Consider the following 247,816-nt stretch of genomic DNA (forward strand, 5'->3'; position numbering starts at 1 on the left):
TCCTACGCCACTGCCTTATGTTACCGTGCGTCAAGCTACATAACTCATGTGCCAAAAGTATTCTTAAATGTTTATTTTTGTCCTATATATTCCATTTTTTTTTTACATTTTTTCTTCGAATTTCATTCATGTACATGTATTTAAAATTTTAATTGTTTGCCATCACACTGAAGGCGAAATCCACTGTATGAATACCGGATGTTGCGACCGCCGAAGCGAGAGATTATTTTGAAAACACGGTATACATGTAATCAAGGTTTCGATACTTTCGCACGATTAAGAAGATTGTCGGGAAGTATATGATATATATATATACATTATCCTTTGATACTAATTTGTACTTCTTCGAAAATGACACCTATAATTACCTGAAAATAGATCGAATCAGTGCCAATAATACTCTGTGTGGCCGAGAGTCTCGCAAATTGTTTGAATAATTAACTCGTAGATCATCTTTCACTTAAAATTTACGATGTTTTCCTCCACTTGATTATGCTTTAATTCAAAGTACTTCTCATAGAAAGCATTCGAATTTTAGAAAACAAATTAAACATCGATTATAAATAGCAACCTTGGACACGGTACTGTATGGCTTGTAGCGAGAAGACTGTATTTTGATAGCGATTTTGGTTTTATATGACTGTATGCATTGTTGGATTAATTATTCTGTCTGTTAGAAAATTAAGACCCCTTTTCACACAGATGGATAACTTGGATAATGGAGTTAAATGTATTGCCCAGAGAGGAGCGAAGATTTTGGTTACATCATTAACCACTCTATACAAGAGTACTGTTCTTAGAAAATACATCTTTAGGAAGAGCAGTGAAAAAACAAACGAATTTTCAAACAATTCCAAAAGAAATAAGCCTTCAGGGAAAGCATAAAGTCTCGTATGATGAAAACTGTGGTGTTCAGGTACACATACTTGGTTTGGCATCCCTCAAAACCCCTAATGTACCAATGCAATTTTCACTGAAAACAGACACTATCTGAATGCTGACCAATTAGAAGCCAGAGAACTTGAAAAAGGAATTCCCAACAAGACCATCTCCATTGACTTGGTTATTTGATATCATTAGAAGTAGTGTAGTTGATAAAGCAATTTATCTACGATCCCTTGATCGGATGTTCTTTGCGGGCAAAGAGATTTTTTTGTCATTTTTTATCAATGTGTTTCAATTAAAATAAAAACTATAAGGTTAATTTAGATGGTACCCTCTATATTAATACGGTATATTATTGTAACAAAATAGTTTCAGTTTTTAAGAAAGTTTCAACATCAAAGTACATGTACTCCTTGATTATGTTTCTTCTCCCAAAACGCCATGAAAGCTTTCTTCTGATTGGTTGGAATTTTCGAAGAGACTTTCTACATGAAAACGACGCAGATCGTATCAAGTAACCCACGGTTTCAGACATTGGAAAGAAGAAAGCTAGCTAGTTAGGAATAAGTAAAACGAAAATATCCTTAATTTAGTCGCCTTTTACGATTATGCTATACGGGCAGCAAGGGCAATTCTAACAACCTACATGCAGGGCCAAGCTAATTACTTGAGGGCCGACGATGCCTATAATAACTGTCGACTTTTTTTCCAGTTATTATTAATAAGTTCAGTCGTAGAAAGGCATTATTTTATGACTTTGTATACAGTTTAACTCTAAAATTTGATCCTTTAATAATATTGGATTATAAGTAACCAAATTCTACTGACGGTTCCATTTTACAATAATACTGATGCTCATGGTAATATTGGAAATAGCATATTGTCTTGTACCCTTTTAAATTAGTATTTCGTGTAAGTCTTTTTAGGCTGGAAATTTTAATTTATTTTATATTTACAAATGTGATGTAATGTAATATTTTGTTTTAAATGTGTGACATTATAATAAAATATATCCTACTTACTATACCCACCACACCGGCATTGCAATTCATCCACAGTTCTAAGCTATTAACATGTACAAGTAGAAACTTCGAATTACATACAGACTAGAATTGAAATGATGAAAATATGGCTAAATACACATTATGTAGTACCTTGAGACATATCTTACATCAATAATTATCAATAACGTCGTAAAGACTCTAGATATGTTCCCGTGTATACGTTTGTTAGTTTGTATTCGTTATACGTATGATTAAGATTTAAAATGAAGTTAAATTTAAATTGAATAGTGTCATTAATTAAATGTGTCTTAATATGATATACACAACACTGGTATATGTATCTAATACGATGAAAAATTCGAAGAGACACATACGGCAAATCGCTAGGAATCGACTGTATAATCACTACGAACCATACAGTCAATTCCGTCATGACCAGCTACAAGCCATACAGTCGCCCCCGAATAAAAGACTTGATTGTGGACTTTCTAAATAATATTTTTTCACATACATTGTCAGGTTTTCTCTCCATACATAATTTCTTCATCATATATTATGAATCATTCAGTAATCGTCCAATTTGTTATTAGAATTGCAGTAATTAGGCAGGTTCGAATGCTGGTGTTGTTGATTTATGGTTGATTATGAACGATTATGAAGTGGTTATCAACATATATAATTATACCGATTGCAAAAGGTTAATAAAAAAATCGCTGAATCTATTTTGATATATAACACTATATATAAAGTCCCTAGAATGATTAAAACACACATTGAATATCAGTACCCACTAATCTGTTTTTTAATCCCTCGCTTCGGCGGTCGCAACGTCCGGTATTTATACAATGGGGTTCGCCTACTGTGTATCCAGGGAAAATAAAAATTAAAACGAAGTAACTTACATTATACCAAAACCCACATACATGTACACTGTACAACACGTACAAATCATAATGTACAATGTACACTGTTTGTACACACATTATCGTACAATGTACACATGTACACACATTATCGTACAATGTACACATGTACACACATTATCGTACAATGTACACATATACATTGTCTACATTATAGTAGGCTACACCGTACACACTATGACAAGTCATATAATATTTAATACTTTTTTTTATTTAGTATACGTTTTAAGTAAAAATATTTTTTTAAATGTAATGTAAAAAATGTCTAGATATCTTTGGGGTTTTTTTTCTATGTGAACCTATGTATGTACATATATGTGACGGCGACTGACAAAATGGGCCCAGATGTGGAAAAAAATCACCTTTTCATTTTTTCACATTTTTATTTTCTTTATGGTGTGTAGATCACGTTTACAAATTATCGAAGTCGTACGTAGGATAAAGCACTTATAAAGACTGTATATGTGTGTAACAAAAATATTCGCGAGTAATTTAGTTTCGTGGTTTGGAATCTTTAACATGTTTTCGTGGGTAGAGATATTTATGTTTCGACAATGATACCATTAATACATCAAATATGATAATTTTATTCATGGTTCCGCAGCAACTGCCAAAACAACAACTTCACCAGGAAAATTTCTTGCAAAGATATTAATTTGTATGTTCGTATTCAAAATTTCACGAAAACCGAGGATCTGTGCATTTCATTAAAGTGTATGTGCTTTCAGATTCTTTTAACTAGAATGTTGGTATGCGAATAGCATTAATGGGGCGACTGACGAGATATGTAACGAAGAAGTCAAATAGTATTATATTTATGCATGAACAGATTTTAGCTGCACATGCACATGAATGCGTATGCGCTCATGTGCTAAGAATTGACGAAATCCGAATAGATGATTTAAACAAAACTGTCAAAACTAAATTGAATATAGATCAAATGATCAAATAAAAAAGACAAACGCATGGAATATCGTATTCAGGTCAGATAAGTTTTCAAAGTACTAGTCGAGCCCGAACCCTTCGATCTCTTTGCGATCACCCTCGGACACCACGTGCACTGTGTACAATGTACATGTCTAAACACCCGTCGTGTAGGCTGATTACATAGGTAACCAGTAATATATATTTCAATTCCCTATATTTCTTTCTGTATGACCGGAATAATGTCGTTCTATCTCATCCACAATACGGCATATAATATATACAATTATGCGTTTCTATATATATTTTGTAATATCTATACATTCAAAATCCATCTAGTTTTTGTATTAGTGTTTTTTAATCTGATTGTAGTGTGCTGGTTTGTTAAATGTTTTTTAGACGATATGATGTGGACAGTTCATACATGCACTCTGGATCGAGCAGAGTGGTCACAATATAGCACTCAGGAAATGGTGGTAGGAAAGGAGGTGGTTATCGTAAACAACGGCAATTCAGTTCAATAATTGTTGTATTTCTTTATCAGATCAACATTTAAAACACTAAAACGATGTGTCTTTTACTGTTTTTCTTCTTCTGTTAAATGTGTGTTTTGAGTCAAATATTTACATTTCTTAAATTGTGAATCAGGAAGTCCTCGTAGTTCTCCGATCCACATTTTTTAATTCATTAAATGTAGATATACTACTGGATTTATTATACTGACCCAATATGGCACATAAAACAAAAACCTGTGTATGGAGTGATCGAATTTAAAAAACGAGTGATCCCAACTAAACCTAATTGTTAGAGTTCTACTTTATATATATTTTGGATAAATAACGTAAAGAGGATATGCTGTAGACAGGGTCTAAAAATATTGCAATAAACACGATTGAAAAGAAAAAGACGCAAAACAGAGGGTTCTGAGAATTATATGAACCGACTCGACTTAATTTGCATATGGGAATGTATAAATTGGGATTAAAAATTTTTGTAGAGTCGCAAGATTTATATTATATTTATAATTAGCTTACCGTTATAAAACACTTATCATCATCTTCTGAACAATTCAATTACATAAATCTAATGATAATTTCCATCACTATCGAATAATATCAAAAGGGGTGAAAAATTACAAAGAGCAAACGAAATTCTAGAAGAGGAATGTAGGCGCGACAGAAATTTAGATATAAACAACTATGTGTCTCAAATGAAGCATTTGTAAAAGGCATTGGATAACAACAAAAAAATAATGAAGAGTAACGATGAGACAATCAAAAAACGATAAAAATCATACTGTACATCAAGGATTTATCTCATATACGTCCTTGTCTACATGGTACTACATGTATATACGAGAAGGGTTGAAAGCCTTAGACTTCAAATTTCTAACCCGCCTATCTTTAGCGGCTATAAAAACACATTTCTAGTACATCGTCATAATCAAAGTACTGAAGGAGGCGTAGCTCAGATTCTAGACAGGGTAATGATATATTGAAATATTAAAGATATATCATAAAAAGAGGTAATAGTACATGTTCAGGTTATTTTCAATCAATATGGATTGAAATATCAGATTGAAAATTCTGTACTTTCGCAGAATGACTGTTGTTTTATTATAGACTAATGTGGATCAAATATTTTGCAAATTGGTTAAATCATGGAAATGTTTAATCTTATAAAGTTGTTAAAAACAAATGCTCCAAAGATCTTGAAAATATTGTATGCGAAATAAATATGAACAATGACTAATGATATAGAATAAAAATGATGCAAGACTAATATATATTCCTTTTGAAAGTTTTGTGGTTGGTTTTTACATGTTTTGAAATTTCAATCATGGTTTGAACTTTCTACCATCTGGGCAAAGTGTATGAAAGTGGTTGTTATGCTCCTGCTGAGCTCAGCATATACTGGCAGTAGAAACAACTGGCTGACCCACTTGTCAGTTTAATGTGACAAGGTGTTGTTTGGATGCTTGGGTGTCTTCAGCGGCATGTTCCAGTGATACTTTCATAATACAATGTAGCACAATGAAAGGCAAGAGTTCCACTATACAAGAAGACCCAACAAATTACAGCGCAGTCTGTGCATGCTAACACAACATACCTTTGGATGGCTGTCCATGCCAATTAATGACACCCAACAATCAAATATTGCCAAAATCCAGTGTCAATCTGTCAATGTTAACAACAGCGTAAGTGTGAAGTTGTAAACATCAATGTCCAATTTTCCTCTCATGTCGATATTTCCCATTAAAACATCTAACCCAACACAGGATTATTTATAATAACATTGATAACCCCTGCATTTCAATTTCAGAAAGTTAATACCTACTGGATTGGAAATATTTACATTGTGTTGCAATGAAATGTACTAGTTAAAGGAAATTGTTGCAGTCAAAAAATTATAATTTCATGTTTTATGCTGGAAATGGCTTATATTATAGACACGTCGAAGTAAAACCTCCTTTTCGTGCCGCGCGCGAGCCGAATAAAAACCTGTAAACCAGTCAGATATCGAGGTCCAAACTTCTGACCGCTGGGTTCCGATTATGCATATTTTCCTAGCGAGCTCTAAACCGGTGTGACAGAGCGCGTAATATGAAGGAGCGCGTGGCTTATAGCTGTACTATAAATGTATGTGCTATCACTTACATCGTACGGTCACAGAAAAAGCCGATCAACCGATTTGTTTATGATTACTTTTGACGTGAAAAGTTAATCATACAATAACTTTGTGCTCGAATTGGTAAATAACGGGGAAAAGAGTGAAATTCGATGTTTGCCAAATACTCTAATTTTATGACTTCTAATAAACAGGTCATCTTCGTGTAATTATGAAAGAAACAATCCACACAGAAATAAAAGTTTCGATTTTTTTGTCGAGGATTTCAGCAAGCGAATAAGCTGTTAATTAGATATATATTTTCCTGTACAGGTCTGTAATCTATTGATACATTGTGAAGTTACAAAAGTTGTGACTGTAAAATGCACTAAATTTATGAAACAATTCAGAAATCCTTTATTAAAGTATTGACGTACATACCAGGAAACATATATACATATATGTAATATATACGGTGTATATGTTTCTGTACATACACACCGCGATGAATTGAATCATTACTAACATTGTGTTGTGTGTTGCTAACGAATAAATTGAGATACATTTATTACAATACCGTAAAACGTTTCACAACATGTGGTAGAAAGAATTTATTTTTGATATTATAAAAAGATCTAAAATATTGAGATATTAGCAAAACAAACTATTTTTTCAGACTGTGTGGTCGCTTGCAATTTTTAATCGATATATACGAGTAGATATCCCTATATATAGATATATTAGAAATTAGACAATGTCTTTGGTTTGATGGTTATGTAATACCTGGGCCAGGATGTTGTTTACCTGTTACCAAACGCCATTCATCGAACTCACCTGTACCCCCTCCGCTACCTGGCCGCGGGCAATTTGCTATTCGGTGGACTATGTCGGGGTATTTGCTATTGTCTTACTGTCAATCAGGTTAGGACATCCGTTAATTGGATTGTGACTTGAATTATGAAAACCCTGTACATCTATGCTCTAGGTTTTTTTATTGTCACCTCCATTTTTAAAATGAAGATGTAAAAGCAAATGGAAATAAAATATCCCTGATCATACATGTACCTAGGAATATATATTACATATATATATGCCGTACACAGGTAAAACAATAATGGAAGTTGACTTATTCAGAAACAAAAATGGTTCTAAGAACTATTTCAACTAAAGATTTAACCTTAAAAATTATTCCAGTCTAGTACTGTAATTACGGAATCGTGGAATATAGCAATCACCCGTAATTTCTAAGGTTTTAGGAAAAATTCTAAGCATGTATTTTCATAGCCGCAATATTGTAGCTCAAAAGACTTTTTGACAGAAAATGGTGTCGTCTTTAGAAAGGTATAGTAGGCCGGGTACGTATATTCGTTCTAGTATTTTCACCGTTTCGAATCTACATGTATAGTCATACAAGAAGGGTTACAGCATTACCACACTAAATATACTTATTTAAATATCACCAAGTATAATTTTGAAAAGGTACAACATTTCATATCTATTTATGATGCCTGTATACAAGTAAATTCATTTTTCATTTGAACACTATATGTGGTTACTTTTTGGATAATACGATAAATGTTCATATATCATACTATTAAATCTCGGTATGATATACAAAAGGATCGACAATGGATATACTATTTTAAGGATTTAGTATAATTTTGAAATTATGAATTTAAATCTACACTTATACTGTAATATTTAGAAACACATATCAGAAATATCATTGATGTATTTCTTCTTTTTAGTAAATGTTATGGATAAAGTTTCAAAGGCAACAATATAGATATACATATTATTTTCGGTATAGTTCGGTATTGTCACTCCAATATCACATAACTAATAACCGTCCACATTTTACTTTTACTCAAAAACTGTGACATATTTGCATCGTTATGGTAGAAGTTTGAAATAAAAAACAATAATAAGTAATAAGATAGTGTTACATTATACTGGTTTTTTTTATTACAGAGAAATTTCATATAATATGCTATCTAAATCTCAGTCCAGACTGATCCGAACATCATTTTGATATCGCTATCAAATTGGACAGATTATCTAATCTAAATGTTAGATATATGCTTGTTTGAATGTTTGAAATGGTGTAAAATGGAACCGTAGTCGACACTACCGTAAATCACAACCAAAACCAACCGATAGCGCTAAAAGCTAGGCGATTCGTTGGGTGGGACTTAAATTTTTCATTCATCAAAAGCAATATCCTGACGTATTATCAAAAAAAATATTTTGGCTGCACAAAATCCTTTAATATCTTAACGGAATATCCCTTTGTATAGAATATGCAACATCTGCAAATAAACAAGATATTGTTAAAACAAGAAAAAAATATATATTTCACCTTACATAAAAAAATATTTTTTGTCTTACATAAAAAAAAAAAACATTTTTCGTCCCACATATAAAAAATATTTTTTCATTCACTATACATAAAAAATATTTCTTGTCTTACAAAAACTGTTTTACGTGTGCACGTAAACGTTTTACGTGCTCACGTAATAAGTTTTACGTGAGCACGTAAAAGAAAAAATATTTTTCACACCCTACATAAAATCTTTTTTTTTTGGTCCTACTTTAAAAAAAATGAAATTTTCGTGTCACTTCTGTGCCGCCGTACTTTTATGTTTATTTTTGAGAAATGTTTTGTTAATAATGTTGCTTCAGAATGAATCAAATTACACAGTGATGCTATCATTTCCAAATATTATTCGACATGAGGTCTTCAAAAATTAATTAAAACGTTTACATGTCAGAAAATGGTCGATTTTCTATGTCGGAAATACTCAAAATATTGCCGATTTTTTATAACTTAAAGTGAATAGTGCGGGCATAAGGAAAACCAAGTCTAAATGAGTTCTTTGGCGCCTTCCATACAGTCATTGGATACCATCAAACTTGATGGTCATTAGTTCCTTGCTTTACGGTGTCCAGTCTTTGACCATTGAAACCTTTTGGGAAGCCACCGTGTAAAATTTGATACAGTTACTTAATTCTTTAATACTCCCCCCAAAACTCCATTTCTAACGAAACGAGGACTGCGTGGGACAATGTCTAACATTGGACCATGTGTTTGGCAGTCGTTTTGTCGGTTTCGTTTAGTGTTGAATAAACCACTCTAATGCGGTATGCAAATTGTTGTTTTGAGATAATACATTTGGATTCCGACAAATGAATGTATTCTCTTACATTAATGGGACAATGCTATTGTAAGCCATTTTTCACGATAAAAGCATCTTGTACATGGTAAATCGACACAAATATTCGGCTCGATGGCAATAAGATAGATGGTGGCCCGGGCAATGGGCAATTAATTGCCAGCAATAGCAATTCGTCGTAGTTTACATCAACCGAATCATGAAAGGTTAAATTCATATATTTATCGTAAACACATATTTTATCACATTTATAAAGCCGCAGAACGTAAAAGCTTACCACTGAACGTCCGTGCATGTAGCTGTTCATAACAGGATGTGATAATTAATTTAGCTAATACATTAGATTATTCTTATCAAGTACGAATTTATGTGTTCAATTATTTCGTGTTGTACATTTTGCAGAGAGTGATTTAATTAAATTATCTTCTGGCTATCCCTGGGTTAGGTTTTGTTTTGTACTCTCATTATTTGAGTTCTGGAGAGAGATGAACATGAATGTCACAGCGGGATGGATAAGAAAAAATTTTATGATGTATATGTATCGTACAAGTGTTATAATATGTAAATCGTACCATTTCCATGTAGCTGCTATAGAATTACAACTAGGAAATTCTCTCAAACATTGATAATATTTAATTCTTCAAATTCATGTAGGCCTATGCTGTGAGAATTAACACATCATATATATTTCCAGAAAAATATAGGCCTACATGTATGTTACTTTCCTTTTCTGTTGTTTCCTGTTCTTTTTTGTGCTCTGGAGAAAAAGATGATTTGAGTTGAAGAAAAGTAATTAATTAAGGAGAAATGTGTACCACAGTACTTTGTCTGTAGCCGAGGGGTTCTATACTGTTTTAATAGTCCAGTAATTAATAATTAAATTGAAAATTTCAAAATTAAGATGAAATTGTAAATTCCATTTTTGAATGAAGTGGTTTCCCTCCTTTGAGAGTACACAGTGTGTATACCCTTTTTGGTTTTTAGGAATAATACCTGAATAGGAACCTGAAATAACATGACAATCAATCAGGTATGTGTGTGTTGGGGGGTGGGGGTGGGGGGGGGGGGGGCTAAAAGACAGAAGAATCATGAGGTTGGGAAGTTGTAACTTGAGTGGGGGGTTGAAATATAGAAGAAATAGCTACAGATAACTGGAAGTGGAAGGGTGCTTTATCATTGATCTGGTCATTGCATATTTGGGGTTTACATGGCTTTTTTTTGGTTATTTAGTCTCATTTGATTTTGGAGCAACTTTGAATCCATATGGTACTGTATATCTTTCTTTTTTCCATGTGTAGCTATTTCTTCTGTATTTCACCCTCCGCCCAAGTCACAACTTCCCAATAGGTACCACTTTTTTGTTTATGAACTCAAATCAAAGACAGATGTACATAGTACTACATACTACATTTTAGTCTATGTGTTTGTAATCACTGTTACTACAGTATTAATACATAAATGGTCTATGTACAAGTTACACATAGACAATAAATGTGAAATTTGGTTCAGACAAAAAGATTTTTAACATTTCAGATAACTTGCTAGTTTTATGGTTTTATTTATATGTTGAGTCTACTCTCTTGTAAAGTAGAATTTAGAAATCCTAAGACAATGTTATCTATATTGCTATATGTAAAAAAAAATCCTTATATTTTAAAAGTAATTGAAAAGCTATCTCACAAGCCCTGACAAACAAATGGGCAGGCATATGGATGCAAGAATTATAATCACTGGATCTAGATGACTAATATAAACAAATATTTCTACAAAGTTAAACAATGAAAAAGTATTGCATCATAATTTTATTTAATGATTACAGTTGAAAGGAACATTTAATAAATTAATACTGTTTAAATGTTCTGTTCATGATCTTCTAGGTCCATATTGGAAAAGTTTACTTTCAAGAGCACTCAAATCAACATTCTTCAGTCTTCATATGATGCTAATTGTATGTATATGTATACATACACTTGTGTATACAGGTCCAAGGGATGAACTTTCTGTATTCATGTCACTATGCATGCATAGTGCCTGAAAAAAAGAACCAGCAATTTTTTATATCTGTTGAATATGACAAAAATTGAAATGATCAATTTCAATATATATATAAATGAATAAATGTAAGTTCATTCTACAGGGTTTTTTTATTTTAGAGAAAACATTTTATAAGTTGTGAATGTGTCACTGATGCATTTGATAGAATCAAATATTGTTTCAAAAAAGATACAAAATTCATTATCTATAGTTCCAACAAAAATTCAGAATAATTATAAATGATACATGGCTGCAGTACATACATGAACCAGGTACAGTTGTAATAAATATACAAACACTATTATTATGACCAGAAAATAATATTGTATGTGTCCTCCAAATATATCTAAAGAACAAGCTAAAACCTACATGTACATTTTTGTACATATGTATATGTGTATATCAGAACATATACAATATACAATTTTACCAATTAACCTACAATGTAAATCCTATATACAATGTATGTGTTATAACACTACCAGAACATGTACAGAACAAAAATTTACAAATTAAAAATCTATAAATATATACATCAGAACTGTATGAATTGATCGGTAGCATACAGGGCATTCATTACCCCTAAAGAGGCCCCACTAAAGAACCGCTATTTACCCCAAGGTTACGTTTTACGCGATTGGGGAACAGGTATGAAACATGTGACCATATGTGACCACTCATTTATGAAAAAAATACTGCTAGGGACTATTTACATAATGATCAAAATACGAAGACTCACTCACAATCAGCTGAGCAGGGAGTACCGGGTACGTAGTAGGCCTAGGTACGTACAGTAGCGGTCCGGAGCCGCGTGCTCGTTTGAACTGTTCTCTTCACTATAACAAGTTGTATTAACACTCTCCGTGCGTCGTAATGTTTACCGAGTCAGTTGTTGGGATTGTCGCTGCTCCATTGCCTTTCCTTTCGCATTTTAGGTGAGTCAGTTGGTTGTTTTGGCGGAAACATTTTGGTTCAAAACTACGGTAGCCATGTTTTGTTTACTACGGAGAGTGGTGGGTGTTGCGCATGCGTTAAGATTGAACTGCACTCATTAGCCGTCCGGGAGGACTTTAAGGATTCCCATAGATATTATTATTTTCTTCGCATGTACAGCGATTTTGACGGAAAGTTTTATTTTTCTAATTCATAAGAAATTATACCGGATATATTAATACCATTTTTACCGATTTTACAGTCACTTGCCCGACTATTCGCTTTAAAAACAATATATGCGCAAATTACCTGAAATATCATAAACAAACTAATCAATATTTGTATCTTGGCTCCATCAATATATTTGCTCTGTAAAACACTGTTATTTCTGCTTTGTCCGTGCCGATTCACCGTCCGTTCACCGCTTCTTTCACTTTCTATCGTTCCGAGTAGTGTGTTTATTGTAGGATGTTAGTACATTATTTGCCGTTGAAAAATGCACGAAAATAATCTGATCAACTGTAAATGAAACATATTAAAGGATTATTGAAGTTTTGACAACAAGTTTTTAACAAAATTATCAACACTCTCACGGCTGTAAACTCGCCAGCCATTCCAGGACCAACACGGCGTCATGATCAGGTAATGGCGATAGTACGGGACCTCGCCGTTTTTCATGTACGTCAGATTTTCGTTCGGTCAAATTGAATAAAAAAATCGTCAAAATCATTGTCAGATTATATCCTTTTAGGCCTGTGATATTTAAATATCATGACATCGTACTTATAATTACAAATATATACCGTAATATCAACAGCAGAAGCCATGATGACGTCCCCGGTAACATGAGTGAGTGAAGCAGTGAACACAAGTGCGTCGGCAGAGTTTGTAACAGTTGTCTCCCTTTGTACGGACTGTTCTTTTTGACATGTTCGTTAGTTTGGGGAATTCTAGTTCATTTTTATAAAATATTAGTGGATAGGCCTAGCAATATTCGATTAAATACCCGTTATTGAAAAGGCATTTATTGTCAGTTGAATTATTTTTACTTACAAACAAGTTTATATGCAATTACTGTTAGATTCGCGGTTTGCAAGTTAGTCTGCCGTAGGTTAGTAAGGCCAACAGATCTAGATGCAGCGCACTCACTAGTATAAGTACCGATATTGAGACACACTTTCGGTGAGAATAATTAATAAACTAATTGTAACATTGAAAATAAGTCTAAAGTAATTAAGTGGGAAATTATAATGTGACTGAAACATGTAATAAACGGAGAACCTCTGACTGCTGTATAATACACAACGTACGTTGCAATACACAGTGTAAAGTTATCTCCCGTAGTTCCGGAAACTGTCGATAGGATTACCAAGGTATAGTGTTCCGGTGATAATTGAAAACCAGAGTGATTACATGATGGCAGGCTGCGCCTCCATAAAAAACGATTACTACCGTTGGAAAGAACGATAATTTTCCTTTTAAAATTATCCTATACATCTATACAAAGTGCTGTCATCAAGACGATATAAGCCCTACTATTACAAACAAATATGCATGAGCGAGGCTTCGGCTGCAATCTCATTGGCCGGCTATAAAAAGAAACGGCGAAATCCATATTTAGATTTTCATAGCCGGCCAATGAGATTGCAGCCGAAGCCTCGCTCATGCATATTATATCGGGCACACAGACAGTATGAATTTTAATTAGATGATTTTCAAGATGTTTTCATAATGGGGCTAAATTCGTTTTTTGATCTAGTCCTCTAAAACGTATAAAAAATGGTCTTAGGGCATTCTAGTGGGTCCATGATTAGATTATCTGTAACTCAGGATCCATGTACTTTAGACACTAACACATGGTTAACAAATTTAATGTAGACTGTAACTAAACCCTCCTGTATATCAGAAACTGTATGTTTATAAAGGTCTCGTTTTTTGATCTAGTCCTCTAAAACGTCTAAAAATGGTCTTAGGGCATTCTAGTGGGTCCATGATTAGATAATCTGTAACTCAGATCCATGTACTTTAGACACTAACACATGGCAAATTTAATGTAGACTGTAACTAAACCCTCCTGTAATCAGAAACTGAATGTTTATAAAGGTCTACCAGTAGCTACCCATCTATTGGTCTCATATATCAACCAACAGTCTTTGTAGTAATTTTCCATGTAGGAATTTGTTGTTTATCAGTCTCTAGGGTCATTAAGCAGCATTTTAGGAAACAGACATTTGTAAAGGTAGTTCATTTGTTCCTGTCCGCTGATTCCTTTACATATAATCAAGCAATTTTGGCTGGCAATACTGAACTAGGAGGCATATGGTACAACAGGGTTCTTTTCCAATGGTATTGGCTATCAATGATAAAGTTTTTTTGAACAGAATTGCTCAGTTCAACATATTAAGGACACTGCTCAGTCCAGCTTTTCCGTCTGTATTTTCTTCAACTGTTCTAATTTTCCTTTTATGAGCTGCATGTAAATTTCTGTTTTTGAGTAGATTTGAATATCATTCCATTTTTTTCACACATTTGACCATAAGCACTCTAAGGATTTCCCTGCATGCACTTTTTATGAACCATTTTAATTTCCCTTCTTTTTCTTGTTTTATAACTACTTTGTCATAGCCGACGATTATGTGGCCAACGATTATGTGGCCTTAGGTTTGCGCAGAGGCGTGGGGAGGGGGTTAATTACAGTGGATTTTATTGGGATGCATTTGAAATTGACCAAAGTACCCAGAACTATAAATAACATCTGTAAGGTCGATATTTGACAACTGTACAAGTTGCAAGCCTATAAAAGATGGTCTTTTGTATCCATAGAGCTATGAAAAAACAATGCCACACACATGAAATAAAAATTTCATAAATTTTATTGATTTTTTTTAGGTATTTCTTTTTTATTATTTTAATGGTTATTTACCATGAAACAAGCTTTAAAATAAGAGATGATGAAGGCTTTGTATGAATCAATGTAACATAGAACAATATCAACCTTTCCATGTCTGTATAACCATTCATATCACACACAGCCATCCACAGTCATACAGATTATAGTCACAGACATACATCAGTCGCTCTGGCAGTTGTGAATTATCTCCCTTGTATCCTAGAGATTATATAAACATTCAGTGAACAGATCCATTAAAGCAGTACTAACTAGACCAGATCATGGCTGTTTTAGGTTATGCTTGTTGCTATGGCTACGTGACCTTTAAAATTGCCCTATATCAAACAAAGAACTAAAATTGGTGGTTGCTATGGGAACAATATGATTAATGATTAATTTCACATTAATTTTAAAATTTGAAATTCACAATATGAAATATGATAGATGATTATATATGCTATTTTTCTTTATCTTTTTTGATTTGAAACATATCACTTATTCTTGTATTGATTCAAAAAATAAATTACGAAACGTATAACGATGTGTTTTCATCATAGGTTAAATCAAAACTAAAATCAGAACACAGGTCCTCTCAGTACATTTTTAGTATTATTGCCATCATGTGGATAAAAACTTAATTTACTTAACCTCTCCAGATATATGTATAGATGTAACCATAAATGATTAGTTAAGTTTGAGGTTTTCATTCAAATCAAACTTCAGTAATAACACCAACTCATTATAGAGTGCTTGAACACACCAATTCAATTCATTTTTTTTTTAATATATGTCACCGAACTGTTTGTGTATCTCAACTGAATTAAATAGCGCAACACTGAATAAAATAATGTTGATAGCAGTAAAGTTTAGGCAGCTTTTAGAGTATAAACAACCATACCACGGGTATACTATTACTCCTAATTATATACTCTTACATGAACACAAATAGTCCAATTTTACTCTCCTTTATAATTACAATACAGCTACGCCACTGGAAAACTTGAGGATGAAACAACAGTCTAACTAGTGTATATATAGGGGGAATAACTCTTACTAACTACACCAATACTGGACATTGGAAAATGGTGAGGAAACTCCTAACAGCCAAATATGTATCACTTCTCTAAAACAATTGCCACAAAGGTATAAATATGGAATCTTATCAATATAGAAAAAAAATCTATAAATGATATTTTATTGTTCCAATGTAATTTAAAATTTTCCCCATTATTTGGTACTAAACTTAGCTTATTGGATTAGCTGGAAAGAAACTTTACCTATAATATCAAAACACTTACTATTGAAAGTATACCATTATCATTTCCCAAGAAAAACAATTATAAAGATTTTTTCATGAATTTGATTCAACTTTGCGACTTTAAGATCTAAAGAGGATTTTGTTACTGTCTCTTTAGATGCATACAGTGTCTATATATTCTTTAGACTTCTACACAGCACTTTGAACACGAGCCCAACAGCTGTATAGATAATGCATTACATACAACCTTTGGCAGCAAAATCACTTTTGATTAAAACAAATCAGTGCAAAAACAACCAAAAATGAAAACAAAATAGGTAACAATCATTTGTATATGAATTAAATGAGGTCAAATGAAGGTCATGACACTGATAAAAATGTCACAAAAGTTCAAACACATCTGTCAAGCATTCACATGACACTGATAAAATGTCATGACTTTGAAAACATAACTGTCAAGCATTTACACAAAGCAGCTAAAATCAGCTACTATATATTAAAATGATTCTTTTGTATAAAACTATACAATATGTTTTTAAACACAGATTGACATATATATTACAAAATCTACAATAATGGGAACATACATAGCGGACACTATTCAACACATTTACAAAAACATAGACTTTCAGATAATCACAACCAGTTAATATAGCAAAATAAATTATCTTGTTCAATTAATGTTTACACAATAATTAAATGTCTTTTAAAGACTTCCCATCATGCATCACAGATGTTCTAGCTACTTTCTCTCTCACACACACATACGCTATTCCAACAACTCAAGTTTAGCATTGTAGCCTAGTTGGATAAATTTCTCTAGCACGAACATCATTTGGTTCATCTGGACTTAAAACAGATGATTAAACAAACAATTTGGTAATATAACTTGGCATAAAAAATAATGAAGAATACCCTTGATTATAACTGAAACGTGACTATTAACTTAGTGAAAGCTAACTTAACTCAAATTCTAAAGAAATATCCCTACAATGAAATTTTAACTCTTTACCATGTAAGACTAGACTTATTGACAGTTCTGTTAATTTGATAAACTATATCTTAAACAAATCTGAGACATGGTACTTCTATTTTCATATCTAAAATAAGTTTGTTTTTATTTCAGGACTAATTAGAGGTCCAAGAGATAAATGTAGTGTTGCACAAACAAGGGAGTTAATAACAAAAGAAAAATATATATATATATATACTGATAAACAATTCATTGTAATTAAACTTTGCCCTTACAAATGTGATACATAGCCACTTACAGTAAAAAGATTGAAATACGTAGGAATACAATGAGATTCAACACATATGATAGCAAAAATAATCTGTGGGAGGGTGTTTACCTAGTCATGGCAATCTAATGTATCTGTAACTACGGTAACCAATCTGTAACTATAGTAACCATTCTGTACCTACGGTAACCAATTTGTAACTATAGTAACCATTCTGTACCTACGGTAACCAATTTGTAACTATAGTAACCATTCTGTACCTACGGTAACCAATTTGTAACTATGGTAACCATTCTGTACCTACGGTAACCAATTTGTAACTATAGTAACCATGTACCTACAGTAACAAATTTGTAACTATGGTAACCATTCTGTACCTACGGTAACCAATTTGTAACTATAGTAACCATGTACCTACAGTAACAAATTTGTAACTATGGTAACCATTCTGTACCTACAGTAACCAATTTGTAACTATAGTAACCATTCTGTACCTCGGTAACAAATTTGTAACTATGGTAACCATTCTGTACCTACGGTAATCAATTTGTAACTATAGTAACCATTCTGTAACTATAGTAACCATTCTGTAACTAAGGTAACCAATTTGTAACTATGGTAACCATTTTGTAACTAGGGTAACCAATCTGAATACACTTAGAACTGTAGTCATAATTACTGATAATTAATCTAATAGCACCACCTAAATCAAAGGTTGTTCTGAAAATCAAGGAAAACCTTTTATAAATTTACATTGAAATAAAGTAATAAACAATTAATCCTAATTAGATACAAAACAAAAACTGTGACAATGGCACAATGATGAGGATGTGATAAATCAGTGTCCAGTCTGTCCTAACGATGATAAATATCTGCCAATGTCATGGTAACACAAGTATACAATGATGTCCAGATTAACAATTGTTTGATGATGTAACAAGCTGTTGAAGGTGACAGTTCCATATTAAAGCACCTGTTCACAAAGAGGCTGTAGAATGAATGAGTGCCCCTTGTAATGGCTTGGAGAGTGGGCATAATTCCCTGATGTAAAAAGGCAGTTTCTTCTCGCACACACATATGTAATTTGTCTGGTTATCAATACAGGCCTCTTGTCTTTTACACCCCACAAATTCAACAATACTACACCACAGTATGTAGCTGTTCGTTATTTAACGGTGTCAACTCATCAGCACTATCTTCCTCACTTAAATTTACTTCACTGTCCTCAATCTCACAAAGCCCAGAAATGTCCGAACACGAGGCGTTAGTCGAGGTGTAACCACCCACAGAAACACTCATATTGTCAATCATAGATGCGGCCGACTGGCCATAGTCCGGGTTGTACTCACTTTCCTGGGCACGGGGTCGCCTCCCCATACTACTAGAAGGGAAGCCATATTGTACAACACTCTCATTGTCCTCCGTGTCACTAACATCACTAATTTCCACCTCAGGGTATGTGGGCGGATCGTTACCGGTCTCCCCTACCTGTTCCCGTGATTGGGTGAAGCTGTGGTTAGGGAGATACTGGTCGGGGTGCATGTGTAAGTTATGTTGAGGAAGCTGGTAAGGGTCTTCTTGTCCACCACCCTGCTCATCAATCTCAGGGAAGGGAGGTAACCCCAAAATCTGGTGGTAATCGGGCGGACTCGGGTATCCATGGTCATCAGTGTCATACTCGTTTTCAGCGTATTCAGAATCTCCAACGTATTCAGACTCGAGAAGTTCTGGGTCTGTGTACATGCCGCCACTCTCTGTCATACAGGGAGGTGGCTGGACAAAGTTAGACACATGGGTATTACTGTCGTTACTATGGGGACTAGATCGGGGTGAATCAGGCACTTCCTTCATCGGAACTTCGCTGATGTTGGGAAGAGATGGTCGTGGGGCCCAGTCAGAAGCGTCCCAATGGTAATCTGTAACACAAGAGAAACACATGCTGTAATTATACACAGAGAATTCTCTAACTACTGACACCCAGTATGTAAAACCTTTACAATGGTGGGGTGTTGAATGCTTCCATCACCATGGAAATGTGGTACAGGGTGACATACATATATAGCCCACATAGCAACACATCTCTTAAGCACTATTACCTTATATCCCAAGAAGCAACAATTCTTGTGTGAATTCAACTCTTCATCTCTGAATTTTTAAAGAAAATGTATCTGCATTTCTGTATGACTGGCCGATTAACTAGCTGTAGAAAACAATTTCTGAATCAACTAGATATTAGAAACAATTAATTACCTCTCAGAATGAAATACATATACTTATAGGTAATTAAATATCATAAATAAAACTGATCATAGTTTTAAATTACACATATTGTATGATTAAAACTCTTTTTTTTCTCAAATGTATAATTACCAGTTGTACACACAGCTTTAGACAGATGCCTTAATATTGATAACTGTTTGTCCCTACACCAAGTTTTATACAGGTCACTCCGTGCAGACAATCTATAGACACACAGATCATGAGTACACAGAGTATGGCCGACAGCCCCACCTCACCACAACAATCTATAGTACTACTGACTACTTACTGAAACAAAAAGGTCGCTCACATTGACAACCAGTAAATATAAAAGGAACTGAAACCAATCGACAAATAGAAATAAAAGTAATAAAAAAATAGAAATGGGAAACCTGTAAAAAGGAAAAGATTTTTCTATCATGGTTTTTATTTCTGTCTATAAACTGACCAATCAGGGTCAACTGGAAGGATTTGTATTTATGATCTACTTTAAAGTTTGATACTGTATTTCAGTGACAACCAGTTAAAACAGTTTGACAGTGTATAAGAACCATGATACACAATAGGATATGAGCCATGCGTTGCTAGGCACCATGTTACACTTATAGCCACAGTCCAAATAAAGCTGGGCAAGGCAAGACTCGTTCACACCAGGTCAGCGATAAATATACTGGTATAAATTATAAACCTATACAATAATATACATAAAATTAAGTTATGTATCCAGATAATGAGCCTGAATCAATATTTAAGGTTTTATATGACCAAAAAAACTCCAATAAAATTATATACATGTACATGTGGCAACGATTCAATGACTGGAATTATCACTCCAACTCTAGGTGAATTTGAACTTTATTTAGGTGAATTTGAACTTTGATAAGGTAAATTTGATCTTTAATTAGGTGAATTTGAAATTTAATTAGATGAATTTGAACTAATGGTGAATTTGTACATATATTTGATTTTATAAAAGAGACTGTTGCCTCCCATGATGCCAGTTGTACTAAATTACTAAATACAAAACGCTAACTTTCCAGGATCTGAAGACAATGTGACTATAAACCTGGTGTGTAACGACGATGTAACCATAGGAACACCAATAGCATCATGTACCATAAATCACCTCACAAAGTAGGCTACTGATTATCAATTTTAGATAATTTTAGATGATCTGGGGAACATTATCAAAGATTAACTTGAGATTAACTTAGCATAATAATTATATTATTTTAGTTATTACATGTAATTTGTAGGTTTGCTTTCAGTAAGACATTTTTTTTTACACTACATTGCCTTCAAGTACATTTGTAAACAAACCATAGCCAGAAAGTGAAGGTAACATAACAGTTTTAGGATATAATTGCTCACTCTTGTGGAGCTCCTGGTTCTAGCTTCATTGATAGAGTCGGTAAATTATTGGGTCTTTTACTGATTGGTGTTTTATATTAATGGTAGTATTTTATGTTGGTAAATATTGATCTTTATATTTTTCTTTTTCAAATCTTTGCTGGTGATTTATGGTACATGCTTTCAATAAATAAAGGAAACTGCAACCTTAAATTGTAAATAAACATTCCGAGATAACAAATTGTAATTCTTGCATATAATCAATATAGAATTTTAATAACATGCTATAATCAAGTTTCAAAACTTAAGAAATCACGATAGTAAACTAAACAGATTAAAACACATTAGGTGATCAGCCTGACGTCTAGAAAGCAGTTCTGGTATTTAACATTTACAGTGGACTAGGGAGTGACTTTTATAAAATGTTAGCAGATTATTTTGTCAATTAGATGTTAATGTATATAATAATAAAAGTGTTGGTTAAAGAAGCTGTCACACCATATTATAGTTCTTTGGTGATTTTCCAGTTACAGGTATATTTCACAGGTAAAAAAGAATAAATTCAGAAGTAAAATTACTTGTAATAAATACCATAACTGAAATTAATAAATATCCTGAACATTCTGTTTCACTTTTTGACACTTTGTTTATAATATCCAAAGAACTATTAATTAAAGAATTTAAATGGTGTGGTTTTATAATTTATAAGCTTTGATGTGCAAATTAAAAAATATTTAAAAAAGACAAAAGTAGAGCTCTACTTTCTTCATATTTTATAAGGCAATCAAAAAATTATTTAAGTGAGCATAAAATTGTGGATATAAAATGGAAAGCTTAGCAAGGATATAGTATGCCTGTTAAAATGATGATGCACAAAATTTATGAACTTCAAGATGCATTAATCTTGCGTATTACCTACATATGAGGTTAAACTGCTTTCTAGCGACGGGCAATTAAACTTAAAAGTCAGGTAAATTAATGATAGTCTGATTATAATGATAATGGAAGTTTAATATAAAGGAATACATCAATATAATAATGATAATTGTAGTAGCCATGCTGATGGTCTGACTGAGATATAATGAGTACCTTTGTTCTTCTTCCTCCTAGCTGCTGCGCAAAAAGAGAGTCATGATTAGACACCTACAGTAATGCAGCACAATACAGTCACACAACAGCGCCCAGTTTTATAACTGTCCCTTCACTTTAAGGAATCCTTTAAGTTATTATTCTCCATAGGAAAGCATTACAGAAGTTCTGGAAAGTTCCTTAACTCATGTTTAATAAGGTTGTTTCTATAATGTTTTTCTATGGAGAATCTTAAGTTAAGGGATTCTTTAACATGAAGGATGATGACACTGGGCCCACTTACGATAATGAACGCTATCTCTTCTTGTTACACTCTATGATAATGCTTTGTATAACCACTTGTATGTTGGAATATGTCTTTGTAATATGGGTGACAAATACTCATTCTCAATTTGGGTGAAATTGGTACCGAGTAGTTTGGGCGTGTTTGTAGGTATCATGGGTTTGGGAATTTGCCGTGGGTTTTATATATGTAGTGTGGAGGAGACTTCCTGTGAGCTTATATTGTGGTTTGTGAACAACGAAAAAGCCACACTGTTCCATGCATACAGTCCATACTTATTCACAGTATATGATATTTCACTTCAACCAAATGATAAAAGCAAAATGAAAGAGAAAGAGATGCCATTCAGAAACAACCTGAATCCAATACTATAAAGCCTTAATGTAGTCAAACTTCTGGAAGACAATAAGTAGTACTTGGAGGTAAATCAATGGAAAATGCTAAAAAGAATGAAAAAAGACAGTTTAAAAGACAGATGAAATTTTTTATAGAGTAGTTGCATATGAAAATCTTATTGCATGATGTGGTATGATGAAAGCCTGTCATACAGCAATATGATATCATATATAGAAGATTTAGACATGAAACTGTACCAACACTTATAGTATCTAGAAAGATGATTGAAATGATATGGAAACAGAAAAGCAGAAATGATAACTATGGCTATCATGTTGGCAAATCCAATTCTGTTTCAAGCACAAAGATATGTTTCTGAAGACTATATCTCTTGACCACTTCCATAGCGCAGCACTCAAAGCACATGTCTTTATATACACACAAAACACACACAAAACAAAACAAAAGTTCCAAATGATCAGACCTAGTAAATGGTAGTCTTATATGAAAACATGTTTAAATGAGGATGTCTCATAACACAAAATGGTCTTTTGAGACATATTATTTGGTGATATGAAGTACATTTTATTCATTTCCCTAGCTAGTATGATGATACAGTACTCTACACACTAGTATTTGTCTCTAAACTTAACACTATATATCTCGTTTGTCTTGTAGACCAACTGGCAATGACTGACACTGAGCACATCAGAAACTCAAATGTTCCTGACCTTGTTGACCTTCTATGCAACAATTTCTAAAAGTCATATACAAGAATTGTTTCTTTTTATTTCTTTAAGAAAGCCATAATTTAATTGAATATTTCATTTACACTGGAAATTATGTTATAATAAAACCCATGCATATTCACTGCCAAGGCTGTCCATAAGACAAATGGGACAAGATATCGATTAACACCACCATCACCAAAACCCTAACTACTTTTAATATCAGTAGATATATGCAGGGATATTATATCAAAAGTAAAACATATTAAGAATTATGTATAACATTCCAAAAAGTTTTGAAAAACAAATATCCCTCTATATCATAAACCAAACCCATAGGATTATAGTTACCAAGGAAACAATGCCAGTCAATATTATTGGTTACTGGGAAAATTATGTAATCAAAGCAGTTATTTAGGAAATGTTTTCCCGCCATTTTGAAATTTTGTGAATTTGATGGAGCTAATGATGCGTACCTGGTTCGTCTTCTGACTCTGAGACAGGTAAACTACTAAATGATGTTGCATCAGGTCCCATAGGATGAGCGTACCGTGGTATACCACTGAACTTCTCTGGATGTTTCTTTTCTGTAATTCAATTGAAAATATATAGAGTGCAAAACGGGAAACTGTTACAAGGGAATTAATATTCTCTCTTAAATGATATGCTGAGTTGGAATATCTATCTCCTTGTTTACATAATAGCAATTATGTTATTTATCACATCTAATTTGAAAATCAAATTTGTCATTTTTTTCAAAATGGTAGAAGCATTGCTAGAGGCATCAATAAGATTATTTGATATCTATCTTTTAGTCATGAACCAAACCTATAAACATACAATGGATTCAATGTTTTCTACAGATAGGCTTTCACCATATATATTATACAATATATATTACATGTCTGCCCCTCCCTACTTACCTTCGTGGTTCTCCAGCATATTAGGGAATTCATTCTCCCACGGCACCTTCTGTATGGAGTCAGTGTCCGAGGGAGGGTTTGACGGAGGTGGTGGGGGCAGGGATGGAGCCATGCTGGCAGTACTCCTCGGGGGTGGGGGAGCAAACGTCTGGAAGTAATGGTCCTGGTATGGAATATTATTGTGGCAATGCTCCAGGTCGTCGGCGGCACTACCGTAGTTCCTGACCGTGTCAAAGTTGTTCAGGGTGTTAAGGGAATCGGCATGGTTACTAGGAGTGTAGGATACCGGCCTGTTAGGGACCGGAGGTGGACGTGGACTCGGGGGAATGTTCTGCATGTGTAAGGACGGAAGGTCAAAAGAGCTGACTTTGCATTTCTTATCATCTTTCATTCCTCTCAGCATCATGTCCCTTTCCTCACTGTTGTGACGGTTACCGTGACCACGACGACGGTTCTTTCTGCGTCGATAACACTGGATCAGAACGAACAGGAAGGCCAACAGTATCAATGCCACTGCCACACCTAGAAAAGAAAACATTTAAAATTCTAGTACATCATAAGCTCTTTCTCCATTCTGTTGTTTTATCTCTTTTGATATCAATGAGAAAAAGGAATCATCAGCTCTTCAAAAGTTTTGTTGGTTTTTCAGTCAGAGTGGTTTTTTTAACAGGTTCAGTTTCACATTTGCTCGTGATCAAACAATTAAACACAATTGTCATATTGTCCAAAAGAAGAACTTGCAAGAGACAACTCACCCACAATACCAAACAGAGTTTCCTGTGTGATGCCTGCCGCGTTAGAATTTATGTCTGGTACAATAATATTCTGACAGTGATCACCATTCCTTGTACTGGTACAGTTACAGATGTAGGTAGCCTCGATGCTGTGGCACATGCCACCATGGAGACAAGGGTTGTTGCGGCATGGGTTCACTCTCGTTGTACACAATGGACCTATGAGGCAACAAAGGTACATATATTATTAAAATACCTTATCTTTATTTTCCAAATTTTAACATGGAAACGCCTTTCTTAGAGTGATACACAAGCTTTATACATCTATAGCTTACATATAGGCCAAGGATTCTATGTTGTGTAACATAAATGGCATACAAGGCGAGTGTTACAGAAAGACATATTCACAGATCACATACTTTATTTTTAATTTTAAGCAATGTCTAAGAATATCTAAGAAGATGATTAGATGTTAAGAACATTGATGATATCAAAGAAGAAAATATCAGAGTCAGAAAATGTACCTTCAAATCCGGTCTGACAAATACAGATGGCGCGGTTCGGCCCCTCCACACACGTGCCGCCATGTTGACAAGGGTTGGGGATACAGTGCTGGCCATACTCACAGAGCTTGCCCTTCAGATCACCAGGACACGAACATTCAAACTCATTGGGCATGTCTTTAATGTTCTGACACTTGGCTACAATTTAAATATTAAAGTCTGGTGAGAAAAGTCAGTGAAACACTTAAAATCAGGACAGTTTTTCATATTTTATAAAATACTTCAATTTTGTGATAAAAACAACAAATAAATTATTTCACAGCTTTCATCAGAACATTTATACCGTCTTTCAAAAATGAAAAAAAAATTCTTCAAATGAAAAAATCTTTATATCAAAACAATTTCCATCCTCTTGAAAAATACATTTTACACTTTAAGTGATCATATCTTTCAGTTGAAATAATTATTTATTATCTCTAATTTTCACATAAATATTTTGCCCAAACCAAGACAATTCAGATGAAATGTAACCAAGCCGATAAGCCTTACCATTGTTACGACATGGCGAGTTGGCACACGGATCTGAGTCTATCTCACATTTGGCTCCGTAGAATCGGTCTGGACAAACACAGATGTAGGAGTTGATGCCGGAGTTCTGACACGTACCACCATTCATACAGGGAAACGTGCTACAGATATCTGTGTAAGGTAAACAATGAATTTAGTATCAAAATACCAATCTGTGTAAGGTAAACAATGAATTTAGTATCGAAATACCATGACAGTTACTGTACAGTTGTAAAGAACATTAGAGTATTGATTAAGAAATTCAGCTGAGGGTTTAGTGTTCTGTGCAACAATAGTAATGGAGGTATAGAGGCACGGAATTCAGTGTCTTCCATTTCTTGAAGGAAAACATTATTTCTTAAAAGCCTATGAAGATATTTGACAGATCTTTACAACTTATGTCATTTTGTATACATGCATTAACTGAAATATCCATTATAATCAAACTTAGAACATTTAGCAAACAATCATTATATCAAGCATATTTTGAGTTGGAAAAATCATTAGTACAAGATGAACTTACTTGTGCCTTCGATGCCAGTGGAGCTGTCTTTACAGTGGAACTGTACTTGTTTGAACTCTTGGCTGGCGACGACAGCATTACTCCCCTCAAAAGGAAGTCTAACACTCCATAACTTCACATCCTCCATGCATCCCTCAAACCCACGCTGGACCGTGTGTCGGAATCCTTGAGAGATGACCTCGGCGCCAAAGTAAACGTCCTTGGTGTTAAGGTTGATGTAGTCGTTGACCCCGGGGGCGATATCCATGTTTGAGAATTCTCCGTCCAGGGACACCTCTGCCATGCGGCCGCGTCTCTCCAGACTGATGGTGTGCCACTTACCATCGTTAACATGGACGGGGATCTGGACGAGGCCACGACCACTACCGCAGTCAAACTGGTACTGGACCATACCATTGAAGATCTGAAAGAAGGAGACATTTTATTACCAACTGCTGTAGATGTTTTCAGGTTCAAAAGTTTTCATAAGAATATTACATCCTGAATTATTCTTTAACCATATCTATATTGCCAAATCTTAAACCTTAAGAAAGCATCACTAGTGTTAGATTTAAATTTCTATTTGATAAGTTTTCACTTCTAAATTTGTCTATTATAAATCTAGATGCTCTGCTTACCTCCAGTATACTGTAGTCGACATTGCCCTTGGCGAACATGATATTGGCGGTAGATCGCCGAGTTTTGATCCTCAGAGACAGACTGAGTCTCTGTTCTATACTGAAGGCATCCTGTAGGGTCCACTTAGCATAACTCTGCCCCGTAAATGTCATTGGTTTGTTCCCTAGGTAACCCAGAAACAGATCTCATACATAATTCATTAACTCAATTTATTTCATAAACATTAAAAAAAGAATTGTTTTCTCTGATAAATTCCATCTTAGATACAATTTATCAACTCAACCTAAATTGGTTTTATCAATATATAACAAAACATTTTGTCCTAGAAATACTCCTGGCTGAGTAACAATGTAAATGGGTACATACCTGAGTAACAGGAGAAGTCTGTACAGATTTCTGGCTCTGTCGACTCTGTGATACAGGGCTGGCCTGGAAGGCACTGACTTCCTACTCTGGGGCTCTCACATGTGGGACCTAGAAAGGACGAAGGTAAATAACTCAAACAGTAATTCAATGTAATTAAACTTTAACTTTTTTTGACGTATAGTCTTCAAATGACTAATAATGATTGTGTAGTTTCCATATTTTCAACATTATTTCTTACATTTAAAGTCAATTTATACAATATTTGTAGGTCATATCATTTATAAGTAATTGCATGACAACATATTTCAGTAATTATTTGTAGAAAAGAACCGTGTTATTTGTACATGTGTACCCACCTCGAGATTGGTCTGTACACACACATTTATGGGTGTATGAATGCCGTGTGGTCACAAACGTCCCAACATCCATGACGATGGGTGTCTGGCTTTTCTTGTCGAATACTAGCTCTCCCACACATTTACCATCCGGACAGAGGTCGCTGTGACAGATGTCGTCGTACACATCTATGACCGTCACACCTAACGTCTGTTCGATTTCCCCTGAGATCTGCATGATCTTCTTCCTCAACAACTTACTGGAATAGTAGCTATTGGGCCCCCTCCTGGCAGCGAACAGAACATCCAGGTCAGAACCAGCATTTCTCCTCTTACGCTTCAATCCTTCTGTGCCCTGACTCGACTGAACGTTGATGATCTGGACATCACGTTTCTTGATGCCGAGCCTCTTTCTGACTAACTTTCTGAAATCATTCTGATAGTGCTGGATGAAGTCGCGTGGCGTGAGATTCTGGAGCTGGATCGTTACTGCGTTGTTTAACATCTTTTCCGTGATGGCCACCACATCAATGTACACTCGTCCGTAACTAACATAGTGTCCATCAGTCACGCTGATGTTCACAAGATAATCTCCCGCATCAAGCCCCTCATATGCTACCAGTCGTCCGTCATCCCTGTCGATGTCAAAAAGATGGCGGTTCTGTGAGATTATTTCATATGTGAGGATATCGAACCTGTCCATATCGGTGGCCTCTAGTCGACCAATCAAACCGCCTGGGAAGGTATCTAAGTAGGAGTTGATGGTAATCTCCAGGTTGGCTACCTGTGGTGGATGACTGCCTTTCTCTGTAACTGTTATTGTGACAGGGACATCAGTATACAGAGATGGATAGCCATTATCAAAAACTCGCAGGACAAGTTGATACAGGCTTTTTATGTTGTGGTTGAATTTGCTGGCCGTCGTAAGGACTCCTTGTGAGTCGACACGGAACTCTCCACCCTCATTACCATTGATGATGTCATAGGTGAAAGGTTCCCCGTTTGGATGAAGGTCATCGTCTGTCACTAGGAAGCCGATGATGTCATAGCCGATATGGATATCCTCCTGTTGGAATACAGCAAGCATTAATATGGGACTAACATGTCAATATCAGTTAGTAGATTTTAGGAATCATTTCATATAAACTCTCACAACTCTATTCACATATTCTCAATATTGAACAGATTTATATAGAATTCATCATAAATCTCAAATAGATTAGATTGGCAGATCAGATATGAAAAGAAATTGTAAAAACGTCCAATGTCGGAAAATAATAGAGAACCTACATACAAGGGCCATAACTCTCTTGTTCACTCCAAGATGATCAAAAACAAATACAGAGACAAAAAATTTATGGAGGTCAACGTTTACAAATGTCTGTATTAAAATAAAATATAGAAACATTTTGTACAGCATGCTGATTTTTTTTCTTTGAAATATACATGCTTTTTAGATTATGATTCTTGAATAATCAAAATGCATCTATCCATCCCACCATAAGATTTACAATAAAAGAAAGCAAAAGTAGATTCCATAACAAATAGATGGTGAAATTTTGGTTTTATTATGAAATTTCTAGGTAAAATAATATTTTCTGTACATGCAATTAAATGTAAGAGAATCTGCTCAAAGACATTGTCTCGCATCATTTCAAATAAAATAATTTTAGATCCTAAATGAATATTCCCTCGTTATATGCTAACTTTTCTCATAAACATCCTTTTCATATAAAGAATATGAAACACATGAATATTTCTGTTAAGTGACTTCTTCAGCAAGCGTAATATAGTACACAAAAATATATCTGTTAGAAAGTACTGGTTCAATGAATAACAGAATATTATAACAGAGAAACATTGAAGTTTACATCATGGTGCATATGTATTATATCATAAAAACATTAACAAAGTGACAAAGAAGATGACAGCTGACAACACTTGACGGAATAAACAGAGAAACGAACATACAGACGTGTGGAAATAGAGACAAAAACAAGCAAGCAAATAAACTGAGGACAGAATAGTTGGCCATTGATGGCTCCCTGATATATTTGTGATACAGTGTTACGTTCTCATGATCTGCCTATATCGTCTATACACAACATATAATGTACAGGTGTTATAAGCTAGTAATCACGAAAATTAGTGAAAGCATGTTTCAGATGAATAAAACTTTAAAGTTTTAATATTTTAGGCATCAAAGGTATTTTGATGCAGGAATCTAGGAAACACAAGGATAAGGTTTTTTTGTTGTCAGTCCAAAGATTTTTCCGATATTTTTCTCACAAAAATATCATTTTGGTACATGAAATCTGATTTGACCAATGAAGAGCCTAGTTGAATTCCATGTAAAGGAAAGTTTTCCTTTCCATATATAGATACGCTCAATTTAAATACTAGGTATTGGTAATGATTTAATAGAATGAACTAATTACTATCATCAGTACAGAAACATAACTCTGATATAGTGTTCAATAAATGTAATATGAAAATGACCTTATTTGACATTTTAAAAGAACACATTTCCATTGCTACATTGGCATCCCAATGGACAATAGTTCGGTATTTCACCAATAGAATACATTTATGTGAAGATAATAAAGTTCAAATGTTAAAATACAACATATTCCCTATTTCTATATACGTAAGTGTAACAGTTTCTTAGCCAACAGTAAACAAATCTTTCAAAAATGCAAAAATTAATATTGACTGAAGCGCTCGAACATAGGACATGCCTTGCCCGAATAAAAAACAGGTAACAGAATACATGCTGTGAGACAGAGCTTAACAAATCGCAAATTATTCTTGAATAACAAAATTGAAACTGAATAATCTGGTAACTAAAATCACGATGCTTCTGTGACTTACGAGGCCTGGAGGTGGACGCTGTGTTGTTGACAAATACATTATATTTAAAATGTACGCTGTCGACAATCATCACTTAGGAAACATATAAATCATCCTAAACTACATTTTAATGTTAGTCTATGACAGTTTTTATTATTTCTTTAAATCATTCTCAAATTGTAATCAAATATTGATTAACAACTATTATTGAAAAAAAAAATATGGAATTTTTTATAGGGATCAGACTTTACCAGGAGTAAAATATTTATTATGCTTTTTTTTTCGTTACCAGGTGTACACATGCTCTTTCAAAGGTAGATTTTACTTATTTTAATAAGATATAATTTGTAAAGCTTTGTGAAAAACAACATGGATATGTTGTAAGCTGCGGAAAATCATGTGAAATCTGCCAGAAGCCCTTAATCCAAATGCTGAAGCTGTGACAGTTTGCCAAATAGTAATCCAAAATTGCAAGCTATTTCTTCTTTTAATCAAACATTCAAAAATTTCAAATAATTCTACAGGCGGTAAAAAAAAGACTATTTCTTTCAAACAACTACACAATTTTAATATCTTTTTCAGTTAAAAAGAGACAACAAATTCTTTGATGAACCTGAATTTTTATTTATCTTAAAGATCAATGGCCTCTTGTGTAATCTATAAATAGCTCAAAGTTGTTTACCTGTACAATAGCTGTATAGTTATCCTCAGAGAACCGCGGAGGACAGTCATTGGCGTCTACAATGTCCACTTGTACTGAGGCCTCAGCGGTCAAGCTGGGCTCTCCACCGTCCATAGCCTTCACCATCAGGACGATTCGGGACAGCTAAGATAAAAATTTCAAAGTTACAAATTTTAATCTAGTAAACTGGACCATCTAATTGAATCTATACTTTAAGCTTGTTTGATGTAGAAGAAGGATAACTACATTCTGAATGTCGGTAAAAGTTTTAAAATTAAAAGTATATATATAACAATAATTTTTTCAAAAGCTAATAATGAGTAGCATGGATAAAATTGCACTTGTATAAGTCTTTAGAAAACTATGTATTAAAATTATCTTGCTGTAATTTCAATTGTCTTACCGATTCCCTGTCCAGTGGTGTCTTGATTCGGATTGTGCCATCCTTCGGGTTGATTTCAAAGTTGTCCAGACGGTCACCATCAGAAATGGAGTAGGTCAGTACAGAGTTGGGTGGACTATCAGCATCACTAGCACTGACCTAAGGACACAAGATAATGTGGGCTCAATATCTGGTATTACAATGTGTGGAATCCAATTTTAGGAAATCAGAACACATAATTATTTGATTTGTATAGATATAACTTTTGGATCAAACAAAATGACGAAACTATTTGGAACAGCTTAGTATTTTAAACTGACATATTGAGAAATTTGAAATATACATTAGTTAAAAAAGAACTTTGAAGTCAATTTTCGAGAAAGGTATATGAATCTTTCCTGCAAAAAATTTGTAAGGTTAGTTACCCTAACGACAATGGAGGAAACCTTTTCCGACTCATTGACCCTGACACTGTAACTGGCCTGAGTGAAGGCGGGTGTGTTGTCGTTGACGTCAGTGACATTGATGGTGACGTAAGCTGTGCTACTGAGTGGTACCACTCCACGGTCCCGCGCCACAATTGTCAGGATATACTGATGTGTAATCTCGTAGTCGAGTTCACCTAGTACATAGAGCGATCCTGTGTCGGGATTGAGAGAAAACTTCTCCTGCCTATTACCAGCCACTATAGAATATGTCATTACTGCGTTCTGTCCAATATCTTTACTGGTAGCCTCTACCTGTGTCAACCAGGTTCCTGGTTTGACGTTTTCTTCTAGGGTTTCGCTGTAACTGTTGCGAACAAATTCTGGAGGGTTGTCATTCTCGTCCTGCAGAAGCACCCGTAGGACCGTCTCTGATGAGAGACTCGGGGTGCCCTGGTCACTCCCCTCTAACACCAGGCGATAAGATGGTATCATTTCTCGGTCAACTCTCTTTTTCAGCATCAGTATTCCTGTTTCTGAGTCTACAGCGAATGTACCATTAGCATCATCTGTGAGTCGGTACTTCACCTGACGATTTATACCTGTATACGGTATAGGAAAATGGTAATCTTAGGAAAATTTCACATAATGGAATTATGTTTTTCTACAATTTATTCTTATAAATGACATCTTTAATTCAGCAAATCACATTCTCTTGAACCATATTGCTTCCAATAAATTTAGTGTTATGATCAATTCATGCTTTTACAATACTTCCTTCATTGATAACTCAAGAGGACATTGTAAAAGGGCATGCTTATTTTCGGTGAAAATTTCTAATTTGAAAGGAAGAAGCTCTAAAATAAGAGTACCATCAAAATAGTAAGTTTACGGTTGAAGTATGATGAAGCAGTAACATACCCAAGTCAGCATCCTGTGCCCTGACCCTTATCAACAAAGTGTTGACTTCGGCCGACTCTGACAACAAGAAATCTGACGGAGCATCAACAAACTCTGGACGATTGTCATTAACGTCGCTAAGTTGTATGAAAACCTGAGTGTCACATGACCTTTGACCTCCATCCACAGCGCTGACCACAACATCATACTTGGAGACTTCTTCACGGTCAAGGCTATCCCTTATAGTCAGTATACCTAAAACATCAAATCTCTAAAGGTCAGAACATCAAAGAGATTTTAGTGTAGAGGCTGATGAGCACTATTTACTATTAAACAGTGAAATGCTTTGGCTTGATCAATTTGCCACCTGATGACTTTGTAAAGAAGTTATTACCTGTAGTTTCATCCACAGTGAATTTCTCTCTGTCCTCTTCGCGTTGGAGAAGATAGCGGACCTTGGCATTGGAAGTGGAGGCATCGTCAGCGTCGGTGGCATGGACGCGTGTGATGATATCAGATCGTAAAACGTCTTCAGATAACACAACCTCATGGTACGGCTGTAAAACACAAGAAAAAAATAATTTACTATAAAACTATATTACAGGTCACAACTCGTATACAATTTACTATAAAACAATATTACAGGTCACAACTCATATACAGTTTACTATAAAACAATATTACAGGTCACAACTCGTATACAGTTTACTATAAAACAATATTACAGATCACAACTTGTATACAATTTACTATAAAACAATATTACAGGTCACAACTCGTATACAGTTTACTATAAAACAATATTACAGGTCACAACTCGTATACAATTTACTATAAAACAATATTACAGGTCACAACTCGTATACAGTTTACTATAAAACAATATTACATCACAACTCGTATACAGTTTACTATAAAACAATATTACATCACAACTCGTATACAGTTTACTATAAAACAATATTACATCACAACTCGTATACAGTTTACTATAAAACAATATTACAGGTCACAACTCGTATACAGTTTACTATAAAACAATATTACAGATCACAACTCGTATACAGTTTACTATAAAACAATATTACAGGTCACAACTCGTATACAGTTTATCTATAAAACAATATTACATCACAACTCGTATACAGTTTACATAAAAATATTACAATCACACTCGTATACAGTTTACTATAACTCTAACACTTAATATATTATAGGTCACAACTTGTATACAGTTTTCTATAAAACAATATTATAGGTCACAACTCATATACAGTTTACTGAAGAGCAATGTCTAATTAGGTCACAACTCGTATACAGTTTACTGAAGAGCAATGTCTAATTAATTTATCAGTATTATTCAAATTGACAGCAATAATTCAAAAATACTGAAGTTATTCCAGAACATGGAGCACAAACATAAACTTACCTGTCCACAAACAGGACTGTTGTCATTGTCGTCGATGATTTCTATGGTAACAGTCGTCACAGAACTCAGGCCACCATCAGTGGCAGCAATCTGTAAGTTGTAGGTCGAGACCTTTTCACGGTCCAGTGGTCGACTGACACAGACCTCGCCTGTATGGTATACCTGGAATCGTCCATGTGGGTCCCCGTCGATGATGAAGTAACTGATTCGGGTGTTCAGTTCGCTGTCAGCATCAGATACATGTAGTGACCGTAGGACAGTTCCTGGCTCCGCTAGTTCGTTGACGGCCGTGTGGTAGTGTCTGCTTTGGAACACTGGAGGGTTGTCGTTATAGTCCTTCACGTCTATCAGGACCAAAGTCACGCTTGTCCTTGTGACAGAACCCTCTGTATCTTCTACAGTAACAGACAAGTTATAACTACTATTCACTTCACGGTCCACTGACGATAGAAGTGTTATCCAGGCAGTGTGCTGATCAATGTTAAACAATTGAGCAACATCTTCTTGGCCATCACTGAATCGATAGGTCAAGGTCTCAGGCTTGTCAAGGTCAAATGCCCTGACCTGTATGACCTTGACCCCAGGTTTGGAGTTTTCTACCAGACTGGCAGTGTATGGGTTGGACTCAAACTGTGGATCGTTATCATTGATGCCAGTGATCTGGAAGTAGACCTCAGTGTGGCTGACCAGAGGTGGGGAGGAATCTGTATATGCTAACATTGTCAATGTATACTGTGAAATGGCCTCAGCGTCAAGGTCACCGTTGAGATGGATGTTACCTGAATCGTCCACTGTGAAGAGTTGAGGATGGTTGGTCTCTGGATTACTGCCAGGTACGACCCTGTAGTGTACTGGCTGCTGGCTCTCAGCCGTTATGGTCCTGATGAAGTTGAACTTATCTGTGTTCTCTGGAGCCACGAATATGTACTTAGACTGAGGGAATCGTGGCGGCACCTCATCTGGTCCCATGATATAGATCTCTACCGGTACGTTGTTTTCTAGTGGGATCTCACCGAAGTCCACAGCACTGATAAAGAACTGCATCACAGAATGCACTGAAAAGACAGAGTGATAATTTATCACCAAAGGTCTTACACTATCACAATGGACTACACTGTCTATAATTTCATGTTTTGTAATTTTCATTGAGATATTCAGACAAAGTGATTGTATTTACTACTGAAGTATGATGCTATGGTAACTCACTTTTTGGTGTGAGATCGGCCTTGACCCTGACATCTCCAGTGTTAGGGTCGACAGACACATACTGAGCCACATTGTCATCATAGAGCTGGTAAACTATTCGGCCGTTATCACCAAGGTCACGGTCACGGGCAGTTACCTAGGAGATAATATACACATCTTATAACAAAGGACAAACTAGGAGCAAATGAAATCAATTAAAGAATACATTTCCTGCAATAAATATCTGAGGTCAAAGTGACTTAAGTTTGAGTATGACATACCTGTATGATTGTTGTGTTAATTGCAGCGTCATATGACTCGACAGCACGATAGTCCTGAGCAGTGAATGCTGGGATATTATCGTTTTTATCATCGATTGAGATCTCGACCATGGTAAAGCCCATTCTCCCTCCATTATCAATGGCTGCTACTGGCACCAGATATGTGTCTTCTACTTCTCGATCAAACATGTGCTCAGTATATATTTCTCCTAAAATACAAAAAAAAATTAAATAAGGCAAAGAATTTTTTTTCAAAGCAATTGTTAACATGAATTAACATTCTTTAAATTTCATTTATATATACTATATAAGTAATTCTTTAAAACCAAGGAAACAATTAAAACTTTTGATATATAATTATACCTATATGCCAGACTTACCCGTGTCTGCATCTATGCTGAAGAACTGCATCATATATTCACTGATGATTGTATAGGTAAGTAGGCCATTGTTGCCATGGTCACCATCGTTAGCCGACACAGTGGTGACGAGTGTGCCGGGTCCTAGATTTTCATACACCGAGGCGTGGTAGGGTTGTTCCTGAAACACTGGTGTGTGTTTGTTACCATCCTGTATGGTAATGCCGACCCTCGTAAAACTGGTAAACACGCCATCAGATACAGACACATTGATTGTGTAGGCATGATAGTAATCGTCACCATTACGACCCGTCAGAGTAACCAATCCCGTCTGAGCATTCATGTGGAATGTCTGGTCGTCGTTACCTCCAACTATGGCGTACATCAGGTTGCCTTGACTACTAATGTCAGGGTCAGAGGCTGTTACCCTGGTGACGATCTGACCAGTTGTCTGCACTGTGATGGAACAGTCGTATGATGGCTGGTCAAACTGGGGTGCATTGTCGTTAAAGTCCTCCACAATAACATGGACATAAACTGTACTACTGGATGCAGGCAGACCTCCGTCGGTTGCACGTACAACAAATGTGAAGTCTGTCTGTACTTCATGGTCCAGTGGCTGTATTAGAGTGACCAGTCCAGTTTGGCTGTCGATGGTGAAGAAGTCCGGATCAGTACTGCCCTCTGTCAGAGGCTCTATACTGTAGTAGACCAGTCCACTACTGCCAAGATCTTTATCATCAGCGTGAACCTTGACTACCGACATCCCTACACCCACCGCCTCAGACAGTAACGCGGTGTACTTATAGTTGGTAAACACCGGCACGTTGTCGTTTACATCCTGAAACATCACACAACGATAATAGCATCAGATTCTGGTCACAGTATTTTGAAGTCAATTAACTCTCTAGACGCATATACAACATTATAATTGATCACAGCCCTTTTAGTGAACCAAGATAAAAATAAGATTTCTTGTAATTTTTGGTAAAATGCTTTATTTTTAACTTTTTAATCATCACCTTTTCTTTTATCAAATAATTAATTTTTTTGTTGTTCTGGAAGAATTCAGAAATCAGTTCATAACTTCTGTTCTGTATTGCTCCAAAGGATGGTAACTATATAATTGACCATGATATTAATTAAGTTTGAATGCTAGTTTAAATTTTTCTCTACTTACTGTGACAATAACACGGATAGTAGCCGTAGCCGTGGCACTCGTCTTGACATCAGCAGCCTGGACAACCAACTCGTAACCCTTGGTAACTTCATAGTCGAGTGGACTGACCACAGCCACCACACCTGTAATTAAGGTACACAATGCTTACATATGGTTCTCTTACAGATACAAAGTGGCCTAAAGGTCTATTTCTACAACAGCCAAAATTATTTATTATTGTATTTGATCAATACTAACGAAGTGGAAATATAACTTTTCTATTTTAATAGACTAAATTTACTTCATATATCTGATAATGTGTTGAAGTGATTTAATGTCGCCATCATCACAGGCCTACAATCCTATCAATAGTAGAAAACTTTGTTTATCTGAATCCTTCTCATCATTATTTCACTTTTCCTATATCTTGTCAGAAGATTATATAATGCTGAAACATCTGATTAATTTCATTAAAAAACATTTACCTTCAATTTCTAAAAATTTTTTTTATCAGGCTCTGAAGTAAAATTTTCAGTAGGAGTTATTCCCCTTTCACTATTGCCTGACCACACACCAGCGCAGATATAGGATGATGGCTGAGCGGTAGTATATCATGGTTACTTGGTATGCACAGCGAGATAATTGGTATGCAATAGGACTAGGATTTGTATAAGGAGGAACCCCACAAGGATTACCTCAAGGTCATAACACTAATTACCTCGGGCAGGATAAATAATGCTACATGTCAAGTGCATATATTTTTGTAATACCTGTCAGCCAAGACTATGTGTCTTTACCCAATTACTGAGGTACTAGCATGATTTCCTTTCCGTCGCAGTTATGAGAAAATTACATGCATGCAACTAGCAAAAAAAACTCAGCAAGATACTAATTAGAGTGTGGCATACAGCAGCAACGACATGCAGTAACGAATCCCATGAGTTCTATATATAAAGGTCTGTTTCGTCCATTTTTTTTTTTTTTTAAATATGTGATAAATAGCAGTGCTCTCAAGGAAGAAGCTATGACAGTGTAATAAGGTGAATGTTCTCTGTATCAATCCCTAACAATGATAAAATCCCCATAAATCTCTGTCTCACACACGTTAATCATATCCCTAGAAAGCTATACTTAATGTTTGACAAATTACTCAACCAAGTTGTTTTTAACTTCTTCACAAAATCAATGAATATTCTATCACTTTGATACAACAGTGTTGTATATCATAAAGTCAGAAATATAAAAACCTTTATCCTTCATTGACAGAATCTATAAATGAAGCATTTCTCTTTGATTTTAACTTTGACATTCCTTCATGATGATCTAGTGTATAATTTCTCACAATCACATAATATAACCATCACTATACTATCTTTGATGCATTACAAACTTTACAGTAAATCTACAGTACCAAAATCTGTAAACCGGTGCAGACAATGGGTTAAATAACAAACAATTGTTAAATAACATTTACAGAAACTTGTTAATAAACAAACCAACATATAATTATCTATTTTGTTTACAGTTCACTAGGAATAACTAAAAGATCTCAGTACCTTACATATAGGTATGTTCATTCCATTAAGTATTTTAATTACTGACATTAACATTGGTTTGAATTGCTGTAACAAATTAAGTCATGCATTTTATATGAAGACATTAGACAGAAATTGACTTGCTATCCATTAATATTCAATGCACTTAATTAATTTTTGAATTTATCAAAGCACAATTACACTTTTGTATTTTATTTTGTTTTCCCCAAATTTTCTCTCATGGGATTGATTGAGGCTGGCAAGCTAGAGCTAGTCCAGTAGAACAAGCTAAGATAGTATGATGCTCGTCTAAATTCAGAGCGGTTTCAAAAATAGAAAATACAATTGTCTAAATTAAGAAATAATTAAATTTCAAATATGAGAGAGCTAACATTTGTTGCACTCTCCAGTGAGAGTTGTATATCATAGTTTTGTTGTCTTCCGCTTGATTATTTTTACACCACAAAAACTTAATTAAATCATTTTCTCTAATTGATTCTGCTTTAATCTTCAAGACTTAAGAAATTCATTCAAATGTCAACTTTGAAGTGAACTTTCTTCACAACCAATTAGAACTTGATGGACATGGCCTTGACCTTGCACTATAATACTATGGCCTTGACCTATATTGCACTTTTCATTCAAGGATTTTCAACACCCTATTACAGTCTTTCAATAAACTTATTACTAGTGTTTGTGCAAAATCGAAATATCAGATACCAAATACAATCCTCAAAAGTTTTGGAAACAGATTAGGTGTTGACAAGTTTTATTTGGATAGTGCAAATTTTATGTAACATAGTCATAGTTTTAATTTTCCTTAGCAAAAATCAGATCATGACATGAATATAAAGTAAAGTTTCATGTTAAAGCAGTTGCTATAAAAAAATACATGAATAATGAAATGCAAGAGAATAAAAGGGATGTGAGGGAAGGGCCATATACTACTAAGGGAGAAGGGTGGATTGGGTTATCAAAAGGATTTAGGGTTTGGTTTTAGCCATGGATAGACAAAAGAAATAAAAACAATAAGATAATTTCAAAACTCAATTTATAACTTTATAAAACTTCAAAAGAATTGGCGTATTTTATGCTTTGTTTGCATTTTAAGATCTTCAAAAAGATGAAAGAATACAACTTCTTTCAACTTAATCTTAAAAGATAATTTATGTAACAACTGCAAAATGCAAAAACAAAGAAAAAACATAAAAGGAACAAAAAAAACCTTGGTTAAAAGTGCAAGGAAAAAATGCACAAATCGAACATATCACAAACAGAATGCAATGCTTGTAGTCATGACACCAGGCAAGAGGCAAGCGTTCAAAATTGGCGTCATGTGTAGATATTGTTACGGAGGGCGAGATACTCACACGGGCCGAGTGCGTCCGTGCCTTTGTAGACACACACATAAGGCATAGAGTAGGGACAGAATGGTGATGTTGGTGGTGGTATCAGAGGTACACAACAAAGTCAAAGGAAAAAAAATACATTGAATTAGCAAAAAATATATCCACAACCAGCAAATACTGTGAATTATACTTCTGTATAACTAATCATCTTAAAATAAAGGACATATATGTATACATAGAGATATATTTATGTGAATAAAAGCACACTTTTTAGTTGGAAAAATCAGTGATTAATTTGAAATGAAGATTACAGTACATGACTGAAAATATTGTTGTATTGGTTGTTAAAGAAATATCATGGTTGGCTAAATTATAAATAGTGACATTAGGACACCCATTTTTTTAACATGGGGAAAATGCTTTTGAATAATACAGCCATGACTCATAAAACTAGCTAATCTTTAAACAAGCATCAAACCAATTAATCCTGAGCAAGAACTTAACACACAAAATGTTCAATACTTTTGAAAATGTGAATTCCATGCCCGCCAAAAAAATATTCAGCAAAAAATTCCAAAAACCAAATTTCACAAACACATAAGAAAATTATCACTTTTAATATCCATGACGCAACACCCTGAGCGATGACACATGTAAAACTTTTTGTTAAAACATAACACTCATGTTTAATTTAAATTGTCCACAAGTCGCTCGAGTTAATGAGTTTATGGTGAAAGCTTGCTGTCCAATTACACAGACAATTAGTATAGCCAAGATGGATCGCCAAGGTTGAGTCAATCAACCCCGCAATAGCGTCATACAGACAACGGCAGCCATGAAAAGTTGGACGCTTAATTGAGACTGACGGGCCATTTTTATTCTTTTACATGTTATTATAAAGTGGAATTTAGTTCTAATGCTGTGGAAATCTTAAATTTTATTATTATCTCTACTACTTACATTCACATGAAAGGGAATTATTTAGATAAGAACAAGTAAAAATAGAACAGTGCAAAAAATGAAAATAATCAGGTAATATGCATATAGAAGTATATATTCAGATACCAGGACCATACTATTACGAAGTGTAAGAAAAACAAAATGTACAAGAAATAAAAGAAAGAAAGTAAATATTTAACCAAAGCCAAAAAATCTTATTCATACAAAGAAACTCTAAAATGAAATATAATTTATGATCAAACAATTTCTTTTTTTGATATACAGTAAACAATCTTGGTTCACCATAAATGAAATACCCAACATGCTGGAAGTATATTCATAGAAAAGACAATATAGTTGACCCATGAAATATATAAATAGCTGTGTAGAAATAGGGGAAAGGGGTCAAGGTCAAAGGTCAAGGTTCCCTACACCATGGGAGTAATGAGGTCGAGGGGTCAAGGTCATAGACTATGTTTCACCACACAACACTGCAGCTAAGCACAAATCAATGATGACACAATGATATGATACTGGTAACTCTCATCTCTAAAGTATATACAATTATCATAATTACTGCTTAAATGTTATCAGTTCTGTATATATATATTAATATATGTTATATCCTGAACTCTAAGAAATTATGCATGAATAATAATTAGAATAATTGACCTACAGAAGGCCATTTGTCCAATCCAATGATATGTTGATGACAGGTTCCAGTATAATGAATTTCTAAGTAGCTGTGACGGGATTTAGCGCTGATTCATGAAGAGCATGATGGACAATCCCAAAATAAGTAATGAATTATTCACTGCAAAAATACTGCACATTCATCCTATATATATATTATATATTTCTATATTGGTTTCAATTGCTTCCTAAGAACAAAAAGTTTAACTTCTGATACACTTAAGTCACATTACAAAAGTAACCAAATCAGCTTATAATATCAATGATTGGTAATAATCCTTCATACTAATATATATAGCCGAGATATATTTCCTTCACTTAGAAAAATGAAGAAATAAAATTACCAGGTAGATAAAATTCTAATCTATCCACCTTGCTACTTAAAAATTGAAAATCTGAAAAAAGACAAAAAGAACACCACAACAGCTAACAGCGCCACCTACCTATGTTGAAATCCACATCAAAATCTTTATAGGTGTCGCCACTGATGATGGTATAGATGAGTTTGTGGCCGTTGGGGCTGACCGCTCGGACACTGATTACAGGTGTTTGGAGCTGGACATCCTCTCGGACAGTCGTTGTATAAAACTGTTGCTCAAATCTCGGATGTGCATCGCTTATCACGGAGATGGTCACATTGACATCGACAGATCGGGGAGGAACACCTAAACAGAGAAATAATGATAACAATGTAACATCACATTTAAGCAATACTTAAAAGTATCAAGAGCCTTAGGTACCACCTCTATAAAACGACAACCTGCTTTATAAGACTACTTTAGGGACCACTTCTATATAACGACAACCTGCTTTATAAGACTACTTTAGGGACCATCTCTATATAACGACAACCTGCTTTATAAGACCACTTAGGGACCACCTCTATATAATGACAACCTGCTCTATAAGACCACTTAGGGACCACCTCTATATAACGACAACATGCTTTATAAGACCACTTAAGTACCACCTCTATAAAACGACAACATGCTTTATAAGACCACTTAGGGACAACCTCTATAAAACGACAACCTGCTTTATAAGACCACTTAGGGATGATCTCTATATAACGACAACCTGATTTATAAGACCACTTAGGGACCACCTCTATATAACGACATCCTGCTTTATAAGAACACTTAGGGACCACCTCTATAAAACGACAACCTGCTTTATAAGACCACTTAGGGATGATCTCTATATAATGACAACCTGATTTATAAGACCACTTAGGGACCACCTCTATATAATGACAACTTGCTTTATAAGACCAACAGGGTCCTGTATGACCAATTTCAAAATGATTTTTGTCTAAAAATACATTTTGTCCTTAGTCTCTTGGGTGAACTCTATGAACAGGTTTGACTCTACATGTAACATACTTAATGTCTAGAATGGTCTGTCTCCTTATCATACTGCACTAAATTGTATCCTCCACAATAAAATTGTGACAAAAAAGTGTCATTTGAAATTATAATACGATATAAATTTAGAGAGATAAATGTTGATATCAGCACTTGCTACATGTGAGATCAATTTGAAGTATTTGAAGGCCTTTAATTGTTATGAAAATACCAGCTTTCAAGTAGCATAATAAGATGAAACACATTCAGAAGAGATTGATGTTAGTTTCACCAAAACAAACACAGCAAGGTTTACATAATATCAAGAGTTAAGAAAAATCTCTTTAATTTTATATTTTTCTTTTTGGTACATTATCACTCTACCTTCATCACTGGCCCTGATGGTCAGTACAAAGTCCTTATTCTGGTCAGCCTGGTCAAGAAGGTTGGTCAGAGTGATTCGTCCATCATTGGTTCCAATGTCAAACTTGTCCTCGTATCCGTTGACAACAGAGAACCTGACCAATCCATTGCTATTACTGTCTCGATCTATGGCTGTAACCTAGGTAACGATACAGAGGTACAATTAGTTTGAAATAAGTGCATTGTGAGGCGATTAAATATCACAGTTTTACTCTAATGAAGTGTTTTGTTATTCATGAAACTCTATTTTGAAAGACGAAAATTATTCACTTTACATGATATTCTGAAGATTAGACTTTGTATTCTATGACTTATTGATGACGCGTCAGCCATATTGGTTTCTGACCTTGACCTACCTGTCTGACTAGTTCCCCGGTCTGACCTTGACCTACCTGTCTGACTAGTTCCCCGGTCTGACCTTGACCTACCTGTCTGACTAGTTCCCCGGTCTGACCTTGACCTACCTGTCTGACTAGTTCCCCAGTCTGACCTTGACCTCCCTGTCTGACTAGTTCCCCAGTCTGACCTTGACCTCCCTGTCTGACTAGTTCCCCGGTCTGACCTTGACCTACCTGTCTGACTAGTTCCCCGGTCTGAAGACCTAGTGCTACCACAGTATCATACGGCTGGTTCACAAACTGTGGATCGTTGTCATTTTCGTCAAGAATGTTGACTTCAACAAGAACATGAGCGACTTGTCCAGTCTCTCCTCGTACTGATACCACCAAGGTGTACATTGTGTTTTCTTCTCGATCAAAGCTGCTCTCCTGGGTCTGAAGAACACCCGATGTCTGAATGACACTGAACAAGTCTTGGTGGTTCAACAATGTGAACACTAGGTGCTGGTTCATAGGCTCCAGTACCTGGATCACAGTGAGGGTCTGAGGGCCTGGGGTGTTCTCGGTGATATTGACAGAGTATACAGGTTTACTGAACACGAACACACCCTCTTCTGGAGCCGTGATAGATATCGTCATCGTGGTAGCCGATTTAAACAATCCGTCCGTAACTTCTACACCCAATTCATAACTATCCTGTAGGTCAGCCTTGTTTTTGACAAAGATCTGTCCAGTCTGGGGATTAATTTTGAACTTTTTGTCATCATTTCCATGTACAATGCTGTAAATTAAAGTGCCAGCATTGACAGAATCAATATCTGTTGCGTTCAGTTTTATGACTTGGACATTTTCGGTTGTTGGTAGTAAGATGTCGGCGTGATATGACAATTGTGTGAAGTATGGCGGATTGTCATTCATGTCGAGGATATGGATGACAACCTTGGCCGGTTCCACAGCCTGTAACTGAGGATAGCCCTTGTCCCATACATACACGTAAAATTCAATCTTGTCGAACTCTTCGTGATCCAGGGCAGCCATGGTTTTAATCGCTCCAGTGGCCGAATCAACAGAGAAATACTTGCTTCCTTTAGGATCAGTTATTTTGTAGGTCACATGTGCATTTTTATATGAATCAAGGTCAGTCGCATGTACGACAAGTGGTTCCAATTTCATGCTCAGGATCACGCTGCCAACGGGTGCGCTCTCGCTTATCTTGCCTTCACACATGGTCTCATCGAACACAGGTGGATTATCATTCAGGTCAAGGACCAGGATGACGACACGAACTGTTGATGTTGCGCCGACAATGTTGGTCGCTGACACAGTAAGGTTGTAATGGTCACTCGTCTCATAATCCACATCATCCTTGGTGTATATGATACCTGAGTTCGGGTTGATACTGAATACTTCCTCTTCATTTCCGCTGACGATTTCAAACAACATCGACGACTGACATACAGCCTCCACAGGAACCACATGAGTCCCCCGAGGACAATTTTCTCGGACCTCTGCCATAAACATGGGGGAGACGAATTTCGGGGCAGCGTTGTTAGATATAGTGACAAGTATGTTTACAGAGACTGTACTACTGAGAGGCGGGGTCCCGTGGTCTGTCGCTGTCACAGTCAACTGGTAGGATGACATCTCGTCTCTGTTAAGCTCCTGACCGACAGTGATTATTCCTAAAGTTTCATCAATGTCAAACATCCATCCGATGTTCCCTGAAATTAAAATTTTTTCATTTGTAAATTTTTATTGTTTATTTGCCAAAATTTTTCTAAAACTAATCAGGAAATGAACATCCATCATAAACGTCTCCTAACTCACAAACTTAACTCATAGGTTCAATTTTAGAGCCACAGATTAAATAGCACATTTTTTCAATCTTAATTTAATGTCATTGCATTGTAAATTCCTTTCTAAAATTCTTTATTTTATAAGGTGATTATACTATAAAATTCTTGTCAGAGATGCAGGGTCCTAATAATTATGTTTCAGACTAAATAATTAATTTTCATAGACTCTGATCTCTGAACCGAGTAGAAACAATTTCTCCTGCTAAGCTATATTCAATCAAGGTTCAATAGGTTTCAAGAAATTACACTTGCCCTTCCCATAAAAAACATTCAGCCACAGAAAAAGGTGTCCATTTAAAAGGTCAAACACAGGGTCATTATGTACTTTTCAAGACAAACATGAAACTAACACTACCGTAATTTGAAACTATTTAATTAATATTAACAATGCAAAACGATGACTGGTGTGAACGTCCCTTGTGCTACCGTGTGGTAATTATACTTGTGTTCTCCCCAGAATCAACCTGCTGACATAATAATTAAGAGGATAGATCAAAGTCTGTAACATTAGGGTCGGCCTTCCCAATTACGGGGCTGGAGGTGCTAATACTGGGGATGGTTGGGATAGTTTCTCAGTACCATGGCCAAGTCACCCGGCTTTGATGCAAAATTATTACAGGCCAGATCGTGTTATACACACAAGGCAATTACTGGGGATATTAACCTATTGTTACGGAGAACAATGAGTAACCAATGAGTAACGTTTACCTCATTTAAAACAATGGAACCGTCAGAAATGTTCTGTTTTAATGAAAATTCATCATGGAGAAAGTCCAAAATTTTCAATGAATTTAGCATAATGGGAAACTTTTATCAAATCTGTGAACGAAATGAATGCTTTAGTATAATTATCATAAATATAATTTGTCTTATGAATTTTTAGTGTATTGTATTATGAATGCAAAGACCTTGTGAACTAAACGTAGGTAATTGGAATAATGGGAAAACGTTATATAATCAGTGTAATGAGCTTACACAATTGGAAGGTATTTTTAGTTATGTAGGCATCATACAACAGACTTAGCATATTTAGCTTTAAAGCTGTCTCAGCCATGGGTGACTTGGTTAAATCTATAATGTGATTCCTGCACTCAATGAATGTTCTGTATTGAAAGTGTCATTAAGACAAACATTTCTGATAAAACTTCTCTGTTCCAGTAAAAGTACATTGTACATAGCGTTATCTAGAATCTAGAGAAACCCGTACTATTATATATAACCCCGGACAAATTCTGTGTATAATATGTCAATACTATAAAGTACTACAAACACGTTACAATGTCCACTTGATTTCGAGTATCAACAAAAATCCACTTATTTCCGAACACCAGTATATGCTTACTGATTTCAATACAAAAGACGCCAATTAATCCCTATACTCAATATAAAAACAAACTGAATTTCAACTGTAGATGACCTTTAACCTTGTCTGTCCCCTTGAAAGCCTCTTGAGTTGAACTCTTCAATGTTTACGGGGGACACAATGTCCACTGAGCCCCATACCAGGAAGGAAAATGACTCCAAGTATGTCACAGTTATCTGTTCTGGCAACGGCAGCAGTGCTCAGAAAGAATTTCTGATTGGTAACACAGCTCCTTCACATTTAATTGACCAATAAGAAATTAGCAGGAGAGAATTGGGTTTATCGGAGTTCTAAGCCTTTATCTCAAACCTAACACTTATAACACACTTGAGAGACTAGTTGTTCACGCTCCAATCTACTTGTTAGTCATTCTGACCACTTACTCCCAGTGAAGTAATTCATTTATTACCCTAATCTCAGCAATATATAAGAAAATACATAAATATCCTTTTTGAAATGTAAAATACATAAACATCTGACAGTATGACTTTTTATTGCCGAGACTTCAGTGGGACTTTTTATCATTTGTATATAAAGTCCTTGGACATTCTATTTAAGATTTTGTTTACATATTGGTTCTTATCAAAGGTCAAGGTCAACTTTGTAGGGCATGCTGACCCAACTCTTGTGATGGCATAAGTGAGTCAGTGAAATTCAGATAATAATTTTGTCATGTTTCCTGCAAAAAAATCCTGGTACTAAGATCCACCAGATTAACTCTTTGATTTGTTTTTTGAGAGAAAACTGTGGTGTGAAACCTTTATAATCAACAGTTGTCCCCTTACCTGATGTGATGGAGAACGACAACTCTGCGTTTTGACCTTTATCCTTGTCGATTGCCATGACTTCAACAACAGAGGTACCAATGGCTGCCGTCTCAAACACGCGGCCCTCGACGACCTCCTCGAGAAATTCTGGGGCAAAGTCGTTATGGTCCAAAACATGGATAGTTACATAGGTGTAGTTTCGGTGGGATCGTTTTCCTTGGTCGCGTACCATCACCGTCAATTGGTGATCCGACTGTACTTCACGATCAAGTTCCTGGTTCACTCGGATTTCACCTAAAATGTTCATAAAATTACATTTGAAATCATAAAGTTATGAAACTATCTTTCTTTATGAGGCCTGCAGCAACAATGAATTACATGCAAGGAAAATTAAATCAAATATTGGATTCTAGATATTAATACTAAATGCAGCATCATATTTTGAGAAAACAATATTTAAAATTTTCTTTAATGATTTTTAGAAAATGAAAATGTTTCTTGTTCTCTTTCTTGATTAGAATTTCAGTATAAGACATAACCCTACTGTTAACAGAATCTTTGCCAATATGATGTAGATTATTATAATTTTTTTAATAGTGATAGCTATGGCGACAAAACACGCTGCATATCTTGGTTGGTTTGACATGTAACGACATTACGTAGAGCAAAACTGTTGGTAATCAATAGAATGATGCCATTTCCTCCTCACTATACACCCTAATTACTAGTCATAAAAGGATTTACAGCTTCTATTAAAACAGATTGTATGCTTTCAGCTCTATTTGTGGCTTATTTCCTCGAAAAATGTCTAACACTCAAAGAAATATGAAACTAAGACATCATTTCCATGGTGATTATGACACAAGTGGCGTATCAAATGATTACATGGCTTGCTTTCATAACCTTAATGTTACACAAGACTACAGGAAGCTCTTCAATGCCAATTTCTTTCAAATCATCAGCATGATACACTCAAACCTGCCTATGATGACCTCCCAAGGGTAAAGTAAAAAGGTGTTTATAGCTGAGTAGTCTATATATACACACAGATCAAATTGCATTGAAACTGGTCATTTGGGACCCCTAGATAAAGGGCTTATAAACAGGTGCTCTATTTGTAAAGGTGGCTGTTGATGCATGTTTTACTGTAGAAATTTGAGCATTATTTTATCATAATTTTATGACTTGGTGAAAATTTTGTTCATCATGTTTCTTAGGGAACGAGCCTTTTAGAGCTTAATGTTTTTGTTTTCTTTCCAAACTAACCTGTTTCTGAGTTTATTTCAAATTTGTTTTCCGTGATGCTGTTGCCTGTAGCCAGTATGGTATAGAAGAGGCGACTATTTTTGTCCCGGTCAGTGGCTGAAATCTTTAGAACTGTGGTCCCAATGGCAGCATTCTCGGACACATTGGCGCTGAACTCAGACTGTGTGAACATTGGTGTGTTGTCGTTACTATCAAGGACTCGCAGGACAACCTGAGGAAATAGCAGAGAAGATACATATATAAACTTAGTTAATATACATCTAAATTATACCATGTCATTGTTCTTGGTGACTTCATTGTTTTCACATTAAGACCTGTACAATTGTTGGATCTGAAATCTAAGTTCAGGGTAGAATCAGAAAACATTAATCTTATAATAAAGAAGATTACCAGGAAACTATCAGACAGTGCGTCGTTCTTATTTGTACAATTGAAAAAACACTTTTTTACTTTATTTATATAAACCCATTTAAATCTCAAAGAGAAACTGTATTTTCCTTAAAAAACTACAGAAATTCTGACAAATTGATAAAGTTATTTTCATATTCATCAAATTTTTTTTGACGTTTTGTCTTATCATCACATTAGATAAAAATTTCACCTTTACTTGTAGTTTACTTTGAACAAAAACATGACAGAGAGAAGTTAATAGGTGCCCTCATACCCCAATGATAAAAAAACCTTTAACAGGTGTACCGCAGTAATTAGCAGTACAGTTTATTACCTATCATCGCATACAAATCTCCATAAATTAATGAAACAATTTAAAAGGGTCCCCATTCTCTTTTCATTTTTTTTTCTCTCTCAAAGTCAGTAGAATCATCTACACTCCCTGTTTTTCTCTCCATAATTTCCCTAATGAACACCATCAGACCCAGTAATAACTCAATCATCAACAGCTCCAGTCTTTTTCGTTTTTTCTCTCCGTCAATGAAAGTTATGTCCTTCAGATGAATGAACTGATGGAAGATTAATACAATCATCTTTTATACAGATTCTTGTCTTTGCTGGATCTACCAGTACATTAAAGAGTAATATCCCTTGATTTATCTCCCTTGTACATATAAACAGAGTAATCTCCCCTGATTTATTTGCCTGTAACTCGGACCAAATGTTGACAGTGACTTCGGGGGAGGTAACACATGTTTGTCTATAAGCACACCTGTGATTAGTTTCCTGTATAAATCATGTCGATCTCACTGCCAATCTTACATATCATTGCTTATAATAGTCTGAATGTATGTTGAGACTCTGGCCAGTATATACACTATCAACACACAGATCGCTGTGTATGTTAATCAAGTCGGTCAGCTGATGATACACAACTTTCTCTATTCTTTATTAATGAAGAAAAACCGAGAGAAAGACAATGCACAGCATTACTATAATATCTAAACAGACTCTAGACATGTAGGCAAAAACAATCGAGTTTCGACTTCTCATAAAATGTAAATATCATAAAGAAAATGGGTGAAATTTTAGTCAATCTTCACAGCACAAACACAATTTTTTTTACTCTATTTTTACTCTATTTTACCAAATATAAACTTGTAAATAAGTCCACAAACACCTTTTTTTTTCCATTTTCACAAAACTAGAAGGTATTCACAATTAAGCCACCCCCCTCCACTTTTCCTACAGAAGAACATATCTGCAGTATAATAAAAGTCAAACAGAACTCATCAAAACATTTAATTGTTATTTCCTGTCAAGAGATTTTATTTCCTATCTTCATGATTCTAATACTGTGGGCATCATCAATGCTATTAAAAAACAATTTTACTTCCTCATTTTAGTAGACTTGAAAGCTCTATCCCGTATAAAAACCAAATATTACACATTTTAATCTACAACATGAGAGTATATGTTCGTATCACATAGACAGAGAGCCTACTTAGAAATCGATAAAATAAAAACTCTACCAAATTATAAATTCATCACATATGCCATTAGAAGCTTAAGCAGGATGACATGATGGTGTATCTAGTAAATTTGAAATGAAAAACCTGTTCCTCACTCAAATCCTCGGTAGATCAATGGTGCATTTCAAAATCATAAATTTTACAATCAATGTATTTTACATTTATTTTGATATATCTAAAGTAAGTTGCATTTTGAATTAAAAGCGTTGTAGCTCTGTTATAAAAATGAATGCATTATAAAAACATGCTAAAGGGATATTTTGACGTCCTTATGCAGACTAAATAATTCTTTTTAATCAAATGAGAATTATTAAATTTAAGTTGCAATTTAACTTTCAAACACAGAAGTTTTCTATTATAAGTGTTTCCCTAATGTAGCTAAAGTTGTTTTCAATTCAGTTTTGGTCTTATCTGTAATTACACAATTTGCTCAAAACCAACTATTAATGTGTAGATACATGTATATAACCAGAAGCTAAGTATGTCGGTTGTAGTGAAACAGCACATTGCTGATTTATTGAACGTAAATGATTACAAAATGGATTGAATGACATTCTCCCCACGGTGAATTTGACGGTGTATTTGACGTTTTGGAAACTATGCGTTAGGTATATCACACAGTCCGGTAGGTAGTAGTAATATAGTATAGTGTGGCTATAACATCTGTAATGATGAGTGACAAGTTCACCCCCAAAATATCTATCTTCTGAAACCCAGTCTGACATTACTGCCCCTCGTATAAAGATTTATATAGTAGTTACACCCCTTTCTCTGGTATCCTTCTCCTCCCCCGCAGAAATTGACTCCCCCAAAAGATGAGCAAACAAATCTTTACTATTTTACTATTCACTATATTTATTTCTTCTTGTAATAATAATCCCCAGATCAAAGACAAGAGAACAAACAAGTGTTCAGGCTAAACTAAACCTCGAAGAGGCCTGGTCAGGGCAGGAAAAATTGGGTATGGCCATTCTTATACAAGGAGTAAAGCCTGGTAGCGGTGGGGGAAAATTGGTTGGAGCAGTTCTTATACAATGATTATAGCCTGCTAGCGGTGGGGAAAAATTGGGTGGGGCTGTTCTTATACAAGGATTATAGCCTGGTAGCGGTGGGGAAAAATTGGGTGGGGCTGTTCTTATACAAGGAGTAAAGTCTGGTAGGGGCGGGGAAAAATTGGGTGGACTGTTCTTATACAAGGAGTATAGTCTGGTAGGGGCGGGGAAAACTTGGGTGGAGCTGTTCTAATACAAAGAGTATACTCTGGTAGGGGCGGGGAAAACTTGGGTGGAGCTGTTCTAATACATGGAGTATAGTCTGGTAGGGGCAGGGGAAAAACTTGGGTGGAGCTGTTCTAATACAAGGAGTATACTCTGGTAGGGGCGGGGGAAAATTGGGTGGACTGTTCTTATACAAGGAGTATAGTCGGGTTGGGATGGGGAAAACTTGGGTGGAGCTGTTCTAATACATAGAGTATAGTCTGGTAGGGGCGGGGAAAACTTGGGTGGAGCTGTTCTAATACAAGGAGTATAGTCTGGTAGGGGCGGGGAAAACTTGGGTGGAGCTGTTCTGATACAAGGGTTATAAAGTGCTAAACTTTTTATGGCATTAATGACATCATCAGTGTTTATTCCTTACATATACTCCCACTGTAAACATGCTACACAAAGTCGGGTGGTCTTTATACACGGAATTATTACAGATAATACCATAATCTGGTTAATCCCCCACCTGGCAGGAATATCGCCGTCCAAATATCCACAAATATCCTCGTCACGATATACACAGATGTACAACTAAGTAAGTACGCAAGTCTACCAAAGTTATATCGCTCCCCCGATAGATCATGATTAATGTCTATTTAAAAGATATGTTATCGTTTTAAAAATTGGTTGGATATTCCTCATCTTGAGATTATTTTCATGTGAAGAATTTGGAAAGTGCTCTGATGCAATGATTTCATCTGGTACATCATTAAGTCAAAAAAATTTGAGTATATATTTCTAATCAATAAAAAATGACGGTAGAATGAAATCAGACTATTCTAATTTTTCTAGATCATAGAAATTTACTTTCTAGAACAATTACTTTACATAACATTCCATGAATCTTGGATGTGTATGCAAATGTCATCTAAATAAATCTAGTTTACGGTGAAATAGATGCCATATATTCCATCACCCCCGGATGTTCTTTTATTATGAAAACGTTAAAAGTTGACATATTTCCCAACTTCTCTGTCCATCAGTGTCAGGCAACGACTTCCTGTCTCAGCATTCTTGGTACCACATACACTACTTTATGTATCACACATGTTGCTTGTCATCAAACAACTTAAAATTAATGATTTCTTTAGACTTTAAATGAAGAGTATTATACGCTTTTCGAAAATTGTTAATTAGGAAAAAATTAAGTAAAACTGATATTAAAAAGGCCAAGTACATACAGGGATATATATATTCAAAATACAAGGTAATTACATGTTTAAAGTACAGAAAACTACTTTGATATTTTCCACTTAAAAATGTTCTGTATACAAAATAATCTGCTTTGAAAATTCAGTGTTTATTTCATTGATAGATAAAAACAGGCATTACATTTCACAAAAAAATCTATTTAAAGAAGAAATCTTCTTAGCATTAGCTGACCTACATAAAACATTGATCTGCGACCTTTTAAAGTGCAGAGGTCAATCTGGGTATAGTTCCTAGTGTTGATGATTGTCTATAAGGTGTTATATATACATATTCTAACTATATAGCCCACTTTGTCTCCACACACTTTACAGGTACATGTAACCCTAATACCCCTGATGACAGTTTGTCTATATCTCCTCCAGAATGAATCAGCAATCTACATGTCGCCAGCAGAACCATGAATGGAGATCTATTCTATAGCTCCCAAACCTTATGCAGTTTATCTGTGATCTGTTTCTCTGTTTGTTATTGTTTTACAGTCTGATAAATATGACAATGTAGTAGATAGGTTCCCACCCTTGTGTAAACCAGCTAAATCATACACATACAAATCTATAATTATGATTTGTTTTCTTCCGAACACCAAAGCAGTCACAATTCTGATTCCTTAATGGTCGATGTCCTTAAACTTACAGGTTTTATTTTGTCTGAAAAGTGTAAATAAAAGACAAAAAAACAACCTTTTAAAATCATTTACTTGTAACTGTCCATGTATCTATTCATCTTAATTCTTGCAGTATTGTACATTACTTCTGATAATAATACAAATGTTCCCTCCCACATTCACATTTTTTCCTACAACATGCATGATGTTTCAGTTGCTTTTCTGACATTTCCAATGCTGCACTTTTAAAATTACATTTACTATTTTCCCCTGTTCCCATTTTTGCTACAATTGCCTCCATGTCTTTTTTCATTAGACGTAATTAGGGCTGCGGTTGACATCATGAGCTCACCAACACAAGTAGTCCAGGAGCAGGCTGCTGATGTGAATAATTGATTCCAAGCGGAGGTTAGGTGATAAGCAGTTAGTGTCTTCATCAATATTTAATTTCTGATTGATGATGAGCCAGTCATGTCTGAATGAGAGTCACCTCCCCCTCACTATACACACTGGTTGCAGAACCTCACCAGTATGATGGCGTCTTGGTCCTCCTAAACTTCAGCAATGTCTATACTGATAATTGAATCTATACCAATGGTAACAGTGTTCTTTATGCAACAAAATGTCAAGCTGGGTCAGGAAAGGTCAGGAAAGGTCAAGCAGGTTCAAACAGGAGTTAATAGGGTTAGATATGAACAGAAGAGGAAACAAAGAGTAAACATTTATTTGTTTCAAGGTCATCAGATAATCCAATGAATGATAACATGTCAAAGTTGAAATATACTGGAGTAGAAAACTTGATAACTAAATACTTTGTTTAGAATATGTCTGCTGCAACTGGTAGGAATTAAACAGACAGCTGGCCATGGACAATGTGTATGGCAATTTTTGAGGAATGATGAGGAAGACGATATGAAAGGATAGAAAGTCATAAGTAATGATCCCGAAGAGGAGGTAAATGAATAAGGATGGAGTCCATAAAATCTCATGAAATATCCACTTTTCTTGAAGGAAAAACAAAGAATTTCTATTTTTCTTAATTTACATTATTTAAGCTAACATTGATGACTTAAAAAAATGTGTCAATAACTTTCAGACTCCCAAGTAAACAATTGTCACCTTTTGCTGAATTTATAGTCTAGACTTCACCTCACAAAAAATGTATTGTTTTTCTGTATCTACAACCTTCAGATAGCAATCACGTATGGCTAGCTGTCACAAGTGAATTCTATCATTTTTTGTCTTTGCAGACATTAGACTTGTTCCTTCCTATATCAATTATCAGGTTATTGTACTTGGTTGTTTATGTCTGAATATCCATGGTGAATGATAAACAAAGCCAATGGAAGGTACAGACTCCATGGCAGCTTTACAACACACAATACCTATATAACAAGCAGAGTAGGACAAATTTTTATCAATATACACTAAACAAATAAAAAGTCAACATTTCCAACATAACAAACATATTTGGTTTTCTGATAAAATTCTTAAAACAAAAGACATAGGTCACAGATTGTGACAAAAACCGGAGGCAAAACCACAACTTTCAAAGGACTAGTAAGAACTCATTCCGAAATATCTAAATAAAGAAGAATGATGTTCCCCACTGAAAAATGAAAGCTATTTTTATTTGATAAGCTTAGATCTGAAAGTGTTTACTATACCAATAACAAACATTCAAGTGACTTTGATGTGTTCCTAATGAAACTTTATCCATTTGAATCTGACAGGTAACAACTAATAATGACCCCTTTAAAACGAACTTATCATTTATAAACAAATACACAAAGGAAAATAAACTTACCCAAACAAAATTTTGTACCCAAATAATAACCTAGGTGTTGCTATAAGAGAGACAGATTTGGACCGTCAGATCAGCAAAAGTCAAGATGACCTTGGATACATTATCACTGTAGCAGTATTGCGTAAATTCTATAATTTACATTAGAAATAATTTACATTACCAGTTAGGATTATAACAAACATTTATAAGGTTAGAGTAATTCTCCAAACAAATGGCAGGATTAAGAAGGATAAGCTTTCCAGACGGACATGAAACATACCCTGGATACCACCCACATTCTGTGGTACTATAAACAACTATTATACTACCTATACAGCAAAAAGCCAATCTGTAACACTAAACATCAGGTCTGATCTAAAATATCACACAACTGGATAAGAACCTATCCCCTTTGTTTAGACAGACCATTAGGAGATGATCCTGAATTGTTTATAGAGAGGAAGCTCTTCTACCTAGTAATGGTCAAATGATGGTCCAACCGCCCACCACCTCGGGACAGGCTGACCACAACTTCACACAATTACAGCCACATGGCACCAACCCTAACCAAATCTGCCAATATTATGATATGAGAGCTGGAAACTCCATCTGACAAAGAATATAAAGGTGGGCTTTTTTACTGACACCACTGTGTGTGTGTCCATGGAACAAAAACAGAAAGAACTATTCAACACTGAGAATACAATATATCAATGTGTGCCTTTAAGTAATCTGTTTATAAACAGTCGTTTTTTTAGATTTAGTATCTCAAGCAATTTTTAAAATTTCTGGAATCTCAAACAAAAAAATTAAAGTAACAGTTGTTTTATAGTGTTTTAACCTCATTGGGACATTTTAACCTACTGAATGATCATGATAAGATTTTCTTCCAAATAATTTTTTGTTTTTTTGTTTTTTGAATCTCTGGTGTTACTTACATTGGCACGAGCTTCATACACTCCATCTGTGGCCGCTACCGTCAGATTATAGATCTCTTTCGTTTCCCGGTCAAGGTAGCGTGCCAGGTGAATGCTTCCATCGACGGGACTGATGAGGAAATCACTGTTGTCATCACCAGCTATGGAGGAAAAAGTGATGCCTCAGTTACACCATCAGATTTGGTAGTATGCTATTGTATTTGGAGAATTTTAAACTTCAAGTTTAAATGAACAGAGAATATATTGTTAACAAAATGTATTTTTGTGTGAGATTAAATTTCGCACATTTCATACGTAAATCGAATTTGTAAAAATCATCACTGCAAAATAGATTTGATAACATACAGCAGGACTTCTATGAAAGTCAAATTGCTGTGAAAAAGTTTCTTGGAAAGTTACAATTAAGTCAACATCAAAAAACTTTCCTGTATGTATTTAATATATGACTTACCTATGATTGAGAACCAGATCCTATCCTTATCTGGGTCTCTAGCTGTGACTAACCCCAACATCTGACCCAATTTACAGCTCTCAGACACTGGTTCAAACTGGTATACTGATTGGTCGAATCTTGGAGGGTTCATTGAACTCATCAGACGAGCTCCCACCATAATTTGGGCTCGAACCTTACTTCTCTTCTTCACATCACCATTGTCTGTGGCTCGAATCTGTAACCATGGCAATAAAGACTATCTATCATCACATTCACTGATCGAAAAGTCTTCCGTTTGTCAAATTACGAAGGTCTTTGAAATCAGGGAGATATACACATGTATCAATTAGGCAATCAGATTCAGTATTCCTGAAATCTAATGATTTTTAAGACGGTTATGTAACAGAAACTGAAGTTTGAGAGACAGGCAGACAGAAAGACAGACAGACATCAAGATCAGAACAAGACGTCCTAATCCCTGACGGGCGCCTCTAATATCAATAACAGCAAAACATATCGCACCCTGGAGACACAGCATTCAAGCTTTCTTCAGACTCGACATTAAGCTTCCTGGAGATAAGACTTTCTGCTGACAAGATGTTCCAATACACTTTGGACAGGATTTCGCTTTTCTAAGATGTTATGATAGACAAGTTGGAAAAGTTTGGAGATAAAAGTACAAACCTTTAGCTCATACATCTGTGGTTCCAGAGCTTCCACCGCATAGATCATACCAGTAGTCGCATTGATGGTGAACTCCGTCTGTTCTTTTCCACGGATCTTGTACGTGATTTCTGCATTTTTACCCGTGTCTTTGTCATCACCAAACACTCGGAGAACTGGCATTGGCTTACTGCCCGGAGACTTGGCCATGATGTTGACCTTGTAGTTCCGTTGGAGAAATTTTGGCTTGTTGTCATTTTTGTCAAGGACTTTGACAATGACCCTTGTAACCGATGAGAGACTTGGAGTTCCATTGTCACTAACAGATACCTGGAATGACAAAAAGGGTCAAATCTTTTATTAATTGTGATAACAAACAATAAAAGTAATCAGAAATAGGGTACAGCATTTAAAAGTATTATTAACACTTTAATTTCAATTTTTTTTTTCTAGGGAGACAAATTTGTATTAGGAGTAGGGAGCAGCTTTTTGTTGGAAGCCAATATAATTGCCTTGGAGGGGGGCTTCTTACCAGGCATGGGGTTATTATAGTGGCTGGAAATTAAGAGATTATGCAATAGGCTGATGTCAAAGTTAAAATGTGGCACTGTTCAGAAAATCAGGCATAAGATTTAACCTATATATTAGTGGAATACAAACATTGAGATTTATTTGTTTTTTTAATCTAATTTTGTATTTTTGTTTTCTGATGTTCTTTCCTACTTTTCAAAAACTTTTACACTTATATATCATAACGGGATTGTTTCTTTCAATTTTGCATATGTTATTGCTGTCTTTATTCCCATATTTTCTTTTTTAAATTTTACACTTCTAGATCACATTGCGATTAGTCACAATGTGTAGGAGATTTGAGAGGCCCTGGTATAAATCGTATTCCACCTGGGGAGGGAGAGACTTGAGGCTGTTTGTTAAATTGACTATCTATATGATAGTGTATGGAGTTACAAACACCTGGCTTTATAAACAAACAAATACACATCCTACATACAATACTGTGATATACAGCTATCCACACAAACTACACTCTCTAGTCAAGTTCTCCGAATTAATCACAGATAAAAAGATAGCATTGCAATATTGAAACAGTATCCGTCTGTCAGCTATTGAAGTTCTTTGACAAAAGGTATGGAGGAAATAGGTGATCACACAATACCAGATTCGATATGTCTAAGCTTACCATTCAAACATTGTGAGTCATGAGTGCTCCTCACAAGGCAGGGTAAGGAGGAGCAGGGATTTGTATAGGAGAGGTTTGTCGTGGGCGGGTAGAGCATTCACCCTGTTACTATAAATCAATCGCAAATGAAACTTTCCTTTGACATAATGTACAAAACAAAATGTCATTATCCACTGAACCTTTGCTTAGAAAATAAAACATTTTCTGAAAAGTAATCTATTGAAATTTCAAGGGAAAACATTCTGGATTTTCATTTGTAGAATTCATTAACGTTATAATTGAAACGATGTTATAATTGAAACAGAAGTTCAATTTCTATGAACACATAATGTTTTTGTTTTCCTTCGATAGTTTCTGCGAAGGTTGATTAACATAATAAGTTTTACACGAGAGAGTGTAGCTTATGTTGCGACAGATGCGTGCTCAGCAAAGCTTCCAATTGCCTGACGCCAGTAAAGAACAGTAATTACATCACAAGCTGTCAAGTTAAAACATCATGATATCATAGCTCATTTCTTTACCCGTGTTTGTGAGTGAAATAAAGGTTGTTCCAGGATACCTATAAAGCATGTTTGTACAATGGATCCCAAGGGACCTGAGAAATTGGTTTGCATGTAGGCATAATTGGTTATATGGTTTGGATACTCTCAAAGAATATCTGTTCTCAACACAGGCTCAACAATGAATCGACAAGCAGTATCTACAGAACAGTAGAGCTTTATCAGGATCATTTAAGAATGTGTCAAGCTTTGAGAGCAAAGGAAATTCGGAGTACCAAGAGAAAAACTATCAACCTACAGTCAGTACCTGCCACCTTGATATCATATATAACACTTTAAACCAATCCAGATCAGCAATCACAGCTCCTCATATAAAACAAAGGTATGAACTGTTAAATGGAAGCAACTGTTGGACAACACAATGACAGTCAGGTACCAGAAATGTATTGTAAAGAAGATCAAATGAACACATTCACCTCTGAAAGTTCATAATGAACTGTTCCAGCCTTTGAATAAAATCAGTCCAAATGTGTTTTCAGTAGTGAATGAGTTCAGTTGTTTTGTACCATACCAATATGTATATATTGTCTATATAACCCTAGAACTTATAATATGACATCTTTTTTGCTTAAATATTTTCTTATTTTTTAAATATACAAATGAAATTATTAAAACATTTTGGTGATTCAGATGATCAGCCCTCAAAACCATGATATTCCATTTATCCTTGTAATGTGTCGTGTGTGTCACATTATACCCATCTGTTTGTCTGGCCCTTTGGGGAGTTTTGTGATGAGCATCAAATCAATTTCATTTTTGACCTCTAAATAACTATGTTATCATGAATGCCTTGCCGAAAGATTCAATAACAATTATTGGTAGTTTTCTGGGAGCAAAGGGTCAGCTAAGTGACCATTCTGGTGCAATGCTGAACTCAAACAGGAAATAGTCATAATGATGATAAGGGGTTTCCCCAGTGTACAGATGCCCTCATAGCAAGGTCACGACCCCAGAGACTCAAACTGTGCCCCTTTGGCTATAAGATTATTGAAAACCTTTCTCGTACATAATTAAATAAAACGAGCCCTCAGCCCGACTTCATCACTCCATATTATACCTCAAATGCAATAATATCCAGCAACTAGGCTTGCTGCAGGACCAGACACAGCGACCAAGACTGAATTCCTCTGGGCCAAAACACACAATGTCAGACACAGACTACCAATCCTGGGCCAGTCATTGAAGTACACTAACTTACACTTCATTTAAAATCAGGAAAAATGTGATTGAATGTATGTAGTAATCCAGCAAATACATCAATATCACCAGTAAAAGGTTAGACAAATAAACATATACAGTGTTGATGGGATTGGTGATGATTACTCATCTGAGTAATTGTTCGTATTCTACAATAAAATATATTACTACTGAAATCAAATTTGTGCTTTGGTCTTCAAGTCAAAGATGGCTGCCCCTAGAAGCATCTTTAGATGGTAGAATAGATCAAACATGATGATGATGGGGCGTTCAGTGTAGCACTAGTTGATTATAACATGACCTTTAACAGGTCAGTTTGTCTATATTTATCTATAACCAATCAATGGAGCCTTGTGTAACAATTACACAGACAGCACTTCAAACGTCTGCCTGAAAGGTGTTTATGTGTATATAAGTACTAACTTCATTAATACATAATATATAGTAACAATTAGGAAAAATAAACACAGCAAAAAAGCAAAAGAAAAAAAACCCCACTGATTATCAGATAGATCATTAGTAACAATTCTCTGGCATATCCTGGCAGTAAAATTTATAATTAATGAATCTTTGGCATATTTTCCAAGCCATATGGCTTGCAATTAACGATCTTCTGTTTGAATTATGCACCTTTTCACCTGGAGTTATGCCCCTTTGGTGCCATGCCAGCTTCCTTTTAATAATAATCTTGGAGGCCCTGTAGCGTCACTCCTACCGAGATGTTACAATAAGTAACCAAGGAAACAGCTGACCAGGGGCAGTGGTGGTCATTGGTCATTTATTTCTAGTTAATGATTGTCTTTGTCAGCTAGACTAATCAGAGATCGGGAGAAGTGATCAGAAGAGCAAGGTTTGACCGTCCATCATTGGTGGGTTTCCATCTCCAGACCAATATCAATTTATATCGACTTGTTAGCTACCCCAACAGAAGACAATAGTGGTCACTAGTATCAACGTCTGCCTGGTCAAGATTAAAGCAGTGGTCAGTAGCATCAATATCTGACTAATGTAGGCTATTGTCCCCGACATTGACCAGCTCAATATCGTCCATATTACCTATATTTACTAAGATCAAAGGTTACCAAACAAACCAATCAACACATTAGATATTAAGGTGTCCATGTACGGATGATTAGCTCAAACTGCCGAGTATTACGTTTACTTTACAGACCAAGGTCATACAGGTCATACATGAAAATGGGATATAGTTTTATTGAAAGAAGAAATTAACACATTCATAAAATCATTTAAGCTTGTCATGTATCCTCTTTGTCCAGTTTCTTTATTACAAGAATGCACATTCATGAAGCAGCAGACATTTGTGACAATCCATACATCATGAGGTATTTATTTTTTCCTGAACAAAAATGAAACTGCTGAATGTAAGCCGGATGTTCATACAAGAAAATCCAATATAAATTCCGTCCATTCTTTGTCCATCAGCAGTCATAAATCTCTCGTCAGTCGTGGTCAGCAAAGTATAGTCTCGATAATGGAGTCGCCATCATCTCCTATGATAGACTGGCCAGCGGTCATTAGCTTTGTGTTTTTTGTGATATATATGGCGGACATAGAATCTTCTGCAACTGCTTCTGGTTACAATCAAGCTTGATTATAGGACAGGAACGGCGGCCATCGGTAACCTATGATGTTCGTTTCTCACCCAGTGAGGTGATATCTATATCAAGCTTTGCGTGATGAAGTATTGATCTTTACACCTTTATGTATATAATCGACACTAATCAAAGTAGGAGATATTGAGATTTCCTTCTCAAGTGATTTCTCAGTTCACCTCCGAAATCGTTAACGACAAAGCTGACATCAAATTTGAATCCGCAGACTTCAAAATCATTTCTGACAATATTTTTACATCAAAGAATTATTTCATTTTATGCTAATTTTTCACAAATGAAGTCTAAAAGCTTTGGTCACAAAGAATTCTCAAAACAATTGGGCTACAAAAAAAATAATCAGCATCAAAACATAACTAAAATGACAAAGGATAAAAGTTTTGGAACATATTTTTTTGTGTATATAGTAAGATATCTTATCTGACAAAATAGCTCATCCTCTGACAAATACATGTATATTTATCTGCCTAATCAACAGAGAACCAACAATATTGGTCTTTCCATCATGGCTGCCAAGTCGTCTGCTCAAAATATATGATGTGGGCTTACGCAGACCATTTCACAAATCACAGATTCTGGAATTTCTCTCTCTTTTTATCGACCAAGATAAAAACTGATCATAATTTTTCCTTTCATCCCATAAACTATCTCCATTTGATTGTATCCACACAAAACCAAACCCAAGGTCATTTTATCTGGAGTGTTGCTGGAGACAAAAACACTTGTTGTAGAGAGAGAACAATTGTTATAGGCACCAAAATCTAAATCTGATCCATGAAACAGTTGTTATGAGAAATTTACATTAATACAGATACAAATTTTAATGGTGTCAACTTCAAACATTTGATCAGTGAAAATCTTTATTTGTTATCATTTAATATATCATTGATTTTTTTTTTTAAATATAGATTTTATCTTTGAAAGATGACTGTTAGGTACTGTATAAGGGAAATGGAAAAACTATACAGAATCAATCTGTAGTGTGGTAAAGAATAAGAAATTCACCACTTCGGACAACTTAAAAAGGAAAAGCTTCATTCATTTTCAAGATCATTTTTTTCTTTTTCTTTTTTTTCTACTTCAGTTCAATCAATTAACTTGCATCGAAGCAGACGTAAGCTTTAAGAAGTGAAAGTCATACCCCCTCCATGACTTAAAAGTTTTTGTTTGGGTGATGCTGTTAAAGTATTCAACATAGCGGAAGTCAGCATGGGACATTCTGTGTCTGGTAAAATGGCCATTACTACTTGATAAACAAAGTCTAAACGGAAGCAGGGTTCATCTCTGAAATCGTAAAAAACACCACCCAACTGTAACCTCCAAGTAGGAAACACTTACAAATTATGACGACAGATGCTTTTTTTTGCCAAGTTCCTTTTTTGTTTTATTACCTGTGTTTCATACGATGTTCACAGCTGGAAATGTAAATCCATGGGCCGTTTGGTTCATACTTATACCCAGTGGCCATAATTTATGAAGCTTAGCGTTCATCACCTTTGCCCCCTACATGTACAGAAGAAACTTACTCTCCACATTTAAGTTCTATCTCAATGATTAATGGACCTACATTGGTTATCTCCCTTCTTTCCTACCTCTTCATGTCCAAAGGTGCAAAGAGGTGATAAAATGGTCTAAAAGGCATCCATAACACAACTTTCAAAGGAGAGTTAGACATGACAGGAAATAGGTAGCAACTGGTTTCTACAGGAAATTATCATTGAACATTGTACATAAAAAGGACCTAAATTCTATTTCATTTTTCAGTTTTCAAACCACAAGTTCATTACCCTGTGTACTCAAGCTCATGTTTCAAAGTATACACTCTACAATTAAGAACTCAACCAATTACATATTTATGCATTTTTTGACAAGTACAAGTTCTAAGGAAACAGTTTGGGTTTTTACTGTAAATCAAGTAACAAAACAACTATACACACTTATATGAAACGGAGCCAATGTGATAAAAGGTCCCAGTAAATCTGCTGTCAGGGTAAAGATAGCTAGTTCTACTATAGGTACAGAAGGAGAGAGCCATACCAAATTAATTGCTCACAAAGTGCAAGTCATTGTATACTTAACTTCAACGATAAATCTTAACACACCAAAACCAAAGTATCAAATATCAATGATAAAATATTCGCTTTAGCAAAAACATGATTAAACTAACACCTGCACATGTTTTTAACATCTGGAGATCCTTTTAAAATGTATAAAAATAAATCCTGAAGTAAAAATCCTTTCTCAAATAATGTACTTTCTGTTTTCTTCATTTTGTACGTGGCAAAACTAAAATATTCATCAATGTGACATGAACCTAGTGATTTTAACTACCATGTAGTCATTATCTAAAGTGGAGCTCTTCAGGAAAGGAGGTTATAAAATGGCCATATTTGGAGCTATGCATAGTCAAGTCTTGAAATCATTATGTCTTTTTCGTTTGGTATTTATGGAAATCAAAGCAGCATTGGAAATAAAGGTATTGTTTTATGCCTACACGAGAAGAAAACCCAGCATTTTATCCTGAATATTAAAATCAATACAAGATAATAGAAGACATATATTTGCCTCTCTTTGATGCTACAAGCCATAAGCATGTTGCCATGGTATTCAGCGTTTGTCAATCTCTCATGGCATCTTTGTCATTGATTGAGCCATTATCGGAGACAGATTAATAAAGAGGTCAGGACGGAGTTTCCAGCCTGTCAGTAAGATATATTCACCAACATCCTCCTTGTTTGCCTTGTCTTGCTCTAACCATTCTGTATATGGAACAATTTAAGGTTTGTCTGATCTTAGCAGCATTTAATCCATTCCAACCATGCAATACCAACTCCTTGACTTTCTAAGACCTCTGTCTCTCGGTCTTTATTGCATTCGATCTCTAAAGCTAACTACTTATGAAAGCAAACAACTGTTCAGGCTCACCTTAGAATCAAGAACAAATCTTATAGCTATTTTTATTTTCCCCATCGCAGAAGAAATTATCCAACAGGTTGTAAATCTGGCCGTAACCTCTGGGGAGGAATTATTCTGGAGACATCAAATCTAGTCTACTAAAGAAACCAATGATGGAGATACCAATGAAGAGATAGTTACACGGGTATGTTCCAGACAGAATCTCACTAAACCAATGACTTTGGTTTAGATACAGATAAAAGACAATTTTTGTTGTCCTTGACAAAAACCCGGTGGATTTTGGAGTAATGATTACTTCAAAATGGTTCTTTTTTTAATGCTTCATCTACTAGATGTTTGTCAAGGTCGCTCAAAAAAAATTAATGATATAAGTCTTTGCTATATCCCAGACCATTGATCACATAGTTTACCTGACAGTATTCAGTACAAACACCAGTCGGTTGTTGATCTGTGTAACAGATTGACCACTGGCACAAAGCTGGGCCTTACTTAGGGATAAGTAACGACCTTCAGGGGAGATAATCCTAACAATATTATATCTACTGGAAAACAGTCATGACCTCTGGATGATAAATTTGTGACCTTTTAGAAACAGCCTTGACTTCATTCTGGGGTGTAGTAACAAGTGTAGTTATGACCCTAAAATATAGTTAAATGATGCTAGTAAAGATTAATTATCACCAGCAGATTTGACCTTTAATGGTTGGTTACAGAGACCTGAAGCTGAATACTACAGTTTTGACCTTCTGACTTTCAGGGTCACTGATTATCAATAAAGTAACATCAGCATCTGTTTGTGTGTTTATTTATCTGAAACCCTATACACAATCATCCACACCTATAGTAGCCATGATTGATCAGGACACAAACCTATACAATTAATCAACTATCTTTTCGTTGTCATTGTCCACTCATGCATGCTATGACAAAGTAATTAATTACCTACACATCACTGACCTTCTCCCCCTATTTGTAAACATAGTAATTCTATTGAAAAAAGCACCATGACTGTAGCGATTGTTTTTTATGCTGATTTTATATTTGTTACCATCAATGATAAAAGTCAGTGACTGTTAGTATTGTTGTTCCCTGTTGTGTTAAGCCAGAGGCCCGGACCTAGATCTCCAGATACAACATATAAATATCAGGCTCGCATGATAGTGGAGAGTAACTAGAGCAGAGAACATTAAAAAACCGAGTACATTAGTAATTATTGTATGTGTATTAGATGTCAGCCCGAGAGTGGGATATACAGCGCAATATTTCCACGGTTACTATCTTGAAAACTGCCATATATGACGTCAAAGAAATTATTTCGACATAATGTCGGAATCGTAATGCATCTCTTCAAACTTAACAATGACGTGGAGTATGATCATTAGAATATCATGGAAAATGCTGTTTAAGACTGCTTTTCATCCACAAGATGACAATTAACGAAATTCTTGTCGTGTTTTACGCTGCAATAGTTTACCAGAGGCAATAGCATGCAGCCTGTAATTAACTATTGCAATGTCATGCCTGAGAATGACACTTTAAATTGTCATTAAAACTTACATAGAAGACAATTATAGGATATCTGTACGATGTGTGTGGAATGTTACTCCACAGTTGATACTGAGAGTTAGGTAACAAAACTTTTCTGACTTAGTAATTGTAGCCATTGGAATTCTGAAAGCAAGTGTGTTCAATCCCATGTGGAGGTCAATACTTCTGGTATAAATCACAAATAGTTAAAATATTTTTTATTTGAAGTGTGAACCTGCAGCTTTACCCTGGAAATGATTGTAAGATGTAAATACCATCTCAAGTATTTTGAACAGCCTGTTTGATTAGACAGGACATATATGAATATCACTGGTCCTATCCCCCCTTCCCCCCAAATAAAACCAACATTTTATGGCAGAGGCATAGAAAAGAATACTTTGCAGTAGTTTAAGTGATACATGATTGACAACACAATATAACATGGTTACTTTTACTTCCTTCTCTCAGGTAACCTGATAAATGTGTAATTAGCGTCCAGATGTATATAGGTAATTAGTATGTATAATGACATGTATTTATGTCCACGGTATCTAGTCGTGTCTGTATAATTACATGTGTACACTAACATTAATCAGTAAGTGTGTAGCAGCCGATCAGGGCAGTAATTGGTCTATTAAGTCTGTGGTACTGATGTTGGTATCATACTCCATTGTCATTATACTCCCACTATTATGGAGACTCAGAGCAGTTGATATAGAACTAGAACAATACCACCACTTTCATTATAATAGGGCATTTACATTGTACTGAGAGTATATATAAAATCTCTTTTGTCCTTCACAATAAAAAATTCACCTGCCATAATGAATTTGCATGTCTGGACATTTGTTGATCAAAATCAACAGCATCCGTGTATTTTTATAGGTTTCAGACATGCGATCGGCTGTCGTACTAAATTTTCTATGGCAGGGAAGTGAAAGCTAATATGGTCTGAATTTCTAATTATCTCATTCATTTATTTCCATGAATACCCAACTACGGACGGTCTTTAAATGAATATGTAATGAAGATTTGGAGATAAAATAAAACAGAATACACAAGCAACAGTTAACGCCTGGCAAATATTTTTTCGCTCCATGTATGAGTTTCAAACCTGTAACCTTAAGGTGTACTCTGGTTATAGTGGTATAATGTCAGGACACCTTAACAACATGGCCACCTCAAGTCTAGAAAAATCAATTAAATACTCTCAACGTCATGCTCTCTGTTCTACAGAAACCATATACATATACCTTTAAAACTCCATTGAAATCAAAAATGACAACTTCAACCAAACCTGGCAGTGGTATTTTGTTCCCTCATCGTGACAAGTATTTAAGTTACATGGCCGTATATAGGAGCCGAAGTCGTACACAGAATGTCAAACTCTACACAACAGCCTTGGAAAAGCTCTAATCAAGTCAAATAATGAAGAAATCTGAAATGTCAAAATAGTGAAATTGTGTCTGTGATCCCGACTATAAAACAACTATTATCATCCTGAACGATATTGTAAGCAAGTCTCACCCCGATCATAAACCACGCTGTGACACAAAATATCAAAACACAAATTAAAAAGACGGAAATCTGATATCCATATTCAGAGTGCTTTTTTTTCACTCCTCTTAAACTATCCAGTACAATACGATTGTGTCATACTGGGTCAATGACACTGTATGATCGGGTTGGGATTGATTGTAGGGTGAAATAATGCCACTATTATTGTAAACATTAGGCTTGGTCCAGTCTTATAGGATAAAACATTGTCTCAAGTAGCGTCTCCACCTGTCAGAAGTGTAGGTTAGGTGTTGGTGACACAGGCCTGTGCCAGGGAGACCTTCTAACAACCCCCTCTTCTCCTTACTGAAGTCTGTTGTCTCCAAAAGTCCTTAAAATCTCCACCAATACAGACAATCAAATTAAACATTTCTACATATAAACCTGGTCAAATCCACATCCACTTGAATAAAACAATCTTATGTATAAATGTATACCTAACAAATCAATAACTTGTTAATAAAGCTGACATCTATGTACCATATATAACTCAATAAAGGAAGTTCGCAACAAATGTCATCATGCAGCCATTACCCCAATGCAGTATTTCTCCTAAAATGGCACCCTTCCTTTCCAATGTTATCAGAACCCCTTGACATAAAAAATTCAGCTATTACGGAGAGCAAATTAACGTCTTAGAAATGTTAACTTCTTTGCAAATCAAAGGTTTTGAAAAGTAAACCCGTACAGGGACAGGGATTCCATTTGTGGACAGTGAGACAGTTGCCATAAAATACAGTAACACACAGACAGAAGTTAGAAAGTAAAACTTACACCCAACATTTATTGTTAACAGAGAAAACCTTGCTGATTTTATCAATATAGGGGTATATTCCCCTGGTAGTATTTACAGCATATATATAAAGGGGGAGATATCAGTTAGAACAAAGCCAACTCCACTCAATAAACGAATGAAAGACTCTACACAAAGGCAGCCCATTGTAACACATGATAACTAACACTAGTTTATGGCCATATTTGACAGAAGTAATATTTCTCCTACACCAATACCCTTCATATATTGCAGTAATTTTATTCTCGTGTAGACCAAACAAGTTATTTATTCATCAGATTTAAATCATGTCGTGCCTATTAATATTTCTACAATGTATAGCTAGGTCATATTCTGGGTGGGTTTTCATAATATACCGACATACTAAATCATGTATTATAACTATAGCAGTTAATTTTACAGCACAATACACGGAAAAACTGGGCGGTGAATTAATTAACCCAACACAAGGCATTATCATAACGATACAGTACGTGTTAATTTTAATGCACAATGATCTATTCTAAGGGCGAGACACCCCACAAATATGACACTGGCAACACGAACCATCAGCTGAAATGTGCGATGATGATGACTTTATGACAAAAATAAACAATGTCTGGTTTAGATAATTCAGCGTTCACATTAAATGATGACATTTGAAATATATTATCACAATGATAGCCCTTCTCTCTCCCTTAAAACCGGATGCTGTCTGATTCAACTAAAACCAAACCCCAACGATTCATTTAACTTTTGTGCCAATATTCTCTGCTGAAATTCAAGGACAAATTTTGACCTTGAAATATAATTACAGAGCAATTTATTGAAACTGCATGCATTTCCTGTTATAAGAGGTAAACATGCATGTTTCACGATATGCCTCTGTGTGTTACCCGTGACCTTGGATTCCCCAATCTCTGTGACAGTGACTATCTCACCCTTACAGATCCTGTTAATCACCACAAGGATACTAGCCACCTTGCGCACACATATGCATCTCATCTTAGCACTTGTGTTTTGCTGAGAATTCCAAGCAGTAATTTGCCCATTTTTTGAAATTCCATGTTGAAGACTGGATTGGATATAATTATGCAGTGTTTACATGCATGCGAACCTCTTTCTGTTTAATAGGGGTAGGGGCTAGAAATAATTTTTACGTAAAAATAGAAGATAACTCTTCCAACTTAAATTTTGATGTGATCATGTAATAATATATTAAAAGCCTCTCTACCAACAAAACTGAATCCCATGACCTGACAAGTTAGTATCTTGTGAATTAGAAGGTCACTAACAGAATTATCCTTAATATGATTTGCTCCAGAATTGTTCATTTGTTGAAACATCTTAAGATCTTTAACTTTAGTGTAGTGAATTTTCAGTCATATGTTAGTATAATTGATTCCAGAAATATTTATTTTCATACCAAATCTGGCTTTCTGATTGGCCAATATTTTTTTTGCATACCACTATGAAAAAAAAAATCCGAGAATGGCGCGAAACCCCGACGTTAACGTGACGTCACAATAGAGACATTGACGTTGCGTATTGATTCGGAAAAAAGAATCCCTTGAAAAAACACTATAATGTTACATTTAAACATACTTCATTTTATCAAATAGAGTATAAAATTAATTATAAGTATTGATGTCACTATTTTTTAATTTTATCGGGGTATGAAAAAAAAATTGTTTGCAAACTTTTGTGAGAATCCGCTACGCGGATTCACACAGTTTGCAAACAATTTTTTTTTCATACCCCGATAAAATTAAAAAATAGTGAATTTTCAGTCATATGTTAGTATAATTGATTCCAGAAATATTTATTTTAGCACGAAATCGTGAAGTGATAAACTCGACAATAAGTCTGGTGCAGGAAACTTTCGTGATACTGAAAATGCAAATAATCACCATTATCACATCATATACTTGAGAATAGCTTGAATCGTGTACATTTTCCTCTAACGAGGGCAATAATTAATTACTGATGTCAGAGTCCCTGATAATACACCGCCCACCACTGTTTTATCAACTATTTTTTACGTCACATCTTTTAAAAAAGATTTCTTTATATAAATATTTATATATTAGACCATGCTTGCAATTTTTTTCAACTGTCCCTGACATAATTCTGTGACAGGTAGCTAACACAGACATAAATTATAACCATGGAAATTTTGCTTTTAATACCGTATTGGGATTGTATGCAGTTTGGTCAGATCAGTAAGATACTAAAAACTTCTGTTTAATATATTTAAGTTGGTTTCACATTATATTCTGTCGAATTGAAAGCCAAGATGTCCATAAAATTTAAGAAAATTCACTGAAAATTGTTACAAAACCATTATGATAACTTGGTGATGATTCATTATTCAGTCTTCTGATTTTACCCTCCAAGGAAATCTCTGTAGCCCAAATCAATCGAAACAGAAGCTTACACAAATTATACAAATTCTGTAATAATTTCCTCAAAACCTGAATTAGCTAGGGTTCAGAAATGTCTCTTAGTCGACCTTGTGGAAGGTTCATCAATAGAACCTTCTGATGATGCCCTCCAAGGAAATCTCTCTCGCTCCAATCAATGAGGACTAGTTTACACAGAGTAACATTACAAACACAGTGTATCATTATACACAAGCTATCTTCATTTAACTTGTTTAACACATTCATGGTTTTAATGTTGTAATGATCAGATGAAGGTACTACAAAGTGTGGAACCAAGGGTGTCTGACAGGAGCGGTCTTTATACGGAAATCAATGAGACTTCCATGTGATACAGATACTGAAAGAAGAGCTCCAGCAATTTTGTATCGTCTCTGTTTAATACTTCGTGTAGAATAGCAATCATAATATTGTTCTGTAACAAGAGCACAGGAATAAAATGTTTTCAAAGTTCGTTTATTGGTGAATGGCGTTTTTGACTAAGTACACCATCAGAATTCACCGGGGTATAATGAAATTAATCATTTACCCATCTAGCAATGTTTGTCAAAGTCAGAAATCAATATTCCTCAATAAAAGACGCCCTGAATGTTGACCCAGGTATAGATTTTAAACAAGAGGCTGTAAATGTAGCTTTCCTAATGGTATTATGTCATATGACTGGCACCAGTGTTCACCAAATCAAATATCCTCCCTCTATATATACAGTACAGTCAGCACAAACACTTACACATAACAGGCAGCCACTTCTACAAACATCACTATGAATAACCAAAATGGTTTTTTACTTTTGCACAACTTTTACAAAATATTGAAATGAAATGAAGAATAAAGTAAAACTAAATATTATCTTTTCTATAGCATGACATGTGAACAACTGTAAGAAACATCTACTTGGCAGCAAAAGTGCTATAAAAGAATTTAAATACTCTATTAAAAAAAATTCTAAAATTATGGAATGAAATAAAGAAGGGGAGATAACTTGTCATCCCTTCGGAATATCTCCTACAATGTAAACAATAAGGGGAGATAACTTGTCATCCCTACGGAATATCTCCTACAATGTAAACAATAGGGGGAGATAACTTGTCATCCCTACGGAATATCTCCTATAATGTAAACAATTCTAAGGAACACCTACTTGAAAATAAAGGTGCAGTAAAAGTTTTGAACACATTATTCATTTTTTTTTTCAAAAATATTTAAAGCCTTTACACATTTATAAGAACTGTTTTCCATCACAATGAAAGTATGAAACACATTTGTTGTGTCTGGTGAGTGTTATTAATGTCCTGTAATGCTTGTTGAGGTGTTGTTTCTCTAAAAGGTGGACGGGTCATCATATGAGATATTTCTGAACATTAATATGATATTTTGACTCCACCCTGTTGAGGAATTATACACCATCACACAAAGAAATAAATATAACAAATAGAACGGAATATACAAATTCTATACCTATTTCAACTAGGTTTCTATATATTCTTTGTTGGCTATTTTTTCCAAATTTTTTAACATTTTATTTTCATAATTGACCTGACATCAAGCAGTATACAAATAAAATTTCTCCTAACAATTCAAACTTTGTACTTTCATAATGTAATTTAGATTCCTGTTTCTATCTCCCTGTGCTCTTCTCCAGTTGTGTATGTAAATTATTAATTTCTCAAAGCATGCAAAAATCTGTTACTAGATTCAAATATACAGTTAGCCAGGTATGGGTGTTTTTGCATGTGTAGGAGCGATTACTAGAATCTGTCTGTATGAAGGATCAATACTACAGTGGATTCTCTGGGACCTTTCCTAGCCTGGACCATAATGGTATCCTGGTACTGTACAACCCATACTACCCTTCAACAGTATTCCCTTTCAAAAATGGACGCCATTTTTTTTGTGATTGGACGATATACACTTAGGCTGCTTTTAAATATGTCAAAACAAACAGCAATTTCTAAGGGCAATGGATACAACAATGATCAGATTTCATCTAACTTTCACTTTCAGCTAACCCTGTAAAAAAAAGTCTAACATCTGGGGCTGAAAACTTTGTCATAGCTTATATCCCTGTTTTACATAAATGTATTTCAATGAATTAATTCATGACAATGTTCTAGTTAAATAAAAGATATACGTAACATGAAATTTAGACAGTTGTGCTATATAAAGGATAAATATCATACATGTTATCATATTTACATAATCAAGAGTTCAAGTCAGGTCATTCAAGGATGTGCCAGGGAAAGGAGTTGAATTAAAAAGCTGGAGTACCAGAAGAAAAAGCACAGGCCTATAGTCAGTACCTCGCAACTCCCCCATGTGGATTTCGAACTAGCAACTCAGAGGTGGAGGGCTTGTGGTAACTGTGCTGCACTGCAGCCTTGCACTGTATATTTATATAAGATAACATATACACTAATCACATCTCTATAATAATATTTAGGATGATTTTATAGGTCAGGTATGTATGTGATATATGAATGGACAGCCATTGGTGTACCAGGTGTATATAATACATGTAATGAAGAGCAGTGAAATGGAAAGATAACTAATTTCAATGGACATGTCCTGCAGGCCAACACATGTCAAACACCAGGAAGATCCTGCATCTAACACACATCGTAAATCATAGAAAATCTCTGCAGTATGGTATCAATTAAACTCAACACCAAATTTATAATAGTTATATCTAGACCTATCAACAAAATACATGGGTCAGTTTATATTTTCATAAATACTTCCTTCAGACTTGTTATTATTGATTGGCTGGCCAATTCAACTTGCTCATCAAATCTGACATAACGTTAGGTAGCTTAATACACTGCACTTTTGAACATAGAGGAAAAGAGAAAAGAAAATTGTAGAAACATTTAGATGAAAATGAAATATTTTCCTTCTTTAGTTAGTAAACTGTATCTATCTTATCTTAACATTGGTGTAACTCGTTGATAAGGATAATGTCAAAATTTGGTAAACATGTGAGCTCAAAACCTTTTATCTCGTTTAAGCTGATGAAATTTCAATAAGACCACATGTGATGAGAAAGAAATAACAGTCAGAAAACTGCATCAATTCGGCATTAGACATCCATTTCAGCTGTTGGTATAAACGAATATTGCCTAGCACAGTTGTAATCCTTTAGGATTCAACCAACAAACCAGCTTCCCTATTTATCAGAAATGTTCATGCGGGGTTTTTACCATTTATAAAATATCAAGTAGGTGTACTTAGTTAGTAAAATCTTGCAAAATCTCTTGTTCTAGAGAAAATGAAATTCCAAATCTTCAGGAACTCTTATCAGTTCTTTTGCATCTTTGTGTTTTTCCAGAATCAACTCGTTAGAATCTTTCTCTACTCCTCTCACCTAACTGCGAATATTCTAGATCAAAGTTTAAAACAAATCTATCAATTTTGAATTCAAACAATTTAGGATTTTTCTCTTCGTGATAAAACGCCTTTCCACCTATGCATACCTCCTACTTGCAAACAAACGAAAGTTAAACAACTAAATGCTTTTGATTTTTCTTTCACAAATGGTTAAAAAATTGTGCCCCAGCCAAGTAAAGTTTCATATCAGATGCCTCCTGAGGTAAATGGATGACCCGATACAAAAGAGATTGCCACAATGACAATGTACCATACTTCAACAGTTACAGAGCCATCTCGACTTCATCAGGGGAGGTAATCCTCTGAGAAATGAATAATGCCAACAATTTATTTCACATTTGTCATCAAAACAATGCTTCCTTTCAATCGAGAAGCCGTGGATTCTGATTTGAAGTCTAGATAAGTTTGACGAAACAAATATCGCAACAGCTTCCCAACTTGTACAAATTGATTTGTTGAGTTTTTACACTAGAAACATAACCGTGTATGTTTCTAATGATTGATATATGGGAAATCTGAAACTCACTCCTGATTGTTTCTTCAATCAGACTTTCATGGAAGGTAAAAAAGGTCAATCTGACATGTTTAAGGTGAGCTATACACCCGACGCTGTGACTCAATACTATGATCAGGGTATGATACCATCGGCACTCTCCCGACAAACCTGGAGTACAAAGACCGAGCTGGTGAGATAATTTCATCGTAATAATCAAACCTCTTTATTACGGACTGACAAAGCACTTTTGTTAACCTCAGATTTCACTTTTACTTTCATTTAAAATTCCTGCATTTTTCTCTTAGGTGTTGACAGGACTCCTTTCATCAACAGCAATCGCCTTAAAAGATGTCATTTATTTTCTTCTTATTATGTTCTTACCAAATCATTACATGATATAATGTGAAATCAGCATGAAAACACATATATAAGCTCCTGGTACAGAAGTCACACGCCTTTAATCAAATTCTGAATGAGCAAAGAGCAATTAAGTAAATATTTTCAAATCTTTTTAGTTTGATTTCTGCATTCATTTAACTTTTTATAGCTTGTTAGGACATACTTTAATTCCAAACCAACAAGTGCAAATCGTTTTTACAATAAATTACATTATCCATACAGAGACGAAACCTTGAAAATTTTACCTGTGCTATAATATTACAGTCCTTAACAACTATACACCTGTCTGATGGTCAGCCAGGTAAGCACAGAGGTCAGTAACAAGGTCTAAGCAAGTGATACATCTCCCCTACCACATGCTATCAGCTCTCTCTGTTCCCATACAAATGGCTAATTTATTAAAAAAAATGTATTTGATCTGTAGTCGTTTATGAACCATAACTATAAATTGGCAGTGAAGCTGTCAATCTCGCGTCAGACCCGTCTGCCAGTCTTTAATCAGACTATAGCCCCTCACGGCCTGACAAGTGTCCAACCACCTCCACCTTAGGTATAGTAACCAAGAGCCTGCTTATTTACCCAACAAGATCAAACAGCCAGTCACATCACGATCTGTACGGCGATTATACTTTCATCTAGTGACTTCTATCAAATTTTAGTAAAATATATTTCTTAATACTTCAGCAGTAAATCAACAAAGATCCATAAAGACTATGTAGACACCAGAGAATGTTGATTATAATGTGTTTTGACAGGTAGGCACCAAAAAACGCTGATTGTGCAGGATAGACGTGATCATGATAACCTTTAGGTTACCCAATGGGTTAATAAAGTTGATATATGGTAAAAGTTATATAAGGTTATAGAAAATCAAGATTGACAGGATACACTCAAAGAAACTTTATATGATTTTTAAAGGTCATAAAATCCTATATTGGCATGGGTATAGATTGTCCAAGAGAAACTGAATCTTGTTAAGATTACTGGATTGAGGACATATGCAAAAAGATTGAATATTCTGAGCAGCAAATAAAAAGTTTGGCATTACCAAAGAAGTATTTCTGCTGTCATACATTCTATTTATCATATAATTGGCTATGTATTATGTCAAAATGATATGAATTGTAAAGATTAATGATGATATCTTTCAATCCATTTTCTTGCAGGAATTTTGAATATTTTCTAGATACATGCAATGTCTTAAACAAAATCTCACACTCATGTCAATGTAATGTGAGGTTTATGTAAAACTGTTAAAATAATGGAATATATGTTAACTGCATAAAGACTAACGTGACATATAGATAAATTCGTTATTGTAAAAACAGACTCTGAAAGATCGTTTCTATTGTTTATAATCCCTAACGATGTCAGTAACTCATAGCAAATAATGAATGGTGTTACAAGGACTGGAAGAAAAATCTGACAAAGCCAACATCAACAGAGACTCCATCGGGAACATTTTTATTGGCATGTGCTGTCATACCCAATCTGTGTTAAACCAACATATGTTTTGTTATAGGGGTCATGGCATCATGTCAGCACCCATTACTTCCTGTCATTGTTATGTGTTATTCCAGTATAGGTACAATGTGTTGGTGATGGCATGCTGACCAATCAGATACATGGTAACAAAACTCAAATAGTGGACCAACCAGGTTTGTGCTAACAAACTCAAATAGTGGACCAACCAGATTTGTGTTAACAAACTCAAATAGTGGACCAACCAGATTTGTTCTAACAAACTCAAATAGTGGACCAACCAGATTTATGCTAACAAACTCAAATAATAGACCAACATTTCAGTAAAACATGTTTATAACCAACACGTGCACGCTTTCCATGAATTCATGGTTATAACAGAGTAATTTTCATTTCCTGTTAATGTTTCTATAAGAGGCTTGTAATGTGTTTATAACAAAGCGAATTTGTTACTTAGAGGTTCGATATAACTGTGTTTTTACTGTAAATACATATTTAATGAAACATGAAATCATTGCCATGGATTCAAAATTTCATGTTTCCAGTTTTTTTCCAATGAATTTCCTTTTTCTCGACCGTTTTAACTAAATTGGATCCTATAATGCTCTGATGAAAGTTTGGTGTAATTTGTAAGTTTCACTAATAGCTGTAGTGACATTTAAAGGTAAAATGGAAGGTACAGGTGTGGATGAGATTTAAAACCAAATGACTACCACAAGATAGTGATTACCGGAGTTAGTATATCATTATAACCCAACACACTGCTTCACTTACATTGTACATCAAAGACAAAAGCATTACCAACTTCTAGATAGACATTTTACTTTTTATATAATATTTTGTTTCTCTAATTATCAGCTCCAACTAGTCTACTTTAAGCAAATCCTAAACCCCCAGAACCCCAAACCACCTGGGTGTTTTCTCCAACTGCTGCACTTTGTCGGTACAGATGCTTAGCTTCCTAAATGACAAACACAGACCTATGTTCACTGCCTGCCACGATTTAAAGCCCATTTTACTGGAACTGCATGATGTGTTTGAAGTCAACTTTGGCCCCCGATTTAATCTTCTGCCAAGCAACACTACATTCGCTAAAACACAATGCTATGTTGTACACATCTAAAGATAAAAACACCAAACGTTTCCCCGACACCTTACGGAATAGTGTTCAAAACAGAGGCTCTCTTAAAGCACAAAAATAAACACAAAGTCACTAAGCCAGAAAATGGTTTCTTTTTTATTGAAGTATTCAACCCACAGTTCAACTTTTTGAAGCGTTCGTCATAAGGGTAGATAATTATCTTTTTTCTGATTAGAAATCTTGTCATAAAAACAGATAACCATTTTTTCCTGATTGAAGAATTCTATTGCTGTTACAAATAGCGCCATTAACTTTGACCCTCCTAATAAAAAAAAACCAATTAACTTGTCAGACTTCAAACCAATACATACATATATAATCCTATCGCAGTTATACAGCTGAGGAAAAACTAGATTATGAGGAACGAGATGAGATCCAGACAAAGTCATGGTATATCAGTTAATAACAAAAAAACCATTTCAGAATATGAAATATTTAAAAAGTAGTCCACAGACCTAATAGGTTGGGACCCTGGATCAATATATAGACAGGAAAAGAAATTGAAGCAATTTTTACTCCCTTTTCTCCATTTTCAATTTCATTTCATTTCATCTCAATGGTTGTATTTGTTCCAATATTTATAATACTACCAAGCAGACTCTAAAGTAATATGTGGAATCAGAGGCAATTTCTTAAACATTCTTGAGGATAGTGCAAATAAAAAAAAAATTGGAAAATAAAACACTACAGGCTAACAACTTTCATTACTTTTCAATTAAAGATCTGGGTGGAGTAATAGCAAAAGGTGCACTATGATAAATTAATAACCAATTTTATTATAAACAACACGCTACATTAAAAATGCTATTTGTTTATACAGCGTTTTCTTAGCTTTGAAATTTTGAAGCCAGTTGACCTGACGGTTGTATTTGGGTATTAGTGCTCTACAGATAACCCAGCAGAGACATTATCTGACCTCTATCTGATACCTACAATACCTAAAACATGTTTCATTCTTACTTTATTTCTTATAAACACAGCATTTTAAAATAAACACTGCATTCCCCTTAGCTATCACTCTGCTATATTTGCTATGTCGATGAACTATCAATAAATTTGTAAGTCTGCACTATGTAACATAGAGTTATTTCTATGTGGCTATGGTAAAACTTCCAGGACATCCATTTTATATCTCCTACAATAAACTTACAAGTTTATGGCAGATTCCACCTGATCAAATTGTTCCTCTGGGATCCGCCATAAAAACTATGTTTCCTGTCGGAACTATTCCAAACTGCTGTTTTTACACATTAGGATTTTTTTTCAGAATCCTATCATCCATACCTATTTCTCGTTTCTATTTCCTTACCTACACAGTGTGATAAGGGACCCATCCTTGATTCTGATGAAATAAAGCAAACATGCCTTTTTCTCACCCTATCAGCAGTCTCAGAGATTATTTTGTCATTAGAAACCGATATTGATCACAGGGGTGAAAGGTTAGTCATTCAACCATCAAGTTAAGGCATGTGATTGGGAAACAAGCTTAAATTTTTCTGCTCATTGTATCTCATTATGTACCTTTCTATAGAATGGAGGTCACGCAATTGGTACAATTGACCTACAAAGTAGGTTAAATAACCTTAAACTATAAAACCTACATAACCAATTGGTAACCTTGACCTATATATGCAGTAAGTAGCCTTGACCTTTATATGCAGTGAGTAGCCTTGTCAGTCGGTAACTTCAACCTCTTCAATAGCAGGCATCGACTCAAAAGGTAGTAGACAACCTTGACCTCATGGTCAGGCCTTCTGCAACACTCTGAAAGGCAGTAGACAACATTGACCTTATATGGCCAATCAGGAAAATATTATGTATCTAACGCTTGATGACTGCTTACATCAAAAGCACACTCTGCATTGATCTCAGAGAGCTGGGATGTATCTAAAGGCTATTACACATATCCTGCTGTATCGATTGATTTCATAATGAAGAATCCGTAACACAGCTTCACAAATCACATTTATGTATAAATATATAACATCTGATACAACTTTTAATTTTTGGAACAAATTCCAAATTCTGCGTAAAATTCATGTTAACATCTGACATGTCAAAGATACGAAACATTACTTCAAGTGAGAGCGATTCAGCGTACAACCTTGTCTGCCTGGTAACATGCCCAATCCATCACCATGTCAGAGTTTCAGGGCCTTCATCAATGGAAGTGAATTTGTCACTGTAAGTAATTGAGTCTCGGAGCTAAGAGAGATGTTCCATGGAATGAATCGTTCTATTCGTGACGAGCCTGCACCTAAACCAATCGTACATGCATCACATGCAAACCACCGACAACTAATGGGTAATATGTAATCCAATAGGTTTGATTTGTATTCTGGTCCAAATGGCTTCAACTCCACAATCAAATGTTTATGGATTGTATAATTCAACACATTTTATCTGCAGTTTAATAAAACTACAATAATGAAGTGATGTAATCAACATTCTAGAAAAGGATGATTTACAAAATCACCGTTGTGGCAAAACATTAAAGTGTGAATCACTAAAGCGATTTTATATGATAATTAGCAGGGGAAGTTGCAATAGCTTTCAGTGCATTGTTTGTCACTTAAGAAATTGATTTTCTTTGTCATTCAATCATAAATAAAGTTCAGATATTTTTTCCAGCTTTGACAATGTGTATAATTATGCATCTGCCAGTAATTGAAATTGAGCTGCTTAAATGCATACATCTTTTATTTCTTTTTGTAAAGATCTAACGTTTTATTTTGAGGAACGCGTCAGGTGGATCTTATAACTTAACAACTCTGATGACCTATAATTACGTATAATCACCTGAAGGTCATCACAAAGTCAAGCCAGACGACCTTGGAATCTAAAATAGCACACCTTCATTCACTATCTTTGTCAGATCTCAACAAACTTGTGCATAAGTTAACATTTTTTTTACAACATGCCTTTAGCGTAAATGTTTTTCTTTATGTATATGTGAAGTAACGATGTTTGAATTTTTGCGCCGTGTGTCTGTTTTGAGCAGTTGGCATACAGGTCTGGCAGGAAGACATCTGCCTAGCTAGATCTCTCTGATACCTGGTCATGAGTACCAAAATACCAACAGACACAGACTCCTGCTGGTATAGTTAATCTTTTCCTCACCTATTGGTCCCCAGGGGTTGGCATGTAATTTGTAAATTACGTCACATGTTGAGATTAGAAGTGGAATCTTTAGGTGACCATACTGGTACAGACATTGGTGGATGTCTAGGAGCAGATGTGTACATGTACTCTGACAGGTTGTACCCATCAACAGTCATGGTATATCACTGACATGTCTAGGAACCAGGAAGAATCTGGCCAGGTTATCATATCTATAAACACCAAACACAACCCTACTTCCAATATACCTACATCATGTCCAACTGTCACGTACGCATCACTTTCTAGATCCCAACTTTTATTGAGGACGAGATCTTCATCAATATGGATAAAAACTTTCGGCGTTGCAGGATAAAAGTTCCTCAAAGCATCATTTCCATATTTGATGCATGTTGGAGAGCATGACATGTTTCCAGAAAATAACAGATACTATCTCGACATATAACTTACTAGAATGTTAGGTTTGATAGCATGCTGTCTATGTTTCTACTATACAAAGGTTTTTGGTTGACTGGGGTGGGTCTGACCTAAAAGTTGAAGGTTGATTTTGGAGCAGAGCTGCATTGATTTTCATTGGAAATCTAGTCTGGCTTACATCAGGATGATGTGGACTTAAGGAAAGCCTTGTATACCCAATAAGCTTGGTATTTCATCTGGTCTACAAAATGTAAAGACAATTAGAATGTCTAAGAATCTTCAGGTTATAATGCTAAGACAAAAAATAATTTCCATGAAAAATTGATATTTTTTTATTCTATTTATTAATTTCAATTTTTAAAAGGATAAAGGGATATGTATCATGAAAATGGGGAAAATATGAAGAAGAGAGAGAGAAGAGGAGAAAGGCATGGACACAAAGAAAAGGGAGAAAAAGAGAATAGGCCATAATTGATGATGCAAGACAAGAACAAAGGGAGATAAATATAGGTAAAGGGAGATAACTAAGGTATGAGACTCACCTCCAGTGTATGAGTTTCCTGTACCTCCCTGTCAAGTGTGTTCCCAGTGGTGGATATCACTCCTGTAAAATAAATAAAATGTAAATCATATTTACACATTGTTTTAGAAAAACTAACACATCATCAAGATCTAAATATCAGAAAGGGCACACATCATACTTTTAAAAATAACTTTTCTGAGGATGTTGAACAATGGCACAGATATGCCAAATAAAATTTGTTTTAATGTTGCTATCTGAAAATAGGTATTGCCAGTATTAAAGTATGATACTTTTTACTGAATCTGATCACTGCTTATATAAGAGAAAATTCAAGAAACATCAAGTGACAGTGATTCATACCAGTATTTCATTATCAATTCCCTATACAGTAAAAATTGATATTTCAAAATTCATTTTAACTACAAATTCAATCTATATGCAGACTGAGCCAGCTTTGGATTTTTTCACAGACACAATGTATACTGAGTAAAGCTTATTTAAATACACGACAGCCTTGAGACTAAATAACAATTTTATATCAAGTCAATTTTCTGATACATTCGAGTGTCTGATGGTTAGCATTAATATAAACTCTTGAATTTTTCATACGATCAGATAAATATGTAAAGCATCCTCATATTCCACTGAGCCTTACAGGAAATGCCTGGTAAATTAATTACTAAATACGTAGCTATAAAATATATAGTTGGTTTGACCTAAATTCCGCATTTTCAGCAAAAACAGAACATTAGATTTTTTCTTCAGCATTTGAACAGTTGGTAAATAAATGTATTCATCTATTAGAAGTTCCAGGCCCAATTTCTAATACTTCAGTGTAAGGAATGCATTTATAGATAAAATACCCCCTGGAAAGCATTTTCAGCATTCAAAAGACAAACTCATTTATCTATCTACCATAAAGCCCGAATGTCAAAAAAGATTTTTTAAAAGTTCAGGGAATTGTTAAGTAAATATTACTAAATTGCTTCACAGGGATCTAAAAATCTTAATTCACAGAGAGAACCTATAATGATGCACAGAAAACAAAAGTTTTCCTTAAATCTGATTGTTTTTTTTCTCTCTTGATTTATTTTCACGAGGTTAAATACACCTACAAAATATTATTCCAACACATGCTTGTGATAAATGACTTGACCCAGATAGGAGTTTATTTTTTCAAAGAAAAATCATTCTCATATGCAAACAAGAACAGAATTCCTCAATTCTACTTAAATTCATTTAATATTCCTGATTATATGCGTAAATAAAATAAATATAAGTTGCGCGTTCCCATAAAATTTCACATGGTATATTTTTTCAACTACATGTTTGACTGACATAACTGATAACACAAGTTTACCCTTTGTATGGCCAAACTTAAGAACAAAATACAGCATTAAATATTTTAGACTTTCTTTGATAGTACTGCTGCCATGTATTTATAGATCCATGTCGTTTACCAATATCTTGATGTGTTATTATATACTTTGATCCCAGGAGGCCAAACAATTTATTTTATTGCCTGCAATAATATCTTGTTATTCGTCTGTGTATACTCTAGTATCTAATTTTGAGATATGACACCCTTAAAATATCATCATGTTTGTTAAATAGCACCGGGAATGTTTGTCATCATCTTGTAATATTTGCAAAACATCAAATTAAACTGAAATATATTTAAAAGGAATTGATGGCCTTACATCATAATGTAGCTACAGATTTAGACAAGTTATTGTGTTTTGTCCCGATAGGACACACGCCAGCTGTCCAGACAGACACACCGGGGGTACAACCAAGCACAGAGGAGGTCCCCTACATAACTAGGTCGAAGTCGAAAATAATACGTCTCGTTCCAAAGTTTATGTAATATGTATACATTCATGGTTCATTGTTGATTCTCTGAGTTTTTTCTTCCCTAAAGTACTCAATTTGTTTGATACACATGCCCTGTATAAGTCAGCAATACAGATATTAAATGGAACACAAGAGGGCGATGTCAGCACCAATCGAACGCGTTGCATGACTTCTCTTGTTACAACACGGACACAAATCTATTACAATGCATCGTCATGAAGAAAATTGCTCAATTCTTGGTAATCCTCTTTCCATATCCATATTTCATTGTTACGTTAAAACATCTTTACCGCAGTTAAGTATTCATTACAGAAAATCCTGTTTTAAAATCTTCTAAAATTTATGAATGTTTTAAAAACTATTAGCGTTTAATTTTCAAGTACCAAGTTCCCGAAGATTATCTTAGTAGTCAATCATTCCTTATATGGACATAGTAGCAAATTGATTAGAATCTCCCTAGTGATATTGTAATAATGTTGGAAACCATACAAAATGTAAGATGGGAATTATTGTACGATAAAACGAACAACCAAAATATGCGAAACCTTATCATAGTAGCTATATATAATACTTGTAATCATGAAAAGCCGTACAAGGTGAGCTGAAAGTTTGTAGTTATGAAAACCTTATAAGAACAAATCATTGCTAAAATCATAGGTACAAGCACCTCATTCGACTAATTAAAGCCAAACAAGCTATCTCAATCTTATTTTTGAGATTGCTTTTTCTCCTTGATTTCAATTTGTCAATGAACTTTATGATGGATAAATGAGTGATTCCTCAAGTATTTGAATTATATGTCTATCGTCGTCAATGAAAAATACCCTACTGTTTCCCAAGGAGACGGCTTGAAGTAGATTCCAACCACTCCCAGCCATTAATCACGAGCTTAATACACCTAAGACACTGGATTTAAACACTTGTTACTCATCTACATTTGGTTGCATGCTCCCTGCATTTTCCTATTTGAATTTTGGTTGTATGCTCCCTTTATCTTTTATTTGAACTTTACGTCCCTGAGTATTTAAAGAATTCTAATATCATCCCTGATAACATCAATGCATTAAGAATGACAGTCGAGTTCACTGGTTATTTGTGGCCCCAACACTCCAAAATGATGACACACAGATAATATAAATCACATTCAAGTTAAGACTTAACTTTTTGGCCTCCTTTTCCACTTATTTCATATAGGCAGATTGCAGAGAACACTAATGGTTAAGCCAGCGACTTACTACTGACATAATATACTCATCATTATAAATTCAATTAAACGTTTTATCAGATGAGGCTTCAAATAAAGATATTTGTTGAGGTATTTTATCGTTTATCACTTTGATTCTCTGTTTGTGGTAATTACATAAACCACACAGGGATCATCATTAAGTTTTTAAGCCAAGATAATCAGAGGTATAGAAATTAACATGTAACCTAATGTAATGTACATAAAAAATATACTTTTTATTTTCGCTTGAATAACGACATGACAAGACCTGTAACATTCATTGATTACTGATGTACTCTGTCAACAATCTATAAGGAACTTCTAAACATTACCGCTAATCGTCGTAATACGTTTATATTTTGTACCAGGATTTTTATTTTTCCTAAGCTTGGTTATGTAACAGTGGCACCAGCTGGTGATATCGCTGTGTTGTTTAAAGTCTTTGATAAAGACCTAAACCGGGTTGAGACTTAGCAAATCAGGTGACAAACCTGAGGCAAACAGGATTAAGGTTTATCGCCTGTACAGCTAACAAAAGTACTGACCATTAACATACAGCAATAGTGCCGAAATCCCAACGTTCAGTGTTTACCTCATTGAAATGTAGTGTTGAATTAAAGATTTTCCAAGTTTCAGGAACGTAATATTACTCAACTTCACCTACACAGTGGTCTATCGTTAACTGTCTATATTTTTTTTTTACAAACATGGATATATAACTTTTTTCTTTCTTGAAGATTAAAAGAATTCCTGGGCAAGGCAATCCCACAAAGGATATTTCAGTATATAAAATTGGATTTTCAGTAAAAAAACATCAACTTGATAAATGTCCATATCAATTCGCATAAAACAAATCATTTAAATAGATATCTTTTATACAGCGATATGTAGAGTAGAATAAAAATCGATACTGTATATGCGAAAGCATTTGTCAGAAACAAAGTGGAGAATATCTTCAGGGAGTGTTGGTCTATCAAGTGATACAATAAATGAGATCAAAAATAAAAATATCTCCCAACTAATCTATATTGACATTTTGTTGCTATAACACTGAAAGCTAGTGTTTTGAAATCTATGCACGATTTTATGCCATTATGTGATCAACTTGGTGTGAGATTCGGCTGTTTCCATTACAAGAAGATACATTAGAAATATTTAACTGCTTGTGAAAATTAACATTACAATTTCTTGTCAAATCTATTTCTGCCATTCCCAAGGGCAGATAACTCTGCAATATAAAATTAGTGATTTATTTATTTTTTCATTCAGGACTGTATGTTTTGTTATCTTTATAAAAGAAAATACTTTGTAACTTAAAACTGCTTGCATCCTGATCATGTTTTTTATTTCTATAGTAGAAAGCCCATTGAAACTAGTAATGTTTTTGTACCACAAGCAGAAACTTTGATAAATGTGGAAGCCATGGAGCAATTTGGCAGAGAATAATAGGGGCATCAATAATATAAAACCTTCATAGAGTTTATACACTGCTGGATAAACTATAGTACATTCTTTAGTGCAGACAGACAAGGTATAGAAACAATGTGTTACACAGTTCAGTAAAATAAATCAGGGGGAAGCCTCAATGGTGAGTTATGTGATGTGTGCAATGTTATGACACCTTCGGCCATAACTGGGATCAGCATGTGTGAGCAACATTATAGTATTAATAGATTGATATCAGGGTCTGTCAGCCCCCACACATTTAGTCTGTCCACCTGTCTGGTCTCAGTCTGAAGGTCACTGACATAGGTCAAACTGTCCCACTGGCACCAATACAATCATCCTGTAACCTTCAAATTCCTGTCATATATCACTGGTCATGGAGCCCTACTGGTCAAATGAGGCTTGACCATCTATAATTCTTATGTATTGGTCAAGGTGTCCACTCCAGATATGGTCAGTCCCTACTTTCACTTTGAAGTACTAATTTGACAGGTGCTTCTGTACTAAGGTCAATGACAACCTGGTAGTCCATACAAGATAGACATTCTATGGCTTAGGGAATATACATCTAAATAGACTGTCAGTTACAATATCATGGACATGAAACATAAAGATGCATATAACTTTTAACACAAACACAGACATAATGTTCAAGGTAGCATACAGCCTTAACTCTGACATAAATCACAGGCAAATGTGTAAAGTACGTAGGTGTATGACCATAGGTGAAAAATGGTGCAGCAAGGTAGGATTAATCACTTAGCAGGTAACCTATCAACCCATCAATATAACCATAAGAGCATCCAGTTATCAAAATAAAGCAGAAGATATAATGTATAGTGTATTGGTATACAAAGTCATTTTAAAGGAACCAAAGCAAACAGTATACAGGTAAAGTAGGTATACATGTAATAGTGTGTATAAAATGGCCTGACATGCCATGAGAGAGGTCACCGATAAGTATATAATAGACTACCTCTAATGTACAATGTAGCCTTGTTGACCTGTGAAGGTGCCCTCGCTGTTTTTGTCTCCATTTTGTAGGAGGTGTGGTAAGCCCCTAGAAGTAGTATTCCTGACCCTAACCCGCCACCACCCCCGGGGGATAGGTCATGATTACTATGGACCACCTCAACTGTCGTCCACACACTTACAATCTGCCAGGTGTCGACAGGTCAACAATGGCTCGCAAATTTATGCCCCTCAGAAATACATGCTAAGGATAATGCTGAAGAAATAATTATGTAGCGGATCATGTGTAAAGAACAAATCAATATCATATCATCAATTACGTTGTCTGCAACAGGTAAATATAAACAGATATGACAACAACCTCAAGGTGTGGCCTTTGTATACTTGTATGTAAAAAATGACATCTAAAGTCGCCCTGATCCCTTTCATTAATCCTGCCTGTCCCATACCCATTAAACATTCAATTATAGAAATACAAGGACATGAAAAAATTCTGTCTCCAATTGATATTTGCCTACTTCACAAAGAAAGATGACATATCCTTCACCATGTCATGTGGTTGACATCTTTTTAACCAGAATGAATGCTACAGTCCGCCTCCATTTCATTTCTAATGTTAAAGTAAATTAAGTCCCAAGAAGTTTTGCTTTTAATATAAAAATCGAAGGTAAATCAAGTACGTTTGCATTTCAATAAAAGGACATACTTGAGAATTAAAATGAATGAAGATATGTATGAGTTTGCATTTTTGAAGGAATTGATATTTTTTTGCTCTCAACAACCTTGAGTATCTATTAATTATACACTGAAGACAGGTCTTAATTCATGATAATGAGAATTTAATACCGCGCTTTAAAAACATGCAGACAAAACAACTTTGGAGTAGGGATTAGTTAGGGTGACACAGACCCTAATACGATGTTTATAACTATGTTTATAACAGTAAACAGCGGTGGTTTTGTGTGGCCTATTGTTACAAACGGTCAGCTACTTTGGTTTATAAAACTGTGATAGAGCCGCTGTTGTTTTCCTCGTTGGGCAGAATTAACAATAGCCGAATTCTCCAACAGAAAGACTCAAGACAAACAAGAAAAAAAACCTTGTTAAAACATGGCTGACATGACACCATGAGACTGATTTGGTTTACAGCCACATGTAATTAAAGTCCATTGTCAATTTCACACTTGATACTACTTACAAAGAACATGTGTTTTAAACTGTCTTTAGAGTGTAAACCACTCAAACAGATCACTTTAATTCATTTTACATCATCAAAAGACCAATTTTACTTTGACCTTAGAACTCTTATCTAAAAATAAACAACTTTAAAGGATCTTAATAAACTTCAAAGTTTTCAAATTAATTTTCAAAAGGTAAAATGATAACAACATGGATGTCAATCAAAAGGAAGCGTACCTAATCATAAATGAATCGTTGTTGTCATCATATTCCATGTGAAAGCTCTCGGAGATACTTTAAAATATCTATGCGACAGTTGTCGTACCTGATCCCTGACTCAGGTGATATATATACTTCTACCTATAATAACTATAACTATTGACACACTTCAGTATGTTCATTTAACTTAATGGCAATTCCGCATTCTTAGACCCATGTTCAGGAAGCAATGAAAAATGGAATGAATGTATGATTAATCTACATGGGAAAAAAATCAATAAGAGATTAAAATGTTTTCTTTCTCATTACTGTTTGATGTTTAAACTTCCCATTAAGGCATGTGCCTCTAAATGGCATTAGTGACATTTTGTCCTTTCAATAAAATTATCCAAATGGCCTGTCCATGCTCAGATAGAGCTTTTGTGCAGACATGTTTGACCTCAAGGGCAGAAATAAAGGACCCCAAAATAAATGACAGCCCCCCTGACTGCCCAAGGTCAAGTTCGTCTTTATACAAGATACCAGACAAGGTCATGACGGCCTTTGTTCAGAAGCCTCCAATACACCGTTACCAAGACCTGTATGTATGTATAACTAGAGTTTATAAAAACAGCACATAAAAATCATTTTAGTTGTTGGATACGGCGGGGTGGGAGTTTCCAAGTACAACATAAAGATGTCTGGAGTCGAACTGACTCGACCAGCAAAGGGAAAGAAGCTCTTTCAAACTTTCTTTGTTTAGCCAGGGTAAATATCTGTTTGTGGTGATACGATGTTTAGGATTGACAATCGGCTTCAAAGTAGTTGAAACTTGATTCAAGTGTCCAGTCGAGAAGACATGGACGTGTCTAATGTTCTGAAATCAGCATGACAAGTGCATTTGGCAATGACACAGCACGTCTTTACCAGGAATGACCCGGGTGTCAGGTTCTTTGTTTTGATGTTGACAATGATGACGAGGTAAATATCGAAAATGATATGTAGTCATGAGGAAAGGAGAAAAAATACCACAGTGACGGAACAAAACCCATTTTAAAATCTAACAACGTATATAGATTTAACCGACCAAGTTTACGACTGGTGTTATATTCTAACAATAGATAGTACCTGTCGAACTTCGTAATATTTCTCTCTGACAATAAAGGCAGCCATTAAGGTACTTAATGAATTAGTTAACTCACTAAGGATCGTCAGCTAATTGGCCTGAAAGTTTATACCTTGTCATTTTACCCAGGTGAAAACAGTCACACCTCCTTGATTAAAATACAAAATGGCAACCTTTTTATTGGCCAATTATATTGCCAGTGTCACGTCAAAGTTAGACTCAATTTGAGACCTATTTATGGATGTAAGCCAAATGTAACAGTAAGAAGTGAAAACCTTCGATCTGTAGCTATCCGTCTGTGTCAGAGCCTGGACCATGATAACATTGTACTGTCATTACAGGTAAAATATTACCTGGCGTTTACCTGGGGCATAATCACACCTACACATAACAATCTAAGTATCCTGCCAACTTCAAGTAAATAAATTATTCCCTTATAAATTGCATTCTTGTAGCTAAGCATATATCTAACACAAATACCTTTAAACATAAATATATACACATCAAACACATTTATAACAAGCATGTTTACAATGCACTCATTGATATTACATTTATTATTTTTGGTTTCGTGTCAAGTGCCATTTCACTTGTACATATATAAATGTACATAACAAAAGTTGTTTATTATCTATAATATAACAAACTATTTTTACAGGTTATGAGAGATTTATTATATCTCTGTTTTAGTGTAACCAGTGGATACAAATAGATCCTATCTTATGAAATTTTCTACCTTCTGGATATCAATCCATTTTTGTTTGGGGCTGCAGTGGCCGAGTGCTTACGATCTCCCAACATATTATCACCGGCCTTCCACCTCTCGGTCTTGAGTTTGAATCCAATGTGGGGCAGTTGCCATGTACTGGCTGCTGGTTGGTGGTTTTTCTCTGGTTATTCCAGCTTTTCTCTACCATCTAAACTAGGTACATCCTCAAATGACCCTGGCTGTTAATAGGATGATTAACTAACCACATCAATGGGTAGTACTAAATTTTGGACATCATTGTACAATCACCAGAATTAAGGTGACATTCAGCTAGACTATAAACAGATTGACTGTATACAAACAGAGCCTGGTTTATGTTCTGGCAGTTGACCAGATATCACCATATTTGTGTAGTGTATAGGGATACTAAACAGCTCTCTTTGACTATTTCCCATCACCTCAGTCTGCCAATTATGTGGTGAAGTCTTTGAACTTTCACAATGAGGATCTAACTGACTGCTAACTACAGCTGATGATATTTTACTACCACACAAACACACCACTACAAACACTTTTATAGTCATTCTGTGTTTCCAACTAGTACAGCTCAAAAGACAACCAATTTAGAGGTAGCATCTGCATCAAGACACAATCTTCTTTCTGAGACCAAATTACGAGGCCTCTGAGCAAACAAATGAAGGAAATTGTATGAATCGGATTGAATTCAGAAATGCAAATGATATTAGAGAGTTATTCTATAAATTGTGGAACAACCCTTACAATTTGAATTGAGAAATGTTTTCAATTGAACTCTGGATTGGTCTGCTTCTTTTGTAGCCTTAATTCTGCTTGCGAATCTCTAACTATACAAAAACCTCAATTGAAATACCAGATATAATGGTTTTCCTTAAAAGTTATTTTTCATTCACAGATCTGGTAAAACAGTAGTCAATGCATTTCACTGACATCCATGCAGAGAAAATGCATACTAGAGCAATATACCTAATTGTTCAGAAGTGGCACCAGGAAAACAGAGAGAAAACATTTACACCTCAGATCAATTATCATGATTGTATGTACCCACAGTAAAACTGACATTTCTATAAACCATCTCTCATAATGTGACTATTTTGAGATACATCTGATACTAAAGATGCACCCCTATTCATACCCAACAGCTATATTTCAGTTCCCCACTCCAATAACATCTCTAGTTCCTACAATATGCGAATATTAGCTACAATTAATTTTAAGATACATCTGGTATTTTTGATAACCCTCCCCTCTGTAATACCAATACCTGTTGTATGCCTTGGGTGTATTGCCACTAATTGGGAGGGCCTAACCATTTCTCCCGATCCCTAATACCCCCAATTGGTTTTTATACATGACAACTGTCCCGTGCTATGGAGAACTCACACACTGAACGTCTTGTTCCACAATCATCTCGCTACACATCGCTCAAAGTAGTGCTAAAAACCTCAGTACACTTCGGTACAAAAAGAAAATTCTTGGTACAATTTTCAGGCTGTAAATAAAAACCTCCACAGCTTGAAATTCGCATTTCTATTAATGATAAAATACACAGAAATGTGAGTTTTGTTGATATTTTTTATTACCTCATTAACTATGTGGTAGGATATTTGCAGCCAGGAGAAAACGTTAAACATTTTTTTTAGGTTCTCGTATATCCGGAAAGTCATCAGGTGCTTTGTCATTAGAGTGTGACATGTGGAGTGCGAGAGATTGCTTAATATACTTCTATATCATCTAAGCTTACCAGGCATGTGTCTAGATAATCTCGCACTAGAATACCTGAATATGATCTAAATATCTTATGTATCATCAGAAGTACCCCATGTATGAAATTCTATGCAATATAATTAAGAATTCAAGATATCTGATTAAAATCTTTTTAAAATATTTCGAAAATCATTAAATTTCAAAAATTTGATGATATAATCAAAACTTCAAGAAAATGTACTTTTAATATTACAGATGCTATATTTATAGGTATTAAATATAACACCAAGTTTACATGGTGATTTATACTCTGTGTTGTAATCTTCAAGATCTGTAAAAATCATAATCAAATTACGTAAAAATCGCCAGAATGATGCAAATATAAGTTGTATACCATGAGGTCACAGTGCCAGCATCGCCTTGGCTAAGTAAGGTTAAAGATCACAGTAATTAGTACTTTACAGGGACTACACAGTCCTAATGAAACCAGCGGGAGTCTGTTTTAGCCTCACCTTCCTGTTCTAAAGTATTCATATCTGTAGACATTGATATCGGCATGGTGGTGGTTTTTAAAACTTTTTGTACCATTATTTATTGGATAAATTGCTGGCATGTCCCACAAGTACAAGATGTGTCCTTTACCTGCTTACGGCCCCAAGGCCCCACGGGTGGGGAGACAACTCTACATTATGTAAAGTTTTCCAGCTGACGGCCCCACGGGTGGGGAGACAACTCTAAGGGAATCTCCATTTACATTAAGTATAATTGCAATATGTGCAGCTGTACATAAGTTAACATGAAGTCTGGTTTTAATGCGAGACCTCCCTAGACCTGTTCTGAAGCATGCTATCGGCTCTAATCGATGGTGAGATATGTACAGTGAGATGCTGTCTTTATACTGGAGGTAAAATCATTTAAGAGCTCTGTGAAGGCTATGGTTATTGATATTCCAACATTTGCATAAGATTACGTGAACTTATAACTGATGAAGTTACGAGACATGTAAAAGACTGTTACCATACCGGGAGCAAACCAATTAAATACCCATGTTGTAGAAGCATCTGAAACATATCTCAGAAACATCTCTCAACTACAGGAGGCAACTAGAGCTTGATAAAATCAGTTCATTTCTTTCAATAAGATCTGAATTGAAATAAATTATGATCTAGCCTTTTTTCGTATTTGTAATATAAACAGATGTGTATCACATTGAGATACAATATATCACATTTCAAATGGAAGAATCACAAAAAGAAATCTAAAAGAAAATTAATGTGTTTGAAATTGAAGAGCAATTTGATGAAAGGGGGTACCTGCTGCAAAGCTATAGCAGACAGAATCCCATCTTATACACATTTATGATAATAGAGATGTACTTTCTGGCAGTCCCAAATTTGATAAAATTATATTTTTTGCTATAAATCTTCTTGAAACCGCATGATGAAAATATAAGACATTAACATTCGCCTGACCATACTCTATGGCAAGCCTGTCAAGTGGCACAAACTACATATGAAGTAATCAGAAACACCATTCAGAGAAAAATATGTGAATTAAATAACTTGATTCAGCTATAACTGCACCTACGAGGTGTTGGTCTGTTACAATTAAAGATTTTAGGTACTGTATTGTAGGAAACATGATGGAATTCCACAGCAGTTATCAAAAAGTGTGTACTGAGTTTATATTATAGCCCACATGACAAACACAAAGGAACTGTACTCGGTTCAGTTTTAAAATGCCCTAACAGGAAAATCGAAAGCAATTTAAGCAATAAACCGGTATAATTATTTTTTCAGAATCTTGTATACAAGTCATGCATCTGAATAAAGCACCACTACATTTTTTTTCAATTAAAATAACTATTGCTTATATAACAAAAGCTATTCAAAAAAAAAGTCCAAAAGTAACCTAGTTTTAATGGACACCACTAAAACTGATGTATGAAAAGAGTTTTAATGGTAATTAATGTTTAGACCAAAGAACAATTGCCAGACACAATGGAAAATGCCAAGAGTGCCCTTTGTTTTAACACAGGAGACATCCATTACATATTTTCAATATATTTTCCAACCTGTTACCATTCCTATCACTTGGTTACAAATGTAATCTTTGATAAAAAAATACATTTGTAGACAAAGAAAGAGAGAAAAAAACAAGTAAATGTGAGGTCATGGCTAACACAAGACAAGGACATATGAGAGTTTGGAGTTTTCTACAATTAAAGGACGGGGCTGGATCTCATTGACACCAGGATAAAAGGGAACTTGGTTGTTTTACGATGCAAAGGAACGACCCTCATAACACAGACACACCACTAACACATTTATCATGAAAGCACAATGGAGGATCATGTGGTCTACATAAGCCTATACATTTCTTTTAATTATTCAGATGTATGGTATATATTGTATCGTTGGTAAGTGCCTTATTGCCACACGAGACTCACACCCCCAGTCGTTATAAAACTCGTCCATCACTGGTATAATTCACACTACTACCCATCATCAATTTGAAACTGAAATATCAGAACATTAACACACATACTCTGTATTTATACTGTTCCTGTCTTCAGTACCATCACTTTAAATTTACATATAAACAGCAGGCAGTTCAGGGAGAGTTCATGTTTTTGAATTTTTAGAAGAAATATCTGTTAATTACACGAGAAATTTACAGACCATCAAAAGTGAATTGCGCAAACGAAGATTCCTACGAGGATATTCATCAAAGATAATTACCATCATTACAAAATCTAGTAAAAAAAATTTGGAGATTTAGGTGGTTTTTACAAGATGGATTCTGTTTTTATTTTACAGGAAATGAAATTTGTGGTCCTAATTGCTTTTTTATATCAGTGAGCAGCTGATTGCCATCACAAGTCCAGGAGAGTTCCTACAGTGATTCCCTGATGAGGTGCTATCTGAGGGGCAGATGTCCATCCACATACTAGTCAGAAACTACCAGGGGGGGGCCTCATCCAAAGTGCTCTTAATGCCAAGCTTTCACATGACCAAGATGGCACATGGCTCCGAACCTGCCTGGACACAACAGGATTCATATGGCATGTCCTTTCGTAAATCAAAGCAACACTATATGATACTCTTTACAACCAGAAACTATAATTTTACTAAGTTCTTTGGAAAACAAAGTAGAACTGATTTGTGGAAATTTCACTCTATTTGTATCCATACATTAGACAAGTGTTGGTATCGTCTGCCTAACACCATCAGTGGGAGGATCACAAGTGAAATATCTCAATGGTCTCAATTCCATGGGAATACTAATTCAACACATTTCTCAAAGCCAAACCACACATCGATTTACTGAGACAGGAGATAACATACTTCTACTTCTTTTATCTCCTTAATCTGACCACTGTAACAATTCCTCTCTGAGGAGACATAAATATGGCATTTCCACTCTTTTGCATTTCTCTTGATAATATTTGCCAATAAAATATACAGCGAAGCACGTATGAACTCAAACGATCATGGTCATGATGATGCTTGAGAAGAGTTATACCTTGTTTTCCACCAATAATGTTTTACCTCATGGACAGAAAATCAATTGCTTTTTCGTGATTTTTTTATCTTTTATATTCTGAGTCACATGCATTACTCATGAATCGTGTAAAATGTTCACTTGGTATCAGCAAGTACAAGGGATAGATTATTGATATTGTTTATGGTAGGAATAGGATCACAGAAACCGACTGCATTATATTGACTGGTAGTCATGACGAACATGATCTTATAAGACGGACACATTAACCTCCTTATACAAAACACACACAGTAGTCTATTAGGCTATATATCTCACAACATTCCATCTCAAGGTCATAGTACAAGGTTAGGTATCTCACTCCGATAATGACAACAGACATCTCAAGGTCATAGTACAAGGTTTGGTATCTCACTCCAATAAAGACCAGACATCTCAAGGTCATAGTACAAGGTTTGGTATCTCACTCCGATAAAGACAAGACATTTCAAGGTCATAGTACAAGGTTTGGTATCTCACTTCGATAAAGACAAGACATTTCAAGGTCATAGTACAAGGTTAGGTATCTCACTCCAACAAAGACAAGACATTTCAAGGTCATAGTACAAGGTTTGGTATCTCACTCCAATAAAGACAAGACATCTCAAGGTCATAGTACAAGGTTAGGTATCTCACTCCGATAATGACAACAGACATCTCAAGGTCATAGTACAAGGTTTATTATCTCACTCCAATAAAGACCAGACATCTCAAGGTCATAGTTACAAGGTTTGGTATCTCACTCCGATAAAGACAAGACATTTCAAGGTCATAGTACAAGGTTTGGTATCTCACTTCGATAAAGACAAGACATTTCAAGGTCATAGTACATGGTTTGGTATCTCACTCCGATAAAGACAAGACATTTCAAGGTCATTGTACAAGGTTCGGTATCTCCAACAAAGACAAGACATTTCAAGGTCATAGTACAAGCATAGGTATTTCACTCCTATAAAGACAAGACATCTGAAGGTCATTGTACAAGGTTAGGTATCTTACTCTGATAAAGGCCAGACATCTCAAGGTCATTGTACAAGGTTAGATATCTCACTTCCATATAGACCACAGACATCTCAAGGTCATTACACAAGGTAGAGCATCTCACTCCCAAGGACAAAGATTATACCTCTGCACATATTTGACAAGGTCTGGTCAAATGTCTCTGAATAATTAAATTTTCTAGATATCAGGAAAAAATCATTTTTGTCTAAAGCCAAATCTCTCCAAAAGGTCAAGGATCTAAATAACAAGGTCAAAGACTTTAGAAGCTGAATGTTATAGTGTTAAGCAACAAGGTCACAAATCGCATAAGGTCATGGATATTGCATAACGTCTTTTGAAGATTTATTTCTCATATATATAATCCCTTCAAAAAGTACCATTTATGCAAAAGAAACAAATTTCAGCCTGAGCAACTTTGGAGCACTTTTACTGAACCAGATTTTACCAGATAGGACAGAAAACTCAATAACAACAACAGCACCTAGAGGAACTTTCTGATTGAATAAGAGGTTTAAAATGTTAAGCCTGACAGGCTCAGCCTACCACATCAGGGGAATGATGAAATAATAAAACCTTCGCACTAAGGAAATCACTTTGTGGGGGAACCGGAGTTTAGGAACAAATAAACCTGTCTTATATAGGGTTTTTTTATACACGTTTTCAAAGTCAGTCTGAATGATACTGATATGAGTCCTCAAGAAAGTCAATCTTACACTGTGAAGTCCCGAGGCCAGTGCAGCATCTGCAAGGCTTTTTAGGTAAGTAGCGTCGGACCTGCATTTCTCTTGATTAATATTTGCCAATAAAATATACAGCGAAGCACGTATGAACTCAAACGATCATGGTCATGATGATGCTTGAGAAGAGTTATACCTTGTTTTCCACCAATAATGTTTTACCTCATGGACAGAAAATCAATTGCTTTTTCGTGATTTTTTTATCTTTTATATTCTGAGTCACATGCATTACTCATGAATCGTGTAAAATGTTCACTTGGTATCAGCAAGTACAAGGGATAGATTATTGATATTGTTTATGGTAGGAATAGGATCACAGAAACCGACTGCATTATATTGACTGGTAGTCATGACGAACATGATCTTATAAGACGGACACATTAACCTCCTTATACAAAACACACACAGTAGTCTATTAGGCTATATATCTCACAACATTCCATCTCAAGGTCATAGTACAAGGTTAGGTATCTCACTCCGATAATGACAACAGACATCTCAAGGTCATAGTACAAGGTTTGTTATCTCACTCCAATAAAGACCAGACATCTCAAGGTCATAGTACAAGGTTTGGTATCTCACTCCGATAAAGACAAGACATTTCAAGGTCATAGTACAAGGTTTGGTATCTCACTTCGATAAAGACAAGACATTTCAAGGTCATAGTACAAGGTTAGGTATCTCACTCCAACAAAGACAAGACATTTCAAGGTCATAGTACAAGGTTTGGTATCTCACTCCAATAAAGACAAGACATCTCAAGGTCATAGTACAAGGTTAGGTATCTCACTCCGATAATGACAACAGACATCTCAAGGTCATAGTACAAGGTTTATTATCTCACTCCAATAAAGACCAGACATCTCAAGGTCATAGTACAAGGTTTGGTATCTCACTCCGATAAAGACAAGACATTTCAAGGTCATAGTACAAGGTTTGGTATCTCACTTCGATAAAGACAAGACATTTCAAGGTCATAGTACATGGTTTGGTATCTCACTCCGATAAAGACAAGACATTTCAAGGTCATTGTACAAGGTTCGGTATCTCCAACAAAGACAAGACATTTCAAGGTCATAGTACAAGCATAGGTATTTCACTCCTATAAAGACAAGACATCTGAAGGTCATTGTACAAGGTTAGGTATCTTACTCTGATAAAGGCCAGACATCTCAAGGTCATTGTACAAGGTTAGATATCTCACTTCCATATAGACCACAGACATCTCAAGGTCATTACACAAGGTAGAGCATCTCACTCCCAAGGACAAAGATTATACCTCTGCACATATTTGACAAGGTCTGGTCAAATGTCTCTGAATAATTAAATTTTCTAGATATCAGGAAAAAATCATTTTTGTCTAAAGCCAAATCTCTCCAAAAGGTCAAGGATCTAAATAACAAGGTCAAAGACTTTAGAAGCTGAATGTTATAGTGTTAAGCAACAAGGTCACAAATCGCATAAGGTCATGGATATTGCATAACGTCTTTTGAAGATTTATTTCTCATATATATAATCCCTTCAAAAAGTACCATTTATGCAAAAGAAACAAATTTCAGCCTGAGCAACTTTGGAGCACTTTTACTGAACCAGATTTTACCAGATAGGACAGAAAACTCAATAACAACAACAGCACCTAGAGGAACTTTCTGATTGAATAAGAGGTTTAAAATGTTAAGCCTGACAGGCTCAGCCTACCACATCAGGGGAATGATGAAATAATAAAACCTTCGCACTAAGGAAATCACTTTGTGGGAACCGGAGTTTAGGAACAAATAAACCTGTCTTATATAGGGTTTTTTATACACGTTTTCGAAGTCAGTCTGAATGATACTGATATGAGTCCTCAAGAAAGTCAATCTTACACTGTGAAGTCCCCGAGGCCAGTGCAGCATCTGCAAGGCTTTTTAGGTAAGTAGCGTCGGACCTGCGAGGAGTTTTAGGCAGATTCAGTGGAGGATGAGTAGGGATTTGAGTGACAGACGGTGGACTTTTACGATAAGACTAGCATACGTATTCTGTCTGGAGCTTCCTGTCAACCCATCAGGATCAATGAACATCTACGAGATCGCCCTCATGATTTTCTACGCCACATGGGACCTGGTTTGCAGAAGTACAAAATATGAAACACCTTCCTAGAAATAATGGACCAAGATAAACAGTACATTGACCTATATTTGTGGTAGATTTTGTAGATTTACCCTGTCATTTCATCCTTTTATACAGAGATGGAGTGATCATGTGATGTCTACTGTTATCGATACATGAACAACAAATTGTTCTGCAAGGCTCAATACTTTTACATCAGGGGAGATAACTTTCAAGAGATAAGCTTAAAGAGATAAAACCAGTACTGATATACAACTATTGCTCAAATATGTAAATTTACAGTCTCAGTTGTGAAGAGATACAAAATTTGCTAAATGAAAAGTGTTTCACGATGTTGACAGTATAGCTGACTTAAAAATATTTTGTTTTATGCCATATTGACTAAAAGTGTCAACGTTCCAAATGAGTCCAGATGGAATAGCTAAATATAACTGGTCAGTGAAAACAATTCACACCTGTTGAAATGATTTCATTGATGAGATAGAAACCATTTGTACACTTATTTTTACACTACATCCCCGGTACTCAATTTTATTTTGCATCTTTTCCTATTTAGTGTTACAATTATCAATAATTTATTATTTCAAACTTTTAATCTTATGCATAATTTTAGAGCTAATCCATGCACCATAACGAAAACCTGCACTTTTACCAGTGGATGATTGTATTAAAATCCTGCATCCCGTAATATTTTTTTCAATCAAATCTGGTTACCAAGACAATCACACAGGGATCAAAGAGAATACAGACTAATCTTCATCTTCCTATTTAGCTTTCCCTGACAAAGTCAGCGGCTGATATCCCCGTTAATGAAACACTAACACAATTAATAATGCTAAAAGCCTACTAAACTGATGTGATTTGTTCATTAATCAGTAATGTCTAGTAATAGTGTTAGTCTACAATATCACATCCAGATGTACCAATATCATTGACTGTGTATCATCTTAGACTCGAGACTCAAGATACAAATGTTCTCGGATACTATGATGTGTTATAAACGTTCCCCCAATACATTTTCTTTCACTAACTCCTGCTATACATTTTCCTTTACTACTTTCCTGCTATACATTTTCCTTTACTTACTTTCCTGCTATACCTTTTCTTTACTTACTTTCCTGCTATACATTTTTTTACTTACTTTCCTGCTATACATTTTCCTTTACTTACTTTCCTGCTATATCCTTTCTTTTTACTTACTTTCCTGCTATACATTTTCCTTTACTAACTTTCCTGCTATACATTTCTTTACTTATACTTTCCTGCTATACATTTTCCTTTACTTACTTTCCTGCTATACATTTTCCTTTACTTACTTTCCTGCTATACATTTTCCTTTACTTACTTTCCTGCTATACATTTTCCTTTACTAACTTTCCTGCTATACATTTTCCTTTACTTACTTTCCTGCTATACATTTTCTTTTACTAACTTTCCTGCTATACATTTTCCTTTACTTACTTTCCTGCTATACATTTTCCTTTACTAACTTTCCTGCTATACATTTTCCTTTACTTACTTTCCTGCTATACATTTTCCTTTACTTACTTTCCTGCTATACATTTTCCTTTACTTACTTTCCTGCTATACATTTTCCTTTACTTACTTTCCTGCTAATACATTTTCCTTTACTTACTTTCCTGCTATACATTTTCCTTTACTTACTTTCCTGCTATACATTTTCCTTTACTTACTTTCCTGCTATACATTTTCCTTTACTTACTTTCCTGCTATACATTTTCCTTTACTTACTTTCCTGCTATACATTTTCCTTTACTTACTTTCCTGCTATACATTTTCCTTTACTTACTTTCCTGCTATACATTTTCCTTTACTTACTTTCCTGCTATACATTTTCCTTTACTTACTTTCCTGCTATACATTTTCCTTTACTTAACTTTCCTGCTATACTTTTTTTCTTTACTATACTTTCCTTATACATTTTCCTTTACTTACTTTCCTGCTATACATTTTCCTTTACTTAACTTTCCTGCTATACTTTTCTTTACTTACTTTCCTGCTATACATTTTCCTTTACTTACTTTCCTGCTATACCTTTTCTTTACTAACTTCCTGCTATACATTTTCCTTTACTTACTTTCCTGCTATACATTTTCCTTTACTTACTTCCTGCTATACTTTCCTTTACTTAACTCCTGAATATTAAAGTTACCACAGATTGTCCATAGAATATTTCAGCAAAAATTTTTCAGTAAAATTTACCTTAGTACCGCCTCTGCTAATGACCACTTTCATTACTTTAGGAACACTTTGGCCATTTTTAACTAACATTTTCCTTGTATTATGACCATCTACTAATAGACCAACTTAATCAATTTTAACTCTATTATATACCTCTGTATAACGACCACCTACTTAATAAACCAACTTAATTTCAATTTTAACTCTATTATATACCTCTGTATAACGACCACCTCCTTAATAGGCCAACTTAATGGCCAATTTTAACTCTATTATAGACCTCTTATTAAGGACCACTACTTAATGGACCAACTAATGGCCAATTTTAACTGTATTATATACCTCTGTATAGCGACCACCTACCACACTACTTAATAGGACCAACTTATGGCCAATTTTAACTCTATTATATACCTCTGTATAACGCCAGCCCACCTAATTAATAGGACCAACTTAATGGCTAATTTTTAATCTATTATAGACCTCTGTATAATGACAACTTGGCTATAAAAGACAATTTTTCTTTGAAACCTGGGTGGTCTATATAGACAGGTAGACAGTACAAAAGTGTAATGCATTTTGAATATTGCACATATTTCAGTACATTAGATGACTACTGGGGTGGTTTTTAGTGTATTTACTGGTTATTACCCGTAAAGGTGTGACATGCGTATCCATGGAAGCTGTTCCAACAACTAATCAAGCTGTCCAAACGCTGCCAGAGAATGCTGCCTGATAATTGTCTTGGTAATGAAACAATTAAATTTAGACAGGGTATACTCAGCCAGTGTATCAGGCCTATCCCTACAGTAGAGTGAATGCAATTACACACAAAATGGTCTGGGGATAGGATTGTGTAACACGTAATATACATTTATTACAAATTGTTTGGGTTATAGGGGAGAGTTCTGGGTAAATAACGATGATGACATGTGCTCTGATTACAGATCTATTAGTCATATAACAAGACAGGTGGTTTTTGGCCGACAAGTTTCCACGAAATCCATAAACTCCTTAAATACATAACTTATCTTTACTCTAAAAGCATGACACCAGAAGTTTTGATAAGTTTGTCAAATTTTAACAGTGAAATAGAGATGAAATGAAACATTTATCCGACTGAAATGATCAGTTGACCTTGAAAACGCATTAGTTAATGAGCAATTATGATTCCAGAAACTCAAGGTCTCATTAGCTTTGTTTCTGTTGTGGGAGTGAAAAAGCCAATTAATACAGGACCTGACGAGGTAAAACTTATCGCACAGAAAAAAATCATTCCTGAACGTCACCATTAGGCAGTCCTCCAGTTCTGAGTTTAATGAACAAGGGAAAGTCAACTAGACGTCTACAAGTAATGTAAAGAAACATGTTCATTATAGTACAAGCTTTTCAAATAAATTACTGGTACCAGTCACTTTCATTTGTCCTGGATATGACAGAAATAGGAATCAAGAGGAAAAAGAACATTTCAGTTGTAGGACACCAACAGCATCACAATTGTCTGTTTTTTTTACCACTAATCCTAACCAAAACTAAAGAAAAAAGGCAGCTCATTATCTAATAATGACTGAAGAAAGTTCTTTGCGGATTATGAAATTTAATACATAAACATTTTTTTTTTATAAAGCGAGAAATTTATGAGATGTATTAGATTTCTTTATTATGTAACATACACAGTCTTAAATTGTTCCCACATCTTATAAAGTAAAATCAAAGAAATTCCTTTCCGTTTTAAATCTTTTAAAGTTGTGTAACTTGAATTACAGCTTTAGAGATACAATCAATGGTGAGAAAACATACCCATGTGCGGTGCTATATCAGACACACTGCCCCGCCCCCTCCCTACCTACACCCCCTACTACCTCCCCCTCCCCCCTCCAGTCTTCTTTTGTTCAATAACACAGGTGTTATTTCCATATCAAAGTTTCCGCTTACATAGGAATTTTCAAAAGTTAAATAAAGATTTTAATTTAATCCCTCAAAGTTCAAACAAAGGTATCAATGTTTCATTTCACAGATTCAGGTAAAGTATTGAATGTATATATTTAAATGCTATAAATACAGGTCATGCCTTGGAGCATTACACCTGCATCGTAACAACACGTCAGGTATGAATGGATCGTGATATTCAAGCAAATGCAGCAAAATTTAAGTTGAAATCAGGAAGGTATGAATCAATAGTGTTAAGGACTGGCAAGTGATGTGCATAACAATCACCTCGTCAGTGACATCAAAGCTACAGGTGTGCCAGTCACCTGTTCAATAGAATACCTACATACTATTTTAAATGTTAAAATCAGAAAATCGACATAAAACTGACAGTAACAAAATTAAATTTCTAAATTTTGAAGTCTTTAAAAACATTATTAATAATTTTGCCATAGTTCAATCACTTATTTAATTTAAATGTATTATGTTGAGAAATAGAACATTTACAAGCCTAGAATTTCTGATATTTGCAGAATAGATGTGTGGATTATTTAACCTTTAAATTAAACTCACAATACAGCAGACTCAGCAGAAACTGTTTTCAGGTTAAGATAAAAATCATGTTGCTGCGGGCAATATACCGTGTCTTTTGTTATTTTTGGACCTTGATCCTGATGCACCTTTCGTTAATTTCATTATACAATCTACGTTTATAGTGTCGTACATCAACGCGTCCCCCCCAGGTACCGAAATGATTCAATGGTCTACTTCAACATTAACATGCAGGACAGACAACAGTTTTCATCTGGCCAAGTCCAACACATGGCCATTAAAACTGCAAATGAGGATAATTTATTTCACTGCGTAGGTAAATCTCTTTGCAGCACAGTATGCACCTTATTTCCTGTACACTGTGACATTACCTGTGAGCTTACCTGACTAGAATCTTCTAATTCACTGCTAGCTCAAAATGTTCATAAATTTATAATCAACAGCTAGGTGCAATTCGTTTGAATTGCTAATGAAACAGTGATGTTATTTTAAAGTGATGTTTACATGAATTTAATAGAAACACATAAAGGGTGACGAAAATTATTGCAGTGATTTTTGAAACTATCAAATATTGGGTAACATGAGACTTCAATCAAGTGATACAGTAAAAGAAATCTTCAACATCAACAAAAAATTCCTGTAAGTTATGGAAATGTGAACACAGAATACTAAGAGGATCTTTCAAGTCTGTAAAAGTACTTCTGACTGAACCAATTTCTTATGGCAGCAAAATAAATGCAAACTAGGCGGGAATCATAATCTCCCAGACTGAGAAAGATAGCCGATCTTCCTCATGCAGTTTGAGAAAGATAGCCGATCTTCCTCATGCAGTTTGATCTTCTCCAGAGTTTTAAAAGGTCAAAGTGGTGTTGTCTGTATTGATGGAAGACCAGCTGAAACATCTGGTTTGTTTTTGTTCACAGGTAATTTGTTAGCCAATAAAAGACATGTCAATTAATACCTGAGCAGGTGTGGCACTCCCCTGTACCTAAACACTACATATCAGTTCCTCTAGCTTACCACACAGTTTATCACACACAATTCTCCTTTAACAAAAAACTTGTCCATCAAAATACTGACACGATTGTCTTTGTGTGTCCATCTAACTAAATTGACCGTTGGATGATCAGGGCTTCTTAGATAAACCACTCAGGTGAAAACGCTGCCGATCTGATCATCGCGATCTAACTGACAACTCTGACAATGGCTCATATGTAGACTTTACTGTAGAAATTTTCTTGTAAAGTTACAATATATCGAACCAAAAGACATATTTATTTAAAATCTTTATTGTTAAGACTGTAAGCTGATATGAAACAACTGAAATCAAAATTAGAGGCTATATGAATCGACAGAATTTTGTCGACCATGAATAACTATAACAGTTGCATACACATTTACAAAGAAATCAAATTATGAAGATGTTTTTCTATACTGTTATAACCTTCTAATTCTAATCATTTCATGGAGAGAATTGGCTCAAGGTGACAAAGATGGTAGTTTGAATAAACAAATAGGACATACAAGAAATTCTGTTAATGATGTGACCTAGATAGTTGGGAGAACTCCTAACCCACAGGATGTTTAAATGTACCACAGCCCTAAATACGGCTATCATAAGCTTTCATTGTTTGGTTTAGAGACTTGGTGTGAAGTTTGAACACTGTAAACAGCGATTAACAGACAATCTGTCAAAAAACAGATAACGGGCAGGGTCATCAACCTTACAAACCAATTATTACAGGCGGAGCTCTTACCTGGACGCGAGTAATTAGGTCGGTAAGAGGGATCCTCACAGGTGTAAAATGAGAATTTAAATTATTGGATTCATACATTATTCAAAGAAAAGGAGAAAACCTAAGGCAAGAGCGAATGGCCACCCTAGAAGTAAGGTGTTTTAAAACATCGTCAGCACAAACGACAAGCTACCGTGTTTTGTAGGCTATTTGAACTGATAACGACCACCATTAAGATTAAATATAGGTATGAACCTGACTAGGAACATCATATGTCCATTTCTGACTCTCCCTTTTAACCCTTCCAAATATGTCACAATCCATTTTGCAATCTTGAATTTAAATGGCATGCTTATGAAAGGCTTAATATCAAATTTAGGAAGTGCCGGAAATACAAGCTCAGCTTATCAAACTTTCATCAGGAAATTTACAAAATGTAAGCTCATGTGTATCTGACCTTGACTTAATGTGTGCAAATTTGCATTTACTTACAGGTGTGCACTTGTATAAAACTTCCATTGTCAATGCAATCCAATTCATTGTGACATTTTTCAAGATTCATTAGCTGTAAAAAAATCTTGCCACATTATTTCAGAAATTGCCAAAAACAAAGACAGAATTTTGTATTCATTCAACACAATTTCTTCTTCATAAAACAAATTAGTCCAAAAAAGTCTGACAAAGGCATTTAACGGAATTTCAAAAAAATGAGCACACATATACATAATTCAATGTAAATCTGTTCTGTCAACCATTCTGAATGTGCTGACACTTATCAGCATATATCAGCCTTATAGTTAACAGGTACGCTGGATTACGGTATTTGACAGCTCTGTGGTGATGTAATGCTGCAATACCTGGGGCCGATTCCATTCAGTAAAACCTGACCCAGATGAGTCATGGTGTGTATCTCGTGTATTCTCATATCAAATAAGTACACTTGTTCATACCTGTCATCTCCCAAATAATATCTCATCAAAATGTCTTTATTTCTTACTGATGGTCTACATTACAAAAAGTGTTTAGTCAAATCAGACATCATTTTGAAATGGATAGGAGCCCCACAGGTGTAAATGCTGTGTTTTTTGCTGTTGCCAATATAATGAGCTATATACCTGTAATGTGATAAGCCAACCAGGTATGATAATAAACCTGTGACTTTAGGCAGAATTTCAGGTAACTATCTACCACTTACTGACATCTAATCTGTTTGAACTACTTAATGACATGAACACTTTCGGTTTAGTGTATTAATTTAAAAGCACCGTGTGACTTCCTCTACGAAGAATATTCATGAAACCTTCATGTACACTTGCCTTAATTGAGGATACCAAAATTATTCAGGGCCATTCACATATCATGAGACCATGATTTTAGGTTTTTTTGGTTTTTTGTATTGAGATGATTCTGAATAAATTATTGTTTGCTTTGACTTTTTTACAATACAGATAGCTGCAACAACATTAAGCCAGCTCTGAGCGAAGGACAGATGATTTCTGACAGATGGTCAAATGCATGCAACAGCAAGATGAGAAATTAATAACCCATGCTGATGCTCTGCTCTACACACAATGAAGCCATGATCCTTAAAAGTATTGATTTGCATTTTGTTATTGAATAATATTTCAGATTTCGCCTTTTTATTGCTGGGATTATGATTACGAATTCAGTACTGGTAAGAGTTATATGCCCCTGATTCCACCAGGATGTACCCAGTAGCTGTGTATCATTGATGTTTGTGGGATTCCTCAGAGACCTTACACAAATCTCCCCAACTGTAATCTTATCTCTTCCATCACCATTATATGGCCATTACCTGTCCCCCAGTCACCCAGGTAATTCCCTTACTCTACTCAGTCCAAACTCTACACTTCTGGGATACACTTTCCCTCTGCACTTTCCTAACTGGTTTATGATAACGACACTTGGACATCCCAAAACATTCTTGGAAAAGTGACATGCCATTTTAACATTTTTTAATTCCATTCAAATTTTTTTTTCCTTTACTTGAAAATAAATATTTCCTAACTATTTTTCGTTCCCTTGAAATTTAACCTTGAATCTTACTATCAGCTAACAAAACTAAGGAATCATTTCTTACATATGGCAATTCTGGCCACACGAAAACAAAGTGATAATGGCCAATTGCCCAACTATATGAGCAATATAATGATCTGTTGGTCAATATTATCAGTGTGATAATCTTTCATGGCTCTCTACACAAGTGGTTGAAGCATCAGTAAAGACCCTCTAATACAGGGACCTAACCACCAATGCAATGGTGAGGTTGTAACTCTCCAACTCAAGAGATAAAAAGCATAGTACTCTAGTATTTTAATCTCTAAAGCAGAGATCAAAACAGTATTGCCCTACTAGACATTGGTCAATGTTTGTCTGACCACTGCTCCCAGCATGAAGTGTCTGAACCATGATCGATCAGTGTAACAGAGATAAGACTGTCTCTGCCCACTGGCTATTCATTGACCACACTGCCTTTCTGTTAATCTCTAGGGCTGACCACCGACCATGGTCACTACCATGGTCAATCTCGGCCACAATAACTTTTCACATCTGTCATTGGTCACGTTACACCTTCTCCATCAGCTAAGTGTGACAAAGTCCACATTCTGTGTTTGACATGGAAAGACTCCCAATGCCATGTGAAGTCATTCATCCCACTGACATACAGACCACACAAAAGATGCTTTAGTAGTTAACAGATTTTTCTTCTATTTTTTTTTTTTCACCAAATGATTGATTTTGCGACATCTTTAAAAAGCTTTGAAATTGATGATTATATAAAGTCAAAATGCCATCATAATATACGTATCAATAGATTAATTTTTTTTTACACAAAATAATTGATTTTTCAACATTTCAATTTTGAAATCAGATGAATTCTTAAAAAAAAGACAAATTTAATTGAATAATGTAACATGGATCTCTTTCTTTTTACTTTAAAAGACAGATGAAGACATTTGAAGAACTTTATTGTATTTCTACCTACGGCATATTTTCCACAAAAGCACTTTATTTCTTTGAAAATAATCTCCATTGTATATATGTCTTTTTGCTCCTGATGTATTTTATGAGTATTACATATTGAGTAAATTCATGACTAGAAATCAGAGAGAAGTGACAGAATGATAAATCTGAACATTTGTATCCCATCAGGCCAGCCCAGGTATATGTCAGTTCCTGATATTATCCATAGGGGATATGCGGTATAATATAGAAGATTTTAATTAAAATTTCATTGAATTATATAAAAATTTGATTTATACCTGTCATTAACGAAATTGACAACTCAATTGATTACTGGAGGAAGAAATTTATCAATCATTTATGCTCATCCCACGCTTTGAAACAAAACATTTAATTGGTAGTGTTGATCTGATAACTTGCCAAATCAGCCGGAATTAATGATGACTTTTACTTTCTCGTTTAATTTGTACCTGTCTTTTGTCCGTGCCGCTCCCATCCACACAATGATATTACCTATACATATATATGTTGTAGTAATGCAGTGACACCAGGATACACACCTGCTTGGATATACTAAAATGTCGTTAATAATTACCTACATGTCACTCAGCTATCAAACCAAATTTCGGTTTGATATTCCAGTCGCTGTCAACATGCTAATAGATTACATTAAAACCAATATCAGCTCTAAAATGATCCAAATTTTGACATCTTTTATGAATGTGTAGCAACACACACAATTTCATGAATCTTGACCGCTGACACCATTTATAAACCTGACACCTACACAACTTTCTATTGCAATGTTTGCCCTGGTTTCGTAACAGGTAATCACCATTCTTTTCAGTATCATACGTAAGTCACACCTGTAAACCTGGGCCATATTACACTAACAACCAGTTAATATCCTCAACCGGATGGCAAGATTTATCACTGAGAATGGCATCACTCATACCAGACTTGGCAGGCAGAGCGATCACATGGTCACATTTCTTTGTTATCTGTATCATTACATTGGTCATTTATAACTAGGGTCTCTGGTCCAGAGTGACCATTCTGTTTACTTACGTCCAGTCCCTGATAACAACAGGTCATAGGGGTCATAAAAACTGGACATCAGAACTCTTACAGTACAACAATCTAATTATCATGACCTTGCTGTCATTTCAAAATCGTGATTCTGTAATATATGCGAGGAACCCAAATCCACCAATGGGGGAGGTGAACTAAATCACTAGAATCTTTGTGGAGTAACCTTGGTAATAAAATCTTAATTCAAAATCTTAAGCTAGAACTGTGTTTCATTTTGCAATGTTTTGGCTCCTAAGCAATGGTCAAGTCATGCTGTCATGACCATATTACTATTTTTTCAGTCAAAATCCTACTCTCATATCAATCCCTCAAGAACAGACAAAGTATGACCTGAAGTTTATCTGCCTTTTTCCTCACCAAATCACATTAAGTCTATATTCATTTTCCAATCCAAATGACCTTGAGTTTACATTCCTTTCCCGAGTATGACCTTGTTCCTTCATTATTTGTAATCCCCATGTCATATCACAGAAGACAATCAAACCTGAGTCTACATATCATGAACCACAAAGCAAACAAGATAAAAACAAATCTCCATTACGTTCTCTGCTATAATGGTTACTTTGTGTCACCCTGCTTGTCAGATCTAACAGCAGAATACAACTTATTATTCAAATTGGGTCGTTTCCATGGTTTCAAGCCACTTTATTTTTTTCGCTTTTGATGTCATTATAGCGTAATACTGATAATAAAAAATTCTAGCAAGTCATTTCCTTACATCGCCACACCTCAGGGTAATGATACCAAGACAGGAAACTCAAATCTACCACAAAAATGACAGATTTTCAAAAACAACATCACATCTGTTTTGCTTGAAAAATACAACTATGACAGCATCAGCCAATTACCCATACAAATCCTACCAATTGTTAACACTTATCTTCTTGTAAGCAATTTAGTACCAAAGGTAGTTCTGGTAATAACTGTTGCACACTTAAAATCATACCTATTTGTCAAAATTGTTTCAACATTAATGATTCTCTGATGTAATTCATGTGTATGATTATTCAAACCAACGATAAAAGTCAAACATAGAGCTTCATTTTTAACCAGAACCTGATAATTATAATTAGCACGTGTCATCTGGTACTCATGATAATTGACCTGCTTACACCTGTCAGTTTATTACCTATAAAAGCAATAACAATGCTAGTTTGTATTTTTTTCCCCATCATCATCAATGTTTTAACCTCCTTACAAAGACAATACACATGTAGATACTCAGGATTTGTATGGGTAAAATAGACAATAATAATTCTGGTTTTATTGTCATGAATCTCTGGGCCGTTGAAAGAATTTCCTGATGAAACCATTCAGTCCCCCTCTCTATTGATTTAACATGGCCACGGAATGGCTGCCGCCTCGATATTAAACATCCCCCAGGAACCGTTCTCTTTAATGCCGACTATATGCTGGACCCACATAGAAAACTGCATCGATGCACTACTAGATTTTTTTTTATTTCATTGATTACCTTTGACTCTAATGTTTCCTAGCACATGCTCCAAAAGATGCCTTTGGAAATGTTATGTATACATTAGAGGTGTTTTACCATGGATAAGAGACACCTCCAGTCAGTACGACTCGCAAACTCATTTCTATGGTTTACTCTGGCATTTCAAAGTTCCAATTGTTGGAAGAGCTGTGAAAGTTTCAATTCTCCAGGAAACTTCAGCATTTGACATAATGTTTCTCTGGAACTACAAGCAATTCTCATCACCATTAACTGGGTTTTTTCTCGAGAGAGTAACGATGATACATGACTTGAGAAGTCAATAAACGCTATACCATAAACTACAGTCAGTATTGATGTGTGTATAGTGTTCAGCATTTCCTTGTTTGAATTACTCCTGTTTTCTGTACTTTTATCTCTGAGAAACCTTGCTATTTCTCTTAACTTCTCATTAATGGAAGTCGTCTTCTGCGTCACAGATATTTGTTTGACTCTTGATCATAGAAAAGTTGGCTTCTGGGTCACTGAAGCGTTTGTATTTCTGAAATATATATACCTATCTGATTTGTACCTAGTTTGCTCTACATTCAAATTATACTGCACACCTTGCCAGAACCAAGTAACACAACACCTTTACTGTGTTCTCAATAACAACATAATTTTAACTGAAGGTTCAGTATCCATTCTCTCTTATCTGTTCTCAGCTAAAATTACCTAATGGCCTAGGTTTCATTGCTCTGATTTCTAATTTGTGAAATCAATTTTATGTTATGGCATATCTACGAGAGAAACAATGAGGAAATGTGTACTGATCACGGCCCATAGACGTATCACTGCACACCATCTACACTGATCGTGTTGCCATCAACTGCAGCTCTCTCCAATCGAAAGGAATCTCTATCTTATCTTCTGCCACGTTCTTGTGAGCTTCGTCTCTCATGGCAAGTTTTTATGTATGTAAAGAACAATTCTGCTGATAAATATGGATGGTTAACATTTAGTGTGTCAGGTTTTATTGAGGAGAGATACAGGACAAGCCATGTCTGCTGGTACACACCATTACCACAGATGGTGCCTAAACCCAGACTCTAGTTCTACATACTCTCATAAAAAATTATCATAAGATGCCAGATGCTGCCGTTTTTCTCTTGTTTTCTTTCACCGATAATTTGTCCAATTCACGTTGTAAATTTCATTCAACTTGTACATAAACTTCAGACCTGCTAATTTTACAACAGTGTGCAGTGGGTTTTCTCCACTTTAAAACAGATTTACAGACCAATAAAAACATAACTTCGACAGCCTCCTCGGTATGTGGTCATACAATCACTATGACTTGTCATTTCCTTTTTATGACCAATTATTGACCAATTAAAGCAACGAAAACAAACCAAATACAGTTTACTGGAAAAGAATGCTAAAATTTATCCTGCATTTGAAAAGATTTTAAATAAGGTTCAATAGGTAAGGACACTCACTAGCTTTTCAGACTTATTTATTATTCCTTAACAAGGATCAAAACAATTTTTTTTTTTTTAATTTCTAACCGAATTCTGACCAGGCACTCCTTATCAGAATGTTTTTTCCATCTCTTTTCGATACATTCTCCACACCTACAGAGGTCAGATAGTCTACCAAGGGGATTGTGACTTATCAGGAACATTAAGGCTATTCCATCGACTTAGCACTCCCCCTCTCCCTTGTGTCTGTAAATCTGCGATTATCCCCTCTAAGCCAGACATAGGTTTATACCAATCCCTTGACCTCTACAATTTCTAACATCTTTTAACCAAAAATAGTATTTTATTTCCAAACACTCATCAAAGAACGAGGAGGATGTTTATCTAACCAGTAGAGTAAGAATGAAGACATTGATTTTGTGACGTTAATCTACTGTATTCAATAATAAATTTTTGAACATGTTGTCATTTATATTGAATGATGCAAATGTATATTTTTCTGAAACAGAAGGAACAAGTACAAACTCACTCAGCATCTATAGGATGATACATTCTAACAGCCTTGACCTTTGACCTTACCTGTGGTTACGTTGATGGAGAAATATTGGCCCGTGTTGCCCTTGGTGATGCTGTAGGTCAGCCTTTCCGTGGGGTTGTTGTCCTTGTCGTAAGCGCTGACATTTCCAACAACAAGACCACCAGGGGAATTCTCCATAATGGCCATGTAGTTAATCGGAAGGAGGAATTGTGGATTGTTATCGTTGACCTCAATGACCTTGATGAAGACTTCAAGACGAGCATGTTGGGGTACCGGGGCGTGTTCTTGGGCATACACGGTGAGCCAGTAGTGAGGTGCTGTCTCTCGATCCAGAATCTGACTCGTGCGAATTGTACCTAAAAACAAAAACATAAAAGTTAAAACATTTCATGGGACAAAGTGATATATAAAATATTGATATTATTACAACTTAAAACATGGCTATGATCAATGTCATTTTTCAATGTCACCAGTCTAAAGTTCAATGACTTTGGTAATGACCTTGACCTACATACACTGATTTTTTCAAAGTAAGATCAATAGACGTCATGCATTATATCTCAACTCCTCTAGGGGTTTCTACATTGATTATATAGCTAAAAAAGTATGTTATTATTTGTTTCAGAGTCCCTATATATATATGATAGTCTGTAATTTTCAAATGTTGTCATATTTTTATACATCAGCAATGACCTTGACCTTCATTCATGACATTCAGTTTCAGGTCACACTAATGACACAATGGTATGATGATAGTTATTATGCATTATTTTAATATCTCTGGAGATTAACAGCTAAATAATACATTATTAATGTGTTTGAGAGTAGCCATTAACAATACCAGTATAAGTATTGTGGCTTTGTCTTAGTGAGATAATGTCAGTGATAAAGCCTACAGTCTGGGATGGCTCTAACACAAGGAATGTAAGGCCAGTCTACACCATGGTAATTCACTTACAGCATAAACAGCTTATACATCAAACTATTTATATTCAGTAGCATCAACTTAATTCATTTCAATAACTTAAAAGAAATCATATGATGAACGGAATCATGTAAATTAGTGCATGTGTATGATTTCTGTGTGATAACAGGGCAAGATTAATATGAAATGGACAGATTTGTAAATGCAGGTAAAATTGACAATGCTCTAGTAGTGTATACATCCAGGTGTTCAACACACAAGACAGAAATCTGAGGTTACATAACTATCCATTAACACTGTGACCTGCCCCTCCCTCCCTACCTCCCCTGTCTATACAGCCCAGACTCCCAATCATTTCACATGTACAGTACTGGTGGTAAAACAATGGCCCAGACATCTATTGTTTACTGTCTGTCCACACTGTAATACCTACAGCTAATATACTTCAGGTGTACATTTCAACAAAAGTTCATGCTGCACGATTCTACTCTAGCTATATCAAGATATATTCATCTGTATCACCAAAAACAATGATTCAGTATTGATCTAAGTACGATCTCTAGAAATTCTATATAAATTTATGCGTACTGTTATCTATAAAGAATTTATCTAAATAATAACAACTTTTTAAAAAGACATAATTTTTGCTGCTCCCATTTTTCTAAATTGCAAGTAAATTCGTAAATTTCATTTGTAGAAAATAGCTGTCTTAATCAAGTTAAACCTAGAAAATAAGGTCACCAAGTCTTCTATCCAAGAACATTTTACCCCCAACAGGAAAAAAAACTGTAATACAGTATGCACATGTGGGCTCATTAAATGCAGACAAACATGTGACCTCTGGAAACACATCTGGAATGTTATATATTACACACTCAAATACCATGTTGGTTCAGACAGTCTAAAGCATTTCTGAAATCCAATGGTTTCATTATCCCCACCAGTTATACAGGCTATTTGCATACACATTCAGAGGTCGCATGTGAACGTATTCCTAGTATTTAGACAGAGTTCACATGTGAACATATTGCTAGTATTTAGAGGTCAAGGTCACATGTGAATATTAAAAAATCCCTAGGAGTTATATACACATGCAGTGGTCATGATCACATGTCCATATTGACAGTATGACAGTTATTGGAAGTGCATGCATTGTAATATGTTCCAAATATATAATATAGGCTATTTAAATTCTAGACACAAGCATTCAGAGGTCGCACGTGAACACATTCTTAAAATTTAGACATAGGTGAAGGTCACATGTCACTTACATATCTCCATAATTTAGAATTAATGTCAGTGAGTTTTAATGCTAGACAGTTGTTTCTAAACACTAGACTACTTCCCGATTTGTCGAAACAAACTTAATATTCTTACCTAAGTTTTATAAAGAAGTGACTTTTAGAGATTTTGACTTCAGTTGTCGATTATTGTTTTGAGGAAACTGAGGGCCTGCATGCTTTCTACACTGCTGTACGGTATATCAACCTCTGATACAGTATTGATATATATCCGACAAACAATCTGCCCATCAGAACCAACTGTAGAGACAGCTAATATGCCAAACACTTTATTTACATCACTTCTAAAAACATTGGCCTGGCAATGATCTTTTTACTGTTTTTCCAATACAGGGGCAGAAACAAAACCATGATGATGCTGATGGCTTATTTGTATACCCCAGCACTGTTGTTTTGCATTGAGACATTAGGTTTGGCTTGGTCGGCCTCCAACGATATCGCAACTGATCGGAGAACAGGCGCTACAAATCCATCTCGTATTCACCTACACTCACAAGACATCCTTGAGTAACAAATTAGCTGATGGAAACTTGCATGCAACCTGAAAATTGGCTCTCCAAGACATTTCATGCTATTTGAAAACTAAGCCAAAACAAGCTAAGAAATGCTCACATCGATGGACTCAAGCCGTCGACCTTTAGGACAGAACATGTACATCAAGCTTTAGTCTGTAATGATAGCCAGTCGATACCATTCTAATAAGCCTCAAGACTTGAAATGATTCACAAGAAAACCACACTTATTACAGTTAGACAGATTAAACTAAAGCTCTACAAAACCCCTTCTCTGATAATTAAAATTCACTGAAGCAACAATACAGAACATGAATTCAAACTTTGTCCCTTAGATCCGTGATTAGCAAGGAACTTCCAGCCACTCCATAAAATGGATTGATGCCTCTTGTCATTTCCTCATTATCTGAAAGTACCTAGAATAATAGGAATATACTCTTTGGAAACTGGTGCCCATGTGTCCATTTCATGGCTGCCTGTAGACTACTGAAAACACCTAGAAGGTTGTCAATTGAAAATAATTCCTTCATTATGGTTTTGGGAAAATTCAGCTAAAAACCAGATATTCCTGAGCTGCTTTCATGAATGTTATTGTTAAATGTTTATTTTTTATATTCATGTCATCAAAATTTAACTTTTCTAAATTTCAAAATGTTTATGATGATATGAGGTGGCCGGAAAGCTATTGAAAGAATGTCAGAGAAATGTTAACCCTTAGCTTTCACCCCTGTAATTTCATAATGGGCTGTTCCATTTCTTGAAGTAGAAGAGTCCAAATGTGTCTTCAGGAGTGAATGATTGACCTCAGCAGCCCAGACCCAATCCATATATAGGTTTCACTATAGACAAGGGTCTTTATACAGAGGTATCACTCTTCAGACAGGAATTGAAGGTGATTAATTAATTCTCCAGGTTAACCTACATACAGCAGTGGTGGTGTAATGCTATAATCAATGTTCTTACATCGATCACCTAAATAATGCGTACCACACAACAGCAGAATCACTTGGCTGTTTGTATTGGATGTAATCCATACAAAGCCTTTGTGGGACTCAGTCATCTCCAGTAGCTATAGCCATTAGTGTATCCCCTGGGATAAAAATTAATTTATTACATTTCAGAAGACTTGTTTTAACTAAAAACAATAGCAATCAAACTTAAACTGGATAGGAATTGATAAAGAAACACAGACCAATGGGTTTGAGAGTACACTTAACATCTCACGAATTCAAAGAGATCAAGGAAAAATCACTGCTACTTGTAATGATAGCAACAGGACTCCAAATGCTTTTATTGAAAGATATGGTAATCACCAACATAAAACCAATGTTTCTGATTTCAAACAAGAGACTTTTTTCGGCAAATATATATGCCTATCTATCTGTCACTTATATGTAGATTACATAATCTTACGGTTTTTACTAACATATAACCTTTGAACTTTAGGCCAAGGACACACTAATCCACAGATAGAACACTGCATTTTAACAATTGCCAGATAAGAATAGATTATAAAAAGATGCATTTTTACTTTTAGACTCATTTGAAGGTCATTTCAAGGTCAATTTGACCTTAAATCACTGATAATAAAGCCATGCATACTGGTATACTACTTATGAAGAAATATATTCTCCCTTTGTGTACAAGAAGCTATCACTGGCAATGGTTTGTAAGTATTCCAGAAGGGCCTATAGAACACTATCACTGAACATAAATATTTTGTTTCTGTGTTGTAAATTTACAAACCTGACTGATGGGAGTATGTACAACTCCCAGTCATTGGCAAAAACCAGATGCACATGTTTATTACAAGGATTTTGTATTTTATTTACAAACTCTGTTAAAAGACAGACAATCAGCAAAAGATGTGTATAAAATGTAGTCTGCACAGAATCAATGGGAAATGGCCATCACAGCGATATTGCTCTAGATCTTTGAATAATTATTAAGATTGAAAAGAAAAGTAATGTTTTTTTGTCAAAGTGAATTGCCTAAAATAATTATGGTGTGGACAAATTTTTCTTTTATCTACGTTTTCCCTTTGATTACTAATTCCTTTAGAATATTTTCCAATTTGATCTTTATGCATGTAGTAAAACATTTTAAGATTGTCATATAACACTTATCAGAGATCTTAATCAAAGTCAATAACAATTTTACTTTGAATTGAGAAAAAACATTTGTTTCAAAATTGGTCTTATTAAGTTATTATATAGTTTGAATATACATGTATAATGGTGTAATTGGAATAAATCTTTTATACAAGCATTTTTAAGGAACAGTTTCAGAATTACACAGCATTTTTAAATGGAGTTTATTACAAATCTGTTACTACTGTATGTATAAATTCTCAGTTATTTTTCACCAGATTTTAGAAAACATCTGAAACCTCTAAATTTGAAGGTTGTAGCTAGCCAATATATTGGCCAACCTACCATATAATATACGGTATACAAATGTACATATCTAGTACGATGACCAAATCTAAACCATCTACAATGTACATGATGACAAAGTGGTTTTTTAATCAGTTAAAACTGTACTGAATGATCCCTGTCACCAAACCACAGAATATGGTTAAAATGCCCCCTCAAAGTGAACAATATGCCTGGTTACATGTCAAATTATGACTGTTCATTCAGGTGTCATAACATCTTGTGAACCAGATTTTACCTGTTTGAATATACCTTGAGTCCACATGATTAGCCACACACCCGCCCAGGGTTAGGATTTTAAATATTTGTAACATAGCTAGTAAAAAATTAACCTCTCAATCAAAACAGTCGGGTCAGAAACATGATGCTCTATAGCAATATTGTGTTGGATTAGTGTCGGGGCCGATACTGAAGACCACAGAAAAACCACGTTAAGTTTAAACTGTGGACTAACATCCTCCAGGGGTGGTCGCACACCAGTAATCCAGGTCTTTCAATCACAAACATATTTCTGATACCAACAAACACAACAATGACCATGAATTATAACGATTTGTTTACGTTATGAAGGGTACAGTTTTGTACCGATCCCCCCTGAAGGTGCACGAGGTGGCGATGGGATTTAGGAGTATTTGATTACTGTAGCACGTGTCAAATATTAATCCTATATTTGTGTAAGATCTATCAAATACTTATATGTTGTGTATGTCAATATCCATAAAAGTAGTCTATGTATGTGTGATTCATTAAAACAACTTCCTACATCTTCATGTAACTTTAAATTCTTGTAACAAAAGATATTTTTATTAAAATTCAATCACTAACTGATTCAAGGTTAAAAAGACTTAAACCAGATCAAAAAATATACTGCCCATTACACTAAGTATGGCTAGAAGCAAAAAAATAACCAGAGCTAATAATTATATAAGTAATCATGTATATATATACACATATATAGATAGATACAATGCTTTGTGAAAATGAAATTCCCTTATCAAGGTAAGTATATATAAAGTTCATAGAAGGTCAAGGTGAACATAAATAAAGTTTAAGAATAGAAAGTGAAGTCTCCAGACATTTGAAATTTCATAAGTGCTAAAACGAGCTTCAATAATAAAGACAGCTGTCTGAGAATTTCGGAAAGTAAATGCTGTCATGAAAACTTTGATACTACAGGTTTGACCATATATGGATCCGGAGTGTGTATTGTAATGGGCCTACACAGTTTGTGGTTGTCTATATACACAACAGTGATGATATAATTGTGGTTTAGATCCTTATTTACCAATCTTGATCAAGAGCACTCCCTTCCCTTTATACACAGGTGGGTTTTCCTGTTACCTCACCTGTCACAGGTAAGCATATCACTCAGGTAAATCACAGGTAATCCCATTTCCTGTCCTAAATGTAATGTCCGAATAAATATGTCAACCCTAACTTAAACTGTGGTGAAAAATTTCAATATTTAACTTTTTTTAGAACAATTTAAAAACAGCTGAGAGGATAGATATTACTTATATTACTATATTTACCTGTAAATGAAAATTTTAAGAGAACTATATTTTTTAATGTTTGATATAACATCTAGATCTAATGAGAGCTTTACTACAGTAAATTACGGTAAAACTCTGAACTTGTATAGGTATATTGATGTTAAATGTCATAATCAATTGTATGTTTATACATGAATATATCAAATACATTTATGTAAATAGCAGTAAAGACATGGTTGCTCCAACTGGTGGGTGACACGCAGACACCAATCTTTGTTTTTGACGTAAACCTCACATCTAAACCTGATGTAGGGACTTGTATATGACAAGTGTATAGTAAGTTGAATGATGTTGTTGACGAACAGGAAAACCACAGACAAGTCGCGATTTGTCCGATAGATAACCTAACAAGTGCTTTGTGATCATGAATGAACGGAGGGAACCCAAAAACTCCACTCTAAGCCACAACACAACACTTTCAATACAAAATGCTAATTTATATCCAGGCCAGCGTCACCCGAAGTTTAAAATTCATTCATGAAACGTACAGGTATATATTTATGCCTATAAGGCTGTAGGGGCCCTTGATGTGAAGGCCGTGTGATCTGTCAAAAGGTGTTTTGTCCTGGGTAAGGTACACGGTTCACCCACTCACATCAAATACGAAATTTTATGTGCAAGAAAACGACAAGGGATCTATAATTATCTGTATCGTTTGCTTGCTTGGGCTATCTCGAAAAAGGCATAGATCACTACCTGAATTACAAACACATCCTTGACCTTGGCCAGGAAGCCAGTTCAAAAACATGTCTAAAGATGAACCAGTAAAATATCAATAAACATTGACAGAAATACAAGGGCATTATAATCTATTTCCCATAATCTGAGATTAAATGTCTTTTTTTCTTTTGAATCTCAACTCACTTTTTAGAGATCTGAAATGCAAGTGTGCATATTAAAGTGTAGTTAATTATCATGCTCTATCGGTGGTGGTTTAAATTTTTTCTAAAAGTTGAAATACAATTTGGTCTATCTAGCTACAATTTAAGAAATTACGGTTGTATAAAATACTTGAACATTGATAGAGGTAGCTATATATAGTAACATGATCCAAAAGGTCACCTTGTCTTAATATGGCATCCCTCTTCAAGATCATGACCATGAGGTATAAAACCAATAAACTTATATTTCTGATTTTCTGTTTGTGTGTTTCGGGTTGACTATAACTAATTGAAAAGTAAAAACCATTACACTTTCAAAATCGTATTTGAACTGGTTTATTTAGGCATACCTATAGCCAAGGCTTCAAAGACATACATACAAACATTTCTAAGGAGTAATCCATTAGGCACTAGATCAGAACAATTTAGTCTAAGTATACAACAGATATCCTCTGGAGATAAACCTTCATAATAATCCGGTTTTAATGTAGTATAAGTTTACTTTCTGGACCATGAAATTTTCTGTGTATATGGCCAGCCTTAAAGACCCTCAGGAGCGGTAGTTATCACCCCTCAGCTTCAAATCTATTTTCCTACAAGCCAAATTAAATCACCCCAAGTGTTCTTAGTGACAATTTGTGATTTATAGAAAGCTTTCAAAGGTAATTTATACACAATACATTTACGTGCTAAAAGTTTGATTCAATCAAAACAGTTTGGCAGTGTGCTTTACAACCATGGCATATCTGGGCCACTCAACATATAGGCTGGTAAATCTTAGATTTCATGATCGGTTGCTTATTCAAGTGGGCAGAAATTACATACTAAGGAAATCCACTTTAAGACAAGTGAACTGGCAAATGCGAAACTTTGTGAGGGTGTTAAGTTTCTGTGAAATAAATTCCTATGTCTTTCATTGTTTTTTGCATGCATGAGTTTGACCAATGGAATAATGTTAAATTAAGAGTATAAAATATGAAAGGTGCTCTGCACTTGAGTGGAATGCACCTTTCAACACTATACCCTCTCTCCAGAATTTCTGTGTCACCTCTCTCTAATTTCTTTCAATAAACACTTGTAAAAGAAGGTGCCTTATTCTACAATAGAGTCATGGAAGTGATATATTGCAGGATTAAGCTCAGGCATGCCCTGCACTGATTCCATCTCTATGGGGGAATAAAAACAGCACGTAAAATAAATGCTTTACATATGTTTTACAAGATCCTTGGACCTAAAGAGACAAGTATGAATACCCCATGAAATGTTTAATTCTATTCAACAATGGGTTTTTTTCTGTGTCTTTATTTACCCCCTGTGGGTGAGATTTGAGCTAATCTTTATCAATGAATGCTGGGTCCATTAGTTAATGAGGGGGTGACAGGGGGTATCCAGCCTCCCTGCAGGTGCAAGGAAGTGGTATGCACTGCTTCAGGAGTTATCACATGTTTTCTAACAATGCTACTTAAGATTAGCACAATTAAGGCCAAGCCATACAAAATGTAGTAGTGTTTTCCAACTTGCACTGTACGTTTTGTCTCCATACATTGTCAGGATTAGAACAATTGCAGTCAGGCAAAATTTATGTTAAAATTGTTAAATTTCATGCACCAAATATTGTATACATGTTATATGTTAAGAATTGGAAGCTTTTTAATTTTGTTTCCTGATAGATACTGTTTTTGAATTCTGAGTTTTACTCTAATTAAACATCACCATGCTGGCCCAAATCCTACAGAGAACAGTAATTATACAAAGTCTGCCACAATAACATGCATTGCAGACACAATCGATGATTTCATATGTCTAGCCATTCTTTTGAGATTAAACACAAGAAATGTCAATCCTGATGTTACTTGACAAAATCGTTTTTTTTATGTCTCATCAAAAATTTCAAATATCAATTTATGTTTTAAAAGTCAAATAGATAAATTCATAGATCCAGAGTGAGATGGCAGATACATGTGTATTATATCGGTGACGAAAAGTTAACAGAAACATCAAACAATGTTTTAGTTGTAAGCCTGTAAAATACATCCATTATCCATCCAAACACAGACAAGGAAGACGGGGTTCACTGAGTTAATGATCTTACAAATGAAGGAGATGGAGGAATTCTTTCTAAATACATCCAGATGTAAATTAATACTCTAACATACATAGTCACTTTGTAGTCCTTAACCTCACAACCGGTCACATTAATGCACCTTTTACAGTTTTCTCCATTTCATCAACTTCAGATTGAATTATGTTCCACCATTATTACATAGCATAATTGTAGAAATTGGCACTTCTCCTTGTTTATATTAGCATTTTTGTCTTGCAGCAGAACTTAGAAAATTAATGTCTGTTAGACATCAGCCATGATTTATTTACAATTCGAACTGCCTTGACCTGTATACCTAAGTCAGCATCTACTGTTTCACAATGAGAATCGACAGGCTAATGTGTTTCATGTCTATAGTATCTGCAAAAGCAGAACTTTCTGGGTAAATGTACCGTATACATGGAAATTAATTATTGTCTACAGCATGTCTCTCTTCTTGCATACAAAGCAATTTTCCGGAGCTCGTCAAAGTTCTGAATGGAAAGTCTCCTTAATCATTTGGAGACAAGACCTGTTTCATTCTGACACACCATTGGTCACCGTAAGAACAGTTGTCTCTGTGATGAGTTAATATGACAACCACCTCACAGGCTTTAAAAGCTTATCATCATGTAAAAAGGTCGTCCACAAAGGTCACATCATTCACATACCCTGGGAACAGGTCGCGTAGAAAAAGTCAAAACACCCCAGCACTGTAATATTGAATACAAGTTTCCTGGGTCACAGCGGGTCAACCGACATTTTGACACCTGACTCCTGCAAATTTGTGCAAATTCTGTGTGTTATAACTAATAAGTGTACGATCAAATAACGTCAGATTACATCCTACAAATATATACCTTGGGACGTTTTTCTCCATGGGAAAAAAATTTCAAAGTGAAATGCCAAATGTGATTAGTTTATTGTCGCGGAGTTTCATAATGCAACCAAAAAAACAAAATGTGAAACAAATTTAGCAATTTTCAACACAATGTCTATTAGAGAGAACACAGAATGAAAGCTAAAACGGGGACCGAAACATAAGAGAGGGAACAATTTAAATAATTTGAAGTATTCCTATGTAGTGGAGCTCTGTATCTCTCTAGTATGCCTGTATCTGTGAGTTGATCATGTTGCCTATTGTCTCTGGGTGTTGGTTTTTGTCCCCCTATCATTGTTCAGTTGTGTTAGAGAGATAGCAGCTCAAATCTGTGTGCATGGCATGACTTCAGGGGAAAGGCTATACAGTAGTCGAAATACAGGTTTATAACAGAGAGCGAATCTCTGCGAGGCACACATGTACACCCACAGTATCTTCCACTGCATTGCCAAATTCTGCAGCAGGCATATAGACCAAATAACATATTTCATTACAATTTAAAGTTCAGAAAATCTGTTCATAGGTCTATATTTCACATCTTTCTTTGATACTATAAGTTGTTAAACTAACGTGCACTTCATCAATGAAAGGCCGAAATTTTACAAAATGATTTTTTTTTTTTTTTTGCAATAAAAAGAAACTAAATGTTTTAAAATTAAAGGGATTCTAGTTCTAAGTATGGTTTAGTTAATAGAACTACTTGTGACACCTTTTATAAAGTGATTACAAATGTAGTAGATATATGATATGAATCAGCGACACGGCCAAAATCAAATCAACCGTAAACCGACAACAGCAGGTACAAGGTCAAGCCTCATATTGTAACGGCCAATAGAGCAAAGACACAATTTCCTTTGAATTTTTTTTATGATTACTGTGTGGCCACAACTTTTACATTGTAGCAAGATTTTAGTCTTTGACAATGAGCCGAGAACCTGATCCCCGTCACCTGCCTTGAACAGAGTACTGGACATGGGCAGGGGTCACAAAAGGTCATAGAATTTCCTCCCTTGGCCAACAGACAAGGCAGACTTTCATCACTACAGTACAATGGACATTTCTTTAAGCAGAGTATCGTGTAGTTTTCAAACTCAGTCGACCACGAAGTCACTCGTACGCTTGGGATAGTGTTACTAGACGCTCGTCCGAAACAACAGAGCATGTTCTGAGGACGATGAGTAAAAAACAAAACCTGGGTCTGTATCTGTTGTCAAGCTCGCGTCAGTATGTCCCGACAAGGTACCTGTTTGATTTAAGGAGTGTCTAAACCTCATACTGTGTGTCTCTTGTCTTTTGTTTCAGTGCACAGATTACGTTTCTACCTGTTGGTATTCGTGTCGCCATTGACTACTCTCCGGAGCCTTAAGAGCATTGTGGGCAGGTCTGTCAGATGATGAGAAATCTGCTCAGCCACATAGCTCATCTATATAGCCCTCAGTATCTCACCTTCCATCATGATTATCGTGGTCACTATACTGCGGTTCTAGTCACCTGACTTTGTCCTTTCTAAGGACAGGTATATATAATTAAAATCACTACTGACATGTACCGGTATACCTGTATAAAATACAGTACTGACCATAAATCAACAGATCCTTTTATCTTATCCATCAATTGTAGAACAGTCCTCGTGGACAAAAATACCTCTAAAATAAACCTCTATGTGTGTGGTCATATAATGTTCTTAAATTCAGGAATTAATCTTACGAATTTGTTTTAATAACTTTTTAATGTCTGATTTCACTTCAGCTAGAAGTGATCATGTGAATATGAATACACAATGACACAAAAGGTACATCAAGTTCAGGGAAGGAGAAGTTTAATGCCGGAAGTAAAGTCAATTTAACTTGTATATTCTTTTCAAAGCAAGGAGATAAATAATTAAAAAGTACTGAATTTTGAATAAGGTAAAGTAAAAAGAGAGCCCTAAAGGTCCTTTTAACAATTCTTATCAGAAACATTGACAGAACCTTCATTATTTATTAATGTTTATTGCCCAAAGCAGCTTTAAATCATAAATCCTTCTTTTTTAAGTTTATACCAACGAAGGTTTTTTTTCAATAATCTCGTCGTCATAAACTTGTGACTGAATGAGCAGGCACACTTTAAATAGACAGTATATGAAATAACTATATCATTTATTAAGCTAAAGAGGAAGGACCCAATATGTTATACATGTGTTTGGGTGCAGTTTCATTACAGTTTCCTAACTTCAGATTTTTTTTCTTCACTTCATTAATGCTATTCTATAGCAAGTTTTAAGTTATGAATTAAATCCTTAAAGTTAAGGACCATTGATGAAACTGGGCCCAGATATGCTGAATATGTCTACCTTGTCTCTTTGACCTTCTACTTTCTCTCTCTCTATATCTCTTGACCATGTAACCATGCATCGCGTTATAATTATTTCAGCTGTTAGCTCTACTGAATGAATGCATGCTATGTAATTAAAATCAATACATTTACAATAAAATGCAAGTTGACTGCTATTCAATTGCTCTCTATTGCAACCATGCGTTATCATAGCATAGTTTCCTAATTACTAATTGTGATTGCCGTTGCCTTATTGAAACCCATGGGTTTGAAGCTGCCCAAACAATGAAAATTTAACTTGCAACCATTAATCTCTATGCAGCCATTTTGCAAGTCTCAGGTAAGACAAGCATGACCATGAATGACTCACTGTTGCTCAATTGCAAGTCAAGCATTAGAGTTAGTTGCTGACCAATTGCTAGGCAACTATTGCCATAGATATATGATAGCTGCATTGTTTAGTGATAATCGCAGTACATCCCAACATCTACTCGCGATCGGGTATATGGTTTTGTAGTTGCTGGATAGTGCAATCTAGGCCAACTATAGCTGTTGGAGCTCCAGTATACTCGACGATATGGAATTATCGTGTTTATGAGATATACTCACTAGAGATCCTGCTAAGGGGTCCAACATTAAAGCCTTAATTAGTTCAGTTAAGGACAAAAGGGGTAAACAGATACACCAGTTGGTGACTGGAATTACCTGTATTACCTATCAAATCACACCTGTACAGCTTCTATCATAACAATGATTTGTAGAGCTGAATAGACCACCTAAAAAACTACAAAACTGAAGACAGTAATTGGCTTGAGAAGTGGGAATCGCACTCAGGGTGACAATAGGCCTATCATGATCTAACAGAAACATACAAAGGTTAGGGTCTCTGTCACCTATCATTCCTCTGGTAATAGGATATATAAAGCGGGTTTGAAATTTGAGATTGGTAACTAGGTCATATAAATCAGTTTAATGACATAGGGTGAATTATTGAACTAACCCCCAGAGTTATTCTGCCACAGGTGTGCGGTACCTGGCCATGTTGACAGCTTCAATCAAATATTTACATTTTAACCAATAACATTTATCCTAATAGTCTAGATCTAGCGTTAGAACTGCCTCTGTTGTCATTAAAACATGATATATCTAATACCAATATCCTATCTATCAAAATATCTAACATGGCACAACTCATCAACATTATGACATCTACTGACTCGATGAATTATTCAATACTATAATTCCCCCTGGAGGTCAATATGTAGTTTTATAGACCTTATCTTTTTAGCCTGAAGTATTTGTACAACAATACAATACAAACATGTACACACTACATGATGTATTATGATAAGTATAACTTATACCATAGAAATAAAACAAATTTCACCTACCTGCTAGAGTGTCTAATTATGAAATTGCTCTTTAATAGGCTAAGAATCATCTTTGACTTGTCTCACTATTTTCCTTCAATTAATTATTACACATTAATTTAAAGATTCCTTTATACTACCAAAGACCAAATTAGTAACATTGATTTGTACTTACCATTATTGTCTATAGTAAATCGCCCAAGGCCAGATCCATCTCGAATGGAGTACGTTAAAAAATTCCTTGGATCTGTTTCAGAATCAGCATCACTAGCACTCACTTGCAGCACATAAACTCCAACTGGGCGATTTTCTTGAACAAACCCTGTTTCACAATAAGAAGCAAACACTGGGGGCTCTAGATTTTCATTCACATCTATAACTTCTATATTAATGAAACATGCAGACACCAAACCGCCCCCATCCTCGGCGACCGCACTGATATTATAGATCTGTTGAGATTCAAAATCAAGAGAGTCCATAATCCTTATCACACCTGTAAGCTCATCAATTTCAAATTTATCCTCAGTTCCATACGTAAGTCTATAGGTGACTTTGCCGTTGTCACCTTGGTCAGGATCTTCAGCTTTCACTATGGTTACTACGGTACCAACTGGTAAATCCTCACGGATCTTCAGGTCATAATGATCCGGAATAAATTTTGGAACTTCATCATTGACGTCGTCCAGAGTAATGGTAAGTGTGGCTGTTGAAGACAATGGCTTTTCACCCTTATCTGACGCCACAACTGGTAAATAATACACTGCCATCTCCTCTCTGTCAAGAGGCTGTGCAACCCGGACTATGCCACTGTCAGGGTCAATCGAAAACTTATTGATATTTGTACCCAAAGAATATGTCACCTTACCATTTACTCCTAGGTCCCTGTCATGTGCAATCAATTGTGAAATTGTAGCATTGACAAGAATATTTTCATATATATTTACATCGTTATTTCCGTTATTTTCATTATTTTCTGATTCAAATATTGGAGGATTATCGTTTTCATCAAGCAGATTTACAGAAATGATAATAGTAGATGACCTTTGTGACCCTTCATCTGCTTGGTCAATAGCCATAATTTCAAGGTCATACTTTGGAATGAATTCTCGATCAAGTTTGGAAATGACTATAAGCTGTCCTGTATTTGGTCCGATGTCAAACTGATTGTGTGGGTCTCCATCTAGAATAACAAAGTTTAACCTTCCATTAAATCCAGGATCAGCATCATCAGCTTGTATCGACAAAATTGATGTACCGACTGCGACTCCTTCTGATATATCTAAGATCGTAACTTGTGTTGAGCTGAATGTAGGATCATAAATGTTTGGATTCACGTTTAACTGGGAGATGGTCTCATCAGCTAGAGGTTGGTTATTTTCTCTCATGATCTGAACCTGTTTGGCTAGTTCGTGTGACACATTGGTGGACTGGCACCTAATGTTAGCATCACTATTGGAAAGTTGAGAATTCTGACGGTTGTTCACAAGTGTGATTTGTATACTGGATTCCTCCGAGACAAAGCTTCCATCTGTAGCTATCACTGTGACTCTCCTTTCAGATTCAGGTTCATCTTCCATGGAGCAGTTCAACAGCAGGGTGCCTGTTGCAGGTACAATATCGAAGCAACCGTCTTCATTTCCAGATTCTATTCGATAGCTCAAGATGTCACTGTCGAAATCTATGGCAGTAATGACAGCGATTTCAGTGCCAATAGGAGCCTCCCTTGAGAGATAACCAGAGCACTGAACCTTTTCAAACCTTGGAACGTTGTCATTGACATTCGTTAGCTGGATATCGAGCGTAACTTCACTCTCTCGTCGGAAAGGAGTACCCCAATCTGAGGCTCGGACTTTCACCTTATAACTCCTTCTCATGGTCTCAAAATCCATTCTAGCCGTTGTTTTGATGGCTCCAGTGAAGTGATCAATTTCAAAAGGGACAGAATTGATGTTTGCAATGGAGTAACTAACACGTCCATTTCCTCCCTGGTCAGCGTCCGTGGCAGTGATAGTCGCTACTCGTGTTCCTATAGGCAGATTCTCCTCCATGGGAATAACTGTATGGGTAAGATTGAAAACCGGGGCATTATCGTTACAGTCTGTGATTGTGATGTTAACTACAGTGTTACCTTTCCTTGTCGAACCACGGTTACCATGGTCCACTGCACTGACCAACAGAGTTACCACAGGAACCGTTTCAGTATCAAGTCTCGCACCCGTACTAATCAGACCTGTATCTCTGTGAATTGTGAACAATTTGTTATTATTTCCAGATTCTATCGCGTAAGCTATCTCTGAATTCCGGCCAAAGTCTTTATCCATAGCCTTTAGATATAGCACTGATGTTCCGATTGGAAATAATTCTTCCACACTAGCCTCATACTGATCTTTTTCAAACAGAGGCTTGTTATCGTTGATATCCAAAATATCGACATGAATCGTTGTTCTCATAGACTTTGGAGGAATCCCAGAATCAGTAGCCTCAATTTCAAGATCATATCCATCTGGTGCAATTTCCTTGTCTAAAGATTTTAATACAACAAGGTTAAATTCATTTGGATTGGACGTTTCCTCGATTTCAAACAAACTTTGGTCGACATTTTCTGAGTCTATGATTGAGACGTCACTGATAACTCCTTTATCCCCTTGGTCCTCGTCGGTTACCGTAATTATCGCGTAAATTGTCCCTCTACTACTGTTCTCAACTACAGCAGGTAGATGTTGCACTATGATCTGAGGGGCATAAAAGTTTGCCTCTAACACTTCAATATTAACTGTACAATTTTTTGGTTTAAGATCTCGGTGTTTTGGCCCCCTGTCTTCAGCTATCACATCGAGATGATATTCATTCTGCTCGAAAACATTTAAAGGTCGCGTTAGAGTTATCACCCCTGTTGTAGGATGAATAGCGAATGTTCTAGTCCTTTTTCGAAAACTATAATAGATTTCTTTATTGATACCAATATCACTGTCTACTGCGAACACTTGGACAATACTGGAATGTAACGGTGTGTCTTCACTTACAGACTTATTGTAGATCTCCGGATCAAAGAGCGGACTGAGATCGTTCCTATCCAGAACAGTTATAATGAGATCTGTGGTAGCTGTTAATGAGGATCCTGAGTTTGTCTGGCCTATAGCCTTTATTTTTAAATGATATCTGTCCTCAAACTCCCTATTTAGGACTCCGTGTGAACTAGAATGTGTCCTCACCCTCAGAAAGTGAAAATCACCAACTCTGTTTTCTTCTGCCTTAAAAAGACTTCTACGGTCGCCGTCAAATATCTTATATCTGACGTCCGTCGTCAGCATTGAATAAATGCCCATTTTCTTTGACGACGTGACATACGTTTTGCCTGGCGCCTTTTCATATATGGTGGCATTGTACGTGGCATGTGTGAATTGGAAGGCATCATTGATAACTATTCCTGCAGCTCCATTGCCAACGCCTAGCATCGCCATGGCAACGACAAAGATGGTGTGCAACACGAGTCTTCGACACCATTTTGACTGCCTGACTGCCCCCATTTTTCACATACCTGAAAGTACAAAAATGAAACAAATTAGGTTTTTGAAAAATACAAATATCCAATTTCTGACCATTAATCTTTCTTTTTTTAATTGACGTACACCTAGTCAATTACATACAATTAGCTTACAAACCAGTGTCACAGTAAAGCTCAATTAAGTGATGAACCATAGTGTTGATAGTGTAGACCTACCGCAGAACACATTTGTAATGTATTATATAAATGTACTTTACAAATTGGTGGCAATATGTGATTAAACATATATCACACAAGTCATTGACAAACATTTATATACTTTAGAAAATACAATATCTCACCCTTAAAAACTACATTTCGTATTCTCCTGAGTTCTCCTACGATAACTCAATAGAAACCCATTAATCATCAATCCTAATTTTATACATGCATGTAAATAAATCATTAATTACTGATAAGAAATCACAAAGACATGCCTACCTGGTACAAGGTTGCAGTTTACCTATATATATATACACAATGTACTTAGTAAACTTTTTATATTTACACAAAAACAATGGATAGATATAAGATAGTACATTATAAGATTTGATGTCTCCTCGTTGATTATTATCTGTACATATCTTAGTTAACCCACACACCATTTACCTATCGTTAAGTCAGCATTGTTTAAATCCTATATATAGATCAGCACTAATCAGTACAATGACTGAATCACACATAATGCTATCAATTAAAAGAATGGAGGTTTAACTTTAAGTAGGAAGTCAAATTATCTCCATAAATGAAATCCGTCAACTTAGGCTTGTTGTCAAAGGATTTTTGCAATACGTGGGTTTTGATATCCTAAACGACGCGAGTAAAGTACTATTTACCGTCGATTAGTCCCACCTTCAGGTGATTATGACGTCGTCATTTGACGTGAGTTTCGTGACGTCATATTCACCGGAAGGTGGGACTAATCGACGGTAAATTGTACTTTACCCACGTCGTTTTGGGATCTCGAAACCCACATATTGAAATACATTAGTACTGTATTCAGTAAATATAATTCTTGATTTTTTTTTTTATAAAATAAACTCATATGACACTAAAGCTTTAATATACATATACCACATAAGAACACTTGCGCTGTAAAAGTAGGGTTTTTTCATTAATGATCCTATCTCCATCATATAACTCTATTTACATTGATTTAACATGTAAATTGGTATATAGTAACACTCTTTGTACCTATAGACCCACCACAAGTGTGTGGGGACACATGAACTGATTAATATCAGAGCAGGTCAACCTAGTATCAAAGACATCAAACACCCAGAGTGTACTTCCCTACATCTGGTCAGACCACAATGGCCCAGTCTGTCTGGGCATCAGAGTCATTGATTGTACTTGTGTATTGCTTGTTATGACTTCCGACTGGGCTTAAAAAGTTCTTATGGCTGAGGAGTCTGAATGTTTGTAATGCTGCCACACATCAGAAGTGCTAAATACCACTGGATCAACTTTTTGGCAAATTCTCTCTTTCCATTCATTACAACACTACACAAGAAAGTGAAATCGGTTTAACATCATCTTTCATCGCCCCCAAAACTCTGATGTATTTGGTGTAAGGATAGGCGATAGACAGGGCTTACTTAACACTGAATTAGCTATAATGGTCAGGAATCCTGTGAAGCACCTGTTCATTTTATCACAGATTTATTCCACCGTTTTCCTTTTCCATAGTTCTGAGGGTTTTTAGGATTATTTGGATTTATGTGTCCTTAACTATAACCTTGTCGATTTTGACAGAGATATGGGGTAGAGGGCATGCCAGATAATCTTCACACTAAATATATGGACACAATTAAACTATTGCCTTAAGGAAAGAACAAAGTACTGAACTTTCTAGATCTTGACATCAAGAATATAGAAACAGAATGGCCAATTGCAATGAACCGTTAGAAACCAACCAACAAAAACATCTTTTCAAAGACTCGGAATTGAGATTCATCTTTTCATTCAAAATAAAACTTGTCATGAACCACATTTTAAACAAAATTTGTGTATACAAAATATATATTTGTGAGATCATGCACAACAGCTATATGGCAATTCCTAGTTTGGAGAACACATCACATTATGTCAAAAGTTAGCCAATGAAAGTACTTCGCCATCACATGTGATTACGCCACAAAACATGAATATACTGAGAAATAAATGGCAGTCGTTTCGACCAGTGACATGGTTTATTTTAGGAGTGACTCATCCAGCTGGTGTATCGGCAGACAATGTCTAAGAGCTGGAGTAAATGTTTTGCTCTCTGTTCTAGCTCCCACGATGGCACAATCAGTCCTACAATCCAACACAGTACCACTATAACTGAATGTCAATGAGGAAGCAATTCCAAGCGGAAAAAAAAATCAATACCGACACTATCACATATATCTATTTAGGTCAAACCAAATTGCCATTTCCTTTTTTTATCACATTATACCAAATCATTTTTATCACTCTTTCTTCGCAACACAACACGAAAAAATTCCATGTAGGTGTAAAATTAATATCTAAATTGAAGAGATCTGATGAAACTGTAATGGAAGAACTTAAGTTTTGTAAAATTTTGTACTCAAGCTAGATACGCAATATGTGATCTGGAAATATATCCCATGTGTTATTCATCTGGCAATTCATCATTGCATGCTAACTTTTCCTTGTTACATTGTCATTTAATCATGAAGAATGTCATTTTTAAAGGAAATTCATATTTTACCTGTTTTATTTTAAGCAAATTACATCACCGAAACAAGATCTACCTAATTAATATGCAGTAAATCTATTAAGCTTGTGAAAGCAGCGACATTAATCATGAGCAGAGAAATTAATCCTGTATGTTACTCTAAATTAGTCTTTAAGGTGATACCAAACACCTGTTCATCTTGAGACCTAATTCTGTCCTGTGACAGGTGCGCAGGCTTCAGAACGTAACCTAACTTAGACATTGGACTCGTGGTGCATGTACTGATCACACTTACCACATATTCCCTTTCACAATTTATCCATTTTGGCAACATCCCAAGCAGATTCTATTTCTTTTTTTTCCATCTCTGTTGTTATATGCGACAGAAATATGGTATTGTTGACGAGCGTTCATGAACATGAAAGGTGTGGATGCAGAATAACCAAAACCGTGGACTTGACTGGTACTGGATACTATCGAGTGTCGCTACATGCTACCTTGATACCTGTATTTCATTCCTTTATATTATATACCTGGTTATAATTTTTTTCGTTTTTTTTCTACGATGGAGTATCATCAAATTTCAATGAAATAATTAAAATGAGGGCCCTTTCTCACTTAATCACTCTATGCTCGTAAGGCTCAAAAAGAATTTAGTTTCTACAAATGCTATTGGTGCACACAACGAATAGAGATGTTATTTCATTAATTGAAATTCGTGAAACACCTGCGGGATGCGAATGATGAGCTTTTCGCTATCGATACCTGCCCCTGGGGTTTAAGTTATGTACTTTGGCGGTGTCGAGTGATCGGGTGATATCATGTACAGGAAAGTGAAGTATGGGATATAACGACAGGAATAACATGCTGAGACAGTATATAGAAGTCTCGGAGGCATGCTGGAATGATGACGTTTTCCTCAAGTTTTTGCTTGTGCAGGTGTTGCATGCACTGTAGACTTATAGTGCAATAAAATGCACATAAAAGACCTTGACATTGAATCAAAGGAAACCTACTCCCTGTTATAGCGATATTATGAATCTCCCGGGGATACTAAACTACCTGTGTACAAATCATGTTGAAGATATAGGACAGAAAAACTGGCTCCAAAAAATAAAAAAGCAACACATGTATGTCGGGTAATAAACGTGTGGAGCAGGTCTGTTTCATGGTACAGATGCTGTATCTTTGTATATCTGAACCAGAATCTGTCAGAAGATACTTCATGTTTATATACAGGTGTAGCATTCTCTAGTTCTACCAAGTGATGCCTTACAATGTCACCGATTAAAGCTTGGCGGCAAGTCTGTTGTATATAAACAGTACGTAATGCAATCTGATAACAGATTGTTTATGGAAAAAACCCTGCATCATAATTCTCATACGCCAATACATCTTAGGTTGCATTATTTACATACATCTGTGCACAAGCCCAGGAACAGCCGGTCATGGATGTATATAACTTGAGGCAGATTTTTATCAAGGCCACACTCAAGTACCTAGGGGATGTGTACAAGCAGAGATCAAAAAAGCATTCCTTTGAGTCGGAAGATTTCTTAATTAATTGGAATTTAGTCAAATCATATTAAGACACGTTCAGCACCTATGAAGTAGGGTGTGCGACACTTTTCTAAATTTTTCATAAATTACTAATATTTATTTTACACCGTTGCTAATGTACATGTATGACATCCACAGCTTGTATCCAATTAACTAGTCATTTTGAATAATTTCTTCACCAGGAAATGTGAAAAAATCAAAATGATTTAATAGTGATGTCAAATTATACTCCATTCCTATCTCATTTATACCACCGGATACAGCTATGGATAGAATACTATCAAAAGCAAAACACCAATGAAATAACTTTGAGGAGATTTCCTGGCATAAAATTGGTAACATTCAAATCATCATTATTGATGTAATTCAATTAAGGAAAATCTCTATCCATACTTAACCTGCTTGCACTAGACATTCCATATCTGCCAGGTTTGCAATAAAATAATCTAGTAATTATGGGAAAGTAATTTCAACTGATCATGAACTGTAATGCTAATGAATCTCATGTCTGCAGTTATTGAAATAAAACTTCATAAAAGCTCATGACATCTTTTGTCGTTATCAATCGGCCGCTGAAACTCCAATCTCTAGACTGTATAATTTTTACCTGGTGAAATTCTATTGCTAAACACCTTGTTATTGATCAGAAGGCCGTCCCTTATATACATCACAAGTATGCTGTTTAACCAGACCTGTATCACTATAACGGAATGTCATTTTCCAGCTCCGCCGCCAAAGGTTCGTACAGGTAATGATATTTACAAACGGTCTATATAATCTTACAATCAAGGATCAATAACTGTGCTGCTTATTCCAGGTAAAAATATTCCAGGTAAAATGAATAAGTCTACCTTTGTCCCTCCTTCCACTCCTGTCGAGCAAAGCTGATTGTCAAAATGCATGTCTTTGTGATGAGTAATAGACTGAAATCTTGTATTTATCATTTCGTTTTTGCATTTCACTTTGTGCATTTAATGTGAAGATGGAACTGCAAAGGAGCAGTCGTAAACCGTAATAAATTGTCTACCTTTTATTCATTTCTTGAAATTACCAGGTATATATAGGTAAACTAAGTATTATGTTGGTTTCGTGAAAGGCGCAAATTTACAAGTCAAATGTTGAACAACAATTCCCATAAAAAATTCTATGACGGTGTGACCAGTATTTAGATGTAAATGTAAATCACATCCTAATGTGTTTCGATAGATGTGCATATACGACACCTGTACTTGATCAACAACGACCTACCTGTATCTGTACCTGGTGATATACCTGGCTGTATAGACGTTATATATCATCACTTATGTAACGAGTGAGACACCTGGTAAACAAACATTAATCTTACAGTATAAGCTCCAGATAAACACATCTGTTCACTAGTTTATCAAACATTTTACGTGGGAACTTTTAGATATAGTTATAAAATGTATTTAACACTAATTTTCATTCCTTCCAGTAAAATACAACTTCATTCAGTTAATGATAAAATCACAATATTAATGTGAAATGTCAATTAAAGTTATGTAGGTTTTATAGGTACATGTATATTATATGTAAGGTTGACATCATTAATAAGATTTTTTTTTAATTATTTAATAAGTTTTTAGAATCATGATTTAACTACCTATCTCAAGTTTTATCCGATACAGTATACAAGGTCAAAGTTTCTTAATTTTTGTTCAATAAAGAGGGTCTGTAGTTTGTCAAACGATTACATGTCAAAATGTTGACAGGTAACATGTGTTAAGTGGTTCAGTGAATAATCTAAAATCATTTACCTGTTTAATTTCATCACAAAAACTATTCAACTCTAAACATATGATAACTTTGATCTTTTTTTTTTTTATAAACGCCGAAGACAAAATCATCAAACCACTAGAAGTGACAGGATTTGATTCATTGCAATTGTGTCTGTTAAGGCAACAAAGCTATGTTTCAATTCATGATGTAAATTTATAAGTTCCATGCTCTTATATATATAGTTATCTGTCTTCAGACATGCAGCCATCTTTATGTGTTTTTTTTCACAAATAACTGTTGATGTAATTCAAACAAAGGATAATTTTGTATTGCACTTGTAAGCCAATATTAATAGCACTTAGTTAAAATTAATCACACGTTAATTACTAAATCCAATCTACACATATATATGCAACACCTAACATTCCTAAATTTAGCAATTAAAAAAATCAGTTTATTTAGATAAAGGTCAACTTTAGGTGACTTTATTGTATGCACCTATACAGGTACCAGGTAACTCACAACCTGTATTACGTAATTCTGTCTATTGGCTACTGCTATAGACTACAGGTAAACCTAATCAACACCACACACTGTAATTGTGAGTTTGAAACTAAATTGCATTTGCACAGGTAACAAACAAGCCAGGAATTACTTTATCATTACATAATATCTGTTGTCTACATTACCTATGTATCGACATATAGACTACAGGTGTGTACAGACACACAGGTATATTTGGTATTTGCCCAGTCGATTCCAGACACAGAGATTATGTGGTGTGTCTGTTCGAGTATCAATCAAGGTAATTCTGTGAATGAAATCAAACAACACTGCCATGTAAAAAGGTGTCTGAAGTTTAATGTACAAACAAAAGGCATAGCAAGTCTATCCTAATTCACTAGTTTATCATTCAGGTGTGTACTTTGATCATTTGTATTTGCAGGCAATTTCCCATTTAAGACTCCAGTTTACCTATAGGATGTTTATCACCTGTATTTACCAGTAAATTTAGGTCAACACCTGTGTACCCACCAACCTATACACACAGCACTCCTTCTCAAAAACACTAGCTATAGTTTTCCCATTCATTGTTTTTTTATATGAAAAATTATAGAGCGTTTTCTTAATGGTTTTATTATATTTATTATTACAAGAATAAGAGAAAGTTAATTCTAGAATTCATATATAATATACCTGTATACTTTGCAAACATGAGCTAATATTTTATTTTCGAAAATGAATTGCTTTAGCATGGACTTTATATATATATATTTGAAACATGAACACTATTTACATATACAGTTGTGGTTTTCCTACCCTTTGTAAATGGTGAGTACATCCTAGTATATACATCCTGGTCAGTACACAGGTATAGAGATAATCGGTCACATGTGGCTGACCACAGGTCTGAGTGCTAACAAATTAATCACTGACCATTATGGACAAACCACTCCCCCATTAAGACTCCTCTTGTCTACCTATAGGCAATCACATGATCATAAACACCCAGGAAACGACCCTCAAATTTCCTCCTCCATTGTTGGAGAATTTTCACACCTGCCCGTTTGTACTCCATTACTTATCTACCCTTGAATAATGCTGAACAGGTAACACAGGTGAGATACAAAACTGATCATTTACCTGTTAATGCTCTGACTTGGCCACTGTGGTCACTGTTTGACCTCTCGACCAACTAATCTTATACAAACTATACATACAAAACTGTATGACAATCCACAACAAACAATGTGACTGACTTAAATATTTTAATGTACCTTATTTTACCAATTATTAAATATTTTGTCCATATCTTAAACATTCTAGATCAAAGAATCAAGATTCTAGATTAAAATGAACCCAAACATTTGATTTGATTTGCCACAATTATTGGTAAGGTAGATTTTTGAATTATGTATTATAATTTCCATTAAAAATTTCAATTCAGAAATTGTATTTCTTAGAATTCAAAATATATATTTCTTTTTAAAACAAGTCATATGTATTCAATTAATCACATCATGATGAGTGCTGTACATCGTATTTTGAGAACGTTTCTGTGTTGTATAACTTTTATTATTATATGTTAGTACAAACACTGACTGATACTGTTGACCGACTATTTTGGCTTGGCAAACATTTGTGAACTTCTCCTGTATAGAATTAGTTTAGCCCAGCGCCTCTACCCACACATTACAGATCCAACAAGCCGAGCTAACAAATCCGGAAAAGCCGCTCCAATCGGGTAAACAAAAAAATCTTTTAGTGTTCATTCATAAAATGTTCACACATAAAATGTTAAGGTGTCCCTACATTAAAGGCTGTCGTGTTTTTCATTCCTCGATTGGAACATATCCAACCTATACCTCAAACCCTTTCATCAGTGAATCACAAACAGGGGACAAAGGTTCAGTACAACAAATTCTATTTAGGACATGTAGATTTTTACCTGTTAAAGGAGGCCTACTATTGTTGTACTTAAACACCCCAACCTCTCAAGTGGATCAGAGAACTGATCACAGCCTTTAACAAATCATTTGGTACTAATTAATTACTATAGATAAGGAAATGGGGTTAATCCACACTCAAAGGCCCCGACAAAATCCTCAAGGTTTAGAAAATCTCCACATCTTAATCTGGCATACACCTGTACCCTAGCCTTAATTTTGCTGTCCACACTTCCGTGCAAAATGTGATCGTCTGGTTATATATATTATCCAAATATAATGATCCATATTAAAATTATAGACAAATGCATTAAAGAAGGAATTTTTTAATTTTGTTTTTATTTTGACAAATTCACAATAACCGATTATCCAAAAACATCCTCTAAGCATAAATCAATATCTTACTACCGTGCGTACATGGTATAAATGTAATACCTTATTTGGTGTGTTGAACTAATGCTTTAGTGACTCACTTTGAATCCTTTGTATATGACAAACAAGGAATTTCCAGTTACTGTGCAACTGATTTGCATCTAAATTTAGCATGATGAAATTCACATCTTAACATGTCTCAAAATTCATTACAGCTACCACCTCTAACACTGCATTTCAGGTTTGTGTTATAATACCGTGATTTTTCTCCTTACATAACTGGGGTTGGTAAACAACCCCATTCCCAATGCCAAACCCCATATTTTTTTCCCAATTACAATGACACAGTTTACTGTTTACAATATCTAATCACCTATAATACCATGTTCAGTAATGTGTAACTTTTTCCCAAAACTGCTCTTTTTGCGATTAAAAATTCGCAATTTGTTACAAAAACATTTTTCCCAAAATATCCTGAAAATCACTGTAATAATTAAGAGCGCAGACCGATTTCTAAAATTGATAATTTGATTTCACAGTATAATGAGAAATCTTAATTTGTAGGAACATATGCCAATTAAATCAGACGAACTGCATGTTTGCCCTTAGAGACATTCAAATTCCCTATACATGAACTGGAAGTGATTTTGATAAAATCAAACATTTGCACACAAAACACCTCCAGTAAATATACCAATATGTAAGCAAGCCTTTGAGGGATGATATCGATATATACGCTAGACTCAAAAGTCAATAGCACATAAGGATATCCCACATAATCGAATAAACTAGAATTATCCCCCTTGAAGAATAAATGTCCTCTGATTAAACACAAATAAAATTTAGTAGTAAGAAAAGGTTTTTATTTTCTTGGTTGATATCTATAAGTCTACATTACATATTGGTCTTATCTCTCTCCCGTATTTGGCAGAGTTGTGCCGTCAGCAGGCAATGTACAATACCGATATCCCACCAGCTGGGTCCTCTTATATACCCCCAGTACAATTTGTCTCCCAGTGCTTTCAACAATACCTAATGACTTCTAAAGACTGTAATCATGACCACACAAAAGTGCCCATTTAAAACTTTCCACCTTTAAATTATCACCAACTTGAATCCCACTAACCCAAAGTAATATCAAAACCTGAATTTACACAATCACATCAAAGGGTCTAGGGTGTCTCGGGGAAACTTTTTCATTGATACATCTCTTAACAGGTTCGAATTCTTGTACTTACAGATAAAACGTAAACAGCTGATTCTTATATCTACATCTACGCTTGTCAACAGTCCTATTGAATGGACTATTACCAGCGATCAGATAGGTATTTATCTACACATCTCAGCAAAGTTACAAAGGCACATTATGTGTATTCAATACCCCGGCCCGCTAATGACATATTATTTAATGAAATATAAGCCATAACTTTGGCCCTACCTGACGGCTAGGATGTCTCAAGTACATTTTTTAATTTTTAGTGTACACTTTATAATTACATCATGTGGATTTCTGACACGGCTAGGAAGTTGTCAAAAACATATTTATCATTATCTAATTACATGTAATATATGTAAATGCTGATTGATGTGCACAAGTCTGTGGTATATATCATATGTAGATATTACAATATTTTTACCTCTTGCACTAAGTGCTTTACCAATTAAAACAGCTCTTTATGAATTCATATGAAGTAATTTCAATACTGGTACACAATAAGTTGATGGAAGCTGTAGTTCATTCAGTTCATAATTTGTATGATTCTATACAGGGTTAATATATAGTTCATATTTACTTTCAGTAGTTTTAATAACTGCCAGTAAATTGCACATTAACATTAATTTAAGCAATTATTACATTATATTTTAGGATCTGAATTCTTTATATGAAACAATTATGAATGAGCAATAAATTGAAATGATGTTCATCATTTTATGTGCCAACCCATCATTTCCTCCATTCGCTGGTTCTATGGCAATCTTCATACTGGTATTTATTTTTATAACTGCCATGATGTACCAGCCATGGAGTACCAGAGAACTGATACCACGACTTTAGCTGTGAATGTCTATGATATGGGTCCCAATCAATATTAGCTCATTCTGGTTCAAAGTAAAATTGCTGTAAAGTTAATCGATAAAGAAACTCTTATGTACATGAAGTTTCATCTTCATTGCTACATTGAACCTGGGGGATTTTCTGTTCTATATCGATTACAAATTTAATTTGTCTCATATTTCAAAGAAATATCAGTTTACAACAAGTTGAAAAAGAGCCGCTTGTTTAAATCAAAAGTGTCTCCAACTCTTCATACCAGTATGAAAAATTTGATGATTTATAGTCAGGATATCGGTCTTTGTTATGGAAATCATAAGACATGACCTCATAGAAAGGTCAAAAATCTCAAACGTTGTGTGTCTTATCCAGGTTTGACTACAAATGGATCATTTTATCTGGCAGAAATACATTTTTCAGGTGTTGCAGGCTCCACACAATGGTCTTGTGGAAAGTGTGTTACACCTCCTATAGAAAAACCTAGCTATGAGAGTCACAACCCCCAGAAATCCCGAGAAAGCTCGCCATTCACTACCACATGCAACAACAGGTTGTCATTCACCAGAACTGAAGCGGAAAGAACAGAAATTAATAAATCACTTTTGTGTGTTGTGCTCAACCTACTGTGGATGACTTAAATAACCCCTGTATAAAGATGATGCAGGGTCTTTTCTATTTCGAGGGCAATAATTCACATGAAAATTTCTCATGTGATTCATTGTAAGGCTTAAAATTAATTTGATATGAAAAACACCTAGTCACAATAACATCCTAATCTAAAACAGCTAGCGAGGAAATCAGTTGTTTGTATGTATTGGATTTTATTCCACTGAGGTTTCCTCAAAACATAATCAATTTTGTAATTACAAGTAATTATTTTTCTCCATAATATACACACTACAAAATTTAGCAGCACGTTTTCCCATTGAAACAAATGCATGAGTAGATCTTATACTAGCAAGCACACGAGGCAAACACACGAATATTGGTTGATTATGATCGGAAAACTGTTTCACTAAGATACGGCAGACATACCTGTTGCTCGCTTCAGTCAACCAAGGGACTTCACTGAATTGGCACAAAAATCAATGATTCTAGAATTTACTGGCCTGCTTTAATAATGTCAGAGAAGAATACCTAAAATAGCATTTAAACAAGTAAAAAAAAAGCATGCATTTCTAAATTCTTTTCCAAGTGTAGTTCAAGGAGTTGCCAGGATATTTCCAAATTTATTTTTAAAAGTAGATGCATGTTCTTGCAAAAACCAACTCAGAATGTAGTATTGAACACTATAGTACTGTTATAGAATTTCATGGATTGAGTGATGCCTACACATTTTTAATAGAATTGTTCTATAGGACCATGCATGTGCAGAGAACATCAGATACACATCCAACTGCTGCTAAGCATGAGCTATCCTAGAACAGGACGCCATATTGACAATCAGAAAAAAAAATCTGAATTAGCTTCATTACCAACATGATAGAATGTTTCATCTGATATTAGTTTTATTAGAGAATTAATTTTGTGAACATTAGAGAAAGGAATTGATTACTTTGGTTAGGAGGTATAGCAGTATACAGGAAAATTATTACCCAATAATGAATGGACCTGTTATATATAATTAGATTGTCTTTTTAAAGGTGCTTTTTTATAAGCATAATTTTAAACAAACTTGATGATAAAACAAACACAGTGGCACAATAAAGTCTTACAGATGTCTTATTATATCTTAATATAATTTTAAAACACTATTACAACATCTAAGAGAAGAAATCAAACGAGATTGTGTACGATATGTATGCACATGTCAATTTTCTGCATTTAATTAAAATCTATGTATACTAACATTGTCTAAAATGGTAATATAAGCATGTCTAAAATTGATAGATTTCACTTTTTATTATATCATATCAGTACAATTTTGGAATCATATTCTAAATCTTCAGGCCATGATATATATAATTCAACATTACTTGATGGCTTATAACCTATTTTCTGAGTCAGTAGAGGGACATGCACATAAATGTGTCGCTATAGAGATATTATCACTGTATATTCCCCAGTTTACTCTCGATTTCCAGATTATAATAAACTCTCTCACTGGACCCTGTACTGCGCCAACCAATCTACTGAATAAATAATCAATTTGCAGAATGTATTTTCGATATGAATTCATTGTTGAGTAATGTTGTAGTAGTAGCCTTGTGTGGATATCACTGAGTCATTTCCCATTAATGATATCAACCTTGTTAGTGTGACCGGCTCTCGCATGCCATCACACACAAGTCTGTGTCATTCATGTGTGCGTACGGGAACACGACCAGTTGGTAACATGTTCTGCATGTGTAAAGCAGCTGTTGTGTATTGCTTTGTAAGAATTAAGCCATTATATATAGGTTTAACAGCCATATTATCAAGGACCTAGGCCTCCATATTATTCATCAAAAGTTGACAGTCATATGTCATTCAGAACATGAAGTAATAAAGATATCACAAATGGTCATCTTATAAACAAAATATTCATAAGCAAGCATTCTTCGAATAGCTATCAAGTTGTAATAAAACTAATGCTACAAAGAAGTTTCTACAGTAATTACGTCTTGAAATATTCTAATTTATTCTAATGATGCATATAATAATATGAATATCAAAATTCATCTGTGGATCTTTTCAGCTAACACAAAAACTTCCTTGAGACAAGATATATTCTGTAATCTATCTTACAAAACTCTCAAGATATCTATATCATTTATCATACATTATAAAACCTCTATAGCTACCACAGACACGTAAAACTACAATTATCATATTTTTTATCTTAATAACACCATATTAAATTTGAAAATTAAACTGCTTCAATAAATTCCAATGACCCAAATATCATAATTTGCCTAAATTGCTCTTACATAACATAATATGATTCAAATGAAGAGATTTGACAAAGGATAAGCCAACTTTTTTTAATACATGGAATTATTATGAACATGCTATGAGTATTTTTAGGTTATATTTAACAGAAAAGTGTTTGTATGAAATACAGTATTAATACATCGCACTGCAGTTATAGATATCAGAGCAACAGGTCGTTTAGAAAGCTTATCTATATCATCAGAATATTCACAGATCAGCGTGTCATATTTAGAACAACTTTTAATATGAAACAAATTTCCTGTTTTATCACAAGGATTGCACGGCACAACGTCCTTCCATTATACAATAAATATGTAATCCAAAAACAACAGGATGATTATCGTGGATCATCTATTTTTGTCATTTTTTTTTTTTTTATAAATCTTTTTAGTAACCTGTGGTGGTTGATGTAGATCTATTCCGGCTTCAGACTGAGAAATAAACATGTGATTTCACAGATAGTCCACAACACACATGCTATCTAAAATCTCCCCACGTTTATGGCTAACCTTTCCAACACACATCTTAAAGTCCGATATACTTTTGTTTGATCTCACGTCAGTATTATCGCATGTAGAGCGTTCTGATGAATCAAGGTAAAACTTAAATATAACTGTTAAAACTTCCATGTATTGTTTCTTATAAAAGATATGGTAACACAACATATAAATGCTATTCTGCACATTACTCTTAACACATTTTTGGTTGAGGTATTTTAAGTAGATGTTGTAATGGTAAGTTATATTTTGTATTTTAATATTGTGTTTTTTTTGCAATCAGATTTATGTGAGCCTATGACAGTAAAGTATGTATTCTTAGAATAACATATTACACAGAAGAGTGATCTAGATGGTTATCCTATAAAAATAAATTAATACACACAATTATAATTAATACCGTCCATCCATGTAATATCCCTAAGCAAAGCCCTTAGGTAATGTTGGACTTGATTTGAATATTAATCATTCACTTACAATGTGCTGCTCATTTATTTTGTAAATCAAAACCTAGCTAGAAAAGCAAATCAAATAATCTAGCGAAATATCAAATACGATTAAATATTGCATACGAATATATTTTTCACAACCAGTGAAAATATCTATTATAAAGGATATGCATAGTGTCACCAGTACGGGTTGTGTTACCTGTCTCTTCCAACTTTAAAACCACAATCAGCTGATACGGTAAACAAGATCGCTAGAATACACACGTCCCGACACTTTATATCCCAAGAGTATTAAAACTGACCACGGGATAAAAATCCACTGTGACTTTTTAGTGAAGTCCTCGACAGAATTTGCATCCTTTTCCCCACCACATACAGGAGTTCATGGGGTTTGTAATCCACCCTTAGGGTTCGCGGAGACAGCGGACACATGTCCCCATTCCGACGTCTCTAAGCCTCGGCGATCAACGACAGTCATATGCCATGTATACATATATAGCCATAGCACATTTAGCGAGTTTACCTGACTGTCGGAAAATACAACAGGTATATCCACAAAACAACTGATAAAACAAAACAATACAAACCTTCAAATTAATCCAGAATAGCAGTAATTCCGTGCATACACATCATTTCCAAGTCATAACATCTCTGTATTCCATTCTGTGTGTACACTTCAACGACCGCCATGCGACTTGCGCACACTCACTCAGACCGGCAGGTGCGCGTCATCCGCGGTGAAAATAGTTCTGAATTATAGCCTAACGTTAATACATTATCGCATACATCATGTCTTTCTATTGTAAATGATTGATTAAAAAATTAAAATACGCATTTTCAAGTGTTTTGTACGTTAGTTTAACAACCGTAAATTAAATCAAAACAATACAGCGTGTTCGCCCCGAAATCCGATGTAGGGATATAATAAGCCCCGCCCATTTCAGAATGACTGACAGTGGCATCACACCTTTCACGCGTCGGCTTTTCTTGTGCATCAAAGGAAGTTATCAACAGGTAAATCACAGAGACACAGGATTGGGTAATTAGTCCTTATTAGTATGTATCTATTGACAAGTTCGTACGATAACCGTCAGTAATGTACGGGCTTCTCTACGGAACATCACATAATATATGTACTCTGTCGCAGCTAGAGCAAATCGGGTTTATACGATAGGTCAACTATAAGCTAACAAGGTAACACCATTGGATATATCTATTTATATATCAAGTATATTTCATTTGAATTCGCTCAAACAGCATGAGATAACGATCGCCACCATTTAAAATCTTAACTATATGCACAAAAAGAACTGATAAAAAATGTACTCTTTACATAGTAAAGGTTGCAAAGGTCGAAGTAATTATTTTGAGCATAGATAAATATTAGAATAGAAAATCGTGCCGACTATCTTCATATTTCAATGATCATAATATTTATATTATGCGTTCGTCTTATAATATTGAGATTAATCAAATAATAACTGCGGGGACTGGCGTTAATTGGTTCAAAGATCTATGTCTATTTGACCCATGAACGTGACAAAAATCAGTTTGACATCCATCAAAGTTGTCTTACGTTAGATTTCCCATTTTAAGTGCAAGGGTTTGCTCTAACTTATGTGAAAAAACACTCAATAATGCGTATTTCGAATACTAAACCGTCTATATTAATGCTATTAACGATATCACATGCAGGGGTTTAATTTATTTGAAATGAAGACTACGCGTAAAAGTGTGATAATAATATTTAATTGCATTTAGATCGGAATTCTTTCTTCGTCGGTTAAAGAAGCGAATTAAGTATTAATCCTGTTACCTGAACTAATCGTTATTAATATAATGTAATGTTTAATATTGTGTAATTAAAACGCATCACTCTTCGAAAATATTACTCGTAATATTACATACTACACGTATTTATCGCATTAATTTATATTATATTAATTAGATTTAAGCTTAACGCTTCACACCTGAGAATTAACTTTGTATATCTCGGTTATTCCTTATGTTTCGAAAATATACACTATGTTTCCGTTGTTACACACTAATATCTAAATTACAGTCATAACTATTTTGATTGAACAAAAAATAATGGAAGCTCACACGTACACAGGTTATTGATTAAAAAATATTTTATAGATTATAGAAAACTAATACCGCCTTTGTTAATAGTTTAAATTTTGAGTGTGTATGGTACAAATATAGCCACATATGTACCTTATGACATATGCATTGTACGTCGAACTCAATTTACTGCAAACATCCACGTATTTCGGATGACCCTACCTTTCATGCTAAACTTGCAATCTCGCTTAACTCGAATGATTATATTGTTAAAAACGATAAGTCGTAGTTTTTAAAAAAAAGTAACGCTATGAGACGTAGAATGAAAGTAAAATGTTTTGTTTTACTGAATCCCTTTTTATGAAAGAACACCAGAGTAAGCAGAGGAAAAACATCGACTGTCGATACTACACCTGACAACTGCTTCACTTAGGATTCGATCTAGCAAATTATGCTTATAAATCAATTAATGATTCTGTATACATGGTATGTAGATGTACTATAAACTTCTATTATTATTAACTTTTATGTCTGGCATGCGACGAGAAATCGCTATTATAAGCTATTTCGGTATTTGTTTTAGACAAACTCAAATAATGTTTGCAATTCTTCTAAAATGTCAATAAAACATACAAACACGATTGTTGGGCTAATGTATTTAGAGCTGTATGAGGGCCCCTATCCTCCACCCGCGATTCATTGTCAAATGTTCAATACGGAGATCGAATGTTCACAGCTGTCCGAGGTCGAAATGGGTACAGGACGCGAGTGAACGTCCGATTTGGTACACTTATCAGTAGGAAAAGGTAGAAGACTTAAGCCAGAGCTTTTAAATATAAAAAAAAAATACCGCACAGATAATGTACTAAATAACCCGACCAAAAACTTCAGCCTGGCCAGTCTAAGAGAAGGGAGGCCACTCCCAAACACCGCTGTGTGTATATATTTTTATCTATCATTCAATTTCCGAGCTTGTTTTAAGAAAATTATGTATCATAAAAAACATAAAACTAAATTCACATTTATCATCTGTATATAAGACGTTTGTGGGGGATAAAAGGGCAATGAAAGGATTACCCACAATCCTCCGGGATTAGGAAATGGCGGGGGTGGATACCTTTGTCGGTTGGATACGACATTAGCCCGAAATCAGAGGAAGCGATGGAGAGGTCCAAGGTCAATGCCTTAGCTCACCTATCACATTTGTAACCTAACCGATAAATTATGCTATTTGACCGATCTTCTCAGTTGAACATGTTGCGGCAGCTGGTAGTCAATATGATATCAGATTTGGATTATTTGAAGCAAACAATTCTTACGAAAAGAGATGGAGAAACCAAAATTGTGCAGTTACCATGGTAACACGACATTCCACAATACATGACAACGGTGGTACTTCAATCACGTCATACAAATCACACGACTCTAAAGTGTAATATGATATTTCGCCCTAGTTCCATCTGAAAGAAATGCGTTACTACATAGTTCCAGGATTTTCCCTTTCTAACGTCTAATACAGGTACTTGAAATTACTTTTAAACAATGGACCTATTTCAAGATACTGATCTACGAAAGATCTGAACATTACACAAAACTTGAACCTGAATCCGGGTATTGCACATGCAGTATGAATGCATCCCACCACCTCCCACCATGACAGTAAAGTCATATTCTATGACATATACTATACAGATAAAGTTTGGCCCATATTTCGCCATATTCTATGACATGTACTATACAGATAAGTTTGGCCCATATTTCGCCATATTCTATGACATGTACTATACAGATCAAGTTTGGCCCATATTTCGCCATATTCTATGACATGTATAACAGATCATTGCCATTTGTATCTATGTCTACAGATCAATTTCGCCATATTCTATGACATTACCCAAGTTTGGCCATATTTCGCCATATTCTATGACATGTACTATACAGATCAAGTTTGGCCCATATTTCGCCATATTCTATGACATGTACTATACAGATCAAGTTTGGCCCATATTTCGCCATATTCTATGACATGTACTATACAGATCAAGTATGGCCCATACTTCGCCAAACTGAGCTGACAAAGGTGACATGGGCTTGCTATGGCAATATATTGGAATCCGTATATAACACCGACTAAGCTAATATCAATAACAGTTTTACATTGTTGGTGCCGAACCCGTCCATTCGATTACGCTCAGCGACACAATCAACTTCATATAACACCGTTCGGACTTGGAACTTCCCTTAGTCTAAACAATCGTGCATGATAATATTGCAGTATCAAAACTTGTTTTTTATGCTATAATTTGTTTGCCTTCATCCATTTCTGGTCGGTTACTTGTACTCCTGTCACAAACTTTTAGTGTGAAGGCTTCGTTTACGTATGTATTGTCGCAGCAGTGCTGGGAAACGTTGGAGATATTATAAATGGGATGATAAATCAAATTTAATCATCTTGCGTAAAGTTGGTTGGTTGATTGGGCTTAACGTTCTATTAACAGCCAAGATACTTTAGGGATGGTCTCCCCTGTCTGCTATGTTTTGGGAGGTTGTAGTATGTTTGTGTTAGTCTTCTCGTACTATCTCAATGAGGCATGTCGCCAGATACATCGAACAAAAAAAAACATCCTATCTTATTATACTGACAACGAGCAAATCAGTCGTCCCACTTCATGCTTAGCACTAAGCAGAAACTGTCTATGATTTTCTTTACGGTGTTTGAGCCAATATATAATTGACGTTGGTCACACTTCCCGCCAATAGTCGTGGTGTTATAGTATGAAGTGCGTCTGTAATTGTCGGTTATCATTTTTCTGTCACATAAATTCTTCCCGAGTATCTTTGAAGGTTATAGAATCTACCGTTTGGTCAAACTTTCCAGCACTAATTCCTCACAGCAGGGCTTAGCGCCAGAGTAAATCAATTTCTACCCTATCCTCCCTTTTCTCGGCGGACATTGAAGAGGAGAGTGCCCAAGATCAAAGAGTCAAGTCTTAAAGTGCTCAGAGAACTCCAAACAGAATCTACAGGGATCAGTCAGGAAGGCCTACGGACCTATAAATATTCCAACTTACACTTTGTAAACTTCAAACATGTAGGATAACACGAAGGGTATTGCCTCTGAGGGTATAGCTTTAGTTAAAATTCGGGCGTTCACTTCAGTGCATTAATTGCAGAGCAGGTACATGTCTACTATACTTGTTCCTTGATACACCACAGAGAGACACTGAGATTTGTTTAGAACCCCTCTCTCTTATCACCACCGTATCACACAGCCGTAAACGATAAAAACTTAAACGTTAATTTCGAATTAATAGAATACGGTAGTTCGACCTTGCGTCAACATCTTCAGATTTCATCTCTGGTGTTGGATTAAAGACACTTAAGTTGGCCTCTCTTAAAACTGCCATTAACTCTTTGTCGCGTTCGGTTGTGAAGCTGGTAAAGGGATTCTGATTAGGCGTGTTCGTTTAGGTCTATAATCTGCAGAAAGCTTGATGGTTTCGTGTCTATATACAACAGTCAATGCCAATCCATGTTCATGCACAAATAGAAACGATCGATACAACTGTAAATTGATATTTCAGAAAAAAATCATAAATATTGTCACTTTTCCTCTTGTGTTTTAAATCTTAAATATTTTTTCGTTGGCAAGATGCCAAACAATTAACACGATTATATTTAATTGATGTACAATACAACTCTAATATCGAACCAACCAAAACATTCCTCGACCTTACAATCTCTATCAAAGTGGTCTCCGACGGTTGCGTTATTTTTTATATCAACTGAAATTTTTTTTATGAAAGACAACCTTCTGAAATGTGTATTGGTTATTTCAAACATATTTCATATTGATATGTCCTCTGCGAATAAAAGGCCTCTAAAACGCAATGTATTGCTGCGGGCGTTTCACGCTGTTTATAAGATATGGCGAAATAGTTTTCTTTCTCGTAAACAATGGCTGTCGGTTGGTGTGGATTCTCTGACGACGGGGGTAGACAACATACTGTGGGGTTAATTTCTATAATGAGTCTAATAAACTTAGCAGCCAGATGGAAACTGACAGGTGTGTGTCTGTCGGGGAGAAATAAGACACATATCCTAACAATCAGCCCCGATATATCTTGCAGCGAGGCATATCTTCAGCATTTGGTGCAAAATGTTTGGCATGCGTACCTCATAATTTGTCTCGCGGAGTGTTATAATAATGTTTACTTTATATATACAGGGGGCCACCTGTCGGAACAGGAGCGAGAGGAATCTCCGAGTTTCCATCCCCGATGCTATCTGGGGTTTCTACTTTGTTGCTGGCTTTGGTTCGGCGACCACATGCATGCTGTTCCATAATAACAATGATGCCTGTGTACCTATATAGAAGTTGGCGGATTTTCGCGCCTGTTTACGAACAATTAACCCGCCAGCACGTGTAACTGAACGACTCCTTCAGGCAGTTGACCTCCTCTCTTCTAACCCAAACAAACTGATACCTTATTGTGATGCTGTTGTATCATGCCAAATGCAAGGTAACGTTCGCACTCTCTCGACTATCACGGAAAACTATCGTCGTATGTGATTGCAACATTTGAGAGTATAAAGGAAGAAATAAGTGCCCACTCTTTAATTAACAATGTGGTGTTGCATTTAAAATTAAAAGTTAAAAAAAAGTAGAAGTTATTGATAGATTGCGATTCTGGACAAGCTTTGAGTTTCCACTTTGACTATACCCATTGTCAGATATCAACTCCGTGTTTCTGTGATCAAAATCGATGCACTAAAGCCAACACAAAACAAAAATGCGAAAACTTTAGTGGGTATTTCAGGCTGTGTTCATTTCGCTCGATTTTAGGCCTCGCATTCTGTTAGTATTTGATTTCAGTTGCTGGTACAACTGCAGGTGGGGCTGTAGTAATTGTTACTGTTACTCCATTACATGGCCGTAAAAGGCGATAAAATTTGTAATGTTATATTTTTTCCTATCTTTTACGTTTGGCCACGAGTTGATTGTTTGCCTTTGTGAGAAAGGCTCAGTGTTCTGTCCTCTGGCCGAGACACACCATAGTTTGTAAAATGGTAGTGACAGCTCCAGCTTAACTTAAGCTCAGAGTATGAGAAGTGGAACGACTGGTTAGCTAATTGTGTAATATGACCGGATGTGATCTACTGGTTGGTGTCTCTAGTAGTATGCTCCTAGGTGAGCAAAGAGTTCACAATTTCATGGAGACACTACTCCAAATTATCAAAATTTCCCAAACACACTCTTTCGTTCAATAGACCTGCATTAAATGACTTGAATTATATAAACAGCCAATCACCATTAAGGGTATAACATACCAAAATATCATATCCAAATCCATCTCTTTGTTTTACTACAACATTTCTACAATTTCTGGATATCATTATACTAAAATATATTAACATTTACTATAAGTGAGAGAATGTTATTAACAGATTGTGCTCACCCTTCCTAATTTAGTACAAAGCTCATTATGTATCACGCACTTGCACTTACCCGCATGAAATTTATTTGAAAATTAACTCTTTATCTTATCGACAAAATCCCAAGACAGAGCAGTGCCAAAGCCATGTAATTTATTTAAATGTCAACATAATTATAAGCTTTCTCACCGAGTTCCGTCAGCTGTGGTTGTCATATTAGAAGATAATAACACAGTGACGTCATAGATTAGAAATAGTTAGAATTATGATCCTTGATTGACGTAATATGAAAGAAACTCTCATCATTTTGACATTTCAATAAATGATATGATCCTTAAAGGGTTTTTTTTTATGACGAGACCGACGGGTATGACGTCAGTCAGCGAACCCGACAACACATATCTTAATTACCACGTGAGGAGTAATCGCATGCAGTCTGCTTTAATATATATAATTGTTCCTTTACCTATATCAGACGTAATGTTTTATTCAATTTCCGCACGACATGCAATTTCTAAATCCCTAGGCATTTGCCATAGTGGGCAATTGCATCGACTAAGCAGTAGTGAAGAGAAAGGCCGTCGTCACGTGCATTTCATGCTGCCGTTTTATCCTCTAAGTTCGGCTATAGTGAAATATTGACACCCAACCCCGTCTATAATTTTCTCTCAACCCCTTAAGTGTTAAAGTGCATGCAAGAGTTCAACATAAACGTGATCGGTAGTTTCCTAAATCGCACCATAAAATAGGTATCAATTTGGTGTTACAATCACAATAGCTTCGTCTGGAATTGTGCCGCTGCAGAAGTCAATGCACGAAACGAATGTATTTAGTGTAAACAGTCGCTTGTATGTATTCAACCGTGTTGAATATGGTCATCACTTCGGTAATTGGAATAAAATTGTTTTGGTTTAGTAGCCTCCACGTGCTGTTAAGAGCTAGCGTCATTAAATAACGAACTCCCCCTTGTGCAATGCGTTGCCTGTGTGTATGTTTTCTTTGCAATATTCGTGTCGTATCTCCTTGTGGAACTCTTGCCCTTCTTTTCATAGTGCTATGCCTCCGAAGACACCGCAAAATACACCCCACCAGGTCACATTCTAAAAGTGCGAAGCAGGCAGTCGTCCCACTCCCGCTATGCTGAGCGCAAATCAGGAACAGAAATTACCACTTTTATAGACTTTGGTGTGTCTCGGCCAGGAGATAGAACCCAGAGCCTACCTCAAAGGGACGAATGCTCAACTGAAGGCCAAAAGTGAGGCGGTGTCAAGGGAGATGTTAGGAAGTAGAAAATAGGTTGGGGAGAATAGAAAAGATAACATTCTAAACTTAATCGCGTTTTACGTACGTTTTAGGGACAGCAGGCACAATCCTAACACCCTTCCTCCTGCGGGATTGCTTTGGTACAAATATTTTGTATGAAAGCAGAAAGAGTAAAACTAAAGAAGTTCGAATATAGCAAACCATTACTACAGTCAAGTGCATACATGTAACAACATCTAAGGCCTAATTAATGAATGATAGAAATTGCGTTTAATAGTTTTTTATCTATACATTGTTACGCTTTGTAAAAGAAGCAGTAACCTTTCTATTGTTATTTCAATTTTTGATAGTCTTACTACCAATTTTATGTACTAAAGTTGAAAGATGTGTTCACTAGATTCTCATATTTCAAATACAATGTTATTTGTATACCTTCAGAAGTAGACCCTTGTAGGATACGAAAACTTGTCAACTGCGATTTCCATTGAGTACGAATTTCGTTTATAATTGTCTTATGTGTATTCCATTCATAACAACTTGTAAACCATGTCAAACCCTTACTTTGCCAGATGGTTATTTGGCTTCGACAAAAGCAATACTCGACAACAATAACAGTGGTGATTAGAATAAGTTCAATACCCCAACTACAAATGGTAAATTATACACATACTTCCTAGTGGAAATAACGAGACAGCGTTATATAGTCCGGGCGTTTAAAATGAAATAATTTGTATTTCGATTAGTTTATAACAGTAAATACCGATGACAAAGGGGAACTGTGAATGGGCTTGACAGGTAATCATGCAAGGTGATGGATGGTGGCAATATAGAAAATATTGAGGTTTTTATTCGGGCTATTTTTTTTTTACTTCTGACCTATTTATACTGGACTGACTTCTGTAAGGTCGCTTTCAGTTCTATCAAATAATGCTAGGCTACCCCGTATATGAAATACAGACATAAATGTATTCATGTTCTTTAAATAACAATCCCATAACTTAACAGAACACACTGGGGTATTATTGAGTTATGGGATTATCACAACCACACAATTGCATTATTTCAACAAGATTTGAAATAAAACATATGCAATATCTGAGTGAAGATCTATCCATGTTTTGGTCACGGTAGCAACGATGTATATACAACCACCTAAACGAATGGCTGAATTTCACCAACAAGGTGGCACCATAATTCATTTCGTTAGAAAATCTTTAGTCAACTTTATGCACTCTTTTAGAACGATGCTGCAAATAATGTAGCCAGTAGCCATGGAACTCAGCCAAAACAAGCCTGCCCGTATCTGATTTCGATATGAAGATTTCTTCTACAAAATTAATATGATGACGAAAAATATGATAAAATGGGCGAAAGTACGCATGCATTGTGTTCCTGATAAGTGATTTCTTGTAGAATATTCACATACATGAACATTTATTAACATTTTAACATCATCAACAGAGATGTGACACTGTGAGAAAGAAATGCTACCCTACGTTGTGAATTTATTAGAACATATACGGTGCCAGAGCCCGCATTGTATTCCCGATGTCGTAAATACCCCGCTAGAACGCCAATCACACATAGATTTATAACTTCCCTTTATTTTCCCGGGGAACAGTCGATTGAAGTCACACAAAAGGTCTCGTGATTATAGGAGTTCATGACTGGGGTGATTACACTTCCAAGACTTCGGCGACACGTTTGTAGCATTAGGCATAAAACCACAGAATTATTCACGGCTAGACATAGCTCAAGTTGTGTTTTAGTCGACGGGCAAGTTGCACGAAAAACGTCGCTCCTGGTATTTTCAATATTGCACTCTGTATACCGGAGCGAGCAATTTTATTCAGATGCTGTATAATTACAGTATTTTGAAGACGAATACGATAATATGGTGTCTTGTTCAAGACCTCATATGTATTGTATTGTTGTAAACCAATTAGGTAACATAGGTTTTGATGACATCAACTTGAGGTAGCAAACTAAAACCATAATTCAGACACGAAGAAAGCCTCTGGTCAGATTTATCCATGTATCATGTTCATGCATATGGAAAACGTTTAAGCTAACATCATCACACGAAATAAAAATTGGGAATTTCTTAGACGACAAATACTACACTTCAATGAAGTTGTAATGCATACAGGTTAAATGTGCGCCCAGTAAATGATATGAAATGTCATTACCAGAGACAAGATAATCGACCAAAATCATTCCATCTCTGTAAAGAATTGATGACGCCAAGCCCAAAGGCTCTTAGCACACGAATTATGAAGGGGATGTATCTAGCCAGGTTATTAATGAAGTCCGCGGCGGGAATGGTTGAGATGGAAAAGCAATATATGCTTTAGTGTCAACATCGGAATGACCCGTCTGGACAGTTTGCCAGACGATGATAACATAGGACTACATGCTGAAATGGACCCAATACCCAAGTTTGAAGAAATATTATCAGCCTACAGCAAGACGTACGAACAAAATTACGAATTAAGAAAGACGAATTGAAATATTTGTCGTGCTTTCAAAATGAGAAAGTTTACGAAGACTTCAAAATATCATTGTTATCGTACAATGAAAGACTGACAAAAGTATGTTTTGGCAAATGTATATATGCGAAACGAAAATCCAATTTTAGCGTCAAAAAGAAGATTGATAGAGAACAGTTCGTCATCTTACTTGTGAAAAGTAGACATTTTGTGGTCTAACAGAACTTAATGAACAAAATCTACAAAATCTAATTTAGATTTCCATTAGATGAAATGTGGTGTTCCCTGCATGAATCAAAATAAGAAATGAAATACGCAGGGATGAACGAATACGTAATGATACTGATGTCAGGACAATATTAAGGAAAATATTTACTTTTGTAAAGGTTATCATTATTCTCATGAAATGTAAACTTTTTGTTTGTTAGTTTGATTAATTAACATCCTATTAATATCCAGGGTCATGTTAGGACGGCCTGCCATATATGCGGTGTGTTGCGTGTATGTTGTGTGAGGTGTGTGTTTTGGGAGACTGTGGTATGTTCGTGTTGTTTCTTCTTGTATAGTGGGACTCTTTTTAAAGTGCTATATCACTGAAGCGCCGAAGACACCAGGCAACACACCCCACTCGGTCACATTATACTGACAACGGGCGAACCAGTTGCCCCACTCCCTCCCAAGCAGGAGCAGAAACTGTCACTTTTATAGACTTTGGTGTGTCTCGGCCAGGGGACAGAACCCAGGGCCTACCTCAAAGGGGCGAGCGCTCAACAGAAGGCCGAATGTGAGGCGGCGTCAAAGGAGACTTTTGAAAGAACACATATTTAGGAAGAAGAGAAAAGATTAGATCCTAATTTTAGTAATTTTTTTTGTATAAATAGTTAGATACCCATTTCCTTTGTTCCTGTCTTATAATTAATGACTTGATCCCTTTCATAATGCTTTGTCTTGCAGAAGAAACATTGCTATGTGAGAATTCTATATTTCCAGAATGTTGACCAATACAGTACTTATTGAATATCTGGTTATGTAAGGAAAATAATAGAACTCTTTCTGAAAAGCATGTTGAGCGTTACTCTTTTGAAGAATTGAGGCTCCGAATACTGTACCCTAGCCGAAACACACCATATTTTACAAAATGGTTAGTGGTGCTATTCGATGTCAATTGCTGTATGCTTCAGTGAGAAATCGCTATAAAATGGGAAAGAGTTCCGATGTTACAAGGCGACACAACACAAACTTACCACATACCCCCAATATTGCATACAGGGAAAAAGTGTCTGATCTTCTAATAGGATGTTAGCAAATATCAATTAACCGATTGTCAACATATAAGGTATTTGGGTGATCTAGCGAAGGCAAAAACCTCCACCAATTCGGCAGTGGTATTTACCTAAACGACACAGATTTCGTGCGGTCTCTCCCACAGATATTGCTGCAGAGTAGTCTACATGAAATCACGGTAAGAAATAATACATTTTGAAATGTTGTGCCTCCTGTTTAACACTATTTGAGAAGAAGTCGGAAGCTGGTTTCCGGTAGATCCTGATGATGCATTCAGCCCCACAAATGTGTCTTAATGATGTAATGACGCTGTCAATGGTTATTACGGACTCCAAAGCTTTGTGTGCATACACTGAGAACTTGTCTACCTCAGAATCATCGATCTACACGGGATATCTGATAACACCATGTTACAAACAGAATTCTCTAAACTTCAATGTTTGCGAGAGACAATGAAGTGAGGGAACATCACAGGACAATCAATGTCAACAATTGGTTAATGTTTGTTCTTCATGCAACATATTCATTAAATGGAAAGTCACCATTGCTGATATCGGGGGAAGCAACAAGTGTCAGATAATGTAAGGATGTGGGTAGGCACCATGCCTGCTGTCCCTATTGCATGATCGTAAAAGGCGACTAAATTTAGGATATTATGTTTTATCTTCCTTTCCTTTTCCTAACGTTTCCCTTGACACCACCTCACTTTTGGCCTTTTGTTGAGTGCTTGCCTCTTTGAGAAAGGATTCTAGGTTCTGTCAGCTGGCCGATACACACCATAGTCTATAAAGTCGTAGCTTCTGCTCCTGCTTAGCATTCAGCATAAAGGGAGTGGGACGACTGGTTTGCACGTTTCAATATAATGTAACCAGGTGTGGTGTGCTTGAGTGGATATCAGTATCAAAAGGACAAGAGTCCACCAATTACTATAAGGCAACATGAATATTCCGCAGCCTGTCAAAAAAAAAAAAAAAAAAAAAAAAAAATCGCACCACGCATATCACACACGCAAAACACCGCACACATGGGATGCCGTCCTTATAAACCCTAATTGTTAATTGAACATTAATTCAATCAAACAAACAAAGAAAAGGCGTCGTTTTGAGAGGAGGCTGTGATGACGTCATATGAATTAATTTATGGCCCTGCATAACGTACCAGGGTTTTAGTCCCTGTACAAATCAAGGGGAACTACAGGTTTGCTTCGTGTATTTCATATCGAGCTTCATCTCCTCTGGAACTAGTGTGAAGGTAAGTCGAGTACCAAAGCCATGGCACTCCGACCTATATTTTGACAGCAGACCTCAACATAAGAAAACATTGTCCGGATTCTAACTGCTTCCCAAGACAGCCGGAACGTCATACTTTGTATATGGATATACTTTGGTAAGATGATGAATGGCGTACAAAAAAGCAGATCACTTTGAGCTTCATATAAAAAAAAATCGCTCCGGTCTATCTCATTTATAAGCAATTGAAACATTTAATTTCATATATGACTCCTTCTAGAGAGGCACTTTATCGTATAACAAAAATAATGTCACTGTGACCTATATTTTGAACTTTGAAGACAATTGAAGACAAACTTTCTCTCACCGTCACTATGAAACACGGGAACTTCATACTTAATATGGGTACACCAAGACGAATAACATTAAACCCACCCAGGCTCATACAAAGTGATCTAATTCGTCTTTAAAGTACTGTATTGGATCTGCTGGGGCATCGCATTGAGATAGAACTTGGATAGCAGTATTAACACTTGGCCCTGCCGGTTACATAATAAATGGCTAAGACGTAGGTAGCGGTATCTCTAGTGGAACTCTAGGTCCTTTTGAGGGACATTATATGTACAGACCTGCAGTTATGGCTTGGTGTGGTGGAAGTAACATGATCCTTTTGAAAGAAAGTGGCTGGAAGAGGCCTTAGCTCTAGGCCCATATGTTGTCGACTATAAAATCTAATTACATCATATTTTATTTGCAAGGCAGGAATTACTTGTGCGCCAATTCAATATTTCGTTACAATGTAACGTCAGAAATACTAAATTCGGTGTAAGGGCGTTGCGTGTTATTATTGATAAAATTACAACCACAACGCTGGAGGTCAAACTATAAACCCGCACACGGATGATATGAATGAGAAACAAGCAAAGACACATCAAAACCAGCATTGGAAACCTCACGTCTGGAAGCATTAAACATTAATTACCATATAATATTCTTAATATAATCGTGATGCAACATTCACACTTTCAGGACGACTATTATTATCATTATTTGTTTTTTTTTTATATTCAAATGCTTCAAAAACACACACACATTCCATGTTCCGATGACGAATAAAGCTAGGATACATATGGATGGCTACCAACATTTAGGCACCAGATATAAATATTTTACAAAACAGCCGCACGTTCACTGATTGTGTCTTTCAAGTTCAGAATTACGCAATGTTATGTTTCGTTTGACAGCGTTATTAATATGTCTTACATGTCGGGCGTTATATTTGTTCCTGGGCCCAGTTTCATTAATATGCCTTAACTAAAATTTCCCCCTAGAAAATCATTACAGAAGTAAAGGTAACAAATCTTAAGTTAAGGAACATTCATTCAAATTTGTAATATTTTTTATGTTAAATTTAAGTAAAGGGATTCTTTGAATTTAAGGATTAATAAAAAAATTGGGCCCTGCTGCCACTATAAAAGGATCGTAAAAGGCGACTAAATTGAGGATATCGTTTGAATTGTTCCCAACTCACTTTATTAAAATCTTCCTAACGTATCCTTGACAACGCTTCACTTTCGGCCTTGCCCCTGTGATGTAGGCTCTGGGTTCTGCTCCCTGGCCGACACACCATAGTCTATAAAAGTACTGGGTAGTTTCTGTTCCTTCTTTGCTCTCAGCATAACGTGAGTGGGACGACTGATTGGTGCGTTGTCAGTATACATGTACTTAATGTGATCAGGTATTATGTGTTTGTTCGGTATCTTTTGTGTCATGCTTCAGTGAGATAACACTATAAAATGGACATGAGGACCCCAACTACAAGGTGACGCAATATAAATATACCCCATTCTTGCAGTACAAACATTCACACACTAAAACACATTTCACACATGGGAGACCGTCCTGAAATTACCCCGGCTGTTTCTAGGACGTCATACCTTATAAACTACAAAACTACTTATTGTATTGAACTATAAACATCATATCATATGATGTCAGTGATGTGAGCATATTGATCCTATGAGGTTTGTGAGCTATATCTGATTGTAAGATCTCTGTAGGTCTTTATGAAAAGCTTCACAATGTTCGTAGTTTCTGAAAGGAAATCTAATAATATGCTCGTGCTTATCTCTCCCTAGGAAGAGATAATCATACAAAAATGGTGTCATCTTTAATTCGTCGATAAAGTAGAAACAATACGATTGTATCAAAATAGTTTATGTAACTGTGTATACACTGTAAAGTAAAATGGAGATTCATGTCTATAAAACGTCGCCTTGATCTCACATGTCACAGTCGTTGTGACGCTTAATGTCTTCTTGAATACAAAACCACAAGTTTATACAGCCTACATGGACGAATAAAGATAATTTTTGAAATGATAAATGGTTTTGTCTTTGAATTTTTTCCGTTAATTCGATTTATATTTGAAACCATTTCTACGAAGTATACATTTTACGTAGACAAATTGCAAGATAAACGCACGTGGCTTTATTGAATTGTCGTAGACGCGTTGTTATCAAATACAGTACTGTATCAGTTCTGGTAAAGAGCTCCAGTATACCAGCTGATTGCATCCTCGCAATGCCATGCTACCGAATCCGTAAACACATTACGAATACTGTTGGTCGCTAGAATTGCCTCCTTGGGATTTCACATGACGATACATTCCATGTGTCAGCCCATTTCAGCAGCTCCCCTCTCATTGATTATTCTAATTAATGTCCATTTGACCTAACGTTGACCTCATAATATTGTCCGGAGCTCACACTTCCAAAGGTGATTGAGTATAACGAATGAACTGGAATGTTATCCCCGAATTAGCTCCCTAACAACAGGCTTTAGAAGCGATTTCATGTCCAGTGGCCATAGTCTTAGATGTAAAGGCACGATGACATTCCATGTTTTCGGAAAGCCTCTGACGTTTCCAATCAAGATCTAGGCATGTCCGGAACTAGCGGAAATAATTAATTGAATGCACTCTGATAAGAGATGAATCATGTTGTAGATTGGTTTTGATTCTGGAATAAAAAAAATTCTAGGTTTTTATTTATTTAACAAAATTTGGCGATTAGGCGATTATCAGTGATTCCTTTCTCACATCTTCTTAAAATCGATCTGATATTGATTTATCAACGTTTTAAGTAAGTGTTGGGTTTCGTATTGATGGAAAACAGAAAATCCAAAAGAAAAAAACATCGATCAACGGGCAATTGGTACAGATACGAACCTCCAATTCACTATCTCGAAATGGAGGGATAGCAGGCAGAATATAAGACAAAATGATCACCGTGGAGACTTTCGACTGTCTGTAGCATAATTACAGTTTCTTATAGAAAAATCACAAAACATTAACACTAACCAAAGAATTATTGAAGAAATATCAATGAAAAAATGTATTATCACCATTTAGTATGCTTTGAAGTGTTTAATGTCATTGTATTAGAAGCGGATCGTCTCCTTCAGTTACATACCGATTAATAGGGATAATATAGACTCGGACTTCAATCAAGTAACGGCACGTTGATGATATCCTGATAAATTTGGAAAAGATAGAGTCGACCCCACGTCACCACTTGACACTAATAGTGCCTTATTTTGTTCACGAGACTATCACGCCGTTTGGTCCTGGTCATTCCTGACGTCTAGTCTGACAGCTATGTAAAACACATTAGCATGAATAGTTTGATCACTAATGCATATGGTTTCTATGACGATAAATGCAAATACGTCGTTGGAAAATATCGGATGCATGATGTAGGGTTTGTCGTCTGCATATTTGATCTCGGCCATTATCAGCTTGTCGACTCTGTACCACACTCTTTAATGTACGACAGCAATATGATAAAAACGAATTTATAAGTAAATGGAAACGATGTTAAAACCTAGCTCATAAACGGTATGGTGGCCATATTTTAACAACAATTTCACAAAGACAATGTAGTAATATATTCGACACACTCTTCTCAAAGCAAAGCATGGTATAAAGGAATTCAATATGTAGTTGGAAAAATGGCAGCAAGGTAGTATTAAAAACATAATCATAATTGCAAGGCAAGATATCCCAAATCACGACAACAACATAAAAACAATCATTATGAATAAAAATGATATGTATAGCAGCAATACATTAAAAAACAAATTTGGCAAAAAAACAAGAAAAACAAATGAACTTATGACAGCCATGCATTAATAAGGCATGCGAGTAGTTTGTGCCAGGAAGCATAATTTTGACGCGTAATGTAGAAAAGCTTAACATTCGAAGAACGAAGAAAAAGTCGGTGGCTTAGAAGCATTTACTTTAGTTGGTGCTGAGCTGATGGGGAGTATATAAGCACGTTTGTTTACGATATAACATGTCATAACTCTATATTGTTGTATCATTCTTATTGAATCAAAAGGTTGATTTAAACATTAATAATAGATCTAAAATAGTCATGGCTACATTCAGACAAAAATATTAGTATTTTATTGTAAAACCTCGGTTAATGTCTTAACAGTCATACAATACAGCATTGGCCTATTCCATACATTTTCCGCTTTAACTACCAATAGTTTTAACTTTATTTTTGAAGCTAAAACAAACTTTATAGGCCCACTACCTTTCCGAAATGGTTTTTAATTTTTAAAATTTGAATGTAAAACGAGATCGATATTTTTGTAGAGTCGCAAAAGTTATTAACTTACCCTTAATACCACACTCATCATCATCTTCTGAAAAAACTTAATTTAAAGAAATAAAACGTTAATTTTCATAACGCAAGTCGTCTTATATTTCCCGCCGTCGTCCTAAATACCGCACAGTAGTTGACTATAACTGCTGCAGACGGCGAAATGAATCTGTGTGGTTATAACATATTAAGCAGGAAATCTTGCATTTGTTTGGTGTTGTAACCTTATCTAAGGCCATCGATATGTATTTTCTTATGTTATTTATGTTTTCAAGAAACCTTTCAATTTTACTCCGGAAAGGTAACGGGCCTTTAAATACCCTGGTATGCTATAATAATATTTTTGGGAAGCAAAAACAGAAATATTAGCAATGATTAATTTTGAGCTATAGAATAATGTTTCCCCAAATAATTCTTAGATAAAAAGTACCTTTAGGTTTCTCAATGATGAACTAGGGGCTGATTCCATATATAGCGATTCCGTATGACGTCAACTCGACTTCCTTTGAATAAAGGACATGTGACATCAAACCGAGATTGAAAAGACGAACATGACTTCGTTAACGTGTGTATAATGATACAGCCATTCTTGTGAAGCAAGTACTTTGGCTTTTGCTAAATACGTACAGATAAACCCAATTAATCATCTTGAATTGTGGAAAATCCCTTTTTACCGGGAGGCCATACGCATTCTTTTCTGAATATCTATTTTTTGTATTATTTTTGTGAAATCATTGCCTTGGTTCTAATTGACTAATACCAGACAGTCAGATGGATGATCTCCTGTGCTATCAAACAAAAAGTAGTCCATCGTATGTGACGGTAAAGTATGGTAGTTAGAGCTACCATGTCAAACGATATGCAAATCCGGCAACAGCAAACGGTCAATTGGCCGATAATCATATCGTCAATGTATCATATAAACTATGGTACTATGTGGTCAACATTGAGCCATTCCCACAAATTACTGTTTTCCTGCCATGACTAAAAAATGATTAAATGCAGTGAGTCAGCTTACAAGAAACGTATTCCTGGTTTAGAATTTACTAAAATGTGAACAGTAGCCCTGGTTTCCTATATGACTAACGAATCACTAATATCTCCAGCATGCGCCTCTAACACTCCCCACCCATTCACACCGTTTTTTATTTGAAATTTATATGAAGCAATATTGACTGTGTATGCATTGAATCTTATACATAATGTTATACCATATATAGAGTAGAAACTCTTTCCACATCAGTTGAATTATTTCCAATTAGTAATTCCATTAACAATACGCCTATTCCTAGAATGTTATAGTGGTTTTTTTTTATATTTCTGTATTGTTTTGCTAATTGATATTGTCTAATCAAATAGATTTCATAAAAATGGCAGATTTTATCGTTGATGTGATTCCCAAAGGAATCATGCAAAGTTTTTTGTTGTTTTCTAATTAAATTCAATTTCCAAATTTAACAAAATAGAATAAGTAAATTTGATTTTCCCTGCACGAAACAATGATATCTAATTATCTTGTCGATATGTTCTTTTCCAACGGTATTTTCGAACCTGCGCACTGTTGCAAGTGTCTGTTTAATGTTTTGACAACGATACTTTTGAGAGTATGCACTTTTATGTTGAGGTTGTTTTCTTTAAAAAATAATGTCATTGTGTCCGTAATTTGGTCATTCATCTCGGTCAGTGTTGACCGCAGTTAGTCTACACTGGCGAGCCGGTGTCAATCATTGTCGCCATTCGTAGACAGGGTCATTACTCCGTCCGGATTAGGCATTTTTACGAGTCCGACTCGGAAGTTAGTGTTGACCGTCTGAGATCCGGTCTAATATTGGTTAGATTGATATTGATGGTTTCAATATTTCTAATGTCGATTCGTAACGAAATATCAAAAATTACATCTCTTAAGTTCGTTGGGGATAATAGAATAATTTATAATCAAAAGAAATATCCTTGATTTTGACGATCGGCTTCGAAAATGTCTGGGAATAAACGAAACATTGTTGCCAAAGTAAATGGTCAATTCTTGGTTGTAAATGAATTTATCTTCACGGACAGTATCATAAACAGTAGTCATGGTATACGGCTATGAAACATTAAAACTGGACTTACAGATGACCGATATTAAGATTTATTATCGCAGGTTAGAGCGTAACCCAAAGGTAATAATTCGTCCCATAATGCAATCAATCCGATACTTTAGAGGAACATAAAACGAACGTATCGAAGTTCTGTCAGTGAATCTGTTGAATATTTTGATTAGTGACGGAATGACAGAATGACAACTCGACATTCAGTGGCATATGGTGTGACGGACCAGTTTTTGCCGCAGTCTGAGATCGGGAGAGTGGGGGTGGGTGATTGCTGATGTGCTGCCTCAAATAATTTGATGACTTTGGTCAATCCGCCTGCACGAATACCATATATCGTGTTCTAGATTTACGGATAAAAGTTGTACGTTCTTTTCGCGTCGTTTATAAATTCAACGACATAGCAAAGTCATGTACTGACAACCTTTTTAAGAGCAAAGTGGTGTTGTTCCGTTGACATGGGGACTGGCATTCTCTTTGGACTGGAGCATGACAAAGCCATATTACTTACATTCGCTTCATTACCGGACATTGATGGAAATCGTGTGAGACAGCCCAGTACCAACACTTTATATCGGCATTTTCCGTGACATTCCGGCATGATCGGTCGGCCTTGACCGCTACACTTGATGGTAGATAAGGTCAGAGAGGTCATTTATTATGTGTTCACAAAAGACAATTACAGGTATATCAAGTAAGATACTTATTCCGTGTACGCTTCAATAATAAAAACGGAACAGCTCCGTTTTACGACCCCTAGACTTGTCATTACTCACTAATTCCGGGCTCGCTGGTGACCGGAGGTACTAAATTATAGACTAAAAATAGACCTAACACAGACTCAGTAACCTACCATAATACATACCCCTGGAAAATTAATGAGGAATCCGAACAGATACAAAGAGCTTGATCCATTTAATTTACATTTTACTGCTTAACCTCCCCGAATTAAATGTTATATTTATTTATATTCATAAGAGTGCCCAATTTAATACTTCTGAACCACTATGCGCGCGCATTATGTCGTTCAATCGTGCTCAAAACTTATCATTAATTCATTTTACCCGTTACCTTCAATTCACCAACCCCCTCTTAAACGGGTTGATTGCCTGATTTGATGATTTTTTTTATCTGAAGCAACACCTGTTTACGGTTCAAATTAATATGTTAGTGGTCATTCAAAAACTATCACTTGATAGCATGATCATATAATGGCGACGGAGGTATCTAAAAAAACGGGTCCTACCCGGTCGCACTGCAGTTGGTGAAGTGCTGACAGAAGTGTCGCTGGGGTCAAATTCCACATTTCGGAAATTCATGATTTTGGTGTTTATATTTTTCATTGCGATGTCAACGTCCTCATCAATGACCAGGAGCGACTTGAAGTCGGTCCACGGGAAGACACATGCATAAAGTGTTGCTACAGTATGGTATCAACTATTATGTTTTGTTTCCATTTGTGTCACATTACCGTAAGATAAAGGACGGTCAGAAATTCAATATCTGACTCCCAAGACACACATATTGGCTTGTATGTGACAATCGCTTGCAGAAAATATACTGTTTACCAAGTTCGTTTGTGATGGAAAGGTTAAACATTACTCGTCTTGTCGCCGTGGATGACATGCATCTTCAGCGCCTCTGTGATTACTTCGCTTTTATTGAGAAAGGAACACATGAAGTATGTGTGATGGTACATGCACAATTCATTTCCTTTTTATTATGGTCAAATATGTGTTTCGGTTTCTAAAACATGTTAATTGAAAAAAAGAAGACAACGAAACAATTAAGTAAAGGATGTTACATCAGATACCATTGTCTGTTCTTTAACGATGAAAAAAACCCTACTTGATCAGAGGTGTTTGCATATTGGTAACAACAACAATTGCGATTTAGCGCATATTTCGTTGAATTTAGTGGAATACAAAATGGCACCCACGAAATCGGCTAAACATCAATTAACAATTTACAATACAAAATATAATACAAATACAAAAGGCGTACTTTTTGATGGAGTCTGTTTTCATGCGATTCCATGTCATGATAGAAAATATGCCAAACTGCCAATAGCAGATAGTCACAACTGTCGATAGATATAGTCCTAAATATTAATCATACATAGTCTAAACTCTCGAATGAAATTAGACCATATTTGTGAAGATAAGTTGTCTAAATTGTCAACGGCCAATAATTCCGACCTGTTGAATGCAAATAGTCCAAATTATTAAATGCAATTTTTCATGATTGTTCATGATAAATGCAAGGAATTTAGATCTTTATTGCTCAGATGACTAGAATCTATTTGATACATTTTGCCATTCACAGTTGTATCGATAGAAAACGACATCTATCTATCATGGCGAATACGAAGGATTTCAACTCGTTGGTGAGTTCAGAAAGTTGAATCAATATAATGTACACCAAGTCACTTCCACAACATTTGAATATTTATTCCCGGCAGGGTATTTTTCTAGTTTAAATATGACACAATTTTATAACCGATGTATTAAGTGTACGTCTTTACAAATCCTTCCATAAAATGTTACAGCTCTATAACTTTTGTAAATATCAACCGATGACGCCATTGTAAAATGTTGAAACGTCTCTACATAAACTTGCGGAATCTGCGTACTCAGCAATTTTTAAGAGATAAAAAGGTCGGTTCATTAATTTTATTTAAGAGATTGTTGTAAATCCGTCTGTGCGATTCAATATAGCTATTAAAGCTAGCACATAAAATGTCATTTTCTGCAAAACGAATTGCAACAACAGGGTGTGGGGTCTTTTGTTAGAACACGTGCTCGACACGATCAATCGTCTGCTCACTAAAATTTGCATTTTGATATGTGAGATTAAGATTTGGACTCGTCATGCACGTTGGCGAGGTCATTGGACTTTCTATAGATTATGCATATATGTGGAGAATGGGTATGTTCAAAGGATTATAGTGTAACGTTAACAATATAATGCTTACAACGCTTCTTATCATAAGTTAGAGCATAAACATGACTAAATATGGAAATGTGAAATGTTACCCGTTTGCTGATGTACATCATATTCCGTAATATTGCGGTTGAGAGCAAGCCCATCGATTTGTGATGAGATTTAATATATTTCCGTCGACCTCTTCCTTATGCCTTAAGTGTAAGGCGAAAAGCATGTCACTCAATGAATTGGTTCAAATTACATTGTTAATGACTATATTAGAGCAGATAGATCGAGTACAAGAGGAGACTCACTGCATTACTCATCACCGTCAAATATCTACATGTTTATCGATAGTTGTTTACACCCAAAACTGAATGTATCACAGTCGGAAGGGGTATGCCTGATCAGAAACTTTATCGATCGAAAGTGGCCAAGTTATAAAGTAAACCAGCTTTTTCTCGTGATTTACTTTTCCTAACTAAACGATCAAAGTAATTTCACGAAAGTGTATCTTATTATTCGCAAATAAATATTACCCTTAACCCATATTAAACGGAGTCCGCGACAATAAAACTTCGCGAAATCATGTTGAAATTGAAATTAAGTATCCACGAAACAAAGTCGATTCACATGACAGAACTTCAATTAAAATGTTTACAAAGGTTTTGTTTACTTGTATAATAACCTACAATAGAATATGCTTTTCTGAGCAATAATCATGATCAACAGCACAACACCGCTTTCTTCATCATCAGATCTGAACCAGACTTACAGAGACACCTGATGGTTATATTTCACGTTACAAAACATTTTTCGCGGACCTGATAATTTGATAAAATATATTGTAGTTAGTTAGTCGTTCCTTTCAGAGTATATTGTTCCACGAAATGGTCACATTCTGAAGTCAAATATGAATAAGTGAAGTACTGCAACTAGATGAATGGTAAGATACCAGTGTAAGGTAGCTACTAACATAACCTGGGTGTTCTTGCAGATCGATGAGAATAAAACGCGCACAGTGTAAAATATATGGGTGAAAGATTAAAGTTGGTAAGAGACGGTATTGATCGATATATATTTCTCCAAAACGGATTTCTAACAGAAGACGAATTTCAAAGAGGTATTCATGTTTCAGTAAGAAGGAGAAAATCATATATTTACAGCAGAAATTTATATTTCCAGTGTCGTGACAGCGTCACTGAAGTGTTTGCTTTGGATGCAGCCTATCATTATCATCCTGGTAAGTTTGTGTCTACGTCGATATGAGTTGCCATAAGTAACTGGCTTCAGTACTGTGTCGAGAGGTTGTTTGTGTGCACTTTCTGTAATGGGGAGAAGAATATCATCTTCAGTCATCATATAACGAGACGGGTCAACGCGACAACGCTGGTCATAGACTGCGATCAATAATTATGTACGCTAGTCACATGACCTGTCAAGTAACAAGATGTTTACTTGTTGACTTCGGTTATTTTTATTACCTTCTGCGGCAAGATAATTATCCATTTGCCCTAAAATTTTGCCATAAATTTGAAATATTAAATTGTATTTCTATACTGATAATATTCTCAGTCGCTACAGACATGGTCGATATCATGAATGATCAGTGGTCTTTTATGTGATAGATATGCCAGCGGTCATTCAAGTAAAGCTACCACGCTACCAAATCAAATAACATGAATCAAAACAGTTACAAACGCACCAAACCCTGCGATTCATGGAATCTCGCGACCACTTCCGGTTTTTGCGAAAATTGGTGGCCTATGGCTTTTTGACCACAACAATCTACCCACCTCGTCATCTATAACTCTATCCGGAACCCGCTTCCCTTGAATCAGAGATATTGTGAATGATACTTTCACCGCCAGTATCCCGCGGCATCGCATTGTGGATCACGCCATTTTTATTTCATTCGGCAATGACAGGCTTTAGTTTTATTATCCCATCCATTTTGACGATGCAGTAGCCGCGCTTGATTCAAACACAAGCTTACACCGATAACAGCCAGTAACATATGCCGTTCGGAGTAAAAAGCCTGGACGGTATGGTAAATAGACTCTCGGCGTTAAAAGGTCATAACACTAAACTCCGTCTATTTTATGGTAATGGACTGGTGGAGTTGCCTAAGGTGCATCTGAAAGAACCAGATATGAACCAATGACCGTCGCGTGGCTGGAGGCAGTTTGTGACCGCCGTAATTTATCAATATAGCGTATTCTGTTATCAGCTTTGTCCTATATAGACTTAGTATATAAGTAAGTTCTCATAACGAGTACATAACTGATTACCTCCAATACTTTTATAATTACAGATGATGTATTTGTATATATTGCTGATTTCCTTACGATCTTAAATGCCATCGTCAGACTGTCCTTGGGGGGTGTCTGTTTCTTATCTCGGGGTAATTTTATTTTATAGGATTAATTAAAAGTCACTTAGACAACATCAAATATAGACATAAATTGAGTAATGAATGAATTGGCGTTTCTAAAATTAGAAGTTGTTGAAAGTGCATAATCATTTGATAAACGTAATTCGAAATAACCACTCATGAGAAGTCTGGGAAAATAAGCTTAATTCATAATGAACATCGTTAACTGTTCACATGTGTATGGAAAGTTTAGCGATACGTGTTTTTGGCAGGCTGTCGTGAATCTGATTTCGATTTTAAAGTGCTGTCTCACAGAAATGCACTGTCTAAATACTACTAACGGGATATTGCATGCATCTGTCATGTTGTTCAAAATTGCAATTCGGTTTAAAGCGAAACATGTCATGCACATACCTGGAAGAAATTAAAACAGATTTTTAGAACACCACGACATTCCTTATTGACGAGCGGTTCATAAAAAGTGAAACAGTGTCATTCTAAATAAGGAAGCATTAGGCTGATATCAGCTGAAAATACATAATCTAGCTTCAAGGATAAATTTATCTTTGAAATGAAATTAGGCTTATAGATAGACTTTCTTTTCGACACTTTGGTCAAAATTCAATCGCATTATGTTTGTCTGACATACTATGCTACTCTTCGAAATCTAGAGGTGTTGATAACGTGTCACTGAAATTATAAATGCGGTAGGGTTGAATAAATCAAGCTAAACTGATTGTGCGGGTGGCACTATGATTTAACATCCCCACATTAGACCATATATTGGTTTATTTAACGGATGATATTATTGTTAAACCAAATATGAAATCCCTAACTTATGATTCACAAAACAATATAACGTTTCTGAATTGTAGATTGGTGAAATCCCCAGTAATAAATTCTGGAATTTACGAGGTCTTGGTCAGACAAATGTCGATCGATAATATGATCATTTCTATCACGTGATCGACATAAAACTACCTGACAGTCGTTAAACACAGGGTAGATAAGTGGTTAATAACCCCCAGAGCCAGTACAAACAGCGCATGCGTGATACAGAATATCCGCTGTAACTATATGAGCAAAATGTTTCCGTCCATCGCATGCCAGGCACCATATCGTTCGTGCAAGGATCTTTTTATTCATATTGTCAGCCAGTTTACTATATGTTATTAACTTAAATGCATCCAAAAAAACCCACTGGTTATGAACACTGAAATCACAGAATATAATACAAAAGACGAAATGTTGGTAATCGCATTGAAGATCAATGAAATGGTTTGTTTTGTCGTGTGTTTTGATTTCATATGATTCAGAAGAGAATTATTGGTGGACTGGCGCTTGGTCAAAGTGATATCAGGCAATAGAAACGCCATCGAAGTTCTTGTGCATGTTTCTATGAGATCAAATATTCGATGAAAAATCGTTGGCTGGCTAAAATAGTTTCTTTTAACTTCAAAGACTTCTACCAAAATATTTTAAAGATATACACTAGAAATGCGTTTAAGGTTTAATAATTTGTATGTATTATTTTAGATGGGTTAGCATTCATTTGGTGTACATAGCACTCGTTTTCTGAGCCTAAGACTTTTATCAATGCTCTAGAATGTCATGAAACAACTGCTAGTTGATTTACTTTAAAGCCATAATAGAACTTTCAGTATATACTTTAACAAGATAAAATATTAGTTCTAGAAGATCATTAATTCACGAAAAATTGATGACTTTCTTTAATGATATAGCGGGCGTTCAGAGGACAATGTGTTACGATTTAAAAGTACATCTTTTGTATTTTGATTTGCATTGAAATGTATGATCGATCAAAGTTCTTTAAATAAAGAAATAAAACGAACTGTCACCACATTGCTCTGTCGTAAGTAATTTCTATGACAGAGATAGTAACACCCCAGGTGACTTTTGTTGATAAAAAAATATTAACTGCCAGACAATAGCTTTACAATAGTATTGTGTATTGTCTACTCTGATCGAAGGATTTGTTAACAAGCGTTTTTCTTTTTTAAATGCTGACTGTTATTCGTCGCGGGTAAAAAAAATAAAAAAAAATGATTGTAATAATTTCTTTGTAATAAAATGCCCATTATTGTTAGAATCAGTCGGAATTGAAACTTGAGACTGTCCTCACCATTCCCTATACACAAACAACAACAATGTACTTGTTTTGTAACGGTACATCTGATATCTATAATATGACGCTTCTGTCCTTGATACTTGAGTTGACATTTAGAGACAAACAAAAATCTGGAAGACGAAACATAATAACCTTTCTTTGTTGTTGAAAATGATAATGGTACAATACAAATATCATATGTCCAGTAATTCTTCAATTCCATAGCACAATCATTTAAATGGTGTTTAGTTTTTTGTTTTTTTTTTAAATCTCAATAATTCTTCCCCCTGACCTCTCTTTTGCATTGACGAGCTTAGACAGGATCTACATATCAAGACTCCAGAAAATGAATAACGGAGTTCCTTCTTTTATGTATCTAACATAAACCTCATGTATACATCTGTTTTCATTGCAGCATTTCACTGACTAAACAGATGATAGCTTCCTAGTATTGTAATGGTTCATTGTGAAAAAGGTACATACATATGTGTATACAAATACGTAATACATGTAGTTTTGTAAACGACCTGCACTTTAACAAGTTTTTTATCGTTAAATCGTTAGTAGGAAAAAGTGTTTGGGCCTTGATTTAAAAATGTTCTTTAACTCTTATAAATCAAACATTCCTATTAGTTGCAGATTAAAGTTCTTTACTTCAGATTTCAACCATAAAGTGGATGGCTTTATGGGGAGAATGTGTTACGATTTATAAACCTACACATTGTTATTCGTGTTTTAAAAGTACATCTATTGTGTCTTCATTTCAGATTTATGATCGATCAGCGTTGTTCAAATAAAATTAAAATTAAACAGATTTTATCCACACTATTGTCAGTATTCTATCTCAAACCGTTTTTATGACACATACCAAACACCGCGGGTAACTTTATTAGGTAAAATTTTATCTAATGGGCAGGCAATAGTTAAACGATACTATTGGAAATGGTAGAGTTGATTTATAAACAAACATTATTCTTTTGTTTATGTTGAATGCATATGCTACAAGTCAAGTTTCTTTTTTCCTTATAAATGACAGAGTCATCTTAATTGTCACAATTTTTTTGTAACATTATATCTATTATAACTAGAATCGGCTGGAATTGATACTTGATACTGTTGTGCTATTTTCTTTTTCCTACCTCAGACAATAGCCAGCCAACAATAATCCACTTACTTTGTAACGGTAAATCTGATATCCATAATATACCGTTTCTGTCCTTAGTGGGGAAGTTGACATGAAGAAGACAAACAAACCGAAATATATAGGAGACTGACATTCATAATTCTCTTTGTTCACAAGAGGACGTGAACATTATATTCCGTAACACAAATATCTGAACGGGCATTCGCAATGTATAAAGAGTATGCCACTAGACTATGTTTTTTCTAATTCTTTCCTCTTATCTCATAATTTCTGACTTGTCCTAATTTTTATTGTATAAAAATGTCCCAATGACCAATACAGTTCAACAAAGGTCGGGCTATGAGCAGTTGATTGATTAATTGGTTACACTAAGCGTCATGAAAAAAAGTTTCAAAAACTTTCATGCACATTAAGTTACAATAGACAAACAGGTTGCAGCATACCCCGAATCGTGGATCAATAAAAATTCAATCGTTTCGACATGGGCGTATATGAGACTCACTTATAAATCCTTGGTTTCGATAATTTGTTAGTGAGCTGGCGTCTATATGATATCCAATATAAAAGCAACCATCATATCAGTATATGCGCTTTTGTTTTTTCCTTAACAGAATATTCAGATTCGGAAATATAGGTTCATTATTTATTCATTTTCACTGCAACCCGCTATGTAACCTAACCAAAAGCAGTCGGCATGCACCAGTGCATGAACTGCCATCTGCTTATTTTGACGTTATTGTCATTATGACGTCACAATAGCTGTGCCAGCGATCTCGGGAAATGGCTGTTCAAATGGCCTTTTTATCCTTGACGATAATTTTAATATCAATTGCCGATTGATGTTCTTGACTTGAGAGAACAATGTTGATCGCAATGATGATGAAGTGAGTGGTTGTAGGGAGGAGGACAGCGTTTTACGATTTATAAACCTATAAATTGCTATTTATGTTTTAAAAGTACATCTGTTGTGCCCTAAAAGTAGATTTATGATCGATCAGCGTGTTCAAATTAAATTTAACGGTTTTGTCGCCACGTACTAAGAAATGAACCATTTTTAAAACAGACAATACACCGGTCGGTTTTATAAGAAAACAAACCATAGATATACTATCCTATTTTAAATGGTCTACCTCTGATTTGTAAACAAACGCATTTTTCTTTCTTTTCTAGATATTGAATATATGTTGTGGGTCAAGTTTCTAAGTGTGTTATGACTGAAAAGGCCTTCTTCGTTGTATTAATTCCTTTGTAATATTATGCCCATTATGACTAAAATCTGTCGGAATGTGAACCTGGGACCGTCCATTGTATTTTTTCTGTATCTCCTACCAACACAATAGCCAGACAACAATAATCCACTTATTGTATAACGGTGAATCTGATATCCATAATATGTTGTTTTTGTCCTTGGTGGGGAAGTTGACATTTTGAAGACAACTAAAAAATGTAGAAGACGAACAATAGCCATTTTATATGTTATTGGAAATGACAACAGGATAAAAATATCTCAAATTCTTAATTTTATAATTCATTTAGAACGTTATCAAGAATAGGAATAAAGCTGGAATAATATTTCTTTTCAAAACTCGTTTTCACTGGTATTATAATTATCTGTCTTATAAACATTGTATAAAATACTACTACTCCCATTGATACATGTGATTAATCTTACTTAACCTTCTGCATGGTAAATACTTTTAATATGAAGAATGGTCAAATCACTTCTGAAAAGGTCATCAATTGTCAAAATGATAATATAAAAAAACCACCTGATATAATTTATCTGGAATATTAAGGTCCAATTCGTGAAACATTAATTCCGGAAAATTAATAAATTGTTTAATGTTTATTTCTGAGACCTTTTATAATGAAAACATTTGCCATTTAATTCCACAAATTACTAAAATATTGTAGCAATAATACATCAGCAATTGTGGTATAATTGATTTTTTTTTTAATTTTTTAATTTTTTAAGAAAAAATTTTTTTAACATCAATTTATGTCATCTTACATAATACTTTGTTCCTGTTTGCTTCTGATTTTGAATATCGACATAGCTTATAGGTATATCTCTAAATTCTGATTGACTTTCTGAGATATATTTTGTCTCCGGGGAAAGGAAATTTGGATTACCTTTTTACTATTATCAAACACAACACTGGTTTATATTTTGTAAATATATTTATGATTGATGTACACTATACTTGCTTCAGGTCATTACGTTTTTACACCTTGACGTCATTTTGCTTTACTGCCGTATTAGATTATATACATAACTATTGACACCAACTCAAAATATCATTATTTATAGAAAACGTCATTTTCCTTGGTAAAATACTTTTTTCTTAATGCGTGGAGGAAGTGATATTTGTTTTAATATAAAGGTTTTTTTAATTGACTATTGAAGAAATAAAAGAGCATTTCCTTCGAAAAAATCATATTTTGTCACTTAATTTCCTACTTGCAATATATACCAGAAAGAAATATGTGTTGATACACCAGCCGACCTATCATATTAAATATGTCTTGTGATATCTCGGTGATGTATGGATGAAGGAAGGCACGCACAGTACTATATCATTATTATATATATACGACTGCAAATGTAAGTAAATTTAAAGAAAAAAACCCATTAAAGTCGTCATATCATTACGCTCACCTGTTAACCCAGATTGAGGGATGTCTAAAGGTACATTTAACTATCGGATATCGATCTTCTCTAATGATTTTCATAGTGACTTTTATTTTTATTGAGTAATGCGTTTTCTAATAAACATTTTATACAGGTGTTATGATATTTTTCAATCATAAAAAATGAGTTCAACTCATGGGTCGGTTGGTTTGTTGAATTTTTACAGCTCGACATGGGTATTTAAACAATTCTTCCTCTTCCAGCTTGTATAAAAATCCCAAATATCACAGCTCAATGAGTATGAAAGGCGCATAAAAGAAGAATCAACGTAAGTTAATGGACAGAATAAAGCAGGTAAGAAGAAATGAAAAAGCTGGTGGATACAAATCTTGGAACAAACTTAAAGATGCTCCACCGCTAACAAATGGTATTTTCTCTATAAAAACAGGAGCAGACAAATTAGTATTTATCTTCTGTTACAAAAGTGACTTACTTTACACCATTACCACCAATGAAAAGTTTACTTCAAGATAAAATAATAAAAATAATTAACTGCATCCCGAAAAAAATCCGTGGCACTATGTCCTATATGGAATGGAGTAATGATTGCGCATGCACCAAAATCACCCTAAATTATCTTATATTAACTTTTTCTTGAATTAGACATATATATACATGATAACAAACCATTTTTGTTCAAATAATTAGTATCGATTTGCGCGGTGGAGCATCTTTACAATCCATTAAACAAGAGCAAGAGCAAAAGGAAAAAAGAACCTCCATACAAATCTATGTCAAATTTTGACAAGTACCAATATCAAAAGAGGCTATTATCGACCACATAACTTTCCTCTAGTCTTCATCTATAATTGTAGGAAAAGTAGTTGGAATAAAAAGAGCGAGGAAAAAAGTGGGAAATTATATTAATACGATCAGAGATGTGATTTTTGTTAGAAGAATGCAAGACTAAGACAATCAACGGTATATTTTCAATGCTTGATACTGCTTCGTTTCATAGTAGGTCAGTAATACCCAAGACGTAGTTCAATGCCATGAGTCAATACCACCTTCCACAACACAAATATATATGTGTGTGCGAAAGTGTGACGACTGTATATTTTTATCAATATGAGTACACCTGCAATAAAATGTTTGTTAAAAACTTTCTAGAAAATGGCGGCTGCCTATGAGATGTTATCTCCTGATAATATCTCCATTTATCGCCTGTCTATCGGTTACGCTTCAATGACTCTCAATGACGGCGTCATTTTACCAGAGCTTTATCAGCCTCCCCATCCTGTGCGGTTGATCGTATCGCTGGCGAGAATACCAGCGTATTACGTCACACAACCCATTATCATGTCACACGGATATTTGTTTACGCTGAATTTTCATATCTACCTATTGATGCTTTTTCTCATTCATACATTGGGGTATCTGATAACATTCCCTAGAATAGTTATTAAAATACTTGTAAGTGTCAACAAAATAATTATTAATATTCATTCATAAACTTGTTTTCTCTGATTTTAAGAACATTTTCGATGAGTAATGAAAATGGAAAAAATATATATTAAAGATTTTTAAAACAGAAAATGAATGCATATGAAACGAGCAGAAGCCTTCTCATGAATATAACGTTTGAGCGCCATATAACAAACGTAATTCAACAGACCAGGTATAATTCACTCATGAGCTCAGATATTTTATGTCAGTTTAATCCCTAGGCCTAAGGTCATATGTAAAATGTTACAACCTATCTGAGACTTCACCGAGTCCATTTTATTTATTGTATCAATCAAAAACTCCGTCAAGGAATCTCTAAGGGAGCTAACTCTATTATAAAATTAGAATTTATGAATGTCACCAGAGTAAAATTGATAGAATTATTTACGAAAGAACTATTAAAATGACATTTAATTCCGTGATTACTGTCTGTGAAGTCTGATGTATTTTGTAACTGCGGGCAGAAGGTCGTAAGAACCATGGCGATAAAAGGTACATACATACATTGTGTATAATACAACACAGTGATGGACTGTCTCATCTTCAGCGTTTTCCACTGCAACGAAGATTGTGAGGTTGGTCTTGAATGAAGATTGTGAGGTTGGTCTTGAATGTCCTCTGACTCAGATGTCTCTGAGATGACTTCGAAGTTTGGCCGAGATAGACTTGGTAGCCTGTTTTTGGCTAAGATATACCAGGCGACTTATCCGCTGTCTGAGATATACACGAGTAGATTTTTGGAGTATGTCCTCTGGCTGAGATATACATGAGTAGATTTTTTGGGTATGTCCTCTGGCTGAGATATACACAAGTAGATTTGGGTATATGTCCTCTGGCTGAGATATACACGAGTAGATTTTTGGGGTATGTCCTCTGGCTGAGATATACACGAGAAGTTTTTTGGGTGTATGTCCGCTGTCTGAGATATACACGAGTAGATTTTGGGGTATGTCCTCTGGCTGAGATATATACACGAGAGAGTTTTTGGGTGTATGTCCCTCTGGCTGAGATATACACGAGTAGATTTTTGGGGTATGTCCTCTGGCTGAGATATACACGAGTAGATTTTGGGGTATGTCCTCTGGCTGAGATATACACGAGTAGTATGTCCTTTGGGGTATGTCCTCTGGCTGAGATATACACGAGAAGATTTTTGGGGTATGTCCTCTGGCTGAGATATACACGAGTAGATTTTTGGGGTATGTCCTCTGGCTGAGATATACACGAGTAGATTTTTGGGGTATGTCCTCTGGCTGAGATATACACGAGTAGATTTTTGGGGTATGTCCTCTGGCTGAGATATACACGAGTAGATTTTGGGGTATGTCCTCTGGCTGAGATATACACGAGTAGATTTTGGGGTATGTCCTCTGGCTGAGATATACACGAGTAGATTTTTGGGGTATGTCCTCTGGCTGAGATATACACGAGTAGATTTTTGGGGTATGTCCTCTGGCTGAGATATACACGAGTAGATTTTTGGGGTATGTCCTCTGGCTGAGATATACACGAGTAGATTTTTTGGGGTATGTCCTCTGGCTGAGATATACACGAGTAGATTTTTGGGGTATGTCCTCTGGTCTGAGATATACACGAGTAGATTTTTGGGGTATGTCCTCTGGCTGAGATATACACGAGTAGATTTTTGGGGTATGTCCTCTGGCTGAGATATACACGAGTAGATTTTTGGGGTATGTCCTCTGGCTGAGATATACACGAGTAGATTTTTGGGGTATGTCCTCTGGCTGAGATATACACGAGTAGATTTTGGGGTATGTTCCTCTGGCTGAGATATACACGAGAGTAGATTTTGGGGGTATGTCCTCTGGCTGAGATATACACGAGTAGATTTTTGGGGTATGTCCTCTGGCTGAGATATACACGAGTAGTTTTTTGGGGTATGTCCTCTGGCTGAGATATACACGAGTAGATTTTGGGGTATGTCCTCTGGCTGAGATATACACGAGTAGATTTTTGGGGTATGTCCTCTGGCTGAGATATACACGAGTAGATTTTTGGGGTAGTTCTGGTGAGATATACACGAGTAATTTTTGGGTATGTCCTCTGGCTGAGATATACACGAGTAGATTTTTTGGGGGTATGTCCTCTGTCTGAGATATACACGAGTAGATTTTTGGGGTATGTCCTCTGGCTGAGATATACACGAGTAGATTTTGGGGTATGTCCTCTGGCTGAGATATACACGAGTAGATTTTTGGGGTATGTCCTCTGGCTGAGATATACACGAGTAGATTTTTGGGGTATGTCCTCTGGCTGAGATATACACGAGAAGATTTTTGGGTGTATATCCGCTGTCTGAGATATACACGAGTAGATTTTTGGGGTATGTCCTCTGGCTGAGATATACACGAGTAGATTTTTGGGGTATGTCCTCTGGCTGAGATATACACGAGTAGATTTTGGGGTATGTCCTCTGGCAGAGATATACACGAGAAGATTTTTGGGGTATGTCCTCTGGCTGAGATATACACGAGTAGATTTTTTGGGTATGTCCTCTGGCTGAGATATACACGAGTAGATTTTTGGGTGTATGTCCTCTGGCTGAGATATACACGAGTAGATTTTTGGGGGTATGTCCTCTGCTGAGATATACACGAGTAGATTTTGGGGTATGTCCTCTGGCTGAGATATACACGAGAAGTTTTTTGGGTGTATATCCGCTGTCTGAGATATACACGAGTAGATTTTTGGGGTATGTCCTCTGGCTGAGATATACACGAGTAGATTTTTTGGGGTATGTCCTCTGGCTGAGATATACACGAGTAGATTTTTGGGGTATGTCCTCTGGCTGAGATATACACGAGTAGATTTTTGGGGTATGTCCTCTGGCTGAGATATACACGAGTAGATTTTGGGGTATGTCCTCTGGCTGAGATATACACGAGTAGATTTTTGGGGTATGTCCTCTGGCTGAGATATACACGAGTAGATTTTGGGGTATGTCCTCTGGCTGAGATATACACGAGTAGATTTTGGGGTATGTCCTCTGGCTGAGATATACACGAGTAGATTTTGGGGTATGTCCTCTGGCTGAGATATATACACGAGTAGATTTTTGGGGTATGTCCTCTGGCTGAGATATACACGAGTAGATTTTTGGGGTATGTCCTCTGGCTGAGATATACACGAGTAGATTTTTGGGGTATGTCCTCTGGCTGAGATATACACGAGTAGATTTTTGGGGTATGTCCTCTGGCTGAGATATACACGAGTAGATTTTTGGGGTATGTCCTCTGGCTGAGATATACACGAGTAGATTTTTGGGGTATGTCCTCTGGCTGAGATATACACGAGTAGATTTTTGGGGTATGTCCTCTGGCTGAGATATACACGAGTAGATTTTTGGGGTATGTCCTCTGGCTGAGATATACACGAGTAGATTTTTGGGGTATGTCCTCTGGCTGAGATATACACGAGTAGATTTTTGGGGTATGTCCTCTGGCTGAGATATACACGAGTAGATTTTGGGGTATGTCCTCTGGCTGAGATATACACGAGTAGATTTTTGGGGTATGTCCTCTGGCTGAGATATACACGAGTAGATTTTGGGGTATGTCCTCTGGCTGAGATATACACGAGTAGATTTTTGGGGTATGTCCTCTGGCTGAGATATACACGAGTAGATTTTTGGGGTTATGTCCTCTGGCTGAGATATACACGAGTAGATTTTGGGGTATGTCCTCTGGCTGAGATATACACGAGTAGATTTTTGGGGTATGTCCTCTGGCTGAGATATACACGAGTAGATTTTTGGGTATGTCCTCTGGCTGAGATATACACGAGTAGATTTTTTTGGGGTATGTCCTCTGGCTGAGATATACACGAGTAGATTTTTGGGGTATGTCCTCTGGCTGAGATATACACGAGTAGATTTTTGGGGTATGTCCTCTGGCTGAGATATACACGAGTAGATTTTTGGGGTATGTCCTCTGGCTGAGATATACACGAGTAGATTTTTGGGGTATGTCCTCTGGCTGAGATATACACGAGTAGATTTTGGGGTATGTCCTCTGCTGGCTGAGATATACACGAGAAAGATTTTTTGGGTATGTCCTCTGGCTGAGATATACACGAGTAGATTTTTGGGGTATGTCCTCTGGCTGAGATATACACGAGTAGATTTTTGGGGTATGTCCTCTGGCTGAGATATACACGAGTAGATTTTTGGGGTATGTCCTCTGGCTGAGATATACACGAGTAGATTTTTTGGGGTATGTCCTCTGGCTGAGATATACACGAGTAGATTTTGGGGTATGTCCTCTGGCTGAGATATACACGAGTAGATTTTTTGGGGTATGTACTCTGGCTGAGATATACACGAGTAGATTTTTGGGTATGTCCTCTGGCTGAGATATACATGAGTAGATTTTTGGGTTTTGTCCTCTGCTGAGATATACACGAGTAGATTTTTGGGGTATGTCCTCTGGCTGAGATATACACGAGTAGTTTTTTGGGGTATGTCCTCTGGCTGAGATATACACGAGTAGATTTTTGGGGTATGTCCTCTGGCTGAGATATACACGAGTAGATTTTTGGGGTATGTCCTTGAGATATACACGAGAATTTTTTGGGTATGTCCTCTGGCTGAGATATACACGAGTAGATTTTTGGGGTATGTCCTCTGGCTGAGATATACACGAGTAGATTTTTGGGGTATGTCCTCTGGCTGAGATATACACGAGTAGATTTTTGGGGTATGTCCTCTGGCTGAGATATACACGAGTAGATTTTTTGGGGTATGTCCTCTGGCTGAGATATACACGAGTAGATTTTTGGGGTATGTCCTCTGGCTGAGATATACACGAGTAGATTTTTGGGGTATGTCCTCTGGCTGAGATATACACGAGTAGATTTTGGGGTATGTCCTCTGGCTGAGATATACACGAGTAGATTTTTGGGGTATGTCCTCTGGCTGAGATATACACGAGTAGATTTTTGGGGTATGTCCTCTGGCTGAGATATACACGAGTAGATTTTTGGGGTATGTCCTCTGGCTGAGATATACACGAGTAGATTTTTTGGGGTATGTCCTCTGGCTGAGATATACACGAGTAGATTTTTGGGGTATGTCCTCTGGCTGAGATATACACGAGTAGATTTTTGGGGTATGTCCTCTGGCTGAGATATACACGAGTAGATTTTTGGGGTATGTCCTCTGGCTGAGATATACACGAGTAGATTTTTTGGGGTATATCCTCTGTCTGAGATATACACGAGTAGATTTTTGGGGTATGTCCTCTGGCTGAGATATACACGAGTAGATTTTTGGGGTATGTCCTCTGGCTGAGATATACACGAGTAGATTTTTGGGGTATGTCCTCTGGCTGAGATATACACGAGTAGATTTTTGGGGTATGTCCTCTGGCTGAGATATACACGAGTAGATTTTTGGGGTATGTCCTCTGGCTGAGATATACACGAGTAGATTTTTGGGGTATGTCCTCTGGCTGAGATATACACGAGTAGATTTTTGGGGTATGTCCTCTGGCTGAGATATACACGAGTAGATTTTTGGGGTATGTCCTCTGGCAGAGATATACACGAGAAGTTTTTTGGGTGTATATCCGCTGTCTGAGATATACATGAGTAGATTTTTGGGGTATGTCCTCTGGCTGAGATATACACGAGTAGATTTTTGGGGTATGTCCTCTGGCTGAGATATACACGAGTAGATTTTTGGGGTATGTCCTCTGGCTGAGATATACACGAGTAGATTTTTGGGGGTATGTCCTCTGGCTGAGATATACACGAGTAGATTTTTGGGGTATGTCCTCTGGCTGAGATATACACGAGTAGATTTTTGGGGTATGTCCTCTGGCTGAGATATACACGAGTAGATTTTTGGGGTATGTCCTCTGGCTGAGATATACACGAGTAGATTTTGGGGTATGTCCTCTGGCTGAGATATACACGAGTAGATTTTTGGGGTATGTCCTCTGGCTGAGATATACACGAGTAGATTTTTGGGGTATGTCCTCTGGCTGAGATATACACGAGTAGATTTTTGGGGTATGTCCTCTGGCTGAGATATACACGAGTAGATTTTTGGGGTATGTCCTCTGGCTGAGATATACACGAGTAGATTTTTGGGGTATGTCCCTGGCTGAGATATACACGAGTAGATTTTTGGGGTATGTCCTCTGGCTGAGATATACACGAGTAGATTTTTGGGGTATGTCCTCTGGCTGAGATATACATGAGTAGATTTTTGGGGTATGTCCTCTGGCTGAGATATACACAAGTAGATTGTTGGGGTATGCCCTCTGGCTGAGATATACACGAGTAGATTTTTGGGGTATGTCCTCTGGCTGAGATATACACGAGTAGATTTTTGGGGTATGTCCTCTGGCTGAGATATACACGAGTAGATTTTTGGGGTATGTCCTCTGGCTGAGATATACACGAGTAGATTTTTGGGGTATGTCCTCTGGCTGAGATATACACGAGTAGATTTTTGGGGTATGTCCTCTGGCTGAGATATACACGAGTAGATTTTTGGGGTATGTCCTCTGGCTGAGATATACACGAGTAGATTTTTGGGGTATGTCCTCTGGCTGAGATATACATGAGTAGATTTTTGGGGTATGTCCTCTGGCTGAGATATACACGAGAAGATTTTTGGGGTATGTCCTCTGGCTGAGATATACACGAGTAGATTTTTGGGGTATGTCCTCTGGCTGAGATATACACGAGTAGATTTTTGGGGTATGTCCTCTGGCTGAGATATACACGAGTAGATTTTTGGGGTATGTCCTCTGGCTGAGATATACACGAGTAGATTTTGGGGTATGTCCTCTGGCTGAGATATACACGAGTAGATTTTTGGGGTATGTCCTCTGGCTGAGATATACACGAGTAGATTTTTGGGGTATGTCCTCTGGCTGAGATATACACGAGTAGATTTTTGGGGTATGTCCTCTGGCTGAGATATACACAAGTAGATTTGGGTATATGTCCTCTGGCTGAGATATACACGAGTAGATTTTTGGGGTATGTCCTCTGGCTGAGATATACACGAGTAGATTTTTGGGGTATGTCCTCTGGCTGAGATATACACGAGTAGATTTTTGGGGTATGTCCTCTGGCTGAGATATACACGAGTAGATTTTGGGGTATGTCCTCTGGCTGAGATATACACGAGTAGATTTTTGGGGTATGTCCTCTGGCTGAGATATACACGAGTAGATTTTTGGGGTATGTCCTCTGGCTGAGATATACACGAGTAGATTTTTGGGGTATGTCCTCTGGCTGAGATATACACGAGTAGATTTTTGGGGTATGTCCTCTGGCTGAGATATACACGAGTAGATTTTTGGGGTATGTCCTCTGGCTGAGATATACACGAGAAGTTTTTTGGGTGTATATCCGCTGTCTGAGATATACACGAGTAGATTTTTGGGGTATGTCCTCTGGCTGAGATATACACGAGTAGATTTTTGGGGTATGTCCTCTGGCTGAGATATACATGAGTAGATTTTTGGGGTATGTCCTCTGGCTGAGATATACACGAGTAGATTTTTGGGGTATGTCCTCTGGCTGAGATATACACGAGTAGATTTTTGGGGTATGTCCTCTGGCTGAGATATACACGAGTAGATTTTTGGGGTATGTCCTCTGGCTGAGATATACACGAGTAGATTTTGGGGTATGTCCTCTGGCTGAGATATACACGAGTAGATTTTTGGGGTATGTCCTCTGGCTGAGATATACACGAGTAGATTTTTGGGGTATGTCCTCTGGCTGAGATATACACGAGTAGATTTTTGGGGTATGTCCTCTGGCTGAGATATACACGAGTAGATTTTTGGGGTATGTCCTCTGGCTGAGATATACACGAGTAGATTTTGGGGTATGTCCTCTGGCTGAGATATACACGAGTAGATTTTTGGGGTATGTCCTCTGGCTGAGATATACACGAGTAGATTTTTGGGGTATGTCCTCTGGCTGAGATATACACGAGTAGATTTTTGGGGTATGTCCTCTGGCTGAGATATACACGAGTAGATTTTTGGGGTATGTCCTCTGGCTGAGATATACACGAGTAGATTTTTGGGGTATGTCCCTGCTGGCAGAGATATACACGAGTAGATTTTTGGGGTATGTCCTCTGGCTGAGATATACACGAGTAGATTTTTGGGGTATGTCCTCTGGCTGAGATATACACGAGTAGATTTTTGGGGTATGTCCTCTGGCTGAGATATACACGAGTAGATTTTTGGGGTATGTCCTCTGGCTGAGATATACACGAGTAGATTTTGGGGTATGTCCTCTGGCTGAGATATACACGAGTAGATTTTTGGGGTATGTCCTCTGGCTGAGATATACACGAGTAGATTTTTGGGGTATGTCCTCTGGCTGAGATATACACGAGAAGTTCTTTGGGTGTATATCCGCTGTCTGAGATATACACGAGTAGATTTGGGGTATGTCCTCTGGCTGAGATATACACGAGAAGTTTTTTGGGTGTATATCCGCTGTCTGAGATATACACGAGTAGAGTTTTTGGGGTATGTCCTCTGGCTGAGATATACACGAGTAGTTTTTTGGGGTATGTCCTCTGGCTGAGATATACACGAGAAGTTTTTTGGGGTATGTCCTCTGGCTGAGATATACACGAGTAGATTTTTGGGGTATGTCCTCTGGCTGAGATATACACGAGTAGATTTTGGGGTATGTCCTCTGGCTGAGATATACACGAGTAGATTTTTGGGGTATGTCCTCTGGCTGAGATATACACGAGTAGATTTTTGGGTATGTCCTCTGGCTGAGATATACACGAGTAGATTTTTGGGGTATGTCCTCTGGCTGAGATATAGACGAGTAGATTTTGGGGTATGTCCTCTGGCTGAGATATACACGAGTAGATTTTTGGGTTATGTCCTCTGGCTGAGATATAGAGGAGTAGATTTTTTGGGTATGTCCTCTGGCTGAGATAGACCAGCAAACATGTTGAATTGTGTTCTTTAGGTGTCCTGTGCGTTTGGAGCACCAAACGAAACATTCCATCGGGTGTGTCTTCTTAAGTTGACATGGAACCGTGAGTTACGCCACGTGTTTACCACATCCCCATTACACCAACCATCGGGTGTGAATTGGATGTAATTTCAAAATGAATGACGTGTACTGTAACTTTCTCTCGTATCTACATGTATCTAGTACATTGAATAAAGTTATCATGAGATTGCCGAGAAACACAAATAACGCCCTCATAAATAAATCGATTAAAGAAAACGTAAATATAATTTGTCAATAAAAAGCGTTTGAAAAACAACAACTTAGTATATTCTTTACGAGAATATGGCCTTTGAATTACTGATATCAGCAGTGTATCTGTGTTTGCTTTTTATTGGACTTCATATAGATTAACGTTTGGTTTTCTTGATCATCTACTGAAATCGTCAAAAGACGGTCTCCTCATTGTATATCGTGGATGCGACTTTTCTGTATCTGACCTACATGCAGCATTTTAGTTGCCTTCAACTCAATAACAAAACTTTCGACTGATTAGTTAACTATTATCCCTCGATAGCAGAACTTAGGATTAATGACAAACTTCTTTATGAAAACAACTTTATTTGATAACGTATTTCGAAAATTAAATTAGATATGCCTACGTATATTCCATATGCAGCTTACATCACCACTAGATAGATATAAATAGATAAGTGTCTATGTTATATATGCCATCATTTATTACCACTGGGATGTATTGCGACTGGCCTATGTGTATCAATCTGAAAACAAACAGTAATATAAGTCTGCAGCAGCCTCGTGCCACGTGATTTTAAAGTCTTATTGTAAAAGAAATTGGTCTGGCGTTGGAGACTGGTTTAGCATTGAGCTGTCGACCGTCTGATGTATTAGATCAGAAGGGTAGTATGAAGGCGTGCTATCACGTGTTTCACGTGTCTAGTAGAAGGTTCTACAGGTAAACAGGAAATATGACAGCTAGATATCAACTTCCGGCCAACAAAGGTCTTACAAGAATCATGTTATATTGAAACTCCCTTAAAGGAATAGTTGCAGAGTTTTGTCTTCGAAGCTTTGTGTTTTATAAGGATGATGGTTGGGTATATCCTACTATTGTGTTTGTCTGAGTCATCTAAGCTCACTTAGATCCTCCAACGTCTACGGATTTGCATAATTCTGAACAAATATCATTTGAGACGTTGTAGGTAATGTTTAGAAAGAAGCGTAAATCAGTCAGCTATATCCCGACATATCAAGGTCAAGGCAATCTTTGGTCCTGCTGCCAGAAATTAGACCACGTTTATGTGGTCAAGGGATACTATTAACTCGGTCCAGAAGTCTGACCAGACAGATGCTCGTGTTATCGCGTGTTTACCTGTATATTACCTGTGTCAGGTAGATAATGTGATATCATTGATTTCGACTGACCTTGTCTACGTATCAGCCAGATCAAATATGACCTTGTAGAATAAACACATTTATCTTTTTAGGTAAACCTCGCGAACATTTTACAATCTCCATTTTCATTCTAAAGATTGTCCCGAAATCTCCGTTCACCTGTAAAACGGTGATAACCTGTCAATTACAGCAAATGCAAAGTGCGTTTTATAGTCACTGTATGAACAGGTGCGTGCTCGCGAGATAGGAGATAGTTAGCGTTGACACTGTGAATGGATGACAACACGATACAGAAAAGTGGCTTGTGTATACTCACTACACCCGCCTTATCCACTTTTACTAGGCTTCGGGACACGAGACGTTTATTTTGTGATTTCCAGCAGTTTTCGTTACATATTTGATATGTTGTTAAATCATGATAAAGAGTTATGTTGGTAGCTTCCCTCCTACTGACTCGGAGCAAGCTTGCGCATTAATTTGTCATGACACAGCAGAATCGTGTATCAGGAGTTTTAATGCGTTTAATACGAAATGACACATTTAGATCGTTCAAGATAAAGACTCCTAATTAAAACACAGATTTAAAAATACATATATTATGATTTTGAGATGGTTGTCGCATAAAAAATATATACAATACACAGTAGTAGGATAGAAAATATTCTTAGAACGTTGTAACTCAGTACTGATACCAGTAGCCTCTTCAAATAGTGCAGCGAGAAGCCGTTCAATGGCAACCGTTTGAGCACCGCTGCGATACTGTTAATGCAAATCATAGAACCAAAGGAAACATTTCTGTGTCTCGATTTTTGTTCATATTACTTGAATACATGCTTACATGATTCCCTTGCTCAGAGAAAATTGTTTTGATGCATAAACTTACTTGAATCAATTCTCTGCTCCAATATTTTGTTACGTGACTTAACGCTCTATCGTTGTTTGTTAACATTTGTCAATCGCTTGTATGGTGTGATATCTTGTTTGCGTGATCTCATTTTTTGCTTAATTTCACTGATTGCATGCATTGCTTCATCGTTTCCATTCAGGATTTCAGGACCTTCTTTGTCTGCTAACCCGGTTTCAATGATTTCTTATGTAGCTTTGCTGTTTGCTTCATTGCGCCATTGCTAGCTTACCTGATGTAATTGCTTGGCAATGTGACATCGTTTCTTACCTTTTCTGTATGTGTCTTTACTGATACCAATGGCCTGTATAAACGTTTTGTTAATCTGTTTCAATGTTCACTTACTTGATTTCATTAGTAGCTTACATGGCTTCTTAACTTTTTTTTACTTACCTGAGATGTTTTGCATGCTTGCATCGCTGTACTTCTTGCTTGGTAATTGTTTTCATATTTTACGATAGTTTAAGTTTTCATTTCAGATGGCCTGTCCAAAAGTCGTCTCAATGTAATTGAAGTTTGCATGCATAATGTTTTCTTTCCACTGTCCTTTTGTTTAACCCATTTTTCTCTATTATATTGAATTGCTGCATTCGTGGCTTATATTGGTCACTGGACCATATTTCATTTTGTATTAAATGGTTTCGTTATGATTAAGGTCGAAGGTCATACGTGTGTGTATATGTTTTAGGTGCTATCATAACCTTGGATCCATACTTAACACGTTTTCGGGCTATTACGGACTTTTCTTTTCACTAGTACAGAAAACATTTGACAAGCGAAACCATACAGGAATAATCATTCATTCTTTACGTGATGTTGTAGTTTTCGACACACACTATTGTTTTTCTGTCATGAATGATACTGGAAATAAATGATCTTTAGAAGGTTTTCTATATAAATAGCTATACGTGTGTCTAGCTGTACATTAAAGACATTTGGGTAATTTATTTGACAAAATCTGCTGAATCATACACATTCTCCAACGTTCCAATGTGCGATATTTTCCAGTATGATGATGCAAATTTTGTTTTTCTTTTCGAACCCGCGTAACCAGTTTATCATTAATTCGTTCACGATTTTTCTTTTTCAAAAAAGGAATCTCATTTTTAAACTAATTTGGTTTTTTTAAAGGTGAGATATTATGAAAAGATGTAGTGTTCAATGAGGTTTGTACGAGATAGAGTGGTATGTACCTGCCACGCTTCGATCGTATTCACCACGCTAAATGTGTCAAATTATCTCTGATCACCACAGAGGTCAACCCCCGGGGTGCCAAGTCGTTATCATGCTCCTACAGAACACCCTACCTGTAGGTATACAAACACAAAACAACTTTAACATGTATAAATTAGCTTGAATTAGTAGCATACATCACACCCGGAGTGTCAAAAGGCGAGCGTACTCCGTCAACCTTCAGATCTCTCCCAAGTCTTACATGATTTAGTGGAAGATTAATTGCTGTTATTCACATCGGTTATGATTTAGCGTATATCCCTATATATGGTGTCAATAAATCACACTGAGTTGCTAAATACAGCTGTTTTAATGCGCACAGGAATGTATCAACAATATCTCCTATTATAACGATATTTCGTAATTATCTGCTTCTCGTTAAAAAACGATGGGTGAACCAATACGCATGCTGAAAAAGGACTTCTGTTACAACAGGTTTGATTGGCTGCTGGGAGCCTAGCATTGCGTAATTACTGCACAATTTTGGCTTCCAAGAGGCTGATGTAATAACGCGTTTAATTGGCTTAAAACTATTTAAGTTCCAAATTACTGGCTGGACGACAGAATTGATCGGTTTACCAGAATTTATCACTGCACAATTACTGCACATTTCGTTTTGTTTATGTTTATGAATATCAGGCTGCATTGGACTATTTCTATATGAAGTTTTAGTTGATGTAGCTTTGTACTTAAATCTAAAGAAATTTTGACATCATTTTCCATTCTGAATCTGTCACCAAACAAATTTAAGCTCACACATTAAAATCTCGAAGAGGAATGAAGAAATCTCATTTTAATGTCTATTTATTGGTGTTTCGAAACATTCTTTGTTCTTTGTAATGCATCTATTGAATAATATTCTTTTACACATTTAATCCCATCAGCAATATTTGTTTAAACAGATCCAGGCTTACAACGATATTTGTACATGTGATAGTGAATGTGGGAAAAGGTACGGTAATTCAAGATTTTCATAGTCATTTCGTTATATCAAATGTTAACAATGATAAATGTGTGATATATCCAGACTTTGACATAAGAGCATGGTCACTGAAAGGGAAGTTTAGATCATATGAAAAGCGTGATCTCCAAAGACCAATGTCAAATGGGGTCGAATGTCAAGATATTTCGAGGTTTGTACTCTACTGAAGGCAGTCGACATCCAGCAGGCTACTTATTGTAAATGAAAATACATCGAGCTTTTGTAGACTTCTTCGTTTTTTCTAGAAAGATACAGTCTAAAGTACTTTAAAGGACTTTTCGACTAGCAGAAATGATATATATAGGCCTATAATATTATATCATTGCCATCTTTGATGAAGGTTGGGGCGTTTAGGACAATACCTAAGTGGGGTTTAATTCACCATTAACATGGGATAAAAAAGGAAAAGTCCTTGCAGGACGACTGCACGGCATCAAGGAGGTAAGAACATGCTTGATCGTGTGTGGATGAATGCCTATCCGTGACACAAGTATGAGAGAAATGGGACCAGAGAGGAAATAAGGGAATATTAACTGTTAGAAAGTTTCACTTTGTCACAACAAACTACTCCTCGTTGTCGCTAATTTGTGCACTTGGTTAGAGGGGTAGTAAATATAGTAAACAATTGTTTAAAGATACTCCTTCGCCGACAAATAGTGTTTTTTTTTATATTTTCTTCAGTTACAAAAGTTACAAGCTTTTTATCATAACCACCATTGAAAAGTTTGAATATCTAATTTTACTTCAAGATAAAAATATCAAAAATAATTAATTGCATCTCGGAAAAATTCCGTGGCACTATTTCCTATATAAATAAGTACTGACTGTGCATGCATGTATTTTATTTTAGTGTGTTTATTAGACATATATATACGATTAAACACCGATTATTGGTCAAATGATGAGTATCGTTTATGCTATGTCAGCGGTGGAGCATCTTTGAACACGAAATCATATTATTAAAATATGTTTAGTTATAGACAAAGCACCTTTACGTATGTAAGTCGCTTTCACAGCTTGTTTTCAGGATCGGTGTTTGTCTTATGCTCGGATAAACTGAGTATCGGCGTCAAGCAGTTTCTGAATTCTATCAGTTTCTCATGATAGACGTGTTTTTGCTATATTGGCAAGATCATAATCGAATCGTAAATATATTTCATAATCCGACAGCCTGTTGGTATACCCCAATACTATGTAGTGGTACTAAACCCAAAACACCTACTGATATATATAATTATATATACCCTGTTTAGGGACACCTGTAGCTAGCACGCGCCCGATACCTACATAGTTTATCTGGAGAGACAGATGGCTAATCACCGACATTATCTACCTGATATACTTGTGTAACTTTGATTGACACACACACTTGGGTAAGTGGTTGGGTAAACACATCATTCATGAATTTATAAATGACAGTCGATGTAGACTTTCATTTCGCTGTACGTAAACGTCGAAACAAGAGGCCCAGAGGGCCTGTATCGCTCACCTGGTTTTTTGTTAGTAATTATCACAAGAATCTGACAATTAGAAAAATAAGCAAAATTGACTCCCAAAATTTAATTTTGAATCACAACCATATAATGATGCTATTGATACCATACAAATATGCTATCCAATACATAGGTTCAGAGACAAAGTAATTTATATGAAAATAGTAGCCTAATTGACCTTTTTGACCTCGCATCTATTGCCGTTTACGGCCCTGGGGGTCAGCCCAATCATTTGTACAATTTCAATCCCAACCCTATAAGGATGCTACCATTGCATTATAAGTGCTCTTCCATTCTTAGTTGCAGAGAAGAAGTTGTTTATATGGAAATAGCTAAATTGACCCCTTTTGACCCCACCCTTCAGGCTCCTGGGGGGGTCAGCCCCATCATTTGCAAAATTTTGAATCCAAACCCTTTAAGGATGTAACATTTGCATTATGAGAGCGCAATCCCATGTTAAGTTGCAGAGAAAAAGTCATTTATATGGAAATTGACCATTTTTGACCCCGCCCCTCAGTCCCCTGGGGGTCAGCCCTATCATTTGCTCAATTTGGAATCCCCAGCCTACAAGGATGCTACCATTGCATTATGGGTGCTATACCATGCTTAGTTGCAGAGAAGAAGTCATTTATATGGAAATAGCCAAATTGACCCCTTTTGACCCCGCCCCTCAGGCCCCCGTGGGGTCAGCCCTATCATTTGCACAATTTTGAATCCCCACCCTATAAGGATGCTACCATTGCATTATGGGTGCTATACCATACTTAGTTTCAGAGAAGAAGTCGTTTATATGGAAATAGCCAAATTGGCCCCTTTTGACCCGGCCTCTCAGGCCCCCGGGGGGTCGGCCCATTATTTGTACAATTTTGAATCTCCACCCTATAAGGATGATATCATTGCATTATGGTGCTATCCCATGCTTGGTTTCAGAGAAGAAGTCGTTTATATGGAAATAGCCAAATTGAGCCCTTTTGACCCCGCCCCTCAGCCCCCCGGGAGTCAGCCCCATCATTTGTACAATTTTGAATCCCCACCCTATAACGATACTACAATTTCATTATGAGTGCTCTCTCATGCTTAGTTTCAGAGAAGAAGTCGTTAAATTGGAAATAGCCAAATTGACCCCATTTGACCCCGCCCCTCAGGCCCCCGGGGGTCAGCCCCATCATTTGTACAATTTTGAATCCCCCACCCTATAAGGATGCTACCATTGCATTATGGGTGCTATCCCATGCTTGGTTTCAGAGAAAAAGTCGTTTATATGGAAATAGCCAAATTGACCCCTTTTGGCCCCGCCCCTCAGGCCCCCGGGGGGTCAGCCCCATCATTTGTACAATTTTCAGTTAGTAGCCCATAAGGATGCTACCAGTCAAATTTTATTGAAATCCGACCAGCGGTTATGGAGAAGAAGTCGATTGTTGACGGACGCCGGACGACGGACGCCGGACGACGGACGCCGGACGCTGCGGTATCCCATAAGCTCACCTCGGTCCTTTGGACCAGGTGAGCTAATAAAATTATAATGAGAGTATTCGGTAACTACTAAAGTATTTACTTCATTATATTTTTCGCTGTATGATCCTAGAAGGTATTGCAATATTTTGCCGAGAAAACGTGTATTAAATATTCTATCGTCATAAATCTATTTGCTTACACTTTTATCCACTGCGCTACTGCCATCGGGATGATATGAACTAGTTTTTGTCGCAAACGAATTTTACCGACTGGAAGTAAAATACAGAAAGTCACGTGGTACTGTCAGAAAGAGTTCGGATACACTTCAATCGCAACATCAAATATCAAAATGTGTTATACCTCGGAGTAAATTAATTTCCGGCAATCTCCCAGTTCCCAGTTATAAAACGTTTTGACAACCGATATTTCCCTTTCCTTGCTGAGATATTTTCTTCGGGATGTTTAATACAAGTGGGCTCGATTCTATTGGTAAAAGTACATGATGCACCAAGCATTTCATTATATCGAAAGTTAACATAATATAAACATTATTACGTTTTTAAACAAGGTTAATACACTACCGGAAGCGGTTTTTACTTCTTTTAACTTCCTTCGGGAAAAAGTAATTATTTATTATAGACGGAAACTACAGTAAGCATACTTATCGCCGATCTGTGAGGATTATGGGGATTCCGAATTCAAGGCCGTTGTAGGAGAACGGTTTAATCATATCTTATTTTCTAGTAATACAATCCTTTCTTTTCTCATGCGACATATCAAATGAATGTTTGAAGATAGCAACCATAACACAAACAAACCATTATACAGAAAATGTTTACTCGTGGGGCTCAATATGGAAGATATTTGTTACATTTCTCATTTTACTGACAGACTATTTTCCGTTGTTTTCCTTTACGTAATTTAAAGCACCAGTTTTCAACTCGTGCTCTTACGTGTGTAATGAACAAATCTATTGATATATATTGGATAAAGTAATTAGCCAAGACAACCAAATGACAAATAAAAAACATTAAGATAAAATCTACCGAAATCTTACATCGTTCTGACCCCTTCTTTCGGCCTCCCGCCCTTATAGCCTCATACCAGGAACAAAGGATGGAAGGGAAGAGATCCGGGTTAAACAAGAGCTTGATGGGGGTACAAACTAAATCCACATGGTAAACAAAAGGCCGAACAGTAAATCCGGAGATTTAAATCTTGGCGACAACCTGACAAACAATGCATTGTTCTTTAAACAGAGTTAATGCTTTTGTATCGTAAAACAAATCAGCAAGTCAAATTCAACCTACATGCATGTGAAAGGTGGAAGGCATAATGTTTGAGTTAGTAAAATGGGAGGATTGCTTTGTTGGCAAAATCTAACATGGAGCTGAGATGGAAAGGGAGTGTGAAACCATTATAAGAACTATTCTTTAGTCATACATTACGTCAGGCTGATTTCGGCCATTACGCACTCTCGCGTTGGCTACTAGAATCCACCATGAAAGGAACTACTGTGCCGCATGCCAAGAGCTACAAAAACATTGACGCTCTTCGCATGACGCTCTGTCGGTCTTCGCTTGGCTCATTTTTGCTCTTGGCATGGAACTTTGTCGCTGTTCGCATTGTCGCACTGTCGTTCCTCGCATGGCGGGGTCGCCAATGCGACAGTGCGACATAGCCGAAATCAACCATAGATATATATATACACATACTTACAATATACACAAAATTGTGTCCAAGTTATAAATGACCTTGAAACTGTGTATACCAATGTTTATTTTACGGTTGCAATTTTACTTGCGGGGTCAAAGTCAAAGCAATATATAATTGCATTGCTATTTGTACCGAGAGTTAGTCATTCAGCTTTGTTCGCCATCACCAGCACGTCAAATAAAGATTATGTTGGTTGTTAGGTCAATCTTTTGTGTGGTGTGTGCTATAAAAAAATCGAAACGTTAAAATGTAGGTATTTTTGTTCGAAGTTCAGTGGAAAGATTAGTAACAAAGAGGACTCCAACACGCAAGGTCACTTAGGCCAAAAATATTGAACAACTCCACACAAACCAATACGTGAAAATGCGACCATAATATTGACAATTGTCAAAAAATATGTATTGTTTTGAAATATTTATTGTTTGCAATCTTTCATTCAAGGAAGCAAAACAACACCATAAGGAATGTATCGGAAATTATATATTTGCAGAAACTATTTATCTGCGTAACTTTCTCCTGATATATCTGCTATACAAAAAAAACAACAGAAATTGGATTTGTAAGTGTATGCTTGCCCACAAAAGTATTTATAATAATTGTTTATATTCGATTACAAGAAATAGAAATATGAGGTTTCTAAATTTTAGAAGATAGACGTTCATTACTATAAGCGCTCAATCCGCTCATGCCATCGGAAGCCCTCGATAAACGAGAAATCATTCAACACTCATATTGTGGATTGATTCCTCTGTATCTGGCAGATTGTGTAACAACGAATCAAGGACGTAAATATAAACGGAAACAAATAGGGTCTTAAGCTCTCCTACATCGTACGCTAATAGCGTAAGATTCATCGTCTCGTAAAATAAAAATAGTTTACCGAAATATACGAGGAAATAATAGACTGCAATCTAAAGTGATTTGGGAAAGAAAACAATAACGCATTGTTCTTGGCAATTTTCTATAGAATACAGTTTATCTTATAAATGTGCTTCTTCACTTAGAGAGCAGTAATGTGTTTTTAGGCATTGCCAAAACCGTATCAATGGGAATCGTTCATCAGATTTCACAGTCAAACATCTGCAGGATTCTTCGCTTCAACCAAAGGCTCCATATCAGCAGGTAGTTAATGATTTCCTGCAGCATCTTGACTGATCTCATGGTTCTGCATTCAGAAATATCTTTACACCAATTCATGCAGACTATGCGTTACATAGTGTGGTGATATTATCGACAGATTCAAGGCTAAATGGCTTCTTATGAAACAATACCCGAACAGCCAACCAAGCCGAGTGATATATAATCTATGTGAAAAAATCAAACTGCGAGTAGTTCAATTACACAGATAAATAATATATGTTATGTATATTTATAGAACGCCTGCAAGATTGAATGACAACGATAACGTCATATTGGTTATTTATTACAAAAAGGAAAAATGTGAGGTCATTCCATAAATGGTTTCATTTTGTACGAATCCACCTGCGACTTCAAAGGGGTCTGGTAGTTTGACGTAGGACCGGTATAGGTTATAGAATGTATCATTGTATTATGGTATGTATTACATTATGTACACATGTATGCATGTGACGCTTATTTAAAATTTTGATTTATTATTTTCTTTAAATACATATCATGCAAGTATAGTTCAGAAAAGTTAAACTGAAGTGTGCCGAAACACACATGAATTACCTCGAACTGAACTCGTGTCGTAGTTTGTGGTAATTTATGTGCATATCAGGTAAACGAATTAAATAATTATGGAATTTTAATTGAATCTAATTAGGTAAGAATTGATTGTAAGTCTACAGTAGTGGTCCCGTGATTTATCCGATAGTTATTTCCGGATCACCGATTGGACTGTCCCGATATAATCAAGGATAGGTTACACCACTATGGGGACATGTTTTGTTCTATTTAAAGTTATATTACATGTGGTTATTGTTCCGAGTCTGATCAGAATTTAGAAAATTGATTGAATTACATCTTAAATTTTGTAAATTGATCGGTTCCCGAGAACAGGGGAGGGCATACACGGCCTCCTTGTCTAAACCCCTCGGCCCGAAAAATTGAAATTTAGTTTGTGCTTGACACAAGTCATTGTAAACTGTGTCTACGTCATCGATACTGCATAGATTGAGTTACAAAATATACCAAGTATTGTTAACTTAGTTTCGTTTGAAATTACTTTAAGAATTAATAGATCAGATTTATTTATTATTCAATCCCAAGTAAAATACTGTTTTAAATACATGTACTCGTTTAATTTCTGATTAATTAAATTTGTATTATGGATTGAATTTGTTAATATACGTGTTACGTGTTTGATTTTTGTTAAGCTAACAAGTCTGATAAATTTCCTGATTTGAGCAATTACCCATGTCTATCTGTTTCAGTTATCGGTACAAAATCATCAAAAGTCAAGTGCTCGTTTTGTCAGGTACCTTCTAACACTCATTGTAAACACAAGTTTTATGTTTGCCTGTCAAAGGCTGGCGACAATTAGTAAAACATCATCGTTTTATTTTTTCTTTAAATTTAAGGATTCACGATTAAAGGTCTTGATCTATGATTTGTTGTGTTCACCATTCAAGTGTAAGTATTTAGCAGTCATTTATTACATCGTCGCTGTCCTCTGACAGACGAAGGGTGAAACATTTGTTTAGAGATTCTCTGACGTGATAACACAGTGTGTATCTATGCCCAAGTCTTATCGTAGATCTAGGTAGATATTTTATTGAACTATAAAAAGAAATTATCGCCGTTTTTCTGGCTCATTATACTTACACGAAGTATTAGACTGGAGTTTAAAGACGTGCTATATTAGATATTACGTATTCCGGTGCACAGTGTCAGACACACTGAAGCATTAAGAGGCTTTACTCCTGGTAGGACGCATCACCTACCTGAGAGGGTTTACCTGATCAGTGACCTACTTACCGACGTTAAACTTAGGTAGGGGGTGCATTCTATCAAAGATAGTCATAAAGATTTAAAACTGACAGTATATTTTCACATCAAGTCAGTTTATGAGATTCTGATTAAAGTACAGCGCGTGCTGTGGGTGTTACGCGCGAGCACGCGAAGGCACGTGTCTGCACACAAATAGCCGAAATTTAATCCTTGTACGAATGTTGTCCTCCATTGATATGATTCCGTTTTACTGGCAGATACTTTCTTTTTTTCTAAATTGTTGGCACAAATTTCATGATAGTTTCTCACGATAACTAAGACTAGCTAGAGGTCACCTTGAAGCATTGAACAGTTTTTGCGATTTCAAGAGCTCAGCGTCTTGGTAAATAATACAGAAAAAAACTACAGTACTTTTTGTACAAAAATATTTTTAATTAGCAATTAATACTCAGACCTTGACAATGAATTTGAAATAAGAGAAGCCACAACGAAATTGGTACAGTCAGGCTTCCACAGTCTGTCTTTGACTTTCTGACATTTATACCAATTCTCGATAAATTGACATTACCATATGGCTATGGAATTCTGAAGATTACACTACAAAGGTTATGAAATAGTAAATATGATTCAGACAATAGACAAAAACACACCATCAATTCTCGCGGTGACAGTTAAGTTGTTCGATTTTGACAAATTTTTGTTTGTCGTGAGCCATTGCCATGATTTCCGATGTAATTCTCGCCCAGGGGACGGCTTCAGGCGATGTTCGTCGTATTTCTACCTATTATAGTGTCTAGGACATTATAGATATATGGAGGCCACAGTCGGTTACATGGTCATATACTAGGTACCACAACAAGCCATTATCAGACATCCCGCACGGCAACGTAGACCAACCATCTTCATCTGCTGTTATCAAAGAAGGCAACAATCGTCTGCGACACCTATGCATGGCGTAGTGCTATCAGGCTTGGGTCTCCGACGATGGTGCGGCTATACTATGGAACACCGGTTTTTCGCAAGCATGTTCGGTGATCCGTTACTGTAATCAATGGTTGCTTAAATTTTGTAACGCGTTTCTGTAAAGAATGTTAAGTTTGAGATTTTATTAAGTTAAGAGCGAGTCCAAGCGTCAGCCTTCGACTATCTATACTAAAGTGAATATTAGCGCTGAACATTGTTTATACTAGTACTCACCATACAAATGGGGCTTCAAGGGATACTTTACCCAGAAAGGTTAATTCTCTATTATTGTTGATTAAGGTGTACTATTCGTGTTGTAATTCATTTTTCTCTTTTGCTTTCAAAGACTCAATATGGAAAAAAATTGTTCAATTCATCGAGAATAATTTGAAAATATATGTTTTTTGTGGGGCGTACTACTCAAGTGTAGAACCTTATTATTTGACACCTTCAAGATTTAACTAGGCTTGTTCGTTTTGGCGTGAAGCGAATTATATTGTAGTTGTCTTGGAGTCTATGTGACAGAGCATCCCACACGCGCAACGCGGAATGTTCTGCCCTTGTAATAATCGCGCATAATAACAAATTGGACTTCTACGAGTCAAATAAACTTTGCAAATGGAGAATCTTGGACCTGTCAAAACCAGACATCTATAACGACTCGGCACCACGACCGCTGTGATTGGGCCTGGCAGTGAGACAATCTCTAGGTCACAGACGGAGTGTCCGGGAGTGTCCGAGAGAAAGATCCGAGGAGTATTCCGATGGAACAGAGTCCAGAATGAGTGACAGACATTTTCCGGAAATCAATGGCGATTTGACCCGTCTATTTTTCTGATTAGTTCCGACTTAAACAATAAATGTTGGATGTCATATCGGTTTGTACCCTCGCTGGCAGTCTGATCGAGGCCAGTGTCTACACAATTAGGTCATTTCCCGTCTTATAGGACTGAAGCTGGAGATATCGGACACTTTCCGGCATAGTTGTAGTACCGTGCGAATAGTCTTAGGTACAATGCTACCAAGACAATACGTTACTGGTGTCATAAATAATGTAAACAATTCAGCTTGGAAATCATTCGGATGCATGATTTTCGGATGTATTTGTCAGATTCAGGAAAGTTGTTAAAATTTAATGAATTGTGGAAATAATATCTGATTTCGAGAGCCCGGAAAGAATATAGAAAAGTCGGTCAACCATTGAAATTTCAGAAGATTCTCAATAGTAGGTAAATTTCGGAAGCTTTCCTTCCTTCGTTTTTTTAACGGGAGGGCATTGTGTAATGATTTTAATTAGCATATCTGATCACTGCCAAAATAAATGTTTTTTTTTATTAATCTGTTTATTCGTAAAACATAACACAAGATCCTATGACACCATGTATCGCTCTGAACAAGTACCAATTGTAAAGACTAGTAACACCTTATTACCGAATGGTCTGTTAACGCAACATCAGCTCAACGTTGGTAAACTATACCGTCTTTATCTATCGCAAGGGACGTTTGGAAATTACTCGATATTTTTTTGTATTTAGTTTACGGAACCAAGGACAAATCCTGACAGTTTAGACCGACATTCGCCACTTAATTGGCTGATTCGATAAAGGTTAAGTAAAATGTTGTTACTTTCGAAATTGCGTTGCGTTCCGTTTCATTTTCACACTCGTCAATCGCACCGGAATTGCAGAAATCGATAATGACTTTGACCTTTGAATTCCGAAGTCTCGAAATTAGCATAAATTATCACGTAAGCCGGCTTTCTAACCAAGAAAACGATTTTTTGTAAGTAAGAACGCCTCAAGTTAGCGGTAAAAAGATTTAGTCTAGACGTTTAGACGTCATTTGCATTGTTTACTTGATTAACATGAAATACGAATATCCATGTGTGGTAGACTTATCTTTGTAATTGGGCCTTCGGGTTGTCTCTAAAAACCAACAATGTGTCCTAATTTCATTTTTGATATTTAATCGCAAATAATATATATATATATGTATATACTTTGATTTCAAACTTGCCTTTTTTATGTAATTGTTTTACAGACTAATTAAATGGAGACTGGTCATAGTGAGTGTAACTGTATAAGTCAGTTTCTTAAGTTGGCTGTTGGTTACAATTGGAATATTTCTACATAACGTGTTAACAACAAGCTACGACAGACTTTAAGCAGTTTGACGCGTGTATCAAAACAGTACAAATTGTATTTATCGATATTTTGGTTTTATTGCTTTGTACCAAAAGCTAATTTGTCGGCACGCTAGTGGACGTAAGTGCAACATATACATTGCACGTAAGCATTGTGCTACAAAATAAATTGATTGTTACCAATTCATCTAGATACCGGTTCCACATACAAGCGGAAATACTTTATTTACAAGCAAAAGTTGTTTCATGTCATATCAGTCAACAGTCAAAGCTTTTTTCCCCGATGTGTTGGAGCCTACTCGATGGACTGTATCCCGAGGCAAGATCAAAAGGCATGTATCCAACAAAGGTACAAAATTGACTTGTAACAATAAACAATACGCATTTTACTACAGCATACGGTGTTTGTTTCATATTGCAATAAATGAAGCATTTGTTTTTAATTAGTGAATAACATAAATGTAGAAATAGTTCGGTTTGGCGGTGTTGAGTTGTATCCATACGTCATTGCTAAACAGTAGTTAGAACGCAATCATTCTTTAGTTGATTAATAAGGGCGCACACGAAGTGCGAAGCACTTCTTAGGTAACACATACATGAAAATATAAGAAAAAACAAATCTTCCAAATTCAATCCTACACACTGACAGCTTCAGTTTGCGGCCGCCATTATTTACCCACTGTAAAATATCCCATCAGCGTGATCGCGATGCTTTGAATTCAGCTCATTATATAATCGAGCGGTTCAAACGCTTTTATGATCCGACGAACGTTATCTTCATCCGGCAGAAGCTCAGTGCTATTGCTCTTTATTTGCAAGCGTTCAAGTGATTTGGAAGAAGCACAGACTTTCGCCTCACTAACGACATTTAGTCCACAACATAAATATAAATTTGACGTTTCGACCTAATACCTAAATTGTATATTATATAAATACTACCTGCATTAGAGGATGACAGTGCCTAGTGTCACCCCGAGGATATCACTGTCACCCGAGGCGAAGCCGAGGGTGACAGTGATATTCCGAGGAGGGACACTAGGCACTGTCACCCTCTAATGCAGGTAGTATTTATTTTATTATACCAAAGTCTAGAAACAAAACAAGTTTTCAAGTATTTGCAATCTATTGAAACATTTTAACTGATTTTAGCAAAAGTCGAACAGTCACCGTCGGCAGTAGAATAGCATATCAGCTTCTACTCAGTAGCGCTAACTACCATCGCATTATAAAAAAGAATACTCACAATAAGCATTTGGTGAATATTTGTTGTCTTGTCCCCTGTGTTTGTTAAAATCTTAACGTTTTTATAAATCTCAATGAATTTTGGTTTCGTCCCGTCGTCTGTTTACAACATTAGCAACGTCACGAAGACGCTTGAAATCGCATGTCTTCCGTTCACCTAATCACCGACGGGTTCATAAAAAACAACATATAGCGCTTTGACGGTAAGCGAAAAGGCGTGAATGGAAAGCTCCGTCCTTTATATGAAAAAAAATACTGATAAACAGACTAATTTGGCAAAACTATTGCGAAATAGGTCCAGATAAGTTTTGAAGCGTCGCTTCAAAAAACAAAGATGGCGCCGAAAAAAGAAACGAGTGCCCATCTTTTTCGGGCGGTTAATATTTTACACTGTCAAAAATACACTATCACCCGTTGCTAGGGGGTTGCTACGAACGTGTCTATTGTTTCCTATTGTTCTAATGTTACCTGCCGTGTGATAGTGTAAAATACCAAATATCTCTCGACCAATCAAAATGCAGGATTCTCACTTGAGGCATAATAAAGTAAACTACAGTATGTCAATTCTAATGAATATATTTGTATCATAAAATTTGAATCAAACGAAATGTTGAATGTTAAGTGATCAAAAAGCACGAGTCGAAAAGTCTGGGGCGAATTGAAAGTCCAAAATAGTAAAAAAATATAGACATTTCGGACTTTCATTAAAATTGTTCAAAAATAAAATACAGTGTGTTAATTTCAATGAATACATTTTTATTATTTAAATAACAACATGAACCGATTAATTAAATTGGAATAATTATTAATTTTGAATGTAGAATATTAATTAGCTATGGGGCGAAACATCTGAGACATGTCGACTCAACGGACAATTTTGTGGCGAAACGTCTGACATTCGTGTCGACAGTCTTGTGCTGTACGCTATTTAGCCTGTAATCAAGATTTTGAGTAGACTAGAAATGTTTTCTCAACACAAGTTTGTGATTGAAGAGTCAAGTTTATCTCCAAAACGTTCATCACTGCCCACTGGAAACTTTATTAACCATGATCTGATTTTTTTCGCATTTTAATTTGTTTGTTTGTTTGTTTGTTTGATTAATTAACGTCCTATTAACAGCTATGGTCATGTAAGGACGGTCTCCCATGTATGCGGTGTGTTGCGTGTATGTTGTGCAAGGTGCGTGTTTTGGGAGACTGAGGTATATTCATGTTATGTCTTTCTGTATAGAGGAACTGTTGCCCTTTTTATAGTGCTATATCACTGAAACATGCCGCCGAAGACATCAAGCAACACACCCCACCCGGTCACATTATACTGACAACGGGCGAACCAGTCGTCCCACTCCCTGTGTGCTGAGCGCTAAGCAGGAGCAGAAACTACCACTTTTATAGACTTTGGTGTGTCTCGTCCAGGGGACAGAACCCAGAGCCTTCCTCACAGGGGCGAACGTTCAACTCAAGGCCAAAAGTGAGGCGGTGCCAAGGGAGGCATAAGGAAAAGATTAAGTCAGTTAGGAAGAAGAAAAAAGATGAGATCCTAAATTTAGTCGCCTTTTACGATCATGCAGTAGGGGCAGCAGGTACAATTCTAACGCCCTACCTGCAGGGCTAAAGATTTCGCGAAATTCGCTGAAACAAATATCAAGCAAGACCATAGCTATTTGGCTCATTTAAGTACAGTTGATCGTAACAATTAATCATCTGATCTTACAGGAAGCCCTGCAGGTAGGGCGTTAGAATTGTACCTGATGCCCCTATTACATGATCGAAAAATGGCGACTAAATTTAGGATCTTATCGTTTCTCTTCTTCCTAACTGACTTTGTGTTTCCTAATGCCTCCCTTGGCACCGCCTCACTTTTGGTCTTGAGTTGAGCATTCGTCCCTATGAGGAAGGCTCTGAGATCTGTCCCCTGGCCGAGACGCACCAAAGTCTATTATAATGGTAGGTTCTGCTCCTGCTTAGCGCTCAGCAAACAGGGAGTTGGACGACTGTTCCGCCCGTTGTCAGTGGGGTGTGTTCGGTGGCATGCTTCAGGGATATAACACTATAAAAAGGGCAACAGTTCCACTATACAAAAGGACACAACACGAACATACCACAGTCTTCCAAAACACGCATCTCACGTTTCACACACGCTACACACTGCATACAAGGGAGGCCTTCCTTACCTGACCCTGGCTGTTAATAGGACGTTAAAACAAACAAACAAACAAGATCTTACAGATCTTATCCTCTTATCCACTCTCATTGTACCATTGATCAAAAATCCTCCGCTGAAGCGCCGAAAAAAAAAAATCAAATTTATCCACCCATGCAGGGAAAAATGAACGTCAATCATGATCATGTTTATTCCAAAGAAGGTGATGTTAATCTGACAAATCACAAACCATGTCAACCACCTCATCGCGTAGTTGATAATGTTCCAAAGAGGGTGATATAATATGACGAATCACAAACCATGTCAACCACCTCATCGCGTAGTTGATAATGTTTATTCCAAAGAGGGTGATGTTAATCTGACGAATCACAAACCATGTCAACCAACTCATCTTGTAGTTGATGTACCAGGTGAAGTATATACACGTATTTTCAACGAATATCATTTTGCACATTTTGAAGTTTATTGTTAATTTCAAGAAAAAAACGTTCTGTCAAGTTCATTGTCGTATTGTATAAATTCTGTAAATTTGAATATTTGGTTACTCAAACATCTGGCTGCGCCCTTTAAGGCCTTGCCTTCAGTTATGTTAAGGAACATTATATAAACATGCAAAGCAGATCGCACAAACAACGTTCTGTCAAAAATGATAATATTCCGTCTTTGCATATTACAGAGTTAGCTCCCTTGCGGGTAGGTATCGATTGTTACGTCATTATTTTATATTTCAATTTTCACTGAAGTTGGACTCAATGAAACAACTTAAAAAAATCCGGTTTCATTTGCTCATGAACTTGGGTATGAACTTGGGTATCTTAACATCGGTTTTCGCGCAATAAAATATTTTATCTAGACCTACTTTTGCCTAAGAAGCTTCCTACTAGGCTTAGGCATAGATGTAAACAGCAATGGCTAAAAAATTGCAAATATTACGGAAAGATTTCTACATTTTAAAAGCATTTTTATGAACTCTCGTTTTACTGACTCTATGACTCTTGTGTATCGTTCGAGTCAGCAACATTGCCTACCGAAGCAAAATAAAATGTGCCATGTCCCTGTGTGACCTGTGTCGAAACTTCGTTAGAACGTCTCAGTTACAAACAAATCATGTAGACTAAACGGTGATAAGAAACAATATACTAAAGTCAATGAGTGTTGATTAACCTTTAATCAGTAGTTTAACTTGTATCAAGGCTAAAGGCTACATAAACCACTAGAACCTTGCCGTTCCCATCACGTTACGGTGACTCTCCATTTTGAATCGAAGCGGGAGACAACCGTATCACACAGTCTAGACATTATTCTTCCGCATCTTCGGCGGACGATTTTTGCAATCATTTCTAAATCTATTGTAAATGTTTTATGTTTCATCTGGATTACATTGATAATAAAGTTGTTTCTAAATAAATGTATGACAAATTGTAATATTTGCGTTATTTATTTTTAATTAGCTGTATTCTAATGACGCACTATTTCCTTACGTCTCTCGTTGTAGGCTTGCACAAGCCCAGAAACTCGCAATTTTTTAAAACAAAAATCAACAAAAATCTAATAAGATTGAATTGAAATATAAGGATTGAATCTTGCTTCGGTCGATTCCATGGGGTGATGAACTGAGTTATTCTTGAAACAAATTGAATGAACTGCGAATCGACCAAAGCAAGATTCAATCTTTAAGTGAGCGTAATTCACGTCGTTTTCTCCGAAACGTACGACGTTACGTTCGCAAACATATGACGTCACAATCAATACCTACCCGCAAGTGCATATAAATCTGTTATATGCAAATTCGGAATAGTCAACGTGATGATCGCATTGATTAGACCTGAACACACGATACCGTCGGTCGGGTCGTGTCACGTTGACCGTTAACATTCCTCCTTCCAGATCCATATCCCACTATTCCCTGACAGTATGTTCGGTTCACTGGAGACCGCCCCAGTCCAACAGATGAACTCTTATTTAACCAAAATGGTTAATATCCTGGCGCAGAACGGCAATAAGACCGAACCAGATAATTAATTGAAACCTTCCAGTTGTTGCCCCTTAATTCACATCATCTAGTTGGTCACGTGATCGCTGCAAGGCTCGCGGTATCGATTTCAAGTGTAACTAATGATGAGGTATGTTGCATGTCAGTGTTTGGGATATTTCCGGATCAGATATTATATTAGTGTGATACGCCAACTTCCCGATGTTACTTCTGGGTCGTTACTTCCGGGTCAGCACGTGCATTCCGATATTGATTGGGACATGATTTGTCCGAAAAGTTGATGCATCATTGGTTTATTGCACAGCTATATCGGTCAGGCCACGATCATACATAGAACTTTTTTCATATTAAAAGCATGTTTTAGGACTTGCTTTGAAAATGTTCATGATTGACTTGTTCACGAATTTTAGTTCTTTTCTATAGAACCATTTATATATTTGAGGCACATGCAGAGAAGGGTGCAGAGACGTGTCTGTGTGAAATGAAGTCTGATGGCGCGTACCGCTTACCGGAACTTCAACGCGATCCAACATTATCACAGCCCAATAAAAAACCTTGTGAAACAATTACGATTCTAGTGTCTTGTTAGCGCAAACAATAGAGAAACAGATTGGATTATTCCAAACATGTTGTCACATAGGATATATTTCATGGAACCTAAACTCAAGTATCCTTCTTATACCGTTGTATTGGTTCCAGCTTGGAATCCCCAAAAGAGACCTGTTTGACCAACATGTTCTATCCAGTTAAGTGTCATGTTCCATTTAACGATACGTCTGTTTCTAATTGGAACAACCGGGACGTTCTATTTGTTGGAGTATACGTTCGTGTTTTAGGAGGATGTGATATATCGGAACTCCTTGCCCTTTTTATTGTACTGAAACATGCCACCAAAGACAACGAACAACACATCCGGTTATAATATAAAGTAAACCAGTCTTCTCAGCTCTACAAATCATCTATATCGCCGATAAATAGGGAGAGATAACCAGAGTGTGTAATGGTCTCAATCACAACGTTTACAATACGATTTAAAACAAACTGAATAAATAACCGACTTCTATCGTTAATCCCAACAGTAATATTTAAAGACGACTGTTTCCACTCAATTCAAAATAATGTTTCATGTTTAATGTGATTGACAGAAAAAAAAAATTCTGTCTTTTTATCCCTTCGTCTCCTATTTTTTATCAGCGATAATTCAAGGGCGCCATTTAATGCATATTTCTTTTAATCCTTGTCGCGAGTCCTCAGATCTGGTTCATTTCCAAATGATGGTGGTTTCTCACAAGAATTACTTTGATAATATTTTGATTCAAAAAGTCCCATCATTTGACACGCGCCACGTCTCAATAATTCTCTGTAGTACAGATAATGCAATATTCACATCTAAGGCAGCCATGTCGTCAAAGCTTTGTTATCTTGTTAATTGGCGTACTTTTGGAATTAATTATCGGAAAACGATGGCGGCAGCTTCTGACTGCATTTTAACGCTGACATCATGGTATTGTCTCGGTACCTCGGCTATCACAGATGTGTTTTATTTGAATAATGATTAAAACGACTTTGAGGACAAATTATTTATTTTTCTGTCTTGTCATTTAGTCTCCATAGTGAGTCGGATTAGCGCTGTTTTGATGCATTAAGTCATTTGACACCCCTTTTGTGTCGGATCCGATACTTTGGCTGTATAATAGGGGTGGGGAGCCAAACGTAACGGTACGTGCAAAATGCACGGACCACGACAGACGGAACAACAATGTAGCCGTCACGTGACACGAGAGAACGGTTCCACGAGACAATAAGTGTCTTTTGTTGAGCAACCGTCGCCGATGTGATGAAGTTGTAAGTCACCCTAGGTCAGCATGTACGGAGAAGAAAAAGACAAAGGGGATACAATAATGACAGGCGGATTGCAAATCTGAAACAGCAAAGGAATCGGCGTAATGTGTCCCCCAAAAAATAAAACAGCCGGCGTTTCGTTCTGTGATTATAATTTTGCGTAAGAACTAAAAGTGTACAGATGTTTATTTTATTATGTTTTTTTTTGAAAAATATTATTGGTATTGTATTTAAGGATTAAAGTCTCTTTCTGGTGGTTCTATCGAAGGATAAAGTTGAGTAGGGTATCGATATTTGGAATGGACCGCGAAGCGGTCCATGAAACAAATATCGATACCCTACTCAACTTTATCCTTCGATAGAACCACCAGAAAGAGACTTTAATCCTTATATTTACAGTCTGAACTATTATTTTCATAGCTCAAAATTTACCCTTAATAGTGTTTATGGCATTTATAAGACTAAAATTGAATTATATCGTTTGGTTCCGACAGGCATTTGGAACAGCCACTTGAAGTGGCGGAAATTCCCGCCAATTTATCAATGAACATACCAATAAAATGAGTTCCGTCTGATGAAACATAGATCTGGGGTTTTCCCGGTATGGAACTATAAATCATTTTATTTATCTGTTGTTAAAAACACCATGGTGCAAAGTAGTTTGGTTTTAATCTTTTGCTTCGTATGATTTCACACGCTTACACAATTCATAACGTGGCAGGATATTTAACGTAGTTGTGACGCGGTGTCCGATTCAAACCGCCTGTGTCAAGGAGGTGTGACAAACAGAGAGTTTCTTCAATTTTGTGATCACTTGAGTTCTACTTAATCAGTTCACGTTTGAAATTTCTTGAATACACGGATGTTTACATAGTTTCATGTCATTATTTCCGGATTTTGGAGATTTTCAAATGTATCGGACGTCGTTTCGAGGAACATGTACAAACACAGGTAGGCCCACTACTGTAAACGTTTACTGTACCGCTCTCAAAATGTTAACTATATTCATATTGTTGTTTCAAACACTTCAATAAATATTAGAGGTATCTATTACAAGTATTGTAAAGCTACAATTGTAGGATTCCGTTTCATTGATATTTCGAAACACCCAAACGTACCTACTCTCGCCGATTCACAGTAGATTCTAGATAACGTACAGGACTTGTCTGTCCGCCGAGGTGAACAAAAATGCTTTGTCGTGCTAGGTCGTTTTGGTTAAACTTATCCACCTCAAATACTGATGTTGTTCTGACATATCTTATCCATTCGCGTACAACCAAAGATGTTAAAAATACGAATAGAATGAAGATCTAGGCTACATGTGGTAGAGAACAAACACAGACTCACCGACACACAACATGTAAACATTGCGACGTCATCGGAATGTGCAAAACTGTACATTGTACAACATTGTTTATTTATCATACGCACGGAAGCATTGGTCAAAGAGGTACGTAGTAACATAAACAATGTAACTTTTCTATATTTGTATTTACACACGTACATGTATATGTGTTAAAACCTATTTTGATACATGTACATGTTCATCGAACGTACGTTCGGTTACTGAAAACACCAAAAGTTTCTGATTTGGACCATCATAAATTCATCCGCGCGGCTCCAAATTGCGCGTGACATACTCAATCTATCGAGAAATAAAGTTAAATAGCCTTTGGTTGAAATCAACAGGGTTTATACTATCAATTCACCACTGACTGTAAATATAAAGCAATGAAAATATTAAATGGAAGATTTATTTGAAAAATTCGATTTGAGGAATTTTACTTATGCTATCCCTCGATCGGTGTTTATAGGAAAAGAAACCTGTATATCTATTAGAAATAAGGAATGATGTGTTTTCTAACCCCGATCAGCCTGGCGAAAACGTTTTTTGCTTAAAATATTAGCCAGAGTTGCAGATGTTGCAGATATCATTTACTTTATAAATGGAGTTGGTTCTGATAAACAAAAATCCAGTGTTAATTCAAACAACACCATTCCATCTCTTTCTAAGGAACGTTAGTCAGTCTCGTTCAACCATACTCCTGCAGTAGATTTGGCATGCTACGTTAGACAGAGCATCAAGCTCTGGTGTTCTTTTCCATCGGTTAAAAGTTTGATTTATTCTAATATTCGTAAATTATTCCCCACTGAAACTTTTTGATTGTCCTCGTTCTCTTTTCTCTCCATGGTCGCGAACTATGGAGAAGTTAACGACAGAGAAAATGTAGGTCGATAAAGACTGTACGAGATTTCATGGCTATTCGCGATTTCATCTATGATTATAAAAATTAGTGTTTCTCCTTAAATAGGCCATAACAGTCCACGCTTCTTACTATACCTTGTATATATATCACTGTCCTACGATTTTCATTAAGCCCGGGTCTGGCCTTGATTACCAAAAAATACCAGGAAGTTGTCGATAAAGCAGAAAACGCCCACTCCCCGTGAATATCTGTTTTCCGATCTGTTCGAATCCATAGTTGTTATGAGCTTGCGTTGTCCTTAGGGGTTGCAAAAGATTTTGAATGACGATTTTGCGAAGAAATTGCTGATGACGTGCGCCTGTCTGCTAAGCATTTTCTCCACTTCCTTTTCAATTTGTCTAGGTCAGACGACAACCTTCGGCACATGATTTATGCACACCAAGCTTTTCATCAGTTAAAAAGGGTCACAGCTTTGTCGCCCTACTGAAGTGATTAAATTGTCCCTTGTATTAAATTGACTGACGACACAATGCTATTATTAGATTAGGACACGTGTATCTCATGTCAGACAAACGATAATGAGTTGTCCAGTCTCGTTCTTGGCGATGTATCGCGAGATTTATGCATACGATCGCTTCCGGAGAGAACAAGAAAACGACTTACAAATCATTTTAATGAGACTGCCATCTGAACATAGATGACACCCATCCACGCCGAGCCATCCCTTATACGGGGTGTAATCAGAGTTTACGAGGAATTCTTAGAGAGACAATCGTATAATGATACCGCTAATTGTGGATCAATGACATGCAAACTAGGCAACAGCACATCCCGATTTTGATGGTGTTTGAATCAAAATTTATCTTCAAATTACCAGACAATATTTCCAACATTTACGCAATAGCGGCTGTTTCAAGTACATTTTGTCTTTTTTACACATACTGTAATATAATAACCATTGCAGGTCTAGCTGCATAGTAGTCCAATAAGCTCTAGCTCGGGATTCGGGCCTGATATTTGCTGATCATATTAGTGTGACTCCGGCGAAGCTGTAATGTATATACCCATTGGTGATAGACTAAATTGCTTGTCTTCAGTACGTCTTATTGCGGATATTGATGCCATGACTGCAACACCTAATTCTAAACTAATCTAGGGCGAGGGAAACAATACAGGCAAAATTTTCGGCTTGGTGGTCACTTCCTAAGAAATGTCCCCAAAGAAACTTGCTTCAGACATTATCGACCTGTTTACCTTACCACATCACCCTTTTTGTTTTATTTGTTTATTTTTGTTTTTGCTGCTCGTCATTGGGTAACTTCAAATAATGTTTCAAAACTTGCATCTTTATCCTTGTGTGTAAACCATACTAAAATTACTAAATAATGACTGACTGGGATTTTATTTTTGCGAACCAATCAACCTGTTTCATGACCAGGTACGGGGGACATACTGGTGTACCTTAGCGAACAATCATGCCACTCCGACAACCTATCCAGCATGCAAAGGTAATCAAAGTACATATATATGTACCATGTAAGTATCATCGCCGAGTAGGATAGTATGTAGTTGTAATATTCGCTTACATTTTGACAATCATGTAGGAGAAATTTCTTGGAAAAAACCTGTCCTGAACAGTTACCCTGCCCTATCATAGAAACACTCACCCTTAAACAGTTATAAACTGTGCATTTCGTGACTGGACTATAGAGATTCTCTGTCACAGAGCACGCATTACCTATTCTAGACAAATAAGTACTCTGGGAGACAGTCCGACGTTTATTTATATTTCATGAAGTAGATGACAAATGTTACAATAACAACGCGCGTGCTTCATGTCAATCGCCTCGGCCATCCGGGACATTTAGCAACTTGTGCTTGTTGAACCTGCGTCTGCCCCATCAGTCACAAACGACGCAGGACCGCTTATATGCCTGGAAACATAGGGCCGTTTACACTCTTGAAAATACTGTCAATTACTCATATTGGAGTTTGGCGCCTGGAACTCCAGCAGTGTCAAGTATTTATACGTGTTGGTCTAGTGGTCATAGGCAGATCCAGATACGGTGGCGCTGCTTCAATAGCAACACCATCCTGGTGGCGCTGTAATCACTATTTCCGGTTAGTCCCGCGAGACATGTCGCCCATACATCTCCAAAACAAAACAATAATTTTGTGCCGAAATCAGATCATTGTGTACACACGCCACGTTAACGCCTTTGAACATAGGATAGTTTATTTTGAAGATTGATGTAGAATTGATGATTGGTAAGCATGTCTGAGGAATCGGTTTCTTGGCCAATGTCGTAGAATCACTTAAGTCTAAGTTAATCCCATACGACTCCAAACAGTTGTCGAACAGTAAAAGTCTGGAGACTGTCTTTAATGCATGTATTTACAACTCAAGTATTCGCAAGAAATAGGCGACTGTATTGATATTCTCTCTACAACAGTAGAAGATATGTCGCACATCGGAACGCTGTATTCGTTACCAACCAATGTACAGATTATCTGGGCCAATGGGTAAATATGGAACGCCAGAGCAAATCTAAAGCAACTAAAGGTAACCTTAAGTTTCAAGATCGGACATAGAAAAAACCTTCTATTTGGAATAAAACATTAGTATTGTATCATAAATGCTTTGTATACTGAGAAAGTTCAGACACATATCAGACTAAAATAACTGTGGTGTTACATTATTAGCATAAATTCGGATTACATGGTTTTGATATTGAAATCCATAATAATGTAAATGGAAACTATATTCCGCATAAGGACTTGTTCGATAGAAATCTGAAGGTATTCATGTCTACTACATGTATAACACAGGTTTTAATCGAGCCATATTCACCTTTTGTACATCTGTTACTCGTTGGTTTATTTGTGTATGGTAATTTTTGCATTGTGGTTTACATAATGCCTTTGTATATCCGATACTGTGTTGGGTGTAGTAAAACAAGAAGTTAGAATACCTTCCTACCCTTCACCTGGTGTAAATATACACTTCACGCTAGCGTTCTCAATCATTCCTTGGCAGACCTTAAAACTAATTTGAATTTAATGTTGTTTTTGATGGCATTTGAATGGCTGTTGCTCCGACGACCAGCGCATGGCACTCGACCCTGTAAACTTCAATCGATTCCCATTTTTTTCCTGACCCCTTTTCTTATCGCACCTGAGGTCGGTGAGATCGTTGTCAAAGCTGGCGTGCGGAAATTAGTCATCAAACATCGCGGACTGATTACAAGGGTATTTACATAAGGTTATACATGTCAAATTACAGAGGAACGCAAGGTTGTGACGTCATTAAAATATGATGTGGTTATCAAATGATGCTGTGTCGATACTTTTGGAATCTACGTAAACTGAAAGTGAACTGCAAAAATGAATATATTCTAAGACTTCATCACATTCGTGCATGTGATACATTGACAGGTGTACAGACTAAGGTTCTATTTCCAGTCATGGCCATTTAAAGACGCGTAAGGTTTGATCATGAATGAAAACTGAAGAACCCAGAGAAAGAATGCATGTCTTCAGTCTGTACCTTGCAACTGTGTTTACATTTCTGTAAACCTAATTCTAAGGTTGCTCTAGAAAGTAAAACTTCAATTCTCAACATTGGCCACACCAGCCAAGTTTCCCAATGTACATAAAATTAGAAACATTGGCTGGATTTCCATTGATTATCATATATAAGCTCATAAAGCATGTTCATGTTAATCTTCCCAAATGGGAAGACTTGAGTCCGCAGTCGTTGGTATGCAATATATGGGAAACTTTAATTTGCACGCGATGATTGTTTACATGCCGTGTGCTGGAATACAGAATTCTTCCACTTACGAAAACAACTAGATATATTCAGAATTTCATTTCACACATCCCATCAGCATGCGCTCACGTATTTCGTTTCATTTTAATGGACATAACAAATATGACTTTAACATTATCGTTCATCTTTAGATATCAAAAGACAGTATTCAGAATTAGCTGTAGTCAGTCCGAAAATGTAATTATGTCGAAACGTGACCCTCATTACCAAGACATCGACTCGCATTACGACACTTCAATTATTTCGCTTCAATTGGGGTTTTGTTCTGGTTTTTTTCCAGCTAGTAATCAAATGATATCGATTTCAGCATTTAAAAACTTTTCAAATAAAAAGTTCAAAGGTTGTTCCTTTTTGTAAATTTACTCAATTCCAACGAACCCATCATACCGGAACTGGTTTACGTCATTTAAATTTGAAAACAATTGCCCGGACGGCATTGCATTTCCGGATTGAGGTCAACCTTGGTGGGTTGACAGATCAAGTATAATAGCCGTTATCTATGACCATTGATGACAAGACACGTACGTATTAATTACGTCAGGTGCCGGTTACCCGATCGTGATCGTCGGGTTTACAAGGTGATCTCTCTCTCAAAAAAAAGAACCCCTTTCTATTTTTTGGTCATAAATTTTGGTTTTGACGAACGCATCCGAGATGAGTTGAACTATACAACATTGAACGCGATCGTATACAGAAATTATCAACTGTTCAAATCAATGAGTAGATAGCGATAGATGCATACTTAAAATCACATACAAGTCAATCGACAACAGAAATACATATATTGTACGATTGATGAGTTCTAATTTACGCCATTACCTAAGCAGTAAAGTGGTCGCCATTTTACCACCTCTAAGGTATCTTTCATCACATGTTTAACCATCAGCGTTCAGGAGACAACGCATACGGAACACAGACAAATGAATACCTCGTGCGTTTCTCAAACTAGACTCACAATAGTGTAGTGTGGAAGGAGAAATAGGTTCCCATGTGCCCCTCTGGCAGTTTTTCGAAACATGGTTTTTTAGGACCGGTATGATGTCTAGTTTCATTTTATGCTTGTTGCCATTGACAAGTAATGTCCCACGGGGGTCATATGGCGGCCATCTTGGATTTCAGGTATCAAAAAATGGCCAAAATGACACTTTCGTATATACGCGCATTGATAGCGAACCAAACAACACACAGAGGCAAATAAACACATTTTATTGAACCATGCTGAATACGATTAAATCATAATAATGACGTTACGTCTTCGCATTTTTTTTAAATGACAGGAAAACAATAAAATTTTCAGCTTTTTCCCCCTAAAAAATCGATAAATGTCATAATTTTCATCACAAGTAAACTAATTGTAAAATGGACAAAACACCTTGTAACAGTCATTTCGAATTGCATTAACCCTTGTGTAAACACATGTGTAATATAAAAAGATATAACGCATGAGTGAGATGGGAAAAAGAGAGGGACCCTCCCTCCACTGAAAAGAAAATCCAGAAGAAAAAAATGAAAAACTAAATCAAACTGACTCTTGTCTAAGCATATGTGCATTGTAAAAGGATAGATTTATGTTTTTTAGCAGAAGAAGCGATATGACCCCAAACCCCTCCCCCAAAATTAAAAAAAAAATCCCGGATCTAGTAAACATCCAAAGGCTAGTTCACATGTTTTATCCATAATTCAGGCAGTTCCAAATAAACGTAATAATTTATTTCTTTTTTTTAGTGAAAACAACTGGGTTCAAATTATACTCCTTCAATTTTGGATATACCTCCCCATGAAAAAGGTGTGCCATTGTGATGCCTGCTCGCATAAGTTAAAAACTACAAATACATATAATATCTGCTGAGTAGGAATAGTCACAGACTAGGCCGCCACAACGGGATCCTAGGAAAACAATCCATTAGAATGAGAGGACAGGGACCGGAGGTAACAGTCAGTGAAAGTAGTCTGACCACGCCAAAAGGTAGCAGACATGATGTCCTGGAACCAGAACCCATTATAGAGAGCCAAAGAAGTCGCAAGGGCTCTAGCCTCATGGCCAATCTCCTTGCATTTCGTCCCAGATTGATAATTAGACTGCACATAAGCAATCCTGATCACCTGACATATCCATCTAGAGATGCACTGGGAGGAGAAATCCTGCTGACCCTGTCCCCTTGTTTTATCAAGGAAAAACCTAGGCGTCCGACTGGGACAAAGCAGCCGATCATTTTCCTTCGACTCAATATTCGACATTGTGAATCTTTACCAAAAAGGCAGGATCAGTGAGTAGGGAAACAGAGATATATCTGACCAAACGAAGCACGAAAAGTGAATAGATGGATATCACTCCTCCTATGGCCTGAGGCAAGAGCAAGCAAAAAGTAAAAACCTTAATGGAGACCGACACCAAAGGCTCATAAGGAGCCCCTTTCAGTAACACAAGTTCTATATTCCACTTTGGAGCTAACTGCCGTACCCTAGGCCTGTCCAGACTGAACCCCCTTATCAAGGCAGACAAAGAGTTGGAAGACCCTAACTCTGGTCTACCATGTTAATACAGTACACTGGAAATAGCCATGCGATAGCCTGCAATAGTACCATGTAGCGTACAAATAGAGAAGGGAATCCGCAATCAGCTGGACAGAGGCCTTGACCTGATCAATCTTCCTGTCGATACACCAATCACAGACGATCTTCCATGACTGTTAGACGGCAGGTGAGGAAGACCTTATTGATCGGGTGATGCGAGCTGAAACATCTTAAGAAAAGCCTGACTGAGCGAGGCCTCCTGAGATAGCTTCTTCGCTCGTGAATGGATCTTCCGGGACAGAGGCTGGCGCAGGAGATTGGTTCTGAGTGGGAAAATCAGAAGAATATCCGGAAACCAGGATTGTCTCAGTCTCAGGGGCTCTATCAGAAGGAGGGGGAAATAATGCTCCCGAAACTTCTATTAGAACCCTGCCCACCAGGTTGAACGGAGGGAATGCATAAGCATGTATCCCCTCCAAATCCAGAGATAGAGCGTCCACAGCCCAACTCATTTGGTCTGGCACCGGAGATACAAAATGGACAACTAGTTGTTCAGGGAAGTGGCGAAAGGGTCTACATTAGGTCTGTACCACACCTACCAAATGCCCTCGAAGATCGGGAGATTTAGCTGCCTTTCTGTCACAACCGGCTTGCGGCGCCTGGAAAGAGTATCCGCCAGAATATTTAACCTGTCTGGAAGATGCTTGACGGAGAGAGTCAACCGCATTTCCTGACAGAAGAGAAGAATACGAATAGCGAGGGCACAAAGGACGTGGGCATTTGCCCCCACACTTTCTCTCCAGATACGCGACAAATGTATTCCACCTTGGAATGTAGAATCTTCTGAAAAGCTTGCGGAACCAACCGAACAGCCCTTATCTCCAGCACGTTGATGTGCTCGGGGACCTGATCCCCAGACAACTTCCCCGACTGGCAATGGCCTTAGAGGTAAGCCCCCCAACCCCAACCTGTCATCTGTGAACAAGATCATGGTGGGAACTGACTTGGACAACTGAACCCCTGGAGAACATAATCTTTCAGAGTCCACCATCGAGCAAACTCCTTCATGGACTGGTTGAGAGGAAGCCACACCTCCAATTCCCTGCTGGCAGGCACCCAGTTTGCGAAGAAGAACATCTAGAAAGGTCTGATGTGAAAGGTCTGATGTGAAGTCTCCCTAAGGGGACCACATCTGCCAGGGAGTTGATATTAACCAGAAAACTGAGAAACCAACGTTGGACGAATGACTAGTCAAGAGTTGGTCAGAGCATAATCTCTGGCCTTCTCGGAACTTCTCCAAAGATGGAAAGGCAATACCCCGAACTGTGTTAAAACGGTTTCCCAGGAAGACCCGAGAAGAAAAACCTCGGATTTCTCTCTGAAAGGAATGAAATCGACTTATCAGCTTGATGAAAACCAAAGGAACAGTCGCGAGACCGAAAGGATTTAGTTTTGTGATAATGAGCTATGTTACACCATCGTGTCTTCAGGACAATATAATCAAGGATAATAATTCGAACACAGTGGTGCGTTTCGTTCTGGCACAAGCCGATAATTTATGAAAAATTCTATGTTTTCCAGTTGTTCACTAAAAGAGAGTGGATTACTACCGTGCTAACCACCGTTCTAGTTGTAATTGGGGCCGCCTCTGGGTTACTTGTTCGAATGCCATGTGGGGCAGTTGACAGGTATTGACTGTTGGCGGTGTTTTTTTCTCCGGGAACTCCGCCTTTCCTCCACCAATAAACATTGCACATCCTTACATGACCCTGGCTGTTAAAAAACTGTAATTGTAATTGGGAACTGTCTGAATCGTAGATCAGGGAATCAGGCTAGGAATAGTCACAGACTAGGCCGCCACAACGGGATCCTAGGAAAACAATCCATTAGAATGAGAGGACAGGGACCGGAGGTAACAGTCAGTGAAAGTAGTCTGACCACGCCAAAAGGTAGCAGACATGATGTCCTGGAACCAGAACCCATTATAGAGAGCCAAAGAAGTCGCAAGGGCTCTAGCCTCATGGCCAATCTCCTTGCATTTCGTCCCAGATTGATAATTAGACTGCACATAAGCAATCCTGATCACCTGACATATCCATCTAGAGATGCACTGGGAGGAGAAATCCTGCTGACCCTGTCCCCTTGTTTTATCAAGGAAAAACCTAGGCGTCCGACTGGGACAAAGCAGCCGATCATTTTCCTTCGACTCAATATTCGACATTGTGAATCTTTACCAAAAAGGCAGGATCAGTGAGTAGGGAAACAGAGATATATCTGACCAAACGAAGCACGAAAAGTGAATAGATGGATATCACTCCTCCTATGGCCTGAGGCAAGAGCAAGCAAAAAGTAAAAACCTTAATGGAGACCGACACCAAAGGCTCATAAGGAGCCCCTTTCAGTAACACAAGTTCTATATTCCACTTTGGAGCTAACTGCCGTACCCTAGGCCTGTCCAGACTGAACCCCCTTATCAAGGCAGACAAAGAGTTGGAAGACCCTAACTCTGGTCTACCATGTTAATACAGTACACTGGAAATAGCCATGCGATAGCCTGCAATAGTACCATGTAGCGTACAAATAGAGAAGGGAATCCGCAATCAGCTGGACAGAGGCCTTGACCTGATCAATCTTCCTGTCGATACACCAATCACAGACGATCTTCCATGACTGTTAGACGGCAGGTGAGGAAGACCTTATTGATCGGGTGATGCGAGCTGAAACATCTTAAGAAAAGCCTGACTGAGCGAGGCCTCCTGAGATAGCTTCTTCGCTCGTGAATGGATCTTCCGGGACAGAGGCTGGCGCAGGAGATTGGTTCTGAGTGGGAAAATCAGAAGAATATCCGGAAACCAGGATTGTCTCAGTCTCAGGGGCTCTATCAGAAGGAGGGGGAAATAATGCTCCCGAAACTTCTATTAGAACCCTGCCCACCAGGTTGAACGGAGGGAATGCATAAGCATGTATCCCCTCCAAATCCAGAGATAGAGCGTCCACAGCCCAACTCATTTGGTCTGGCACCGGAGATACAAAATGGACAACTAGTTGTTCAGGGAAGTGGCGAAAGGGTCTACATTAGGTCTGTACCACACCTACCAAATGCCCTCGAAGATCGGGAGATTTAGCTGCCTTTCTGTCACAACCGGCTTGCGGCGCCTGGAAAGAGTATCCGCCAGAATATTTAACCTGTCTGGAAGATGCTTGACGGAGAGAGTCAACCGCATTTCCTGACAGAAGAGAAGAATACGAATAGCGAGGGCACAAAGGACGTGGGCATTTGCCCCCACACTTTCTCTCCAGATACGCGACAAATGTATTCCACCTTGGAATGTAGAATCTTCTGAAAAGCTTGCGGAACCAACCGAACAGCCCTTATCTCCAGCACGTTGATGTGCTCGGGGACCTGATCCCCAGACAACTTCCCCGACTGGCAATGGCCTTAGAGGTAAGCCCCCCAACCCCAACCTGTCATCTGTGAACAAGATCATGGTGGGAACTGACTTGGACAACTGAACCCCTGGAGAACATAATCTTTCAGAGTCCACCATCGAGCAAACTCCTTCATGGACTGGTTGAGAGGAAGCCACACCTCCAATTCCCTGCTGGCAGGCACCCAGTTTGCGAAGAAGAACATCTAGAAAGGTCTGATGTGAAAGGTCTGATGTGAAGTCTCCCTAAGGGGACCACATCTGCCAGGGAGTTGATATTAACCAGAAAACTGAGAAACCAACGTTGGACGAATGACTAGTCAAGAGTTGGTCAGAGCATAATCTCTGGCCTTCTCGGAACTTCTCCAAAGATGGAAAGGCAATACCCCGAACTGTGTTAAAACGGTTTCCCAGGAAGACCCGAGAAGAAAAACCTCGGATTTCTCTCTGAAAGGAATGAAATCGACTTATCAGCTTGATGAAAACCAAAGGAACAGTCGCGAGACCGAAAGGATTTAGTTTTGTGATAATGAGCTATGTTACACCATCGTGTCTTTAGGACAATATAATCAAGGATAATAATTCGAACACAGTGGTGCGTTTCGTTCTGGCACAAGCCGATAATTTATGAAAAATTCTATGTTTTCCAGTTGTTCACTAAAAGAGAGTGGATTACTACCGTGCTAACCACGTTCTAGTTGTAATTGGGGCCGCCTCTGGGTTACTTGTTCGAATGCCATGTGGGGCAGTTGACAGGTATTGACTGTTGGCGGTGTTTTTTTCTCCGGGAACTCCGCCTTTCCTCCACCAATAAACATTGCACATCCTTACATGACCCTGGCTGTTAAAAAACTGTAATTGTAATTGGGAACTGTCTGAATCGTAGATCAGGGAATATGTAATTTATGTAATAATAATTATGAGATTTTTTCTCTATGAGTAGTGTTGGGAGGGGGATGTCCACGATTCTTCTGCTTAAAAACATAAATCCTTTTAAAATACACATATGTTTAGACAAAAGTCAGTTCAATTTAGTAAAACTGTTAAAATGTGTTTTGCCAGAATATTTGGAGTTTTAATTTATTCATTTTAAGCTTATTATTATTATTTTCTTGCATTTTCCTTTCCGGGGGGGGGGGGATCCCTCTCTTTTTCCAACCTCATTGATGCGATCTATCTTTTTATAGTACACATGTGTTTAGGAAAGGGTAAATGCAATACGAAATGATTGTTACAAGGTGTTTTGTCAATAAATATTTTTTTATCGATTTTTTTAGGGATAAAGCTGAAAATTACATTTTTCCTCCGTCATTTTACGTAACGTCATTATCATGATTTAATCGTGTTCAGCATGTTTCAATCATATTAAAAAATGTGTTTATTTGCCTCTGATTGTTGTCTGGTTCTCTATCTATGCGCATATATGCGAATGTGTCATTTTTGCTATTTTTGATACCTGAAATCCAAGATGGCCGCCATATGACCCCCATGGAACATAAGCTGTCAATGGCAACAAGCATAAAATGAAACTAGACATCATACCGGTCCTAAAAAACCATGTTTCGAAAAACTGCCAGAGTGGTACATGGTAAACTATTACTCCTTCCCCACTACTGCTATCTTACGCTTGTATACAGCACTGCAGACAATAAAAAGTAACACACATGCTTTCAATGAGTTCCCAACCTCGATACTCCAGGGGTTCCGATCACTTACGATCTCTACACCCCTGAACTATCTCATAGTAAAACTGGAGGCAACAAAACAGAACGGGTAATTTAGTCCTTAGATGCACATCAAATCTATGTGGTGTTCAAAGAAAATTTTTGTTGGCCTGTGATTGTTTCAGATTTTTTGCTTTGAGCTGCCTTCAGTTTTACAATGAGATAGTCCAGGGGTGTAGAGATGGTAAATGATCGGAACCCATGGAGTATCGAGGATGATGAGTTCCATGAGCGCTGGCTTTCCACCATCGACAGGCCGGCTTATCGGCGACTTTCGTAGATGTAGTGCGGTAGGCTTCCATTGATGACTTAGATTGGTACCCTTGGTATTGGCATATGGTAATTATTTTCACTTTTCAGAGTCGTTGCTGAATCAGTCTAAGTGACCTCTGTGACATAGTATACAGATATACGGTGACCAATGCCGGTCATGTCGGGATCACCGTGTTATGTGTAAACAGTTCTATCTTAAAACATAATCTGTTGTTTCCAGATATTATGCCCGTGTCAAATGTACTGTAATGTACCTGTACAGCGGTGTGTACTCTATTATTCTATTGTTTGTTTATGGAAAGACTTTTTTTTAACAATTACGTGGATTTCCAAACGTAGAATAGCCACATGACTCCTCGCCCACCGAAATTTCAATTTACAAATGTAGGTACTTGTCATAGGGTTTCGTAATAGGCATTAATAAAAAGTGCTGATGTGGACAAGTTTCGATTCCAACTCAAGGAGGGAGAAATTGAAAGCTGATAATATCATTACAAATTGTCTGTATACAAGACACAGGCGTGGATATGTAATTGTTTGTGCAGGTGCGTGGTTAAACATCCGGGTACCAGATAGATAAGTTTCTCGGATTGTCTCAACACTCTCGTGCCGCGACAATGGCGTAATAGGTCCATATTTACTCAGTATCTCTCAACCACGCCCTTTTATCGAGGGGAGGGGCAACCGCAATATAGTGACACGCCCCCTACCGGGCATTCGACACTGCATGAAAATGGGTGATGACACTCGAGGGTGTCACCACTGACTTCACTTCAGCCGCTCTTCTTGTAGACAAAACCAAATATATGTATTTACCTGTCCAAGTAGATAATCCATACAAGAAATGCACAATGGAGCCAGCTGACTTTGACTCCAAACATTTAACAAATATATTATTAATGTATTTAGAATGTGCAAACATCGCGATGACATCGATTTGACTTGTGTGTAATCAAAGAGTCAAAGCGAGCTTACCCGTGATGTAGACACATGGTGCGTTTTGTCTGTAAGACTGTTTACAGTAGGTTTAAAGTGATATCCTACCGCTACCGGAGCTAGACCCTTTGTCTAAAGTATATAGCTTTAACAGCTTTATCAAATATCAAGTCATATGTCAACATATCTTATCTTTTATTTCTAAAAAATATATTAGGAGGAGCTCATCAAGTAAGAGTCTTATGAAAGACACTCCGCTACCTTACCCCCGGGTTCTATACACTGGGAACATTTAAAGAAGATATGTATTGTATGTTTGTGCTAAGGAACCAATAGATCTTTGAACAATTATCAAACAAAATAGACATTGTGTAAATACTGAGTTATCTCCCCTATCTGCATGTAATGATATAACTTACAATGACCATTTCGATCCTTTCATTCAATAGCACTCCTTGTTTCTATAAAAGCACTCCTGCCCAGACATATAGACTTGTCAAGGTTGTAGGTAAAACGTGACTGTGAAAATGCTGTATCATTATGAAGAAGATCATTTTTATTACAAACGGAATGGATAATCTGGATTAGAGTTTATTGTAGCTCTAAAGACTTCTAGATAGACAGATAATTAATGGTGCTGTTTTAGAAAATACAACAGGCTGGGTAACCATGTTTGCGTTCTAGAGTTAATTCAGCTCATTAATGGTCAATATATTGAAAACCGGAAGTACTATATTGTATATTGCGTTAGACGAAACGATTAACAAAAACTCGATACAAAATTATAATCAAATAAAGGAAGTCCATTGACAACATCAGCTCTTTTAACTTTTGAAAATTCGTGGTTAGGACTGGTCGTAATTTGCTTTGTTCCTTCGACTTCCTTTCACAGACAATGAGGATTTTGCTGAATTTGGGAAATTATGTTCTCCGGAAAATACTCGCCGACCTTCGCAAATGGCTACTATGTTAGCAACTACTCAAAGAGAAAGTCCTGCTTATAACCGATGTCCACTCTACAACTGCTACAACCTAAATGCACCAAGGTGTTCGGTATAGTTTTTGTAATATAATTATTAAATCAGGATTTAAATCATTAATATCATTTTGAGCCATAGGCTCATTTTGCCCAATTCAGTTTTTATCGAAATATCGGCGATATTCTGAACACGTTCCGTAAGAAGGCCGATAACTCCCACAAAGTATTGATTCTGTCTGAAATGTATGATTGCATATTATTATAAATCATCGACAGAGCTATTACTATTACATACTAATAAAATCTAATAAAACTGTGTGTTATGTCTATTTTTTGTTTCAGAGCTCTTTTTTTTAACCAAAATTAAAGTACAAACATATCAAAATATTTGATTATGACATTTAATGTGTCTAATGATCGACTTGCGCGTATCGATGTCTCGGGAGGATTCCGTACACGTGATCCCCACGTGCACGAATCATAAGGTCAAATGTTTTATCACTCGGATCTATTTCCCTTCCAACATTTGAACTCACAAGGGTCTGCTTTTTATGTGCATTTAGCAATAAAGTCCTAAAACACACGCCTTAATTTCCCCTCTTATTAAGAAATGGCCAAGAAATACCGCCGCAGGAAGACTTCATATAATAAAAGTTTGTTCAAATGGGAGCTATATGCTTACCCTGGGGTCATAGGTCAGCTGGCACAACTATCGCGAGATTTGAGTGGAGCAAAAGTTACTCATTTGACAAACGTTCATTGAAATTATATGACTTGTTAGAATTATTTTTAAAAGAAGTAGATTATCAACGATTACTTTGATGTGGTGACACTCAATTTCTGCCTAAGAAATTTCAAATTGTTTATCACACTTTTCTTAGAAAGGTCAACAAAGTCTTCTATCGAAAATGAAAGACGTTCACCTTATTCCCAGACACAGGGGTTACCTTGACTAAAATCGTTAATTCAATAATTGTGCATAGCAATAGTCTAATAATCTCTTGGGGCTGTAGCGTTCTGGAATGAAGCAGACAGGTCAATTGTTCAAATTAATTACCTTGGCCATCATACAAGGTCACAGGGGTCAAATTGGGTAAACACCTTCAAAATTATCGAAGGATTTTTAAATTTCAAGATGGTGTTAAGTCCTCGAATGTTGGTTAACAGAACGGAATTTAGAAGTTGGAAGAAAGATGGACACTTGTGTTTAGTTTACAGGTGGCAGTTGAGACCAACAACAGCCAAATACCTTTCTTTAATTCTAATGTCGTCTGGGGATTTATTAAAGCGTACATTTTTATATAAAAAAGTACAGCAGCACTGACTTTCATTCTAAAATCATGACGAATTCAGCCATATTTAACCAATAGTGGTCGTTGACTCGTTTAAGAAATATTTGTTGTTGCACAAACAACACCATTGAGAAAGCACTACCGTGTGACGGTCAACATCCGGTTTGTATGAATATGAATGTGATGACGTCATCGCTGTAGATAAACTGTCTGTAAATTAGCTAAGCTGAATACAATGAAAATCCCACAACACACCTTCAATGTGGTCGGTGCACATTGTTCGAGTGACAAATATTTTAAAATATATAGCAAAGATATAAATTTAGATGTCTGCTTGCACTTCCGGCTCGTGACGGTATGTCGTCTTTAAGGTGTGGGTAGCAGACAGTTTACAACAACATGCCAATTCTCGATATTTCAGAAATACAATGCAATCATTTTCCTGGTCAGTTTTTTGTATACAGTGGTGACCTCTGGCGATCCTGAGTATACGGATTTTAAAACAGGTAAAATTGTATAACGTGATCGAAACAGTGGCTAGTAATATTTGTTATTTTGTATCGTGCCCTGCTTGCTATCCTCGATACTCCAGGGGTTACTATTACTGACGTTAAATCCCTGGAATGTCGAGGATACCTGCTTGTATGTCCACGGGTGTCGTTTGTGTCTGTCCTTGTATCTTGCTTTTCTAATAGATTTTCTGGTATACTGCATACTCTGATGCCTTGCTAATGTTACTCTGCTGAAATATATGGGAGCTATATTCCTGAATAAATATTTCGGGCCTATATGACTATACAAGTCATTACAATTATCGAGGATTATATACCGTTCGATAAGACTCAATTATAACGATCTCTTTTGCTACATGGACAGGGGGAAAACTGACTGTACCTTTTCTTTATCTGATCAATTCATAAACTGATTCCAATGGTGTGTGAAACCTTTGATTACCATTCATATACCAAAACTCATTCAAAAGAGAAGAAAATGACTAGGCCTTTGCATAACAGATAAACCATGAATCAATTCTAAATCAATCCCGGTACACAAAGAACAAACCCAGCAACAGCAGCCAAGAACATATATCCTTACTATAAAATGACATTATCAGATGGTGCCAGTTTAAAAATGTTTTAATTTGCCTTTTCTTTGTTGTCAGAAGTACATCATGGTTTTTCTTATCGACAATTGCAGTACTGGTGTCATTGCCATGTTTCGAGAAGATATCTCACACGTTTAATTGAAATTTTGGCGATGCAATGTCTGGAAATATGTGATGATCGCAGTAGAATTTTGCGTACTTAGCAAATAATTTGAAGCTAGACTATTATTTCCTTAAGCACTGATATGAAACCCAAGAAATTTGCCTTTGTATAGAAATGGACAAAACCTTGTACGTAACGAAAACTGCTGTTTCGTGACATGGAACTTAATTACTTGACTTTAATGCGACATATTTTTTCAATTAATTCAAATTAATCGAGAGGCATGATATCGTAAAGTAAATAAACGTAGTTAGGAAACCAGGTGTATCTCGGGGGAGGGGGGATGGGGTTAAAATGCACTTTACGACGGAAATATGGTCGGATAGATAAACAACTTGAACGTGGATTCTTTGCATATCCTTGATAAGCTTGCCAAATTTAATATTCCGTGCAACATACGACCGACTCCATATTGGACATGGATATATTAACACTATAATCAGACAATGCGTCCAAAATGAAAACGTCTTTTACTGTAAACCTACAGTGATAATAAATGTGGCTGTGGCCTGACTCTTGGAGACAGACAGGTGGACTTTTAAAGGCCTGAAACGAATAATTACTAATTAGGGTATTCCTAACCACGTAAACGAGCTAGATAGAGCGACATTGAGGCGAGGCACCAAAAAAAGAACTGTCTTCGTTATATTAACAATCAATTAGTACATTTATTCTATCGCTTTCGGCATTCCGTAATCTGGTAAGAATCGTAAAGACAAACACAATAAAACGCTGCAAAAAATATGTAATTTGGCTCACATGGGCGTCATTAAATTGAATGTCCAACTCTCAACAAAAACGGAAACAAAACACATTCAAGATGCTGTTCTATTTATTATTAGATTAGCGACATTATGTGTTAAGTTTGTAAAAGAATATAATCATACATATAGACAAATTTACAGGGATAAGTCCTCCCGTTAAAATTTTACGCCTCATTTCAACACAAGATGGGTACACGTGTTATTTATACTAATTATTTAATGAATAAAACACTGTTGACACTGTACACATAGAAAATATCATCTTCTTAATAACTGTGTGAAACACGCCATTAATCAATTACATACATTATAAGTCGATCATTTTGAAGAAATGTGTTTCGAACCTTGTCACATAGGCTCATGTCATGGGTAGACAATATCATGTCAAGTGTTATTTCATAACGTAGATAAATCAATCTAATTAAAACCATGCTTTACATTCCCGCTCCTCTACTAAATATTTATACAAACTCATTCATCAATTATCCGTTTTAATTGGTGTGTCGTAAAGACGCAGAAATCACACATTTTACTTTGGTCACTGTTTGATCGTTTTGAGAAGCTGCTGCCTTGAAGTTGTGTAAGACTAGCGTTACCGTGGTTACAAGTCTATAAAAGATAGCGACATCTAGGATGCCTTTGTTTTCCGTTTCCGAGTACTGGAAACTCCATTGCTTGCAGCTCCTACGACCGGAAGTATGAATTTCCATAGTTTTATCATTATAAAGAATGGAACGGCGACCCAGAAGCCATTTGGAATAACGAAAAGGAAAATGTGTTCCATGACTGTGTTGTTCTTCCGGTACGTGTCGGAAACAACGTACATAAGGAAGTAGAGCACGGTCTTCCAAAACGTCATCACGGTCACCGTGAAGGCCAACGGAACAGTATGGCGGCTCTTCCGGTAATGCTGCAAAATCAATGAAAAGCTTTAATGAAATACACTAACGTTTATATTGGGTTGTCGGTATCTTTTTATAATTTATAAATATCAACGAAGTTGTCAGCTACTGTTACAATAATTGGGATCAAAATTTACCATAAAATCAGAAAGCATAACTGTAATGTAGTAATAATATACTCAAATATAGGAAAACATGAAAGAAAAAATCGTAAATCTCAATAGGAAAACATGAAAGAAAAAATCGTAAATCTCAAACAAACAAAACAACAGCAATATCTACATCAGTAAGACCGACTAACTGGTACTGTGGTATGACGAGATTGGAACTTGACAGACTATTGAATGTATATCACAATTGAGACATTGGACAACATTTACGAGAACATAGACATTATCATTTGTTGTCAGTTTTGCTGATTTTTGCATCTCAAGACAAAACCGAATCGAAGGTTACTGATAAAAAGAAACGTTTTAAAGTGACGACCCAATTACTACAATAAAGTTCCTAAGTCAATACGAATTGATAAGTTATATCGGAGAACCACACGGCCCCCATATCTGTAGTACACCACCTCGCGCAGATTAGCACGCGAAATAGTTCCGTGGTTATAACAAGAGGTTAATAAACCACGTCTTAAATAGCCAATCAGAATTCAGGATTGTCGAGAGACGTCAGCCCATCTGACATGTCACTGTATTAATTGCCATTTGACATTGATGAAATCAGAAATAAATACAACATGATGCACTCAAGTCTATTGTTGGTTACCTTATCAGCTGGATTTTATTGCTGCGATTTTCAGTTGTCATAACGCGGAGATTTTTATTTACGGATATTTAACATTTTTGTCACCTACAAGGCCATGGGGACATTTCAATATCTACAAGTTCTATGTTGTTGTGGATGTTGTTAACTACTACAGTTTGAAATTAATATCCAATACAGAAACACAAAAGGCACATGGGCCTTAACGGTCATCTGATTATTGACAAGATACAATAATAAGTAATCAAAGAAAAACGTCTTTGGATGAATACACAAGAATCATATAGACTGAAAATTATTTTGTTTCATTTAAAAAAAACAATTAACGTATTGCACAATTGTATACTACGAACTATTCAGTAAAATGTGTTTTGATATATTCGATTACTGTGGCCTTCAAACAAGGTCAAGGTCATTCATGTTAACTAAGTCGGTAGCCATAATTCATTCTAGCATTATGCCGTCCCAATATCTAGTTTCTAAGCCTTTTTAGTTATTGACAAGAAACCGTTAAAAGATTTTAGGATATTTGACCCCCTGTGTTCTTAATGATGGTCAAATTCATTCATTTGAACAAAATTGGTAGTACTTCATCCCAGCATGCTAAAGGCACAATAAGGTATCTAAGCATGAATGAAAAAGTTTACAGACGGCGTGCGGCGGACAACGGGCGACGACGGACACACCACAGTCCTGACCATTCGGGTCATATGACCTAAAAAAGGTAAGATTACGCTCTGTCACCATGCCTAAGGTATAAAGCCTCAGTTTGGCTGATGAATGCAAAGGTGGTATACTAGTCCACTATATGCCTAATATATAGGCAAAAATAGAATACATGCAAATAAAAAGCTTATTAATATCTAGGAAGGGGTATACGTTTGTGAAACAGTGGCACCAGATAATTGATTTAGAGCGGATGGTTACCATACCACTGGTCATTTGTTGATCATCAGAGATGTTGAGAGATATGGGGTAGGGGCGATAACTCTCACATTCCGTCAGCATAATATTTGATTTCTATACATACCATGATTATGGCTATGATATTGAGCACAACCTCTGCATAATTGAGTCTGAAATTAAGAAACGCACACAGTTAAATAACGAAATTTCAATCGATGTTAGTATGGTATGTACGGTGGCTGGGAGCGGACATGAAATAAATAAAATTATTGCGTGGGAACGAAATACTTTTGCGTTCGAACGAAATATTATTGCGTGGGAACGAAATATTATTGCGTGGGAACGAAATATTATTGCGTGGGAACGAAATATTATTGCGTTCGAACGAAATAATATTTCGTTCCCACGCAATAATATTTCGTTCCCACGCAATATTATTGCGTTCGAACGCAATATTATTGCGTGGGAACGAAATATTATTGCGTGGGAACGAAATATTATTGCGTGGGAACGAAATGTTATTTCGTGGGAACGAAATAATTATTACGTTCAAACGAAATAATTATTACGTTCAAACGAAATAACTATCAAGCTCATTATCATACATGGATGATATTACAGTAATCATGCCACCGTAGTAATATGATATGGCCTACAACGTATGAAACGGCACCTTATCTAAAAAAAATGTTTCCTTATTTTCAACGATTTAAAGTTTTGTTTATTGTATAATACTTTATATATTCAATGAAATATATATAATTGTATGTATAATTAGAGGTGTTCCTAAAGCCGTGCAATATAACATCTCTTCATATATAGATTGGTGTAAACAAATTATGTAATAATACTTTATATATTCAATGAAATATATATAATTGTATTTATCTTGTACGTACAACATAGTATCTTGTACATGTATGAACAACTTAGTATATAAACTTGTACGTACAAGATACTAAGTCGTGCGTACATGATACTACGTTGTACGTCCAAATGTACAAGAAAATAATTTGTACGTACAAGATACTGTAATAACATGTACGTACTTGTAAGATATGAAGTTATACGTACAATATAATAACTTGTACATACAATATATTAGCTGTACGTACATGATACAACGATGTATGTACAAACGTACAAGATAATATTTTGTGCATACGTACGTACATGATACAACGATGTATGTACAAACGTACAAGATAATATTTTGTGCATACGTACGTACATGATACAACATGTACAAACGTACAAGATACTGTACAATATACGTACATGATAATAAGTTGTACGGACATGATAAATAAAATTATGTATTGGTCCTTATACGCTGGCGTAAATAAAAGCAGTCTATGTGCTTTTATATTACTGTATATATAACTTTAATACATCGGGTTATTATGTTTCAATATTTCCATTTGAATGTGTGCAATTGTGTTACAAGGAAAGTTGTTTTGTATCAATACTTAGTCAACTAATTTTAAAAAGTAAAACAATGAATTTACATGACTTTCTCTACAATTTTAATGCAAATCATTGAAGGCAAATACTGAAATAGAACACAAATCCAAATAATACATGCAATAAACTTTAAATTAATGGTTTCGAAGAAAAATATACTTTATAAAGTATACCTTATTAAGAAGGTTTACACAAAACCACTTTAAATGACCAATTACAAAGAATATTGATATGAAATTGCAGACTGCCACATTTGAAATAGCCAAAGGTAAACCGTTGATATTTCGTTCCCACGCAATAATTATTTCGTTCCCACGAAATAATTATTTCGTTCGAACGCAATAATATTTCGTTCCCACGCAATAATATTTCGTTCGAACGCAATAATATTTCGTTCCCACGCAATAATATTTCGTTCGAACGCATTAGTATTTCGTTCCCACGCAATAATATTTCGTTCCCACGCAATTATATTTCGTTCCCACGCAATAATATTTCGTTCCCACGCAATAATATTTCGTACCCACGCAATAATATTTCGTTCCCACGCAATAATTTTATTTATTTCATGTCCGCTCCCAGCCAGCGTATCAAACAGAGTGCGTGTAAGTGTACAAATTAACGATTTATATCTGAACCGTGGGTTAATTATGACAATCCATATTTACAAGTACTGAATCGGCAAAAACAAAATCAGTGGGTATTGAGACCAAAGACGTACAAATAAAAAATGTCACGTATAATAACAAATGTGACGTAAAACAACACATAACGTACAAACAACAGATGCAACATACAAACAACAGTTTTGCCACACGAACAACATGATTTGGGGTAGCAAAACAGATTTGGCGTACAAACAACAACTTTGACGTACAAACAACATATATGGCGTGCAAACAACAGGTAAACGTACAAACAACAGATGCGACGTACAAACAACAGATGTGACGTAATACAACAATTGACGTACAAATAACAGATGACGTCCAATCAACAAAGGAGAAGGTACGTTAAGACTCGAATATGGCCCCAAAATTGATTCTCCAGTAAAGAACAACATATTTTGCCATATAACAGTTGAATACATTTGCTAACACATTACATCCCGAAAATATCCCGCATGTGCCAATTATGCTCACTATGACGTCATCAACATGTAGTTTCCCGCCATTTTTCACAAAAATCCTTGAATCCTTAAAAATGATGAATTTCTAGCAAAATTTGGCGAGAAGAGGAAAATCATCAATTTGATGACGTCATAGGTGGAGCACATCGTGTACATGGTTATAAAAATTTATGTTTTGATGAATGGCAAGTATGAGAGTATTAATTGATGTGAAATTGATGTGGATCAGAGTTGATATTTTTCGGCATGAAAAATTAAGGCCAAATACTGGTCCTATCATATCTACTCCTTTGGCGTACAAACAACAGATGTGGCGTAAAAAACATCATGTAAATGTACAAACAACAGATCTGACGTACAAACAACGGATGTGACGTACAAACAACAGATGACGTACAAACAACAGATGTGGAGTACAAAAAACAGGTAAACGTACAAACAACAGCTGTGACGTAATACAAGAGATAACGTACAAACAACAGATGTGACGTAATACAACAAATGACGCTCAATTAACAGATCTGACGTACAAACAACAGATCTGACGTAAAAACAACAGATGATGTACAAATAGCAAATGTGATGTACGCACAACAGATGTGACATACAAACAACAGATGTGACGTAAAACAACAAATGACGTACGCACAACAGATGTTACGTAAAACAACAGATGTGAGAACAAACAAACAATAAACGTACAAACAACAGGTATGACGTATAAACAACAGATATGACGTACAAACAACAGATGTGGCTTACAAACAACAGATGGCGTTCTTACAACAGATCTGACGTTCAAACAACAGATGTGACTTAAAACAATAGATTACATACAAACAACAGATGAAGTACAAACAACAGATGTGGCATAAACAACAGTTGTGATGTAAAACAACAGGTTAACGTACAAACAACAGATGTGGCGTAAAACAACAGATGACGTTCAAACAACATATGTGGCGCACAAACAACAATTGTGACGCACAAATAACTGCTGTTATTTTTTTCGTATGGATAGTTAAAAGATCTGGTGAAAAAGTAATGAAAAAACTTACAAACTCTGGGCGAATACAAAGTCATCCTTAAGGTCAGGGTATCGCTGATCGACAGTCACGTAGTATTTATCTAAAACAACCGAATTACTTCACATAGTACTTATCTGGAATAACAGAAATGACCTCAAAGTGAGTAATAATATATAAAACATCAAAAACGTCCTCAAAGTGAGTAATAATACATAAAACATCAGAAATGACCTCAAAGTGAGTAATAATATATAAAACATCAGAAATGACCTCAAAGTGAGTAATAATATATAAAACATCAGAAATGACCTCAAAGTGAGTAATAATACATAAAACATCAGAAATGACCTCAAAGTGAGTAATAATATATAAAACATCAGAAATGACCTCAAAGTGAGTAATAATATATAAAAATCAAGTATAATAATACAACAGAAATGACCTCAAAGTGAGTAATAATACATAAAACACAGAAATGACCTCAAAGTGAGTAATAAAACATAAAACAACAGAAATGACCTCAAAGTGAGTAATAATACATAAAACATCAGAAATGACCTCAAAGTGAGTAATAATACATAAAACAATCAGAAATGAAATGACCTCAAAGTGAGTAATAATACATAAAACATCAGAAATGACCTCAAAGTGAGTAATAATAATAAAACATCAGAAATGACCTCAAAGTGAGTAATAATAATAAAACATCAGAAATGACCTCAAAGTGAGTAATAATAATAAAACATCAGAAATGACCTCAAAGTGAGTAATAATACATAAAACATCAGAAATGACCTCAAAGTGAGTAATAATACATAAAACATCAGAAATGACCTCAAAGTGAGTAATAATATATAAAACATCAGAAATGACCTCAAAGTGAGTAATAATACATAAAACATCAGAAATGACCTCAAAGTGAGTAATAATACATAAAACATCAGAAATGACCTCAAAGTGAGTAATAATATATAAAACATCAGAAATGACCTCAAAGTGAGTAATAATATATAAAACATCAGAAATGACCTCAAATTGAGTTATAATATATAAAACATCAGAAATGACCTCAAAGTGAGTAATAATATATAAAACATCAGAAATGACCTCAAAGTGAGTAATAATATATAAAACATCAGAAATGACCTCAAAGTGAGTAATAATATATAAAACATCAGAAATGACCTCAAAGTGAGTAATAATATATAAAACATCAGAAATGACCTCAAAGTGAGTAATAATACATAAAACATCAGAAATGACCTCAAAGTGAGTAATAATACATAAAACATCAGAAATGACCTCAAAGTGAGTAATAATACATAAAACATCAGAAATGACCTCAAAGTGAGTAATAATACATAAAACATCAGAAATGACCTCAAAGTGAGTAATAATACATAAAACATCAGAAATGACCTCAAAGTGAGTAATAATACATAAAACATCAGAAATGACCTCAAAGTGAGTAATAATACATAAAACATCAGAAATGTCCTCAAAGTGAGTAATAATACATAAAACATCAGAAATGACCTCAAAGTGAGTAATAATACATAAAACATCAGAAATGACCTCAAAGTGAGTAATAATACATAAAACATCAGAAATGACCTCAAAGTGAGTAATAATACATAAAACATCAGAAATGACCTCAAAGTGAGTAATAATACATAAAACATCAGAAATGACCTCAAATTGAGTTATAATATATAAAACATCAGAAATGATCTCAGAGTGAGTAATAATACATAAAACATCAGAAATGACCTCAAAGTGAGTAATAATATATAAAACATCAGAAATGACCTCAAAGTGAGTAATAATATATAAAACAACAGAAATGACCTCAAAGTGAGTAATAATATATAAATACATCAGAAATATCATAAAAATACCTCAAAGTGAGTAATAATATAAAACATCAGAAATGACCTCATCAAATGATCAAATGAGTAAAATATATAAAACATCAGAAATGACCTCAAAGTGAGTAATAATAATAAAACATCAGAAATGACCTCAAAGTGAGTAATAATACATAAAACATCAGAAATGACCTCAAAGTGAGTAATAATATATAAAACATCAGAAATGACCTCAAAGTGAGTAATAATACATAAAACACAGAAATGACCTCAAAGTGAGTAATAATATATAAAACATCAGAAATGACCTCAAAGTGAGTAATAATACATAAAACATCAGAAATGACCTCAAAGTGAGTAATAATACATAAAACATCAGAAATGACCTCAAAGTGAGTAATAATATATAAAACAACAGAAATGACCTCAAAGTGAGTAATAATATATAAAACAACAGAAATGACCTCAAAGTGAGTAATAATATATAAAACAACAGAAATGACCTCAAAGTGAGTAATAATACATAAAACAACAGAAATGACCTCAAAGTGAGTAATAATACATAAAACAACAGAAATGACCTCAAAGTGAGTAATAATATATAAAACATCAGAAATGACCTCAAAGTGAGTAATAATATATAAAACAACAGAAATGACCTCAAAGTGAGTAATAATACATAAAACATCAGAAATGACCTCAAAGTGAGTAATAATACATAAAAACATCAGAAATGACCTCAAAGTGAGTAATAATACATAAAACATCAGAAATGACCTCAAAGTGAGTAATAATATATAAAACATCAGAAATGACCTCAAAGTGAGTAATAATATGTTTTTATACAACAGAAATGACCTCAAAGTGAGTAATAATACATAAAACATCAGAAATGACCTCAAAGTGAGTAATAATACATAAAACATCAGAAATGACCTCAAAGTGAGTAATAATACATAAAACATCAGAAATGACCTCAAAGTGAGTAATAATACATAAAACATCAGAAATGACCTCAAAGTGAGTAATAATACATAAAACATCAGAAATGACCTCAAAGTGAGTAATAATACATAAAACATCAGAAATGACCTCAAAGTGAGTAATAATACATAAAACAAACAGAAATGACCTCAAAGTGAGTAATAATACATAAAACATCAGAAATGACCTCAAAGTGAGTAATAATATATAAAACATCAGAAATGACCTCAAAGTGAGTATAATATATAAAACATCAGAAATGACCTCAAAGTGAGTAATAATATATAAAACATCAGAAATGACCTCAAAGTGAGTAATAATACATAAATCATCAGAAATGACCTCAAAGTGAGTAATAATACATAAAACATCAGAAATGACCTCAAAGTGAGTAATAATATATAAAACATCAGAAATGACCTCAAAGTGAGTAATAATATATAAAACATCAGAAATGACCTCAAAGTGAGTAATAATACATAAAACATCAGAAATGACCTCAAAGTGAGTAATAATACATAAAACAACAGAAATGACCTCAAAGTGAGTAATAATACATAAAACATCAGAAATGACCTCAAAGTGAGTAATAATACATAAAACATCAGAAATGACCTCAAAGTGAGTAATAATACATAAAACATCAGAAATGACCTCAAAGTGAGTAATAATACATAAAACATCAGAAATGACCTCAAAGTGAGTAATAATATATAAAACAACAGAAATGACCTCAAAGTGAGTAATAATATATAAAACAACAGAAATGACCTCAAAGTGAGTCATAATATGTTTTTATACAACAGAAATGACCTCAAAGTGAGTCATAATATATAAAACAACAGAAATGACCTCAAAGTGAGTCATAATATATAAAACAACAGAAATGACCTCAAAGTGAGTAATAATATATAAAACATCAGAAATTACATCAAAGTGAATAATAATACATAAAACATCAGAAATTAGAAAACACTTCATGTAATACTTTTGTACAACAACATCGATACTACTTATTTGTCTTTCTGTGCTTAATATAATTATACAGAAGTCTTGTCAGTTATATGTAGACACGGTACTTTTAACTCGAGTCTATTTTCGGTAATAAATAGAGCGTATCGGATTTAATTATGGCCTAGTCTTCAATATAATGCATTTACCTGACCTAACCAGGGTTTGTAGAACAAAACAAGACAATGCATTTACCTGACCTAACCAGGGTTTGTAGAACAAAACAAGACAGAGAGATCAGCCAAACTTACTCATTTATTATTTATAACAATCATTAAACACTCCGCGTAAGTAAACTGTCCAGCAGTCTGCCCAGTCCAAAGTAAACTGTCCAGTAGCTATATATATATATATATATATATATAGTCTGGCCCAGTCCAAAGTATACTGTCCAATAGCTATATATATATATAAATATAGTCTGGCCCAGTCCAAAGTAAACTGTCCAGTATCTATATATAGATAAATATAGTCTGGCCCAGTCCAAAGTAAACTGTCCAGTAGCTATATATATATATATAAATATAGTCTGGGCCAGTCCCTTTCATGGTTATGTAATTAATCCCAATGAAAGGATATGTTGTGTGTGCAGTAGACTGTAGCTTTACAGAAGTGTGGTTACATTGTATTATAATGGAGACGTAAACGTGGCCTGTATGTATATGTACATGTATGTATGTACATATATATATAAATTTTAGGGAAAGGTTATTAGGTAGTTGTAATGCTTTCGAGTAAATAATTGTAAAAGATTTATCACACCGAAACCTTTCTTAGCGTGTGACAATGCAGATATAATTACACCAGAAATGAGCAAGTCATGCGAAACATCGAAGTGCGAAACGAATGGTTAGCATACCGGTAAAAATATTATCTTGATATCTTGTCAAATTGACCGATTTTGAGGCACATATGAACCCGTACTGATCGATACAGTGGACAGTTCTAAATGCTAAAGAATATACAAAAAAGGATATTTTCTCCTTGTTGTAAAGTAGATTTACGTAATCATTGTCACACAATCAATGAAAGGACGATGTCTATACTGTTAGCTTCATCAGGCAAGATAAAGGAATGAGGTATATAAAGAGAAACATACCTGTACAATCTATATATGATTCTGATATAAGATGTACACAAAAATATACATTTGCATTCAAAATGTACCTATATGAGACAGTTGTGGTCTTTTTCATAGATCTAATTTTATATCCATTTATATAAGAAATATATCCTGGTACAACACTCGTAAAACCTGATTGCATTTTACAGTGATCGCAGTTTATGTCAATTTAACATTTACAGTCGCGTCATAAAATCTCTTTTCGGGTTAGTCAGTAATAGTACGAGCTTGGTGCGGGGTGCATGATACCGGTTTTGAGGTTTATGTAATGCCGGAAGGTCATGCAGATCTGTATCGATTTGACACGCGTCCTTAGATTGTATACATCACTGGAGGAGCAAGTGCGTAGCATGATTAGAAAGAGACTTTGAACCGGGTAGACAAATCGACGTTCATTTGTTTTGTAACACACACCCTACTAAGTTAAATGTATATTTTAGATAGAATGGCTCAATCGCGATTTTCATATATATTTTACCTATAATCATTAATATCATTTTATCAAATGCAAAAACTGACCATGAGATTGACATACATGTACTTTTACCATTATATCATCTATATACATGTATACACATATACACGGATATATACTTACATAAATACCAAATATAGGCCAGTTTACCCCCCGGGAGAGAATGAGGTCGGAACACAATGAAGCTGGCATCCCAGGTACATATAACAGCAGTAGCGTAAAACCACAGTAGTACCCAGCCCGGCATCTGGAGCAGGCCCTCCATTACTGATGGTGAACACTCCAAGCTGACTCGATCTGTTGACACAACTTGTCTATCCGATATGGAAAGTTACCTCCACGTAAAGTTAGTAGTAAACCCTCAGTGCCTAGCTATAACACAACGTGTATACTATTTAAACAAAAGAACATATATACGTTTGTAAGGTGTGTGTGTATATAGGTTCACGTCCCAGTTAAAAGGTCAATTTAGTACACAGATTTAACTATCAAGTCCAGTGAGGTTACGTTAAGCCTATTGGGTGGCCCCCTGACCACTAGGCAAACGTCACGTGACTAACTGACCGAATACCACTACAACACAGCAATGCAAGCTAACTTTAAGCGTTGTCAACAAGAAAAGGCACATGTAAGTCCTTATAAATAACGAACAGTTACAAACCACGTTGTATTTAACACCGTATGGTTCAATAACCTTTGATAAGAATTCTCTAGGTGGAGCCCCTTGATATATGTCTATATCAGGACAGCCAATTCACGATAACTGCTATATATCGGCGATGTGATAAAAGGAGACTGTCATAATTATGTAAGATTCGTTTTATACTTGACAAAAATTGAAAGCGAACGTCTTCGCACACACTGTGAAATCCATTGGCGCGGAACTACATTGCCTATTGACACTGTACGTAGTGATGTTCTCTTTTTAAAGGATATTCATTATTTGAACAATAACTGGTGTTTAATCGTGTATATATGTCTAATTAACACAAAAAATAATATTAGATAATTTATTTTGCCATTGGTGCATGCGCAATCATTACTCCATTCAATATAGGATAAAGTGCCACGGATTTTTTTCGGGATGCAATTAAATATTTTTTATATTTTTAACTTGAAGTAAAATTAGAAGCTCAAACTTTTCAATGGTGGTAATAGTGTAAATTAAGTAACTTTTGTAACTGAAGAAAAAAACTTAATGTAACTGAAGAAAAAAACTTAATCGTCTGATAGTGAAAAAATACCATATGTCAGTGGTGGAGCAACTTTAAAGAAGGTTCGACGATAAAATATATATTATTCATAGTATAAATAGACGGATCGGTGTCATAAAGTATGGAAAGTCAACAGGGTCAAAATTCTTAGTTCTTATTTTTCTTACTTGTAAATGATAAAGAGTGCTTGTTATTACATTTTTCGCAGTGAACTATAAGGTGTTATGGTCACTGGAGTATATTTGCGAAACCTATATACTTGTGGCATGTAATTTTCGTGACTTCTAAGCGTTGATTTTGGTTTAGAGTAAGTAATTTCCGTTAATTGTGAGTGAGCTGACAAGTCGTTGAACTCCAGTAATCACCATTGGCTGAGATACGTAAGTTACTTACTGGCCTAACCGCCAAACTGACTCGGACATATTATTGGTTGTGAGAGTTATAACAATGGAATTTAAGGTAGTTGTGATACTTTCTTTGTCGCGGTATAAAATCCATGGACGTTGAATAGTTGTCCAAATAGTAACGTATTTATTAGATCTCTTTTGTATGAGTCGGAAGGTGATTTCCGGAGTGTCCGAAAACCGACCCGTAGAGACCGAGCTCTAGATCCTAACTGATTACAAAATATGAGACGTGTAATTATATATACAGTTGACACAATGGATGACATAATACGATGAATTTAAACTGCAATACTTTAATTAAGCTTTTTGACACTTGGTCTGAAGTATAGGGACCCAGTAATGGTAGTGAGATTGAGAAAGTACAACTGGAATTTTGTAAAAAGATTTTTTGTAATCCACATGTAATATCATGATATATTTTGAATTAGGTAGATTTCTATTAGTGTATACACACTATTATAATGTGAATAAGTACTGGCTTAAACTTTTGAATAGTAGTAATTGTCTTCTTAGATCAGCTTACCAGGAGCTCATGTTGTTGCCAAGACGTAATAGTGTTTTTAATCGGGTAACTTTTGTGTAAAGATAAGGTTTTTTTTCACTCGGTCTGGTAATGAATGGTTAAATCAATTTTTTAGATATTTTTTGTAGATTACATTTATTATGCAAAGAATTTTTGACAATGCACTCCAAAGTATGTATTCTTTGCTAAAGAACTCCCCGAAATGTCACCTGTACAGACATTTAGTTGATGGATTATCATTACAATTTTATCTGAGAAAATATATTTCTAAGGGTAATAGAATTGCCCTTACTAGGTTGAGATTACCAGCTCACTCGCTATATATTGAATCAGGAAGATATAGAAATATTGTTAGAAATGAGCGTTTTTGCGTATCTGTAATTCTGGTGATGTTGAAGATGAATACCAGTTTTTATTTATATGTCCAACTGTCCGTGGTATTTGTTCAAAACGAAAGAAACTATATTATTGTAAAAAGCCATCTGTTTTTAAAATGATATAGTGAGATAATTACATGTAGCTCATCTATTGTCCGAGTCGTAAGTGGCATAAGTAAGACCAGTTTGGATAATTAACTTCAATGGGTAGGTGATTTATAAAAGCACAATTAATAAATTACAATTAATCAGATCTCATATATAGAGTATTTAACTAAAACAGACGTGAATAGATACATGTACAAAATGTAGTTTTAAACTATAATATCATGTCACAAGACGAAAATATAGTTACGAAAGTTTGTGGAAATCAAATTAAATAATTACTGAATTAAAACATTAACCAATGTTCACAAAATACATAATGTAGCCCTTATATCATGTCATTCTTTATGATAGTGTGATTTTTGTTGGCAGTAAAAGTGCTTCTTATTACATTTTTCTCAGTGAAATATAAGGTTTTATGGTGAAAATATAAGTGATATTTTCATTCGCTTTTGACCAATCGGAATGCAGTATTGACAGTGAAAATATCATTTTGATTGTTACGTCATTAGTTTGTGCACAAAAATGACGTTATATTTTTGTGTAGAAATATGACGTTATGCTCACAAAAATACGACGTAATAATCGCAAGGGTAAGTAACTCTGTAAAATACGATGGCGGAATAACCTTTGGCGCTACTAGTTGTGATGGCCTTCTATAAAAGAAAGCGATGAAACAAATGTAATGAATAGAATATTCCACTCGTGAAAAATATCAAAGTTTCCACCTCACTCGATGAAATATAACTGCAGGTGTATTCATCAAGAAACCAGGATTAAAACATAGTTGTGATGTCATCTATTGTTGTTTCTGTACTTTAACTCCAGGATTTTGGGACCATTACCTGTAACTGTCCTATATGTTACCTTTAACTGTCTTATATGTGACTCTAATATAAGACAGTCACTTATAAGACAGTACAAGGTAACTTATGGGAGAGTTACACAATGAGGGTGAGTATATGTCTCCGGGCTTAATTCCATAATTATGTTAACACACAACACCCAACCTCCCGGAATATTCCATAATTTTTAAATCCAAATTACGAATAAAATCCAACACCATGAATATGAAGAGAATTTTATCCACTTTTGATGCAGAATTAAACAAATCCACAGAATTTCTGTGTATATCCCATATCAAGTTTTCCTCCTTATTATGAATTAACCATTTGTTTTTGTACACCACTTTTGATTTTAAATTTCCAAATCATCTACACTGTAGTTTTACACTTCTTTTCATTTTGTTTCAACAATATTTCAAAATCACCTAAATCCCATTGGCGTGTTGAATGAAATTGCACATGGTATAAATAAATCCAAGATTGTCCCTAGAGAGGTCGAAATTTTAAATCCTCTGAATGCAATGTAAGTTCTGAGGGCACCGACTGTTTTGAACTAGCCTGGAAAATCACTATTATATGCGACCATTTTAGCAAGACGCTTTCAAACAAACGCCTAGTCTAGTTTCATATGTCATTTCTTGACCACATCAGACATTGGACAGAAATGTCCTTTAAGCAATAAAAGTCAGTTAAGTCACCTTATTATATCACTTAAATTAATATAAGAAAGTAATATCCTTCCATCACTGTCGGTGGACATGGTTAAAGTGAATTTACAGATAGTTGTCCAACCCAAAAGCATGCTTCATGCATTCCGTTCATGGATGCTATTCATCACATATAACACAGGCAAAGGTATATGTTGCCATTGTCTATATTGGATTTGTCATGGTTGAAAGTTGGTAGAATTACCTG

General features: G+C 35.9%; 2 protein-coding genes across 13 annotated transcripts; both read right to left on the bottom strand.

Annotated features, from left to right (window-relative positions):
- Positions 1-15,338: 15,338 nt before the first annotated feature.
- On the bottom strand, positions 15,339-148,614 carry LOC138327810 (protocadherin Fat 1-like). Of its 12 annotated transcripts, none has more exons than XR_011209103.1 (37): positions 148,480-148,614; positions 129,810-133,172; positions 115,423-115,737; positions 83,611-83,672; positions 58,852-59,160; positions 58,186-58,402; positions 57,735-57,874; positions 50,011-50,221; positions 48,763-49,038; positions 44,993-46,479; positions 44,382-44,559; positions 43,098-43,319; positions 41,044-41,064; positions 38,160-38,281; positions 37,001-37,820; positions 36,621-36,829; positions 36,361-36,496; positions 35,155-36,209; positions 34,120-34,282; positions 33,747-33,980; positions 32,826-33,427; positions 32,422-32,559; positions 32,019-32,162; positions 31,358-31,375; positions 28,508-29,552; positions 28,152-28,259; positions 27,785-27,948; positions 27,168-27,570; positions 26,627-26,776; positions 26,099-26,275; positions 25,596-25,793; positions 24,841-25,362; positions 24,394-24,504; positions 22,571-22,594; positions 18,327-19,788; positions 18,173-18,209; positions 15,339-18,012 (listed from the first exon to the last, which is right to left on the bottom strand). XR_011209103.1 is itself a non-coding variant. In XM_069274198.1 (35 exons), the coding sequence occupies exons 2-35, from the start codon at positions 133,159-133,161 to the stop codon at positions 19,013-19,015; spliced, it is 14,106 nt and encodes a 4,701-aa protein (XP_069130299.1). In that variant the 5' UTR covers positions 133,162-133,172; positions 148,480-148,614; the 3' UTR covers positions 15,339-19,012. The 12 variants fall into 12 exon arrangements, 5 of the variants coding, with proteins under 5 accessions (XP_069130299.1, XP_069130297.1, XP_069130301.1 ...); XR_011209104.1 differs by lacking the exon at positions 18,173-18,209 and adding an exon at positions 18,250-18,286; XR_011209102.1 differs by lacking the exon at positions 18,173-18,209 and having other exon boundaries at positions 15,339-18,172; positions 18,406-19,788.
- An 83,208-nt stretch (positions 148,615-231,822) lies between these two features.
- On the bottom strand, positions 231,823-244,159 carry LOC138327811 (uncharacterized). The gene is made up of 4 exons (XM_069274202.1): positions 243,554-244,159; positions 238,000-238,069; positions 234,473-234,518; positions 231,823-232,682 (listed from the first exon to the last, which is right to left on the bottom strand). Exons 1-4 carry the CDS (start codon positions 243,693-243,695, stop codon positions 232,401-232,403), a joined length of 540 nt encoding a protein of 179 aa, XP_069130303.1. The 5' UTR covers positions 243,696-244,159; the 3' UTR covers positions 231,823-232,400.
- Positions 244,160-247,816: the final 3,657 nt, after the last annotated feature.

The sequence above is a fragment of the Argopecten irradians genome, chromosome 7, assembly GCF_041381155.1.
Source record: "Argopecten irradians isolate NY chromosome 7, Ai_NY, whole genome shotgun sequence".
NCBI classification, from domain to species: Eukaryota; Metazoa; Mollusca; class Bivalvia; order Pectinida; family Pectinidae; genus Argopecten; species Argopecten irradians.

Coding starts and splice junctions, on each gene's coding strand:
- LOC138327811 (XM_069274202.1), bottom strand. CDS start 243,695: ATGGAGGGCCTGCTCCAGATGCCGGGCTGGGTACTACTGTGGTTTTAC. Junction 238,070..243,553: donor GGCCTATATTTGGTATTTAT/GTAAGTATATAT, acceptor CGGTTGTTTTAG/ATAAATACTACGTGACTGTC. Junction 232,683..234,472: donor ATATCATAGCCATAATCATG/GTATGTATAGAA, acceptor TTGATTTTGCAG/CATTACCGGAAGAGCCGCCA.
- LOC138327810 (XM_069274196.1), bottom strand. CDS start 133,161: ATGGGGGCAGTCAGGCAGTCAAAATGGTGTCGAAGACTCGTGTTGCAC. Junction 32,163..32,421: donor CACCACTGGACAGGGAATCG/GTAAGACAATTG, acceptor TTTTTATCTTAG/CTGTCCCGAATCGTCCTGAT. Junction 24,505..24,840: donor TATGCTGGAGAACCACGAAG/GTAAGTAGGGAG, acceptor ATTGAATTACAG/AAAAGAAACATCCAGAGAAG.